The sequence below is a fragment of the Meleagris gallopavo genome, chromosome 22, assembly GCF_905368555.1.
Source record: "Meleagris gallopavo chromosome 22, MGAL_WU_HG_1.1, whole genome shotgun sequence".
NCBI classification, from domain to species: Eukaryota; Metazoa; Chordata; class Aves; order Galliformes; family Phasianidae; genus Meleagris; species Meleagris gallopavo.
Window position 1 is genome coordinate 13553410 of NC_139425.1, and position 288358 is coordinate 13841767.

The window sequence follows — 288358 nt, forward strand, 5'->3', positions numbered from 1 at the left end:
TTTCAGTCTTTACCCTTTCCTTCTACTTAAATAAGAGCTACAACAGACAGTTCTCCAGACTTGGCCACAATGGCTCTTGCTAAGACAACTCATTTGTCAAATGTCAGGGAGCTGCAGCACACGTTGCTTCTACAAGAGACTGCAACATGCAACTGGTGGCAAGCTGTGAAAAGCAGCTCTCTGCAGCAACGCAGCTATTTGGAGTGCACTTAGTGCCCCTTAATGCCTGCATGTCTTCCAGCACGGAGAGCAGTGATCCCAGAGGGATTAAGGTGGGCTGAAGATTGTTCCTCTTGGGCATTGCCTTCCAGGACTCAAACAACTCAGAAGGGCACCAGTGCACACTTATCACAAAAAGACCCAACAGCAGCTTGGATTCAGAGCATCCAGCTGTGTCTCCCAGGTCCTGCTGAACTGCCCTAAGTGGGGCAATGCACAGCTCTCTCCCAGTGTGTGGCAGTGTGTGCCCTGTTGTATATTAAAGCGCTTTACCATCTGTATAAACCTTCACTACAGCCCTCTGCCTTGTCTCCTCTTAGAAAGAACCCTTATTCTTCTAAGCAACTCTTGGCAAGCCCTGTTTTGGCATTTAATTGTTGGCCTGAATACTTAAGAGCAAAGTCACCCATTCAGAGGTGCCACAGGAAACACTAGAAGCTATAGCTATCTAAACACACTCTGCTTGCACCTGAGGTTGCCTGGCTTCAAATTCATCATCGCATCTAAGGTGTCTACTGCAGGGCTGTCTTCTGACAGGATCCTCTTACACTTGGAATCTGACAAAAGAGCTCAAAATTATTCTTATGGAAGAAAGTGCAATGATTTATTCAGTTGTCATTATATATAGGTTTCCAAGTCAAAACCACATAATGGGGGACCTAAGAAGAAAATGAAATCAATTTCCATGTAAACTCTGTTCCAGTTGCACTCACAATGCTTTTCGGCTGGGAAAATTACCAGGGTTATAGAGAACAACTGCTCAAGCACTATACAGTTCCTGTTCCCACAAGTACTTACAGTGCAGGTTTATATACTCTCTACTTTCAGCACGTTGGGATGCAGAGCTCACTGCTGGCATGTGCCAACTGCACTTTGTATAGGAAGAAATGAGAACCAAATTGTCATAATGGTCTGGTGTGGATGGACCCATCGCCCCCAATGAAAGAGTCATTCCTGCTCCATCCTTTAGTTCTACAAAGAAATGTGGGACTGCAGTTAGATGGTAAGGTCTGCTTTTATTCAGCTCTTTCTCCAAAATGCAGAAGCACCAGTTAGAATGTTTTCAATTATTTAATAGCTCTGCAAATGTGCAATGATATAATACTGAATATGATATCCTTCATACTTCACTGTCTTCCTCCACCTACTTCTCATTAAAGCCAGAAGTAGCAGGGATACAGCTCTTGGAATACCATTCTGTGGTGTCACAGCAGAGTACAAATCCTACTGCCTTTGAAGAGTAATTCTTAGGATGAATGATAGGGCTCCTGTTTCCACTAGAGATCCAACAATATAGTTTGAAACAGTTATGAGAAAAGAAATTAACTGGGGTAGACCATCATGGGGGTTTTAAAGGGACCTCTCCACCCCGGGCATAACAGAAAGGAAATAAAAATCCAAGTTCTGAAGAATCCCTCGACAATTAAAAGAGCAGCTTTATATGGACAATTACATGGGCAGCAATTTGAGAACAACCTTAAAATCCCTTTGCTGACAGGATCTATGAGTCTCTGTGAATTTTGCTAATTCATGTAAACAGGTCTCACTCACCCTGGTCACTGTTTGCTTGCGAAGCCTTAGGCTGGAAACAGCTCGAGCCAAAAGCTGTTGTTTGTCTATGCCTGGGAAATGCTAAATATACTCTGGATTACATGCAGACAAATAATTTTTACCAACTTTTTAGGTCAAGGTCCATGTCTTCATTTGTGCCTGAATAGCAACAGTACAGAATGAAAATCTGCCCCAGACAGAAATCCCAGAGCACTACTGCAGCTTAAACAAGGAGTTTATGAGCTGTAGTTTTGCCTCTCCAGCGACAACTGTAAAGTCAAGTAACTCATTGTTTCCAGCAGCACAGCTGTATTGCCTCATCTCAGTGCCAGCACAGGTCTGTGTAGGTTCCCCAAGACCTGTGTTTAGAGAGCGACTAAGGACCAGTGCTGGAAGCAGAAAGATGAGCCCAGCCCAAAACCATCTAAATCTGGTGCATTTATACACCAAAATAAATCCCTCACTAACACAGACAGAAAATGAGTCTCACTAAAATTAGTTAGCTCCTACATCATCATATTGCCCCGCACTTCTAAACAGCACCTTTTGAAAAATACGCATTTTGAGTCCGACCCTGATCACAGTTAGTTTGTGCTTCTGTGTGCAGCCTCTTGATGAAGATTATTTCTGTTATTCAGACATATTATATTATTCATTGAGTTGAGGAACAATTCATAAGTCAAGAACTATGAGTGGAACACCTCACTAACAACCTTGCCTTGCTTTTTGTCACAAAAGACAAGAAATGGCAAATAAGACCAAAAAGCTGCTCATTCCTTTTTGTCATCCCCCATAACAGGATGACAGTCCCTCACCTAGCACTTCCTAGAGGGTTCAGCATTATTTCATTCAGTTAGCAACTGAACGTAGACAAACATAATCTTAAAAAAAATGCTATATAGTTAATACTAACTAACTTGGAATTACAGTTAGGGCTGATTCCTCTTCTCCTTTTTACCCCATCTCACCAAAGACAGTGTTTCAATATGCCAGCAGAGGACAGAAATCCACTCCCAAAATACAGCCAACAGGAGTAAGAATTATAGCCATTATGAAAAGCACATTTATATTTTAATTACTTATGCAGAAGCATTAGCTTTTCCAAGGATTGTTATTTTGGCATCCAAGGTCACATTAATGAATAACATCAATAGAAATGAGTAAGTGGGCACAGGTTTGAATGCACCAAGTATTCAAATGTGCTGGAGTACATTTCCCAGCAGAGGTTATCGGCTGTTTAAGCTTAATCACTACTGACCAGAGTTTAGCTGTTAAAATAAGGTGATCAGCAGCTGCATTATTACTTGTATCTCTTTACATTTACCAGGCTAAATCCAAGTCTCAGTTACAGTGCTTAAAATCTGCATTCAGTCACTGAGATCCAGCAGCAAAACAGAGCATTCCACTCATTGAGCTCAGCTATTCTAATGTCTGGCTATAATGGATGAGAGTGATCAGGAGGCAAGCCCTGTGCACGTAGTACCTGGAGGACAGTATGATCCTATTTTTGGATCATTTTAATCAAGAAAATCGCTAGTAAGATTCCAAACATTTTCAAATTCTTCCTAACCCTCCCTCCAGATGGACTCCATCCACACGTGTCATTCCTAGGAGGCTGCCATTAGTAACACAAGTTGTTCTGCTATTCACATGCCTGGTTTTGCTTAGAAGCAAATGCATACCCTGGGGACAAATGCTTTTCTCTTTTCCTGAAAATCAAACTATCACACTCCCATACCTTGCACAGTAGACATATTTAAACCCCTCTGTTTACTTCTCACGTAAAATCTCCGGGTCCAGCCTCAGCCCCATCTAATTATCTGGTCAGTCATCTCCTATACATCAGGCCAGGCTAATAATTCCAGTGCTTCAGAGTTATTCCAAGCTGATGAAGGATTTAGGGTGCAGTTGTGTTTCAGAAGTTGACAGCGTCTGAAGCTGTCAGTGATTTGCACTGCTCATTAAATCAGGGAAATGAGTTGGAGTGATTATAGCTCTCTGGGTCCTTAACTAGGCAACAATCAGGGCTTTTAGAAACTCATTTAAAAGCACAGAAGATGCCCACGGCGGGGGGAGGGGTTATGGGGAGTGGAGCTGGGGAACGGATAGGACAGTTTCCTCAAGCGATGAAGCAGTAATGAAAAGGGAAAATAAATCCACCTTCTCAAAATGCACAGAAATCCCTCAGAAGGGGCTCCTTCACTGCACCTCACTGCAGCTGCTGCCTGCAAATTGCTGGAAGCAAACCCAGTAACAAAATTAGCTTTCTCAAATGGCAAAAACAGAAGGTGGCAAACTCTGGCGTATTCCCAGGCTCATGTGCCAACAAAATATCCTCTAAGAATATATATATACGTTTTTTTTTTAAGGAAAATGTTAAATATACAGAATATACAGGCTGGGAAAATGGTTACACTCTTAATAAGGAAGTAAACTACTACCCTGAAGTCAAATTGCACTGATTAATTACAAAGCAGATGACATTTCTTACCAATGATTTCCACTGGTTGTTTTTGCAACTCTGAGAAGCAAATCAGTCACAGGAAAGTGGTTTGCTAAGATTGTGAGTAGCCTGGCTTCTCGTTAAGCCCTGAGTGCTTCTGGGAATACCCAGCCAGATATGAATCTTTTGACAGACAGAGGACCGAGGATTTTTCAGCCTAATCCCATGCAACTGGAAAGGAAGGCACACCTTGTGAAAGCATCCTGCTGATTGTATGGAATCACACAAGACCAGCTCCACTTCTGAAAGTGGACTGAATTCGCTGTACCACCCAGAATGCAAACATCAGAGGCTGCGACAAGGCTGGGCATCTCGGGTCGCCCAGGACTATTTATTTATTGAAGTATCAGTAACCATCCCAGCACTGCTCCTTTGCACCAGGATAAGAGTTGTGATCATATCCAGGTCAATTCACCCCCAAACCTGTGGGTGCCTGAGCACACGTGTGCCTTGCAAAGCAATTGTTCAACATAACTGAGTTACTTAATTCGGTCCTATTGCATGCAGGAGCTCTGAAAGTTGTGTGGTGTTTTATGAATGGAATGTAAACAAAGACAGTGTTTCCCATTTTTCTCCTTGTTCTCCTGATAACATACTTTGGTGCAGTGGACCATCTTTAAGATCAGACTTAGGTTTTTTTAAGCTTCTGGCCAAGAGGCCTACTTCTATAGCTTTTAAGGTAGTATCTCGCGTGACTACAAATACTGAACTGCAGTCTTACCAAACAGTAATGACATGAAAGCCAGTGTGAAGAAAAGGAAAGTTGGAGGTAGGAGAATGAGCTTTACTTCACTTCACTGGCAATGTCTTTTGTACCCTGCCACCTTTTATAGAGCAAAATATTAAAATACCAGCTGCTCAGCACAGTGATGTCCTGAGCTCTTGCAGGGCAGTACAAATTTCTGTATCCATTCTCCACTGGGCAAAGCATAGGGCAGAGACAACCTGACTAGACATGCTCACCTATAGCTGAAATTGGGGTGTTTCTGAAAGACCCCAAGACTGAGACTCTGCAGGGTTCCAACGCCCTAAATCCTGCTAGAAGTGTGCTGTTGTCAGAAGAGCTACGAAGGTACCTCATCAGATCACCTAAACGTACCTCATGTCGGTATAATTTCGAACAAGATTTGATGGAAAATACCAGCTACTGTGGGCTTGTGTGCTTTCTGTAATAGTACTGAATGCCTGGGTAACAAGAGGAAGAGCTCTTATAAAAACAGAAGAGACAAGCTGTATTATGTCCTAATACCCACCCTTGCTGACAACACTCATCTGTAAAACCAAGGTCTGTGCAGCCAAGGGGACTGAAAGGCTCAGTTCTCTTCAGAAGTGGCTGTCTGCAGTAAAGTTTGTCCAGGCACTGTCCAAACCAAAGGGATTGAAGGAGATTTCCCAACTCCATTGAAATCAACAGTAACATCAACCCCGTCTGAACTGGGCTGCAATCCCAGCCCTAAGAAGGGATGCTCCTTTACCTGCAAGAAGCCTCAAGCACCTCACAAGGCACACTTTTCCTTGAGTAGAGGCTAGCACCGACTTGACACACAAGGGCACATTGCCCGTACTCAGCTGCATTTGCTTGGTAGCACACACACAGTCTCCACCAGCAAGAAGGTGAGCTAAGCCATTCTTTTCTACCAGCTACAAGTCAGCACGGTCTTCACATACCTTTGTACTTCTGGGATCAAGGTTATCCAAAAGTTGAGGTTTTCACAGCATAAGAAAAGGCAGCAGTTTCAAGTTGAATTTTAAAAACCCTTATCTGTTCCACTTGTGTCCTTCTAATTGAATCTCACAATCTCTTTGTCAACAAACAGTTCACATTTTAAGTCTGATTTATTCTGTCTCTTCTTATACTGAGTGTTGTACATTGATGGCTGAATGTGTTCCGTCCCAGGCATTCCTAAGCTGGAGGGTTTGACCTGAATGTTAAGAGTTAGTGAAACTGATCAAGAGAGTAGAGCACAAAACAGAGGAAGGTGAGAGCAGCACACGGTAGGGAAGAAAGTGGCACTGCAGTGTTTGGGGAAAGAAAAACAGTCAACAGCTATGAGGAAGAAAACCAAAGATACACAACATATTGCTTTCAGCTGTTCTGAAACTCTGGGTTAAATACCTCTGTCATCACTGCGAGTGTTACCAATAGATCCAGAAGTAAAACACTGATTTTTAAACAGAAGTCAACATATTCTTCTGAAGAGCAGACCAGCTCTAAGTGCTTTTTCATAAGACCATATTTAACTACTCCCAAAAATAACCTGAGGACTGCCAAGGCAGTAAGCTGCACACTGCTACTGCTGGGAATTCATCTAGCAGCAGCCGAGTTCTTGGGTCCTTTTTTCAAGGATGCCTTAAAAATGTGAAGAAAAAAGCATTTCCAAATTCCTCCTTTGTAAATCAGTTGAACACATTTTGAATGTGGGTGTCATCTTATTCTTTTTCTTCCTGATAAAACCATTTTTATATCATGTTTTTACAGTACTCTCCTGCATTTCCTTCCAGCAGCTCCCAACACTGCTGCATCCCAAATTGGTTTCCCCCTTCAAACCAAGATATCCGGGGCCTGCTTCCCTTTGGGTTGTACTTAAACAATGTACATGCAAGGTGTAAAACACAAGATATTTGTTTTTGTTTTTCCATTCTCCATAAACAAAAATGTTGCTACAAGGTACAAGAGTTTGGAAATTCCAGTATTAGTTCTCCGCTTCTGCTATTTATTCATTCCCACATCACAGCCAGGCCCGAGCCTGGAGCAGATCTCCACGTGCAGATGCTATCAGGCAATGACTGTGTCCCTGTTCTGTCACTGCTGTGCTTCTTCCCTTCCAGCACCGCCAGCGGCCGAGGGAACGTGGCGCAGCAGTGCCCCTCTCACAGCACCCCGAGCACCCGGAGCTCAAGCCCTCCTGCTGGCACCCTGCTCAGGTGGGCACCCCTCAGCGCAGAGCAGCCCTTCCATATGCCCTGTTTCACTCTTGCAGAAGGCAGAGAGCCTCTGCACCTCAGCAGGTAGTGGCAGAAGCTCCATTTAACCGTAGCCATTAACACGGCCATCCAACAGTGTCTTTCGTTAGCACACTTCTTCACATCTTTGTGGTATATCAGTTCATTAGCATAAAAGATCAAAGCTTCATTTACGAGACAAATGCCATAAACAAGAAATTAATTCAAGAGCCCATTGATTCCAAATGAGAATGGTGATGTTAATTTCAGCGTAAAAAAAACCCCTCTCGATCCAGTAATTAAATTCTGTTCCACCAAATACAGTCAAGCACATGCTCTGCCTACACAAGGACTGATTAATTGACCCTAAGATGACACCATCCATGCAGAAGTGGGTATCAAACTGTCCCCATGACAGAGCACAAGATACCACCTCCTGCTGCAGGACAGGAGAGCTCTTTCATCCCCAGCACAATGCAGGCTTTGTCTTCCGTTTGCAACAGCCTCTCCCTAAGCTTCTCACTTCCAGGATGAGGTTAAATAGAGGTCTTCGAGGAAGAAAGGGTGATGATGGGTGCTGGATGAAGCCTGATGCTGCTGCTAATATTCATACAAACCTGCTCACCCTTTCTTGGCCTGGTGCTGAGCTGTGTATCAGTTTTGCATGGGGGGCACAGCAGGCCTCCATTTGTGCTGGATACCAAACCACACGCTCTGCTTTTGCAAGTCTCTTTATCTAGATTGATGAATGCAAGCTTCAGAAAGAGTATTTCAGCAGCCTGATATAAGGGACATTAGTCACTGCTGCCTTGGTGCCTAGAAAGAGCCATCCATTTTTGTAAAGCAGACAGACACAACCTTGGAATGAAATGCAGCAGACTCACTGACCCGGAGGTTTTTTTCTCTTTCTGAATCCATAGCTCTGATGAGACCTTTGGGAGTTTGGACTTCAAAGCAATGCACAATCATGACAATTAGAAGACCATAACAACCAGTGTAGAACTAATTCCCCAGGCAATCCATACAGACATCCATCACTAATGGAGACATCTGCTGAAATTGCTGGGCTTCCCTGGACCATCTCAGTGATGTAGCATCTGGCTGCTGTGAGGACAGAGGACTGCATGTCCACATCCCCTGTGACATAGCTGGCAATTCATGAAGGTAGTACAGCATCTTTAGTCTTTTTCCTTCCATAAATCCACATCTGAGAGGCATTTAAGCCACGGGCCTCAGCACCGACCTACGAACTCCCTAAAAGAAGGCGGCATGTAATAAACAAGAAGGTTAGAAGAAAGAGACCAGCAAGTTCTACAGCTTAGAAAGTTAAAAGTATAACAACCCCTTTTTGAAAACAAACGAACAAAAAAAACCCAACAATGCTAAATATGCATGCAGTGGTTTTGTATAATCTGTTCTTTGACACCATTCTTAAACTAAGTGAGATCCCTAAAAGCAACACTGAAATTAAAGTGTAAATGCATGGGGCTGAAGTGAGTTTCACAGCAACACCAAGGAAGCAAAACCGAAGATGCTGGTCAGAGTTGTGTGGCTTTGTTTAAGAACACATGTACTGCTTTGTTGCTTGGGAAAGAAAAATTGATTTTCCAGACACTGCTATAAAACATGCCAAGAAACAAGTATAAACCAGACAAAGCACAAACTATAGCAAGATAGCAAGGCATCCGAAATTTTCCATGTGTGCCTATTTATGGAGGGAAGGAACTAGCCTGTGGTTAACTTTGCTCTCTCTGTCACAAGTCAACAGACAAGAAACACTTGTAGGAAGCAGAACTGAGCGTTAAAACTGATGTGCACAGAGGTTGAGCAGAGCTGCTGAGCGCCCACAGGACTGGTTTGGATCTGAGGAACAGCTGTACTGCCCCAACCTGCGAGCCCAGGGGTGGAGACAGTTTATTATAGAAACAAAGGGGGGAACAAAAGGCTGGTTATGTTCAAATACTTTGATGCTGTTCGTTATTAAAGGGCAAAACGGGTGCATAACTGTGGCCTTTCACTGAGCCCAAAGGAACTGAGTTGATTTATAGGTATATTACTTCAGATTGCACTATACAATCATCTTATTGAAGAACATTTTTAACTCATGCTAGAAGTTACACAGCCAGGGAAATGTAGAGTACCCAGGTACAACAAAGGGAAACCTCACAGAAATAAGCAGTGCCACCAAAGCAATGCAGCAGGAGCAAGTGCTGTGTTAAAACAACTGTGGGGCTCTGCTCTATAGAAACAGAAGTTCAAGGCTAATCCAGAAAATAATTCCACTTGAATTAACAGTATACTGTTTTTTTCTATTAACTGTATTACTATTATTTCTTTCAGGCTAGTTAACCATGCTTTCCAAAACTGCATATGGTCATGAGCAGATTATCACTGTGTGCTGAGCAAAGATGTGCACATCCTGAGTTCCTTCCAAAAAATGGGTGGGGGGAGGAGGTGCTATTAGTGGTGTCCCATTGCAGTTGTAATGAAGAAGTTTCTCTGGTTGATTCATTGCTGTTTCTCCCTGAAATACGAAATCTCTCATGCTGCTTCTGTGAATGCAGCCAACAGGGAACTGCCCAACACTGAGTGAGTGCTACGCTTCCCCCAGCTGGCACCAGGACTCCCAGGGAGGTCACAGGGGTTTTTGACACTCCTGTGAGTACAGTGGGTCCATAAACCAGCAGATTCTTACAGCAAAGTATGAATATAATATTTTCATCTGTGACAGACACAGCTGTATTCCCCAAAAGCATAGGAATGGCAGGTCCTCTTCCTGAGAACAACAGCCTCAATGCCTTCACTTTACAGACATAAGGGGCTAATAAGAAAATGTATTTAAATGATTTTATTTAAATTTAATGAACTTGAATAACAGGTTTATCTTCTCTTTGCTGAGTGTTTCATCCAGATGGGAAGCTGCACAAATAATATATTTGAAAGAAATGGGGAAACTGCTAGTTACTTCCTTGAGTACAGATCAAATCTTGTGGCATCTTCCAAACTCCAGGTTCATTCTCTATCTGGGTATTCCCTCATCAATATGCTTTCATGCACTGATGAGGTAAAGATCCCCTGTACTGCAGCACGGGGCACAGCAGAGCAGCTGGCGCTAGCAGAGCTGGCCAGCCATTCACACCGGAGACAGAGATTTTGAATGTGCCTAAATTCAGAAGTGTAAATTCCATTTCCAAAGAGTATTCATTAAATAGTGTAGGGGCTCTGAAGGCGCAGGTAGGCAAATGCTGTAATTCTCTAAAATATTTACCAATTGCATTATATGCAAAGTAATATACAGGTTACTCTCCTAATGGGAAGGGGACAACAGTGCTACTATTGTTCTGTTCTCCAAATATCTCTCCCAGAAGGGTTGGTAAGCTACTCATAATTTTTCTGCTGGCCAAAACTACGTCGCAATGTTTCGTTTGGTTTAGTATTGCCTTACCCATCCTTTATCAACAGCACGCACACATTTCAGGAGAAGTTGGGAAAACAAAGCTGACACGCAAAAAAGACACAGTGAACTGACGAAAATGACCAGCTATGGAGAGAGGCTTGGGAAGAGAAACCCAGCTGGTGAGAGCAAGACTGCTGGTGATTCAGTGGGGCAGAGCACTGCGCCTGGCGGAGCTGTGGGGCTCTGGCTGCAGATGTGTGTGTAACCAAATGGACCCCTTTCAATTTTCAGTGTGCCCTTCGGAGCAGTAAGTATCATTTCTGAGATTATGCGTTAGCTGAACCCCGATTCTGAACTTGGAATAAATCAATAATTCATCTGAAAACACAGTTTTAGCCCAATTAGTAATTCACAAGTGCCCGTGAGAATGTTTAGGATTATTTCTATCGGCACATCAGACATGCAAACCGCTCCAATGGGTAACACTGCATCTCGTTCCCAACACAGAAATACTCCACTGTCTCCAGGATCACATGGTGTAGAACTGAAACATTATGCATATTCTCTTCCCTGGGGAACGCTTGAAGCCTTCCATTATTCCAGCTATATATTCATTATTAATCCTTTCCAGATCATTGCAAAAGCTAGTGGCTCCCTGATTGCAGGCAGCCTTATGTTCCACGGGGAGCCGCGAGTGCCTCAGTGCAGCAGCATTACTGGACACGTCTTTTTCCAAGCCATAAGGAACCCATAGGACTTCCATGTCTGTACATGTGATCTCAAGCAAGAAGGAAAGAAAGAGGAGGGGAAAAATTACTTCTGACATACGATACAAGGGCAGCACAAATATTTGGAACTGTGGGCTTTCCCCAGCACTTATCCACACCCTTTGATGTTGCACCTACATGAGGGGAACCAGAAAAACCAGAAACACACACCCTATATTTTCATCTCAGGTAAGAAGTGAACACAGCACATAAAACCACTTCTGTCTGTAATATTTAGCAACACAGCCAAATAGGAAATGCCTAACAATGTGTTTTCCTGAGCAACACTAATGTACGATGAATAAGTAGGAGGTTGAATGTCTTATCAGGACAACAAACAGCAATGCTTACTGTCCTAAGAGCCAAGCCTTCAGCACAACCCCAAAACTGAACCTATGTACTAAATGCTCAGGAGCACGAGCCTGGGCTGCTACAGCTCCCTGCACGTGGGCAGTAACACATAAGGAGCCTTTTTTTTTTTCAACTGACACGTGCAGAATAATAGGCGAAACATTCACATACTGCCATCGCTTCTACCCTCTGTGCAGGTGACTGAGCAGAGCACATATACCTGTGACAAATCCTTCATCTAACAGGCAATTAGCACGTGCCAGCTGAAGGCACATTTACAATTGCTCCATGTGCCTACAATTAAGGCCTTTGATCTTCCACAGATTCCAGCATGTGTTTTAGTTGAACACCTGAGTCACCTCATTAGTTCAATGGGAACAATTTGCTTCCACATGTGTTTAAAGGCTGCATGCACAGGTATCAAAGCATATGATTTAGCAGTGCTGCTGTCTCTGCATTTTTGTATAATCCTGTTCTCAGGGCGAAAGGTTTCACGTTGGCCTGAAATCCCGGCTCACCCTTACCTTATCAGGGCAGAACGAAAGAGGAATGGTTCCCCACCAGCTATAAAAGCATTCCCAACCCTGTTGCTCCTGGTGGCTATGTGCTCCTCAGCACAGAGGTGCTGGATATCAGGGAGATCCCAGGCGAATTGCCACTGCATAAACAGCATATTTTGGGTTCTCGTCTTTCTGGGGAGGTTATCAGATCCCTCCAAACTGTGACACCAACCCACTGAATGGGAGACTTGTAGAGATGTGCCACAAATGCTTCATTCCTCATAGTGAGCACATCAGATTTGTCCTTCACATAAGTACAGAAATCCAGTGCAGGACACTGTAGGTTTCCTGTTTTAATGTAAACAGACTGATGAAGAAGTAAAGGTGCTCCCCATCCCTGGAAGCACTCAGGATCAGTCTGCACGGGTCCTGGCAGCCTGGCCTGCTGGGGCTGGGTGGTCTCTGAGGTCCCTCCCAACCTAAAGCACTCTGTGCTTCTTGGATAACTCAGAATTCACAGAAAGATTTCTGGAAACCTTCTTAAAAAATCTGAACTGTATTTGTTATTTTATTATTATTATTATTTTGTGCAGAACTAAATAAATAATGATTGTTCAGGATATGTAATCTGTAATAGTATCTAAGTCAGCCTTCATCATTTGCATGCTTTTCTTTAAACTTCTGGGATATTTTTATGCAGATAAAAATAAATCTTACCTTCATCCTGCTTTAGCCCATTTTTATACTTATCTGTGATAAATTATTCTTTTAATTTGGAGTCTGGAAAAAAGACCGAATAGCTGTTTTCCACAGGCTGAAGCATCATTGCCAAAGTAAAATGAAACCATCCCACACAGGCAGAGTTCTTGTCAGTACAGAAGTTTGGGTGGTGCTGTTCCAAACCGGCGCAGCAGGTAGAGATGGTAAGTAGGCCAACAGCGACAGAACCAAGCAGACATCATTTAGCACATGTCTATTTATTACTGCCATTTGAAAACGTTCCTGTCTCTATAGTAGCACGGTTGTCAATAAATATTTTCCTTCTTTCTTTGCGTTCAGTGGTGAAATTTATTTATTTTTCTTTATAGATAGAAACTATCATACTAGACAGGAACTGTCACATCTGAGCCAAATACATCCCAGAGTGAACCCTTCGAGTTATAAAGGGTTTTGTCAGGAAAGGATTGAATTAAGTACAATTAAGACAGCATGTTGCAGAATTTGGTCCTGAAGGTGTCGCACAGCACAAATGCTGCTCTTTCTGTCTCCACAAATCACACATGTTCAGAGCAGCTGCTGTAACTGCAACCAGTGGTGGGGATCGGTGTAACAGCTCTGCTCATCCCACACCAAACCCACAGACGCCAGAGTTCAAGGGAGGATGCAAGATCCCAGAGAGTTTGGTCTGAGACAAACACTTCTGCTCATAGAAGGTGCTCAGTACGTGGAATTGTGCACTGCTAAGGATCATGGAAACTGCACTGCTCACTGCTCTCCTCAGGCAGCAGGACAGCAGAGATGCCACAAGATGCTCAGGCACCAGTTTGCTAGGCACTGCTCCAAACAGCCTGGTGCTTTGTTTCTCCTTCTTGCTCAGTGTATTATCCCTTTGGCATCCTGCTACTTTTGCCACAACTGCTTATAATTTCAGTTTGATAAAAAGCTTTGGATAGACTGTTCTGAGTCATGGCAGGGAGCAACTGTGTTCATTCTGGAGGTTAAATTTAACCTGCCAAATTGGAGGCATAGAGCACAGTGAAAAAGGACTCAAAATGATAGATCCAAACAAAGAACTCCTGCTGCAGACTTGAAATGTACCAAGGGCTCAAGATTCCATCTCAACTTTCATAAATTATTGTGATAATTTAAAAAAAAAAAAAGAGAATTCTGTATTCAATAGCGGGGACCAATGTGACCGGTCTCTCTCCAAATGAGCATTATTTACTGGAAAGGATTTTCAGATGATGTTAGGAAAGGATTAAAAATGCAGTAAGCTGTGCGGATGGCATCACACCAGCGAGCTAAGCTATAGAAAAGCAGTGGGAAATTCACCATGGGGGCACTCATAAGAAATACAACAGACCTCCCTCTGGAATACCACCACGAATCTGGAACTAACTGGACAATGTGGAACATCTCCTGAAAGATTTTTCTGCCACGTAGCAAGAATTAGCATCCATGGTGTGACTCCTTAGAGAGAGCTCCAAGGCATCACGAGCAGCTTGGCTGCTCACTGGAAGAAGAGCGCTGGGGTTCCCAGAGCTCCCAGGGAAGGCTGTGCAGTGCTGGGCTGCTCTGCAGTTCTCAGAGGCCTCACCCAATGGGAGGCAGAGCAGACAGTGCCCAGCTGTGCAGGAGGAGATGGGGATTTCTATCTGTTAAACAAAGGGAAAGTCTTAGGACGTCACAGCATCCCACACCAGGCGCCACTCAAAAACCAATGATTTGTTAATTAAACAAAGCCCCTGTTGGCCAGATGCAGCCTCCGCCGGCCCTTCTGAAGCACATCAGGCTCCACGGCTGTAAGCATGACTTGCTCCCCTTGGCCTCCGAGTACAGCTCCGCTCCATAAAGGGCTATAGCACAAATACTGTAACCCTAATACTGCCTTAAAAGTGCTAGCCTTCATATAAACATGGCTAATGGGATTTATACCAGGCCCTTGAAAAGAATTAGACCTGACCATCAGCAAGCAGTCTGTGATTTTCTTCTCATGCTTGTTTTGTCAGTTCATTCTAACAGAATGAAAAAGATGAGAGAAAATGAATCTAAACATCTCCTTTGCTGGAGATAATCAGCTTCAAGGTCTCACCCCCCTTTTACTTCAAAAGAAAGCTGCTGAGGATCCGCAGCGCTGCGATCCGCTCTGCACACACTGCTCACATGGCTGCAACTGAAGCAGCTCATCAGCTCATCGCAGGAATAGCAGCACAGCCTTTAGTGGGGACACAGCTAAACTGCTGAGGAAACATTTGTACCGATCTCGCTCACTTCTTTCCTCTCCTAGATGTGGCAATACTGATGTAACGAGAGACTGCACAGTGCTAACGTGAGTGGTTCACTTTCCTGAGGTACATATGGTTGTAAAGAAAAGCAAGACTGCAAAACAAACGTAGGCAGAACTCAGTATAAAACACACGTCAACGTCCATAAAAGATCTGACTGAACTAACTCTTCAAGTAATCTCATATACTCTACACTACAAACTGCAAAACCATCGCAATGGCTCCAGAACGTCCGCAGCAAAGCGCTGCCAGAAAACCCACCCTGCAGGGCTGCACTGCTCTGCACCTCCCGGGCAGCAAAGCTGTCCATGAGAGCTCTGCTGGGCACTGAAACACAGCAGGTGGGTCACTGCTCCATGCAGTCCCAGTGCACAAAAGCCCATCTCCCAACCCAGTGGGTGCAATGCAGTTTGAGCTGGTTGTCTGATAGAAGAGTAACTGCCAAGAACTCATCTTTTTATCAGCTGTATGACTTCTAAATTAAGATCTGATTAGCAACACAATCAGACATTGTTATCATTACGGCAATATGGTGTGGTTTATACAGAGAATGAAATGCGTGGATTTTTCTCTTCCATTTGCAAAAAATAAATCTCTGTGTTCTGTGGGACTAAAAGGGCTGCAGACTCAGAGCAGCGGAGTGACCTTAAGCTGTGTTTCTTCCTATGGAGGGACTGTCAGTCTGCGAGTTGTCCCAGCAGATTCATCAAGGCAGTGAGCTTTTCACTGTTTTATGAGACAAGTAACAAAACTAACGTTGATCTTCAATCCCCAGCAGTCCAGAGACCCAACAGAGAACTCAGCAGTTGTGTGTGCACACACCCCAACCCCCATCCTTCTCCAGATTAAGCACAGAAGTGGCATAAAGGACGGATTTATCTGGCTGATGCTGGAAAATTACTCTTTACTGTTTGCACTGTGCAGCCTTGAGGAGCCGCAGTGGTGGATCCAGCCCTCACCTCGTGAGCACAAACACTTACTAGCGCCGGCTGAACCGCGGGATGCTTCGGACCCACACCAAAATCCACACCAAATAAGAAAGAAGGACAATAACCTGTGAATGCCCATTCTGCCTACGCTGCTTGAGAGGACGTCAGCAGAAGCTATGAGTGCTACAGTACTTAAAGAGAAAGAGATGCCAAAGAGCCACAGAGCCGATGTGACATCGTGCTGCAGCTACACCTGTACCCCATATCAGTGCTCACTGACGCTGAAGGAATTTGGACTGAATTTCAATGGGAAAAACAAGCAACACTGCTGTGACCAAACTCCACAAGGATGGAACTGAAGTCTGTCTCCTGGAAGGGTGCCTGGTAGGAAGCTAAAGCCGGGCACAGCTACATCCAAACAGGAAATGTTGAGGAATAATATTTATTTTTAGATAAGACGTGAGTTTCAGAAGATCAGTAAATGTGAATGAGTAACACATGGTAAATCACCAATGCAGAACCTGATTTTATTCCTATGATTTCTACACAATTATTTTTAGAGCAACATTTCATAAATTTAATAAGGAAAAGAATCTTATTAACTAGAAAGCTGGTCTACATTTTGAGGCAATTCTGCTCTAAGCAAGACATGCAGCTGAGCAGTAATTAGGCATAGTAACTGCATTATGCATGTCTTGCTTCTTGTGTTTGAGAGCCCATTTTTGAATTACAAGAATTACACTTTGTTTTAACTTGGAATTATCCTCCCACAAACCAGGAAAACCAAACTCCTCGAGATGGCTTCTCTGGACTCTCCTATACTTTCATTGTTAAGTGCTAATGATTTCAGCAGCTACCAAATCATAATGAGACAAAGTAATTATCCAGACAGAGGGTTGGCCCAACGGATGCTGGGTCACACTGCCAGGCTCTGCCCACATGGTGTTGTGACAGCAATTGCAGAGGGCATGCAGGATGTTTTTGCCTAATAAAACATTTCTTTTCTATTGTCTTTTTTTTTTTTTTTTAAACAGCATCATCAAATGTGTTATTAGACAAACCAAAGTACTGTGACTGAGATAATTGTTTCACATTTCCTTAATGTATTATGAGTATTAAAAATTGATTGAGCTGGAAAAGCAAAAGCAACGGAGGCTCATTTCACCGTCTTAAATACATCTTTGAACAGAAGTGAATGCCTGAAAACTGAGTGCCTGGCAACCTTGGGTGACATCTTGACAGTCTGTGGAATCTATCTTCAGGAACAACTTGTAAATCCAGCCTGGCATTAAAGACTCTCTCCCCGTTAAGTGCTTCATACCACAGATTGTGTTTGGAAAGCAGGGTCATTTGGCCTCTATTTCTTTTCCTGTGTGACAGAACAAAATCCTAAAGGGCTGACAGTAAGAAGTCATTAACTTGAAAGGCTCCCATTCAAATAGAATGTACTGCAGGAAGGGAGTGGCCGAGTCCAGCTTTCTCCAGTTTCCATGCAGAGATCATAGAGTCCTGCAGCCTGGGACTTCACCTTGAACTAAAAACAAGAAAGAAGTTTGGGAGAAATAGAGGACAACAACGTGGATATTCTGGTGTGAATTTATCTGGGGGAGAGGAAAGCAGGCTGCAAGAGGCACTATTTTCTGGAGAAGGCACCATGTGCTGTGCCAACTATTGTGCTCTCTTCAAAATCTGCTCTCAGATCAAAACTCATCGTGGGTGAAGCAGCAGTGGAGCGCAGGGCACACACTGCTGTGCCCTTGGTGCCTGTAAATACCCCATTTGTTGCAAAGATGTTACGTGTTTGTTCCCACTGTGCTTTGTCCATGGGGACTGAGCCGCAGTCGGATGGTTGCTATGAGGGTGGGTGAACGATGGAGAACAGAGATTGTGCGCCGAGAGGAGCAGGATGGTACGAGCCTGTGCAAGCCCAGGGGGATGAGAGAGCCCTGCGCTGAGCTCTGCCCTCCTCTCCAGATCAAGCAAGGCAGGAAGTGTCTGTGGGACCCAGAATTAGCAGCCCACTGCCTAGGACAGACAAGTCTCAAAAGCTTGCACAACATTACAGGGGTTAATTTTATAGAATTTCTAATTTTACTAGAATTCCTATTTATATGAAATAAGTTCTATGATACATTCCTTGACCCACATAAATACACCCATGTTTTTTCCATGTCTGAGCAGGAGAGAGGAATGACGATTTTCTCTGAGCAATCTGAGTAATCTGAGGTAGATGCAGTAACAAGGCGTTAAGGAGCATTACCTATCTTACAAAGCTAAGCAATACTGATGTTTAAGCCCATGCTTGGAAAGGCATTTCTCAGCCACTTGCAAGTATCTTTCAGTTCAGCAATCTGAAAATAAAGAACAAAATGGTAACCTTCTGGAAGTCTGCCAGGGCTATGATAAATAATGCACTGCTCCTGATAGCTCCTATACAGCAGTTCCCTGAAACTCTCTCTGCCAAAAAGCCTACCTCTTCTGTAAACATTTTACTGGTTTTGTTGGTACATGATATAAATTTATAATTTAAATGGGTTGAAGGACTGCATTTTACCAAATATTTTGGACACCTAATCATTTTTAGAAGCGACTATCCAGTGATGTGCCATGCTGTTACTGCTGTGTGCTTCACCACCTGCATGCAGAGAGTCTCCTGCTTACCCTTTGCTAGTGCATTAGCTGCACATTCAGAGTAGGCAGCGTCTATGCTAAATGTACACACACAGAAGTTCCTCTCCTCACTCACGAAGCTGCAGAACTTCCGAGGGCAACCTGAGCTGGAATGGCACTGCACAGCCAGGCCCTTGAGGCACATCATTAAGTTCAGGAACATACCCAACACAGGCCAAATCAAACTCCCAAGATTCTTCCAGTACACCCATACCTCGTTGTTTAGATCAAAAGGATCTTTCTGCACAGCTGTGCTCCTGAGTTCTTGCTGTTTTCCACTCTAGGACCTGCCCATGCCTTCTTTGCTTTGTGAGAGTTTGTGCAGATTCTGGTTTTACGTTCACCATAAGATTTACATCCTACTGCAAAAACGCCCATTTCCCAACGCCGCGCACCAGCAGTACCAGCTGTGCACACACACCAAGGAAGCACTCAGAAGAAGTCTCAGTGTGTCTGCAGTGGGGATATGGGAGAAGAGGCAGAGTGAGGTACTGGAGTAACATTTCAAGTGTTTGTAAGTTAATTTTAGAGCTATCAGCCACCTTGCAAACATAAACGTCACACTGGCAGAGCTGCAGATGGAGGAGGCATGCGCTGCTCTTCACTCAGTGCCACGACACACAGTTCAGACGTGCAGCAGCTCATGCAGGAGTTCTCCCCAATCATTTTCTGCAAGGATGAACAGAAGCAGAGCAGCAACAGAGTTCTGCTCTGACCACGTACAGCCACAAACAAAACTCTCAGAAAAGCTGTCCAAGGAAGCAAGTGAAAGGAAAGCTTTTGCTAAATATGAACGTCTAAGGCTTTGGTTTAATAGCCACCAAAGTAAGATGTCTAAATGTAATCCTCTCTCTGCTCCAGACCTCCTGTGATCCCAGGCAGGCGATGCCGGCTGGGGCTCCTCTGGCCAAACACTGGCATCAAATGCCAGAATTCCTCAGGGATTCTTTCACTTCAGTCACCCACTGAGTCATATACAGCTTGTTTGTGTACCTTGCAGAGGGCAACAACATTCAGTCACAAGCATCTCAGTTGGCAGCAGCAGGAGGCTGGGGTGATTAAACTGACACATTTACCTCAAACAAGGCAGGTGGGGAAATCCTGAGCATTCCTTGGAGAAAGGCCCTAAAAACACAACCCCTCTGCTGCAGTGCAGACCATGGCTTACCTGCTAATTGTGCTCCATGTGGGCTGTGCTGAGAGCTCCGGTGATGCTGAGGCTTCTATCCAATTTCTTCTGGCTGGCAGAGCACTTTGTCTCTCTGGGGATCTGAAGTACAGATGAGCAACACTGCAATGCAAGCGTGTGTCTGTGCAGCTGGGGGGGACACGTCCCAAACCAGGGCATGGAGAAAGCAAGTGGAGTGTTCTGTAGGCATTCTGAAGGTTTACTGCAGTGAATGGAGGAAGTACCAGATGTGAAGAGCACAGGGACACAGGAATCTGGATTGTTGAGTCTAATCCCTGGCAATTGCAACCCTATAACAGCTAACAGCTTGTAACAGCTTGGGACGTAAGCATCTCTGGGATGTTAGCATCTCTGTGAATTTCAGCAAGAAGACAAATGACTATTTTAACTGCATTATTTGTAGCAAAACTCAGGGATGTATTCTGAAGCTTTACTCACAGGAAGGTGCACTACAGAAACACTGCATTAAGAATAACGGAGCTTTTCATGAAAAAGGACATGAGAAGAGCAAGCAACAAAAATGCCTGCATAGGCCATAAATCAGCAAAGAAATGTCTCATCACACAGTGACAAGAGAATTGGACCATCTGCAAGCAGCACGCAATCTGCTTACCTCGAGGGGACAGATCTCCTCCCATAGCAGGCACCTTGCACGTACACCTGAAGGGAAGCAGGCAATAGCAGGAGTATTTCCAAGAGCAATTACCATCCAAACAGAATCATTCCGTCAGAGAAGGGTGCCACACAGTGCTGCAATCCAGCCTGCTGCTCAAAGTGGGGCTACGGAAGCAGGCTCAGCTCCTTACGCCTTAACCCCAAGGCCCTGAAAATCCCAAAGGATGCAGATTGCACAGACTCTCTGGGCACCCACTCCACTGCTTGACTGACCTCACGGGAGAGATATTTCCCTGCACCCACCCAGAACTTCTGACTTTAAAGCACGTCTGTAGTTTCTTGTCCTCCTTCTACTCACAGCTGCGAAGAGCCAACCCCCATCTGATTACAACTGCCACACCTGTCTCATTCAGAGGGCCTTTTCCATCAAGCATCAGTTACTGCCTCAACCCAGCTGATCTGCTGCATAGACTGTGCCAAGCGAGCCCACTCAGGCCCACAGCTGCAGAATTTCAGAGCAGGCCGTGATCATTAACTAACCTCTAGTCACCTTAAAGCCCTTCTTTGCCATAGGACCATCATGTTGAGAGGGCCAACAGAGCTGAACGCTGGAAAATATTTTCCATTTCCTTTGCTGTGGGTGGTGCTGGTGGTGCTAGAGATGTGGTGGTTGTATTCCTGTCCCCTCACCATTACCAAAATAGGTATCAGTACCTATCAGAAACAAAGGGATAGATTTCCTTTTTCTGAAGGGAATTCCCATGTTCTGTGTGGGAAAAGCACCGATAGACAGCACAGTGCTTTGTTTTTCCAGGCCTTTTTGAACGTCAGTGCAGCAGTAGTCTGCGCTACCGCTTTCAGTCTAACATTTTGCACATACGTTACAAAACATTCTTAAAAAACATTAAGTTTTCTAAAAGCAGACAAATAATCCACCCATAATTTATTTTGCTTCTATCTCTGCTTGAGTGTTTTCCTCAAACAGATGGCATTTTTGTGGCATACTTGCTAGTTGAAATTTTCTGATGCAGAAGTTCTGTGAATAATCCTTGATCTGCAGCTTGGTTTTGAAAATTCTCACCTTTCAGCTGTGTAGATATTTAAGTTTGGTTTTACAAGAAATGAACTTTCCCTCTTGTTTCATTCAGAGAGTGAGAGGTGAAAGGTGCTGTAGAGCTGAAGCACCGTGTTTTGCTGTCAGCACTGCTCCTGCCTGCAGGATGAAGCTGGAATTATCTGCAAAAGTCAGAGGAACAATTGAATGGGATTTCAATGTCAGCAATCAAAGGAACAGAAGGAAAAGCAGCCACAAGCACTAGAAGTAATGAAAGCAGGATGAATTTTTTTCTCTGCAGCAATGCTAATTCCTCGAGGAGCAGAAAGCAGTAGATTTACTCTGGGAATCCCCAGCAGGTTTGCACACACTCAGCTTATCACTGCAGAACCACAAACACATGACTCCTTACCGACAAGGGCATGAACCACTTCTGTTTTTCACATGAATTCCGTGCTCAGGAAAGATGGAGGTGAGGCCTGACGAGTTGAGACCTCCATTGCCAGAGCAGCCTTAATGCCTGGCTGCAGTAATCTCACAGCTGACTTCTGTTTCTCATATCAAACAGTCGGGCTCTCGGTGAAGTTCTTGGCCTTGAACCTGTCAGCACTCAAAAGAAGGGCTGATTTTTACAGTGAGTATCAGACGAGTCCCGGGATGCTTCAATTTCTGGCCTCCGAGTAATAACAATTTTCAGTCATTATTGCTCAAATTCAGATTTGAAAACTGCTCACTTGGAATGAACAGCTCCACTCAACATCTGGAATCCCAAACTGCCCTCGGTGTCCAGATGCTAAAGAGATACAAACATAGCACAGCCTGGAGCGATTTATTAACAGGGATGTGTAATGAGTTTCTCCTTGTGTGCCACACTGTGTGCCCCCCTGGTAACAGAGAGGTGCCGATGGTCCCACAGCCCAAAGCCACGGAAGCTGGGGCTGGGAAAGGCACAGGGGAGGGCAGAGGAGCTGCCTCGGGGCAGAGCCGGCGTGGTGCAGGCAGTGCTGCCGGCTGCTCAGCCACCCCTCACAGCCTCTCCGGGTTCAGCTCACACACACCAATAGTTTTGTCCCATTTAGATCTGGTGTGGGTTTTTTTTTTTCATGTATCTACAGTAATGTCCCTAATCACACTTTTTAATAAGTTGCTTCTTACTTCTCTATTGGTGGTCTCAGAACAACCGGTTACTGTGACTGCTGTTTGTACATCTGAGGACCGTTGCCATGCTCTTGCATCGTTACTTTTCCAGATCAAACACCAGATTCCATCTCTCCTACAGCTTACATTTCCTAAGCTTCTTGCGGTTTCAGTTGCTATTGTCCTGGCTTGTTTGCCCACATCTTTTTTAAGAGCTTTTGTAATGCCTGAAACTGGATAGAGTGCTTCAGCCAAGTCTGACTGGTGCTGAACAGAAGAGAAATAACACAAAACAACCAAAATTACGTACGATCCCCTGTCACTGACACTCAGAACTGCACAACTAACTTTGCAGCACCTCACAGGCCGTGACCTGCCGTAATCCCAAGACTCTTTGCACTATTTTCACTCAATGGGGCATCCTCATTTGACAGGTGATATCCCTTCTTAGTGCCTTCTTCTGCTAGAATTTTATCAGGATGAATTCAGATCTCCAGTAACATCAGGGCAATTTTTAAGCCCATGCATTCCATGGTTGGAATCGCCGCAAGCGTTGTGACAGTACTCTCACTCCATCACACAACTCATTACGGAAAATAGCAAGGAAAACTGTTCCCAGACAGTTCCCTGGGAGATCCTGCTTGTGTCCTTTCTCACTGAGAGCAATCACCAATGAAGACTTTTTAAATACAGATTTTCATTAACAAGACTATTGCAGACTACTTATACAAAGGCAAAACTCTTCATATGTATCACTGTGGTCAATAACAGCAGTTTCTTCCCTTCTGCAGACAAAGGCTGGGAGCTGGCATAAGAAATCTTTCTAAAGTCAAATAAAAATCATAGGCAATACCAGGAAGAAGCCGCCCATTGCCCACAGCCGCCAGCAGCCCTCTCTGCACAACTCCTGTTGACAGCTATAGCTGAAGAGTGTAAGCATGACTATTTCTGAGTGCCCACACAATTCTGAAGCAGTCTCATTTAATTTTGAAAAAAAAAAAAAAAGAAAAAACTAAAAAAAACCCAAACCACAGAAAAGCACAAATCACTACAGTGAAAGTTTTCAATTTACGTCGCCATAGCAACAAAGGACCTCAGCTGGATCGAGACCCCCGCTCCCCGTGGAAGTGCCCAGCGCTCCGGGAGGAGGCTCCGCAGCGCTGTCCCCGTCCCCGTCCGGCGCGGAGGTGCGGAGTGCGGCTGCACCGCTCCGATCGCTGCCCGGCAGGTAAGGAGCAGCGCCGGCAGCGCAGCGCGCCGGGACCGGCAGCACGCGGAATGGGAGCGGTTTGTCCAGAAACGGGGCTGTGGCAGAGCTGAAGATGCTGCTGTCTCCTTGAGCTGGGATCCAAGATTTAATTCACGCTTTCAAACAGTGATTCAATCCACTCAGAGTAGTTTCTACCCAGACATCATACAGATTTCATTCAAAAGAAGACACGGGGAATGCTCTCCTAATCTTTGACGATCAATGTCCATGTGTTAATCGTCACCGCACACTGCAACGGTGCCACCGGAGCAAAGAGCAGTTATCGCTTTCCTAAAGTCGTTGCTAAGGGGCGGCGGGGGGGCGGGGGGGGAAAGGAGATTCTATGATTTATGCTTTGACGGACACTTTTAACGTCACGCTTCTTTAAAGACAGAGAAGCAAAGACAAAACCCGCACGGAGCGAGCAGAGCGCCACAAGTTCACCAATGCCTCCAGCAGCCCCGGATGCCACCTGCGGGCAGCCCCGCAGCTGCGCTGGGGGTGACGGCGAGGCAGAGCCCCCCGGTCCGCCGCACCGTTACCGGCCTGCCGTCCCCGCTCCGGTCTCCCCGTTCCTGCTCTCCCTGCTCCTGCTCTGCCCGCTCCCGTCTCCCGGCCGCTGCTCTCCTCGCTCCCGCACCCTTCGTCCTCGGGAGAGAAGCGGTTTCCGCGGAGGGAAGCGCCGGGAGCTCCTCCTTCCCCGTCCCCGCCGTCAGGTCAGCCCGGGCCCGCAGACGAGCGGCAGTCGGGCGAGCAGCGCTCCGCGCAGCCTTGCGCCTCCCTCCTCGCGGGCTCTCCGCACGTCGCGAAGCCGCCCGGCCGCCTCCGGGCCCGCCGCCATGCGGAGGTCGGAGCCCCTCCGCCGCCGCCCGCCCTCCCCCCGGCCCCCCCCGGCGTCTCCGCCGCGGCCCGACCGCCGGTCCGCCCGCCCCGCACACGCGGCCGCCCCCGCCGCCGCACGGCGCAACGGCGGCGCAGCGCTGCACGCACGGCCCGGCGCTGCCGCCCGACCCCATGCCGCGGGGCCGCTACCCGCCGCGGGGCTGCCGGCGGCCGCGCTCGGTGTCCGCGGCACGGCGGGCAACTTGCAGGCAAGTTTGCGGGGAACTTTTCTTCCGGGAGCCGCGGGGAGAAGCGGGGCGTCGTTCCCGCTCGGGAGGCAGAGCCCGGCCGGGGCAGCCCCGCAGGGAGTCCGGGGGTCCCGGCGCGGCCCCGGAGAGGCGAGCGGCGCGCGGCGTAGCAACAGGTGCGCGGCGTGCGGGAGCGGCTGCGCCCCGCGCCCGGCCGGCTCTTCCCGACGGCGCGTTGGCTCCCTCTGCTCCCGCAGCGCTGGCACCGTGCGGCTGCGCCCGGCCGTCGTGCCGCGGTGCCGGCTGGCGGCCGTCGGGGCGCTCCGCGGTGCTCCGGAGCCCTTCCCGGCCCTCGGCCCCTCTCGCCGGGTCCTGTGGCTGCGCGTGGAGGCTTGCGTTTCAGATTCCTTCTTCCTTGACTGATCTGAAGGTCTTTTAGAGTGTTATTTTTAAAATGATAGAGATGTCTTTTCTATTGATGTATTTACCGACTTCTGTTCGTTGGCAATTAACTGTTCTTTATAGACAATTATTTCTGGCAGATTATTTTTGTATTGGAATGGGGGGGGAGGGGAGTGAAGCAGAGAAAACGTGTGAAAAAATCGCTCCGTGGCTACAGATCTCTTCACTGCAATATCAGAATACACGTATATGTAAATAAATGACAAATCCTTTACTTTTAAAAAAAGATGTTTAAAAGGCAGCTTTCACTGTGACTTTCTAAAATTGCTCAAACGTAAACCCATTTCTCTGCGAGAGAAGAACTGTGGTTATTACCCGTAATGTATTCCAGAACATTTTCCTGGGATTGTAAGGCACATGGCAAAGTTATTTCACTTCTGATTGTTATCAGCAGAATGAGGCTCAGCTTTATCAAACAAAACACTGAGCAAAATATTTGCCATAATTCAGTTTGCAGGTTGTCATACGATGCCCTGAATCAGAGCACCGACCAGGTCCCGGAGAGCAGTACGCAGATAGGAGAATATCTTTTCAGATTCTGTGTTTTTCAGGCTGATTTTGTGCTGTATGTTGATTCTTGTAGGTGTTACTTTGATGCAGCTCACTTAGCAGAGTTGAAGGTCTGTTGGTACTTTGTGCTGAGCTGCAGGAGCGCGGCTTGAAGTTTTCAGAGGAGCATCCTGACAGTGATACAGGATGGAGGTCGTGTCTCAGAGGAGAGCTGAGTTTAACACTGCTTGGAAATACTGGCTGCTTTAACCAGGAAAAGATAAGCAGTGCCGGATCATTGAACGGCAAAGCTGCTTCTTACAGTCACTGTATTCACTCTGCACTGAAATCTGAAACTTTTTTTAAACTAAATCTACAAATGGTAAAAAGCAGTAGAGATAAGTTCTAGGCACTGGAATGGATCGAGAGTGTGAGGGAGAGTTATGCATGCTTGCTATCACCCAGGCACAACTTTGAATTGTCTGCATCGCGGAGCAGTGTCAGGTCCTTGCAGGAGCTCTGGTTACATCAGAGATGCACTGCAGAATTCAAAATGCTGCAGAGGACACAGGAGAGGGAGAGAACAGAACTTGAGGTGGAATTATAGGATGTTACTTATGATTTCTATTTCCTTACTTCAGAAGAGCATCTTTAATAATTCTTTCCTCACTGTCTCGGAGTCTGGCACCCTGCCTGAATTTCTGCTGAAAGAGAGGGCAGGACCGATTTCTAATCCAATTTTTTCACCAGACATAATGGATAAGAATATCATCTTGAGTGAGAGAGATTTTTGAAAAGATGCTACATCTTGATTCACACACCCCGCTCCATTTCAGTCGCCAGGAGCCCTTGCTGGGGGCAGTTCTGGAAGTCGGAACTGTGCTCCCGATTGTGGAACGTGGTAAGAGTCAGCTCTTGCCCCAGTGAGCTGTAAATAAAGTAGAACAGAGGGAAAGAAGCTCAGAGAAGTGATTTATTCAGGATGAGCACGTCTGATAAGCAGGGCAGCTGGAAGGAAGAGCTCCCAAGCATTCAGAAGGTGGAATGCCATCTCAGGAGGCAGGGCTGTATCTCTGGGCCCTGCTTTATCAAAGCAGTTTTATCTTAAGATTTTACTGTTGTAGCACAAGCTTGAAGTTCCTTGTTTAATCATTAATGTTGGAAAAATTGTCGCTATAGGGTAATGTGTTTTTCTGACCTTATATTAGTGTGTTGTCTTTAATTCTCAATGCATTTCTTACAGCTAACCCAATGTCATCAGCCTGCAGAATATGAATAAGGCAGTTTGGACATTTTTCAAGCTCGTAAGCAAAAAAAAAAACCAAAACCCAGAACAAACCCACAAGCCTTTCAAGTGTCAGGTCTGTCTCTTCTTAAAGGAGTGCTGATCATCATCATATAGAAGTGCTTTCCAAAGGAAGACGAGAAGCATACAAAGAAATGTGTCGCTTTGTTTATCTCTGTAATCCCTTTAATCAGACCATATATGGGCTCTTATTTTCTCCTTCTCTCTTAGGTATAAAGCTTGGTGTCTTGGAGGTAAAAGAACAACATAAATAACACAGGTGCAGCATCAAATACTGTAGCTGCCTGCATGGGATCTGGAGCTTCCAGTTCTGGCCATGAAAGGAGGAGGAGCCACCTCCTATAACAGCAGTCATTCAGTGCCTTACACAGGGGATTAATTAGCCCAATTTATTGTCTTATGCACATTGAGAAGCTGGAAGCAAAGAAGGAAGTAATTTTTTCCTTGCTCTGTTGTTTCACAGTTGATGCCTTAGGGTTGCAGTGTGTGACTGACATGCACGAACATTTACATCTCTCTCTGCCCATTTCTTTCCATTGTGTCAACAATGGATGTGGTGGGAGATCAAACCAGCCACAGAGATGCGCTGCCTGCTCATTTTTCCTGGCTGAGATTCAGAGGACAAGTTGCTGCTAACCAATATCATCTGGTCTTACAGAAGGGAAACCTGTTAACTTAGCTCCCATTTACCCACAGTCTTCCATTAATCGTAGTCTTTATTCTCTTGAGGCAAGCCCTGCTTAGACGTAGCTGAGGCAGAGGAGCAAACCTTGTTCCTAAATAAGATGCCTGTCTCTCTTAAGGAGAAGATTATGTCAGGTAGTCCCATTTTTCCCGCATCAAACCTATGGCCTGAACTCCTGGCGGCATTCCTTCTGCAGATGGGATCCTGGGACTGCTTTGGTAGGAAACAGCTCTTAGGCCATTAGGAGAGCTTTGTGTGATGGAGAGCATCAGGTAATTACAGGTCAGCTGTTCCTTTCTCCCACTGTTCAGCGGGTGCTGTCTGAGCCTGCTGCCATTCCTCTCGGATCCGTTCACTGATCACCGTGCTGCAGCTGTGGGCACAGCGCCACTGTATGCTGTGATGCTCCACTGATAATCCCAGCATTGGCCAGGATTTCCTGCAATTCACTTTTTAATATAGCTATGTTTCATGTTAACGTTCGTTTAGAAAGCAGGGCTTGCAGGTCAGCAGGCCTTCGCTTAGCCTTTTTTTTTGAGGCTAGAAGCAAGCTGCCATTGATGGGAAAATTTTGAATGCAGCCTGTGGGATTTTGTCGGATCTGCACTCTCTGAAAGGAGTTTTAGAATTGCCCATTCCCTGCCATGGGGATTTTTCCAGACCCATAACTCTGAAGCAAAAGCAGAGCTACTCAGCACAAGCACAAGTAGGAGGCACCAAAGCCAAGCATGGTTTAAGTATTCGCATAGAGCATGGTAACTCAAAGAGCTGTTCTGGAATCACCAGCTGTAGACTTACGGACGCTTTGGGGCAGTGACAGAGCAAACCCCTTTGCTTACCTCAGGCCAGGAAATGGTTCCACAGCTCTTGGGAGGTCTGAATCACACCGTGCCTTTCCTTCCATCGTCCCTTAGGCTTTCTCCTCCCACAGTCCCACCACAGGCCCTGGAGATAAGTAAATGAATGGTCTCTGTTTGTACTCAGGAGTACAAACATGAAACATCAAGCAGTATCATTCCACCCAGAGCTCACCTGGGACACCTGTCCGTAAGAGCATGTAAGGAATTGTTCCATTTACAGTAATCCGGGAAGGTTTGGAGCACGACTGGGATAGTATTTTATTGAAAACATTATTTTAAGTCCCCATGCAGCAAGGAAGGCCTGTTGCTCTTAGACTGAGGTGCAGCTGTCTAAAGTATTTTGCTGTTGTGTATTGATGATTTTTTCTTTTGCAACAGGTATGTAACACCACTGATGTGAGTTATGAACCTCAGCTTCTGAAAACAACAGTTCCGTGTCTAAGGAAGTTGCTCTAGCAGGGATATACAGCCCCAGAGTGCATAGCAAAGAGGAGGTAAGTGCAGCCAGGAGAACAAGACTGTACTGCTGTTGAAGTGAATTAATTGCAGTATTTGTTACTTGCGGCTAGAAAGTCAGAATACGTGTGTATAACAAATATCTACTCATCACTGTAAGGTCACTTAATGAATACGTACTGTAGTCAAATGAAATTCAGCAGTTCCTTGCACTGAGTTGTGGCTGGCTGTGGAGATGAGCAGCCCAGGAGTAGTTCTGCACAGCTCTGTGCAAGGCAGGCTCTCAGACTTGCTGCTACATCGCAGTGAGTTGTGCAGGTAGAGTTCAGTATTTCCAATATCTCTGATTTACACCCATTTGAACTTTGTGATCACTTCATTCCACGGGCTTAACACCGCCTTTGTGCAAGCAGAATTTTAACCTGATTTTCAAAGTCATCGTAAGCTTGTTTGGGTTTTGTATAATTACAGCCTATTACTGTGCACAGGGTGCTAATTGTAATTGCAGTAACATCCCAATATTTGTGCAGAAACTCTGTATTTCCAAACAATTTTCTGTAAGTGAGGCTTTAAAAAGTGAGTTGCCATAGCATTAAATATACATAAACTCTAAACAAATGTCATCATCAATTTAACTGTTTTTTCCAAAATTTTTTCTGTAAGGCCTTTTAGAAATTAGTCTTATACTGTTGTTGCTGTTTTTAAGTACTTATTTAATTATAGCATAACTAACTCTTGATTCTTACTACATACTTAATGAATGCAAAAATAATTAGGATTTTTATTTGTAATAGTTAAATTACAAAAAAAAAGATATGATTTTCTTTTCTACAAAACACACTTGAATGTTGTGTTCTTGTTGGTACTACCATAATTTTCGCACATGTCACATGCAAGAACTATTCCTGTTTTCCCTCTGTACCTGCAGGGAACTGAGACTGCTGCCTGTGAGACAGGGGAAGTTCCCTAATTTGGCAAAAATGCCAAGCAGAGCTCCTGGATAAGGGAGTGGCCTTTGAGAGAGTCATTTCTCCCTGGCTGGACCAAAACAGTCTCTCCAGAAAACTTTGCTGGCTGTATTCAGCCCCTGCTGTTTTCTTTCCAATTATTTCATCAATCGTAGATGTTTTTTGAGCTTCAGTCACTGCAGTTGTTCCAAACTCAAAAACAACCACTAAATCCATGTATCTGGTTCTCATTCCAGAAGACACTTAACAAATAGCAAAGGGATGTGAAGTTATCTTCCAAGATGACTCTTCTACCTGGAGAAAATTCTGATTATGACTATAGTGCCCTGAGCTGTGCTTCAGATGCTTCCTTCAACCACGCATTCTTCCCAGAAACAGAGACCCTCAAGGGCGTCTTTTACCAAAGAGCCAAGCTAATTCACCCTGAAGAGGATCTCCTGAAAGGCTTTCACCCTGATGATCGGAAGCATCATATTATTATAAATGTAGGGGGCATTAAGTATTTGCTCCCGTGGACCACGCTTGATGAATTCCCCTTGACACGCTTGGGACAACTAAAATTCTGCAACAATTTTGATGACATCCTGAACATCTGTGATGATTACGACGTGACGTGCAATGAGTTCTTTTTTGATCGCAACCCAGGAGCGTTCAGGACAATCCTGACCTTTTTGAGGGTTGGAAAGCTTCGGCTCCTGCGTGAGATGTGTGCGCTGTCTTTCCAAGAAGAGCTGCTCTACTGGGGAATTGAGGAAGACAACTTGGATTGGTGTTGTAAGAGGAGGTATCTGCAAAAAATGGAGGAGTTTACAGAAATAAATGAACGGGAGGATGATCTTATAGAAAATGAAACAGCAGGTGAAACAGTAGAGGAAACAAAAATTGGCTTGTGCATGAAAAAGTTGCAAGACATGGTAGAACGACCCCAGTCTGGCCTCCCTGGGAAGGTGTTCGCTTGTTTGTCTGTTTTATTTGTAACTATTACAGCAGTGAATTTGTCCATCAGCACCATGCCTGACCTGAGGGAGGAGGAGGATAAGGTAAGTTCCCTTTTCAGGTTAGAAAATGGTATGTGCTGGGAGGAGCAGAACAACTACAAAGTCTGATGGTGTTGATTTGAATAGGGATTTTGCAGCTGCTATTGGATGGAAAAAAAACACACACGAAGAATATTTGAAATCGTATATGGCTGTATTCAATTACCTGCAAAAGAATCAATCCTATCGAGTTCTGTGTCCAAAGAAAATGTTGTTCCTAGCCATTCTTCCATACAACATTCTTCTCTGTAATGCATTGTTAAGCTTGCGTTTGCTATTTAGGATGCTTGAAATTACCAAGCAATGTCTTCTGTGGAATAAGTAGTTCTTTTCTAAGATTTGCATTTAACTTGTTCCAATTTGTCATTGTGTTTTCCCATAGCAACAGCTTCAACTCCTTTAATATTTTGGGTTTAAAAAAGCCCACAAAACTCTCTTCCTGTCACTGTACCAACTAAAATAGTTATTATCCGAGTGCTGATTACAAACTCCTCCTCTTTCCTACAGGGTGAGTGTTCCCAGATGTGCTACAATATTTTCATTGTGGAGTCTGTCTGTGTGGCGTGGTTTTCACTGGAGTTCCTGCTGAGATTCATCCAAGCAAAGAGCAAGTTTGCATTTTTGAGGAGACCGTTAACTCTGATCGACATAATAGCTATTTTGCCATATTACATCACTTTGCTGGTAGACACCACTTCGGTGGGCTACAAGAAGCCCAGCTCTGGGAGCATCTACCTGGACAAAGTCGGTCTGGTCCTCCGAATACTCCGTGCCTTGAGGATTCTGTACGTCATGCGGCTGGCCAGGCACTCCCTGGGGCTGCAGACGCTGGGGCTGACCGCCCGCAGGTGCACCCGGGAGTTTGGGCTCCTGCTGCTCTTCCTCTGCGTGGCCATCGCACTGTTCGCTCCGCTCCTGTACGTCATTGAGAACGAGATGGCGGACTCACAGGAGTTCACCAGCATCCCCGCGTGCTACTGGTGGGCTGTCATCACCATGACCACGGTAGGCTACGGAGATATGGTTCCCAGGAGCGTTCCCGGCCAAGTGGTGGCACTGAGCAGCATACTGAGCGGCATCCTCCTCATGGCATTCCCAGTCACTTCCATCTTCCACACGTTCTCGCGCTCCTACGTCGAGCTGAAGCAAGAACAGGAAAGAATCATGTACAGGAGGGCACAGTTCTTGCTCAAAACAAAGTCTCAGATAAGCAGTGCATCACAAGGGAGTGATATTTTGTTCCCAAGTATCTCTACTGACAATAGGGCAATGAGTGACATTTAAGTTACAGTTTTTCCTCATGTGAGTAACGTTTTGTTGTATCAGATTCCATCTTTTACTTTGCTTTGGAAGCATTTTACAAAGGTTACCCTCATTTCGAAAGGAGGAGAAGGGGCTGTTAACCAGGAACCGATGTGTTTTAAGAGGTCTCCAATTATGTTGTTTCTTCCCCCCAGCCTTCCCGGTATTACGCACAGGACAGGGCTTTCACAGAGATCACACAGTGGGTTTTTAGGGATGAGAAGTTCTCTGACAAAAATAACGTATCATTCTGTACTCAAGAGGATGTTTTGTCTTTTGTACTGCACATTTTTTCCAACTGAATCACAATGTATATAATCATTAAGCAGGCTGTCATTTTTCTTGTATATAAATAATGTAAATACAACAAAATTAATGGCTAAATTCTCTCCCAGTAAAATGCCTTAGAGCATGATCGAAATAACCACAGAGGTTTGTCCCACTGTGCTCCTAAAGAACATAAAGTCAGATTCGTCATTCAAACAGCAGCCGCACATTTCTTTGTAAGTCAGCCCTACACATGCCAGGGACAAAAAAAGAACCGAGCTGTTTGTATCATAACCTCACTGAAGATGCAGATACTTAGAGCTCATCAGCTCCAAAATTTAAGTGAAGTTACGGTATTGATCCTGTGTCATTGAGTGCAGGATTCCAAGGAACAGTCTTTTGAGTTTTGTAGCATTTAATATTATCAAGGGGACACTAGCTGCAAATCAAATGAAATATGCATGGTAAGATGCCAGTCGTTCCCTACCATCTGTTTCCATGTTTTTACTTTACCTCAGATATGAAACAGAATTAAGAGAGGCCTGTTTCCAGGGAACACCCTACTGTTGCTTGTCGAATCAATATTGCAGCTACCCATTCACATTCAGCATTGGGTTCTTTAGATGGAGCAGAAAATATGTGGTCGTGGGAAGTTGCCACTGATGAAAAAAAAAAAGAAAATATCATTTGAGTCATGGAGCGGGGGGTGCTGACAGCTTTATCCTTTCCTGTCCTCAATCATGAGGGACTTAAGAGTTGATTAACTATACCTTTACCAGCATTAAAGACATCATAGTAATGGAGAAAACTTTGAATAGGCTATGAAAAGGCAGTTAAGGCCCTAAAGCACAACTGTATAATAGTTGGTTGGTCCAGGCTCCCCACTGACACCCGGGGCAGTACCTGGGTCAGGGAGGAGCTCAGGTTTGGCACCTGCCCCTATGCAGATAAGTGCCAGGCCTCCCCTTTGTTATGAGGTGGTTTGCATAACAACACAGGAGACAAACTCCAGAACCTCAAAAAAAAAAAAAAAGAAAAGAAAAGAAGTGTGAAATCCACTTGTTTGAGTTCGTGTGTGCTCAGACATAAAAAAGAGATAAACTCATGAATTACACTTCCTCCCTCTCCCCCCACCATTAACTGTTAGGAGCTAGGGAGATTTGGAAGTTCCCATCACATTTACTAATGCCTCTCTACCCCAGTTTGCAGAAGCCTCCTTGCTTACTGGCCTGGTCGATGGGAGTGCCAGCATGTAGGATGGTTTGGTGCATTAGATGAGAGCCAAAAAAACATAGGATTTGTTCCTCAGCCCAAGCAGGTTGGTCAAGCACTCGTTACACTGGTTTTCTTTTCGAGCATCTTAAATAAAATTTGAAGGTGTTTTGCTACACTTATTTTTAAGGAATAGTTCCCAAACTTTAAAAAGTGCACTTTACAAATAATTAGGGCTCTAAAAATCTGCTGTCGTAGAAAAATGTGCCAATGGAGCATTCCTACAGAGAGCTAACACACCCAGCATAAACTCTTGGCAATTAATTATGTGCCAGAGCTAGGAACATAACCAGCTTTTCACTCTTGTTCAGCTTTAATTAGAGTTGGATAAAAAACAGGAACATCGTGACAAAAAAGGGACACATTTTCCATCCAAAATACTCTTAATTTCAAAAATGTTTGATCATCTGTAGCATTGGCTTCAATACAAGTGCTGTACATCCTTCTCCTTTTGTGTCAGCATTCATTACAGAAAGAAGTGGTAATTAGATGGGTCCTGTGAGCAACAGTTGCCTATCTCAGACTGTGTGTGACAGGCTGAGCTGTACTTTTGGAAATGAGAAGGGAGAAGTCAAGTCTCATCAAACAAAACCCAAGCTTATTTCCCTTTTATTCTAGCTAACAAATCCATTCATTTTTTTAGCATCTCTACATTGAGTTAATGGCCATTTATTTCATGTGTCACTTTATTTTAATCCCAGAATTGTCACTTGATTCTCAAGTCCCTGTCCAGAAAAAAAGAGATCGCCCCGAAGCTGGGTGTTGGTAGAGCAAACCTGTGACAGCATCCCTCCTGCTGGGAGCTCTGCCTGAGCCAGGAACAAATCGGCCTGGCAGGATGTACCCCTATATAATTTTGTACTTGGCAGCACATCACTTGTAAGAGCATCAGCACGTCTCACTATGAATCATTGTAACAAACTTGCTTCTGTTTTACACAAGGTAGCGCATACTGTAGGCCATATGCTAAATAAATCCAGATATACGTCTTAAGAGCACAACATTAGTATGAAACCCACATGCTGCGTTCTGGCTTTTACTGTGAAGGCGGAACATTTAAGGTGATTATGACTCTTTAGAGCACATTATCTGAGATTTTAGTCAAATTCGGGAAAATTGTGGATCGATTCAAAAGCTGACTGTTTCCAGTGACACAGCTGACAGCTACCAAGTCAGCTATCACTCCTTTTTTGCATTTTAACAGCATGTGCAGTCAACAAGAAAGTTCCAGTAAAAACACTGCGCTTTTATGAAGTCAGAAGAACGTTAGAATTCCCACTGACAGAGTGGTGCATGTCTCCAGCAGAGATAGGCTTGCATTGCTGTTTGCATTAGCCTGTGTATACTGCAGAAGTACATACAGTACAAATTCAAACAGCAATAGCTGTATTAATTTCAAGTAATAAATTGTTAGGCTCTCCTTTCCTTTCCACATGCTTCTGGAGGAGTGGAAGGACTGTCACAAGTGCTATAGGCAGGCACCGCCGCCAGCAGGAGGTGAGAAGTGAGCAGCAGCTGAGGGAGGGTTTGGGCAATGAGCATCACCAGCTGAAGCACACTGGCTTCAGAAAATTTAAAGCATTTATTAGGAAATAAAGTTACCTGAGTATAGAAAAAGCTGGGCATCAGATCGATAGCCTCCACTGCCAACCCTAAAATGAGGGCTGGCAAGGGGTGGATGCTGGCTCCAGCCCTTCCATCACTCAGTGCACTGCATGCAGCTGAGCTCCCCTGGGCTGCCCTGCCTTCCCACCAGGTGCTCCATCACTGCTTCAGGCCGTGTCTCAGCATTTCTGCTACAGAGATTTGGAGCATTGCACTTCTGTTACAGGTGGGGGTTTAGTAGATACATGGGACTTGTCTCCGTTTGCTCCTTTATATTATTTCACTGTAATTCAGAACACCCGACTTCCATACTCAGTGGTCGTGGTGGTCACTGAAGAGTCATAGGCTTTAGCAAGTCTGATTAAGCAACAGCAGTTGTACAGAACTGAATCATGAGTTTGCACGTCAGCAAGATACACGTCTGGAAGGAAAAGCAGCACGCTGTCCACATTCATGACTTGTTTGGGTAGAACTTAACTGGGTACAAATGGCTGATGCAAAAGCATAAGAAGTTTTGCTGCAGAAGGTTCTCATTCCTACCGCTGCAGCTCTCTGTGCCACTGTAACCAAAGTTCATGAGAGTCTCTCAGTGAACAAAAGCTCACCCCTCAGTTTTCTTCCTTCACGCTGTAGACAGACTGAGCCAAAATTTGTGTTAGGCCTTCCCAAAGTGCCTGAAGTCATGGCCTCATTGCCAGAAGACCTAGATCACCATTGGCAAATTTGAAGTCTTCTCAATTTTTATTTTTTAAATGGAGCTTAGAATGAGGCAGGTCCCTAATTCAGGTGTCTCATTTGAAGGTCAATGTTAGGTCAGATGAATTGGAGCCTCATTCTTCAAATGCATAGAACCACCAACGCCTACCAGCACCAACTCTGTATTATTTATCCTTCCCATACCTCATTCTTGACATGTGGGTATCAGGGAACAAGGAGCAGCACCCAGAGCCTGGTCAAAGAGGTCACCCTGGGCTGTCCAGGAGCAGTGTGAACCAGTGTCAGTGGCAAGCAGAGCGGTTCGTGGCAGTTCGTGCCTACAATAGGCAGTGCTTTCCTAAAATAGTTCTGTTCCCCACAGTTACTGGCTTTTTTTCCTTTTGGCTTAGTTAAGAAAAAAAGACTTGTAAGTTAAAGCAAGAGGAAAGGAGCAGGCCCTTCTTGCAACAAAGCTGTAAAACTTCACATCCTTCCCTTGGATTTACAACAGGCTGAAAACTGGACTGGATACCCATAGTCCTACAGATGAAACTGACTGTTTAATCAGAAATTAAATGAAAAAGTGACAAATGTAACTGAAGACTGGGAGTCTTGAAGTCTCTGCTCATGTATCATTCAGTGCTCCAGTAGTATATATCCCACTTTTTTCTGCATTAATAGTTGCTAGCTTCCTTGTGCAAGATTTAACAGGAATTTAGTATTTATTTATCCGAAAGATGAGATGTGTACCAAAAATACAGAAATAAAGCCCAGAGTGCGATGCCTTCTGAACTGGTGGAACTGCAGCATCCCCTGGGCCATCTAGAGAGCAGCACTGCAACCTGCAGAAAGCAGGCACAACTGAAGGCATGGGCTAGATTTCACAACAGGGGATGAGCATCACTCCCAACAACAAAAATACACTCCAAAGGTTCTATTACTAGCACAGAAAAATGCTTAACTCGAGATTTACCCACTCACTTACCATTTCCTCTGTGGTATTTTAATAAGCCAAATTCAGTATTTCTAATGATCTCAGCATCGCTAACATAGAAATGATTATTTGAAGGACTGGAAAGTGGAGATCAGTTCAGATCCCAAGTGCCACTCCGCTGAGGCACTTCAGCTCTGTGTGCGTTCTGTCTCATCTCGTGACATTAGAGTGTAAGTCCTCAGGACAGCGTTCCTTGTTTGGGATCAGTCAGCAGGACTGAGTAAAATCATACACCTCAAATAAAAATAAATTCACATCCCACAAATGAAGGAGAACATTGCCTGCACTGCACTGACAAACTTAAAATGGTCAGTTTGGCTTAATAATTATTAACAATAAAACCAGAGCTTCCTCCCTTTTCGCTTACTGTTTTTCTTTCTCATGTTCTAGCATCTCATATCTTCTGAAATACTCCCTAGAAGTCACTGAAGTTATCATGGCTACTATTAGTTCTGCCAAAGCAAAGAAATAGCAGGTCTGTAGTATCAGGGGTTGCTTCTGCTCTGCCCTTCTACTTTCTCTTTGCCTGTGGGAACAAATCCAGAAATAAACAAAAATAAACTTCTGCCACTGGGAACACAGCAGACCAGGTAGGGTAACTAGAGCGAATTTATAAATATTCGTTCATTATTCCTGTAACCCTTGTGACAAGAGTCAAACTGCCTTGTGCAACTCCGAAGTCAGCTGGGGCTCACAAACATGGGCAGCACTGCCAAACTGAGGTTTCAGGTGCTCCTTTATCAGGCATCCTTCTGAATATCTGTGGTTTTGTAGCCATCTTTGTTATGTTCATAATTTTCTTTCCTGCTTTCATTGTGCATCCACAAACAAGGCTTTAAACTACAATGATTAGCCTGCCAAAGGTTCTGACCAGGAATAAAAGCACGTTCCAGACATCATCTGGAGGTTAGAATTAAAAAAAAAACAACAATGCTGTTTGTTTCCAGACTTAGAAAGATGCTTTTACAGCTCCCAGTCATTCACATGGTCAGCAAGGATAGCAGTGTGTCTCTGGTCTGTACAGTACTGCCATCTACATCGTGTGCCTCCCACAGGAACTAAGTGGCGTGGGCTACCGTAAGTTTCCACAGGTAATTGCATACAGAGACAAAGTTTTGACACAGAGTTGCTGGATGATAAATGGAAGCAGTGCTGCTCATTAGCGTTAGTGATGAACAAAGAAACTGAGCGTTATTCTCCTGGACTTTTATAGTGATGGCAGTTCCCAGGTCAGCCAAGGAAAGGATGACTCAGTCTCACTCAGAATTAGAAGCACATTTTGGGAAATCAAGAAAATCATCTGCAACACTGTATAATTGGAATTGTATTTAATTTTTGAGAGGAATGCTTCAGTGGATAACCTGAGTGGGGAAAATTAAGACAGCAAGGCATCGTATGATACAATAATTGGAGAAAGTTATCTGTTTGTTAGGCAAAAATAGGGACCACAAATTCCGTTTGGGTATCACAGGATGAAAACGAACATGATTTGATAAGAACAGAAAAGGAGCGTCAGCATCAATAGGTTGGCATCTTCACTCCAAGATATGGGCTTCGGTATGCCCTGAAATTGCATCAATCAAACGTTCCTCTTGAGGTGATTAGTGAAAACCTGTAGGAGGATTTTTTTCCCACTGGCTTTTTGCTTTTCCTCTGACAGCAGAAACTCCGCCCACAGCAAAAGCACTTCGAGCACTCGCACGAGACCGCGATGCATTTTTGCGTAGCACTTGTGCGCCAAGTCAAAGTCTTCCCTGTCGACAAAAATGCACCATTATTCGCCGTCTTTAAATATGATTGGATTTCTAGCACTAAATGTTTTAGTACTCAAAATGCATACACTGAAGATGCATCGGTCAGCTCTCCGGTTAGAGAGAGCTGTGATTCCCACCCGTGTGTCAGCGCTCGGTTCCGAGAAGCGTTCCGACGGTCCGGACCGCAGCGAGGGCCGTTCGAGGATCCGACATTGCCACCTTCGGGCCGCTCCGGGCAGCTCAGCTGAGTGCCGGGCATCCCGGCCGCAGGCACTCATCTTCGGACGGTCGTTAAAAATATTTGGACTGCATCTTCCTCAACACAAACTGTGACATCGTTGGGTTTTTTTGCTGTCGGAGGATCGACCCACATTTCTCAAACTTACGAAGCGTTTGTTAAAAAAATGCCATTGCTGTGTTATGCACAAAAGAGAAAAGAACTGCCAGTGAGCATCAGCCTGTGGGCAGGCACAGGATTTAATATAGCAGATAGGAGGTGATCAATGAGAAGAGCACTCACATCTTTCTGCGCTGGGAAAAGCTGCTATAGATAAAAGTTCAGGCCCGCAGGTCCCAAATGTTGTCATAGGATGTAAATTTGTAGCTCCATTTTAACACAGGGTCATGTAAGGCCACACCTGCAGGGCCCTGTGCTCCCAGTGCCAGCCCTGAGCTCACACCCATCCTTCCTTGGAAGCACTGATGTGGGTGACCCACTCAGCCACTGCTTTGGTGGGGTGACTTTTCTCCTCAGAAAGGTTCCCTGGGGTCAAACGAAATTTGTATTTAGGAAGAGAAGGAGTTCTACAGTCGTGCTTGTAAACAAACAAAACAGCACCAAGGTGCTAATCCCCCGTCCGATATCCAAATACCAATGATCTTGCCAGGTTCAGGCTCTATACTAAATGATCAGACAGGGTCTTTTTGATTCCCCGTTGTCTAGGGCTCTAAAAAAAAAAAAAAAAAAAAAAAAAAAAAAAAAAAAAAATTATTTCCAAAAGTCCACAAAAAGTCTAAAAGAAAGGACAGCACTGGAGCTTCCATGGATTCAACCGCGTTACCCTGTTCATTGTAGCAGTACGCATGGGCACACAGTGCACTGTCTGTTAGTTGTGTATAGGCAAATCTACACCTCCACATATAATTTCAGAACATTATTTGGCGGGAAATTATGTTAGTAGTGCTGCTTATGGCTCAAGAATCTTTGTTACTCTCCCTGCTTACATACCCCCAGAGCTCACCGCAGAGAGAGAAAACAGGAAAGGAAAAACAGGAAGGCACAAAGAACAGGTAGGATGCAGCTACAACAAATAAGAACGATTTGTCTGTAATGTAATTGCTTACAGTACAGCTCACCAGTGCCTATCTTACCTTCCCAGATGGAAGTACCCTGCAGGCATCAGAGCAACTCTGTATCATACGGAGCTGTAGTAACGGTAAGGTGCCCAGTGGAGAGGAATCAGCTGCTGTGAGTGACGCTAGAACAAAACCCTTTGTAATGTCAGCAAAGGTGTGAAGAAAGGCTACCGGCCTCTTTCTGTTCTTGACTCATGGTAAATAAATCTTAAAATAGCAGTGTCACTCAGACGACTCCAGAGCTGCACCTCTGATCAGAAAGCACCGGTTTCCCCAGCAGCGCGGGGCGTAGCCTCACCCACAGGAAAGCTCCATGCACAGCAAGCTTCAGTCTTCACCCAAAATACCCAGCACAGGCACAGCCCTGCTTTAGAGCAAAGCCTGCAGAACCCTGAGACTAACAGTATTAAGCACAGCCATTAGTAGTATCTGAGATTAGCAAAAGGAAGACTAAAAGGAAGCTGGCTTGGTCTCTGCAGTGCTGTGGTGTGCCAGGACATGCCACAAAACTTCTCCCTTTGGGATTTTATCTGTCTGCAATATTCAGCACTCAACAGCACCACGGTGTAATCATAAGGCAATCTCCATCAACGTCTGTAACCTGAGTCCCAGCCCGTTATTCTTAGTCATTCTCATGTGCTAACAGAACAGTGCTGTGGGCTTTTTCCTTAAAAGCATTGTGCTTCAGTGCTGTCAGTACTTACAGCCACAGTGCAGGGGAAAAGGAAATAAGGAAAGAGATGTGGTGGGAATCTACAAAATGATCGGTGTTTTAAAAGGCTAACTAAGATTAGAATGTGAAGTCTAATGTCACTGTGAAAACTAAAGAACTGATTGGGGTAACTGCATCTGAGGAATAATTACAAGAAACTCCATTTCATAATGGTGCTTTGAATGGACTGCAGTACGGTACTAAAAATATTAATAGAGAAGGAAATTAACACTAATCAGGGCAGGAGATGAGAAGAGGGCAGAACTTCGGGCAGAAAGCAAAGGAGAAAAGTTATGTTTGAAACTTTGTTTCAAAAGCGAAGTGTCAAAATTCACATATTGAGTGGATCAGCACTGCAGGAGAGCAACTCAAAGCGAACGCTGGAGTTCTGAGCATCAAAAAAGCCATTGGTGCTCTCATCTGAAGCACAGAGTAGGCTCAAAACATTCCATTTTAATCAATTAATGGTAAAAGTGCACCTATTGAGTGCTCTGACAAGTTTCAGCCCGTGTGCCTGTTACCACCCAAAGGTGCAGTAACAAAGCACGAACCAAGAGCAGTTCCACCAAATGGGTTTGAAATATGCATACCTTGGAAATTATTTCTGTAAGTTCTACCTAAGACTGTCACAAAGCACCTGGAATATGACTGTGCCGCGTGCTCTGCATCTGTGCATACATCAGTGCTCTTTTACAGAGTTACAATTTGTCCCTCCCTAGGACAACCTTGTTGTTAGGTTAGCAGTCCACCACTTAAAACAAGAGCAGGTGAATGCCCGTTTGCATGAGACCTCATTTCCCAGCCAGATCTACAAGAGGAGCCATCTCGTACTTGGAAATAAGCTTTCTTTGCAAGTTGAGCTTTGGTTTCTTAGCAACAGCACGGGCACCCTGCACGAAGAGCAGCTCACCGCACAGGAGGGATCGGGCCGGAGCAACCACAGAACACCCACTGCAGGTTTCCTCCTCCGGAGATGAAGGCTCCCACAGCAAGAGCTGCAGCCAACACACACTTCTGGGCCGCCCCAAAGCAGGGCCGCGGTTTGCCGCCACGCGGGCAGCCCAGCATCCCTTCCACTCAGACAGCAAAAGCCCTCTCCGTGTTTTCTCCTCCAGCAGGAACAGATGGTGATGGGTGCTTACCAGAAGGTTAAAGAGAAGGCAAACTTCCATACCCTCAGAGGAGTCAAGTCCACAGTTGTTCTTGTTTCTTGACACGGAGAACTGGTGCTCTGGTCTCGTAGGCCTCTTTCAGTGTTCAAACTGCGCTGCTCCTGAGGGGAGCAGTGGTCATGCCGAGGGCAGGGCTGGGAAGGCAGGGAAGAACGGAAGCCATGCGCGTCATGGCCTGCACTCCTGTACCTTAGCAGACCCTTCACGTCTTCTTTCTGGCTACAGCTGTGGCCGGACCGTAGCTGTCAGTAGATACCTACACCCGACACAGATTGGTTGTATTTCTGACTGGGAAACTTGTATTGCAGTAGACTAGCTTTATGCAATAGATAATTTTTATTAGTTTCCTTTTTTGATGACATTCACGACAGGTGCCATTCTGGATGGAAGCTGTTTTTTGCTCTTCACTATGATTTTACCACCTGCACAAAATACCAGAAGTGCAAGTATCTCACAGTACTTGCTCCATCACCTGTTACTGCACTTTCAGAGAGCTACAAGCAGCAGCATCAGTTGCTGCTTTTGTTATCTGAAATTTCTGCAGACAATGCCAGCTTGCTATTAGTAGATTCACACATTTGTACTAAATATGCTTGTAGGGTTTATTTTTTATTTGTATTACTTTTTTTTTTTTTTTTTTGTTACAGATTTTAAACACTAAAGACAGGCATCAAAAAATCTGCCCCTACAGCACTGTATGGAACACTAAGGTTCACAATCCAGTTTTATTACCACAGGATGTTTCTGAGCTCTAGGTACGGGAGTTTGCACAGTCTTGTTCTGACACACCGGGTCCGCAAGCTCAGTTTTTTTTTCCAGAGGAATCCACTTTGCTTAGTGGGGATTTGGATGTGGTACATAAAACACTCAGTGAAGTCTCTGAAATAAATGATGCTTTCAAAATGCACCTCAGAAAGATCACTGCTGTTACAGTCTTTTCTTGGAATACTGTAAAATTTGGTTACCCTGCTTCATGCCATTCTATTTCCCTGGTCTTTTTTCAAAAGAACTGTACGTTTATATTTACGCACCTCAGCTCTTGCTACGGTAGAATTGCATCTGTTATGGCCTAGGGAATGGTTTGGTTTACAAACTCACAGTGCCACCTAGCAAACATCCTTATGAGTTCATTTTTCTGGTATACTTTTCCAAAGCACAGCACAGAGCTTTCATATTAAAAAAATTAAAAAAAAAGAAAAAGAAACACGAGCTTGCAGTATGTCAAGCTTCCAGTGCACAGTTTTGTTCTGAACAGTTAGATTTTGACCCAAAATCATGCTTACAAACAGGATAACAACAAAAAAAAATTCCAGTACTTGAATTCAAAAAAATTGCTTTGGACACATTCCTTATAGATTTGTCTACCAAACAGTCCCATTAATTTTTGTTTGAAATAACACATTTCAACATTAGGTGAGTGTTGAATTTGTTGGAGTTTTGAGATAAGTTTCCTGCTAACAAAATAAGGAAGATTTTAGTTTATCAAGGCACATTAATGCTTTGCATTAAATAAATTTTAGATTTATATGAAGGCTAGACCAGATTGATTTGCTCTGCCTTAAAATAACCACCACATCTCAAGAGAAAACAAGTTTATGTATTTAAGTTCATTCCTGAATCCTGAAGCTATCCTGTAGACCTACACGTGAGAGACATTCAAACACAGCAATCAACAACAAATGCTGCAGCCACTGTCTATTATTCTAAACCTCCAACAGGAAGCTGTTTCCTGCAGTTCCTGTGCCAAAATCCAGAAAGCCACTTGAAAAGAGAGTATGATCAAAGAAGCAAAAAGAAGCCTCACAACATCAAGATTGAGAGATAAAAAGACACTCTGCTGACTGCCCTGACCCCTTCTGGTAAGACATCAGACCAACTGTACTGTAAGCTCCCTGAATAAAGCACATCATCTTTATTCACAATGACAACATGCATCAATATTTATACAGTGCTTGGCAGCAATACAAAATGAGAGTTTTATTGCTTCTCTTCGAACTTCTGGAGATATGCTATAACACTTTCTGGTGCAAAGAGAAATCACCACGTGCTTGCTGTGTTTGAGAAGAGTTCAACAAATAAATCAAGCCAGAATGAAAGGTAAGCTTCCAATAAGATCAATTTGGGCTTAATAATGATTCTCACTCTTGATTTTTCACATAACCTCCCAAGAGTCCAGCACCTCTTGAAGACAGTGAAATTTGCATAGTGCTTCAGCAAGGCCACAGAACCTACATCTGTATAATGGCTATGCATACATGATGAGGACTGTGGCAGCTCCCTGTTGAGAAGCTATTTCTTATGCATTCAGTCTATCTATGAGAACTACTTAGACATACACAGCTCTTTATAACAAGTAATGCATCAGTCATTAAAAACAATCAATTATCACATGCACAATTAAGCAATCATTCCAAGTGTTCACTTTTAAGTAAGAACAAAAAAATTTATTTCTTCCAATTTCCATGAATAGTTTCATATTTTTACATTAAAAAAAATAAATCAAGCCTTTATAAAAATGCATATAACTTAAAAATATACTATTAAAAAGAGCATAGTATTTATATCTCATTTGACTCACGATATAGATGTTGCACAAAGAAAACTAAACTCTAGAAAATTTACTGTTAATATTCATTTTTTTTAACATTTAAATTTTTAGTACTGAGGAAATGTTGGGTCAATTCTACTGGCCCAAGACATGAGACCCCCTTTAATATCTCTAGCTAATACAGGACCAAATGCTTTGTCAGGTAACTCCTGCAGAATTCTTACAGCCTTCTGGGAGTCATTTCCTAATTTGCAAACAACATACACAGGAAAAGATGTTTGGCCATCAGTTCTCTGCTTTTCTTCACAAATTCTTTTCTCTAAGTATTTCAGATATTCTTCATCTTTTTCTTCTAATTTACTCAAAGGAATGTGGACAGCATGTTCCAGGCGACAGATATCCACTTCAACCTGCGGGCGAACATCTAGCAATACATGAGGAATTTGCTCATCCAACAGTTTTTTGTATTCCTCGACAGATATCCTGTCTTTACTGGACAACAGATGTAAAGTTCTACATTTGTCTGTTGCAGAAGAGCCACAAAATGCCTCATAATCCTGAAGGCAAGTGACAGATGGATTGTCACCACAAACAGCACAGTCTGGTCTCTTTGGTCTTAACCTGATATTGCGAAACCGCCCTTCCTGGGCATCAAACATCAGCATGAACTGACTGAAGGAGGAGCCCATCCCCGAAACGATCTTCAACACTTCCAAGGCCTGAATACACCCCACGATGCCTGGCACGACACCCAGCACTCCCCCATCCGCACAGTTAGTCACCGTCTCTGGTGCAGGTGGCTTGGGGAAAAGGCAGCGGTAGCAAGGCCCTCCCTGGTAGTTGTACACGACCAGCTGCCCCTCCAGCCGGAGAGCACTGCCGGACACCAGGGGCTTCCCAGCCAGGACGCAGGCGTCGTTCACCAAGTACCTGGTGGGCACGTTGTCGGAGCAGTCGGCCACCACGTCGTACTGCCGCACCAGCTGCAAGGCGCTGCGCGGACTCAGAGCCCCGCAGTAGGGCACGTACTGCACGGTGGAGTTGAGCTGCCGCAAGGCCGCCGCGGCAGACGCGGCCTTGGGGAACCCCCGGCGGGCCTCCCCGTGCAGCACCTGCCGGTGCAAGTTGCTCGTCTCCACCACGTCATGATCCACCAGCCCCAGGCGGCCCACGCCGGCCGCGGCCAGGTACTGGGCGAGGGGACAGCCCAGGCCGCCGCAGCCCACCACGAGCACGGAAGAGCGGGCCAGCAGCAGCTGCCCCCGCACGCCCAGCTCAGGCAGCACCAGCTGCCGGCTGTATCGCAGGATATCGGCGGGACTCAGCGCGGCCTGGGCGGGCAAAGGGGGGAGCTCGGCGGGGAAGCCGGCGCCGGCGGCACCAGCATCCTGCCCGGCGGCTCCACCGCGCTCCCCCGCCAGGACGGCAGCTAACTGTTCCCGCAGGCCGCGCAGCTCCCGCTCCCGCTGCTCGATCTCAACGCTCAACCACGCCGCCTCCGCGCCGCCGGCCATGTCTAAGGAGAAGGGCGGGCAGACCCAGCTTCCGCCTCCGGCCGGCGACTTCCGTTCTCGCCGCGAGCGCCGATTGGCTATGCGGTGCCGGGAGGAGCCGCGCTGTGACATGGCGGCGCGCAGCGGCAACAAGTTCTCGGTGCTGCTGCCCACCTACAACGAGCGCGAGAACCTGCCGCTCGTCGTGTGGCTGCTGGTGCGCACCTTCCGCGAGAGGTACGGCCGGGCTCGTCGGCCGAGCTTATCGCTGCGAGCGCCTCATCGCGGCTGCGATACGCGCCGTGGCGCAGGCCGCTCTCTGGCAATCTCTTCGCGTTCTGTTTGGTGCCGTACGGAACGACGCGGGGGAGGAAATCGGGTTCTGTGCAAGTCTGCTTACGAAATGCTTGTTTTCAGCGGGACGGACTTCGAGATCATCGTCATAGACGATGGCAGCCCGGACGGGACGCAGCAGATTGCCGAGCAGCTGGAGAAGATCTACGGCTCGGATAAAATCGTGAGTGGCGCTTCTTGCCTTTCCTTCCCGGGAAGCGCCGGCAGCCCTCAGCAGCGCGCGGTGCCGGCGGGGCGCGGAGGCGCGCGGCTGTTCGCGCTCGGCGCTGCTCCGCTACCGGCGACTCGCCGCTGTCCGCGCGCGCCGGGCGGGGATTGGGCCGAACCGAATCTCGGCGCCTGCGGACGCAGGGCGATTAGGAAAACGAGAGCTGCTGAGTTTCGGAGCCCTTCCGTTCGTTCTGACGCCGGTCAGAGCACGAAGGCGGTTAGCTGGCGGAGTTGAGCGCGTCTCCTCGGTGTCCGATCGGCGGCTCGCCGTCAGCGCAGCAGTGCGGGGCAGCCGCGGCTTCTCGTGGAATTGCGCTTCTCGGTTCCGGCCCCGATCCCCTTTAGCCGCCGAATGTTTTTCTGCTCCTCCCAAGCCGAGGCGGTGCCACGGGTACGAATCTGTGCTTTCTGTCGCAGCGCGTGTTTATTTCTACATATGACATGACCTGTTTCATGCAATAGCTTGCTTTTCCTGTATTTTCTCTGATTAGTTTATTTTTATGTATCAACTGGATTTCTAAAAAGGAAAATGAGTTTTTTCAAGTATTTTTTACACCTGAAAATATAGAATTCAAAGGTGTCACAAAAATAATTAAAACCTGTACTTCAATTAATAAAGGATATATTTTTGTGTATCTTGCAGCTTCTAAGACCCAGACCAAAGAAGTTGGGCCTTGGTAAGTCCTTGTTAATTCTGGTTTGTAGGAAGTAAGTAAGTAAATAAATATGTAGTGCTTGTGCTGCTTCTGAATATGTCATTTCAGGTAGCAGCCCACCTATCAAGTCTTGTTTCTCTATGCATTGGTAGTGCAGTAGGGTGTGACAAGGCCAACACTTAAAAAATCCAGTGTTGAAATGACGGGGGAAAACCAGCTTAACATTTGACTGTTGACGTATCATTGTAGCAGTATTTAGTTACTCATTTTCTGGTGAAACTTAATGATTTTAAAAAAGAAGAGAAAGCTGTGGCTAGAAGATCGCATATGTTAAAATACAGAAGGAAATTGTTTCTGTACTGTCTTCATCAGGCACTGCCTATATCCATGGAATGAAGCATGCCACTGGGAATTTTATTGTTATTATGGATGCTGACCTATCTCACCATGTAAGTTGTATTTTACATGTAGGTTTTTAATTATTATAATCAAATTTTCCCTTATTTGTCCCCCTGAACTCCCTTCTCTTATCTGTTTTCTTTCTATTTCAGCCAAAATTTATTCCAGAGTTCATCAGGTGGGTGCTACTTCTAGTTTAAATTTGTAAATGCTTACTGTTTTGTGGTAAGATTTGAAAGCTGTCTAATTGTTGCTCTGACCATTTCTTACTACACCTCCAATACAAGTGATGTGACTTCAATAGGTTTGTTCCAAAATATCCAGAAAAAAAGTAGTTTCCTACTGGACTAAAAATCCCCAAGGTTAAACAGAGAACATGTGTGGTGCAGCACTCTTCTTCCTTGTAATGGAAGCTTAGAAAACTGCACTTATGCATACATATATATGAAAATAATCATTTAATGCCAGTGATCTGCTTGTGTGAGAGCAGGAATATTGACTGGAGGACCAAGTTCACACTTCATTGTCAAATACTTCCCTCCTTCTGTTTACCTCTTACCTTCCTCTCCCTGTAACTTCAACTCATGAGAAACAGTAAACAGACTCAGGGTAGTTAAATACCTGTGAACTTTCTTGCTAAGTAGTACCAGAGGCCAAAAGTGTTACAATAGGCATGATATGTACTAGGGATAGTTCCAGCCCTATTTTTTCTCCTTACTGTGGGGTTGTGTAATTTAAATATTTAGATCAGATCTTAAAATCTGAGGATTATCCTATCTTTGGAAATGCATAGATAGGTCTGTATTTATAAATTAGTCTTTGAAATTCTGTTACATTGTTGGTAAAAGACAATCGTAAGATACTTTGAGATAGTTAATTGTTCTGTTATAAAGAACTATTTTTTAAATGCATAGTGGTCATAACTGTTGTTTTGCTGTGTTCTCTATTTGTTTAAAAGTTTGTAAGGTGTACATTTTATACTGAGTGATCGTTTTATTTTGAAATTCCTACTAACTTCATACAAATGTTCTTCCTGTTTTTCTGATAAAAACCTATTTCTAATAGAAAGCAGAAAGAAGGCAATTTTGATATTGTATCTGGAACAAGGTATAAAGGAAATGGAGGAGTATACGGTTGGGATTTGAAAAGAAAATTAATCAGGTTAGTATTTTTTCTAGACATTTACACCTGAATTTGTCACTTAGAGATTAATAAGAGCTCCAAGTACGGCTGTCAAACAGTAATTCTATGTGAGTTGAACTGAGTCTTTAGTAGTACTGGGTACTGCAAAATGGTGTGAAATAATGGGAATGTGCACAATTTGTCCTCAATTAAAACCATCAGGAAAGAACTAAGTTCATGATAAAACAGCTGGTTGGTTCGATCTACGAATCTGCAGAGCATCAATCTGGGACACTTCTCTCCCATCATCCGAAGAATGAGCTGAGACTATGGCACCTTTTCAAGTTTACAAGACATGATTAGTTAGCATTAAGACCTGCAATAGCCCTTTCTCTTAACAGTAAATCATTCTAAATCCCTCTGTTGATACTCTGATTTGCCAGTTGAGAATTGTCTAACGTGATCAATGTCAATAAATCATTACTCACACCTTACTGGAAAACAGGTAAAATGAGCACTAGGGAAATGTTTCACCCAGAAACCAGAGGAAAACTGTGTCAAGGCCATCCAAGCAGGTGGAGGCTGGCCTCCACTTGTGTAGGGGCTCACAGGTTTTGAGGAGCTAATCAGTTTCTTCTGCATCCTTTCTCCTGCACACAATTGAAGAGAATAAGGATAAGTTAACGCCTATTTCCTCGTTACTGTAAGGAATTAGGAGCTGGAGTGCTGTTAGTGTAATCTGGAGATGGTGACATAGGGACGGTATCTGGATTTCTCCTGTAATGGAACAACTGCTTATCTTTTTGTGAATCTAAATAGAATGCATACATCCCTCTGCTGCTCTCTTTTTTTTAAGAGAGAAAATGAGAAAACAACGGACATTACCAAGTAATCCTTTTACATCATGCTCTACAACGTAAAGCATGTGCACATCTGGTAGCATGTAGCTGTGAGCTACATAAGTCAGCTGTAAGTCTTGTGACATTTTTTTATAAGCAGAGTTCTTCCTCGTTATACTATGCAAGCAGAGTGAGCTGCAATGAAACCTTGCTTTTCTAAATCTAGGTGTAGTGTTTATCCAGGAAACATCTTTATTCTCTCGCAGTGAATTTTAAGGATAAAATGTAATTATGACTGATGTCAGATTTGTTTCGTATTTTAATACAATGTGTAGTTGTACTGACAGGTGTACTGTAAGCAAGCATACAGTAAACCTAATTTCTAACAACCTAAAAATCATTTTTCCTTCAATTGTTCAATAATAATAATTTAAATTTGAAAAACTTAATGTTGTGTTTTCACTTTAAGACAAGCATTCATTAATAAAATTTAGCATGAAAACATAATAGAAATACAATTGTTTCATACTAAGCAATATGTATGTATATTTTTAAACTTACTGTCTGGAAACTCTGCTTGATCTTCCTGAATTGTCAGTGGGCTATTTTGACATTTGTTTCTTTTCACAGTCGTGGTGCCAATTTCATAACTCAGGTTTTGCTGAGGCCAGGTGCATCAGATTTAACAGGGAGTTTCAGGTATAGTATGCAAGTCATAAACTCTACTTGAAATTAAGAAACTGCTATAATAGGAACTGGAGTAAGAACAGGCCTACTTATTGAAGACTGTGACATCTGTTTGAGAAGGGTGTAAGAAATAGTAGACTACATTGCAGGAGCTGTTGTTCCAATTATTTTTGTTAATTATATTTTTTGAATAATGATGATATGAGTGAATGATTACAGTTAAGATTCATAAATGCAGGGTACTGATTTCTGAAGTTCAAGCTTTATTTCCTTTGTAATTGCTTTCAGGTTATACAGAAAAGAAGTCTTACAGAAATTAATGGAAAAATGTGTTTCTAAAGGCTATGTCTTCCAGATGGAAATGATTGTTCGGGCCAGACAGCTAGGATACACGATCGGAGAGGTATAGTAAAACTTCTGATAAGTGTACTGAGCTTTCATTTAAATGCAGTTACGGGTTACGAGGACAGGCTGAGAGAACTGGGGCTCTTCAGCCTGGAGGAGAGAAGGCTTTGAGGGGACCTTATAGTGGCCCTCCAGGACTTGAAGGGGGCTGCGGGAAAGCTGGGGGTGCCCTTTTTATAGGGGCAGGTAGTGAGAGGAGGAGGGGAAATGGCTTTTAACTGGAAGAAAGGGAGATTTAGACTGAACGTTAGGAAGAAATTCTTTACTGTGAAGATGGTGAGACACTGGAACAGGTTGCCCAATGAGGTTGTTGATGCCCTCTCCCTGGAAGCACTGAAGGCCAGGCTGGAAGGGGCTGTGAGTAACCTGGTCTGGAGGGAGGTGTCCCTGGAATTAGGTGATCTTAAAGGTCCCTTCCAGCCCAAACCTCTCTGTGATTACTGGAAGCATAGCAAATTCTGAGCACCTCCAAGAATAAACAAGATTTTCAAATTACCATGAAGTTACACAGTTTTTCCATCTTTTCCAGATGACTGCCACATATGAAATTCCACTCACTTATTCCCTTGTCTGACAGGACCTTCCCTTTTCCTGTTGCCATTTCTTTGGCTGTGTTATTTATCAGGTTCTTCAAAGAGGAGAGAAATTCCAAATACACCAGTAAACCTGCACTTAGCCTCCTCTTTCCTCCTCCTTATTGTAGAGACACTTCTTGCTTGGTTGTCTCAATATTTCATTTTCTCCAGCAACCTGATTCTCTTTCAGATTTATTGTCCTCTGTCATTCATTTCTGTGTTCTTCTCCAGCTTTCCAGCTCTTGCAACTTTCCACTTGTAAGCTTTTTTGATGTGCTGTCAGCCGTCATTAAAAAAAGAACAACAGTTATATCCTATATTCCCAGCTGTCTTATTGCTGCCTGTTATATTTCACTGAATTGCTCTTGATAGAGTCTGAATTCACTGAAATTCTCTTTGCAGCCAAATCTCAGAAACAGTTCATCACCATTTTCATGACCGTGAGCTGCTGGAGAACTCTGTTCTGGTTCTTTCTTAATCTTGTGTACTGCATTTCTGCATGGACATTGGGTATTTTTACACAATACAGCAGACTCTTTCTCTTTTCTTACTCATGGAGTGACAACACCATGCTGACTGTAGCTTGGGTTTGACTTTGAATTTCTTTGGCTTTCGCATCCAGCTGCATTCACAATTTGCTTTGTAATATTGCTGAATGAAATACTTGTCTGTCTACACATCCAGTACTGAACTGCAGGATAAGAAAAGTTATTATTATACATTCTGAAAACACTAAAATACACTTCTTTAGTTTAAAAAAAAAAAAGCGCTCTTGGCTTGCTTCTTTCTCTTCTGTGTGCTGCTGCAGAGAGCTTTTTTCTGCCTACTCTCACCACTCGCTGATTTGCATGCCTCTGCTGGTTGCAAAGCATCAAATGTAAGATGCTTGTCTCCAGGTTCAAAGCCTGACAGCCCACCTGTCTGCAGTAGGCCTCATATCTCTGAGGCAGTGCTGGGACATGGGCTCTGTTTTGTAATGGGATAGATGTGCTGCCCTCAACAATTCCTGTTACATTCCCACGGAAGCAGTCTCCCTCCTTCTGCGGCTTCTCACATGTGGGAAGAATTCTGATACCTGAAGGGTTGCTTCATTGTTCTATTTCAGCTTTAAGACTTTCTTTCTGATATCTGCAACAAACTCAACAGAGTTCACATTGCTACCACGGGCTGATAAATAAGATCATTGTATTATTTTGTTTTTTTTTACTCTTTTGTTTATCATCTCTATATTCTAACTTCCTGGGGCAGGATCATTTTCCATCATCTTCCAAGTCCATTGATAAAGTATTTCCTGGCATGTATGTTCCTAACACTTTATGGATAGTGAGTTAATCACCTAATGAAAACAAAATGAGTTTTTATGATTTTTTTTTTTTTTTTTTAATCCTGTAAATCTATAAAATGGCCAAAGGCAGACAAAGTGCATATTCTTACAGACAGGTCCTACCCCAGCTGCCATACTCAGGCATCACCTTCTAGCCAGTGGCAAAGCTGATCAGAATGCTGTTTCAGGGCAGCAGGGGATATCTGCCTAATAGAGGCACTGACTTAAAAGGTATTGAATTTACCTAACAGGGGAAGCAATGAAGATTGATTCTGAGCCTCTAGAATTGTAGTGTGCTTGTGCTGTTAGGTTTGTTCTGCCTGTGTCATCCACCCACTGGGTACTGTCCTTGGATCAGCTTTGAAGGTGGTAAACCTACTGTGTTCATGCTGCCCAGCTACAGGCCATCATTAAAGCCCTGATAAGAGGGACTGAGATGAAGGAAGCCGGTCTGGTGCTTTCACACCTCACCTGTATAAGCATGCTGTAGCTTGAAGTCCATGGTTTGGTTTGGTTTTGTATTGCAGAATTTCTCATTATATGTTTTGCACCTTAAAAATAATATTGCTTTTTTCCACAGGTTCCTATTTCGTTTGTTGACCGCGTCTATGGAGAATCTAAACTAGGAGGCAATGAAATAGTTTCCTTCCTAAAGGGACTCCTGACATTGTTTGCTACCACATAAGATTTGCTCCTAAATTCCTTTCTTTAGAAAAACACTTCCTGCCATCGCTACGGTTCTTAGCATATAACAGCAGAAGTTTGATAATTTCCCTGGAGACCAGAAGACCTGCTATAAACTAACAGTTAAACGAACTAAGAATAATTAACTAAATGGACTGTATTGCAAAATGCACCTTTCAAAATAAACGAACTGTATGTGAAACTAGTCAAAATAAAGACATATACCCTGTACTACTTTTGTATAAATAATGTCTTAATAAAGAACACAAACAGAGCTGAATGATTTTTTGCATTTAGAATTGAATCATTATTCAGCAGAAGCTTAAAGATGATTTTGAACTAAAGCCATGCAAGGTCATAAATAGAGATTTCTTATCTTTGTTCTGTGTTCTGCAGATAGTATTTTCAACATATGACACTGAGTTGGATTTCTTTCCTCAGCATGGACATCCATGGTTCTTAGAGTTGAGCAAAGGTGTTTTTCTGAAACTGACGACAACTTGTGTTGTTCAAGAAATGCAGATAAATACAATGATCTCTGAAAACTTATTTCAAAGCTGGAAGGATGGAATATTCTTTGGGTAAAAAAGAATAATTCTGGAATATTTTCATATTCTGTATGCATGTCCAGAAATAAATGATTCCTTTGGTTTTGTTTTGTTTGTTTGTTTGTTTTTTAGAAGTACACATTTTTTTAGAATCTAAAACAAGAGGATAACATCTCACCCATGTTAGGGTGATAGAAGATCCATGTCACCTCACCAAAGACATCAGAGAGATTCTTCTTGTGTCAGATAATATTTTGCAATGTAACAGCTGCACTTGTTCCAGATCCTGATGAAAGAAATACAGCAATGTAATCCTGTTTGTGTTTCACTGTTTGATCTAGTCAGAAATCAGAACTGGTGAAGCCCTTGCAATCAAACATGCATTTTGGGAACAAAAGTAAAATAAGTTTAAAAAAAAAAAAGGGCAAAATTATTGATAAATTATTCTGATAATGGCTTTGTATGTATGAAAATACATCCTCAAGATTTTTTGGTGGTGGGAAGGGGTAGTTCTTTGTTTTCTGAAGTAAGTATATTCAGTGGGGGAGGAGAATCAGCACATCTCCTAACAGTTGTACTTATTTAGATTGTATCTGTTTACATTCCTGTACTATATTAAATGTGGTTGTTAATATTCAACAAACCTGCAAGGCTGCAGATAAATGATAAAATCCTATTTCAGATAACTAGTTACAAAATAGATACCACTCCATGACTGAAAGTAAAACCCCAAAATGAAAACTTAGTGCTTAATGGGCTGTTTTTTAATTAGAGATGCTCCTTTGTTCTTTACTGAAGTTACACATATTCTGATATTTTTCTCCTTTTCTGAGCACTCAAGGCAAATATTTCGTTTCATTTGCTTTAAAATAATAGAAACGTAGCTGTGGATTTTTGAATGGCTGTAATTCAGTTACATGGAGGTTCAGCTCTACGTTCTGTCATTTGCTTGTACTTTCTGAGCAAGTCCTGTCCAGCTGTGTGATTTAATTTGGTGCAGGCTAATCTGATCTGATAACATACAACCTCTGGATGTAGAGACCCACTGACAGCTCCTGTGATTAGATTTCATCTATCCTTGTTTGGAGCATTTGTAGCATATAATAATTAGCAAATAGTTTTTAAAAGTTCATCCAAATTTTCTCTAGAATACTTGCTGAGCCTCAGCAAGACCGTATTTTCTCAGACTTGCGTGTAACTGATGTCCATTATATTAGTTCTTTGTGATCTAACTACTGTGAATTGGAATGTGCATGCCTGGTAAATTTCCTTAATTGCAAAGCCATTGTGTCTACTTATGAGATGGTGTTTGAAGTAAGATGATTTACATATAAATTAGGATCACCACACAGTGTATTCTGTGGTTTGTGGTACGTACAAGTTGGAAGCATGACTGGCTGGCAGGCAGTTTCTGACTGTGCTTAAAAGTAACGGAATTAAGTGATAAGGAAAGAAAAACCTACAGCAGGTTTTCCACGGCGCCACTACAGGGGTAGAAAATGCTGCTGAAAGTGACGAATGACGACATGGATCCAGTGGAAAGAAGCAGAATTAAGAATTCCACTGCTGAACTGCCAGCTGCAGAGTAACTCCGTTCCTTTCAAACATTTCCTTACTGCACATTTAAAAAGCCTGAGCTTAGAAGGAGCTGCTGCTCATGTGCTTGGCCCTCTGTGCACAAGTGGAGGAGAGAATCATAAAATAGTATTGTGTTAATGTTCAGTCACTGTGGTGACTAAAAACATCTGATTTTGATATATTCCCTGTTTGAGCGCTTCAGAACCTCACTAGTACTCAAGTAAGTGTTCTTTATGCAGGAAAACTTCAAAAACAAGCTCCAAGACTGCCTTTTAACTAAGACCTTCTGCATGCACTGCTGTGAAAATTTGCAAAAAATAAATATTGTAGAAGTGTAGCCAGGAATCACAGTTCTACTAGAAGTCCTTCTTCAGCAGAGCTAGTATCTTTCAAATACAAAATGGGACAAAATAGCCTTCACATAGTGCTACTTAGGCTGTTTGGGGGTATTTGTCAATATAAACCCTCTGAGTTACTTTAATTTGTTCTCAGCTTCTTTTAAACAAGCCTCTTTGTACTGGAAGACTGCTTGTATAAATTCTTGGCATAAAACAAACAAAGAAAATACATTACAGGCCAGTATTTTCCTAAAATACACGAAGTTGTGTGAGAATAGCTGTGCTGTCTGTAAGCAGTACGAAATACAGCTACTATGATCTTTGCCCAAACATACCAGCAGTCAGCAGTACGGGGTCTTCTAGGGCCAGAGGTCACAAAGGTCCAGGCATGGTCATGGTTTGTGGATCCGTCTGGTTGCTTTTTGCATCCCTTTGTAGTCTGCTGCAGCGTCCTGTGGCAGTGAGCTCAGCAATGTGTACTGTATTTTGTGAAGTACTCTATTTTAAACTTATCACCTAATAAGTTCATATGTTCCCTACTGTTTTCTCGTGCTTTATTTTATAGATGCTGCTTTTTCTCCGCATTGTACTCAGTCCTGTTTGTTTTGTTTTTTTTTAAGTTCCTCAGACAGAAGCCACCACCTACTCTCAAAATATGAGTAACATTACAATTCTATTGTTGTTAGGGGTTGAGTGCCCAGAACTCCATGCAATGTCTTAAACGTGTACTGGGGATTTATACAGCGGCATTTTAGGTTTCAGTTCCTTTCTTAGCATTGCAATTCTCTGCTTGCCTTGTTTTTGGCCACCACAAAACTCTGAATTGACATTTACAGGAAATTTTTCACTCTATGTCCCTGGTTTTACAGTTCCGCATAAATCAGCTTTTCTTAATTACATCCATATTCATTTCCTATGAAAGCACAATGTACTGCTAATGTACTTTACTTTCTCTGTTATACTTCCTTAAGAATCTGTGTCTGCTAGCACTCAATCATTTGGCAAGAACAGGAGCTTTAGTTCCTTCCTGGCTCAAATCTGTGCATGTCATGGCTGTGTTTGATTGGGCATGCCAGCGAAGAGGGAGGAGAAGGTAACTCACATTTTCTACCAGTAATACATCCTTTCCCCTGAGCACAAAACTGATTACTTCCTCTGGCAAACAGGCAGGGCTATGGGGAAGAGACCTCTTCTTGTTATTGTGGACTAGTGGGTCACTGCGATGTGTGAACAGACTCGCACACAAGGCTCAGTTGTTCAAATCCATGACAGAAGCCAAAGTGTGTGCTAAACTTCAAGAATGCAGTCCCAACAGACTTGAGGTTACAGAACAGGTTGCAAAGTTTTGCACAGTGTTTCACACAGCTTATTATATTACCCTTAACCTGTGTGAGGTGCTTGCACTCCGGGTGGTTTGCGAGGACATTTCGATGCACATCTCTAGTCAGAGCTGTGCTAAACGAACTAAGCAAGCTTGTATTGAAGGTGTTTGTTGTACAAACCAAAGCCCAAGCTTTGGAAAGAAACACACTACTAGGGGCTGCTGAAGTCAGTATCACCTACTGTCAATGGACCTGATCAACTACCCTGCGTGGCAGCTGGGCTGGGAGCAGCTCTGATCTCCTCATGCCCTTAACATATTCAAAAGCTCGTGCCCTGAGACGTGGAATTTCTCAGTCACATGAATGGCACAAGGACAAGTTGAATCCTTCTGACTACATCGCTGTGATCCCAAAGCTGGGACAACCACTTCTTCACAATCAAGTCCTGGTTAACATATCCAGCTGAACTGCAAATCAGTAGCAAAACAATATCCCTAGTTTATTTCATTTGGGTACTGGGGTGAAGAGTTGTCTGATCTGAAATAGTGGGAAGTTGGCTTCAGTTCTGGTTTGTTTTTAAAATGTGCATCTCTAATCTGTGCCTGCAATAAAGATGTGCCTAGTTCCAATATGGGCAATACAATAGAACAGATTTGCCAATGGACTGTGTAGAAAGCCAACTGCAAGGCTGCACAACCTTCTGTGTATTAACAGTAAAAAATAGCAATGACTAATCAATAATATTTATCTAAGGGTCTATCGAGATGACTAGTGTAAGCATGGATTGAAATCTTGGCACAACTGAATTAAATGACAGATTGCCTACTGAGTTCAATACATTGGACTTCAGCAACAGCTTTTCACCAGTTAGCATTTCAGAGCAGTAGGCACATCTTAACACTAGGATCAATAAGAACAGAATATACACAGACAAGAGGGCTGCTTATCAGACATTATCACTGTGTTATGACACAGTACCCCCAAGGTGTCACACTGTAGAAGACAAGACTAAAAAAGGTAATCACAGAACTTCTATAAAGCACAGAAACTTTTGGAGCATCATTTTCTCCTCTGTGACCTTGTCAAATTTCACCTTTTTTCTTCAGGCACAGTGGCCATGCATAGCATCTTATGTATTGTGATTGTTATTATTCAGAGGGAAGTAAATTGGCACTGGGGAGAACAAAACTGAATTGTAACTTTTAATCCAAAATTAGACCTGGAAACTTAGCTCCAGAGAGAGGGATTTCAATAAAGCTGCAAAAGGCAAAGGTATTAAAATGGAAGGTTATTCCTGCAAGGTTAGCTGTAGTGGCAGTTCAATAGAAATTGATAACAATGGTGCATCTTAAAAGTGTTTGGCTCTCAGCACTTTTTATCCTTGTTTTGTTTTCCTACACCTCTAGAAGCAGGTGAACACAACTGAGAACCTGATGTTTGCTGGGAGGCTGAGAATGGTTATCTAGTTCCTAAAATGATGTGCTCTCAGAAAAGGGAAGATCTGAGCACTAAATGATACTTCTACCTTTGTCTTCCAGAACAGGAAAGATCTTGACTGAGCTCCTAGTTGCCGCAAGAGAATGCCCAGCTGCCTTCCACCCCCACACTTCCGTGCACGAACAATTCACAAATAACCAGATTTACTAACTACCTGGTGAAGTTCATGTTGTGACTCAAATGTGTTCAGAGAGCTCTCATTTCTACTCCATTTTTCCATTCTGCTTGCTCTTGCGAAGAAGGCATATGGTGGTACTTTTGATGGGCTGATCCTCTTAAAATAATTTTATTACTTAGTATAAGAGCTTGAATGCAGGAGAAGTAAAAGACAAGCTGCGCAAGAATGCTAAATTACTGAAATTTTGAAGTTAGAAGTCTAATTATCTATTAGTCGAATTGTACAATTAGACTTTTAGCTTACATCTTTCATTAAGAAAACCCTCAATCTGAATTCATTTTGAAAGTGTTGGAAGCATGGAAGGTAGCAATTTTATATCCACAAAAACAATGTGGTTTGTCATGGCAGAACATCACCTCCAAAGGACTGTATATCTGACTGACCAGCTTCCAAGTAAAATGTAAGAGTTGTTTATAACAGATAAATTTCTTACTGCTCAAAGAGATTGACATTCCTTCCTAGTTATCCTAACCAACTAACTAAATCAATCTTACACAGCTCTTACAAGAGACCTTCTCAATATGAGAGCTTTGTTGTTTGTTTTTTTTCTTAAAGACATGGGAGGGAGGGAATGGAGTGCTCAGTGTGAAGGCAAAGTTCTTCCCTACTTTCATCTTGATACAGACTGCATTTGGCTCCTTCCTGGTGATTTTTGCCTAAGTTGTCTTCATGGAAGAAGGCTGAGAATGCTGACATGATGAAGTGTCTTAAACGACGAGGGAACTGGAGGGCTCCATCCCAGTGAGACTGGGGATCTTAGTGCTGCTCAGGATTAACCTTAATTGTATTTATTATATAATTAATTACGTTCGTTGCTTACAGCCATTGATAGTTGGCTGAGTTAGTTTGCATTTAAACAAAGACAGTGCTGCTGCTAAGCTAATACAATTGTAAATACGGGCACAATTTTGTCCTGAACAGGAGCACAACACACCTTCAATCACACCTATTCAACTTGGGAATGCTAATTGTGTTGCTGCTAGTGTTAAATTTAGCCTCCTACTATGCTATGATTTTACTGGTTGTCAGAGCCTGTTGTGAAAAACAATATCCACTTCCATGATACAAAATGCATATTAAGAATACTATCATGACATTTTGTTTCATTCTGTACACCTCACAGCAGAAAAATGGACTCAAGGCTTATTTCTCCTTCTTCCCTGCTGCTTGAATTTTACCTTTCAAATCAACCTTCTCATACAAGCTTTGTATTACTCTCTTTTTCACTTGATAAATGTTGACAATGGTGATACTGTGCAAATCATCCAGAAAACTCTCATTAAACGAGAGCAAGATTTTGCCCATCACTTCAGGATTCTTACAACAGATATTGTCCTATCCTTACCTCAAAATCTTCTCAGTCCCATCCTCACAGGATTTAGGCCAAAACAGGCAACGGTTCCCACTTGCTCAAGCTGTTGCTACTACATTATTTTTCACTCCTGCTCTTCTCTCTGCCTTAAGAAACTCTGCCTACATCACCAGTCTTGTGCACTGAGCAGCTATTTTTGCATTCTGGTGCTTTGCTTTCCATCCATATGCAACTTAGTTCCTCTTGCACCAAATTCCAGTTTCTGCAACCCTTTCTAGTTTGCTTTCTCTACATGTTTTGGCCCTAGTTCTGGACTGGGTACCATCATCAGAACATGGCTGGAAATCTTTTTCCCGATGGAAATTCCTGGATGCTGTCAGCTCTTGAGGAAGTGGTCAGAGGGCTTTCAGCCAGCAGGCTGCCAGCCCCAGGCTATTCTGGTGAGCAGCACAAGAGACGAAGTTCCGCTGACAGTCTGATGCACTTGCAACCGGAATTGAGCAGGAGAAAAGATGTCCAGAAGCTCTTGATTTCCCCTGCTGAATGTTTGTATTCACACACAAACTCACATTGTGTCTGTCCCCTTAATTATCTATAAAATCTAACTGCTATTTCTAATTTCATTTTTGTATTCCATGGAACTTTGTTCCTCACTTTACAGCACTTCTGTGTTTCCTGAAATCTATCTTCAGGGATTTGTTTTCCTGGTGCTAGGGCTCCAGAAACCTGCCTTTCTTGTGTTAAATCACAATTTGCTGAAGCAGCTAAGTTTTGTGTACATCCATTCTGTTGTAAAAACATACTTTCCATCAATTTCTGATTCTTATGGCCACTGATGCAAAGACAGTGAGAGCACATGGTGAAATGAAGGTATGATTTGCAAGCAGTGTGCTTCTAAGCCGTTCAACTAGAAATTCTTAGGAAAAGGTGACAAATAAAACGTCACCGAAATCTTCACGAAAGCTGCTTATGTGAACTGCCACCAGGGCAGCGATGGAGCCAGCAGGACCCGAGCCACGCGGAGTCATTTGTTGCTTTACGGTATCTGAGGCCACGGCGACCTTCCTGCACCTTCCAATCCACGTTGCTCCACCGAGCGGGAGCGGCCGGCGCTTCCCTCAGCTGTGGTTGGGCTGCGGAGCTGCAGCCGCGCCTCAGTTCCGTCACGGCTGCGTCAGGCCGCGCTCCCGAGGGCGCGGAGCAGGACGGGCTGCAGGCCCAACTCCGCCCTCCTTTGGCACACCCGATTCTCGATTCGCACCCTAACACCTTCGGGGCCTCGGTGACCTCGTCCCGCTCGAAGTCTCCCGCCCCGACGAGGCTCAGGAGCGGCGACGCGCGAGGCGGGACGGCCGGCCGCGCCCTGAGGCGCCGCACGAGACGGAGCGCCGACGGCCCCGAGGTCACGTGCGCGGCGCGCATCACGTGGGCGCGCGGCTCACCAGGCGCGTGCCACCCGCCCGACGGCGGCGGCGGCCCCAGGCCGGGATGTAGTCCCGGCTGGCGGCGGCGGAGGGATAACCGGGCGGCGCCGGCTCCCGCTCCGGCCCCGGCCGCAGGGCACGGCGCCTCCTAGCGGGGCCGGGGTAGATCCCGCCGCCGGCCGCCTCCGTCCTTCTCGCGAGAGCCCTCTGCTTACTCCCCCCCCCCCCGCCCGCTCCCCAACCGGTTCGGCGGGGCCGCGCGAGCCTTCGCACGGCGGTCGGGGCGCGCGCCGCGGGTCGAGGATGGGGGCTCGGCCGGCGGGAACGCGGCAGGGCTCGGGACCCCTCCCCACCGGGCCGCGGCCCCGTCCCCTCCCGCCGGACAATGAGTCCCGTATGCTAATGAGAGTCTCGCGTCACTTCCGCTCTTTCTCGGCCGCCATCTTGGCCAGGGCAGGTTCTGGGCAGGAGGGACCCGGCTGTATTGTCTGCGGGGAGCCCCCCCCGCCCCGCGGCCCCGCACTCCCTGCCCCAGGGACCGAGCCCAGTGCCGCCGCCGCCCCGCCGCTCCCCGTAGCGTCCCCTGCCGCACACCGCCCCCTCCTCCCCGCCGCCTCCCAGCCCCCTTTGTCTCCCCCGCGCCGCCGCCGGCTGCGCACCGCTCCGCCCGCGCGGGGATCCGGGCGGCGCCGGGAGGCGGCTCCGCGCCCCTCGCCCCGCGCCGGAGGTGCCGGGACCGCGCCCGCCCCCGCCGCTCGGAGAGCCGCGCTCAGGTAGGTGTGCGCCGCGCTCCGGCCCGGGCGGCCCCCGCCCTCCGTGCCTCCCGCGCCTCCCGCGCCCCCCGGCCCTTCGGAAGAGGAGAGCGGCGGCGCCGAGGGGTCCGGCCCGGCTCCGGCCCTCCGCATCGGACGCGGGGACCGTTACGCCGCCGGCGCCCTCCGTGCGGCGCCGCGCTCCCGGCCGGCGGGGGCGGCGCGCGGCGATGCGGGGTCCGGGCCGGGCTCTGCGCGGGCGGGAAGGGGAGCGGCCCCGGGCCGCGTTCCGCCGCTCAGACAAAGGCGGGCAGCGGGCTCTGCGCTCTGCGCAGCCGGCACCGCGCGTCGCAGCCCGGGCGGGAGGGCAGCGCGTCGTGCAGCGCGGATGGAGCCCTCCCTCCTTTCGTTTCTTTCCTTTTTCTTTCCTTTTTTTTCCCCCCATTCCGCTCTCTCCCCCTCCCCGCCGCATTACACCCGCGCTGTCGCTCCCGCTGGATGGCCGTGGCAGAAAAATACCAGCCCCCACCCAAAATGCACCGCAGCCCGCCCGGGAGATGAGTGCGGGAGGCAGCAGGGGGCGCGTTCCGCCGGGCAGGGCTGCGGCGGGGGAGGGAGGGCCGCGCTGCGGTCCCGGAGTGCCGCCGCCCGGTGCGGGGCGCCGCGATCTCCGCCGGCCCGGGATGTCGGCGCGGGTCCCGCCGCGTCGCGGGGCGGGAGGGGATCGGGCGCGCGGAGGGCTTCGGAGGATGCCCGGCTGGCGCGGGATCCGGCGGTGTCGGTGGCGGCGGCCCCGCGAAGTGGCGCGGCTTTCTGAGCGCCTTTCTGCGGCCGTAGGAAGTTCTGCGCTCCGGGGTGGTCCTGAGCGCCGCGGCTCCACTGGGGAAGGCAGACGTTGTTGCCATCGCGATGTTCTTTGTTTGTTGGTGCCGGTAGATGTGCAGGATTCCTTCTAGAAGAATTGGTGTTCTTTTCCAAATTGTTTTTACTAGCTCTGTTTTCATGCGTTTTCACTGCTGTTTTCTAGTCCCAGTTGGAGGTGAAAGGTGCACGTGAGGTAGTGGAGCTGTGATCCCTACCTGTCGGTGTGGCAGAGCCGATGCGGACCTCCCGCAGGACCTCGTGGGAGCCCGTGCAGCTGTGCGGGCTGCCGTCTTTCCGTGTGGCAGAGATGGACCGTCCTGTTCAGAAACGGGATTTGTTGGTTTCGGAGCAGAACCGGAGCTCGGCTCCTCTGACAGCTGCTGAGCGGTCTGGTGTCAGCAGGCTGGCTGCTGTATGTGCTGAAATCTTACAGCGCTGAAAAGGCACAACAGCGAACGAGAGCTGCGCTGGAGTTGCTGGCTGTAACACAGCTGTCGCTGAAGATGTTTGCGGTACATTCCTACCTAAACCTCGGTCAGAACAGAGCTGTCCTTTCTGAAATGCAACCAACACTTTGTTCTCCAAAGTAACACCAAGCTGAATGTTTTTGTTGTCTTGATAGTAAATGCCCCTCATTAAAATGAATGCTGTGCCTTCTCAAGGAACTTTTTTCTTTTTTTCAAGAAGAAAAAGACTTTTTGGTAATGAAACGTTTGGAGACAACTCAGTGGGATCACTGCAAATTGGGAGTCTTTAGTATTGCCTCATTAGGAAACAAACCATTATCTTTAACTCGAAGCCGTGGCTCAGTATACAGGTTGGATGAAGCTGTACCTCTGTTAGGTTACTGTCCCTGATGTGGCAGTGCTGAGTGGAACTTCTGGAGTGAGAAAGTGGCTGTGTGTGGAAGTCGCTCAGTGAGGTCACACAGGATGGGCTCTGAGCGGAGCGGCCCGCAGGCCGAGGTGTGTGCAGCAGGGCAAGGCAGCTGTGCTGGGAGCTGCGTGCCTGCGGGTGAGATGTGTGCTGCACGACAGCATCTGGGAAGGCTGCGTGTCTCAGGACGGGGCGGATAGCTGATCCTTTTCTGTGCGTAGGATAGAGCCAGCAGTTGTCGGAAGATGCCCAGTAGCGTTGTTGGAATTGGTACGTGTCACCGTGGTATATTACAGCAGCATTTTAATTAAGCATGGAAATCACTTGACAGTGCTGTAAAGTGTTGGGTGCTTAACAGTCTGAGCTCTGCAGCTTCTGCACTCGCTGTTAAAATTGAAGGAGATGCCACATGGATTCCTAGGGCAGTGCTGGTGCTCCTTTTGTGTGTAAGGTAAGCTGTGCTTCTGTCACACTGCAGAAGGAACGATAGATGGGTGATCATTTACAGCCCAGCTTTCCTCCTCTGTAAGAAAACAGTAAATATTGAAAGTAAATATTGAAGTTAAAGTGGTATTCCTGCACTACAGTACAATACCGGAATCTGTTGGTAGTCAAAAGTCATACAGTGCAAATGTCTTCTTCATAACTTGCCATTACAATGGCAGCTGCTCTGATAGATGCAACCACAGATGGTAAGATGGGAGAAAAGGCATTTTGTTCTGGGGCAGCTGCAGGTACCACTGAGAGCTAGATGAGAACTTTATTGACCTCTTTTCAGAATTGGGAAGTTACTTTTGTTCTAGTATTTGGAGTTGTTTTGAGATGCAGAACTTGCACAGTGAGAGTGGACAGAGCAGTGCCAGGTGTGGTGAGGACAGCTTTAGTGTGAAAGCAGTGGGAGCAGGACAAGGGCTGTGTGGCTGTCACTGCGACAGGGATGGGCTGTGCTGTCTGTGGGTGCAGCCCAGTTTGCATTTCAGTACTGCTGCATTTACCGTTGTTTTTTCATTCTGCTCTTTGAAATGCTGGTGTGCTGCTTTTCTAAAAGTGTAACAGCTGCAGCTAAATGAACGTTATGCCATTTTGGATGGCTAGGACGGGCTCTTCTTTATTTCTTCATGGCAGATAGAATTTTGTTAGCATAATTTCACATTACGGTCCTTGATGTGGAGGCAGTCCTGCTCACATAAATTGGTACAAGTGTACACTTCTTAACACTATAAGGGAGTGTGAGCTGTGGAGGTGAGAACAGACAACACTGGTCTGAGGATAAGGCAATATAAACATCTGTATGCATTAGAAGCAAAAAAAAGAATCCTAATTATGTTAATTTAGTTTAAATATATATGTGTGTGTATATGTATATACAGGAGTTTTTTTGTGCGTATGTGGAAGGTTTGTTTTGATTGACGTGATGTGTTTTGGGAAAAAATGCCCTTGCTTTGATAGTCAGGTTGGCCAGATTGGCCTGCTCATTTGGGGCTTGCAGGATCTGGTACAAGAACCAAACTCATGTTCTAGATGTGAATACTTTCCAAGAGGGCAGGGCTCTTACTTACCCACCCAGGGACTGTGTGTCTGCAGAGAGAAAAATACATATTCTTCAGAACTGATGTTGAAAGACAAAATAGACCTCAAATTCAGCATCTTGTTCTTACTGCAAAGTAACACAGCAGTGCTTTGAATGTGTTACGATGGTTGATGGCCTCATATAAGAGTGGAACGAATTCCATACTTTCTGTAGTGAATCACTTTGTGCTTTACTGCTCTTTATATCCTTGGAGGGTTGGGTTTTCTTGTTCTTTTGTTTTAAAGATGGCATGAAAGATGGTTGACCAAAAACTGGTTCTTGTGGTTGAGTCCTACAGCTGTGTGATTGTGAATAATCACACCTGCAGGCTCTCGGTTGACCAGATCAGGTGGCAAAATGTTTGATTTAAAACCCATTTTTCAAGAAGCATGTTAAACAATTTGCAAGAAATAGAGTTTGAGCAACTGCAAACAGCCTGTGCACCAAAGATATTCATTACCTCCCCTGTCCTGTGTGTGTAGGTTGGCATGCTCCCTGGCCTGGCATCAGTGGCTGCTGATCCTTCCCTGCCTCCAGCTCCTTTTCCCTCCTTCACACCTCAGCCATTCTTTCCTTCACCCCTTTTTTCTCTCCTGTGTATCGATTGCTGATGTGCCTCTGGATCTCATAGTTCTCTGCTTGTGGTGCATCTGGGCCAAAGGAATTGTTAGTGATGCGGATTCATAGCAGCAACAGTACGGGGGCATAATATCTCTTGAAATCGAAGTTGGCAAAATATTTGTCTTAAAATGCTTTTTCTTTTTTCTCCCTAAAAAAGTTCATTGTGTTTCTGACCTTCTGTTTTGTTTTGTTTCCTCATTGCTGCTGCTATGAATATGGAAGGTTCCCGAGTCAGACGGAAGACAGCAGTAGCAGAGGTGGATTAACGCTGGAATGTAGTCAGGGACTGGAGCGCTCGGGAGCTATGCTTAGACAGAAAGGGAACGAGGTAAGAAACGTGGAGTGGTAAGACTGATTTTAAGCTGTTGTTCACAGACTTTACCCCATTGTGTAATGCCAGCATTTGTGCATAGTGTGTGAAGTGGCAAGGCAAAGGAAGAACAATTAGCATCAGCATACTTCACAGTCTATTTTTACATGTTAAATGCTTTCATGCTAGACAGTTGGTGAGATCCTTTCAGTATCTAATCTATCCGCTGCCTGAGAAAACATGTTTTGGCTTTGGTTTTAGATGAGCTTGGGAAAGTGTTTGTATGCTCTCTTGTGTTTTGTTGTTCTGCCACTTCCACCAGCATGCAAGCAATGCATTCTGCAGTAGGGCACTGTAAGGGATGCAGTTTCAGCAGTGGTTTAAATATATCTGTGTGCTGCCTCTGCAAGGGGTGGTGTAGCCACGCTTCCTATCGCTTCACTTGTGTAAGCAGCAGCACTGCGGTGGAGGAAGCGCTCTGGCTGCAGGCTGCTCTGCCACTGAATCAGTTCTGTGCTGTGGCTGCTGCACGAGCCCTGTTGCTGACACGGTGGTGGTGTCAGGAAAGCATGATAGAGAGGAGACTAGCATTTGTAATGTTTTTGAACATTTTACATTTTTCTTGAGCTTTAGATTGAAAATGTAAATGAAACGTGCTTCTGTTTCCAAAATTTTCGATACGGGATTGTTTGTGCCTAGCTACAATCCACACAAAGATCACGTTTTGAACTGGTAAAGCATATTCATGTGGCCTTTTTTTCCTGCCCACTGAAGTGTGGATATCTTGGTGTAGGCAAATAATATCCTTCGTGCTTCATTGACCTCCAGTCTCAATTTCAAATTGCTGTAAGGTAGGCAGGCTTTAGTGCCTTTCGAACAAATCTTTAAGAAATAGCCCTAAACTAACAAGGCTATTGTACTGAGCATGTGTATTACATACTGGTTTCATTACACATATATGGATGCATATAACTGTTTATATTTGAAGACTGTGAATAGCAACGAAAGATATTATTAAAGATGGCAGTAGGTGGGGAAGCCTACTTCTTGAGCTGCTGGTGCCTCTAATTAAAAATTACCTATGCACTGAAGTATAGCATGCCCTAGAGAATGGATGCAATTTAAAGCTGCTTTTGAGAATGCAGTAGAGATCACCAGAATTGCTTTTCCTATGTGTGTTTTCGAAAGCTTTTTCTTCAGAAAGTATTCCGAGTTGGCTAACGCTTATTTTTAAAAACCATCAACCTGTGTTACCAAAATAAGAAAACCAAGCAGAAATTCTCAGTAGGCTGCAAGCTAACAGGTTGCTCATGAAGAAAAAAGGGTTATGGTTCATGGAGCAGCCAGAATTTGTCTGTCTTGTGTTTTACATCGCAGCAGAGAAATTGCACAATGTACAAACTTACACTGCTATGCAGAAATTGCTAAGGAAATAGTTAATTCCCTTTTAGTTATGCAGTTAGTGTACACACCCACCAGATGGAGCTTCTGGCACCAGTGGAAAATTCCAGAAATCAAGCAAGAATGAGAAGTGTGTGAATGACTTAAGAGAATCTGTCTGCAAGACTGCAGGAGATATTTTTTTAACCTTTAAAAAAAAAAAGAAGATGAACGGAGAAAGGTCAGCCTCCCTGAGTGTCCCACTGCAGCTGTCCTCCACAGAAGTTTTTCCTCTGTGATGGGAGGTTGGAGTTGTCTATCTTCAGGTTGGTGACTGATGCTAACAATAAACTGAAAAAGAAAAGAGAGAAAACAGCTCTGTAAACTCTTGCTGAAGATGGCATGTAATCACAGAAACAGAATGTTTGTGTTATTAGCCGGAGAATTTCTTCCAAAGCAATTTAAGTGTGGTTAGGTTTTATTTTAGTACTTCATTTTAGATGGACTTCTTTTTCTGTCCTGAAGGAACGTCTGCATAGGGTTAAAGTTGTTCTGTTTTAAAACCTGATTTCCAGAGAAGTGGTGCAAACTGTCCTTTTTCTTTGACACTGACTTAATTTCTGAAGTGGTTTTAAAATCTTTTGGAAGTCTTGGCCAAGGGATGTTGAAGAAATAAAGTGTTTGACTGTGAGGGGTGTCAGGGTTTTTGTGTCCTGGGGTCTTACAGTGCATTGACTAGATACTGAAACACGCTTACTAATTTCCTTCAGTTTCAGTTATCATTGTTTTAAAACACCACGTTAGATTTTTAGAGGATTTATTTGATTTGGACTTTCTGTAAACTTTCCATCTTCCTAATGTGCCCAGTCCTGTTTTGGATACAGGCATGAATTAGAGGAGTTGGAGGCACGTGCTTGCTGATGTGCTGGGTAGTCCAACACAGCAGCTGTGCACACTGTGTTGTCTAGTTGAAGTTGAGAGGTGTTGGGACAGATGTTCTCTGGAAACCATCACGTTAGGTGGGCAGGAGCCCGGTGCTGTAGGTGGTTGAGCTGACAGGGATGTGGAGGTGCTCTATGTTTAAATTGTAGCTTTGAGAGCAAATCCCGTGCTGTTGCAGAACAGCCTCCATCCTAGATTATAGCTGACTTGAAAATGAGCCCTTAGTTGTCCGCCATTTCGGATGTGCTGCTAAACTGTAAATCTCATTACCTTCACCGGAGATGCAGGTGCACAGCTCCTCTGAAAAGTAGGCCAGAAGTGCTAAGATGTCAGGTCTTCCCAGAGAAGCATAACTTTTAGGCTGTTGCACATCCTCCCGCCAGCCCCGTAGGACTAAAACTTTCATCTGAATCCTTCCCAGGGGAAGATGTCTCGCTGGGGTCGGAGCTGGCAGCCACGTCAGTCGCTTGGTTTCCCACAGTCCTGTAATTTAAGGCGGGACTGTACCGGTATGGGAAGCCCCTAGGAGTACGAGCTGTGTGAGGGAGCGCTGGTGTCGGTGCGTATCGCGGCCGTGCTGCTGGGCGCTCAGATGCTCTGTAAGCAGAGGCCCTGGACTGAAGGCAGAAGGTTACGCGAGGTGTGAGTAGGGGCGTTCATCACAGCGTCCTGCTGGATTTCCGACTTGGAGAACTTAATTGAACTCTGAGTACCAAACTTCCTCAGGTAACATCACCTAGAAAATGGGTTTAAGGCCCAGGCCCCCTCAAACGTCTGCAGCACTCCTCACCCTGCTGAGTGCCTCCGCGGTAGCTCCGTGTCGGTACAGGTACCGTATGCGTGGTTTATAATTAGTTCTTCACAATTAAACGTACGTTATAAATGTCAGATTGCCATTATGATGTTTCTTACCTCTTATCTTTAACGCTTTGTTTTGTACAGCAGGATATGACCCTTCTTCTATATCCGGGCTTCGGCCTCACACAGTAGGTGTAATATAATCGCTGAGGAGGGCGTTCTGGAAGGAGAATTATTTTTGAAGGCTTTTGCATGAAACTTGTCCAATGAGTCTGAGACGCCCAAGCACCATTAATTTTGGAGGTAAATGCCTCGTAATATATACTGAGTAGATTGGGTAGAGTTAAGATTATTGTTTGGAGAAGTATGGGCAAAAAGTAGTTGAAAAGAGAGTTCTGTTTGCTTCTGACGTGTGGGCATTGTGAACTTAAAGGAGCACCAACTTGACCTCCAGAGAAATTGTGGGCTTTGAGCTCAACTGCCCTGGCAGCTTCACTTCAGTGGTTTCCTGGTTGAAAGATTTCCCCCATCTTTTGGTTGGTCTTAATAAACCAATGGGGCAAAAGTGAAAGACAGTTCTGGCTGTGGGAAATCTGCCAGAAGAGCTGAAACAAAATGGGGAGAAACCTGCGAGTTGTGACATGGGAGTTAGAGCCGTGCTGAGTTCAAGTTGGCTGTCCCTTTAAGTCACTCTTTGAGACGTGGTATTTTTTATTTGAAACACATTTTAAATGTTTACTTATAGAAGTTAAACTGGAACTTTTTTTGAGGTATTTTCTCTCATTTGTCTATAAATTGGTCGATCAGGGTGGGGTATAATGGGAGGGGAGGGAGGAATTTCATAGTTAAAAACAATGAAAAAATAAAGCCTAAAGCGGGGGGGGGGGGGGAGAAAAAAAACAACGCAAACAAATGAAAGAAAATGCAACAGTTATGTCCCCAAAGGGCTTTGTTTTTTTAATGGGAAATTGTAAATGTCAAACTTTGCTTGGAGGAGGGTGGGGGGGAAATTATTTGCATGAAGCTATGTCTGAATTTAAAGTTTATTTGTGTTGTTATGATTGGAATAAAATCAAGTTACTGATAAAATTGAAGATAAGGTAGATAAGAAAAGTTTAGTTTGCTATAGCAAACAACAGTGTTGTGGTACTGGCACACAGCTGCTAGAGAAGTTAAAGCTATTTCAAAGATGTAAAGATTGCACTGATGTCAATCCTGGACTCGCAGTGCTTTCTAATGTTAATGACAACGTTATTATTAATAATTATTAATACTAAATGCTTCTTAATACTTAAAAACAGGCTGTCTAGTAGAGGGGTGTCCTGTACTTTTTAATGAAATAGGGTTTAGTATAATCTGAATTTTGTGCACTAACTTGTTACCAAACTGCATGTGTTTTTTATTATGCTGTGTTTCACCCTGCTACAGCCCTTCCATTTTAGTAGTATGGATATTAAGAAAATAGAGTTTGAATTATTACAGTGAAAATGGTGGGATTTTGATATATTTCTAACAAAGTCTACGGTCTAGAATAGTGTTTGGGGGCAGGGGGTGGGAAGGGAGGGGAGGATATATTACCCAGGGAAAAGGAGCAGGATTTTAGAATAAGGGTTTGAAACATTGCTTTTTCTGTAGGAAAAAGATGGAGTATTGCATGCTGGGAACAAGTGCTTTCCATAAGGTAGCTAAATTTTAAAAGTACATTTGTTTCATTTTCTTTTAGGCTTTGTTTAAGTATTCTAATCTAGTAACTTTGTCCTTTCTGCAGTTTTCATTTTGATTAGATTCCTCTGCAAAACTCTCTTCTAAACAAATTCAGAAACCAAAACAAACAAACCTGGGCCACAACTGCAGTTTGGAATACTTCTGAAATGTTGCTCAATGTGCATGGAAGAGTCTTTAAAGAATAGTAGTAATAGTAAAAATTCTTTCTGTGGTCTGTTTTGTTTTCCATAATGTCAAAATTGCAGATGTTAACATCAATAAATTTAACGATGTGAATGTGTTGGATGACTATGGAGAAATGACCAAAATAAAATGATTTGTTAAAAGGCAGTCTTAACTGACACCTCTTAAGAAAACAAAACGAAAACTCATCAGGCATGTTTTTGGTAGAAACTTCAGGTAAATAGGTACATTCTTTCTTCCTCTGGTCTTGTGAATAACAGGACTTGACACACGTAGAGAAAGTTTGAGTAGATGAGTCAGGACTTATTTCACTAACTGCAGTTAAATGTTTTGGCCAGGTTTCCCAAGGAAACAAAGCTTGTGTAGTTCTTCAGCTTGCGGCTTGTCTCCTGCTGGCCTCTCGCTCCTCCCAGCCAAGAACGTTGGCCGCTCTAAACCAAATTTTATGTAGATGGAGATCTGAAAATATAAATAAGGACCTTTAAGCTTCATTAACAGTAGATCTCCAGTAAGAGAAGAGATTAAGGCTTGAACATTACCAGGTTTCTTTCAGAACTCTCTTCTGTCAGCCTGTTCTCTCAATTGGATGTTGTAATGCCACGTGGCTGCTAAAAACTCTCTGTGGGAGGAGTTGTAAGAGGGAGGGGAAAGAAAGCATCCTGCTTCAGCTCAGGATTTTAGGGGGTTTACTTTTCTGTGTTGGATGTGCACCAAGTGCTGAGGTGCCAGTTAGGTATTGTGCCTGGAGCTGAATGTAGCAGCTTGCCTAGCACTATCTAATACAGAGCTAGCAGAGACTTTAAAGGAAAGAGAAGCAGCAGTAAATTATCCTGGCTTTGAAATACTCAGCTCCAAATGAGAGTTGTGCCTGACCGAGTGCATGTTATAGTACATTATTCCATGGAATACAATATTATTACAGGTACAGCAGCAGCTCATGATGCCCCGTAAAGCTTTTCTTTCCCAGAAAGAAAAGCAGGCTCGTGCCAGGGAAAGAGATATGTTAAAAAAGAGAAGGAGGCGACAAGACTATCTCAAAAGAAGCGTGGACCCACAGAAAAATGCAGAAACAATAAAATGGCACAGAGATGATGAGAAGAGGAGAGAAAATGAGCAAGTTAAGGACAAAGATATCAAGAAGCGATGGAGACAGGATGAGAGAGAACGACGAAAGAATGTGGACGCTATGAATTGGCGCAGGGAAGATGAGAAGAGGGAAAATGAGCGAGGTAAGGAACAAGAAGGCCAAGAACCAGCAAAGAAGGGATGAGGATGAAAGGGGAAAAGAGCAACAAAAGGATGGACCTTTTGAAGCAGCAGAGGGATAATAATGGGGAGAGGGAAAAGGAGAGAGTAAGAACAGTTCCGCTTTTATAAGTATGTGCAGAAATTAAAGAAAATGTTACTGTCACTCAGTTTCAAAATTATTTGTTTAATGAATTATAGGTCTCGCAGAGCTAGTTACTAAGACAGGATTGATATATACAGATATACAGATGTATATAAACAGAAACACAATGGGGTAGAGTTTAGATACTGCTTTTGAAGTTGTCTGTTTTGCACGCGTGCTCACAATACTGTCCTGAACAGTGCAGTTGGTAATACTGTGTTTTAGATCACCATGAAGTTCAGGTTTTCTCAGTATTCAAAGTGTGAATAAATGACAGCATTAGGAGATGAAGGGTCAACCAAACATGCCAAACATGGTCATTGAAGGTAAAACTGGTGTTTTATTATATTTATAATAATGTGCCCAAGAGAGAGTTGTCCTTACGCACCTGTGAATTATTTTGTGTGCAGTAGAGACCAGCTTTTGTTTACACATTTTAGGGATTCCACAACTCAACCTCTTTTTTTTTTTACTTGTCATTTCACAGCGGTGCTTTTTATCAGTGTTGTTAAATGAAAACACCTCCCTCAGTTAAGTGCTAAGATTCAGCAACAGTTGTGTGTGTGCTGGTTGTGCGAGGGTTTCCTCGTGGTGCAGTTAGGCATAAGAAAACCAAGAATAGTCCACTGGTGCTCTCTTGGTTCTTTTACACTGCAGGAGTATCCTCCAGATTATTTCTTCAGATCTCCAAACTATTTGTGTCTGAAAATCACCATTTTACTAACAGGGCTGTGACAATAATAATTCATTATATTTGCTGCTTGGTACAACTCTGGCAAACCTCAGTCATCAGACAAGCCTGTTAAACACTTCAAATCATGTAGTCCAAAAACAACAAAAAAAGGCTGAGGCAGATTTGGAATATTTACTGAAGGCTGTAGTTGAGAGAAAAAAGCTGTCTTCATCTTGCTGATGCATCTTCTCCGGAATCAGAATAGCACTGCTGCCCTGGGAGCGCTCCGCAGCCACGTGCCAGGAATTGGCCTTGGTGTTCGAGGTGAAGTTGGTGGAACTGCAGCAGTCTTAACATCTGCGGTTACCTGGTAGTGCTAAAGGCAGTGGGCTGCGAGGCAGCCCTTCCGATGAGGTCAGAGATACAGAAAGATCTGCTGGAGCATGACACTTCTAGGAACACAAAAATAGAAGCAGCTTTTTGGTCTGCAGACAGGCAGAGGCTTTTCCTTCTTGTTTATTTTTTTTTTTAATCACCTCTGATAATTTAACTGCTGTGTTCTTGTGTTCTCCCACCTGTGTTCCTTACCCTCTCCTGGGTGCACACCTTCCTGTAAGGACACAGTTGTGACTGTGCTGCATTGTGTGTAAAAGCAGTACTTCCCTCATAAAGGGATGACTGTTTGCATTGAAAAAAAACATGACGGAGAACATTACTTATTGCAACATAGAACCCTCAATCAGGCACACAGCATTGCGTTCTACATTAATTTTCCAGGTAGCTGCAGTGTTATTATTTCTTCTCTTTTGACTTAGTTTTTCTAGGTGGCTCCAGTCCTTTGGTAAAGATATGTTGAAGCACTGAACTGCAGGGCTATGATAACTTGAAGTGCTTGAAGGTTATACATTGATAATAGTTTATTAAACACAAAGCGTTGTTTAAAAATTTGGCAGTAACGTAACAGATGGTGGATGTGTCAGGTTTCCCATTCTGGATGTTTTTAAATTGATGGCCACAATTGTTTCCATCTGGAATTTGAAGTATTAGTAAAAGTAGCAAATTGGTGAAGATACACTTTGCTGTTGAAAGTTGCATCGAGTCTATCGGAATACTAAACTCAAAAAAGAAACGAAACAAAAACCTTGACTTTGGGATTGGTTGAACCTTCTGTGGCTGTGCTCGAGTTAATTTTTGTGTAAGGCTTCTCGTGTTTCTTTCTGTTGTGTTGTAACAGTGAGCATAGTCCTGATCTCCTCTGTCTTGGTAATGTGCACTGTTAAGTTTCTAAGCTAAGCAGCAATTTCCACTAGTAATGGGTCTGTTCTCCCTGTTTGCTTTTATTTCTCCTGAAGGTTGCTCACATCATTCTATGTGAGCATTTCAGGATGGGTTTTCTTTCCCCTTCTGTTGTTTTCTTTCACCAGCTACGGCCAACACGCTCAGAACATTTAAATAGCGAGAAAAATCCTTTTGCTGTGAAGTCTGATCTTCAGTTTTCAGATGTGAAGATCTGATTGTATATCCTGTATTATGATGTGTTGTGATAGGAAGATGTTGATAATTTCTTAGGAGTTGGCTGTGAGGCAGGCAGAAGGCAGAGGCAGGTTGATCGTGTAGATATAACTGAAATCTTGTTTCTAGGCAGTCGTAAGGTGCTTTTTTTATTACTTGGGCTTACATACAAATACACATCATTATATGTTTGACATGTCCAGGTTTATTAGACACAGTAATTAAGAGAAAGTATTTGATTCTTTTGGTTGAAAGCATTGATAGTGGCACTTCCTATTCAAGTAAGTTACTTGCTAATAATAATGACTTTCCACATGTACCAGTGGTCGCTGCCTGGAGACAAACGGTACTCTCGCTTTGTCTCAAGAAAATTAAGGTCCCTTCACAAGCAGAACAATTCCTCAAGTGGGGATTTGGGTTATGCAGAAAATGTCACAGCTTGCTAGAAGCTTTAACAGTGAGTGCTTTCATGCACTAATGTTTCTACAGTTGATACTAAGATAGAGGGTTATCCTGGAATGAAACTACAAGGTTATTTTCTCCATGGATTTGAAATTCATTGTGAAGTGTTCATTCACATCCTGCACAGTAGCTGGCAATGCTGTTTCATGTAATTTTTTGAATGTGCAGGTATGTAGGAAGAAGCTACTGAAAGCATGCAGAAATAACGTCCTACAGCGACAGCAATACGTATTTAGTTGCATTTAGAGAAAGTAAACTAATGGAGCCATGATTCATTTCTTGGCTGCATTCATAGTTTCTCACGCTTGCACAGTGAACTACAGCAATAGGAGCTTTTATTAAATGAACATTCTTGAAAGTTAAAAATATTCTAAGGAAAGTAAACCTGTATTAAATTGATTGGAACTTAAGAGTTCAGAGCCATAATCCCCAGTTGTGTTCTGGGAGGAAGTGGAATAGAATATTAAAGACTATTTTCTTTGAAAATGTTGTGATGAAGAATATACATGCAATTGTGCAATGTGAGATGCGGTGTCAGAGTGACATGGCTAGCCATACCTTCTTAATACGGTACTGTTTTTGGTTTCCTATTAATGCAGTCCTACTATCATAAAATTCAGATCTCTTAGAAGTCGAGCCATGAAAAAAGTGACAGTGAGCCTAGAACTGAGCGCTGTTTTGTAGTGACTGGCCTAGGAAAAGGAGCTGCAGGTTTGAGTTGCTTTTTCCACCTGAACAAAAAAGTAAGTTTTACTTACTGCTTCAACTGCAGATCAACCAAAGAAAACACCTCTTGGAAATTGCAGGTAGGCTGCAGCCTTACACCTGCGTTGACCAGTGGGCTCGTTAGGAGTTTAAATTCTCTGCAGCCCTTTCCCCATTAGTCTTTGCCATATTTTGTTTGTTACTATCTGTGCTAAGTGAAGTGCTGTTGTTACTATTTGTGCACTTAGAAGTGTTAAGTCATGGCTTAGGTGAAGCAGTGATGGAGCACCTGGTGGGAAGGCAGGGGAGCTCAGGTGCATGCAATGTACCTGAGTGAGTGGAAAGGCCAGGATCCATCTCTTCAGCCCTCATTTAAGGGTTGGCAGTGGAGGCAAGAGTATCTTGCTGGAGATCCCTGCCCACCTGAGTCCTTCCAAGGGTAAGCAAACTTTTTCCTTTGTTTCTGCATCCATGTCTGCTGTACTTGAGCTTATCCTCACTTGGTGCAGCCTGGGATTTTGCTACCCCACTGTCAGTGCTGTGTTTTCCATCACGTTATAGTGTCACAGTAATGCTGTATGAAATTGGCATTGCTGATTCTCAGCTCAGTTGCTAAGCATTTTCAGTTATCAGTTATGTATTTTGATGTAAGATGGACTAGGTTCAACTTCTAAGTTGTATTAGATGTATTTACAATAGAAGCAAAACTGCAATCTTAAAATTACGTTTTCTTAAGGAAATTTTAGTTCTGCTTGTGGAAGTAACTAAAGCAATTGTAATGTTGCTCTGAAGTGCATTGAAGTTGCTCTTCTTGGTCTTAAAGTGTGGTTGTTTAATACAACCATTTCTCGATACAGATGCTTGCGGTGTAAACATCCATTGTTATTCTCAAAAGTTTTTTCACCATTTATGCGTTTATACTTTGTCATAAATGGTGTTATTTTTATTTTAGCAGGAAATAGCCTTTGTCAGAGGTGCCAATGCAGTAAAACTGAATAACCACAGCACAGGCGCAGGGATGGGCAGAGAAGTAGGGCAGGGCTTGGCACGTTCTGTTATTGCTTACCAAAGCCTAATACACTACGGAGCTATAACGTTTTGTGCTTGTTAAGTGTTTTTCCTAATTCTCTTCAGTGTGTGCCTGTAGAAATGGATCTTGTGAGAGAAGAAGGGGATAATATGAATATTCTCAGAACATCTGATAATGGAGCCATGAACTCAGATGCTGTTTATAATGAAGTAACTGGTTTGCCTTTGTCAGCTTTCAAAACTAACATAAGTTAGAGATTCACATTCAAACCTTGTTTCCTAGACCTTCATGAAGATGAAAAAAATTTCCTTGGCCAGGAGTGTGTAGTATTCTGAAAGGATGACATGGCTCAATCTAATTACCCAAATGATGGCATTCACTCTTGCATCGTGAGGGAGAACATATTAGGCCTGGATATTTTTTGTAATTGCAGATAAGATGCTTGATTATAAAGGTGCACAGATAGGAATGAACACAGCACAACAAAAACAACAGTTCATGGCTTTCATTCAGTGTTTTTAGAGGCAATAACTGGTAAGAGAGTGTAATTTTCTGTTGTGTTCTGTTTAATCCTCGCCATCTCTGAGAAGGCAGAGGATACCTGTGAAGTGCTCTTCGTAGCTGGGTTAGGGTTCTTATCTCCAACGTGGCAGATGAGTTACCAGGCTGATAACGACTCTACGTGTGAAGTATTTCACCAGAATGCTAATTCTTCGTATCTGTAGAGTGGTTTGAGTTCATCTCAAATGAAAGGTTCCAGATTACATACAGAAAGCAACTACTTTTCACATTAACTAAATTATCGGTTTTTTTTCTAATTCCAATCCTTTTAATTGAGAGTAGAGAGGAATGCTAGCTGAAACACCTTTACAGTCACAAACATTAGTGTACCTGCCTTTAGAATTTAGGTCAGGTAAATACACTGTGCTCAATTCTTATAACAGATCTTACTTGGAGGAAATAAATATGTAACGTTGAAGTAATTGTTTCCTGGCCTATGTGATTTTTTTAAATTAGTATCATTAGTGACTTTGTGTGATGTCTCTGAGCAATGTCTCTACTGCAGGTAATTCAACTGAGAAATGTGGAGACCTGAGATTTATAGACTAAGTCAACACTTTTCTTTGGTTTCCTAGTTTTTGTGACACGGTGTTCCGTGCAGCTGAATTTCCTTCTGACAGCGGGTGGTGGCAGCTAGCTGCACACACAGCACAGTGTTTAACGATCAGGGTTGGTTTGGTATCTGAAAATTTTCCTGTAGACCCGTATATATAAATTTAGTATTCTTTCTTCTTCGTACCATGGCTACAGATTAGAAATCAATCCTAAATATCGTGATCAGCTCGCTACTCTTAGTCAAGAGCTGTTTCTGAAGTAGTTGAATTGGAAGAGATGAGAGCTTAGTGACACACAGTGCTTGCTGATGGTGAAGCTGATGGGTTGGTGTTAGCCCTGCCGCTTTTGTCTGTTTCTGACACTGAGCAGTGGTGGTGACAGTCATGGAATAGTAAGTCATCAGTGACTGTTACAGCATTACCTAGCGAAAGCTGGTAGGAGAATGAACACGAAAAGCCTGGTGTGGACACAGACCTGTGTAGGACAGGGAATATAGCAGGGTTGTGTGTGATCGGAGCGCTCAGTTGTTGTAGTCACAACCCCCGTCCTTTTTACTTGAAAAAATTCTGTAGTAAGTTCCTTGTAGCTTAGAGGCCCCTTCATCTCATGATGAGAGATTTTTGTTTTTCTGACTGAACTGTTTAATGGTTTTAAGCTTCTGCTCATTCTGAATTGTAGACTTCTTCCATCCAAGAAGCTGATTTTTAGTTGCTGTAGGTATTCTCTGGCCCTGTAGCAATTAATTAGTTCATAAGAATTAAAAAAAAAAAAAAAAAAGTCTTCTAACAAAGCAAGAATGAGCTTCCAGGAATGTTAATGATAGAAATGCAGCTTTTACCTTCTGGGATGATATTTTTTACGCAACAGACAGTAGAGCACTAAAGCCTAGTGAACAAGATCACTCCGCGTTGCTTTGAGGCAGCCGTTGCAGGCTCCCCTGCCTCTTGCAGAAGAAGTGCATGTTGCCAGAAGACTCCTGCATTTCTGCTGGTTTGCACCTTCCTGAAGTGCAGATGAGTTGATGATGTTCTGTAGCTCAGGAAGTGCATAGTGTAATGGTGGCAGTGTGCAGGCTGAGAGCTGCTGTATATGTGAGATAAGGCCACTTATTGGCACGTGGAAGGAACCTGAGTGCTAGCAGTAGAATCTGAGAATCCACGTATCTTAAAGATTTAGACTTTGTTTTAGTTATGGGGAAAACGACAGGGAAAATTGCTAATAATTAAATGAATGCAGCTCTTCATCAGACAAAGCACGTGTGACTTAAACCTCTTCTCTTACTTTGTTTTTCAATAGAAACTATGTTCCAACTTCCTGTCAACAACCTTGGCAGTTTAAGAAAGGCCCGGAAAACTGTGAAAAAAATACTTAGTGACATTGGTTTGGAATACTGTAAAGAACATATAGAAGTAAGTATGATACCTCTCAAGTGCTTCAGAGCTGAAATGCTCAAACATCAGTGGAAAAGTGAGGTCTCGCTTGTTTGATTTTTTTTTTTCTTTTTTTTTTTTTTTCCTGCTTTGTGAAACGTTGAATTCTTCCTGTAAGTTTTGAAGGATGTTTCTGGAATCTTCTGTACCCTGATCCCACACCTCACTCCTGTTCTCATCAGCTTCTGAAAGCAACCCTGGGATTTTGTTGGAGCTTTGCTGTTCAGGCATTGCTACCTGTTTTTTATTGCACTGTTTTTTTTAAGTCCTACACAAAGTGTGATTTAATTAATAACGTGAGCTAAAATGTGCTACGCACACTTAGAAAGTCTGCTGGAGATGAGATAGACCTCAGGCTATTTATGACTGACTTGATGTGTGTTGAAGGTAGGTTGTCCTTTGTGCTAGGCTCCGAAGTATAACATTTGCTAACCGGACGCTTAGGAATAAATCAAGATGGTGTGGTACAGAGTGTTCCTGGATTTTCATGGAATGTCTGTTGGTGCTGAAATACAGCTCATCAATTTAACAAACTACTTATATACTTGTGTTAGTTCTTAGAAGGAAAAGGTATTTGTGCTACTCTGCTGGACAAGCTTGGTGTAACTATTCACTAAAAAATGCACTTTCTTTCCTGAACACAGCATTTGGTGGTTCAGTTCATACCTCTGGACTATTCAAAGTACCCACCAGACTGTGACTTTGCTTTTGTGTTTCAGTAGTATCTTTTTAAGGAGGATTTAAGTGAGATACTTCAAGAGAAAGAGAAATACCTGTTCTCCCCTTTTAGGTAATCTGTGGACACGTTTGGTTTTTAAGGGTAAAGTTGTGAACAGGGACAGTGTTGCTTTTATTAATTTCAATGAAAATATCACCTTTGAGTCTGTGTGTGCTGCTAATGCCAAAGACAAAATAAAAAGCACTTTTTTTTATAGGAATTGGGCTACTTAGACACCATATGTGTTGTCAAACTTGGATCTGAATTCCTCTGAAATAAATTTAAAAACAAACAACAAAACCAACATCATTTAAAAAAAAAACAAAACAACACAACCACCACCACCACCAAGTTTGTGGTGCAGAATTTATGGTTTTTAAAGTATCACTATTTAGCTGTTGGTATCAGGGACTGCTTTTGAAGACGGGGCAGGTATTTAATGACAGTCTTGCGTTAATTAGCAGAATGCGTGTTGAAAATAGTTCTTGTGTTCTGTGTTATTGAGATTGTTCACAAATTTTCACCTCCAAATAATGCATTTAAATACGTAGATTTCTTTAATTAATGCTCTTTGCTATTCACCAGCAGCATCTGAGTGAGAGGACTGCATGAATGCTTACAAGAGTTGCTTAAGGGAGCAGTTGGTCTGGGTTTTGATTGTCTGTGCTCTCTTCCCATCTTCCCCTTCTCCAGGATTTTAAACAGTTTGAACCTAATGACTTTTATTTGAAAAACACTACATGGGAAGATGTAGGACTGTGGGACCCATCGCTTACGAAAAATCAGGTTGGTAACTGTTTATGTTGATACATCAAATTCTGAAGATGGTTCATATTGAGGGGCATTTCACAAATGTGCCAAGAGCTTTTCCTGTGGTTGTACCCATTGATTGTTGTCTTTGCTTTAACGGACAGAAAAAGGTTTTATTACTTTAGAAGCAATAATCTCAGTTTTTATTTTGCTAAGTGCTGATAGCAAAATATTGGAGAAATGACTGGTCAGAATATCTTATCCTATGTCAGCTACGTAATAACAGGCCATCTGTTTTCAAGCTTAACACAGTTTCATCTATCTTCCAGTCAAAGGGTCACCAATTCTGTAGCTTGTAGTAATTTTGTTACCCTTTTTGTTAGCAACATTTTAGAAAAACTTCAAATGAACAGATTTAACTACCACTCTCTTCACAGCTGCAGCTGTGTGTCATGTGAGGATTCTCCTAACCTGACTCTGAGGTTTTGGTTTATTGGGATATATAGTTCTGTTCAGAGGATGAAGTGATGCTGACAGTTTTACTTTTTAGATGTTGAGTCGGTGATAAAGGAGATTTGAACCAAGTTGAAAGTGGAAGGAGGGAATGTTTCTATTGCAGTGATTTATTTGACTTTACCGATGTAACGCGTTAAGACAATGTATTAAGGTATGGATTGCAATATGCAATATCATAGACTAATACCAGCACTTACAGAACAGTGAGAAGGTGAGAAATCTCTGTACAAAATAAGCCCACTTGCAGCATCTGAAAGACCTGAGAAGCCACATTATGGTGGATTCCTAGTGTGGTCGTCATCTAAAAATATTCCTTTATTATGTTCAATAAAATATACTGATGTGCATTTGTTCCTAGTTAATCCCAGAATAAAAACAAAACAAAACACCTCACTATAAAAGGAGACAACCTTTGTTTAGCTTTTATTGCATCTTGCCTCCAGCCTGAGATAGCCGAGGTTTCAGAAGGTGTACAACTCTCCAGCTATTTTAAACGCTCTTTTGTAACTTGATGGATGAGACTTGTTTTGACACACATTATGAATGATTGTAATTGTGTGAAAATCATGTCTTATCTCATCTGAAATGACAGGTTGCTTGTGGCTGTCTCTGAAGCCAACACAATTTTAGTTCTTTTAAAACAGTGGATAAGAACTGCCATCAGCAGGGAAAGTAGGCAAGTGTGGAGCTTTCAAGTACCCCCTTTTTTTTTTATTTTTTTTTTAAATTCCCCTGATCCATTATTGTTTTAAAAATCAGGATTGTGCTTTGATCTGAAAGAAAACGTGGTTGCTTGAAGGGATTGTCTGGCCTTAGTATGTAACTTTTGAAGAGTATTCTTTATCTTAAACTTTGTAACTGATTAAGACTTGTAAACAGAATGGATGTGAAGTGTTAGCTATCTCTATAAGTGTTTGGCAGAACCAAAGGGAAATAACTCCTGTCTTCTGGATGCAGTCTCATTCTACACCAACAGTCATGCTTTCCTTTTCCAAAATAATGAGATAATGGTGAACGTGTTCCCTGCAGCTGAGCATGCAAACCACTTCTGTTGACTGGTGGGAAAGAGATTTATGCTTTATCCTTGAATGCTGAGGGCATGGCCAAACTCTTTTAAATTGGACCTTTTAAATCGGCTGTCATTGCCCTGTGTGTGTGTTCAGGCGATAAACATAGGACTTCATCTATAGGCCAAGAATTGCAGAGAATAAATTGATCTAAAGATTGGAGATTGTTGCAGTGGGTCTCAAACTTTAGTTGTTCAGAGAAGTTCTGAGAGTCTTTTTCCAAAAACGGCTTTGCCATATTCAGTTTCTGCTTTGTTCTTTGTTTTAAGGACTATCGGACAAAGCCCTTTTGCTGCAGTGCATGTCCATTTTCCTCGAAGTTCTTTTCAGCATACAAAAGCCACTTCCGGAATGTCCATAGCGAAGACTTTGAAAATCGGATTCTCCTTAATTGTCCATACTGTACTTTCAATGCGGACAAAAAGACTTTGGAAACGCACATTAAAATATTTCATGCTCCAAATGCCAATACACCAAGTGGAGGCATCAGCACTTTTAAAGATAAAAACAAGCATGATAGCCTTAAACCTAAGCAGGCTGACAGTGTAGAACAAGCTGTTTATTACTGTAAGAAGTGCACTTACCGAGATCCGCTGTATGAAATTGTTAGAAAGCACATTTACAGGGAACATTTTCAGCACGTAGCTGCTCCTTACGTAGCAAAGGGAGGTGAAAAGTCACTCAATGGTGCAGTTCCATTAAGTTCCAGTACCCGGGAAGAGGGTAGTATTCATTGCAAACGCTGCCTTTTTATGCCGAAATCATATGAAGCTTTAGTACAGCACGTTATCGAAGACCATGAACGTATAGGGTATCAGGTAACAGCGATGATAGGTCACACTAATGTAGTGGTTCCAAGATCTAAACCTTTGATGCTAATAGCTCCAAAACCACAGGACAAAAAGCCTATGGGACTTCCTCAGAGGATGGGTCCCCTTTCCCCTGGGAGCGTTCGATCTCTTTCATCACAACAGATGATGAACAGACTCACTATACCAAAGCCTACATTAAATTCTGCAGGAGTGAACATGATGTCAAATGTTCACTTACAGCAAAACAATTATGGAGTCAAATCAGTACCACCAAGTTACGTTGGTCAGCCAGGGGGAAGGCTGAGCTTAAGTGGTAATGCGCCAGTTTCTATTCCACAGCAATCTCAAACAATGAAACAGTTTTCAAGTGGAAATGGAAGGCCCTATACTCTTGGGGAACAGAGATCTCAGGCCTCAGCAAGATACTCTCTTCAGTCTGCCAATTCAACTTCTTTGTCATCAGCTCAGTTGAAACAAACGTCGTTATCTCAGTCACAGGCAGCTTCAAGAGTATTAGGTCAGTCTGGCTCAAAGTCTCCTGTAGCTGCTACAGGTCCTTCTTCTGTCAATACATCATCCACACAAAAGTGGAAAATCTGTACAATCTGTAATGAGCTGTTTCCTGAAAATGTGTATAGCGTTCACTTTGAAAAGGAGCACAAGGCTGAAAAGGTGCCTGCAGTAGCTAACTATATAATGAAAATACACAATTTCACTAGCAAATGTTTATACTGTAATCGCTATTTACCCACTGATACGTTGCTTAATCATATGTTAATACATGGTTTGTCTTGTCCGTATTGCCGTTCAACCTTCAATGATGTTGAAAAGATGGCTGCTCATATGCGAATGGTTCATGTTGATGAAGAAATGGGACCTAAAACTGATTCCACTCTAACGTTTGATTTGACGCTGCAGCAGGGTAGTCTCACAAATATACATCTTCTGGTAACGACCTACAACCTGAGGGATGCTCCTGCTGAATCTGTAGCTTATCATGCTCAGAATACACCTCCAGTTCCTCCAAAACCACAGCCGAAAATCCAGGAGAAGTCTGACGCACCTGTGAAAAGTTCTCCACAAGCAGCAGTTCCCTACAAGAAAGATGTGGGGAAAACCCTCTGTCCTCTGTGCTTTTCAATCCTAAAAGGACCCATCTCTGATGCACTTGCACATCATCTACGGGAGAGGCATCAAGTTATTCAGACGGTTCATCCAGTTGAGAAAAAACTAACCTACAAGTGCATTCACTGCCTTGGCGTGTATACCAGTAACATGACTGCCTCAACTATCACGTTGCACCTTGTTCACTGCAGAGGTGTTGGGAAGACTCAGAATGGCCAGGACAAAGGTACTTCGTCATCTCGGCTAAGTCAGTCTGCAGGTGTAGCACCTGTAAAACGTACTTACGAACACATGGAATTCTCTCTGATGAAGAGAAGGAAAATGGATGATGATGACTCCCCCTCTGCCTTTGAGGAGAAGCCTGAAGAACCGGTAGTTCTAGCATTGGACCCCAAGGGTCATGAAGATGATTCCTATGAAGCCAGGAAGACATTTCTCACAAAGTATTTTAATAAGCAACCATATCCAACTAGGAGAGAGATTGAAAAGCTGGCTGCCAGTTTGTGGCTATGGAAATCTGATATTGCATCTCACTTCAGCAACAAAAGGAAAAAATGTGTTAGAGATTGTGAAAAATACAAACCTGGTGTGCTGCTTGGTTTCAATATGAAAGAATTAAACAAAGTTAAACATGAAATGGATTTTGATGCTGAATGGCTGTTTGAAAACCACGATGAAAAGAATTCCAGAGTTAATGTTAGTAAGACTGTTGATAAAAAAATAAACATAGAAAAAGACAATGAAAGTTCATCAGACAGCTATGAAAATACGGAAGAGGAATACAATGAAAGCAGTAGTCCATTTGGTCCACATATTTCTGACATTGGTGAGAAAGCTTCTCCTGATAGCATAGCAGAGAACCCAGAGGATGGCATATCCAAGGAAATCATTGAAGAAAATACCTTACCATCTCCAGAAAAGTCTGATCAAAAACAAGAAGAAAGCTCTAAATATGAGGAGATTATTTCTGCCGAAGAGCAGACCAAACTGGTTGGTGATGTTTCAGATAGTGAAGGTGATCAGGATGATCAGGATGATGCTGTTGAATGGAAAGATGGAGCTTCGCAGTCTGAAAGCGGGCCTGGTTCTCAGCAAGTTTCTGATTTTGAAGATAACGCATCAGAAGTAAAACCAGAAGTGTGGACAGATGAATCCTCACAAAGCGAAGATGCTGGTAGCAGTAAACCGACTGCAGAGACAAAAGGAGGTGGGTCCGAGAGTGATGAAGAGCAGTCAAAGTGGAAGAATCGTTCCTATGGAAAAGTAGAAGAGTTCTGGGCCAAGGACCAGTCGCAATGGAAAAATACATCAGAGATTGAGGAGAGCTTGTCAAATCAGCAGATGGAATGGCAGAATAGCACAATTGACAGTGAGGATGGAGATCAGTTTGATAGTGTGACTGATGGGGTAGCAGAACCAATGCACAGCAGCTTATCCGGTGTGGAGCTGAGCAGTCAGCAAGCATAAGCTCCTCGATTCAGAAGTGGCAGTAATATGATCCAACCTACAACTGGCTAAACACTTCATTTCAGTATGACTGCTAAGCTTAAATTCTGACTGGTACTGCCTGCCAAGTGCGAGGTCACCGTGAGTGGTGTTCATGGCCACCGTTACTCCAGTGGCGAAGGATGCTGTTGGCTAATCTTGCTTGAGAGTACTTGCTGGGATGAGCACAGTAATTTAATGTGAAAACAGATAAGCTGGTGGCTCAAGAATGCACAGAGAAAAGCAGAGGTTTATTTTATCTGCATTTTCACCATTTATTTCACCCTTGTACATGTTCAGTTGTATGTCTTTTTAAACATTACCCTTTTTCACATGGTAGTGTGTAGGGCCAACATACAAGCTACCAGTCCAACGTGTATAGTAGACTATGGGAAAATTGATTTTTTCATGTATCATTCTGAATAGTTGAAATGTATATTTGTACAGTCTTTTAGACCTATTCAAGTGAAGCTTATGAAATTGTTCTTGTGTACCCATCATAGATTTGTTTCTCTTTTTTAGTGTTGCCCTGCTGTGTAATAAATGCTGTATTTAGTTTACCTAGCAAAAGCTTGAAACTGCTATAGTATGAATTTTGACAAACTTAGTTTTTGCACATAACCTTGTACAATCTCAAAAACGGAGGCCAGCACCATAAAAAAAATATATCTGGACTCTTATTGTATTATAGAATTTTCTTGTTCTGAATATCCTTGACATTACAACTGATGACAAATGTATTTCAGAGCCATTTTCTGAAATCTTTTAAGCTAAAGATGAAAAATCACATGCAAGAAACAAGTTTGCAGCTACTAATTTTGACACCTTTTAGATCTGTATAAAAGTGTATTGTGTTGAAGCAGCACACTTAAAACAACAGTGCTGTGTTTTGGATATTTAGTTTTATCTTTAGTTAACACCAACAAGGTGTTGTATTCATTTATACCATCTAATATATGACACACTGTTGTAGTATGTATAATTTTGTGATCTTTATTTCCCTTTGTATTCTTCATTTAAACATCTAAATAAATTGCTGTATTGTGCTTACTGTAAATATCTGCTTTATTACATGCAAGTGCCACGTTCCTGCTTGGGCAGTCCCACCTTGCTAAGTTTTGTGGGGCTTTTTTGTTTGGTATTTTTTGTTTGTTTCCTAACAATTCCTAGAAAATGCTGCACAGCACTGCTGGGGCATGTATGTATAGTATTTTCTTACTGAATGGACTAATCTCTTCAAGGACATCGAGGAATCTTACTAAACTAACTTTGAATTTGTCTTGACTATTTAGCATTCTAGAACGGTAGTTTATAAATAAAGTTGTAGTGATTATAGTTCTTTGTCCATAGAAACAGTCCATCAATTACTTGTGTTTTTCATTCATTTACACTTATGCCAATGAAGATCAGTTGCACGTATTGAAAAGTTCCTTAGAACTATGCCTGCTTCTAAAACGCTACATGTTGAGGGTAAATGAATAGGGAAGGTGTGGGAATACCATTTAAACATGAAGGAACACACCTACCTTACAAGCTGCAGCCTTTTGGGGGATGGGGAGAGTTTGAAAAAGTACGTACTGAAAAACCCACAAAAATCTATTGAAATGAATGACTGGTTTGGTCAGATCAGTTCTGCATTTCCTCAAATGCGCAGTACAGGACAGCTGTCTAACCAGAACGTCACCGAGGCAGTTATTTACTCAAGAGAATCTAATTGTGATGAAAACCAAAGTGTACTTAACTAGAGCAATGAGCTTGATTTAGGTATACGTCTAATAAAATACCAAAATATTTACTTTCTGATGCTTTACAAGGACTAAATTTACATGTGAAATCTTCATTAATGTTATAAAGGAGGAAATGGTTCTGTTCTTCAACATATCGCACAGCAAAACTCTCATAGAGATCTTGAGAAGACTTATCTGTAGCCATTTCAGGTAAGTGTAAACTGTACTTTCTACTAGTATAATGAACAAGCCAAATACCAAAATGTGTGTGTGTTCTCCTGTTCTGCAACTGATCCATGCTGCTGATGTATTAGAAGATAAGTTCTTGATGTTTACGTCAGAGGAAGAGCTCCTTGTGCTTCTCTGCCATAAGAGAAGACTCAAGCCTCAGGCTTTATTTTGTTACTGAACTTCCTGAAGTGTTTACTTGAAAGTAACTTTTCAGTAAGTCAACTGAGTCTATTAACTACTCTCCATAGATGCTGGTTGGGTGGTGGTTTTTTCCAGCATCGTCAACTATGGGAAATCCTGGAAGAGGCTAATAAAAGTTGTTAATGTCCCTTTCTCCTTTCTGTTGGCTGTTCTGCTTCCCAGAAGGCTACAGTCCAAAAACAACTAAATTCCAGACTTTGTAGCATACCGCTGAGGCTTTAAGAGATTAAATAATGTTAGAAATACAAAACCTTGTAATATTAAAAAACCCTACAAAAGTAACTTTGTCTGCATTTGCCTTTACTTTTAGCATTCTAGAGCACTAGTTCATTTAAAAAAATGTAGTGATCATCATGCATTCTGGAGAAGAAGTCTATGAATTACCTGCATTGAACTCTTACAGGGTACAGTACAACAACCACCATCTGTCAGGCAGCAAAGTAAAAAAATCTTGGAAATAGGCACCATATTTCTCAGTGTCCGTTCAGGTTAGTTTCACATTAGTAGCCTATAGTTGAGGTCACATCTCCAAAGAGGGTTGCTGGTTGACATCAGTAAATATTAAGACTGAAGTAAAAACTTAGAAACATTTTATTTGCCAGAAAACGCCATGATTATGTAGTGACTAAAGTAAAGGTTTTGCATAAAATTAGTACCTAATAGAAATACCAAGTTTCTAAAACTCCAGTATTTCAAACAAGCTACTCTTAAAATCTGCACCTTAGCCTGGGCAAGAGTTCCTTTCCACACTTGAGGCAAACCACATTTTTTGTAGTAGTCGTGAAGCAGAAGTAGCAGATGGCCCAATAAAACTGGATCAAATCTAGATTGTGCTTATTATATGGTAGTTTATTGCAGCATTATAATTGTGTGAGACGGAAGATACCTGATTTGTCCATGCATTATTAGGGTTCTGTGTGAGAACTCTAGAAGCATGCTAGCTGTGCTTGCAGAGTAGCAGCTCAGTCTGACCTGTTAAATCAATTCTGAGAGAACGGTTGTGCCCCGCTTTGGCCAGCATAACAGAACAGACATTCCTTAACTCAAGAATTTCCTTTAGCCAGTTTACCTCAATTGAAGCAAAGCGAAGTGTGTTTTCATCTGAAACGTTACCTGAAAACTAAAGGCTTAACTCCTGAGAAGGAAGTGGCTGATTAGCATACAATTACTTGTAGCTACAAGACAGCGCTGTACAACAGAAACTTTAAGGAAGGTGACCCGGTAATTTGTCCTGACAAGTTCCTGAGACTGGCAGGGACAGCCCGAGAATGGTAGAGCATTTGCATTTTTATGTGACACTTTTAACTGTATTTCTGTGGGTGCTCACGGGGGGTTGTTATTCCTGTAACTCTGAATCATCCTTTCTTGCACTGACCTGCAGCTGAGATGTACTGCCTCAGCAAGTACAGTTCTCTCAGTTGTGTTCCTACACAACTTACCTCAATTTTTATCAGAACCAAAAGATTCCAGGAGTACGGTGTCTGTACTGTCTCTTCATTTCTGTTAATAAAGCAGCTGATGATTTGCTCAAAAGGTTGGTATAATGAGTATTTTGTGCCTTTTGTAATTTTCCTCTCTAGTTAACACTAGTTAATTTGTAGTAATCTATTACAATAGCCTGCACTGCACCAGGTCTGTCTTTTGCTTTGTATTTTAATTCACTTTATCTTTCATCACCAATTCCACTAATAAACATGTAAACGTTGAGTTCATTTATTTCAACACTGGAAAAGCATCAGTCTTCATGGTTGCTCAAAGCCATAGAGCTTTACTTTCATCATAAGCTTTTTTCCTTCTTTCTCCCTGCTTCCCTTCCTAGTATTTGCATGTGATACAGGCGTTTTTAAACCAACAGCATTTATTTCTATTTCTTCAAATTGTACTATTTGCAAAGCCAACTATCTGAAATGTTTATCTTTCAGAAGCAATCTACCATCTTGACCAACCCCTCCTTATTATTGCCATAGTGAGATCTTCTGTACATAAAGGAGACAGGTATCTTCTAACTTAAGTATATAAACTTCTCTAATTTTACTTATTCAGATAATTGTTTTTTGTCCACATAGACCAAAAAAAAGGCAAAACAAATAAACAACAACAACAAAAAAAAACAACTACAGGTGGGGAGATGAATATTTTATGCCAAGTTCTTGTTAAATAGAATCATCATTACAAAGTGGCACATCCAAAGGTTCATGACAATTTTGCAAAGTTTATTCATATCATTCAACTTACATTACACAACAGCTTTTAAAGCCCTGTTCCTGCTTCAGAGTGCTAGAAGGTTTGGCCATGTGTGGTTTATTGAATTTTTAAATTTTGACCCCCGATTTCATGCTCTAATGTGTAACTTGATCATTTGTGAGGCTGGCAGTTTTAGCATGCAATACTAGCACATTCTTTAACCTTCTGATCATTTTAAATAAAAATTTGCTTTGCTGGTTCTGTAAGCTTATGGTGTAAACTACTGTGATCAAATCATAGAATAAATGTTCCAGCCTCTATATGGTCACAATATGATTGGAAATTTTCAGTTTCCCTTTAGAGATGCTAACCAAAGATCCGAAATGTAGCAGCTGCTTCTAATTTATGTATATATATATATATATGTATGTATGTATGAAGTGTAAGAACAAACCCATCCTTTTATAAAAGAGACACAAATTAATGACTTTGATACTTGATACCTACATTGTTCACAGGGAAGAAGTCTTCGGTTTGGTAGAGCATTGGCAGATCTTAAAGTGCCGCTCATGGAGGAGGTCTGAAACAAAAACAGAACAGAAATTAAAATATTATTTCCTGCAATTTAAGGTTAAGTAATTCTTCCAAATTTAACACACAGAATCACAGAATTGTCACAGTTGGAAAAGACCTTGGAGATTGTCAAGTTTAGTGGGAGCTATTGGTAATAGGTGAACGGTTGGACTGGATGATCTTTTAGGTCTTTTCCAACCTTGGTGATTCTATAATTCTATGATTCTATAAGTCCAACCGTCAGCCCAGCAGCATGGTGCCCACTTATAGAATCATAGAATCATTTCTTAGCATCTGTTTCAAAATACAACACAGAATCCTCAGAGTTGGAAGGAACTTCTGAGGGTCATCTAGTCCAACTGCCCTGCAATGCACAGGGACACCACCGCTAGATCAGGTTGCCCAGGGCCTGATCCAGCCTGGCCTTGAACATCTCCAGGGACAGGGCATCCACCACAGTTCTGTGCAACCTCTTCCAGTGCCTCACCACCCTCACTGTTAAGGACTTTTCCCTTGTATCCAACTTAAATCTACCCTCTTGTAGCCATTTCCCCTTGTCTGTCACCACAGGCCCTGCTACAGAGTCTGTCCCCTTCTGTCCTGTAGCTCCCGTTAGATGCTGACGGGCTGCCCTCAGGTCATTGCAGAGCCTTCTCTCCTCCAGGCTGCGCAGCCCCAGCTCTCAGGCTGTCCTGCGCTGGAGCTGCATTCATTGTACCAAACGAGGCACAAGATGCAGAAGATGAAATGGCTAGATTAAACCTTTGGTAGCTTGCGTGAATGTCAAACAAAAACAGAACAAAAAAAGCTAAGAAAAAAAAGCTAAAAGTAATTGTTTCAAGCTGCAATTCTTCAAACAAACACTCTATATACTCTGCTTTATTTCATGAAGGAAACTATGCTATCCCCCACTAGGAAGCTGTGGTTTTGTTTTTAAAATGAGTGGGTTTTCTGCTTCCTTGGTTTCAGGAATATGCTTTTGATTACTTTGATTTAATGTCCTGCATCCTAGAATGCATATTTAACCACAGACCGTTACATCTATGATAATGATATAGTTTATTAGACACAGTAGTAGTACCTTCAAGTCCTAGCACCAGGGGAAGTTAAATTCCTCAGAAATCTGGCTTTATTGTATTTGTTCCTTTATGCCTGATACTTTTTTTTTTCTTTTTTTCCCAGCATCTTTCTTTCTAAACACTTTACTCTCAAACAGGCAAGAGCATCAGGAATTGAAATGGTAAAATTACAAGTGTTTGTGTTTAAACTCCTTTCACAAGATGTATCTTGGGAATCCACCCACAATGCTGTGAAAAGCTGAGGGACTTCTAGCCAGCAATTTCAGCTCAGTTGCATTTAATATGAACTAAAGGGTAATGCTGGTGAAAATGATACTCCGAAACACAGGTGATGCTGAGTGACCGTGTCAGAATTTCGATAGTGCAGATTTAATCTAGCAGAAATATCTACTCACATACACACATGTAAAGCTTCTCAGCCACCAATATCTGCATGTGTTCTTGATCGTATGATAAGAGATGCGGGGGGAAAAGACATCTTGTATTAGAAGTTATTTTCCAATACAAGGTAACTGTCTTTGCAAACTATTTGAAAAACATTTGCTTTCACATCTGATTCTCCAGATTTAGCTTAGCAATCACCTTAGCAGGATTAATATTGAACAGTTAAAAATAGGGTAGAACACAGGGGAAATCAATTTTAAAGCACAGAAAAATGTAAATTAGTTAGGAATGCTAGAAAAGAGCGACTAAAGAAGAAATATAGAAAGAGATTTGGTTTTGCTTCTGGGGCTTTAAAAAAATCAAATAATTGATTAATCCTGTGCTGAAGAGATCAAATATTTCAGCAGTACAGTTCAAACCTAAAAACCTAGCTAAATCTCACTCTCAAGGGCAAATTATGAACCTCTCTGTAAAATTAGAGGTTTTCAGTTTACAAGCGTGTATTTCCAGACAACAGTGGGCTGCTTAGATGTAACCCTCACATTTCTCTGTATTCTCATTCACGTGTTTCAGGCACCTGTTTGCATACTTTTCCTGATAGTATCCACTGCTAATCCTTTGGGATAACGTCTATCCAGGCACAATTTAAGAAGTAAATACTCATTTATACCATGACCTAAGCACTGCTACCCACGCCGTACTGCTCTGTTGGCACTGTCCGAGCTGCCGGCAGAATCCCGGCCATCCTGATGCACCCTTGATTTGCACAACTGGGAGAACAACTCCACATTCATAGAGAAGGATGCTTGTTAACTATTAGGATATACAAACTTTGCTTTGGGAGAGAAACACTGGCAGTGAGTTTTCAACAGAAGCACGTGGGTTTGAAACTTTTAAGTGCAGACCCAAACAAAAGGAGAATATGCTCCTTTTAATGCACAGAGTACTAGGGGAGTGTGATGTAGAAGGTAACTTCTTTTTTATCTAAGATTGAAAATCAGCAGTCACTCACAACCACTGGGTAAGAGAAGATAAAGAGCCAAAATCAATGAGGTAAGTACTACTAGTAGTGAGCAAAATAGAAAGGAGAACCAAAGAAATGAGCAGAGAAGCTGTAGTTACAGTCTGCCTTCTCAGTGCAATACTCAAATGTTTTGAAGTTCCCAAAAAATAAAGGTAGTGAGAAAGAAAAGTTAACAATGATTCCTGTGGGAGATGAGCATAAGCTGGGCTCAGAAGCTTGTGTTTTGAAACTGGAGTACAACCAGATGAGGAGCATCAGCTGCAGAATTTTCTTCTGAGAAAATACTAAAGCCTTTTCTGACCCTGGTGCCTGCGCCCATCGTGAGCTGAAGTCAGCAGAGCTGCACATCTGACCTCTCCCACAAAAGCTTCCAGTGCCAACCTCAGGAAACTCTACAGAATTCTGTTTGAAGATAATCTTATTTTCTCCTTTTTCCTTCAAGTCTGTGGGATTAATGCAAAGGCTTGAAAGCAGTTCATTAGCTGTTTATAAGGAGCACAAGGATGCAGAGGCTTTTGCCAAGAGAGCGTGGGATGCAATAGAGATCCAATAGTTCTGAAGAACCTTACAGCAAAAAGTATTCTAAGCATATAGTCTGAGACTTTGTGCTTAGGCACGCTATCCCACCAGGCCTCCTTCCCTTCAGTGATTAATCTGCTCTCTCATTAATATAATTTTCCCAAAATACTGTTGCCAGAAGGAGAATGTCCTTTAAAAAATAAAGTCTGGATTTGTTTTGTTGTTGCCATTTGTGCTTGGTCTGACAGTCTGCATCTGTGAATCTTTCTATGAGGCGGTTTGCTCTGGCTTCAGCACTCTCAGTCTCTCAATTTATTTCTCAACTAGAAGCAGTAATATATTTGGGGCAGCCCCTCACATGTTAATCCTCAGGAAAGCCAAAGTGGAATAGTAGTGAAAGAAAGAATGAAGCAGAGTAAGGAAAACAATAATTCATAGCATTTCTATCTGCAAGAGCACAAAAAGCAGAATCCAGACGTCTGATCTTTACAGTATCCTTCCTTAAACAAGCCTGCTCATTTTACTAATAAGACAACTGAAATATTTTCTGAAAGGTCTGCTCCTAGAATTCCAGCTCCCTTTCTAGTGGTACAATCTAAGGAAATGAGGAAAACAGGGCAGATCCAAGTGAGGATTGTTACAACAGATTGGTAAAAACAAGACAAAAACAAACAAAACACACAGGTGCACTGGATGCATTTGAGGATGCTTAAGTTGCTGGTGCGCATAATTGTGAGGCTGGTGCATGTCAGCTGAAAGGTCAGGGCAATCAGAGAAAGTCCTCAGTACCTGGCAAAAAGCCAAACGTCACCCTTATCTTCAAGAATGTCAAGGAGGAAAATATTAGAAACTAAAGGATGCTGAACCTAATCTCAGTTCCCAAAAAAATACAGAGTAAATACTTTTGGAATCAATTTCCAGTGCTTCCAATAAAATGAAGTGATTGCAAAGAAAGTACGGCTCTAATTAGGACAAATAATTGTTAGCCAACCTAATTAACAGCTGGCTAAAAAGCAGCTTTGCAGAAAAAAATATGAAGACCCTTACAGACAGCAAGCTGAAGTGGAATCAGCAGGGTGTTTTGGCAGTGATGAAAACTAACAGTACACTGGAATCAGCAGAAGTACAATCAGCAGGCCCAGGGATGTGATCACTCCCTGCCATCCAGTCACACCCATGAGACTGAACCCAGAGGACTTCACATTTAGAACAAACCTAAAATTTATTAATGAGAAATAGTGCTAGAAAAAAAATCATCAAGGAGAAGTACTAAAATAGAGAGTAAGGCAATAGGAACAGCAAACACGCAGCACTCACACACGCACACACACACTCAGAATCACACACGTGCACTCACATGCACACACGCTCACACACACGCACTCACGCACACACAGAGTCACACGCGCACACACTCGCACACACACTCACACACTAACGCACTCACACACACACTCACACCCTTTCCTGCAGATTGTCTTGCATTTTCATTCTTGGCGAACCAGAGAAGCTTGGGAAACCTTGGCAGGTCTGGCTGTCCAAGCAGGAGCAGCTCAGCGAGGCGCACGCAACAACCACCAGGACGAGTGTGCGGCATTGCTGCTGCTGGAAGAAGGAAATAATTTCCATAATAACTGCTTTATGATGTACCAACTACAGCATTTCACCACTCTGCTGCACGAAAAAAAACAACACCTAAGGGCAAGCATTCATTTTCATACATTTTTTCCACGCCATATTGACACATGGACTCTGCGACAAAATGAATGCTACTGAGGCCCCAGAATATCTGCGCTGAATATAAATACATTATGAAATAGCTTTTCAACTCTGCCCTGAAGCACTTCCTGATTGGCTGCCAATGATGTCACACATCCATAAAGCCCAATAAAATGCATGGGTTAACAAAGCTTATTTCTATGTATAAACTCCACCACGCAGCAGGAGTCCAAACCTCGGCCAGGCACAGGATTACCGACAGCATCTCTCAGGTAGCTGAAACCCAGTGACCTCAGGCTTCAGAGACAAGCAGGCTGCCAGAACGGGGCTCCCCGATTGCTCCCGCAGCGCTTAACTCGGCGTTGTCAGCTCCTGTAGAAAAGCCTTCCCAACAGAATCTCTGCCAGTTTTAAGGTACTAAAGATGCACTCGTGCGTATCCAGAGCCGTACGTTGTCTTATACGGTAGTTATGATCTTACATTTCAAGTTGGAGGTTAACTAAACAGTGGAGCCTTTACAAGTAAGAATTTGACCTCCAGTCCTGTTTGAATGAAGTTCTACTGGTGAAGTGAGAGCCGTATTTTTTACAGAAGTCTTAACAAAAATAAAATGTGCCGTTTCAGAAAATTCAAAAACTAATGCCAGAAATATCAACTAAGTCTTTAAAACATACTATTTTGGCAGCAGTTGGTAAAATAATGAAATACACAAACTCTTCCCATGCACTATGCTTAGTGGTTGCTAGGCAAAGAATGCAGGTTTACACAGCTTTGACAGACTAAGCAACCTTGCAGAGATAAACTTGCTGTGCAAAATACTACATGAGAAGATTCTCAATTACCAGCAACCAATTTGTTCTGGTTCTTACCATGAATACAATTCTTGGAACCAGCCCACCTTCAAACACGACTGGGTAAACTGCATACTGTAACGTAAGGGGGAATCTTACGCATGAACTGAAAATACACTGAATATTATCACTGTATTCTAGACACTTTTGCCAAACATGAGCTTATTTATATATCATAGAACCACAGAACAGTTTGGGTCAGAAGGGACCCTTAAGATCACCCAGTTCCAACCCCTTGCTATAAGCAGGGACACCTTCCTCCAGACCAGGTTGCTCACAGCCCCATCCAGCCTGGCTCTGAGTGCTTCCATGCTGGGAGCATTCACAGCCTCCCTGGGCAACCTGTTCCAGTGTCTGACCATCCTCACAGTGAAGAATTTCTTGCTAATATCCAGTCTAAATCTCCCCTCTTCCAGTTTAAAGCTATTTCCTCTCCTCCTGTCACTACCTGCCCTTATAAGAAGTCCCTCCCCAGCTTTCTTGTAGGTCCCTTCAGGCACTGTAAGGCCATGTAAGATCTCCTCAGAGCCTTCTCTTCTCCAGGATGACGAGCTTCAGCTCTCTCAGCCTGTCCTCATAGGAGAGGAGCTGCAGCCCTCTGATCATCTCTGCGGCCCTCCCCTGGACCCGCTCCAACAGCTCCATGTCCTTCTTGTGCTGGGGGCTCCAGAACTGGACACAGTGCTGCAGGTGGGGTCTCACAAGAGCAGAGCTGAGGGGCTGAATCACCTCTCTGTCCCTGCTGGTCATGCTTCTCTTAATGCAACCCAGGATACAGCTGGCATATATAGCATCCTATTTAGTAGTTTGTATTCATACTTCCAAAGCATGCGTGCAAGCAGACCACACAGAAATATGTTGCTTGATTTGCTATATAAATGTTGCTTTCTCAAATTCTTGCCTAAGGCTCAAAAGTCTGAAATAAAGTCATAAACTACATGATTAAAACATGGAGCTGCTATGAAGCATGGTATTACTGCAGTGCTCCAAGCATCACCAATATAAAAGAAAAGACTGCAGTACTGCTATCTGCTATTGTTCTTTCTGCCTCTTTTCAGCTTCATATCCATGGCAAAAATGCAAAAACCCACAAGGTCAGTGTCTAGAAACCTCATGCTTTCCTCAATTGCTCCTAAAGGATCTCTTTACTGCTTAACCTCAGCACATACCATCAAATATTTCAAGTGGAACAAATTCATTAACTTGTAAACACTACTTAACTAGCTGAACGCCAGTGACAGAAACCTAGAGCACTGTTACATCAAGTCCAAGCAGGCACTGCATTTCATGTGTTAATACTGCCATCTGCTCATGTTGCATTTTTTAACACAAGAAAAAAAAAAAAGACTGCTGAGTAAAGACACTTCAAAAAAACAGAAACAGGAGTAACTTGGCCTCACTTAGCCATAAACTATGGGTTCATTTTTTTTTTTTAAGACACACACATACACATTATATTCAGAGCAGAAAAAAACAAGTAAAATAGTCTTTTAAGTTATTGCTTTTTATATCTATGCTTGGAAATTTTAAAGATAAAGAAAAAAGAAAGTGCCTGTGCACGTTTGTTACTCCAGACAGGAAGAAATTAGCCTTGGGGAGAAACAGTTTGTAAAAGAGCTGGGGGAAGGGAAATATGCTGGGAGATGAGTGCATAAGGAACCGATGTGCATTTGTGTTGGAGGCCCTGGAAGAAAATATTCATCACCACGGCTCCTAGAGGCTCCGGCACAGCAAAACACCTTTCCTGCAACACAGCCATTACACAGACAGAACTTCCTGCCAGCCACAAAAAATGGCCCAGTCAGACGGGGATGGCAGATAGAATATCTCCCACTGTGTGAAACGTGAAATTCTTCAGTGAAGACTGGAAATAAAGAAGTCCTAACTCATTATCGCCTCAAAAACTGAAGGCAATCAACACCTTACCCCAAAAGTTAGGCCTATGACTTAGAGGATTCTAAGACATGATAGTAAGCATTGTTTCTATTTTGGCCAAAATGCTATTTCATCTGACATTCAGGGCAGTGAATGCAGTATTCCTAGTAATACTCCTAACGAGCATCAAGCATTTCAGTTATATGAGGGACAAGGAATTTGCTATGGCATGAGGTCATCAAGGAATAAACATTTCTGAAGCTACGTACCATGAGGTTGTGATTAGCTACTGCCAAGAAAAACAAAACAAAACAAAATCACATCAGACCTGCGTTTGTGCCTTTTTAAAACTGTCGTGCTTTGAGTGGGTGCTTGTAAGGAAAATATCCAATGGTACTCAGGTGCACGGCACCTGCTGTCAGTTACACTGCAACTGAGGAGCAGCAGCAGGGCAGTGCGTATTGTTCTGACCTGGATGAGCAAATTCCAAAGCAGGCTCCTCTGCAGAATCCATTGGGGAGAGAAGTACGTGTGGTGATGGCTCATGAAATGGAAACCTATTGATTGGAAAATGGACAAAACCTTTTCACAAATGTCACTGCACAGCAGCTGTGCCTGAGCACTGGCTTCTGTGTACACCCCCAGATATAATGTTAAAGTCAGTGCGTGAAACTTGAACTCTTGACTTCTGGCTAAATATCCATGTCATTCATTTCCTAGTTCCAGTCCCCAGAACCGTTTTACCCTCCCAAAACCATAGTGCAGCAGGATTCCTCAAATGTCTCCTTACTTTGGGTGCACTCCTAACAATAACTACTGAGATTTGGTACTAGGGAAATTTTATTTAGTTGGTGGGCTCCTATTCCTGATGTCTGGAATTGATAAAAAATAATACAAAAAAAGAAAAAAAGAATTACAGTCATAACCAAAGTAAACAAATGTTGCCTATGATGCATATGACTAAAAAAGGACACCAGCAGAATTTATTCGTGCCACTAATACTTAAACACGTGGCATTCTTTATAGAGTAGATTTCCCTGACTTATTCCCAGATCCTTCACGCTTAAACCTCAAGCCTTTTTACTTCCATACCAGATCAATCTTTCCTTTCCACAAAGGAGACCATGTATTTCTTACATTCACTCAGCATTTCCAACACTTCAATCATTTTCACATTAACAAAACACGTATGTTTAAATACTACTGCCTTCAGTTCCTTACGTACTGCCCTTTTCCTGACATTTGAATTCATTTTGTGAGACGCTGTATACTAAGCAGTATTGCTCAGATTTTTTTTGCATGCTCCATAATTCCGAATGTTGAAACTGTTGATCTACTTAGGACAGTTTTGAGTCTAGAAAACAAAGACGCATATATCTCCTGTTAAAACATTGAAGCTCCTGTTTTCAAAAGTGTATTGGACTGAGATCACCCCTTCACAGCTACTCATTTCAGAGCTACTCCAAGACCGCATACATTAAATGGAAGGCTCAAAGAGAGAACAGCTTGCATTAGGACAGCTGTAGTGATTTTCAGCCCTCACTGACATCTTTCTCTCTTCCTTACTGTACTTCCACACTGCAGCAGCAACGAATGGCCCCGCATGTGAAGGAAAACCTCCCCCAGCACGATGGTACCTACGCTTCCTCTCGCCCACTGTTGGTCTGGCGTTTACCAACGCGAGCTCTGTGCCCAGATCGTCACTCACACGCTTTGAGATGTAGCACTGATTCCAGTAAAGCCCCTAGACCTTGCTATAAATTACCAGTTTATTTTAGAGAAGACAGCTTGTAAACAGAAAAGCATTTAAGATGCCCACTTTTTTTGCTGTGTGCAGAATTAACAGTAGGAACCAAATAAAGACAAAACTTTCCTTTTGTCACACTGGGCGTGCGATTCCTAGAGCCATTTCTCTAGGAGGCACCATTACAGAAGTAAGCATTATTCGGCTACAGAAAGAAGTGGAGAAGCATACATACCATGCTGTGGAGATAATAAGCCACAGAAATATGGTACAAAAAAGTTCCCAACGAGCTCACCACAACTATGGCTGCAAGAACATAATTTCTCAGAGGATTAAAATGCATCGGAGATATTTAACCCTAACCATGCAGTCTGCTGCATCTCAGCTGGAATTTAAACGGTAGCTGGTAGAGCTTAAACTGAGGAAAACAGTATCACTTCAGAAACGCAGGAAGGGGGAACACAGCCACTCTTTGTTTAGAAGAGAATGATTTTAAAATTTTGCATTACTTCATTTCTATTAACACAAGGGTATAAATGGCACACTTGTAACAAAGTGGGACGTTGTGAAAAATTCAAAGAAGTGACTCAGCTGTACTCCCCCAGCATGCTGCTCCAATGGCCTGAGGACATTCTTGCTAGGAACACCGCAGCCACGTTTTAGCTTTTTGTGTTTCATTGCTTTTGTTTCTTTAATCTAAGGCAGCACAGTGCAGGTTTATGAACAGAAACCCAGAAACACCTAGATAATTGTTATTTTTCATGCATTGTTTTGTACCAATGAGTGCACACAGTCCTGTTTAACAATGGACATAATGGCACAGAGCTGCATTTGGAAGACAGAAAGACATGTCAGATTTTCTTTGTACTTGCAAGATATCCTATATTGTCCCAAGACCACGGACCAGTAATGTATAGCACGAGCCACAATGTACAGCACCACCACGAGCTGCAATGTATAGCATGCAAAAGCTTAAATCCATAGCAGCCTCTGGATGCTGCATTCCTTACAGCAGCAGCCAAGAGAAATGTAAGGAAAAAGCTGGAGAAGCATTCACTTACTTCTCTAGCACCAGCTAATATCCTTTCTGTAACTAATCCACTTTAACTCTGCACATCTCTGCTTATAAAACATTCTGAAGCAGTAATGTAGGTGGTCTTCTGAAAAATCAAGCTTTTCCTAACTGTTCTTTTCATTCACTTGATCTCTACTGAAATTCTGCAACAGGAATTAGCTGTTACTTGCAAAGCATAACTGATTCTTTGCACTATGAAACAAAATTTCAGAAGTATGTACCAGCCCTCTGTTCTCTGTATGCTTCTCAGACTCAGTTCTGAATACTTGCCAAGATTATCAGCTAGTGATACTAGCTAGAAGGAGTACTTCTGGTTTCAAGAAAATGCCAGTTATCAAAAGATGTGTGAAAAAAAATGGAAGAGTTACTGACATTCAGTTTTGTTCCATTGGAAAAGATGCGAGGGATTTTTTTTCCCCAAAAAAATTCACGTCCTATAGTTTTCTAAAATAGATTTCCTGTACTTTAAGATTGCTGAAACCCATTCAGCCAGGGCATAGGTAAAATCTTTGGACAAAAGATTAGGTATCACAGTTTCACTCATGCAGAGTTCAAGCTTTACAGGAGAAAGGCTTTTCTTCCACAGATCTGCAAACTTCACAGGAGAAAGTTATTTCCTCAGTTCTGTTCCCTCAGGAGGAGTTATAATCTGTCAGACTGACACTCATATTTGTAATTTATATTTAGTAAAAGGTCACTTCTTTTCAGACCACCCCTGGCTATTCCTAACACAGAGTGAATTCTAAGTACCCACTTTTCACCCACAGTGTTGATGCTTCTCCCAGTGCTCCCCTGCACTGGAGTCTGTGTGAAACAACCTGAACACCCGAACACATCCAAGGACTTAAAAAACCCAACATTCTGAAGCATCTTGAAATAGAATGGCAAAACAGCCAGAGTGGGGTTTTTCTTGTACTTGAAATAGCACACATTTAATCAAAAGAGGAAAAAAATTCAACTGCTCAGAGAGTGCAGCTCTCAAGGACTTGTACCCAGTCTGACCAAAAGGCTATGGAAAGAAGCTGCACAAGTTGGATGCTGTCATTTCAGAACAAGATAAATTCACCTACAAAAATGGGCAGCCCTGATTTTTAAATGGTAAAAAATGCTTGAGGGCAACTCTGCAATGGTGTCCTGCAAAACAGAGGAAAGAGGATGGACAGCCACAAAGAAACAGAGCTGGAGAGAGTATGGAAACTTCAGTAGTTGGCAGAGATCTTATTATGTTTCAGGTGACAGACAAACCTACATGAAAGTAGCTGCAGAAATTCTAACTCCACTTATGTCCCTAAATAATTCAGTCCTTCCTCCACACTTCTAGAAGTGAACAATTCCTTACCAACACGGAGCAATGCCAATCAGGGGCAGAATTTACAGTGAGAGCCACAGTGTAACGTTTGCTAATAAGCAGCTGTGTGCATCATTCATTCAAAGGTCCACGTAGCCAAACAATCCCACATAAGTGATGACCAACCGAGCGGACTGACGAAGGAAAGGTTTAAAGGGTAGTTACACCAACTTATTTCCAGGAGAGCGAAGAATTGGTGTCTATATATACATACATAAGTCTCGATTGTTGGACTAGTATCTACGAATGCCTTACCACGTGGGGAGCGTAACACCCAGTGAACATGAGTGCTGTGGCATTTTAATACATCTCGTTAAGTAAGTACCTCCCTCTCTATTTTTCATATGGTGAACTTCTTGCTGGTAATTCCTTAGGAAGATTGTAGTTCTTGAATTACGTCAGGGAGTGAATAATTCTTCTCAATTCACCTGCTCCACATACAGAATGACTTCACAAACCAAACCTTTACCTTTACCCTGTCTTGTTCTTCCTCAGGCTACATCTCATCTGTTCAGATTTCTGCAGGGGAACTTATCTCATTTGTGCTCATCCTAGTTATCCCTCTCACAGCGTTTTCCCATTGCACTACACTTTGGAAAAAGGATGGGAGGGAGAGCACAAGAGCAGTACAGTATGAAGCTACACCATTCCCTGTTTATTTTTCTGTTTTGTTCACTAATATTATCATTCCAAGATGCCTGCAAGCACGAATATACAGTCACACAATATTTTGAAAATTCACTTAGTAATGACAAAAATAAGTATTAAAAAGATTATACTATCTTCCAGCATAAATCAAGCCAGCATCTGAGTAAATAGCCTGGCCTTCTCCACTTCTTTCCTGGTATCCCAGTTATACAACATTATTTGAATAGGCAGACAAACCTTGCAAAATTTTCAGCTTTGATGCATTTCCCTGACTGGGTATCTGAGGTGGGCTTGACATGTTTGGAAAGTTTTAGGAAGCAAAAATAAGAAAATTGAAAGAACAAAATTAAAGAGATTTGCTGTTTAGCTCTTTTAAGAATCTCAAATGCCTTCGTAAGTTACAGCAGAAATTTTAAATTGGCACAAATTGCCCTGGTTTCAGAGACATCTTTTCCCATTGCTATGAAAATCTTACCAATTCTGACTAAGTTACACTCTTTACTGTGTATATATTAACTGAGTTTTTTTAAAGATTCACCAGAGTTTGACAGCTAAATTATCCAAAGAACATATCAGTATGGACCATGTCCTTTCCACGCCTGCTAACCAGACTGCGTATTCATGATGCTCATTACACAGTTAAGGTACGTCCTGGACCTGCAGAAAATGAACTAGCCTTCTGCAACTGAAATTGACAGACACCAAACAAAAATTTGGATTGGCTCAGCTGTTCCTACAGCTGATACCTGTGCATTGTTGCCTACCCAGTGTTATGCATACCAGCATAATGCTACAGCATTTCTGAACGGGAAAAACAACACAACACACCTATATGGCCACTGCTAAACTTCACTGAAACAATCTGTTTCTTAAAAATCCCCTTTACAAATGCAAACCATAGTAGTTCTTCTACATCACGTTCAATTAATAATGAGATCTTCTGTAAAGCCACATAAGATCCAGAAAGGGCATTTACAGTTCTTCCTCATCTGCTGAAAGCAATTTTAAAAATACTCACGTTTTTAAAGATGGGATAGTTGCATATCAAAACAATTGGCAAATTGTACTAAAAAGGCACCATGGCTCTTCTCTACTTCAGACATTTCCTCTTCTAGGAAGGAAACATGTTGAGCAACTGTTCTAATGCCTGTGGAGCTGTGGAGAGAGGAAACACCGCTTATGAAAATTAAAAGCACCTGTGCTGAGTTTCAACATTATCCTAAATAGGCATCAGAAGTCAAAGAAGGTTTACCAAGATAGAATGCACTACCTCTAATGTGAGTAACAAGGGGCACATATTCAGAGGTAGAGTACAGACATTTACAGCCATCAGAAGAACCACCTGTCATGATCGAAAGCTGAATTTTCTCCTTTTCTAAGGGTCCAGTTTTGTATGCTGAAGAGTGTCCATAATGTCTAGAGGCCCAGTAACAGCTCAGCAGCGAGGTGGAAAGGCTCCCAGAAGCCACACAGGTATGGCTGCCTCTGGTGAGAGGGACCACAGCGGTAGGAGGGAAGAGACAGCAGTGAAAAAGCTGAAGGCAGATGACTTTAGCTCAAAAAAAAAACAAAAAAAAACAAACCCCCCAACACTCGTGTTCAGTTTCAGTTGAAATTTGAGCCGTAAAGGAAAGCCTGCTAGTGAAAAACAGAGCATTTATTTGCAAAAATACAAAAGAATTTTGATACTCTCTATTAGCAATTAAGTTGCTGGGACTTTTGGGGACTGGGTTTTTTTTATGTTTTTTTGTTTGTTTGTTCTGAGATAGAAGGCTGAACACTGCACATGTTAGGGGTAAGGTCAGGCTTAGCGGCTAAATTAGTTGCACAAATTGTATCAGTGGCAACCTCAAAACTAAAACCCAGCAGATTCTCATCCTATTTAACCTTTACACAACAGTTTCTCCCTTTCCTACTCCTGAGATACAAATTAATTTCTCCTTTTAAAATTAAAACATTATCTATTGCTTAAATTACCTATTTAGTCTTGTGCTCTCAGGTTATTGCCATTACAGATGGTAATGCTAGGGAGAAAAACTGATTTCTAGTCAATCAAGATATTAGCTTTGTCTGATGGCACCGGAAGCCTCTCAACAAAATTCTGCTGCATCTTTCAAGGGTAACCTGTAGCCCAGCACAAAGACTACTGCTGTCTTCATATTCCAAATTATGATGCCCCTATCATATTAAGGGAATGGGGTGAGGGGTCAGGAAGGGTGTTCTCCCCTCTCTGTATTAGAAGAAGAAAAACGAATAAGGAGCTCTGTTGCTTACCATACTTTGGTGATAAGTAATTGCTTAGCTTTAATTTCCTTTCCCCGCCCTGAGATCCAACATAAGTACACGTTACAGTGTAGTTAAACTGTTAAGTGTGCTATTTCTTACACTGAGGTATTGACTTCTGGAAATTAGACAGGTTTCAATTGACTCTCACTTTTGTTCCAAATTGCCTTACCTCTCTTTCCTGCCCTTCACCACTCTCCCCATGCTGTACACATCCATAAAATATGAAGCATTTTGATAAATGCCAACTTTTCTTTGAAAGCAAAAATGCAATGCATTTAAAGAAAACTTGCTGAAAGCAAAGTCAGTTGCACTGTCCCTCCCACAGTTATAAGCATCACCAGAGGACATTAACTCAGAGAAGAGAAGAGCTTGAGGCTTAAAAGATATCTATCTGGAATTAATGCCACTCAGTTTCTCTCACTTCTGAGTCAGTTAAAAATTATTTGGGGCATTACATAATTTTCCTCATCATGTTATAATTATATTCTTCCTCGAGGCAAACTTGCCCTCAGTTGACACAAATGTTAACATACTACTTTAAAACACACATAAAATCTAAGACAATATAGAGCTCTAAATTTGTCAGTGCTCCATATAAATACCTGGACAGTTAACCTATAAGGCACACAGGAAAGAAGGACGTAAACTTTACAGTTAACAAACCTCTAATTAATCAATTTTGGCATAGAGGCACAGACACGGTTCATTTCCCTCACCTTGTCTTTAATGAGTGGAAAGCTCTCATCCAGAATCTCTGATCTACCACCTAACCTGCATTAAAAAAGAGAAGTATCTTGGATGAGGATGAATCCTGAAGATAATCTCTTCTTTTTTTTCTTCCACATGAATATTTCAAAGCATTTCTATCACTTCTGTTCAAAAAGGTATCACAAGGGCCCTTTCGTAAGCATGTTGTAAAGCAGAGTCTTGGAAAATTACTTAATTTCCCAGTAATCAATGAGACAACAAAATAACCAATAGCAGATAACAGTACTTCCACATAACAAACGTAACCAGACCCTTCCCTCTCCTTCCCCACATTTCCACACTCCCAAGAGACCTTTCACCTTCTATTGCAAAATACTGTAGAGAAAAGGGGTACTCATGAATTTTAAATGAAAACTACCTCTACTCCATCCTCCATGCTTTGATTGCACTGGAGAACAGCTAATTCATACTTAGTGTTCATTCAGTTTTTGAAAAGGATTTGACAGAGCCTATGGCAAACGATCCTAATTCAGGAGCAGTAAGAAGGTCAGTCATCTATCAAGGAGAGGTAAAAGACCACTTACACCTAAATAATACAACTCCATCTGCAATCAACCAACGCTAAGAGCAAAACAAAGCAAGGCTGCCCTGGGTCACATTTCGACTGCACCACCTCTGGCACCTGACTTACCGGGCTCAGGACGGCAGGACTTCTCTCACAAAGCACAGCAGTGACATCAGCTCACCCTTCTACTACGTGCCCAAGAACAGTGATATCACCGTTTTCCTGCCTAATACAACCAAGCTCGTTTTTGATATCCATACGAGGAGAAAAAAAATGGATAGGACAAGAGCTGGGCAATACTGTATGAGCTCTGATAAGCATCAAGAAGTTCCAATGATGTTTACATGACTTTTTTCTTTCTTTGTCTCTCCTTCTTTCTTCTTACAAGAACTTGTAGTTTCTAAAAGCTTAGGATAGACAATGCTACACTTATAAAACGACTCGTGGTAAGATTTTATGGCATTTTTATTACCAGTACACGCAGATCACGTGTCTTAATAGAGCTATAAGCATTCTGTGATAGCAAATCAAATGGACATTTCAAAGTAGTAATAACTTTCTACTGTAAACAAACCAACAGTATCTTCTGTACTACTGGTCTCAGCACTGCAGACACCCAGCAGTGCACACCTGCACACACAGGCACACAACGTTCTCTTTACAATATATACTTCATTTCCAATAGAAAACGGGCACTGGCAATCGGGTAGAATCCCTGAATGGAATCACAGAGAAAAACAACCAACCACTAACCCCAGACCTATATCATGCAGTAACATGAAAAACAGATTGGTGACCGAAGGTGAAGTTCATACTCCAATAAACTACAGCAGATTAAAATTGGGGCCTTTACCTCCCAAAGGAAAGGTAAAAAGCCAACAACTCAAAACGGATTAGGGAAAAGCCATTCTTACAGCTCAGTGCTCCATAACTTCTGCAAACACAGCCGCAGTTTGGGACATGTCAGAAAAAGGAGATGTTGTACAGATTCAGTACAAAAGCCATCAACACAACCAGGTCAAAGAAGACATGGAACAAATCTAAACCGCCTTCCTTTCAGAGTGAAAGCAAACAACCAACACAAGACAAAGGAGAGTAGATTTTTCAGCAAGCAGCCTGTGATGAAAGGAACTGACATGCAAATATGATTCAGTAAGAGCCATTCTGCAGCAGTCTGCAGAACCACAGCGACAGAGGAGTTCAAAAGGAGTCGGTACATGACAGAGGGAAACGATCCTCTTGGTACAGCAGCCTCTCATAAGGCAGGGAAAGCAGGACTGGCCTGAAACCCCACTATAAATTAAGATCCATTTCTCCATGTGCAATTGTTTCACCGTATCTTATTGAAGACCTCGCTGAGTACTCAGCACAAGCATCAGAGCAGAGCAGACCATGGGGAAAACAAACAAACAAATACAAACACCATCAACCAAATCTATTCCTCTTAATAGGTTTTACTACGCTAATTTGAGAAGGGGGTGAAGAGCAAAGGTCTGATTGAACCTGTCTTCTAACAACTCGAGTCAGCCAGCCAAAGCCAAGGAGGCAGAGCACACAGCACAGAGGGCAGGTAGCAGAGTGATGAACGAGGACAAAACCAGGAGCAGCCCGTTGCACGCAGGGCAGCGAGACCTGATCGCTGCACACATGGCAGTTCCAGCTGCACTATTAAGCACACATTCTTGATCTTCTGTATTTTATAAAATCTTTTTTTTTTTTTTTTTTTAATAGCTAGCTATTTTAAAGATACTGTGCAAATTCTAGTTGTCACAGGAACTTGTCCAGTACCATAGTGGCATTTGATCCCATTTGTTAACAAAGTAACATCAAAGAGTAGCTAGTAAAAGCAGCACTGGTAAACCAATCATCTCAGTAGTAAAAAATAAGAAATCTGAGTTCCATTCTGTTGCTATTCAGTGAACAAATCCCAATCACAAACCATGCATAACAACCTCTCTTTTTCCGAGTGATGTAGCTGGGGCTCACACCTCAGGCCTTGGGGAGGAGATTCCCAAACCAAGCCCATGAGACAAAGGTAAGCAGCTAGCAGCTGGTCTGTGCAACCATAACAAAACTAAATTATTGGCACATTTCCCTGAGCTGAGCTCTGCAAGAAGGTTCAATGGTTCGAGAGCCACCAACCTGTGGTTTTATAAATGGGTGAGAATGCTGGAGAACCAACACACATCTGTAATCAAAAAACAGAATATCAAATAGAGATTTTATATATATCCATACAAGAAGCCAAAGAAAAGGAAGTCATGAATCTTGTAACCAAACCAGGAGTGCATCTCTGAGCAGCCATCATTTTCAATCACCCTGTAAAATATGCACACCGAATTGTATCCAAAGAGATACGACAGTGACCCTGAAAACAAAATGAGAACAACATACATAAGAGTCTGGTCACTACAAAGAAGCCTTTGCCCTCTTTGTCACCGGTTCAAATTGCAATTTTAGCTGAGCTACAAGTTGATAATTACAACTGGGGGCCCGCAAAGCCACTTAAAAAGCATTAATTTATTTAGTGCCCCAAGGAAGACAAAGTGTTGAGTACCTGGCAGTCATTTCTTCTAGCACAACCTTTTCATGCCAAGATACCTCTTCTCTTGGAAAGAGTCCAGCGGAGGGCCACAAAGATGGTGAAGGGCCTGGAGCATCTCCCCTATGAAGAAAGGCTGAGTAAACTGGGTCTGTTTAGCCTTGAGAAAAGAAGACTGAGAGGGGACCTGATCCAGGTTTATAAATATCTGAGGTGTGGCGGCCATAGTGGTGAGGCCAGTCTCTTTTCAGTGGTACGTGGAGACAGGACGAGGGGAAACGGACATCAGCTGCAGCATAGGAAGTTTCGCACGAATGTGCGTAAGAACTTCTTCACGGTGAGGTGACGGAGCACTGGAACAGGCTGCCCAGGGAGGTTGTGGAGTCTCCTTCTCTGGAGATATTCAAGTCTCGCCTGGACGCCTACCTGTGCGAGCTGGTGTAGGGAACCTGCTTTGGCAGGGGGTTGGTCTCGATGATCTCTAGAGGTCCCTTCCAACCCCTACAATTCTGTGATACCTCTTCCATGACAAGTATGAGGCAAGATGAACTGCATTTACAGCATCACAGGTAACTCACTCACTGTACAGGTGCCTGTTTTAAGTGCTGTGACTAAACAGGTATAACAGAACTCCAGAAATAGCATTTTGCCTTCCTAAGCAATGAAGAGCCAGATTTCTCCCATTCCAGTACTCAAACCTGTGCATCCAGATTACTTTTAACTGAAAAACAGCAGCACACTCAGAGAAAAGCCAAATCCCTTAATGTGAGTACTTTACTAAATGCTCACTTGAAAAAAGCAAGGTTTTCCTTACCAAATGTTAGCACAGACCAGAGACTAAATTATTGCTATGCACAGCAGTTGGAATCAATTCAAACACTGTGTTGTATTAATCAGATTCCCAGATACTACTTGGTATGCTGCTGAAAGGAATCTGACATTGTGGGTACTGGATAGAAAGGCAAAAAAATCAGCACACCTACGGCAGTGCTTTGATGTTCCAGATAAGGCTAATGATCTGCATACTAGATAATTATTCTCAGCCTGCAGGTTGTGGCAAGATGTTGTAATGGGCGAAGCAAAGAGTGCATTGAAACTAGGCTAATATTTTCTGTAGAAGCGATTGGCAACAGAAGTCATCTCACAGCAGGTAAAAAGCTCTCATGGTCCCTGTGAATAAGCTAACCATCTTTCATACAGATAGCCAAGAATGCCTGATTGATTGAAAAAAAAAAACCATGAGGGGACACATAAAGACTTAGCCTAGGGTATAGAACAGAAAAATTGAGTTAATGAACTTAACAGTAAATCAGACAGTATGTAATCAATAGTGAAGAACTATGTGTTCAAACCACTTACTTTGAGCAGCTGATGTCATTCCACTGAACCAATCACCCCTGCAGGAACAAAGTTAAAAAACGTTTGGCCATGAAACTTGTGTCCTGTATCCTGTATTTTTCAGAGACTGAAAGGCAGAACCGTCCCTGTTCTGTGAACAGCAGACAAGGGGCAGAAATGGCAGCAGCCAACACCTGCGGAACTTCAACCAAAGCAGCTCCTGGACAAAAACGCTCTGAAGAAACGTTTCACTTCTTGCTCTTTGAAATGAATTTGATGCTTCATGGCGATTAGCAGTCACCATAGTTGACAGTGACATGTGTGGAAAATCTGTTGTCCTTCTGCTGCTCCTTTGCATGCTTAAATAAAGGACCAGAATTTCCGCATCTACTTCCTCCTCAGAATGAAAGAGCGCTCCTTTATGCCACTGCACACAGGCTAGCTCTGGAAAGATCACTGCTAAGCAACAGAAAAATACATTCTTTTCATGTAAGAAAGATCCCAGTCACTTCATGTTGCTAAAAGCCACATTTAATTTGTGAAAAAAACATGGAAGCACTGAGCCTGATTTCTTGCAGTCTTCATAAGGCAGAAAAACATAACTGCTAGCTTTTCTGCTAAGTGTAATTTAGAGCAGTGCAACCTTAGTGGGTGGTGCATACATCAGATAGGCTGCAGAACAATCCTGTTTGATAGTTTCTTGGCAGGTCTGTGCACTGTCAGCTTCACAGGCCCAAAGCTGCTGATCTGGCCATGTGCTACTAGCAGAATTGGCTTAAAAAGGTAGTTCAAAACTGATATAGAGCTTACAGCTTTGAAATGACTGTTTAACAGTAGCTATCACAAACTGCAGAACTGTAAAATGAAGATAAATTCCAATAATTTAATTGAGAATGCATGGAAGAAACATCCACATAAAGAAGTTGCATTGGCTATACAGGTTACTGTCCTGTTCTCCGCAGAATGAATCAGAGAAGTATCTTGAGCTGAAAATGAAAACTAACCATTAATTTCTTTGTCAAATCACATTAGCTCAGATCAGTTGTTTCCGTCAGTTCATTACATGGCCACGCTAAGGCCAGTACTGACAAAGCAACAAGTAGTGAGGGAAGAGCAAGGCTGCTGGGCTTTTCCATAGCAACTTATCCTGAAGCCTCAGCCAAAGGCTCAACAGCACCACTTCCAGAGGGCATTTCAGTGTTCCCCTTTATTCATTGCTGATTCCCCCACTTAAAACCATAACTTCTTTCTGTAATTTAGGGGGAAAAATTGAAGATAGCTTTATTTTATGTAGTATATACTGTAACCGTAGCAAAATCCCTTTCTCACCTCTTCCCTCAACACCTTTGTTCCTCAACTGCGAATTTCTCCTATCTTCCAAGCCCTGGATAAGAGAAGCTTGTTTAACTCTTTAACACTACTTCCATTTTGTCTCAACCTCAGTATAACCCCCTATGCAGCCTTGGAACAATTTGTTTGCTTTGCCTCAGGATATACATATTTATTTCAAGATTGCTCCCTTGTACAAACATTTGGGTCCGGTGGTGTACACCATGAACCCTTCATGCCCACAATAAATAAATATTGTTGTAACTTATTCATTACAGAAGGGGGGATGAGAAAGAAAATTCAGTATCAAATTTTATCTACAAAGTTTTTCAAAAAGCGTTCCACTTCCACTCAGAACATTAAGCTGCTTTTGCTAGATCTCGAAGAGTTCTCCTAGCATGTCATTGAGATGAAAAAGTAGGCATAGAAAACACTTAAAATATCCAAACCAGAGAACCACACTCCTCCTTATAACATTACAAACTCCATCAGGAACGCACATTTCAATATCGCTGGAAATTAACAGGCTCTTTGGTACAACGTCCTCTTATACCAGCTTCAGAATACTGAAGAAACCCTACAAGGAAAAAACAATCAGTGGGTAAAGGGAAAGAAAAACAGAGTGTCAGATGTATTTCAAGATTATACAGTCTTCTGTGCCAATTTACAGGATAACGGGATAATTCAAGGCAGGATAACACACCACAGTCTTGAAAACCTTCATGTAGCAAAATCTTCTCCTAGACTGTGCTAATACTTTGTTTTTCATTCATTATTACTGTAGTTTCATTTGCGACAAGTGTTAAGCAAAATTTAACAAACTAGGAATTATATGCTAGAGACAACTGGTATTGCTAACTGCATGATAATAAAAGCAAAACTAAGGCAGTCCTATCTGCGGAAAAGAACTGAAAGTCCTCGTTGTGGTTTCAGCAACACTATGCTACATCACAAAGCTGAGCTGGCAGTACAAGGCCCAAGGGAAGAGACGTTTAAGAACATTCTACAAAATCTGTTATTAATTCTTGAGTAGGAAAATCCCTCCATCAAAGCATCACTGCTTTGAACAAGCTACCAATATATGCAATAATCCAGAAAGTTTGGTATTAAAACAAGTGTATAATTTCAGCTGAAGATGAATAAAAGCAACACAATGACTTGCAAGTAGCAAAGAGTACAAGTTGTTCCTGTATTCCTTGTAAGAACCAACAGGCTTAACACGTCAGTTACAAAAATACACAATCTGCCATGCAACACTGCATGGGAAACCTGGTTTTGGTAATTGGCAGCCTTCTTTGTTTCTTATTTAACGTCAGTTTGAATGGCACTCGGTGATCCCAATAGAACCAAACAGCTGACACAAAGCTGTAATGAAACTTCTTCCCTAAGTAGTTCACTTTGCAGTGTCATCTTAACCAAGCTCGAAAATTCATTTTTCTGACTGTCAATAGCTTTAGCAATTTTTTAGCTTGTCTGCACACTAGAGATGCAGAGATGGCTAACTGAGGGGGCTGAATCCAGATGCAAAACAGGCTGCCCCTGGTTTAAGCACAGAAATGAGGCAGGAATCGAGGACTGCGTCACAGCATCTCCCTGAGCACCGCGCACAAAAACACAGCGAGCTTCCGAACTTCAGGTGCGTGAAAGACGTCCGATTTGTCGCGAAGCACGGATAAGGGAAGATAAAATCGAGGGAGCGATGCTGCAAAGGGAGAGGATGAGGAAAGCGCCCTGCATGGCGCGTCTGAAGAAAAGTTATTTGTTTTCTTAGAGACGAATACAAAACACATCAACATTCTGCCGCCAAAGCAAAGGAAGGGGGAAAAAAAACCGCTTTGAGGGCAGTAAGCGGAGCGTTCCGGCTGGACAAGAACTGCCGGCCGCTGGAGGAGAGGAGAGGAGAGGAGAGGAGAGGAGAGGAGAGGAGAGGAGAGGAAGAGGAGAGGAGAGGAGAGGAGAGGAGAGGAGAGGAGAGGAGAGGAGAGAGAGGAGAGGAGAGGAGAGGAGAGGAGAGGAGAGAGGAGTCACCGCGCCCTGCACCGCGGCCATCCCGAGCTGCGGGAACCGCAGCCCGCCCCGGGCATCGCCTCAGCGGAGCGCGCCGCCACCACAGCAGCAGCCGCGTTCGTGAACCGGCCAATAAACAGATAAAGCAGAGGGCACGAAAGCGCTCCGCTGCCCTCAGATCCGAACCAGAAAAGCGCGGCGAGCGAGCGGGGCAGAGACGGGGGCGCCCGAGTCTCCGCTCCGTGCCTGGCGGCCCGCCGTCACGCCAGGTTTCCCGCAGCGCTCAGGACTTACTTCCTACCTCCCGGCGCTGCGGGGCCGACCGCCCGGCCTCGATCTCCTCGGCCGCCGCTGCCACCCCGCGCGGCCGTTCCTCCGTCCGCAGCATCTCTCCGCCAGTAGCCGCTCGCCGGCCGACTTGAAGGCAGCCCCGCTCCGCCTCCACCCGCCGCTCCGCTCCGCCCCGCCCCCCGCAGCTCCCACAGACCGCTGAGCGGGACGCGCGCGCCACCCGGCGGCGGGAACAGCAGCAATGCGGGGCGGGGCCACGCGGCAGCGCTGCGCACAGCGGGGCCGGGCCGCTCCGTACGGCGGGGCTCGTCCTCGCAGCCCGCATTTAGGACGCGGCCCGACGCCGTAACAGCGCTCTGGAGGATAGAAGATCACGGTAGCGCTCCCAGCGGAGACGACAAGAACCACCGTTCTCAGCACGACGGCCGTTCCACTCCGCGCAGTCATCGGAGCTGCTCGATCGCTAATAGCGACCTTGGGAGCGGGGCGCAGAGCGACACCGAGAAACGCTCGTGGCCGCGCGAGGTCGGAGTCGCACCGCGGCGCCGCACGGCACCATCCGCCAAGGCACCGCCGCGGAAAAGTCCCGCCTGCAGGCAGGGAGGGGACCGGGGCTGCCTGAGATCGGGGCAAAGGAGGATAAAACATCACCGCCTACCCTGGAGAGTTACTCACATTGCAGGTATTAGAGATACCATAGAAACTAATTTGAGCGCTTGCAGAGGAGAAGAATACAACAGGACCACGCTGTCCTGCGAAGCTTCCGTTGGCTTGGGATGAGACGAAGTTATCACTGAATAATGGCAGAACTTCAAGTCCGGTCTAGCATTCCTAAGGAAACGCTCAATTTACGATGGTTGGCTCAGAGCCAGGCCTGAGGCAGCACCTGGAGGAACAGCAGGAGCAAAAAGCCCGCAGTTTCTCTCCCCAGCAATGTGAACAGCCTGAGATCCAAGCCCAGCCTGCACCGTGCTGTTAACTGCACCAGGCAGAACCTCGTGATACAACGGTGACAAGAAAGCTCTTACCTGAAAAATCGTACGGTATTTGCAGAAATGATCTGCTGTTGCTCCGCATTATGTAGAGAAAACACATTGCACCCCTGGGCCTGAGACTCCAGGCACGTGCTTTGTTTCAGTTGCAAACCCTCCAGCTCAGGGCAGAGCTCTTACTAGGTATTTGCACTCCAAATATTTGCTTTAAAGAAAAGAGCAAAGAGAACAAACATTTACGACCACCATGCGTAGTTCTGTTCTCTGCTTGACCATTGCTGCTGTCCACCCCAATGGTTTCTACCTTGTATGCCTGAAAGGTGCATGAGGTTAAACATCAGTGAGATGTGGGAAGCGTGCTTGGGAAGCAGGAAGTCCAGATCCCCCCGAAACATTTCTGACCTCTGTTGTATCATCATCAATGATGAATTGTTTTGAAACTAAGTTACATGAGATAGGAGGAAGTGTGTGAAGGGGTATGTTCGGAATGAGCACCACCTGAAATATTTTTGAAAGACACCAGAATTTCAACATCGAGAAGTGGGCCCAGATCATCTTTTGCAAGTCAGTTTTTTAGACTGGTTGTTCTTAAGTTTGCAAAAATACATCTTTTTCTCATTTCACAGCACGGGACAAAAAGGGCTTTTACAGGACTTAAGCTCCTAAGATTTAGTTTTTAAACTCTGAATTCCATTTATGTAACCTCATGTAGCACTCAAAGTCACAGAAATATCTTTATTTATTCAGCATGAGACTTTAAAATCTTTTGCTTCCTCCAGAAGATGAATCCTACTTTTTGAAAACAAACAAACTGGGTCTGCAGTATTCAGAATAACAGCAAATAACTTGGAAAAAAAAAGTTAAAACTTGAAACCCTTGGAAGAAAATGTGGTGTCTCACAACAGGAGGTAACACAGCTACAGTCATGATTCTGAAGAGAGAAGCAAGGCTTGCAAGCAGAGACAGCATCTCATTAGACTGATTGGTACAACTTAATACAATGAACAAATTTTGGCTTTTGCAAAGCTAAATATTCCTCTGTATCACGCTGGGACACTTGCACCTTTGTTAGTGCATCTCCTATTTGCCTCCTACTGTTTAATCTTTCCTCCATTTTGTCTTGCAGCTGTGAAAAACAAGGCACTTATTTGAAGAATTTTTTCAGGCACACCAGATACACATCAGATTTGTCTGAACCACACCAATAAGGTGGTTTTCATACAAGCATGAACCTCTGAATGGGACGGTTTCCTTACCCATCTGTATCCATCTGTCCCTCACTCTGTTCTTCGTTTCTGAGCATTGCCAACATATGCCAAAAAAAAAAAAAAAAACAACCAAAAAAAACACCACCAAAAACATTATGAATGACAAGGTATTGCCATGTGCTTCAAGAAGGCATTCAGAAGCATCACTGAACCAGAGAAGAAACCATATTCTCCTCTGGAGAGCAAACAAGGGCACAACAACACAGAGCCCAATACAAACCTTCCTCTCTGATGAAATGCAAGGTATCTCCTTGGGTAATAAAGCACTAGTTCAAGTAGAAAGGAATGTTAATTCAAAGGACAGGAAATTATATCTTATTAGCAACACTTCCAAATGGCTTTAACATGAAGTGCTGACAAAATAGCACAGCACTTCCTCAAATTGCTTTGTGCCTCGTGTTTCTAAACCATTAAAAAAAAAAAAAACAACACACTACATAAAGTCATCAGAGAGGAATCTGCCTCCTGCTTGAGAGGGAAAGTACACAACTGATCTATCATCGCTGCATAAGCAGTCTGAATTCTTCAGTCTTGGCTACAATCTCACTTCTCCAAGAACCAGCCGTACCATTTCTTGCTTGCACAGCATCCAAGAGTAGCTCTGCTAACATGCAGTGCATGCTTTTCCTCAAGCTAGTACTGGAAGTGTCTATGAAGCTACTTTGAGGCTGACAATCTCTCTTCTCCAGGACCACAACAGCTCTCACGATCAGCAGAACTAACCCAGGCAAACCTAGATTGGGAGTGCCACAGCTAATTCCAAGATAAAAAACTGCAAATGTGGTGTTTAGCACTGATCTCAGTCTTCTTCCTTTTGTTACACCACGTGTGTCTCAATGTGTTCCTTTTTGAAAGTTCAAACAAGTCTGTATCTGCAAACATCAATTCTGAGCTGCGTTGAAAATGATCCTGAGAATCCAGAACAATGAGTTGAGATAAAAACCTCATCTTCTGTGTAAGGTGAGAAACTTAATGCCAGTCACAGGTAAAATATTTGCACCCATCAGGTCACGAAATATAGCAAATATTTAACTGACAGTGTCTGACTGCTTTCCTTCACTTTTTGCTTCCATACAAACTGGGTACAACACTGCTGCAGAGACCAAGTCCCACTTTGAGGCTCTTTTGGGAGAGATGCTGACATTTTTTCCTCGGTTGAATTGCACAAGTAAGCGTGGGGAGATCCTTCTCCAGTTTCATTCCCTGCTCATACAGAAAGCAGAGTGTATCTAAATGCCTGATCACACACAGAGCAAGGACAGTTGTGAGCAGCTAACAGCTGTCACAAAAAGCAATCTTTGGGTCTTCCTGCAGGCCTTAAATTCTTGCCAGTAGTATTTTTCCTGAGATATTTTTCTCCGCACGTTATTATGTGGTATTTAACAGTTGCATTTCTTCCTCAAAGAGGCAGCAGCAGGGAAAGTTAGTCTTCCTTTTACAGTTATCTCTTAGTTTAGGAAAGCAACATGGAGAGACTGGTAATCTGTAGAAATGGTGTCGCATTTTAGTCTTGTTCTTTAAGCGTCTCTGATTGAATTCTGAACTGTGCCCTCACTTCAGATTCACTCTGGCTCTGTACTAGCATTATTTCAGCTTAAAAAGCCTTATTAACCATTCAGAATTTGCTCCTTTTTTTTTTTTTTTAAAAGCATTCAATTCATTCAGAATATCTGATCCTTAAATTTCAACAGCAATACTAGAATTAACTTGCTCCCTCAACATTTTACAGAAAAGCCAGTAACTCAGAAACGTTTCAGAGCTTTATGCATTTGGAGAGAAGATTTTAAGTTAGAAAAACACTGTCTAAATTTCCATGCAGTATGAATTTTTAAAATCTGATGCCAATTCAAGAACACCCAGCCAACTTCAGCATTCCTTTTAGGAAAGCTCTGTCAGGTTCCGTGCAAATAAATTTCCTCCAGACAAAAGGCATTCAGAATCAAGCGCACAGATGAAGTAAACAGATTCCTTAAGCTGCACATCAGTATTAAAATACAGCATTTGTTCGCAGTCTCTTATCTCCTATAGATAAGCATGAAGAAACAAATGAACCTACAGTCATGCACGTGTAAAGGAAGGTACAGCACAGAAGTTCTATGGCTTGCCCTGAGAACAGCAGCTGCAAGAAGACCTAAAAAAACTCAAATCTTCTGCAACCAGGTAAATTTTTTCAAGGGCAGCCAATACATTTGGTAAGAAAGAAAACACTTGTAAGGGGACCGGGTGCAAGTTAAAAACATTAATACAGTTGTAAGAAATACTTACAGTAAAGGAAAACCTCCATATGGCCAGCAGCATTTGGCAGTGGTGACAGATGAGAGCCATCTCCCAGACTCCTGTCCTACGCTTTACCATAAGTATCTTCAGGCAAGTGATACAAATGCAAAATTCATTATTAGCAGCTACTATAGGAGTCATAGCACGAGCACATCACAGGTCAGTCAGCAGCACCCAAGGACACGTTTCAGTGCACGCTTTCCACACGTAAAGATTTGCGTCAGAGAAAGGAGCAGAGGAAGCAAACATTAAGCTAATGTGCAAATAGCCCACCAAGTGCCCAAGAGGAAACAGAAGCCCACTACAGTCACACTTCAGAATTAGCAAACACTGCATTCTTCCTCATTTTTACATGTCTAAAAGTAAGAAAGAAAAAACATTTTATTTCTATATCCATTTATTATTCCAGTCTGTAAAAATATAAGACTAATATACAGCTACAGCTAGCTAGATTCATAAAATCAATCTTCAGTGAGCTAACAATGTACATTATACATTGAAGTTGTAAGAAAAATACTGATATTTGACATTTTAAACAAGTTCATCGATGTAAAAATCACATTCCAAGTAGAATTTAATTAGAAAATACATAATATTCACAAAAATACACATGTTAAAGACAGGTTGTGAGAACATTGCCCTAAATTTAATTCAGCTGTGGAAAAACATATGATTCACAGTTAGGCTTGACTTACCCAGTACCGGAGCAGAACATCAAAGTAAATGCATCTTAGTTCTACGAAGAACTTGCTTGTTTCCCAGTAAGGTGCACTTATCTCCCACCTGCAGTGAAGGACTTCCCCCATGCAGGTATACAGTATATAACACTACTCAAAAGAACTTCAGTTTTCTGCTCCATTCTTAAGTAATTTGGATATTTATAAATTATTTATAAAATCTGGGTTGAAAATACAGTTTACATATGCAGGATAGTTAATACACAAAGATTACATTAATAGCAGCTTAATTTTGTCAGTCATGCATAGCAACCTCACTATCACTTCTGGATTTCTTTTAGCTAAAGATAAAAATCTGTGTGAAACAGTCAAGCCTTTAAGCACTTTCTTCCAAGGAGAAAATTATCAAGATGTTAAAAATTTAGGAGGTAGTGAATGAAAGGCTAACAATATCAGCATATTTTAAAAACCCTATCTGAGCCTTAGTACCATTTATATATAAAGTTTAGCCATTCATAATCAACCACTGATCATCCTGAATAATAATTCAAAAATAGTTGATAATTAAGAGTGTATACATTAGTAAGATGTGGAAGAACTTTAGAAACTTCATGGTCACTGCAGCATTTAGCAATTACATGCCGTGCAGCCCGTCCCTGTAACCATAAATACATCTAAAAATCAGTTTTTAGTATGTATACTTAGTGTTTTGTTTTAAGCAAATCCCAAATGCATAGTTTTGCTATGCGTGTAATCAAGTTCCTGTAAAACAGAACATTACTCATCAAGAGTATATCTCGGATATTTAGATCAGTTAGATTACAGAATTGCAGAAAAGGTCCTAAGAGATGAATTTCCATGCAATTTATAGTGGGACCCTAGTTAGTTCTCTACAAATCCTTCATACCAGCATACACACCCAACATATCCATGCACCTGTTAAAGTACAAATTGGGTAACTCAGGAGTCTGGCAGCACTCTAACTTTGGGTGTTTGTACTTCAGCAATAAGTTACCTTGTAACATCCTGGAATTAGCATTCTCAGAATCAACCCTCCTGCCTAAGTAAATAGCTCATCTTGCACCCAAGCTGCAAAATGCCAATGCACCACAGCAGACCCACAGCGTACATCTTCCGAATGAGAGCATCACACCTGCACTAGTGTGCTACCCTTCATCTTCTGTATCCACGGACCTCATTCTTCTCTCATCCAAGTGCCTTCACTCCTTTAATTATTCACAATACATTCAAGTAAACAAAAGGCACAGAAGTGCAAACTAGCATAATAAATGAAAGTCACCATCAGCTGATGACTTCATACAGGAAGGAAAGTCTTTGATAAAGGAAGAAGATACTTTAAAGTAAACAATCTTCCTTTAGTAAAGGAAGTGTAGAGCAGCACTGTCAGAAAAGGTGTTACTGAAGTTTCCATATTGCAGAATGAAGATTTTCCTCATTTCACACCAAGTGGATATAGTTGCTTCATATCAATAATTAGCAAAAATAAAACACTTCAATGCCCATGAGATTTGAACTCCAGTGTTAAGATTATTAATTTCAAATTCAAATGCATTAAAATTTAATGCCACTAATAACTGAAGCAATTTTGTTTATATTACACTTTTAGCCTCTGATACACTATGAACCATTGTGCAGATAACTTAAAACTAAACTTCTAGATAGCCCCATATTAGTAAAGTTACCAGAGGTAGATGCTTCCCCAGAGTAGACTGGGGGGAAAAAAAAAAAAGTTTGTCTCCTTTCCTGTTTGTTACATCTCTCCCCACAGGGCAGAAGAGGCTTCCAAGAATCTGGAAGCACAGTACTGAACTGGTCACATCCTACTGCTTTCTTACAGGTTGACTCAGACTGCTGGAACCCTGTTGAGAAGCTCCATTCACCTTCCTCCCAACTTTATTAGTTCCCATCTAATTTTCCTGCAAGGAGTTACATTCCCAAAATAGAGTCAGGTGGGGAACAGAGTGCCAGGTGGTAAAACAGAAGATCCTAAGGAGAGAGAGAGTGCTAGAAGCCTCTCCCTGCCATTCTCCTAGGAAGTTTGCTTGCTTGTGCTTTTGCAGTATCAGGACTTGTCATTTTGCTTCATACATACCAGCTCTATAATATTCAAGACAGCCAGCCAGCGGTGCACAGGAAGATCAGCATTTACAATTTAATTCATTAGAATGAATAATTTTAATATCATACTGCTCAAACAAATTCTATTGAAGTCTCATCCTCACTTCAAACTGTTTTCTAAGTACAAGGATTTAAGTCAATCTAAGCTGCTTTAAATGCGTAGGTGTGAAGAAAGTCATTTTTCACATCATTTAGACTCATAACAACAAGCTTCATTAGCAGAAATCTTTACAGCTTCTGCTAGGACTGCTTTTTGTTTTCTAAAATATGGATTATGTAATGTTATTTCCATAGCATTAAGTTTACATTTGATTTCTTTACTATTCACTGAGATTAGCAACTAAATTTGATGATGTCCTAAATATTGCAAACTAAAATGAGAACAGGTCTGAGATACAGAAGCATTAGAAGTTTCACATTTGGGTTTAAAAATCATAGTGTAATTGAAAGTAAATGAACTTCATGATAAAAGGCATTAAAAACAATACAGATGCATGACTAACGAGCCTGTGGCTACATACCACAACAGGACAGTCAGCCTCAGAAGGCCCTACCTAAGGGTAAGCTGCTGACCTCCTCACATACTGCTGTTGCTCAGTGACTCAGGAACCTCACCAACCAAGAGTACCTCTTTCCCAGCCCATCTCCTGCTTATTTTTGTCTTCTCATATGCAGAGCTACACAGACATCTCTATCAGCAAAACAGCAGTCCAGAAGAGGAATTAACTGACTAAAGCAGCTCCATCGTATATAAGCAGCACTTCAGTTGAACGTGAAACCACAGCACATTAGATAATCAACCTCAGACACTAATGGAACTTTAATTCCATAGAACCAATAGGATTTTGCATAAAAAACAAATAAAAGTACCATTAAGAGAAAGCTCACAGCCATCTCTTAGCTATCCTTCACCTTCAATTTAAATTTCAGTCAGTTATCAACTTTTTTTTTTTTATATTTGTAAAGTATTTACATGGAAGTGCAGAGTCAGTCAACTTACGTCATTGTGAATTTCTTACATTTACTATCTCTTCCTCCTTTTAAGCAAATTGCAGTGCACAGTAGACGGAGAGGTATAAAACATTATATATTATGCCAAATCAAAAGTGTACAGCATCCTTGCTCAGTACAGAGTACACCAATGTAATTTCATAGCGTTATTATAGTTCCGTCTTCTTCTAATGACTTCGGATCTGGGTTCTGTACTTCATATTCCACGCCAACGTTGCATGCTGAGTGATTCACGTTCACCTCAGTGGAAGGAAGGAAGCCATTCTGCGTTGGCTCATGGAGCAGGTCGATCTGCGTCAGTGATTCTAGGCTGGTAGGTGCAGCTTTAGGAATTTGCTGTGGCTCACCGCTACCTTCAATAATGATGTCCTCCTCATCACTCTCTTCTTCTCCTTGCAAGAAATTTGCTAAAATATTTGGCGTGCTGCTTGGAAGACTAGATTCAGTAGATTGACCAGAGCTGCCAGAGTTCCGACTGTTCCTCACAACATTATTTCTCTGGTTTGCTGGTCTGACTGTAATGATCAGGTTACGGCTGTTTGCAATCATCATGTCTGTAACTTGATCAAGGCTTTTTCCTGAAACTTCTATGCCATTCACCTCCAGTACTTCATCATTGACAGCCAGTAAGCCTGTGCTTTGAGCCAGGCCCCCAGGGACAAGCCTGGATATGAAAATTCCTGGAACTTTTTCTAATCCATGTGGCGTTACTCTGACACTAGAGCCATCCCGTATATAGAATCCAAGGGGTTTGTCAGTTCCGTACTTGTACAGTCGTACCCTGCGATGGGTTTCTGGAAGAATATCTACGTCTATAATAGAAGACACTGGTCTGAAGTCTTGTGGCATGCTAATGACAATGTGTGGTTTCTTCTTGTGATTATCTGGACGTAACACATTTGTTAAGACGTTTTTCTTCCTTGTCATAGTATCGGTACCAAAGGCACTGTAGTCTGCATCTTCTGTAAGACATAGCACACCGATGATTAGGTCACTTTATATGTAGGCCATATAGCATCGCTTTCATGCTTTAGGTTAGCAGAATGAACAAGCTAGTCTAGAAGGTTTCTGGTTTGCTACAGTAGAAACATTCCTTTCTATACTTGAGACAAGAGTTCTGATGCTACGCAATTCATCAAGGCTTGCAAGGTTACCAAAGGAAAGAACAGTTCAAAAAAATTAAAGCAAGTTAACGGAGCAAAGAAAAATAACTAGCTGCATGAGAAAGGTCAGAAATGGAAAGGACAAGCACATTCCTAGAAACATCTTAATTTTATTCAGAGTAATTCCATTTGTTAGTTTTCTCTCCTCAAGTTTCAGATCACTGGAAAAGAAAGAATGAAAAGGGAAAGCAGCCAGCTCATTATTGCCCAGCTCCTGGAAGTGATGCAAGTGACCTGGATTCAAGCTCCAGAAACCTTATTGCATTCTGCACTCCCCGTCCCCATGCAATGTAGGTAAAACGGCTGTGGAACAGAAACAAAGAGACCTTGCACACACATCCTTCTAGCAACACTATGTACAAGCAATGCTGCAGTTGCCACTGATTGATAGGAAAGTGCACAAATGACTTGTGTATGTTTTATTTATAAAAAGCAGAGGAATCTGGGCCATACAAATATTTCTAATGGAAATAAGTGCATTCTGCAGAAGTAACTTTTGTCCAAAAAAAAAAAAAAAACAAACAACAAAATACGCCCATTTTCCAAAGGAAGCTCCCATTTTAAGTATTCTCTAACTCCAAAAATGCTGAACTGAGTTTGAAAGGTTCTTTCAATCAGCTGTTCTTCAGCAGAAAAGACTAACTGAAATGATTAGATCTAGCATCAAGCAAGGAGGCTTTAGAAATCGAGTAAAATCTGTTCATTGAATGTCTAAGAGTCAAGTCAGCTTCTGACAAAAGGTGGCTTGATTTAAAAACACCCAAGATAAAAGCCACCTCCCCAAACAAAGCATGTAATAAGTGGACTTTACTGCAAAACGCTTCTGCAAATGCGAGCTTAACATTCTGTGTAAAATCTATTTTGAGATATCTGACTGGAGATCAGCCATTAATAATCCTGTACTCCATAGCTGAAAATTAACATGCTGAGTTCTCAGACAACACAAAGCAGTTTTTCATCTTTTCATTAAATTTATCAAAGTACAAGTAGATGCTTTGCTTTTATCTCCTGACAAACCAAACCAGTTTCAAGCTAAATACGTGGTCACTACATTGTGAGGAATTACTCATTGTAATTCAATGAGTTGTAATAGTTTCACTTTTTTTTTTATTTGGAACTACCATTGCTTACAGAACAAGGGCAATTGTGAAATAAATTAGAAGGGTTTTGCTTTAAATGTCTTCACAATTAAATACAGAGTAATCCATAATGGAAGCAAGGAAGCAATAGTACAGACTTTAATACAAAAAACAGATAATAGTGACCTGAATATTAGAACTCAGTAAAGAATGCTAATGAGTGCAAAGTTTATTTTTTACATCATGAGTTTTCCCTTTCCCTACCAGCAGCTGGCATGTTATCTCTCAAAAACTTCTGTGCAGTTCATGCCTAAGTACTACAGATTTTTAATACTCTAGAACTCTGATTTTAAGGCAGCAGAATCAGTGAAAAACACTCAAAGACCAGAGCAATATTGCATGGACAAGACATGTCCGTAAGTCACTTTACCTTGTTCCAAAAAATTCCATTTTGGTCTGCATTTACAAGACAGGTTTCTGGGCATTTAATATAACATTGCTCCAAAATATATACACATATGTTTTTGGGAGTGGAAGTTCTCCATAAAGCTAGTTACCAAGTTGAATGTATTTTGATTAATTAGTTCCGTATCATTCAGACCTTCGGCCATACATTCATATATTTAGAGTAAGCTCTCCTTAAGAAAAAAAGGAAGAGGAGGATTGTAGACACAAAACATTCCGGCCTGCAGTGCAGAATGCTGATGGAAGCAGTAGTACTAACTTACACCAGTACAAGTGAAGCACTGGGTTTAGTGCAGGAAATGGTTTGGAAATTGTATACAGGAAAACTGTATCAAAACAGGTAGGTGTTCTTCTAAGTCCTGTTCTATTCATATAAGTATTGCAACATTAAGAGTATTCAGTTTTGGTGGATTTCCTCCATGAATCTCAAGTGCACAAATTCAGATACTTGTCAAAGATTGAGATGCAGTATGTAGTAATTTTTACATCTGATATGACAGAACATATGCCACATCTGAGCTCCCAGCTTCCTCCAGCTGGCCAGTAAAACAACTCCAGCTTCATGGAAGGCACACATAGCACAGTCCCTCTCCTGCTACAGCCAGGTCTTCTGTGCCTGGATGGTAGACTTGGAATGCCCCAGTCATACAAACAGGCATTTCACACATCCCAGAAGAATTACTGGATCTCACAGATGATCCCACTTAGTTTCTGTGTTCCTTACCCAACAGTCAGCTCCAAAACTAGTCACACAGCTTCTCACAGCTTTCTTCACTAGCCAGGAACACACAAAAGTAATCATCAGCCAAAGTGGCCTAGCGCTCCTGTCCGCACCAAATTTCTCATACTAGTGAAACATGAAGAGTAGTGGCAGAAGGACTAGCTTTGAGAGAAATACATGAATTCATCAGTGTGGACTAACAGAATCAGAAGTGCCTTTTGAACAAGCCAACAAGAATATTTACTGGAATAGATATGACCTGTACAAGTCTTTTGCAAAACAAACACCATTAGAATTCTTAACACTGAGCTGGCACTTCTGCTTTTAGAAATACATTTCAAGTCACATGATACTCCCCTCGAAGTATACCAGAATTACAAGTTACGTGTCAAAACATCTAAGCAGAGACTTTGATTTTTGTACCACAGCTAGTCTTAAAAGCCTAACAATGCAAAAATAGTACAAACCTTATGAAATAGTTGAAGTTGCATAATTTGTGGGGGGGAAAAAAAAACAACAATGAAAGGTCAATGAAGAAAACTCATCTCTCTCATATCTCATCCAAACAGCATGACTGTTTAGAAAGTTTGTTCAGCAGTGGAGAAGTTAAAGCAACACTGGAGTACAAAGGCATCTTTGTTCTGGCACCTAGCTAATCAGGTTAAAGCTACAGTGAAAGATATTTTGGCACAAAGCCGAAGGACAAGGTATGAACTACAGATAACGTTAAGGAGAATGGCCACATAGCATTGCAGTGATTTGTCTCTTAGCAGTGTCAAGCCCAAGGTGGCACCAATCTGCGTGTACTTAGTGCAGAAATTTAAAACTGCCTGCAAGCGTCAAGTCTGGTTTCAATTCAGCATTGTTCAAGACATTCACAATGTTTTCCTGATCTACTGGCAAACCAATGTAATTCACAAAGAGTAATTTAACAATTGCACAAACACCAAATTATTATTATATTGGAATAAGAATGCAACTTACCAGTTTCAAATAAGGCCCAATCTCTCTTAACTAGCCCCAAATTATAACAAACTCGTATTTTTCTTACAAAGAGGACACAGGTAGAAGAAATCTTCTCCAGAAAATTGTCTTTAAAAATTTGTTTTTCATGGAAAAAGAAAAAGCCCACCTCAAGAAATAGAAGTGAATGAAGAACCTACTTTTTATTCTATAAAGCCATGCGCCAGGCATGATGTGTAAGAATAGAAAATTACAATGTACAACTCTAAGTGATTTTCATGGGTGCTAAATTGAAATCATAATCTAGCTTCTTGTCCCTAAGCTTGATGTAGTCAGAAACAAACCCCCCATACCAAATTGCCCTTCAGTGTCTGTGGGAACCGTATGTTTTTATTCACAGCAAGACCTTTCTCACAGACAGAGCGACTCCCATACATCTGGATGTAATCACAATACAGCAGTTCAACGTTTAAGTTCCAGATGTCAGCAGTACCTGTTAATCTCTTAAACTCCAAGATGAAATTCCAATAGGCAACTTTTCTACAAACTGATAGCCATGACTTGTGCTATAACAAGTTCTAATTTAGACTGAATGCTGAAACAAGCGTTACAGAAGTACTAGTTGTAGTTAGAAAAACCCAAGAGGATGAATACTTTCATTTCATTAAAGGATATCCAGGTTTCTTACCACATCAACCAGTAAACATAAGTCTTTTGGATGCATAACTTCCCAGTTTCCATAAATTAAGAATCAAAAGTGAACATAAAACAGAAGCATGCTTACTCTGACATGCCAAAATTCCTTAAGTTAGACATGCATCACCACTGTCACTGCTGACATAAGAATCCTGTTGCTCTCCTTTCAACCACCTTAAAGCCTTCCTACAGGACCAAAATTATTTACACGTGATTTTATTGTAGTTCACTCATATCTTACACAAGCTTTCAAAAATCTTTAGATCAGCAAGAGAACATAATAAAGTTTCCTCTTTTAAAACAATACAAACTCCCTCCTCTGTGCTGCTGTTCCTCCAAGTCAGCAATAACTTTTTGCCAAAGATCTTAAGTTCCCAACTATTGTTATTGGGTAAACAAGGAAAGAAAGTTTTGCTTCATAAGAATTTTAAAAACATTTTTCCAGCAAAATCTTCAGGTGATTCAGCAGAGTTTACGGAAGCCACAACAAACCTTACAGGAAGAAAGTTAACTTGAATTATTTACCATTAATTATAGTTTCATAGCAGTGCAGATCAAAGCAGCCCCATTAATAGCACATATTGGTTCAAACACTCAATTCCCAAATTCATAGATGTACAGACAATAAGCTGGGCAGTTAGATGGACTACACACACCCCTAAAAAGCAAGACTGCTGCACGCAGATCTCAAACTCAAAAAGCTCAGCCTTATTTGTAACTAAATTATCAAAAATTACTTATAGAATAAATATTTCCTTGCTTTCCACTGTCCAGGCCCTGTTCTACGCAGCTAAGATGCTAATAGATTCACAGCTTCAACACAATTAGAAGTGATCAAATAACACAATGCAGTACAGTGCTGGATTTAGATGCCAATCTAAGTTCCTTATTAGCTAAAACTCCATAGCAGAAGACTGTATCATTCCATTTAACAGGACTATTTTCTATACAGCTTTTTCTGACAACCAGTTCTTGGCATTACAAACTTAACTGGGTTAATCTTATTTCTGGTTGTTCATTACTATCAATTCTATTCTCAATTCCTTGCATCAGAAACATAGAAGTAATCCATCATACTTCCCGAAAGTCTGAAGAACAAAGCATTATGGATGTAACACTAGTAACAATTAGCGCTGTGTTTAACACCAGTAACAATTTAAAAACCATATGGTGATAAATGTAACCCCAATAATCCTAGTCTGACAAAGTGGCTTATCTGTCCTCGTCATATGGCTACTGTAGGAGATTAAATGGAATCATAGACCTTCTCCACAGTTACATTCTGTTAACACTCCTTGTGTTCATCTCCTTGGCAATTCAGAAATGAAAGCATACAGGCCTTACTGTACTAAACTCCACAGAAACAAAACAAATGCATTGTCAGAAACAGCAGCTGGCAAGCAGCCACAGTTTTTGAGTATTGTTTTTGTGTCAGATCATTTGTTGTGCACTTTATTACTTTGGAGTGAGAATGTCAATAAAAGCTTCTGGTGCCCAAGTATTTCCTAGAGAAAACAAGCCTGTTGATAAGCAACAACCAGAAACAGCACACATCTTTACAAAATAGCTGAGCAATAAATGGTGTGTTACTTAACAATCACTTCACTGTTTGTCAACATAGGTATTGCACACTTGCATTCATATATACACACACCCCTGTATTTAAGTAAGTAGAAAATCAGCAAGTTTAGAAATTAGGTTTTCTTTGTCCTCTGAATTGAAACAATCTCAAGTCACATCACTAGGACTAGGACTCCACACTCCCCATCCTCCCATCCCCTCTCGATCTTCACTCTGAATATGTTCTTCTGGACAAGAACACATACAACTTCAAAACCGAATTCTGCTTCACAAATGAAGGCAAACACTGGAAAAAACAACAGAACTTGGACCTAGAATACATGATACTTTTAAAAACCAACTGACAAACTAATCAGCATTCACACTTGAACCTGGCTGATTGAAATCAATGTCATTTTGAAAGCTCCACGTTGTTTTATCAGGAAAGTGTTACAGAAGCAGTATATTAAAAGTTAGTCTCTCTATTGACATGTAATTCTTTATGCAGTAGGATTCCTTTGGATTTTTCCCTTGTCCAATCAAGACAGGAATTTTAAATGAAATATGTCCAACATACAGAGCATAAAACCCGAGAAATCCTGAGTTCTAAGTTCATTTTCATTGGAATGAAATCAGAAAGAAATACTTGCTATAGATTTAACTTGATTGTATCCAACCAAACTGAATACAAGCAAAAAGCATGAAGTATAAACAGGCTGCCTGAGGAAACTCTTGCAAGAGAGATGTGAATAAATCTGATCATCTACAGTTGTGGAATTCAACACAATGAAATAGGGCATTCACTCCATTCATCATACTGAGTAAACAGTAACTACAGAACAACTTATTACTTACATCAAGCACACTTACCTTTTCTCTGAATGAAAATCCTGAGTAGGGGATTGGCGGTGGAAACTGCTTTATGATAATTGTCATCATTATTTATAGGCAGCAGATCCCCATGAACATCAGTATATCCCACCAGAACATCGACGTTGGGTATCTTGTGCACATGCTGCAATAATCCATAGAACTCCTCAAACTTCCCAGGTTTGGACCTCTCCAAGGAAAACCGCCGAAATTCTGCTCCAAACTGCAACAAAATATATCTTTATTAATATGGAAACCTAACACACAACTCAAGCACAAAAATGTTCTGAATGTTTCACAATTAAGAGTGCACTAGGAACCACAAACAGCAATAGTGTGACAAACAAGTGCCAGAACAATTGCAGATTCTCAGACACTTATGAGGTAAGCCATGTTCTGGGTAAGGGGGAGAACTGATGCCCAGCACTGATGTTGGCAGCTCAAGATCAGGAAGGAGTACGACCAGCTTCTTACGGCACATGACTTCCTGCAAGTTTTCAAACAAGTTTCAGAGCACTTTAGAATGGCACGTATACATTAGTATACAGCGATGGTTAACATATGCAAGGCAGTACTGTTCATGTTCCTAGTTGTTCTGAACAGAAGTGAAAAGCCCCCTTGACCCAGTGGACACAAAGAACAGCTGGTGACTTTCAGTACAAACTAAAAGCTTTCATGAGATGCTCTTGTATCAATTCTGCTTCTCTCTGGAAGAAGGAAATAAAAGAGAGCAGCCAGCTGCTCCACAAGAGCATTTGGAAGATTTGCCTCTGCCATCAATAAATGAATCGTGATTGCACAGAATCTAGTTGTATTCAAGGCTTCAAACAGACAAGTTGAGAAGATACGAAATCCCCACACATTTAATCACTTGTATCATACTTTTAGCACTTAGTATGATCACACAAAAAAACACAAAATAAAGGCTAAGAAACAATCCAGCTCCCTATTCCATTCAAATATCACTCCTTTAAATCATCTATAACTTTTTAACAACTAATACTGACAGTGTTTAAGTGGCAGCTGGTGAAAGACTAAACTGAGCACAAATTAAGAAGTAAACACTTGGTATAGAATGGACAGACAAATTCTGGCAAGCATAGCTGGTCAGATTATGGTGTTCTGGAACTTGTCTGTGCTGGACAGAACAAGGAGTAGTAGATAACAATTCCTCCGAACACTCTGTATCGGGCACACACAACATGGAAAGAAGGATGCTAAAAGGAATGGAGAGATGATAACTACCAGGTTACTAAAAGATTCCAGCTTGTAAAAGAACGAGAAGAGCAATAAGCTACTCACTACAAAATATAGAACTGATGGTGGCATTTTTGTCAATTCTGCCACTGATTGACAATGAACATCACTTTGAACTATTTCTTTATCTAGCTTAACTTTAAGCAGAAAACAAGGGCATGCAGAATGAAACACTGCCAGGAAGTTCGAGTCTCAGTATCACATACTCAGGTAAGCGTTACACACAGCAGGTGGAAAGGTGCAAATTACCAGGCCTCAGAACAACCCTTACCTCACCACTGATTAAAACAGCTTGGGAGAATAAAGGCTTTAGAATTCTCACATACCAAGGCATGAAGGAGACAAGGACCCTATTGTTAGCACATTAACACCATGCAGACTCAAGAGGCACAGTAGAATAGCCTACACCCTCTAACACCTCATCTTCAAAGTTCTCAAATGATGGAATTCTCTGGGGGCATTCTAGAAATGTTCTGATTTCAGTGATTTTCAGTCAGAAGGGATGATTCATAGATGCTTACAAAGCAAACAACAGCCAGCAGGAGGAGCTTCCTACACGTCAGAAGCAGCGTGCTGAAGTGTGACGTCAGTGATGGAACGTGACTCGTGTTCCTGCTGAACCTTGCTTCAGCTATTTCAAGTATGAGCGCTACGGAAATCCTCCAAGCACTGTATCAATCTTCAGTTGTTTGGTTTTGAAAGACAACATAGTTTGAACAATTAAGCAACAACAGGATTTAAAAGAACAGCACCAACAATCTTATTCCCAACTCGAAGCAAACACTGTGTGATAGCAGCAAGGATACAAATGGTCAGATTTTTAAGCACGTGGTGTTAATTTTTTCTCCCCATGATTTCCACAGGTGTTATTCTCTAGCAAAGCTTGCCACATGCTCAGTGCTACTATAAAGCTGATACAGTAGAAAAGCTACACAAATTCATGGTCTATTTTAATCCCATGTAATGTTTTCATTTGGTAGCAAATGCTGCACCACATTCCACACCGCGCTAACAAAAATTGGCAACTTTAATGAAGTACAAAAATCAGAAGACTCATCTGGAAAAACATATCACAACTATGGCAACATACAAGGAAGTCACCAGATATACCCACATAAGTAAGACTCGCTTATGAGAAGCATCTTTATGTCCTGTCTAACACTGCATGCTGCTGCTACACTATTAATCTTCAATAACAATGACAGAACATATGCTCTGGCAACTGTATCTGTCTTATCAATGTATTAGATTTCATTCCGTACCCAAAAAAAGAAAAATAAAATACTATTCCCTGTCATAATGGGCTGTGCAGGCATGGTTTTGTCTGTCAGGGCATGATTATTGATTTGGGCTACCTAAATACAGCACTGTACACTGACAACAAGCCTTCAAAACTTACTACGCAGTAAGTAACTACACAGTAAGTAACTACACAAAAAGCACTACACAGAAACACTCCCGTCTACCTCCCACACAGCTTTTCTTTCCTTTTCAGAGCTTCTCTTCATAGAAGGAAGATGACTCCTCTGCTACATTAAATCTCGATACTCTAAAATAATGCATTAGCAACAAGTAGTTCAGCCTCAAAATCTTCATAATACGCTCTTAGGAGACACTCCCAATTCATGAGAACTTCTCTGTAGAATGCCAAATGCGGCATCACACAGCTCAGTATACTCTAATCAGGCACAGCACACTACAGGGGAGGTTTGGACAGAGACAAAGTATTGTTTATAAACACATTATTCTAATTGCTTTCAATCCTACAAGGGCATAGATTAAAAAAACACTTCATTGACTACAGTCACAGCTATACTTAACTAGCATTTGGAATCATGGCAGCCAAGTATTCCTGAGCATTCAGACTTTGCCCATATGATAGTTAATTTAAAAACACTTAGAAATAATAATAATTATCATCCATGCAAGTTTCAAAAGCTAACCACATATTTTCTAGTAGAAGTTTTAGCACTCATCATGCTAGTGTTTAAAAAAGGGAAAAGAAAAAGATCCCCAGCTCCTGGCTGCCTCACCTACCCTACAAATGGATGCTTGGATTGCAGGAAGCAACAGAGCACATGCAGCAAACAGACTGTAAAGTAACTTAGAAAAAAAGAGAGGCACAAAAGTAGTTTGTTTGTTTTTTTTTTAACCAATGAAAGAAAACATATTAATGCAGAGACAAGCTTGCGGTTTGCCTAGACGATGGAAAAGGATTGACACATTTCTTTAGCAGCTTGACACCAGTTAAGATTTCACATCGAGCATATATTGAGATTTACAATTGTAAACGCAATTAACTGCAAGAGGACAACTAACGAAATACAATGACTGTAAGCCAAATAAAAAGCAAGATCTGTTTCAGAACCCTGAAGTTTTGCCAGCAAGACTACGGCCAGCCAGGAGAAAACAAGCAACGGCAACGGATGCCGAAATGCCCGCGGGCCGCACGGAGCCTCGGGGAGCGCGGCGGCGCCAGGCGCTCAACAGGGCGCAGAACGGAGAGAAGCGCGGCGCGACGGGGAGCGAGCGAGGGCCGGGGTCCACCGCAAACAGCAACTGCGAGAGCCTGCTCCGCTACACCGAAAGGAAGGAGGACAGCAACGCGCAGCCGTTAAGTTCACCGTATTTTCTTCCCAGCCTAGGTATGGAACGCGCTTCGGAGCGTAACAATCAGCAGAACGCATCTTTCGACTCAGACGCCCCCAAAGCTTCCACCGCTGTCCCCAAAGCTTCCACCGCCGTCCCCTCCCCGCCCGCCGCACAGAAAGGCCCGGCTCTGCACCGCTCCTCCGGCTCCACCCCGCCGGCCTTCCAGGCCGCACCGCCACCCGGCAGGTGTGTGAGTGTGCGTGTGTGTGAGTCAGCAGCGGCTCCCGCTCCCCGCCGGGCTCCGCCGCGACCGGGAGCCCCCGCAGGGCCGCGCCGGCCTCGGGCCCTCGCACCCACCTTGCTCTTCACCTCCATGGTGCCGAGGCCCCGGCTGCCCGCGGCTCCGCGGTGAGGCCGGCTCATGCCGCCGGAGGCCCTGTGTCTCCTGTCTTCTCTCCGCCCCGGGCGCCCGCGGGCAGAAGAGCGGGATCCTCGCGGCCCGAAGCCGGCCGGCCGACCGACCGCCCCGGCGACCGCGGCCGCTCCGCTGACTGCGGCCGCTGCGACGCCTCCGCCCTCACGAAGGGGGCAGTGGGCGGGGCCACGGCGACTCCTGGCACCTGCCGCCCCGCCAGCCCGGCGGCCGCCCGGGGGAGGGCGGGCTCAGCGCGCGGCTCCGGCATCGCGCATGCGCTACCGGGCGGGGCCGCGCACCTGCCGCTCCCGAGCACGCGCAGTGGGGCCGCGCACCTGCGGCGTTTAGGCGGGATTCCAAGATGGAGGGCGGCGTCCCACTGAGGGGGAGGAGGTGGAGGGGCCGTAACGCTATGAGGAAGTACGGCGTTTTTTTTTTTCTGTAGCGGGCAGGTGCCTTGGCAACCTTTGCTCTGGAGCGGGCGGATCTGATGTGCAAACACAGCGCTGTGGCGGACGGAGCCCGGCTCTCCGCCTGCCCTGCTAGGCTGCGCAGCTCACGGGCCGTGGGTCTGCGGGCCGTGTCCGTATCGGGCTGCAGGCTCGAGCTCTTCCTCTCTGGATGCTCTTGTAGAGTCCATCCTGTCTGTGGAATTGTGGGTGGACTTTTCTGTTTTAACCACCTTTAATAATCTGGTAATGTGTCTGAAGGCTTCTCTCTGATCTTGTTTACTGCCGTTATGCTGAGATAGAACAACTGTTTGTGTGTAAATGTCCACATAGGGACCTTGGCAGAGGTGTTGGCAAACGGGGGGATCGTGGTGCGCTTTAAAATCTGAAGAAAAAGGACTTTTCATTTAGGGAGTTTTATGTGCGTAGGCAGAAAAAAAGCGTGAGCTGATATGTTTAAGTCTACAACCCTTTGAAACAGGTCTCTTCCTAACGTGTGAGCCGGATAGAGGAGATGTCGGTGTGTGCCATGCTAAGGGACCCTCGCAGCTCCGTGAGGTGAGGCGCTGAGCGCCTGCTTGGGCATTAATTCTCAGCCAGGAGTCTGTATATAGAAATCCCTCCTGAATGGCTTTTAAGGCAGTGCCGTTTTGTGCAGCTGATGTTACTGCTGTCATGCCAAAGGCAAAGGAATTGCAGGTATCTCTCAAGCCAAGACAAGTTGTAATTAGTACAAAGGATATTACTAAATATAGTTTGCTGTCAGACCGCCTCTAGGCTAATTTGCGTCTTCCCATCCTCTATCTGGTGTGTTTTGTTTCTGTGCTGCAAAACAACACGTGCAGAATTCAGTCCGAAAAATTAGGTAAAATCTGTGATCTTGTTCTAAGTAGAAGACAGTGGATTACAGCTGTGTGAGCAAGACCTGGATAAAACCTTTCACATTGTCACATTGTAATTACAAAATTGGAAAATGTTTGGACTACTTTCCATTTTTGTTTTCTACAGCATGCTTTGTTTAAAGAGCTGTAGGAAAGCACAACGCCTTTTCCAGTTTTTTAAATCAATTGATATGCCATTTTCCTTGGAAAAAGAACTTCCTGAAGATGATTTGTGCATTTAGCTAATTTTATTGCTACAGATTTATGGAGTATCACCTAAATGTTGTTTTTTTTTTTCTATCTTGCATTCCTAGAATGGTTGGAGTTCCATGCAGTGGGTGTGGTAGCACACTTGAGGAGTCAGGGCAAATTCATTTCAAGTCTCTGGAACTGACCTAATAAAAAGTATTAATCACTGGCATGCTTTCATCACTAGGAGCTGACATATGAGGAAGGAATGTAGTAAACAGCTTGATTTCAGATAAAGATGCAGTGAGAGGCCAGGAGTAGCACAAGTTTACAGAGCTATTTTAGGCACAGATTCTACAAAACCTGTGACTTGATGGAGACTATTCATGGTACATTCAGTTTCAGCTTCTGTGAAGCTGAAAGACAGGTTGGGTTTTGTAATCTCTGGATCACTGGGGATGTTTTGGGAGGACTTTTGTTCTGTTTCTTTTCATCAGAAATTGAGATCACAAAGTCCACCATAGAGTACAGTGAGATTCTGCTGTAATGCTTCTTTCCTATCTGAAGGTTTTCCACTTCTAAATGGAATGGTATTCTGTGCAGCTCTTCCTGGAGGTGAAAGATTGCTTCCAAGAATAAAGAACAGAAAATGTCTGCCAATACATATTGACTGCTACTGACGACCTGCGACATCTTTTATTGTATAACTTGAAGATTATGCAGTTTTTACATTTAACTAAAACTATTCTTTATTTGCATAAATCACTGCTAGCTCAAAAGTGATCATCAGTTGGTGAGAGTAATTTGCTATTTTTACTATGGGAAGAGAAAAATAAAAAAGTAAAATTTTATTAAAAATATTATATATATAAAAAAAGAGGATAATAAGGAAAGAAGGATAGTAAGGAACATCGTACCACAGATTCTGCCTCTTTCTTTTTATGCACAGAGTTTGTTCTTACAGGCTGCTTCTCCTTTTCTGGCTAGATCTGATTTATATACTTTCTGTACAGGTATCCATTACTAGTCTCCACTTCAAGTCCACTTCTGTTAGCTGAAGAGCTAATGCCATTTCACCTGCTGAGGATAGATGGGATAGACAACAGGAGCTCCAATTCAGCCTCAGTCTTCTTTCTGCCTTTCATTCTTAATGAAAAATCTGACTTGAAACTTTAGTATCAGACTTTTAATAGAGGATCTGTTGCAAATAATTCTGTAATTATGCCATTTGCAGTGTGTGGTCTGTAGAGTATGTGACTTTCCTTGGTTGGGGCTTTAGTTGTAAAAAAGTCTGACATTTTTTGAAAATACTTTCCTAGTAAGCCACGAGTTAAATTAATTTGTACTCCCTGAAGTTTCTAACTAAAATGATTACAAAATTTTAAAGCTTTTTCCCCTCATTCATCTTGCAATCCATTTCTAACTAAAATGATTCTGTTCCTTGGAAATTCTTCGTTACTTAAACACATTAGCACTAATCAGCTGACATCTAACACTTGCATGTGTGTATGTATGGCTTAGCAACCTAAAGGCCAAAGTGGTTCAAAAGGAATCGTGCTGGTGCTGGATCTGCATATTAGATAACTCCATTATGCATATCTGCTATTAGATAATTCCATTAGATAATTACCTTAAAAAAAGGTATTTTTTAAGCAACACTTATTTACCTTTCCAGTGCTTATTGAGTATTCCTGATGAAAAATTAGGAAAAAATATGATGGATCAAAAGAAATTGCTTGGAAATTTCTTTTAAATTTCACATTGGCAGAGTTTGGAACTTGAGTTTTGTCTTGTTCTTAGAGAGAGAATTAGATAAAGAGCTCTGCTTAATAAACTTTTTAGAACAGAGACTTTACTTTTGAGCTTTTCTTAGAAGATTCTTGCTGCTGTTTGTGGATCCTCTGCCTGTAGCTGCAGCCTGCAATAAATGACGCTGTCGGTGCTATCTGTGATACAGTAGGAACGTAACTTTTTGCTACAAAGGAATGGTTTTATACAGAAAGGCCTGCAATAGCTCTTAAAGTTGCTTGGCACTACCCGCAGTATGCTTAGAGAGCAAGTTAATAGGCTTTGTCTGCTGTTGAAATCAATTTCTTACCAAACAAGGATAGTATCTGAACTACCATGGCTCCTAATATTTCCATCTTTTATCTGCTGAGCCCCTGTTGCTGAATGTCTTGCTTTGGAGCTGGGCTGGAGAGCGCTGCTTCGTGTCCTCACGTCCTGCAGGATTTGCTGCTCAGCACTCTGTGCTGCTGTTCTGTCTTCAGTCGGTAATAAATCCCTTTTGTAAGGAAGTCCCTTGCTGGTGCAGTCCCAGATGCTCTTTTAGGTTCATAGAATTGTAGAACCATCTGAGTTGAAAAGGACCCTTGAAGGCCATTTAGCGCAACTCCCCTGCACTGAGCAGGGACACCCGCAGCTCCATCAGGTTGCTCAGATGTGGTCCTGCCTGGCCTTGAGCGTCTCTGGGGATGGAGCACCCACCCACCTTTCTGTGCAGCCTCTTTCAGGATCCCGGCACGGAGCTCTTCCCGAGCTTCAGGCTCTTCTGGTCGCTTTCTGATCCGCTCAGGACAAGTTTGCGCCCTCGGGGCCGAGCCAAAGGGCTTTGGCAGAGGTGGTTGAAGAACTGAGGGCAGGATCTGTAATTTTTCTGCTGCTTGTCTGATTGCGAGAAAATTTATTAATTTTGCAAATGATGTCTGCAGCCAATCGCAAGAAAGAATGACAGCACTTTATAAAACGGTTCATTATTATTTATTATGATTGAATTATTAGTTAACGACTGAGTCGTGCAGGGCTGCTCGGAGGGCGCGGGCTGTGCCGGCGATGCCCAGCAGGGGGCGCGCGGGGCGCTGTGGCGCTGTCGCACTGTGGCGCTGTCGCGCGCCGCGCTCTCGTCGGTTCTCACGTTTACTCCCAGTGCGTTATGTACGCTCGTAGCCTTGCATAGATTTATTGCTGAAATCATAACCCGAGGTTGGCAACATTTTGGGAAAATAGAAAACAATTGTATTTAGACGATTCAGCGTACTGTTGGCTCGCTCTCCTGAGCTTCCTTTTTGCATGCACACATGGACAAGTCAAACCTACCGTGCACCTACAGAGCCTACCCAGACAGACATTTATACAGTAATATTATAGAACCGTCACTGTTTATTAACCGAATAGAACTGATGCAGTGATAATAGGTGAAAACAGAAAAGAGCAAGCCAAGGGGAGGAAAAGCAGTTCAGTTCTTCATGTATGTCACATCTGGAAATACTGAAGCTGTGTGAGTTCAGCCTCTGCCCACTGTTGCTTCAGAACTCTACTACTGTCAGCTACTTGGGCATTCCCTCCTGATCTGTAACACCATGAGCTAAAATATTCCAGTGCAGGCAGAGAGATGCACAAAGAAGCAGAAATATTGTGCTCAGAACTCTGGAGGCATATAATTACAGATTAGTCTTACTATAGCACACTCAGAGGAGATTTCAGTAAATATCCTTCATATAGGGATGATATCTAAAGTTTGTTGCGTTATAGTAGCAAAAGTGCATAGTGAGTATATTGATAGATGATCTACTTCTGTGCAAATTACTTCATGTTCATAAGCATCCAAGTAGCATTTTAAAATTAAAAGATGCAAAATGAAAAGAGGGTGGAGAAACAAGCAGTTAGCATGCATATTACTTGCACTGAGAGCAGCAAGGAAGTGGATCGCTTTGTCCAGGTCAGCATAACGACTCTAGCAAGAAGACTAACTGCAGAGTTATTAGCTATTGCTAGCGTAAGCAGAGCTCTGGCTTACAGATGCCTTTGTTAGAAGTTGGTTTAGTCTGGATCTTCTTGAGTACTTCAGTCTGCTCAGGGTTTTGTGTCTGTAGTTCAGTTGGTTTAGAAACCAAACAAAAGTCACTTAAGCCAAAACTTTGGCTTAATGATGTTATTCTGATTATTCCAGAACACTGATGGGACTGGGACAGTAAATGTATACTTTTTCAACCATCCTGAATATTTCACTGTAGAATGATCTTTTTATGAGGGCTGCTCTGAAAGTAATGCCTCCTATTTTGTGATGTTGGCCCTGATGTCAGAGGCGGATGTTGGTGGTGTGGCAGTAGGGGCTGAGCCTTCCCACCAATGTCCCGTTACATTTTGTTGCCGTGTGACAGCTGGCAGCAGAGGAGCGGTCTGACAGAGTGGTGTCTGACATGGAAGTGCTTATGGAGCAAAGGGAGGAATTGAATTCCCTTATGTGGAAAAAAATGGCACCCATTGACATTCACCGACAGTTGCTGAATGTTTATGGAGACCGACCAGAGGGTGCTGGCACAGTGAGGCTGTGGTGCTGCATTTCAGCAGTGGTGACACTGACAGTTGTCACCTCCACTGGTGCAGCATGGAGGCTCCTGTTCATTGCTGGTGAAAACGCACAGCTAATGGTGGTGACTAAATTGAAAAGTAGTGTTTTGTAGCTGAAAATTTGCACTGTCAAAACAGCAGTATTGTGCTCTTTGCATCTCTTAGAGTTTCCATGGAAATAAACAGGAGGCATTACTAAGTCTCCTACTTACAGGTGAACTATGTACAGTGCCTTAGGAACTGTGATGAATGTTGAGTGGCTGAATTGGTACTTGTGAAGTGTGTTGAGATCATCAGAGAAAATTGTAACAGTTTTTTTTTTTTTTTTTTTTTTGTCACTTTAGGTCTGAGAGACATCTCGGTGTTTGTGTTTTAGTTTTTCTTTGTAAATATTATAACAGTGGCAACAGTTTAGTATATTATATGCATGAGATTACTATACATATTTATGTTACGGGAAATTGCAGAAGAATGTGAAACTAGCTTGTAACAATAGTTTTTAGTTTGTATCCATTGTTTTCAAGAACATGTAAATTGTTACATTATAGAACTTGCTTTGAGCCCTGCTGCATAGTTAGCTGCACTAAACATCAGTACTCAATTTGGAAGTTCTGTAGCCAAGTGTTTTATTACAGTTTCATGGAAAAGGAGAATGTGAACAAAACGGTTGAGCAAGTAATGTGAAATCCAGTTAAATATAATCAAAACCAAGCGTGAGCCGCATAAACACACAGATGAAGACAGAGCAAACAAAGATCGTAAAAAAATAAACTGAAATAAAAACAAGACCAATCTTCATCTGGATTAAATACGGACGTCTGTAGTGGGAAGTTTGTGTTAGCTGAGGGTTTGGTCTGTGAAGTTTGTTATAAGTTGAGAGGAAATGACACTGACAGTAAAGGTTTCTTGTTCAGCAGTGGTTTTGTAGGGCTCCTGCAGAGATTTAGTGTTCTGACAACTGTCCTGCAAATCCAGTTAGGTTGATTTAAAATAGTCCCACTATGCTCCACCCTGCTGTGAGCTGGCACTCTGAGGTGGGCGTCCGTACTCACACTATTGCATTTCACAGTCCGTGTTTCAGGAGAGCAGTGGGAGATGATGTAGTACAGCTCTCACGGTGCCTCTGGGGCTCGAGCACACACAGGCAGTGCTGCCTGTCTGGAGCCATCGGCAGCTGTGAGCAGAGGGGCTGGGCACATAGCTCGCTCTGAGTGAGACCACTGTGGTTGTGTTTGCCAAGGGAGTGTTTTTTCAAACAGTGTGATTATCGTAGAACCCCATCATACCAGGAAAAAAAACAAGAGAACAGTGAGTAGGGTTACAATTATTAGGAATGCAGTATGTTTGCATATGCAGGTCCACGTATTTACATCCCCATGCAGTTTGTCTTGCTGGGAACACAGCCTTTGATGTCATCTTTTTCCACCAAGCAAGCTCTTAGCTGATCAGGTATGAAATTCACTGTTACTAGAACATCAGTGCTGGTCTTTGTAAGACATCTAAAACCCAAAGAAGTTGTTTGCTAACTCCATTAGCCCGTCTGTTTTTGTCTCCTATTGTTCTCATCTTCATGAGTATTAATTCCCTCATTCACCTTCTTAAAAATGTTTTCAGCTGTGTGAGATATCTTCTGTTTTCAAGACTTTCCTGTAAACAGTTTTATAAGGTATTGTAAAAGCATTTGCTCTGCCCTAAAGAGTTATTTTGTGGTCACCTGGTGCTTTGAGATCTTAAGTTTGTGTTTTATCCTCCCGATACAGGATGGAAATCTCTCGTGTATGCCCTAGATATTGCTGAATGATCAAAAGGGAAGCAAACCCTATTAGTAATGAAGTTCTCCTGAGAGCATGTCCAACATCTGTATGGCCAGTCCATTTTCCCCAGAGGCACTGCCTCGCTTGCTGTGCTGTGTCAGTCAACTAGCTAACTCTATAGGGAAATGATGCTAAAAAACACAGGGGAGAATGGCAGATGGATGAGACACACCATAACCCAAAGTGCTGTGCCCAAGGCAGAAACACGTTTGAGTGTTGGTGTTTACAAAAGGTCTGGCAAGACATTGTTCAAAAGCAAAGAGGAGTGATTGGGTGGACTCATATGGTGAGGCGAGGAACCTCGGAGGATCTCGTGCTGCTTTCCACACCACCAATTCACATCTTTTTGCCAGGTTTATCTGGAAGGTGACCAGCAAGCCAGCAGAAGAGAGCTTGTCCTTGAGGAGCAGTGCCTGCCTGAGGAAGAGGCAACAGAGTCAGTGGTGAGTACAGCGGGAAAGGTCAGAGGGGGCTTTGGTTAACAGGGATTCAAAAGAACACGTTGCACGTGTTTGGTAACAGGAAACCCGGGGGAGGATAGAATCATAGACTCTCCAAGGTTGGAAAAGAGCCACAGGATCACCCAGTCCAACCGCGCACCGATCACCAATGTAGATAGAGTGGGGAAAGGCGGTGGGAGGCAGAAAAATGGTGGTTAGGGAAAGACTGATGAGGATCGTAGGAGGACGCAGACTCAGGAGGGAGTAAGGGAGAGGAAGAGTGAGCAATGAATGGGAAAAATGAGAAGGGAGGAAATGTCTGAGAAGCGAAAGGGTGAGAAGGTCGGAGCGCGGGGCAGGGGCGGATGGCCGGCGTGCGGAGCCGGTCCCAGCGCGGCGCTGCGCGAAGCGAGGGGGCGCTGCGGCTGCGCCCTGTTTAATAGCGGAGGGTCCGAGCCGGACCGCGAGCTCGGCATGTGCCGGAGCCTCGCCGCACTTTCCCAGCCCCCCTGCCAGCATGAGGGGGGTCGGAGGGAGGGAGGCAGCGAGCGGGACGGGGCGATCGGCGTCCGGCAGCAAAGAGCCGCTGAGGAGCCTCGGCTTCCTGGAAGCGGAGCGCAGCTGGGTGGCGGACGGCGGCGATAAGCGGCGGCTATCGGGGCCCTCCCGGCGGCGCGGCCTTTCCGCGTCCCCCACGGCCGCCGCCGCGGCGCTGCGGGACTGCAGAGGGGACGGGTAGTCGGCAGCTGGCCGGGAGCTCTGCGGAGCTGAGCCCGGAGAGCCGGCTCCGGGCGGAGAGGGAGAGGAACGGCTCGGCCCGCTGCGTCCCGGCGAAGCTCCGGCCCGGCCCTGGCGGCGAGAGGTACCGGGGAGCGGCGTGGCGGCGGCGGCACCGCTTCGGGCATCGGCAGAGGGGCGGCGTTCGAGAGCCGCGGGGCGACCGAGGCACCGGCACCGCACCGGTGAGAGCTGCGGGCCACCGAGGGGTGCCCGTCGCCTGCAGAGGGGTGGGGAGGGCTCCCCGGGAGTTTGCGGGCTGCTGGGATGCTGGTGTTCCTGCGGGGCCTGCGTAGGCGCTAGGAGATGCGGGAGCATTTTATCCAGGGGGAAACACGTTCGTGCCGGGAAACACCCGGGAACTCCTTCAGAGGTCATTGCCTGGCTGGAGCAGGTGGAAGAGTAGAAGAAGCAGGACAAGGTTTACGCCATCCTCTGTGCTTTGTGTTCTGTAGGTGTCATATGGGCTAGTTGTATTTTACTTGCTCCTAAATATGGATTGAAATTTTGGGTCATGGCTCAGTTACAGTTTGCTTCAGACAGAGTTTAGTTTCATCTTTTAATAAATTTTAAGTAAGTTGGGCCATATGGAAATTGACTTGTTCATCAAGCAAAAAAACTTGAAAGAATTTAGAAAAATAACGTTACATATTTCTTGAACGTGGGAGCTTGAACCAGAGACACAGTACAGCACCAGTGCTCAAAACTCTTGGTTCTGTCATTTCCTTTATCGGTAACAAGACTTAATCTGTCTTTAACTGTAAACAGCTGTAATATGGAGGCTACACCTTTTAATGAGAGGCATTGCATTTTTTTTTTTTTTTTTTTTTTTTTTTGAAATTAAAACAAAAAAAAAGCATAGATCATTTGTAAGGACAGTAAACAATGCAGCATATATCTGAGGGAACATTTTGTGCTGAATGGAGAGAGTTGTCTAAGAACGATGGGGTGTCTAATGGAACGTGAATATTCCAAGCTTCTCACTTCTGTTCATTTCTCATGCAGTCGCTCGCTTACATGCTGCTGCCCTGATTTCGATGGAGTGGATGACATAAGCGCTACATGTAATAGTGCCAAAACAGGGAGGAGGTCTTACAGAGGGGCAGACCAGGCTCACTTTGGGCCTCAGGTCTGGAGAGAAACTTCTCAGAGATGCAACACTTGCGATGTGGTAGTGAGCAATGAGCTTGTTAAAATTTTCCTCTAGTTAGGTTCTGGATGCCGTTTAGGGGAATAAAAAGGCATCCGTGAGTCGGCAGCTCCTTTGTGTCTATCCTGTGTGTCTGTGCAGTACTCTGTTATAGAGTCAGTAACTGAAGTGAAGGAGTGGCATTTCTGGTAAGAGCCTAGAGCCAAGAACAGCGAAATATAGGCCAACAGTGTGTTATGCAATGGTGTTCCCTAAGGGGCAGTATTAAGACGAGATGATTTCCTTCTGTCAAGATGAAAAACAGCAGTGAAGTTGCTCTGCAGTGTTCACTCCCTTAGGAACAGTCCAGGCAGGGACCTGGGACCATGTAAGTAGCAGATCCACCAGTATCGTTTTACACTCTTCTGCAGCTAATTCCTTCTTAATATTCCTTTGCAACATCCTTCCTTATAAAGAACCTGAAAGGTGGAGTGGGACCATTATAGCTAAAAAGGAAGTCAGTCTACCGGAAGGAGAAAGTTAGGATTTTAATGTATCTTTCTCTCAAGAGCTGAAAGAGAGATGATGTAGAGTTATAGAGCACCAAGACAGAACAGAGGCTCTGGTATAGAAAGTTATACAAAAGCAGGGGAGTGAGAAATGGCTCAAAGGGGCTCATAATTATGCCATTTGGATGAAATGAGCAGTAAGACTAGATTGGAAGAGAAATAGACATTACGTAAAATAGTGGATTTAATATTAGTTTAATATGCACACTTGATCTTGGCCTAAGATCTGGGCAAAAAGGAACAGACAGAGTTGAATTAACCAGAATGTTATTTGCCAGAGTGGGATTTGGAAAGTGACTGGCTGGTGACAATCCAAAATTACACTGATACAAAGTCATGCTAAACCTGTCAGCCAGCCTCTGATGGCGGCAGGTGCTCAGAATCCTTGGTTTAGTTCTGATCATAAGATGACACTTCTACTAGTACAAGAGACATATAGGTTGGTTTTGGACTGAGCAATTTTTATCCACTTTTTCCAGGTTTTCAATTTCTGTTACCAGTTTATGATCCCTAAGAGCAGATTGTTTTAAACCAATGTATCTTCACATACTTGATGCCTGAAAACATAATTTCTATTCAATTCAACATTTTAGGGGGAAAAAAAACCTACATGCATCTTTGTGCACAATGCCAGCCTGTGATTTTGAAGAATGATAAGCAGGTACTGCTGGGCCGAGGTGCCCTCTCATATTTTTTATTTACTCATTTGTTACTTGCTCTCTGTGAAATTTAATTTTTTAAAATCTTATTTTACATTGTTCTGTTGCATTTTGTTTAATCATACTTTTAAATGTTCCCCAGTTTTGGAAATATATAACTTATTTCCTTTGTTCCTCATTCTTTATACAAATCTAGGAATCTTTTTCCATTGCTGAAAATTGCTTGTAAGCAGAAGTATTGGAATCTATCAGCATATGCAGGAGGTATGAACAGTTAGGTATGCTTATGAAAAGGTTCCACCTTATTTTAAGTGTCCTGGAAGAGAAATCTTACAAAACCTAATCAGTCTTGGAACTGAACTACTCACCATTGTCACACGTTTGAGTTTTGGCAGGTTCACAGGCATGTACACGGCCAAACAAGATCTGCCGCAAAGATAAGAAATTCACTTCTCTCTGGCATTCCTTATTCAGGCTGAACTCCAATTTTGGGTGTGGAAGGAATGCAGAACTGGGCCTAGAGCTTGTGTCTGCACAGGTTAGAAGTGAACTTCGAGTGTAAAATTTGGATCTGAATTTGCATCTATATTTTGCTGGAAGAATACAGGCATTTGAATCCAAGTTTCTCGTTTGGGTGTTCTTTGGGGCTGAGTCAGTCCTTGTGCTTCCAAGCTGATCCAGACTTCTCTGTAATTAGTTTACATCCCTTCTGTTTGATTCTGTGAGGAGATAAGTAAGTCTGTCTTTAGGTAGCAGAGATTTCCCAGACAGATATTGTAAACTTGAAATATAGGTACTTAGAGTTTTCTTTAAAATGTCCTTTGGGCCTGAAATGTCTTGTGCTTGGTTTCAATCCAGTACTGAATAAGACTGGAAAGTCTGAATAATGTCAGTTCAGCTGCATTTGAGTTATTCAAGTGCATTTTAAAAATATGTACTTTCCACTTACATTTTTTCTGTAATTCTTTGCACTTACATAACCTCTGTATAAATTGCCACATTTGAGAAGAGGAAAAAAGTCATCCTCCAGTGCTGGGACTCAACAAATAACCAAATAGGGAGGAAACTGAGACCCCCGCATACTTCAGGGTCGCAGTGTTTACTGTGTTAGAGTTAGCATGAACAGGTTTATATTTCTATTAGTGCAGGCAAAATATGATGGAAATAACACACAGTTTTTTTGCGCACTGAATTTCCACTGAATTTCTGCAGAGTTTACATTCCATAACTGAAATTTTGCAAGAAGGGTTTAGTATGTTTCTCCAGATCGTGAGGAAGGATTTTGCTTGATGAGATCTGTGCAGTTACAGCAGTAGGCCAGCATTGTCACAGATTTGACACACAGTTGTTCCAAATGCGTGTACCTAATTGAGCAATTACATTTTTTAAAATCTGTGTAAAAATGTGGCTAGCGCATGTTTTATACAGATAATTCACAGGTTTTTCCCCTTTTGTGAATGTCCACAGTTACTTAGCTATATTATCTATTGTTTTTTTTTTTCTTTTTTACAATGGAAGATTAAAAAAAAAAAAGCAGTTGATGTGGATGGATCATGTTTAATTCCATCAGTAACGTAGCAGCTCTAACATCACTATATGTTTTCTGTTTTGACATATCCTAACTGAGCCTTACTGTGTGCTTTATTTCATGCTTTTTGTACATCAGCATATGCACACGCTTATGTGAAAACCTGTAATTATGTTTTTGTTATTCAGTGTCAGTAATGTGAGCCCACAGAGCAATCTCGAAGGTACTGGCGCCTTTCATGAGAGTCCTGGATGTAGAAGGCTGATGGGAAATGCTGCTTTGATCCACAACTCCCACTGAAGGAAACAACAGAGCTATCCCTTGTGAAGCCCTGTTGGGAGTCATTGGATCTTATTCCTAATTCCACTGGGGCTCAGTTGTCCCTCCCTTTTTTTTCTGGAGTGTTCGCATTCCAGTGTGTTCTGCTGCCAACATCATTTGTTAACAAATGAGGAATTTAAATAACCTTAGAAAATCAATGCAAGCAAACATCAGAAGTGCAAAACAAATGAGTAGCAGCCCAAAGTATCTTCAAATTGTTTGAGCATGTTCTTCAAGAACAATAACACAAGTCTAAGGCATATGTGCTCTGAAAGAGGTTTGGAAAAGAGCATGTCCTGCATCTTCTGGAAAAATCTCTGGTCCAAACATACTTTCTGCATCTACCCAGACTGACTTCTATCTCCAGATCTGTAGTAATAAGTGGTGAATCTTTTTCTACACTGCTTGTGAATTTGTCTCTATTTCTAGATTAATATAAAGCAGTAAGCAAGAATACTATAACCTAGGTTATCTTTACAATACACTATGCCTGTAGCTTATTGTAAAATATCTTTCTTGAGTAAACCAAATCATTTGAAACATAATGCTGTTTTGTCTATTATATCGAATGTATTGTGTCATTGCTGCTGTGCGTCTGGGTTTAAGTCTGGATCTGGATTTGTACGTTGCTGGGGTTGCTTGTCAGTGTGTGCATTTTGTATCCGAATGGCTGTTTGTGAATTTTGAGGAGTGCCCAAGTGATTTTCTGCCAATACAGTCTTTGGCTATACATTCTTGATGGCTTTGTCGAGGAACACAAATGTGAGTTCATAAGATCAGTGATCCATGTACTGGTTTTAGGAGGGTCATACTGCAAGTGATGGAAAGCTGCCAGGGGATATAAGGTAGAAGAACACCCCAGGGCCATCCTGTTCTGTCAGCCAGGCGTGGTTCTTCATTAGCAGAAAGGCTTATGGCTGTGGTGCTTTTCAGCTTTCTGGATGCTGCTGCCATCGTATCGGGCTCGTTTGGCAAGGTGTGTGATCACTGTCTTCCACAAATGATGCCTAGCTGATGCTAAAGGTCGGGTCAGTGCCTATATGGCTTAATGTCACTGGACTCATAACAGCTCTGTGGCATTTAACTGTTTTGCCTCCTGAAATTTAAAGCTATTTGATTGTGATCTCATCCATCACTACAGCTTCTTGGATTGTCAGTGAAACAATAGCTGCTTGAATATAAACTATGCATTTGGCCATCTGTCTTTGTTTTAGATCTCTTTGCAGCTCTATGAACTGTAACTAAACACAAGCCGACTGTCATTTTCCTACATGCTATGTTCTGAAAGTGACTGTTATTTGACCTCACTCTTTTAAGACAGTAGGAGCTGATGAATTAAGGATCAGTATGTACATTGAACTGATTTGACACCTCCCATCTTTTTCTCATTGGTCAACATGGCTGAATTAGCAGATGTGTGTATGGAAGCTGTTAGAGTGCACGGTAAACTTAGATAGTGTAAGTATAAAGGGTGCTGACAGAAAGTACAGCCTTGCTGGATTGTTTTGTTCCTTCAAGAAGCATCTTAATAGTAAATAACACCAATATTCTGATAGCAGTGAGGTGCTGATAATGTAGCTGTACACTATTATTTACATTATCTACAGTCTACTAATACCTATCAAAACTATTCCAGATTTATTACACACTCTAAGTATTCTGGGGAAGCTCTATAGAAGACTTGTGTTACGAAGGTTCTGGCATAGCTATGAGTGCTAAGAGAAATGCTGAAATATAAAATTAAAAAAGATTTAGCTCTGCTAGCAAAATAATCATATAGAAAACTTCTTTTGCCAGAATTACCTGCATCTTTTGGGTAGAAGAAGAAATAAACTGTCAGAAGTACTCACTTGTCTCTTCTGTGGGAATTTTGTTGTTGTACTTCAGCATAGATGCAGAGTAAAGCAGTCCAAGGTCTAAGGAAAACTCCGTGGGATGCTGAAAAATATGAACCAGTATGCAGCTGTGACTGCTAGTTATAGTAAAGGCTTTGAGTCCTCGGGGAGCAAAGACTGGAGTTCATGGACTGTGAAGAAGTTTGGGACAGAGATCTGATTGATATTTTTCTTCTGGTGCACAAACAAAACTCATTTTCATGAGTGACTCTTGTCACATTTGCTGATGGTATTCACAGCATTTCAAGGGACCTTAAAATTAGCATTTGGCCTAAGTGTGGTTTCAACTCAACTGTTTCTGCTTCTGAGCAACTTCTGCTTAGCACTTCAAGTAATGTCTATCTTTTTTCCAGTGAGTAGCTTATGCTCGATGACTGTGAAGAGCCTGTCACTTCCAGGAATGTATTATCTCTGGCAGAAGTCTTGTTAATGTCAGTTAGTGATAAGTGAGAAGGTAAACATGTGGCTCATTAAGAACTGCACTTTCAGTGCTTTGCCTCTAGTCTGTTTTCATGCCACAGCACACAGTGGACCTCCAAAGAAAAATTCTTCTACTGTATATTAGTATTTAAAATCATTTTTACTCTGTGATTTTGGTTACCATTCATCTACTTTTTGGTTGGTTGTTTTTGTCTTTTTTTCTGCAAATTTCACTGTCGTGAGAGAGATCGTTTTCTTGTCTTGCTAGGAATACTTTTAAGAAATACCTGGCAAGTGCATTAACTTCTAATGAGTAACAAAAGGGAGATCTCACGTACCAAAACAGACACTCTGTATTTGCTGACTGTGAAATATTTGAATTTAATAGCAGTAACAAAATCACAGGGCTGAAGAAAGGAAGTTTGTGGAGTCCAAGGCAGATGTGAACTCCGTAATCAGTTGTTCTGGTGAAGGGCATCACCACACTCTTCAGAGATCTTTTGTCAGACTGTTTATGTCAGCTCTCCCTACACAACTTTCAGGAAAGGAAATGTTTTAGAATAAGCACTTGAAACGGTAGTCTTTGCTAAGATAACATTTTTAGACTAAAATAGGTTTAAAGAGTAGGTTTTAAAATCAATATAGATGATCTTGATCTTTCAAAGTCAAAGTATGTCCAGAAGTGAGTCTGTGAGTTTAACTCTTTTGATTTATGAGTTTGAAAAGTGTATTGTTGTAATTCTGTTTAAGTCTGAAATAATCCAAAAGTATCTTCCAGGCAGAATCAGACTGACAAAACTTGAACATCTAGTTTAAAAGTAAATGTAATCTCGTTTAGGCTGTGTTTTGATTAACTATTCATTCTACCATATGTATCCTAATATACATTACTCTGCTGGCTATTTCCAAAGCAATCTACTTTAGAGCGTTTAATGTTTAAGAACCAATTGTCTCAATTTTGTTTTGTTTGGATAGTTTGCAATGAAGCGTTCTTTCAAGTGGGCTTTATTTAGCTAATTCCATCACAAAAATAAGATCTAGGAGAATGAAGAGAAGTTCAAGCTAGCCAATGTTTATTTTTACTATTAATAATTTATATTACCATAGTACCCAGGGGAAGAAGGGCCCCACTAAACCCAGTTTGCTCTACATGTAATGACCATGTCTCACATAGCCTTATGCAGCAGATGATTCTTTCTTGCTGCTGTGCATCTGATCTGTGCTCTAAGTGAGCAGATTGATGAACAACATATGAAGACGAACCAATAATTTTTTATTTTTTTATTTTTAATTTTTCTTAAAGTTTAAGCTAGGAATCAGAGGGGAAACCTGATGCATCTTTTTATACAAAATCAGAACTGATGCATTTTTCCAGTATGAGGCCAAATCACGATCACAACAGTTTCTTCGTCCTCTGAACGTGTCTTTGGGAGCAAGTTTGGGCAGAGAAGCAATGGTGCTAAAAAATGTTTCTGAACTAGCAGCATAAGATTCCATATTTTAAGGCCACACTGGCGGGCTAAGTTAGTTTAAAAATTATTCACTTTCATCAGATTTTCATCAGAAGGTGAGGTTTTTGGAGCATCTGATCTGATCTCCTTTCTGTTTTACAGAAGCCTTGAAAAATGTGATTTAGAGATTCTTACTCTTGCTGAATGCAAAGACACAGAGGACCAGATCCTGAACTTCTATAAATAGATTGATTTCAATAGAGTTACGGCAGTTGATATCAAATGGAGACCTGGCCTTCACTTTATGGGATGCTCTTGTGAGCTGGTGGATGGAACTGACACTGGGGAGAGCCTTGATGTCAGCGCAGCTGTGCAGATTTTGTCAGTGGATTTACCACCCTTCTCCCCTCCCCTTGTGTGGAGGCACCATTATTTTCTGCACCGTTTCCAAAATCTCAAATTCAAAATCTAGACAGAAATGTTCCTGTCCTATCTGTTCCATGTTCCCGCCCTCATTAGTTCAGCTTAAAGGGGGTAAAACATCTGTTTCCAAGTACAGCTGTGTGGTATGTAGCTGTGTGCTTTTTTTTTCTCCATACAAGATCTCTAAATCTGGACATTTATGACAGATTTTATAGGAGCTGGAGTTGGGCTGTGCGAAGTTCACCTCATTAAGAGCAAACTCAGACCAAATAAAAGCAGAGAATAATAGCATTGAAAAAACGTGGGCCATGAGTGTCAGAGCATATGTATTAGGAATTGGTAGGAAATGAAGGGGAGCACAGATACATACACATAAACTAGGAGGTTGGGTTTTTTTTCCAAAAGGAAATGTACATGGCATTGAAGTGTCTACAGAAAGGGAACTTTGGTGCAGAACACAGTGTTGGTATGCTATGACACCTTCCCTAATTTGTTAGAAAAGATGAGTACAAGCCTGTGTTAGAAGATACTGAAGAAATTCATCCTAGATAAAATGTTTAAATATGCCGAATTATTTCTAAAAATTCAGCTGTTAGCTGATGAGAAACATTCTTGATTGTCATAATTTTGATGTCCCTTTCTGCGAATTACCCTTTTCAATTATCTTAAAATAGGTACCAAGATTCACTAATCAGTACTGGAAATACTGACTTTGAAGAAAGTAAGTCTATGGCTACTTAGCATTAAAGAAACCACTTTACTTTGAAATACAACTTCTATCTCTTTCCAAACAACTATTTCCCTGTTTTCTGTTCTGCTTCTTTTTCCAGTATTCTTTGAGATTCTGGTCCTAACTTAGCAACTCCATTATTTCTGTGGTACAGTATTGTCCTAATAATATCTGCGGGAATAAAACATTGTTGCCACAGAAAGTTGACTTGATGGCTTAATTCATAGAATCATCAGGATTGGAAAAGACCTGAAAGATCACCCAGTCCAACTGTTCACCTGTCACGAATATTTCCCACTAAATCACGTCCCTCAGTACAACATCTAAACATTTCCTGGGCACCTCGGTGATTCCACCACTCCCTGGACAGCCCGTTCCAGCACCTGACGCTCTCAGGGAAAAAGCATTTCCTCACATCCAACCTGAATCTCCCCTGGCACAACTTGAGGCCATTCCCTCTAGTAAAGGGATGGTTTTCATGATCAGATGGCAAAATGACAAATGGTTTGTCCTTCTTCAGAAGCATCTCCCAGGACGTACCACTACAGTGTGATTCATAGCCTTCAGTTTTTGAAGGTATCAGAAGACATCCCACACCCTGTAGAACATCTCATTGCACTATTAGTGGAAGAGTGTCATCTGTTTTGGTTAATATACCCTTCTTGGAGTAATAGTCAGAACTGTCTATCTATCTATCTATATATACACACATCCTAGTGGATTCTACTGGAGCTTAGATCTGGGGTTTTCTGCAACCCTAAGGCTGTGATAAGGGACATTTCTTATTTCATAACTGAGCGGGCAATTGGCTTTTAGCAGGCTCCTGCATTAGCTGGTGGATGAAGACAGGATCACGTACAGTAAGTCTGTCTGTACATATATTAAGGCATAGTTTGGGGAAAGCTGGGAGAATGAGAAATATCTTACAGAAGAATTTTCCTTGGTTTTAATTAAGAAGGAGGGACTTCGCAAAGACAGAATGTAGGATTCAGTGTCTTGCTGCTGGGCAAATTTTTCTTTGTCAGAAATGGAAGAGCCACTTCATCGCTTGTAAATTGCGCTCCCCCAAAGCCATCTGCTCCTATTGTTAGGAATTTGTTTTTAAGTACTCATTAGAATGTAGCTCACTGCAGTCAAATTCTGCCAATGCCAAAAAAGCTGCAAGTCAGACTAGCGTGTGGAGCCTGCCACATTCCTCAATCTCTGATTCAAGTTGCAAGTTTGTCATCAGGTTTGAAATTGAAACCAGAGAAGCTAGGAGCAAGCCCTGTGCTCATAAATCAGCTGATAATGAGTGGATTGTTCTGTGCCTTTCCCTGAAGAGGAAAGCAAAACTTAGTGCAGAAGTACTCACAGCAACCAGAAGAACTGTGATGTCTGCAAAATGTGGGGAAACTGCATGTGGCTCATGGACGTGCCACATACTGGCAAAGGAAATAAACGGGGATTCTGGCTATGTGCAGTCTCTGATCCTTCTCTTACTACAGGCAGTGAGCAATATGTGACTCGGTCTCTATTGTGCCTCATTTGTTTGATATCTGCTGCCACTAGAGGGAGGTACAAAACTGACCACAAAACTGTGCCTTGAAAAGTAGTTTCCCGGTCATTAACTGAATATGGGCCAACTTTTGCTGCCCAGATTCTAGCGGAAGTCTGGAATAAATGACTGATTGATTTCCTCTGGTTGTGCACCACTGTCACTGAGATTGGAACTTGGGTCTGTATGCTTAGATGAAAAGTAATTGGAAATGCAGTAACATATTGGATTGCAGGCTTGAAAAACAGATCATCTTGGACCTGAAAGTTGAATCCTGTGTTCAAAGAGCTACACTAGAAATCTTACAACAGAAACACTTCTTCCAGCACAGGAGAAGCTGTCTTAGGCTCTCTGAGCCTAACTCAAGCTCTCTGAGGTAACTGCTCATGTTATTTAAATTTATTGCTGCATGGCAAACTTCATTTCCAGAAGCTGGCATAAAGCTGTAGAAAGGCCTAATGACTAAAGCAGTTACTTGGATCAAAGCTGTTTATTTGATTTTGTCTTTATGGCTTGAATATAGCTAGGAGGAAAGTATGTCAGAAATGTAGTATTTAAATATATACTTAAGAATTGAATCTGCCCAGAAAAAAATAATATTTTCAGAAGTCCTAAATGAGTAATACTTCAAGGGCCTATGTTTCTAAATAATGTGAAATAGGAATATAATATTTACTAAAAATCAGTGTAACTAGATCTTAGGATCCTAACTTATTACTGAGATTGGAGTTATATTTCCAAATCATTTGGGATGTTGAAAATACTATCAGACAGATGGAAGTGTGGTGCAAAGAAAAGGGCCTGTCTAACAATCTGAGTTAGATGTCTTTAGGCCAAAAAATTGTGGAGTGCTAGTGCAGGTATGTAGAGAAGCAAAATCGTCCATTTGCTGCAAAGCTGCTTTGTAATTACTCATATTGCTAAGTCTTAAAAGTGCAGAAACGTCTGGTGAATATGGTAGAAGAATGATTGCTTGTGGATCGATCCAGCTAAATCCAGTGGACTTCACAGCACCAAGAGGGTTTCCCGCTTGGATTGCATTTTTCAGCAAAGAACTCTGAGCAAGGTCAGCTGTCTACTGTGTTTTCTTCTCATTATAGGAACCAGAGAGGGGAAAGAGATGAGCAGGAAAATTGCAAAGAAAAGGCAAAATTTAGTTCTTTGTGGTTCAGAAATGGACGGTACAAGTACCAGGGGAAAAATACTCAAAAGCTCATTGCAGGCAGCTACTTCTCACTGTTACCATTATCTGTTCTACCGTATAAATCTGATAAAATATCAAACATATGTTTTCCATTATATGTAGTTGCCCTATATGGTGGCCTAGTTACAGGTTATATGTGTTGGTGCCAGATGCCAGTTTTAGATGAATGATATCCAGAAATCAAATTTCTGTGTGGCAGTGGGTTACATAAAGCCTATTCACACTGCACTGCAAATTTTCATGGAAAGGATGTATCTGAAGAACAGGTCCCTGTTTATGTTTAAAGCTGAATTAGAATAGCTGTATTGAGATGTAGCATCTAGGGCACTTCGGTCTCCCTAAATCAAGTGTCTGTTAATCTCTAGAAAAATAGCCTGGGAAATTTTTCCTAGTTCTGCCAAGAACAGTATAAATAGAATGTTTGTGTGATAACTGGACAAAAATGCTTAAAAGTTAGGGGGTTTTAATCATAAATTTGGAATGTTTTTCTAGCAAATAGATATTGCTACTGAGGTCAGTGGTTTTCCTAAAGAATGCTTGAGAGCAAAGATTAAATATAGTGTTTATTTTCCCACTGAATCCAACACTGTGCTGTACACAGGACGGTCACTTCATTCTTTGTTCTGTCAGTCTTCATTACGTATAACTTTAGGGTAATTAGGGCTGAGTTGTGACACTGTCACATCACAGGAGTTTCATTAACTTTAAAGATCGGTTGTTTGGATCTCCGCTGATGGAAAGCAAGTGCTGAGATCTAGAAATTTCCAGCTTGTTCCAAGGTACATTGAAATCACAGCAAGAGGCTTCAGTGGTTCAGGCCAAACATCCCTAAGACTTCATTCAAAAAGTTTGACGATATCATATGCTTCCAAAGTCCTTAAATGTTCATCTTGTTTCACTGTTATATACAGTAAAAACTGAGGTTTGGGAGAAATGTTATAGAACCAAAAATGGCAAATTTGTATGGTTATCATGGGGGAGAATTGAATTTTCTAAAACCCTGCACTAAAAAGACATTGTAGTTAGCAATCCCTCCAATGTGGGGATTTTCCTGAGAAGAGGGTTGTGTTGTGAAAATATGTTTGTTATGTGCAAAAGTAAATTAACTCAGCTAACAAGAAGATAGAATGGCTCTGTCATTCTCCCATGTACAGCTAATGTAACTTTTCAAACAAAATTATGTATAAAAATAACAGCAATAATAAAGGGAAACATTAGTATAAAGTGGTATAAGGCAAATTGTCATGATCACATGTATCCAGAATCACAGTGGGATCTTAAAATCACTTTACGTTGATCGTTAGAGTTGAATAATCTTTTGTTCTTTGGTGTTTTCTATAGGAACTAATAATTTACTTGATTTCCATGTGGTTTTTAGTCTGTGAATAAGAGGCAGCTGCTGCTTGTTGAAGCCAGCGAACAGTGGGTACCAACATCCTAACGAGATACAGAGCTACTTGCTGCCCAGGCTATCAGTGTGATGCAAGTTTCCACAGTTAGCTGAAGGAAACAAAGGTCTGGTACAGTCTTTTGCAGATGCACAACTAGAAGGAAGTGTGTGTCTCTTAACTAAAAGGTCATTCTCAAATGGAAAGAATCCAACATTAAGAAAGTAGGAATACTTTACTCCAGCAGAAGTGTACCAAGTTCAAGAGAACCTCTTGGAGATACTAAAAGAAAGTCACGGCTACTAGTTTAAAGTGCACAACACAAGCAGAAGTATTTTGCAAGAAGTCAGTGAGTCATGTTTTCCACATAAAATTGTTGAAGCCATTGTGCCCTAAAACAATTAAGTATGTGACTAGGGTAGGATAAGTTTAACCACAAACACAGACACCAAATTTTTGTAGAAGATGAAGGTCCTTTGGCCTAAGTAATCCCCCAGTGCTAACTGAGGAGAACATGCAGATTGAGCAGACTCATTGCTGCATGAGAACTCAAACATTTGTCCCTGTATGTCTGGATAATTGGGCATACTGAGGGTGAAATGCTAATACATGGCAAGTCACTGAAATACAAAGTACAGACAAGCATACTCCCTTAATTTTACAAAAAACCTCTTGATTTATATTATAAACATATGTTCTAAGACCTGAAAATCTCAATCCCACAAAGTTGCAAGTATTAATATATTTGAGAATGTAGCAGTTTGTAGGTCTGTTTCGGATTCAGAAACATTCTAAGACTTTTTGAGGATGCTGTGTTATATTCCAGCTGCTTTGTGTTTCTATTGCCTCTGCCAGTACACTCCGTCATTTCGGACGTTTGTTTTCATGTTCCACATATGCCAGCCTCATGCTCCTGTATTCACATTCTGTGCTTTTTGGGAAGAGTGAGGAAGTACCTCTGCTCCCCAGGGTATAATCCTGGTATTTAAGAGTTTTGAAGACATTGACCTATGGAGGAGATTACATCTTTGAAGACAGACAGAGACTCGGCTTTGTGGAAGCAGTGTGTGGGGTGTCCTTATCTGATTTATTCTTAGCCTAAGGGGACAGTTGAATTTGAGATGTGTCCAGATGCTGTTTCTCACGGCAGTTGTAACATAGCTCAGCACTTCTATACAGATAGTCTGGCTAGCAAACCCATGTTTAAACAACTGCATTTGTAAATCTCTCTTACTATTAAAATGTTGCCATGACATCCTTCTTATGGCCTTCTTGTCAGATCCTGTGTATGAAATGAGCTGTTACATTCCTAGGTTACTACCAATATTGTACATGCAGGTGAATACCATGACTTTATCAACATTATTTAAAAGTAAGAGAGAGAATCCCTTTAAGCGTGTTTTCCTAACATTATTCAGATTCTTTCATTCTAAAAGAAACTGTGAAAATGTGCTTGAGAACTGCATTTGAATGTAGCTGTCCATGGCAGCTGGGCATGGCACAGTTAGTGACCTTGAGCACTGAACACTGTGCTGGTGAAAAAACAACCTTCCAGTATTTGTAAGTGCTTATGGCTATGCATAAGTGAGATCCAATTCATCTTTCCTCTTTTACTGATGTGTGTGTCAGAAATTGTATTTGGTTTATTAAAACACATGTGGCAAATCTAGGCAGTTCAAGCAGTTTATTTCTTTCACCAACTGACGTTTGGGTCCATAAATTTCAAACTCAACTCTTCACATCTACGATTCAGTACCATGCATTTTTACTTCAGGAGTACTTTTTTAAAATTCATTTTCCATTTCCCATTCCCCATTTAGGGTCTCTCTGTTTTTGTTTGTTTATTTCAAATATAAATTTCAAAAATATTTATTTGAAAAGCTTCCAGTCTCGTTTGATAAAGGCTTTAGGAGTCTTGTAAGATCACACATGCTTTGCCTGCATTTCCTCCCTCCCATTTACTCATGAAATAAATTTCCCAGGTCAGGGAGCTGAGGGATTGTTCCTGGAAATCTGTCACAGCCTTCAGGAGGGACGTGGTCAGTAACTGTGAAGCTATTCCTTTCATTTCTTCCTTTAACAGCTCATTGTGCAATGACATTTTTCAGTAAGTTGCAGAATTTTTTTTAAATGTAACAATCCTGTTGATGGGGTAACTGTTTACAGACAGAAGCATCTGAAAAGTAGAGGAAAGAATGGAAAATATTTTGAAACATCAAATCTGATGTGACGCAAGTATGCTGTCTGATTAGGGGTGTTAAAGAGGCATCGTTTCAAGACAAGGGGCTTGAAGAGATTGATACAAATGTGATTAATGTGCACCTATACTTGTGTATGTAACAGATTTCTGCTGATGCTACTGAACCTATGGAGTTCTGTGAGCTTCAATGCACTGACATACAAAACCACTAGCTATCCCCAACATTTTTCTTCTATTTAACAAACTAGGTAGCTTGCAAAGCACATAGCTGTTTGCCTCAAATTTGTCATTCTCACATCTTGTTCTAAATTTTTTTTTTTTCATGGATTTATTCATGAGCTTGTCAGAATTTGTAGGACAGGCAATGAAATAGGAGTCCTTGACCTCAGCTTGTACCCCTGAGTGGCTTCTAAAGAACTAATCAATTCTCACTACTAACAGAAACTCATGACAACTTTAATTACTACTTTGTTGTATAAGGATTCCTAAAGCATAGTAACTTACAGTAATTCTCTATATACCTGCCCAGATTCAGCAAAGCGCTGAAATTTCATCCCTCTTGGGTAGTCTTGTTCAACTGTTCAGTTCTTTATATGCAGTCTGGAAGAATATTGAGTTAGATTGCTCTCCAAGTTAGTGGCAGAGCCAGGAAAAGTCTTATCCTGACACTTTGTGGCTTCTAGTCTGAATTCTATTCTGTGATTCCATGATAGCTGTACTCATGCTGCTGGGATAAGGTAGGGACACTGGGGTTTAGTGGAGGTGCTCCTTTCCAGTATCTACATTGATGGACTGGGTGATCTCACTAATCCTTGAAGCACATTCATAATACATGAAAGACTTTTGCATGGAGCATCTACATTTAGAGCTCTCTGTAGGAGTTTGTTCTTCTCTATGCAAATTTATATCATATTTTCTTTTAATCAGTTAAGAATTCTCAATAATTTCAAGTTTTGTTTGAGTCAGAAGCACGAACTATGAGAGGAAATTAGGGTTTGGCCCCCATTTTGGCCTCATTAAAACCAAAGTTGCTAGTTGTGGTGTTTACATTACACCAGCTTGAGGGGAGAAGGAAGGGAATTCTTCTGTGTATTAACTGTCTGGGTGATTTTCTGCAGCTGCTTTGAGGAATATGTCTGTTACTTACATTGTAACTTGGATTCTATAGACATGTGGCAAAGAGCACAGTTCTCCAGCAAGCAAGAGTTTGACTGATGGAAAACAGAAAACAGCAATCTGAAGGAAATCTTGCTGGAGGAGGAGCACGAAACAGAAATTTACTGTTGAAACCAGACTTCTGCTCTGGGCTTAAGTACCACACTCAAGCCAGTTCTGCCAGATTTGAGTGTGGCTCTGCACAGATGTAAGGAACTACTTTTTGGACCTAACTAAGCTGAGAGCTTCAATATTTTTCTGGCATTCAAACTGATGTGGGAATACATGGATTGTACTAAGGGACGTGGTTTAGCGAGGAAGTATTGGTGCTAGGTGGGCAGTTGGACTGATGATCTTGGAGGTCGTTTCCAACTGTGATGATTCTATGATTCTGTGCATGGCAACAGAAGAAACGTGTATAGCAGACAAGCGTTTTTTTTCTATTTAATCTGCCTTTTTTCTGGCTTTCCACTTTCTTGCAGCTCAGCGCTTGCAACAGTGTAGGTGTAAGCCTGAACTGTCAAGGTTTCAACTCATTTATTTTTCTGTTTATTTCAGAACCCAGCAGACTTACTGATTGGCGGTCATGTCGGTCAAACTCACATTCGTCTCTTCTGGTGATGGAGGTGGTATCAGTAGGAGTTGTTCCTTCACTGGATTCAGCACTGTGCAAAGCAGAAAATTAGCGTAAGTAAAACAAATGAACAAAAAAGTACCTGAGTCTCCAGACAATAAATATTAGATACTAGGAATGTATTTTTCAACCCAAAACATCTGTATATAGGAGTCGTTCCTTCATTTTTCATTTAAAACTATTGACTCTTGTCATGATCAGTGTTAACAGTTACACTTCACGTTGTATTATCTTACTGCTATACACACTGTACTTCAGAGATGGCTGGATTTATGATCTGTGAGAGAACTTATGTATCAAAAACTAGATAGCATCCATTTCTTTAAAGAAAAAAAAAAGTCAGTCTGGAAGGTGCTACTGAGACTCTGTTGTAATTACTGACCTCCACTTCATTGGAGGATATGATTGCAGAGATGACCTCACTTGCAAGTGCAGAAGTAGGTCTGATACTAAAATTAAAATGATACAGATAAATAATATTAGAAAAACAGTTTTCTAATTTCCAGAAATTAGTTCTTGGGATCTCAGCATGCTCAAGAATTAGTATTAGTACTCTAGTAGGAGACATTTTTCCTTCAAGCCTGTTCTAATGACCCTTATAATAAAGGATGTGTTCTGACTAATACCAGCATTCTGATAAAATGGGTAGTGTTCAGTATAGCTATGGTAATTAAAAATCTCATAGACCTTTGAAAAGATAGAGATATTAATGGTGACTCCTGACAAAATATGTAATTGAGCTCAACTAAAACTGTCCTGGAGTTATTTAAGCGGAATAGCATTACACAAGAGGAGGGACTGCTTTCTGGCAATGCCACAAACAAGAGCAAGGGAGGAAGACAAAAGAGGTCGAGAAGGCTACTGCAAATTCACTGCTGTCAGTAACAGGTCAATAGTATAACCAAGCTTGCTATCCAATCTTTCGGTTTTCAGTCCAACACAGTAACTACTAAACCATCCTAAAGCACTGTTTTTCCCTTTTTGCTTATCTTATGTTGTTGTGTAGCATTGCTGTATGCAGATAATTATCCAGCTTTTTTTCCCTCTAGAAGTGTTCTTGTTCTTCTGCATTTAGAGATCCCTAATTTATTTGTATAGCCTGTGGAGTGCTTTTTGAAGATGTGATATACGAATTCAAAGTAGTATCATCTCTGGCTGCCAGTGCATACTCGAGTAATAACAAAGTAAATTATTTTTAGGTATCATAGAGTTATTGGAAAGTATGCCTCTAAAAGTATTGTACTAAAAAAAAAAATAAAAAAAATCCAAGTGTATATCACTAAAATTCTGGACTTGTTTAGTAAAATATATTTTCAAAGAACCAAAGGACTGCATTAACTTTTAGGTAAACATATCATAGTAAAGTACAAGATATGTGCAGAAATGAAATTCCAACATGACTGTGATAATGAGCAAGAAGTCTTTATATTGGAGTAAATTAATTTGTTGTGAAAGCTGGAAAATAGTCCTACACTCAGCAAGAATTAGACAGCTAAAATTACACCAATGATCTTGAGGAAGACACTGGTAAATAATTACATAAACAGACTTGAGCTCAAGTACGTTGTGGGAGTTGTAGCAGGGAAAGGATCTACCAGGAAAAGGGTGCAGCTGTTTCTCCAATAAAGAAAGTCTAAGAATGCTCAAAACAGAAAAATTTCTTTATCCCTTAAGATAAATCTATTATTTCTAGCTGCAGTGGTTTTCTGGCCAAATGCCTATACATTTTTCTATGCATTTTTTCTTATATTCCTTTTTGTTATTTAAGTGTTTAGTCAAACAGTTTTGTTCAGGAATCATGATATTAAGAGAGATCTTTGTACTAGCTTTTCAGTCATAACCTGGCAAATACCCAAGAGCCTTCTCCAGCGTGGTAAGTCTTAAAATCACCCTCTCTTAACTTAATTCTCTCTCAAGCAGTGTTGCAAAACACTGCAGGAGGCTGCAGGGGCCCAATGCAAGGTTTATTCAAAGGATGACACGCAAATCAGGTCCACGTGGATTCTTAAACAGTTGCTAAATGTACTTTTGTATTTGTCTAGCAACTTCCTGAGGCTCTCAATCAGTCACACTGTTTAATTTTTCTTCACAGTGGTCTCCACAGGAAATGTTATTACTGTTACCTATAAAATAGGAAATTTGACACTTACATTACTAAGTTCACAAGGGAGAGCAGTGACATAGCAGCCGCCTTTAAGTGCTGTCCTTAAAATCCCAAGGTAGCTATTCAATGTTGCTATTCAATTTATGAAAATAGGATTCTAAACATCAGTGCACTGAGTACCTATTGGCTATGTCACCCAGAAGATATACTGGGGGAAAGTGAGTTTTAAATCACAGTCCATCCCTATTTATTGCTTACATGCAATACTTGAAGCTGAAGGAAGGTGGTTTCCTAAATTTAGGCTTTGCAGCCTGAAACTCTGAAGGTAAACACCAAAGCCTTTCATCCCCCCCAAAAAACAAACAAAAACGAGAGTAATTTGGGCTTTTTAATTTCAAAAGATAGAATTATGTTCTGTTAGGTACCTTGCCATTTAGAATACTCATCTAAAATATGAATATGGATGCTACTTTCTTCTTTGCATGAGGGAATTTTAATTAGTGATCATTCCAGGATATGGTTTTAACTGTTGTTATTGGCTGGACTGTTACTTCCAGTGTTATTCCTATTGAAAGTCTCTTACTTTGCATGAAATACTCAAAGATTTGTTATTTTAGAGGGGAAAAAACCTCCAATGGTATTGTGGACTTTTAATTTAATATTTATGTTCCTTGGTATAGGCAACCTAAGCTTGAAATGATTTCGTTGATCAATGCTTTACATTAAGCCATCATTAAAAAAAAAAGTCACTGAAGATAATCATTGGGCTAAGAAACTAAATATCTAGTGATCTTTGGCAGCAGATTAGATGTTAAAAGAAAAGCAGAAACTGAGCACCAGGATAATTATTCCATCACCCAGCTTGATAATCTTGTTAGGCTCTGAGTCACATGCCTACACCTTAAGGCAACCAGTGGATACTTATTAAGTCTATTTGAGTTCACCATTTTCCCAGGTGAACTGAATTTAGGATGGGGATAATAGAGAAGGTGGAAAGCTTCTCTGAGTGCAACCAGTTGGCTCAGCTTCATGGAGTAGGAACCTTCTTTAAGACAATGTTATTTTAGAAGCTTGGCTTTCGGGAAGTATTAACAAAGCTGGATAAAAATAACTGAGACTTAAAAAGAGAATATGGATAGAGTGCTGTAATTCCTCAGGTTAGTGAAAATGGCCCTATGTATGGAACTTCTGTTAGAGATGGTATTTAATTTTGTTTTTGTAGTTGCTTTTAAAAGTAAGTGAGGTGTTAGATACTGGAAAAAACACTTGGATAATTATATCTTGTATGTAACCTGAGCTTGGCAGTAGGCTTTCCTCTAATATGCTGGGGGTCAAACTGATCTTTTAAGTGGTTGATGAAGGTTGGCAAAGAACTCTGAAGGCTTTTTTATGTTAGCTTTGTCAGTCCAAAAGATAATAGCTTATCTGGCCTCTTGGTAATGTTTTTAGGCTAATCATGTGTGTTTGTCCTACTCTGTGTATTTGTGCCCAAGTGAGTGCTTAGAAATGTAAATTCTTAAGTATTTCTCTAGAGTTTACTGGTAGCTGGAGAGCAGAAGTCTCCTGAAATCTACTTCTGGTTTGCAGTTGTTAGCAAAGGTTTGTTGCCTTATTTTACTGGATTGCAGATAAGAGACAGAATGAGAGTGATCCTGTCCTGCAGCATGACTTACATGACTGTCTCTGTAGTTAGCTCAGTAGCCAGTGTGAATGTGTGTGTGGAATCAGAGACTTAGCTAATGCCAAGCAAGACTTAAGAGAAATGCTAACCATGTAATTGTTTACCTTTTTGTTTTATTTGTTTATTTGCCTGAAGGCTCTTCCTTAAGTCCACTTCTAGTCTGTAGAAAGAGCCATTTCTTAGTTCTGTTGGAGTCACAAAAGAACTTGTGTCTTTTCTGCATTATGTATTTAAGCCTGTGCTTTAATTTTCTAATATTATCTGTGAAGGTGTTCTTGCTATATCAAGAGCTTTATTCTTTTCAATAAAGCCATGTGGGATGGGGCATGTAACTTGTAGCCTGAAAACTAACTGTAGGTTAGATATCTCTTTTCTTCCAGGTGATGCGTTTTTCATCTCTTCCTTATTTCCTTTCTTTTCCTACAGAAAGTCTCTCAGCAGAAGCTCAGTGAGATCAAGAATGTCATTGAAATCCTCCAAGGCTTATTCTTCACTGCAGAAAGGGGCAGTCATCTGGGATCCAAAACCACTGCAGGTGAAGAAAATTTTTGAAGCTTTGAAGAAAGGACTTAAGTAAGGACTCTTTTAAATACTGTAACTTATCATACCTAGTCATGCTGCTTAACTCTGTATATCATGTTGTTCTCTGTCTCCATCTGTCATACCTAAATTTACATAATAACTTCTCTAGGCACTGGTTTGAAATTTTGGAAGACAACAGTTTCATTTGTGCTTAGCCGATCTGCTCACAAACAAAATGTTCTAGGTCCTCTGATGTTTTTTGTTTCTTTCCTGTTTGTTATGCTTCTTAAAAAAAAAAAAATAAATAATAATAATAATAATAATCAGTGACAAGTAAAACTCTGTTGGGAAATCGCCTATTATTTCTGGAGCAATTGAGATATCCCAAGAAAGGGAGGATTTCAGAGGATAGAGAGTAGGAAGCAGAAAGCCTGAGGATAAAGAAGATAATTAAAGAGGAATAGGACGGCTGGATTTTGGAGGTGATTTGAAGAAAACTTCTAGAGGAGGAGCTATTCATGAGCTGTTTCTGTTATATAAGACATATAAGATATCGTAGAGCTGTTGTAAGGTAAAGGTCTCAGCAGATCCATCTGAAAAACTTAGTAGACTTGAGGTGATGAAACAAATCTATAGTATAACCCCATCTTCCAGTGGCAGTACTAACAAGATTAAGCTCCTTACTTCAATTTTATTGCTTTAAAGCTAGAACTGTGTCAGAGGTTTGATCATAATTGACCACATGGACAATGCTGCATTAGTATGAATTTGACTAAAAAGGATGAAAGGTACAATTTGTCTGTTCTCTCTGTCTGGCAGACATGGGTGTATGCAGCAGGCATAACAGAAATCAAAGAGGGCTGGCAGTGTGAATTTGGGGTGCTCTGGCTTTGAGGAAGCTGTCAGTTTCATCACTGAAATGCTGATATTATTCAGTGTTTAAATGGAGAATAAAATATGGGTGAGCTTGCATTCTTGGTATTACAGTCTGTAATAAGATGTGGTGATAAAATGTCAGTTGTATCCACCTTTGACTCCACCAGTGACTAAAACTTTAAACTACGTCCTCAGACCTTACTATATGAAAATATACATCTTAAATCATTGGAGTTGATGTCAGTGAAGCTGGTCTAATATTGTAGGAACTTCATTTATGCTCTAAGGCTGCTGTTAGAACATAAAATAGCATCCCTTGGATTTGCAAAACTTGTATCTTTTTCCTGCTGGTATCCCGTGAAGTTTGTTCCTGTATTTCTTTGTTTTCCTCAGAATTTTTCTCCTGTGTTAATTCTGATCATAGTGTTTTGTTTTTTTTTTTTTTAAGAGCATGAAAAGCACTCTAACTTACATGCTCACAAGTGTCACTTTTTTTTAACAATAAAAAAAACTATGAAGTCTTGGTCCTAAAATAAATAAAAGAATCAGTAGATGTCTTATTAGAATTTAGATTTAAAACAAATAATGGAATTAAATGTTTTTGCAGAATTTAGAATTTAGCACAGCTTAGGGAGGAGAAACTATAAAGTGGATGAGAGTTTGTTCCCAGTTTTGCAGAGAGCGCCACGTGATCAGATTCCTGCCAAAACTGAGTAGCTAACTAATTGACTAAAGTAACCTATGGAAAACAACTGTATCAAATGGCAATATGAAGTCCAAATTTTAAGTAGATACAGACTAAGGCTGCTTGGTGCTGGAGTAACTTGAATTTTTAGTACAGAATGTTATACGTGCCTCTTTCTTAATACTTGTAGCAAACAATTTTTTTCTGTTAACCATCTGGGTACCATTCCGTCAAGCTGGCAGCATTAACGTGCTTTAAGTTAAAAGTGACAAAGCTCTCCTAAAAGGAAAGCAAACTTTCCTGCTAGCAGAGCTGGATGCTCCTGCAGTGAGCAATTAATGGGCAAATGTGAAGAGCAGGCAGCTGAATGCTGCGCCATTGAGTATCTTGGGTGATCTGATCTTGTAACAGTAAGAAAATCAAATGCATCAAAGCAAACTTGAAGTGTAGTTGACTAATGTGATATTATTTTAACTGCTCTGTGAATGTGTCTTATGTAGTATATACCAAGTGGCTTTAATTCCCTTTTAAATATGAGAGGAAAATCTTACCTGCGTTAAAAGCAAAATTGGAAGAAGATATTCTCAGCAGAAATAGTTAAAGGCCTTGTAAGAATTCTTAAAGGCCAACCTTTGCATGCAAGCAGCTGTAAAGAAGCCAACTGGCGTCAAGTTCTTCACACTTTGCAAAATAGTTCCTGCTCTGGAAAAAGTGACAGTTGCATTAAGAAGTTGTCTAGCATTCTAAAAGGTGGTATTCAGTTCGGCATACTAAAGCAGTGGATGATATCTGCCATACCTTGCATACAGAGTATTTCTCTAAGTTTCATTCTGCAATGCAAGTGGTTAATGCTGCAGGTTGTTTTTTTTTTTTTTTTAAAGATGGGGTTGGTTGATGAAGACTTACTCCTCCATAACTGTAAGAAAAGACTTGCTGAACAAATGAACTATTTTTCTACCTCAAAAAAGGTATTCTGAGATTTTAGGGACCTAAGTTCCTCTTTTACAGGTGCTTCTGTATATCTGTCTCCTGATCTTCTAGGAATAATTTGGCATTGAGAACAAATAATTACCAATGGAAACTGCCCTTCCTCATATGTTGATCCATGTCCATCTGTAAGGCCATTCATCCCTCTAGAGAAGAAAAGGAAAATTTCTAGAGAAGGAATTTGTTTTTTAACATTCTGCTGAAAAAAAATCTTTGAGAAGGTATCATAATGAATGTACCAGAAAAATGTAATGCTTCTGGTTTTCTTTCTTTCCAGTGAGTACCTAGAAGCACATCAGACTGAATTGGATTATCTCTCTGATCGACACAAAGATACAAAAAGGAACTCCAGATTGGTACGTAGATCTTAATAACTAAATGAATTTTAAAAGGCTGACACAAAAATAGATGATATCTCTCACATCTGGAACTCTTGGGGGTTTTCTAGTTAAAGACTGAGGTGAGATCCAGCAAATCATCACAATCTAGAATTTATGGAGCAAATTTGAACTTGAAATTTCCCTCTTTCAGCATCCACCTTTGTTGTTTAGATCACACTCCTTTTCTTACTAGGGTTATATTTCCTCAAGTCTGAAGTAGAAAGACCACACTTCGTTTTTAATAGCTGATAAGTGTATCTTAGCAACATAGATTCTGCTCTGTTCACAACTCCCTAAAAGTACCTTCAGCAACAGTGTTAATGAAAAGATAACTCGCACATCAGAATTTCTTTCATTTGGGAAATGATAGGCAAAACAATAAAGTCTTATGTGCCATGACCACATCCAAGACATTGTTACATCTAAAGGTGAGAGGGCTGCTGTCTCAATTCAAGCATCTTTGGTGGAGTTGGGGAAGCAAACCAACCACACAAAGAAAACAAGACTACTTCTAAAGTTTTTGGGTTGTCTCCTTGTAGTAAACAAAACCTATTAATTTAGTGCATCTAGATTGAATGCATGGTGAGTTCCATCATAAATATAAAAATTTGTTAATTTAATACAAAGATGTGATCTCCTGTTCAATTTGTGCTGTTTGTCTTTCAGGCCTTCTACTATGACCTTGATAAGGTAAGAATTGTGAGTATTGCAAAAATGGAAAAAGTAATGATGCTTACTGTGTTACTTAAAGACTTAAGTTTAGGAAATACTGAAAAAACTAATCAAGTTTGTTCTCTCTTTACCTACCTACCTACTTCAAAAGCAAATTCGTTCTGTGGAGAGATACATTAGAAAACTGGAGTTCCACATAAGCCAAGTAAGAGAATTTTGTCTTGTATGCGTGAGACATTTCTATATCAGCAAACTCTCTGAATAGAAAATAGTTTGATTATAGTTTTTCTAAAGATAAATGATACTGGATACTTTCTGAAAGCTATAACCACTCTGTTATGAAATAAGGGGATTTTTATTTATTTTCTTGAATGCTTCTATTCAGTCTGAATGTTTGCCTTGGTCCAACCTGAGTTTGCCTGTGAAACCAATTTGTATACTCAACCAGTTTTTCCAGAAAGTACTTATGCTTTTAGGACATTTCCATGTTATCCCCCATCACTTCCAAAATGTGCATGTCTGCTTCTAAAGGAATTAAATCTTTTTAGACACAGTTAAAGCTGTAGGTGTATTAATGTGTTTTAAGAGAATCAGCTTCCTGTTTTGTGAGTAATTTTGCCGTTAACAAGGTATTACTCTACTTTCTGTCTTCTAGTCTAATAATTGTAGAGCAAATTATTTCTAAATATCTACTCCTCTTTGTTTTCAGGAATATAAACAGTTATCTTTCTACCAATCTGTAAAATGCATGAGTTGCAGTACTAAGATAATGGGTTTTGTTTATGGGTCTTCTATTTTCTTTTTTTCCCCTCCATTAAAGACTGACCATGTTCCTTATTGAAATTATCCACAAATCTTAAAGGTAGAAGAACTCTATGAAGCTTATTGTATCCAGTGCAGACTACGAGATGGCGCCACTAATATGAAACATGCCTTTTCCTTGTCTCCTTCCACCAAAGCCTCCAGGGAGAGCCTAGTGGAGCTCTATAAGAACTTTCAGGAGTGTACAGAGGTAGGAAATACCACTAATGTGTAGCGAAGACCTGACTGGTGCTTAGCAAAAAAAGCATCAGGAGCTGTTGATGTCTTTTCCAGTAATGGGGATTTAGAAACTTAACGTGTGACTAAAATACAGTATATAATGCGAACTGAAACTCATGAGATAATACCTTTCAGGCAAAGCTCTGGTTTCCTCCCTGTTTTTGTCCACTACTCAGTTTGGCTTCAAGCTCTCGTGAAGCAGGGGGTTGTTAGAGTTAGGGTAGTATGGTTAGGTTGCAGTTGGACTTGATGATCTTTAAGGTCTTTTCCAACCAGAGCAATTCTATGATTCTATTCTCTGATTCTATGAAGACAAATGAAAAACTCATTGCATTTCTGCTGTAATGTTGGTGTCCATTATGACTTCCATTGTAAGCAATGTGATGAATATTGAATTCAAAATGTGCAACTAACTTAAGCTATTTCTATAGAACAAGTGGTGGAAAGTAAGTGAAGATGAACTGATTAAAAGTTCCACTCTTTCATGGGGAGGCATCACGATTTCCTATCTTAACAGTGGTATGAATGTTCTCTCCATTGGCCTCCACTAGTGCAAGTGTTAGCTGTTATATAAAATAAATATAAGCCAAAGTCATTTAAAGATAGCATAAGAACATGACATGTATGGAAAGGGAGCTACTATATTCACTCTGCTTTTCAGTCCTAGTTGACTGTTCAATCTTTCTTCTAGGACATGTGCTTCATAGAAGGGGCGTTAGAGGTCCATTTAGGAGAGTTTCACTTGAAGATGAAAGGTATGTTCTTGTCACATTGTTTTCAAGACTCATTAGTTCAATAAGTAGACTCTAAACGAATCAGGTTTCTACGTAGGAAACCCAAAATTAACTTGAGTTGCTTCCAGTGGTATTCTGTATCTGACCCTGACCAGAATTTTTGGTGAACCTCTGTTTGCTTCAGTGCTGTAAAACAGAGCTAGAGTGTTATTTTATATTTGAGTACAAAAGCCAACAAGGAGTTTTGGCCCAGCTTCTGCATGAGGCTAAGCGCAAGGAGATATTGAGAGGGTTACTGAGGCTTTGTTGGGACACTGTAAAACTCTTCAAATATTAGGAACTTTTCTTCTCTTTTCAGGCTTGGTGGGATTTGCACGTCTCTGCCCAGGTGACCAGTATGAGGTGCAGTATATAATCAATCATTTTGTCCTTTATGTTACTGCTGTGAATTTGTAGTTGAGGAACTGGAGAGCAAGGATACAGTGTGTAGAAGGCAAGTGGGAAACAGGCTACGGTAGAATTGTGCACTATCTTGATGAGGGCAGAGCCCTGGCATATTCACTGGTTACTCTGGCTTGAGATTGAGTAGGGAAGGATGTAAGTTAAGTGTTATGAGAGGATTTGAAAGATGGCAGTGATTGTCTATTAAAATCAGCCTGGTAGGTCTTTATCTTCAAGGTTGCCTTAGAATTAAGTAATGGTTGCTGCCTGTTTCTTGGAAGACTGCCCATGGTATAATTTCAGTGCAACTTAGTACTTCATAGAGTTTCTCTGCTACTTCTCATGATTCTAAATCAATTCCAATGTGCCATGTATTTCAGTACCTCTGCACTGCATATACAGCAGTTTTGAGGGTCTTTGGAAGTGGATGATGTATATAACTAGGCATTGATTGAAGATGTTAAAACTCACAACCTGAACCTTTGCCTCCAGTCTTCTACTTTTATCCAAGTTCATAAATACATAGTGATCAAAGGAACAGCTTTGCCTCTGCAATTTTGGAGCAAAGTTGAGACTTACGGTCCGAAGAGGATGTTCTGGGATATGCTGACCTAACATCCTTTTTTCCTTGTGATTTCCAGGTTTCTGTGCGACTGGGCCGCCAAAAATGGAGGTTGAAAGGCAAGATTGAGACTGATGACAGCCAAACGTGGGATGAAGAAGAAAAGATCTTTATACCCAATCTGCATGAGCAGTTTGAAATCAAGGTGTGGTGTATAATGGTTGGGTTGGAACCAGTGAGTTAACAGGTCTTCTGCCATACTGCTTTACCTGTTAGCCTACCGTGCGTTTATCAAAGCACTTAAGTAATTTTCTTTTCTGGACATGTAAAAATGGTAGTTAATCAATTTTCAGTGTATTGAACAGGATTCTGTCTGTTTTTCTTTTGGTGCTCCTAGCACTGGTAGCAATAGTAGTGCTTCTGTTTTCCCATGAAGTCTGATGTGTATGTTTAAAATAAAATCCTGGATTCAAATCTAGGATATTACAAGTTAAAGTTTAGATGTAGAAACACGAATGTGTATGTGTGTAGTGCTTGTATCACCCATGTGAAAAATTAAGTTCTTTGGGATCTGTTCTCTGCTGAAAATGAAAAATCGGTATAAGGAAAATACATTACTGCACCATGCACTGCTAAATGCGTAATGCCAGTGTCCCCTTATGTGGGTGTGCTGCAGATTCTTTTGTCTTATTTTACTGCAGAGATTCTCCGTGTTTACAAAGAGCCAATGACACTTATGTGCTGGTACAAACTGTACTTTAAAGAGTTATCAAATGTCTAAAGAAAGATATAAAGCACATCAAAAGAGTTCATACCCTTCATAATAAGGGTGCTCTGTGATATATAGGTTATGTTTTTTGGGTATTCCTTGAGGGAAGCTTGTGGTCTTCATATACCCTTTTGCAGCTGCCACTGGTATTGATTCTGGCATGTATCTAGCAGGTGGAGTTAATCCTTAAACAGTATTTCCAATGTAATCTGGCATCTCTCATGGGCTAGACTATGCAGCATGACTCCTGTCAACCTAAAAGTAGCTGAGATTGAAGTCTCTGCTGGATCCTATCCTAGGAAACTGTGCTAGTGCATGGTTTCCGGTTCTAGTAGTTATTTTAGAAGAGCTATTGCAGTATTTCCTTTCTAACTGGCTGCAATATCCTAGTTTCCTAAGTTATACTCTTTGTCATCTTGCCAAGACAGCCTTTAGAGGTATCCATATAACACCTCTCTTGGTGCCACTGTGTGATGTAGATGGGGTGAGAGGGTAATTGAGAGGCTGTTTTCTCATAATAGTTGTAAAGCAATACCAGTTTTTCTGAGACAATCACTTTGTTTTAGAAGAGCTAATACAAAGCTTTACACTTCTTGTTGACTTATGAAAGTATAACCAATATTTTTTCACACTGTCCTCTTCTTTCTGCTATTAGAAGTACTGTACAGCTCTGTCTTCCTCCACTTTTTTTTGTGAACGATTCATGGCATATTCTTTGTGGAATATTGGCTCACAGCAGTTTAGGATCAGGGCTTTAAGTTTGTTGTGGGCGTCTGAGCAGATCTGAGCCAGGGATGATTTCTTTTCCTTTCAATGCACATGACTCTTAGGGTTGTTTTTTGAGATGAAAATGGATATATTTGTCTGTCCTAGCAGGTGACAGAACTGCGAGGACTGGCCACAGTTCTAGTTGGTGTCGTGACATGTGACAGCATAAACTTCTTTACAACCAAGCCTCAAGCAATCATTGTGGATATAACTGAACTGGGCACTATCAAGCTACAGCTGGAAGTCCTCTGGAAGTAAGTACATATTAAAATTAAAAAAGCTGGAGTAAAAGAAATATGAAATAAATAAAAGGCTCTTAAGTATGTTGCTGAGCAGCGTTCAACATCATAGTTCTCTTTCTATTTGCAGAGCAGGTGCGGGATAGATAGAAGCCTTGTGCTTCCTCACAGCAACCACAGTTACTAGGCCTGATCTCTGATTCTGTGGATCCACTCCCTAGGGAGGTGGAGGGAAAGAAAAGAACCTATTTCTGTGACACTTTTGTTCCGTTATCTATTATTAATGTTATCACAACCATGGCTAGCCACAAGAGCTGATTTTTTTTTTTTTTTTACCTAGTTTTACTACTACTCCAACTCTAGCTGCAGCTATGTATGTATGTATGTCTATAAAACATGAGCAAAGATCTTAAATATGATGAAAAGAAACTGAAAATAGAAGCTTCTAGGCACAATTGAAAAGATATTCAGTTGAAATTTGAGACAGTCTCTATTACCAGGCCAAGAATCATTACAAAATGAACCTTCCTAACAACTTGACACCTTCATATTTGCACTATGATCACAGTTACTGATGTAAAGCTTGTTTCTGCACTGCAGGGAAACTTGGTTATGGAGACAAATTTAAAATAATTGGCTATTTTCATTGTGCCTGTGACTTGTTAAACTGTTTTATACTTCACATTTGCACTTTTTTGTACTGGACTACTGATGTTATTAAACTCTTGCTTTTGTGGATGCTGCACTGATACTTATTCCTCACTCTAATCACACCACTACAGATCTTCAAGGTAATACTGTTACTTTTGCTGTGTGTCATCTTATTTGAGTGTACCACTGAATGGATGTATGATGACCCTAACGTAGTCCTTTCCCAGCAGCAGTATCTGATATTTTTTAATTTGTGACTGTGATATCTTCATATTGTTGATAACTCCTTGCACCTAATAAGACTTTTTTTTAATATTAAAGTGACCTGCTTTCCTGAGGATCTCTGAAGGAGTGAGGAAAAATCTTACAGTTGGTTAACAGCTGACTTTTTCCTGGTTTTGTGAGAATTTTGTATGTATGAATACTCTGATGTAAAGTTGCCTGTAAGAGGGTTTTTTTTTTTTTTCTTATCTTCCTTAAGTGGAAAATAGTTATGTGACTCTAAGCTTACAGCAGCTCAGATGATTGTTATTGAGGAAAAAAAAATGCCAGCTTCTTGGGGAACTGACAACCACCGAAGGTTTGGGACTGTTGCTACATACTGACAGACTCACTACAACAAATCAAAATTATTAACCTGTTTCTGTTGATCCTATTCAGGGATTAAGTCTAGCCATTTTACTTAAGTGCTCAATTAAAGGGCTACCCTCACTTGTATTTTTGTATCTGGTTTACTGCAGTTCTCAGTTCTTCCCAGCCCAACATGTCTAAGAAGACTTTGGACACATCTTACAATAACAGACCTTCTGAAAAGGCCAACTTGTGATGACTTGTGGATCTAGGCTCCTTCCAGGAGAAGCAGAAAACAGGCTGCGTTTAGATTAGGAAGAGCATGATGCAATGTATTGCAGGACAGGCTTATCCACGACTCAGCTTTACACAGCTCTTCTCTTCCCTAGGTAGTTTCTTCTTCAAAAATCACACAATTTAAAAAAGTTTTTAAATGCTTTTAGTGTGTGGTCTGCCAAATAGATCTCTCAGAAGGAAGCAGTTGCCTGCCATTAGGATAAAGTAGCTGAATGTATTTTACAGTCAAACTCAACTTTCAAGTCTTAATACCATACTTCTACTTTTAATTGCTTCTGGATGCATTATTTGACTTAACTTCCTACTGTCTTTTAAGCCACCAGCAGAACGAATGCCATATGAAAGCTTTCTGGTGTGCTTCCTGTTCAAGGGTTGAGAGACAGTTCTCATGTTGATTTTCTGGTAGAAGGAAAATAAGAGCTTTATTGATAAATGTACTGTTTTCTGAATTTTTGTGTGTAGTGCAGCTCCTGAAAACCTATTGTTATCTGTAAATGCAGTTGGGCTGAAACATAAGGTTTGGCAATAACATCTGAAATTTGTTTTCAAATGCACATGCTGCATTAAGTCAATGAGAAATAAACTTGCACAGCAGAGTTCTTACAGTTGTTTATTACGCTTTTTCCTCCTGAGACCTAACATTGGGTATCTCAGTATGTTTTGGTGAAGTGCTGCAGCTGGTCTGAAGCCTCTGCTATTTATTTGAGAAGCTGAGTCACTAATTACTTGGGTTACAAAGCCCTGCTCCAGAAACTTGCTGTGATCTTGCATTATGTGAACCTCCCTCTTATAGCAAGATATGTATGTTTACTCATTTGAATCTGGAAGCAGAGAAGTAGAGTTATTGAAAAGTACATGGAGTGAAGATGTTGCAAGCTGCATAACTTTTTTTTTAATGTTAAAATGTTTTGTTTTTTTTTTTTTAATGAAAGGCTTTTTAAATGAAGGGCAGTTGGTTGGTTTTCTTTAACATTTGCATATATTAGAACCAGTGAAGAAGGGAGAGAAGAGGCCATGGGGGCTTCATGGGCTCCTACATGCCCCTAGCAAAGGGGTGCCTTTCTAATGCCTTTCTTGTTTTCTTTCCTCCCCACCCGTCAACAAACACACACACACACACAGACCCAAATATTCCTTCTTTGTTTGGATATAAAAATCATCAAAAGATCTCTAGAAAATTTCAGGGCAGAAATGACTACACGAAGAACAGTGTTTGCAGAGGTACTTTTCTTACATGGGAAGTCTTTTTCCCTATGACTTCAAGTCTTCGGTCTTAAGATGTCTTTGTGAGTAAAGGAGATGTTCTTTATTAGGCTAGAACCAGATTTTATACCTAGTTCTCTAAGTGCTGTACTGAATGATGGCATGTTTCAGGTAGAGTTTGAAAGAGATCACTGCAATATCTGTTTATCCACATAAATGTCACTCTAACACATTCAGTTAAAATTTGCTGAATTTACTTGCCTTTTCTTACTGTCAGTAACTTGCATAAACAAATACTTTTCTTCTAAAAGGACTGTATGAGGAAAACACCTTCCTATTCTGGATATATGTAGCATGATTGATCGTATAATAGCTTAAGTCTCCAAAGCAAATAGTATTTCTGACTTCCTAAATATATGTAACTTAAATTATTTAGTTATTCAATTGTGGTGGTACCTCACAGTTTACACTGTAACTTTGGACCACAAAGATGAGCACTACTATGGCAGTTGGAAGCAGTCAACAGCTTTTTAGAACAACATCTGAGCTGGGATCAGGGCTAGTGGTGATGCACTTTCTTTGGGCGTTAATTTCCAAGTGGGGATTTCTTAGTCTATGAGAATATTCTAACTGTGCGTCTCTGCTGTGTTTAAGTCTTGTGAAATGCCTTGGTACTCTACCAAGTAGATTCTCCAGAGCACTTTGCACAGAACTGGCAGGCTTCTCCACTTTGACAGCCTATCTGAGGAAGGTCTTTACAGAAAAGAAGTTGGATGATGGTAATTGAGGGTATTTTATTTTGAGAACACTTAAAGTAATGCCTGTTTCTTTTGTGTAAGAAAAAACAGATGAACAAGTCATCTGCTATGCCCAAACATCCCTGAAAAGCAAACTTTCAATATGGACCTCTTTTGCAAAAAAGATTGGAATGTACATCACTCTTCTACTTCTAAACATGTATTTTCTTTAATTAGACTGATAGCCTTATGGCCTCTAATAAAAGTTCCTTCAACTCTTTTGTAGATCGTGCCATGAGGAGCATAAATGAGCTTGGGCCTATTACAGAATTGCTTTGCTAGCTAGTTTGGCAGAATACATTAGTGTTGTGTTTTTTTTTTTTTTTTTTCCACCAACCTAAACAGCAGTCTGAATTCTCACTCATGAATGACAAAAGGAAAGCCTGTATTCTCTTCTGAAAACTTCAGCTAGTGCCCTGTGCTGAAATCTAAGCGTTCCAGCCAGCCACAGTAACTCCTCTAATTTTAGCCTGCTTTGGATATATGCTGGCCTGGTTTACAAGGGTCCCTGGAGCAGGAGGAAAACAAAACTTAAAAAGAAATGAGTTTATTTTGTTGGAGGTGGTTTTTTACATCTGTACTGCCAGTCTTTCTCATACAGATAAAAGCTTATGTGAATAAGTACTCACCTGGGTAGCTTTAGGCAGCAGTCCAATGTGTGCTTTCAAGGCAAATGATGTTTCAAAGCACGTCTGTACTAGCCTTGACATTTGTACTCCTTATGCTTTGATGAACTGTAGAAACCAAAATATGACCACTCTGTTAAAATTGCATTGTTTTCACATACGTTCAGTAAGGAGGGAAAAAATGAATGTTGTGTAGTAAGTAAGCTTACTCCATTCAACCAAAACTATTGTGGATTCAGGCTCACATTAATCCAAGCTGACTTAATAGTAAAATTCAGATGCGGGTATCCTCCAAGTGCCTTTCTGGCCCTGTAGATATTTAATGCACAGATTGGGTGGACAGAGACTCATTAGGGTATTGTCCTGGTAGTGAGAGAAAGGAACTCAAATCCTTTGGAGATGAAGACAGAGTTGAGTTCAACTCTTTAGTGTTTTGCCTGATTACTTACATTTGTCTAAGAATGTAATTCTTCAGGGACAGTCCTCTGCATGCAACTAACAAAACAATGTGGAAGGATGATAAAATAGTGGGAATACCAAGTGTTTCACCTGTACAATCAGTGAATATACAGATGATATAGTATATCCAGGAGTTTGGCTGATGTAACTATTATACTAGAGTAGGAAAGAAGGACACTCACCCTATCCTGGGCTCGCTGCAAAACTCCAGTAGAGTGGATCTCCAGAAGAGATCCTTCCCCACTGGCAGTCAGCTCTTAAATGGGCCCAGGAGGGGTGCAGCCAGGCTCCACCCCTTCCTGCAGCACAGGCAAATTGCCTTCACCTGTGCTCCCAGGGCTGACTCACTGCTCGCCTCAGGTGGTCAATCAGAGGTTCAGGCCATAATTTAGCAGTTCCCATACAGTCGCCCTTCCCGGGATTAGGGGTTTGGTAACGCTTATCTCGCTATTATCCATGCACTGGTAAGGCTGAGGAGCCTCTTCTGAGGAGCTTCTGATGTCATGGGAGGTTAAATGTAGGAAACCTGAGCTGTGATGAATTGTGAACCTCTTCAAGGTCAGACTGGGCATGTGTTTTGGACCTGAATGCTGAAGCCCTGCAATTGTGCTAAGGCAAGCTAGAGGAGTGTCAAACTACATCAATGTAATCCTTAATGATGATATTAAACATTGTGTATTTATTGCCAATATAGTAATTAGTCATAGCCAAAGAGCAACATGCATTTGGCAGTATAGAAGTTGAATGGAGACAACAAAGGTGATCAGGGAGATATGCAGTCACCTTTATCTCAAGAAGCTAAATAGCTTTTTCAGGCCCGAAAAGGTGTTGATGGATAATACTGTTTAGGTATATGGTAGCTGTGGGGAGCGTGAAAAGGAAATGATTGGCCTCTACTTCAAAAACATGGCCATAGAGGATGATCAAAGGACTTCTTCTTCATTTCAACTTAAATAATGGAACCTCTGCGTGCTTCTAACCTGTGCGGAGGGTTTATGTTGGCAATTTTGTATTGATACAAAACTGGAAGTGGCTGACACACAGAACACACTTTTGCTCCATCCAGCAAGACCTAGTCAGGCTGGAGAATCGGGTGGGAAGAAATTTAATGAACTATATCAAAGGCAAGTGTAGAGTCTCACATCCGGGCAAGAACAAGCGCAGGTACCGGTACAGGTTGGGGACTGACCTGTGGGAGAGCAGCATAGGAGAAAGGGACCTCGGGGTCCTGGTGGACAACAGGATGAGTGTGAGCCAGCACCGTGCCACAAGGATGATTGAGGGAGTGGAACATGGCCCTTATGAGGAAAGGCTGAGGGTGCTGGCTTTCTTTATCTTGGAGGAGACTGAGAGGTGACATCATTAATGTTTATAAATGTGTAAAGGATGAGTGTTAGGAGGATGGAGCCAGGCTCTTCTCAGTGACTTCCAGTGATAGGACAAGGGGCAATGGGTGCATGCTGGAACATAGGAGGTTCCACATAAATATGAGAAAAAACGGTAAGGGTAACAGAACACTGGAACAGGCTGCCCGGAGAGCAGGAGTCTCCTTCTCTGGAGACGTTAAAAGTCAACTTGGACACGTTCCTGTGTGACCTAATCTGTGTGTTCCTGCTTCAGCAGGGGGATTGGACTAGATGATCTTTGTAGATCCCTTCCAGTCCCTGACATTCTGTGATTCTGTGTAATTTCAGGAAGCATTTAGACAAGCTAAGTAAAAGCGTCTGCTAATAACTATTAATGGCGATAGTCTGCTTGCAGTGTCTGATATATGATATGTCTAAGCTTTGACTTGCCTTAAACTTGAGTATGTGTCTGGGGGATGGCCTATTCTAGTCACTCTCTTTCCTAGGCTTTTCTGTTCTGACTTCTGAAAATGTCAAGATGTTGAGTGAGATGGATTCTTAGGTCTGTCCCAATATGATGCTTTGTTTGCTATGTGAATGTGGAACAAAATGATAGATCATACTTACAGATCTTAAAAGCAATAGATAGTAGATGCTTTAGAGCAGACTTCGTTGTTTCCAGTGTTTGTTCACCCTTCTTTTCACTCTCTACTTGCTCTCCTGCATTAACAGTGAGCTTTTCTGGGGGGCGTCTGTGTTTTTCTAGAGGGTTCTAATAACTGTCAAAAGGGCAAGATGATTTACCTTGTTATTCTTGTCCCTTTCCTATAAGTGCCACTTTGCATTACTGCATTGATGTATTAAAGGCTAAACATGAAAAATCTGAGGAAAGGATCCCTGTGTCTCTTCTTAAGAAATGCCATGGATGGAAGTAATTTGCTTCCATCAGTAAACATAGTAGGCTTTGACTAATAGGCTCTTTCTGTCAGAAACCAGATTTATTTTCTGCATATTGAGACAATACAGATGGTGGTTAACGTGAATTCACGGAACTGCCCTGTTTGATGAGCCCCAGCTGGGTGACACTGGTTAATTTAGCCAATTAACCTGTTTTAGGCTAGCTCATGGAGTGGTATCTCCATGCTGAGGAAGACAGTGGTGTATTGCACTGGAGGATACTGTCCATGTGTTACATGAGAAGTTGGAGAGGAGTGGAGCTATGCCCTTCAGCTATTGTTAGAGAGCAGAAGTTCATTTGCCTGTAATCAGTCAGTCCTCAATAGTGTTTGGATGATTTCAGACTTAAAGTGGTTCTGTATTTTACAGCTAAATGCAGCTATTTTATAGTACTACTTTGTGTTTCCTTTCTATCTGATACGGTGTGTGTGTCTCTCCAGCTGTCCAGTGTCTATCAGAAAGCATTCTGTGCTGTACTTGCCAGCACTGGTGTCTATGTAGGAAACTGCAGCAGGACAGAGAACTCATCAGACTTTGCAGTCTGTTGGACTGGTCTTCCAAGACTGTGGCACAGGTTTCTGTTTAAAGGGTGTTTTGATTTTTGTATATGATAAATAGTATTTTTTGCCTATTTCTTTTTCAGCTGGTGTGATTAAAGATACTGGTCAAAGAGGCAGTCAGTCTTTCTTTCCCTTTATTCCCTCTGTTGTTTACTAAATGTCACAATTCCGATCCTAACAGCTGTTCCTGTTGCTAAGCATAGCTGTACTTTCTGGTCTTACTGACAGGTTGGTCTTTGTATCTTCTGCTACAGCCCCTTTGATGCAGAGAACCTGTTCTTGTCGCCTGGAACCACTGCCAAGTTTTCTGTGGGTAGCAGGAAGAGCTCTTTGTACAACTGGACCCCTCCAAATACTCCCAGCTTCAGAGAGAAGTACTACCCGGTGAGTATGCAGAGGAAGGCAAAATGCAAAGCATAGATCTGGAATCTACGATTTGTAGATTTGATTAGGCTATTGAAAATCACACTCAGAAATGTGAAAACACGACATTCCAGAGCCAGAGTGGGTTATTTTTATTTTTACTCCTATTACTTGGAGCTTCATTTTAGATTCTGTAGAAGAAACGAAATCCCTGTGAAATATTTCTCTTGGCAGTCAGAATGGTAGGGATCTGGGCACATGTTCTAATAGTCTATGGTGGGAATTGCACTAGGAACCAGTCTTGGTAGCCTTAGTGCAGAACATTGTCTTAGAATTGCTGTGTAGAACTAACTGCCTTCTTCCTCGACTTTACTTTCTGACAGGTGTAGCCCAAGGGAGTAGAAAAAACCTTTCCATGCTTTCTGGAGGGTTGTTTTAATGTAATGGTTGTACTATATATTCCTGTCAATTCTACCATAGATCTTATATAGTGATAACACCATATATACATTCTCATAAAATCAGGTCTAAGTCACATTTGGCACCTCACTAAGGCAGCAGAATGTGTTGTCAACATTAGAAAGGCTTAAATGTAGGGTATGCTGGACTCTTAAAAATGAATCTTTCCTCTAACCACTGCATTCACGTCTTGTCCTGAGCTGATGTGACAAGAAAGATGCTTTGCAACGTGCTCTTTCCAATCCAGTTTTACACTTGTCCTGGTAACTTTCATCTGATAACATGTAGTTATTATTTGAGTTACTACAGGCTTCCCATCAAGGTAGTTGATGTCCCATTCCCGTCCGTGTTCAAGGAGCATTTGGACAATGCCCTTAATAATATGTTTCAAATTTTGGTTAGCCCTGAAGGGCTCAGGCAGTTGGACTTTGTAGTCCCATTGCAACAGAACTGTTCTATTCTTCTTCATTTAATTCATTCAGTAGGCTCTTACCACATTGTTACAATGGTTTCCTCTGTCCAGTCTATGCAGCATAGTTCCTCTGTGCAGAATGGCCCAGTGGTTTTTGATGAGTTTGAGTGCGTGTGTTTTTAAGAACAGGAAACCATGGTTCTTCATCCTGGAGGGCATGTCATGCTTCTCGGCTGTGTATGTGCTCACTTCTTATAAATTTGTTCGCAGTCTGTTTTGCAACAAAGACAGAACCAAGGGGATGTAAGTGGTGAAGCTCAGCCTCCTAGCATATTGAGTTACTTGGCTGCCTGTGATTTTGGTATACATGAGAGGAGTAAACCTCACAGTCCTGCAGAGACAAGTGAAGGAGACTCATTCAGCTCTGAGGATCAGAGAGGGACAGAATCCAGAATTACACTTCCAGCTCTAGACCATAGGACATTGCCATTGGTGATTATTCAAGAGACTTGTGCAGAAGAGCAACATCCTCTTCCAAATCATGCAACTCTAGATATTCTGAAGAAGACTCCATGTGTGGACACGTTTTCAAATAACCCATCTAGTTTTCTGAGTTGTGGAAAAGGCGGTAGAAGTTTAAACCAGACCAGAAATCGCCATCTGACAGAACAAGAAAGCATTAGCCAGAAAAGCTTGAATACTGCAAATGATGTAAAACTGGATGGATGTACAAAGTCAATTGACAAGACTCTCCAAGAAGTGTTAAATTTGCTAAAATTCCATGGTGTTGGTCAAGCCCAGCTGGAGAAATTGGAATATCAAGTTTTAACTCTGAGGGATAAATTAAAGGTATGGTAATGTTTTAACACTGGTAGGTGATATAGTTTTCACTGTTATTCCTAAGAGGTAAAAATTTTGCGACCCTGTAGTGGGTTTGACATCCGGTTGTATCAATGGCATGTTCCCAAAAAATAAGCCTGGCCACCAGGGGTCAGGCACTAGTCAGAAAAGACAGTCTCCAGAGCTGACTGCACAATCGTGCTGTGCTGCCTCTCCACGGGATGGTGGCCAAATGCTATGCAGAGGTCAGTAATCTGTCAAAAGAAATTAAGAAACTACAAGTAGTCAAAGTGGAAGCTCATCTGGGTTAAACACAAACAGGATCTGGACTGCATGTCAGAGTCCCTGTATTTTGTTTCTAATTTATTTACCACACAAAATTTCTCATGATCACCTAGTCTTTGTAGGCAGATCAATCTGTCAAGTGAATCTTTTAACCATATGTTGTTGGAAACTTTTATTTGGAGGACAGATCCTGCAGAAGAGCTTTCTGCAAGCAGTGGGTTATATTGTAAATTTCTTAGCATCTTAGTCTGTGGACCAGGGCGCAGACTTGGGAGACAAGATGTTATAAGACTTCATCTGGGATCTGAAGTATTAAACGATGTTAACAGTGCTGCACTGACTTGCTGCTTCTGTGGAATCACCTTAGTTATAGGAATTAAAAAAAAAAAAAGAACAAAGCAAATATTCCCAGAGCAGATTTTTCAAGGGGGAGAATGTTAGTGGCCCCATGAAATCCACGCTGATGTTTAAGTTCTTGGGTACTATTGTGGTTTAACTTGACAGGTAGCGAAGTACCACACAGACATTCAGAAAACCAACTCTGTCCCAGCTGAAATTAAGACAGATGCTATGGTGTTATGCAGCAGCACCCTCAGTTTGCTACTTCTAGATCTACACTAATGGCAAGAGATACAGAAAAATCAGCTCTTGTACCAAACTTAAGAGATGTGGAAATACAAAGAAAAATACAAATGAAAATGTTGAAGCAGGCTGTGAAATTAATCAGCAACTGTATTTTGGGATCAGTGGTGTACCAACAACTAACTCTCCTAGTATGTTAAGAATAAAATTAAAAAAGAAGGAAATTGGTTTGTTATTAAGAGCAATCTGAAAAATCAATCAAGAAATCGTGTAAAATGATTTAATATCTGCAAATAACAATATTTTTCCCTTCATTCTTCAAAAGCTAAGGACACTTCATCACAAACATTCATCTGTGGAAAGTTTAATGGTGGAGACGGTGCTGGAAAGTTTTAACTTTTTAAATGCTGACTGTAGTGCTGATGAGGTTTCATTATTTGGAAGCATAAGAACAACCAGTATCAGGTAGGTGTCTGCAGCACTTCCTTGTAGGTGGCAAGGTAAAGGGGAAAGCAAAGCTGATCCCAGAACACTTACTGATAGACTATGTTTGGCTAAGTACAGATTGTACAGAGGTGCTAATAGTCTGAACATCTAAGATAGAAACAATTTATTTTTTTAATCTGAGATTCATAATTCAGAATACCAGACTGAAACAGCAGGAAGCTTGAACTTAACATATGAAAAACATTGGAGAATGATACCCTTTGGATGTGATGGAATGCCTAATATGCAAGAGTACTACAAGCAGGGTTGTCTGGATAACCTTGAACAGTTCTGCACTAGTGAGGGAGAGAGCTATGTATGTCTTACAGAGCTCTTCTGCCTGTTTTTTTTGAATGTTCTTTTTGTATTCTCCAAGTTGTGTGCACTGGAACTTGTGTTCCAGAGCTGTGACCTGGTCCTGGGAAAGTTGTTACACTCCCAGTGTCGTCAAACTGGGAGTAAACCAAGGGGTTTTGACTCAAATGACCCATTATCTCAAGTCATGCTTTCTTGGAAGCATTTGTCTATTATTGATTCTCCAAAATAGAATTTTCTGGGAGCAGCTGACCTGATATTACTGTTGTGCAATTTATTTCTAGTTCTAGAAATAGCCCTCATGTTTTCTAAGAAGTGTTATCAGTGCACTAAAAAATGCTTTTTGTGTCTTAAATGCCACCTGGTTTATGTTTCTGCAGCTTATTTGAACTTGCCAAAATGAGGGTTGCACTCTAGTGAGAAAGCGTGTCTTCATCCTTATTTGGTAATACAAAGTCATGTTTTAATCCCTTCTTTCCTCTTCAAAACAGCACGTACAACGACAGCACATTTCAGTCCCTGAGCTGTGATATGAAAACAGAAACAAGAGATGTAACTACTGGAGATGACAACTTAGATGTACTTTTAATAACTCATCTGAAGCTGTGCAAAGCTCTTTTGCAGGTAAGAAATATCTCATGGGATTCTGAGGTCGTCGTTGTAGCTGTTGATTTTTGAGTACCGATAAAAATGAACGTGTAGCTCGTTCTTTTTCAAAAGCAGAAAGATTCAGAATAGCATTTGAGTTCCTGCAATGCAGCACTGTATACATGCATGTGCACAGAAGATGTCATGCAAATGTCATTCAACTGCTGTCTTTCTACAGCCTCTTGGTTTCCTTGAACTTCTGGTAACCAAAGCAGGCTGCAGGAGGCTGGTTTGGGTTGAATTTTGTGTTGATAACAGGTGAACAGTTTTTTTTTTTTCTTCATTGCGAATGGAAAAACCCCTACCTGCAGGAAGAAACTGGTGGCACTCAGGGGAAAAAAGAGTATTTCTCTCTCTGAGGCCTTGTCCACCAACTAATTCAGGTACAGTGCTCAAAGCAAATTTTGTCCTCTGCTTTGCATGGCCTCCAGAGTACAGTGTAACTTTTAGTACTGATCTGCTTCACGATTGTCAGTGGATGAGGCAGACATGAATCTCAAATGCTGGACAGTCTTTTCCAGTAGGATGTCACTTTATCTTGTTCTGCTCAGCAGCTTTGTGCTCAGAAACGAGGCCATGGTGTGATGAGAGACGTGGTCTTTGGAGAGAACCTGTGGTTTTCTTACAAACTTTAGATATGTGCTTCTATGAAACAAATATTCATCTTGAGCTTGATGCTGCCTTTGTTTCAGCTACTGAGATGAGCATGTTGCATTTCAGAAACTGAGGTCACCAAATGTAGCCCAGATTGTCCAAGAGAATGTTTTGGAAGAAGTGTCAGAGCAGCTGCGAGTCCTGGGGGATGTCTTGGATATGTCTGTTGAAGAACGTGAGTAAATGTGTATTGCCAGGGGATGTGAGAGGTACAGGGAGAACTTGAGCTTCCCCAGACACGTCAGAGTTTCATTTTAAGTTCTCTACAAATATTCACATAATTTAAAAAGCTCTTACAGATAATTTCTTTTTTTTTTTCTTTTTTTCTTTTCTTTTCTTTTCTTTTCTTTCCTTTTTTTTTTTTTTTTTTTTTTTTTGAGAAAACAGGTCATAATTTGTTTTCCTTTTGTAAGGAAATAAAAAATTGAAGTCTGGTTCATGAAATAGCTGAATGGTGTGGTATGTCTTAGAAATAGGGGTGTGTTACAGGCAATGGAATTTGCAAAGAACAGCAAAATAGCATTAATAAAATCTTTTAAATGTATTATTTTACTTAGCTTACTAAGCTGTTTAGCTTTTGTATGCATTACAAAGAGTAGTTTGGTGTACAGTGATCCTGCCCTACTCTTTCCATTAACTGCTGGAGAAAGCAAAACAGTAAGAGCACAGTGGGAGACTTCGAAGGCTTTTGTTCTCATCTTTGTAATGTGCAGCGAAAGAAATACAGATTCTAGCTGGAAGTATTTGCTGACACGTTTTATCTGAAGGATGTGAAAATAGAGGGATCCTCAGAGCAAGGCTCAGAAGAGCCTGTAGCACAACACGGTCGAAGTGCAGGAGACCTGAAAGCAGAACAGAAGTTCAACCTCTCTCTGAGTAGAAGAGGTGATAGGGGTTAAGTGATACCAAGAAACTGCAGGATATTGCTTTTATAAAGTGTTTGATGGAAGAAAGTCTCCGTCAGCCTATATATGGAGGTTCCATATTTTCCTCTTGTGAAGGCACTAACGAAGAACCTCTAAAATGCTGGGAAGTTCTACCTCTTGCTGGTGGAAGCGAAACAGTTAAACTCACAGAAAATTCCTTTGCAACTTGACTCTGATGATAGGGAAAAATGAATGATGATCCAAAGGGCAGTAGAGCTTTGCTAAGGCATCTCATTTAGGTCTCCTTATGACAGTTTGAGGCCGCAATCCAAGCTTGCTGAAATGGGTGCTCATAGACATTAAAATATGGACAGCAAACCTCCAGCTGTGAACAAAGCATCTATATAATGCAAATTCAGTGTATGTGAACACGTATCTAGATAGGCCGTCTGGTGCCTAATTTCTCATGTAAAATTCAAAATCTGCTAAAGCTCACTAACTTCCTAAAATATGATTTTTCAGTTATTCAGAAGACTAAGAAGAAGAAGCAGTATCTGAAAATCTGGAGTGATGTTGCAGAACCTGGCAGTATCTTCTTAGCCTCAGCAGAAAGATTCCGTCACGTACTGAAGTACACGTTGGCGCTCAAAGTGAAGGAAAAGTACCCTGGCCAATTAGAAGCAGGTACCACTCTGTTCCTTGAACCAAAGGCTGCTTCAGTTGAATCTTATCACAAGAGTGAAAATTATCCTTACGCATTAAAGAAGGTCTTGTTTTGGCAGCTCTGCAGCATTTCCTTTATTCATTTGTTCTTTTCTGCTACTTTCAGTTTTGCAAAGACTGCTAGAGCAGATCGTCACCTGTGATGGCTTCCTGCCTTCTCCATATCTCCAAACAGAACCAGTTACTTTATTCCAATTTTATAGCTACCTGGAGAAACACCAGATTACCAGCCTGGAAAAACACGTAGGAAGACTTGCTAAAGAAGGTAATGACAGCTCTAGGCACAGGTTACTGGTGCAGATCAACTTCCAGAGCAGAGAACAGCCCAGCACTGCACTGCCAATTTGTTTTAATTCCTCTTATGACCACGCAATTTTAAGACAAATAGGGCAGAGATGCTTGACTCTCACATCTAACCAGGTAGAAACAAAACAGGTGTGAAAGAAAAGTTCTGAGGTATACTGAAATTTAAACAGAAACTGGTTCAACAACAATCTACATCTAAATTAAAGGACTTTATAACTGCCTGTAGCCTTGTGTGTCTGTATCCGCAGCGATGACACAGATAATAGCAATAACATTTCAGAGGTTACTGACACATATGAGTTCTCAGAGGCAGCCAGTGTCTTGCTGAACTTAGCCAGCATGAAGACACTTTAAGCTTTGTCTGTGTTAGAAAATTATTTTCAAAATGATCCTGATATTGGCTGTGTCTTTAGTCTTATTTTGGTGGAAATTATTTATCTGTTAGATTGAGGACTTGTGCATCACTGGTGAAAAAGATCTGTAATATTCTCCAAATTCAAATTGCCAATCTAGTGTCTCATTCCTTCTTTCTGAAGAAAGGCATGTTTTTATCAATTGATGCAGCTAGATCTTTCTGAGCTGTTTAAAAGAAATATTATGCTTGATTGTCTCGTCCTTATTTTAGGAATATTCTGGTGGTTGTAATGTCCAAAGGTGCAGAGATGTCTTCCACTGTATGTTGTACCCCACGCACCTGGGTCTGTTAAGGAGCAGGGCTTTGTTGCACGCTGTGAACTAGAGCTGTGGAATAGTAGTCACTGCTCTATGAAACAATGAAAGGGAAAGAAGGCACTTCTTTGGATTGCCATAGGGGCAGTCATCCTGATTTGCTCCCTGCCATACTTAGCATGTTCTTAACCATTTGAACAACTTCACGGGGCTGAAGGAGGCAGAGTTAGAGAGGAGTTAATCTTGTGGAAATGTCTTCGTTTACCATGTCGTGATGTTAAGTCCTTTCACATGCAGTGATGCTAATTGAGGAACTACAGTGCCCTGGGCGGCTGAAGACCCTTAAAAAATTGAAAGGGAAGCGTCTGAATCGGCTCCAGCCTCTACCGCAGACTTTGCGGCTACTTGGGATTTTACAGCTTGATGACAACCACCGCGTCAGCAAAGCAGCCACATCCTGCCTCTCCCGTGCAGCAACAAACAAGAACTTTAGGGAAAAGGTTAAAACTTACTTCTTCTCAGCTTTTCTAATTGGGTGCTGAAATGCATGCTATTTGTTTTGTCTTAAAATAGTACTGTTACCCTCTGTGCACTTCATTAATCTATTGCCTTGAACTGAAACCAACTCAGTGCTCAGGTGATTTTTCTGTAACCTTTATTCAATTTTACACAGATAAACAAAGCTAGCGTTGGTCTGAATTTGAGTGCTTGACTATACTGAGAGGTATAAAACTTATCTTTCAGGCTCTCCTTTTTTACACTGATGTTTTAGTTGGCTGTGATACAAGACTTCAGCAAGCTGCGTGTTTGGCCCTTAAAAATCTCAGAGTAAGTATTTATAGCTCTACTTGTTTCTTGCCGTGTCTGGCAAATTGCTTTTAAATCTGGTAGGGATACTTTTTCGTCTTCCTTTTATCTGGAATTAATGAATTCTTGGCCTTCCAGAGTTCCAAAATATTACTGCTGTTATTAAAAAGCAGCAGGTAGAAGGGGTGTCTCAGTTTAATCTGACAGGCATGGCAAAATGGTAGAAGGGGTGCTTTCTAGTTTCTCCAGCATTACCACAGCAGACAGTGCCTGACTGAGGACATCTGGTGTGAAGGAGAATGAGCAGTGGAGTCGCCTCTGTGCGGAGTCAGTTCTTACTCTTTAACTGTAGAAGTTAAATCAGTTGGTCTTATTTTAATAACCGCTGATAATAGTCAGAAAATAAAAATAGTATTTGTATTGCTATTATAAACAATTGTCTGAATAGATTTAAATCTACCGAACAGCCACAAGTCTGTAAGAAGTTTGCACTCAAAGGATTATTGATAGTACAAACATAGCCATAAAATAGGCCTGACAAGCAAGTCTTACTCTCAAAGTCAGATCTGCTAAGTGAGTGTTGCCATGGCACAACTTTTCAGTGAAGGTCCTGACTGTTTTATGCTAATTTAACAGTACTGAAGCAGGAACTGGGGACCAGAGTTTTAACACTTTTGTATGTCTTGAAAGAGGAGAGAAAGGATGAAACAGAAGTGATATCATGCTCAGAAAAAATAAGTGCAAGCTGATACCTTAGGGGAGAAAAGAAAGATCGCAGTCAGACACAAGAAGAAATGGGAGTTAGTTTGCACGTGTTTACTTTGAAAAAGTGTTCATCAGAATGTTTGCTGATAGGCTACCATTGCACTTCTCTCAAATAGGGCATAGAGAGCATTGAGCAGGTTGCCCACCTGTGCCAATCTGAAACAGAGGATGTAAGGAATGCAGCCAGGGAAACAACGCTGTCCTTTGGTAAGTCTTCATGCAACTTAAAATGCAGATTCCAAAAGGTAGTGTGAAATGGTGCAAAAGCAGAACAGGTCTGAAGCTCTGCTTGTGTTGTACAGCCTGAACACATCGTAGACAATGGAAGCGTTTCATGAACGGCTATTTCATACCATTAAGGGGCCACAAACAGTAACCAGCTTTGTGCCACACATAACAACCAAAGGCTTCTATTACTCTTTGTAAAACCAGATCAAGATTATTGTAGGATAAGGTGCTTTAAGAACCACTAAATTTTTTGAAGGGTGGAGATAAGCACTTAAGTTGCTGCCAGTGCTGCTGGAGTGCTTACTAATGGCAGTATGGCATCAGCGATTTTCCCCTTCTAGCTTTCGTAAAAATGCTATTTGGACCCAAGGGATTAAAATTACACTGGTTCTAGCTCTGTGACATTAGGTAAACTGAAGATCTTTTATGTATCACAGCAGCAACAGAATACTTTGGCCTGGTGATCACCTTTAGCCACCTGCAAGTGGACTGGCTCCTTGTATTTTTCCTATTCCCGTTCTACAAACTGCTCTATTCTGAATACCGGAGGGTTATTAAGTATAGACAGAACTTTTTGTATGTGTTACTTCACCCGAATGCAGTGAATGTACCGTGGAGTTGAGCTGCTAATCAAATCTTGATGTTCTTTGCTACTGGCTGGTATTTGTACTTCTACCGAAGGCAAAGGAGAATTGTCTAGGATAAGTACCTGAAAGGCTTAGCTCCCAGGGAGGATGCAGTTATCTGGGAGATGGTGGTAATTTCCCTGCTCTGTTCTTCCTGAAAATACTTAAGAGTCATGCTCAGTTCTGGGAATCTCCAGACTAACTTCACAGAAATACTAAGAGTCACATGCATTACAAAACACATTTTCCAATTGTGATGCTCCATGTTGTTAATCATGTGGAAATGTTTACAGAGAGCCTCATTATTTTTTAAATTTAGTTTTCCCGTGGTGACTTGTAGCAGGGCTTTGAACGCCACTGCTTTAGAGAGATCTGTCACTACTGAGAGTTCTTGTTAGCTCTGTACAAAGTCACAACAGAAGTATTTTTCACTATTGCTTCTCTCAGGTTGTTTCTGACTGCTTTGTTTTCCTCAGTATGAAATGTATTTTCTTTCTTCATAGGTGAAAAGGGACGACAAGCCTTTGAGAAAATGGACAGGATTTGCTGTGAATTAAGGGATGCTGTGCAACAGGAGGCTGAAATTGAGATAACAGTATTCTAGTAGTGGAGTATAAGGAGCTAAGTCCTGCTGTCCTCACAGCTACTTATGGGTACCCGAGGGTTTAGTTTTGTTGTTTATCAGCATCTTCTTTACTTACACTCTGCTATGTACATGCTGCCTACTGACAGTAGTTTTGTTTCCAAAGTGGATTGCAATTTAAATCAAATAGACTGGAATCTACTTTTTTTTTTTCTTTTCACTTTCAGTATTGATAATCTGAAATGCTGAAGAAAAAAACAAACTGGGGTCTGTAAGAATGTCAAACCAGGCTGCAGCATGAGTGAAGCCTACATCACAGAACTGACTGGCCCCACACAAACTCAGTTATGAACCATCTGTTCTGTTTGCATTTCTGTAAGGAATGAAATGGTGGTGCTCCAATAGTCCATCCAGAACCTTGCTGACAGCCAATTGTTTACATCAGCTGCCATGTGAATTAGAAAATCTAGCAACATTGCTTGGTGGCTTCTTTTTTTTTTAATAGAATTTTGTTGCAGAAGGAACAATGGCTTGTTGTTTCAAAAACTTTTTTTTTTTTTTTTTTTTTTGAAATCAGTGCAGCGTAGGACAGGCTTGCGCAAGGATCGGCAAGGACAAATAGTGTGTATCCTCTGCAGTTTACAAGGGGAAGTTATTTATCATATTAGCCATGTACAAATCAGATGCCATACGGATAGAGCTGTGTAAGCTTTTTAGGAAAAAAAGCATTTTATTCCTTTAGTCATAGGTCAAGGTTTGTGTGATCACATGCCCACTGCCAGGCTCCTTACTCTGCACTTAGCGTAGGAGAGGGTGGTAACCAGGGCGTGAGGTCTGGCTTCAGGCAAAATACTTGAAAAGGCCTGTGTGTATATATTTTATATACCATACTTCTACTTAGTATTTATTTGTTGGATTTCAAACTTTCTGAACTTCTAATAAAACTTTTGAGACAAATCCTGCACGTGGGTGTATGAACAGAATGATGGGGAGAGGCGCATCTGAACAGCATTAAGGTTCTGCATACCAGGACAGGGCGTGTGGCCATAATAGTAAGGCCATCCGCCTGGTCCCTATCTGCTCTGCCAGCTTCAGGCTTGTACAGGCCAAGCAGGCCGGGCTGCTGCTGTGCTGTCAGTACTGCCCTTGGAACGTGCAGCATCCTGAAACCCCGCAGCTTTCACTCCTGAGCTCCGAGCTGCGCCGTTCAGGTCGTGCGATGCACACCAAGCTTTAACCACACTTAGAGGCGGTCGCTCATAGATTTCGTAACTCTCCTTTTAATGTGACTCTGCTTTCCATTTATACATTTATTTACAAGCACCGTACAGGCGTTCCCCGCCTCGGAAAGTTCCCCGCGGCCCCGGCAGCTGCCGCCCCTCTTCTCCTCCCCTCGGCTGGAAGGGGCGGTGAGAGGGGAGGTGCGGGCGGCTCTGAGTGCAGCGCTCCCACAGCTGCTTCAGCGCCGCTTCGTGGAACTACTGAAAAATCTCTTCTCGAGCACTTCTCCAGTCGTCGCTTTCTTAAAAATCTAAACAAAAAGGTAACTACGTTAATTCAAGCAGCATGGAAGTGCTGCGATCCTGCAGTCCTCCCCTGGCCAAAGCACAACAACAGAAACTCTAGCACAAACGGAGTCACTGTGTTGTACGTTTTACACCAATTACTGATCCAACGTACTTCAGTGGTGGAGGGGAGGACACACGTGGCAGGGAGAGGCACAGAACAGAACGGGGCACTCCTCTTCCTGAGCTCTGACCTATAGGCGAGCTCTGACAGTAACACTTCAAGCCCCTTCCAGGAAGAGAAGTAAACACTGTTCAGTGCAGATTTGCAAGCAATTCGAAGCAGGCGCCGGCAGCTCTGAGGAAACACACAGCGATGGGACTCGGGTACGTTCTTTAAAAAAAGAATTTTATTGTTACAACTAAAATGGCAACTGAAAACTTGTATGGGAAATTGAGAAAACTGTACAATTTTACTATAACTTCTGAGGTCTTTGCAGTGACTTACACAAAAGACAAAATACCTGAAAATGTGTTATACCAAAACATTTAACTTTTTTGGTTTTTATTTTTTTAAAAAAGTTTATTCTATGGTGATCTGTAAAAAAAGAAAGACCTGATGCGTAAATATTTGCTTAAGGCAGATAGCAGAGCAGCTCACTAACTTTCTAACAAGTTTAACATGGATATTTGTCCATTTTCCAAGAACAGGTTAACCAATACATCCACTTTGAAATGCTACTGTATATACACACCGAAACTACTACGTACACATACAGGACACCAAAACAAAAATGTTTACAGTTCAGTATTATAAGCCCTATCCACACCTCACTGGGACAGCATAAGTTCTCCTGAATTTGGAACGGGTGACAGAAACAAGACAAATACACAGGCAGAAAAGAGGGTGTTCAGAACTTCCTCTGCAGGAACTTTCTCATACTGCAGTAATTTTTAGGAATGGTGCAAGTGAATTATGCTGGATTCAAAGGGAGGATGCTTTACTTTCCTCTCCAGGCTAAAGTTCTAAACATCTCTTCTTGGGAACAGTACAGTTTGATTTCTGTTTGGCTTTTTTTGAGGGGAATCACACCACTAAGAACCTGCGTCTTTGCAGACCAAAGCAACGATGGCAGTCTTGCAAAAAAAGGTTCTTTGTCCTCCAGTGCAGCTCTAAGGCAGCACAGCAAGTCACCCTGACGTCACCAACTCCTGCTTGCCACCCATGGGCAGCGGTGAGGTGTGAATACAGCTTACTACACACTCTGGAATGTCTGTACTACATTCACTCAGCTGAAATGAACCATGCTAACAACCAGGTTACGCTGAATACGCAGAAATTTAATAGGAAGTCATGCCAACTATCAGGCGAGTACATGTTACCTGATAAACACCAAGTCCATCTATCGCTGAACGAAGATGCTGTCAGCAGCACCCTTTGAACCACAGCCACTTAATGATCAGTTCATGCAAATATAATTTGGGCACATCAGTAAGCAGAAATAGAACTTCTTTCACCTTTCAAGCACATGGTATTTAATCAGGACACTAGAAGACTTTACATGCATTCTAATACAAATGATGTATAAATGTTGCTTTAGAACAATGTTCTACCAGATGATGGAGAGAACAGTGGAGAGAAAGCAATCACACACTGCATCTTAAATACACAGATGAGCCATTATATATTACCATTTTTCTATACTCATTTTTCACGATTCCAGCAACACCGCTAGGTATTGACTGGTTACAGCATTCCTCCTTTCCAGTACTGGAAAGTACAGACTGTTGGTCTGACCAACAGTCTCACAGGTGAAGTATCAGCTCCCAGTACTACCTGAGGATTTAGTATTGTACTTGTGAAAAGCCCTTGATGCAAGCTTACCAAAAGACAGAAAAGAAACAGCTCCCCTCCCCCCCACTTCACCTCCTTATTCACTGAAGGAAAAGAGCTGCATCCATAGACAGCTTTGCAAAAATAAAACGTGGAGTGGAAAGAGACTTTAAGATACTCTATAGTGATGTTTGCACTGAGAATGGTGGTTAAGTGCCATAAAGCATTTAAAAACAAGAGGAACTGATTAGCAACACTGTTGCAGATCAGCCAACGTGGTTTAGTTTCATTCACCACACCTTCTAGTAGTGAATTTAACTCTTCCGTTCCATGACATCAGCAAATAATTCTTTCCTATTATTGTTTAAGTTGTAATAATTTGGTACTAGTGTGAGGAGCAGCATTGACTAAGACTGCTGCTCAGTGCAATGCAAGCTTCCAGTCACAATTCTACCAATGCACCCAAATCCTTATTTGCAAGCGCTCAGATTATCCAAGTGCTGGGCTCCAGCTGAGCAAAGCCCTGACACAGCACGGCACAGAACAAAACCACCCATCTCTTAGCTCACGTTACTGAGGACAGCAACACCCGTGTCTGCAGAGGTGCCAGGTTTATCCACACACACCTCTGTCCTGCAGTCACCCAACAGCTTATCTTCAAGCCAAACTACACCAGTATTTTAAATCTTTGCTTTAAAATAAGCAAAACACACACATGCTTGCATCAACAGCCAGCTGATACGTTCTGAGACCAACAAGTCTTCTGTTGAACTTCCTATGTCTTAAGGAAGCTGCCACAGGACTGAGGCTCTGGTTTTCCTGACATGCTTTCCTGCTTGCTACCTGCAGTGCCACTGAGCACACGACCTCCTGGCCGTGGCACAAAGCACACTGTTCCTTACGAAGCAGATGTAGACTGGAACTGCATTTTACATTCCAAATGATGAGGTTTATGAACTGGTCCTTCTGAATGCCAACTGAACAGTTTCAAAATGCTGGTGGACATGTTTTGGTTGAATTTTCTTTCCTGTTCCTTTCCCTCCCCTCAATTTCTCCTAACCCAGAATACAAATGTAAAAACAGCTTTACAAAGGATGGTGCAATGTAAATAGGTATATGTGCAAGTAGAGCGCAACAAAAGTCAATGAGAAGGTACATTTCTTTTTTTTTTTTTAAAAAAGAAAAAAGAAAAAAAGAGCTGGACATGTTGGCATACCCTGAGCAAATGCAGAAGCCTGTTTCTATAAACAACGTAAAACAATAAGCTCTTTCAGAAAAGTTTTGCCAAGATTAAATACATCAATACCACAGGCACTGCCCACAACTCACTCAGTCTTTAACAGATGAAGCAAGTTAAAAATAAAACCAAACCAAAAACCCACCCAACCATAGCTGCCCCCCACCCCTTCCAAAAGATTTACATTCTTCAGGTATGTGGGTTTATTTTTCTTTTTTTTGGGAACTCAATGATGTAAGCGATGTGTTTGGTTACAACACTTGGAGAGTACAAGCAAGTTTCGCTTGTGCCTAGCTTTTCTGAAACACAAAAGAAAAAGAACTGGCTTTTTAAAAAAGGCTAAAAACAACAATGTGTTGCAATTCTATTATTTAGTTTTAAAAAAATAAGAAAGGAAGAAAAAAAGAAAAACAGACTATTTGGCATTTTCTCTGCTTACTCCTGAATATTTTAAGGCCCTGAGATTAGAATATCATGTTCTTGGGACCACAGGGCTAGATAAAACCCTAGTGCATCAATTTTCTTTCTTTAAGCCCTAACCAAAGTTCTGGCCTTTCAACTTAAGATCTATCTCTGCTGAGATAAGGCTCACGTGCCTCAAGAAGCTTTCTTGTACAGAAGCTTATTACAAACCAATCAAATCGTTGGTGTTTTCTGCAGGGTCAGTTGTGCTGGTCCATCAATGAAAACATACCCTGTAACAGAGATAAGCTCCTGCAGTGAGGAAAGTGAACATGCATATATTCACTAGAAATGGCTTCCAAGTTGTCATCATGTTCTCATCATCCTCTTCTATGCTTTCTGACTTCATCGACTCTTCTTTGTGGGCTGAGACTTGCAGGTTTTCACCAACAGTTCTCCTCCGAATTTCAGTGTCTTGACTAGTGCTTAAGGACAAATAAATAAATGTTCAGTACTGGATTTTCCCTTTAAAAAATGAGCTGACCTAGCCTTAACCACCTCTTACTTGCACTGCTCATCCTAAATCTGCTGCCTCCACAGCCACTGAGACAAGAAAAGGTGAATCTACATCCAGCTGAGGAGAACATGAAGGTTCTGAAACCATGCAGCTGCTCAGAGCCAGGAAGTGATGAAATTATGGTTTGTTTGTGCTTTCGTAAGGGCAGCAAGGAGCATTGGAACTGAAGATTTCTCCATCTTTAATACTCTTTAATGCTTTTTTTCCTAGATAAAGACCTCTATCATGTTAACAGTATACCGACACTCAGAGAGGCTTCTTAACTGGAACTTTTAGATCTACTGTACAGCTTCTTCCATCTGAATTTAGAAAGCAGAACATCACCAAGCTGGGAGAACACGTAGAGTGGTAACCAGCTGGGAGCTGCACTGCACAGGGATTTCCTATACATCTTCTGGCAGCTGAAGTATAAAACTCAGCAATCTGTCATGTCAGGCAACAGACTACCTGGGCAGGAAAAAAGCCCATGCTTAAGGCTTCTGCCTCTTCTTTGCTCACCTCTGCTTGTCCATGTTCACTGCTCCACTTCTGCAGCCTCTTTCTGTCTCATCTTTTCATACCAACCTGCCCACCCCCTTCCTGTCTAGCATGCTTTTCTTGCAACACTTCTGGACTGTCCTAGAAATGAGGACAACAGCAGCGATCAAAAGGAAGCCTCATCTTGCAGCTACAGTACTGCTATGGAATTAAGGAGCTCAGGATTCAAATCCCAGCCTTTTCTAATGTCAAATACTGCATAAGATCGGATTTCACTTTAGTAAGGTAACAAGCAGATGTCTAGTCCTAACCAGCCTCATAATTAACAAGGAAGACAAGCAGTTCCAGAGGATGACTCAGCCCCAGCCTCAGACTGGTGCCTGTAATAAAATTAACATATGTCTCTGAGCTGGACATGCCTTTTATTTAAACTGTGTAAAGAATTTCCAGGAAATCATTTCTCCACTGATAAATTCAGATCTATATAGCTAATGACATAAGATACAAGCTTTCAATCCATATTCCTCATTAGGCACAGAAAGCATTAGCTGTTATCTCACATCCCAGGCAAATACTCTGGTAACAGAACTAAACAGTCACTGATGGAAGAAAGGAAGAAAGTGAGAAAGTGCTGCTATTGTAACACTTCTCTCTTTTGTAGCTAAGCCTTCATAGAATTAGAGAATCACAGAATACCTTGGGTTGGAAGGGGCACCGAGGATCATCAAGTTCCAATCCCCCAGCCACAGGCAGGGCCACCACCCTCCAGATCTGGTACCAGTCCAGGTTGCCCAGAGCCTTTTCCAGCCTGGCCTTGAACACCTCCAGGGATGGAGCATCTGCAACCTCTCTGGGCAGCTGTGACAGCACCTCACCACTCTCTCTGTAAAGAACTTCCCCTGACATCAATCTAAACCTACCCTCCTTAAACTTAAAACTCCTCCCCTTGCCCTGTCTCTTCCTACCCGAGTAAAAAGTTGATTCCTCTCCTTTTTATAATCCCTCTAAATACTGGAAGGCTGCAATGAGGTCTCCTCACAGCCTTCTCTTCTCCAGGCTGAGCAAGCCCATCCTTGTTTCTCTCTATCCCTACTTCCAAGATTTTCTTCCTTTTTAGTAAAGGCATTTGCAATTTGAGTATTTCACTTCTCAAATTTCCCCCACCAAATTGAAAAACAAAATCCCAATTTAAACGTTGTTTCCATTAAGCAGGCAAAGAACACTTTCATTTTATCTCTGCCTCCTGCAGAATTTGGAGAGATATCAGCTTCATGTTTCAGCCTCTGTGCACTCTGTGAAATTAAGAGGTTTATTTTGAAGGAAGACTGCTGGGAATGTATGCCACCAATCCCTAGTTTGCAGTCATTCACTCCCTCACTGGTCTGATTAAATAAAATACATCAAGTCTGCCAGCTGCATCTGTTGAAAAAACTTTATGGTGCTGCAGAAAATACTAAAACTTGGTATTTTTATTCCAATATTCCCAGATGTGAAGCTGAATCTGTCTTTTTAGAAGACCAGCTAGTGGGGGAAAATCAAACTTTTCATTAATCATTTCTGGTGGTTCTCTAAAAATTATTTTTAAAAGTTTATTTTCTGTTGGCTGTTCTGAATAAATTAGTTAATTAGTTAGTTAGGGCTAGACTTCATCCAGCCCCACACCACTCAGATAAGGCAGGAGGGACATCTAGTGGCTAGCAGGTAGCAACCTGGGCTCCTCCACTATCAGAGCCCACTTCACACAGCACTTCCAGGTATTCGTCACGCCTGACAATTAAGGTTACAATGACAGGTAGAAAAGTTCTCTGTTCATGAGCCCCTTCTATTCCTTTCATCAAAAGCAGACAAAGAATTAATTTCACATTTCTAAGTGCAGCAAAAGCTGGTCAGCCTAGCTCTCAGCTCCATGGCTAATTCCATCTCTAGTGAAAGAGCTCCTGTGTAACTTACTGTAACGTACACATCACATGCAAATTGAGACGTTGCCATCTCACTCTGCTTCTCTCACTACAGCAGGATCTCATTTTAAAAAATGCTGAAGAACTTTATGGAAAAGTACACACAGATTTTGTTTTGGAACTGCTATTATACTAATTCAGTCAACATCTGTTCAGGATTTTCCATATGAAATGCCATTTATGAACAAGCTTAGGACAAGCTGAAGCGGGAAACTAAATGAATTACCTGTCTGTGATCAGTGGCACAGGTGAAAAAACTCTGCCACCTGGAACCATCTCCTCAGCAGTGCTGACTGAGCATCTAATCTCTTCCTCTATCACTTGATGCTTAGGAAAGAATTCTGCATGTTCGTGCATCCTTCCATTGTGCATTTCTGAGGTTCTCTTTGGTGGTCTGGGAGGAGGTGGGGTATGTTCAGGTGGTGGGTCCAGATCTTCATTGGAGAGCTCTTTCCACTGTTCCTTCAGGGAAGGAAATGCCCTGTTACGTTTTCCATCGTTTATTTTATGTAAACTGTAACTTTAACTTGGCAGGGGCTTTACACTCTACCTTCTCATTTATTTTTAGCATGCCTGTTCATTTGCATTGGGAAAAAAAAAAGGGAAAAAAGAAGATACAAAAATAATACCGAATTTAAGCTATCTGCAGTACACTGAAGACATCAGTTATAAAAGGAAGAAATTTTAATCTACATCTGGAAATTTTAAATAGCATGAAATAGAACCTATGTCGCTAATTCTGCTGTAAGAATTCATTGCAATACTTAAATTTCTATCATATGAGGAAGCTGATGAAAGACATGGCAGATGCAGCCCAGCTAAGCTGCTGAGAAGTACACAGGCACCACCTATTAGTCTACAGGGCTACAGGAAGTATTCTGAAGTCAGTAGTAAAGTGTTGTATTGAAGTGCTGCATAATATAAAAATTTATTGAAGCCAAAGTAATTCAAGACTCCTTTCTGTTCTGTTGACCACACTTATATGCTACAGTTAAAAAGTGTTGCAGCTTACTGTACATCTGGTTCTGCAGTCAGTAATACTCACTTGCACTGAAGCATCCCCCATAATGAATTTTGCCCCCTCAATAACAGCTAAGTAGGAGAAACGAAGCTGATCCGCTGTCTGTATAAGTCCCATTCTGTACTTCCTCATTTCTAGGAGAACCTGTTTAACATCCACAGAAGAAGGATCTTTCCGTTTGTCCATCTGAAGATAAAAATTTGAAACATACTTTATGCTCTGATGAGATTCAATGTGATGACTGGCTTTATAGAGCAGCTTTCAGACCATCCTACATATTGAAGTATTAAGACACTAAGAAAAACCAGAGAAATGGAAAACTGCACTAAGTCTCTATAATCCTGTATGTTTTCCCCTTTTTTTGGTCTTTCTTGTTTTGAAGATGTAATAAGTAAAATAGTCTAAGAAATAGATATTCTGACCTAGGCCTCATTTCTGTGTATTAGTTGATCTCACACAGCGACAGAATAAAACCAGAATTCTCCCCTGCCTAAATGGTAAAGTTGACTCTGTAAAAGAAAGCACGTGGATGTATTTTACACTGTTTAAAGATAGCTTACACTATTATTTAGCAAACACCTAATGTTTTTCTTAACCACACGGATAAAGCCTAGCCTTGCAAATCACTCTAAGAACTAGAGTTTTCTTCCCTGGACTCAAACGGCCAGTTAAGAATGAGATCTACCTTAGTTTTAAAATGGAAGACAGTCTCAAACCAGAATATGAGTAAGATAAGAGAAATAACGTGTGAGAATACTCCACAGAAAACACCGCAGCTCTCTGTAAGCCAGAATAAATCACTCTTGAAGGGAGCTCTATGAAACAGTGTATCATCTACACACAGTAGTTCTTACCAGCAGCAGACACGTATCGACCAGACAGAAAGTTCCTGATCTCCCAATTCCTGCACTGCAGTGCACCACAACAGGTCCATACTCAGGGTTAAGCGAGCCAGATTCTCTCACTTTGAACAAGAAATTGAGGAATGAAGCAGGAGACTCTGGGACTCCAAAGTCAGGCCACGTAGTATAATGAAAGTGCAGAATCTCTCTGGTTTCCTGCGTCTGTAAAAGACAGTACTCATGAAGTCCTTTAGCTAGATACACAAGTCAAAAACTATTCGAAGTACAGCTGCTTACAGCAATGTTCTAATGAGCAAATACAGTTCCTCACATGTTAATTTTCCAAGTAAATATCCTCCTACATACTTAAGAAAGGCAGCTTCAAATGTCAGATAGTTATATAGCTTCAAACATTAACTCTTAATAGCTATAGGTCAATTTCAAATTTGTGCCTATGAAAAAGTGTTAGAAACCAGAGTTACTGCTATGATATAGAGGAGAGCACCGGCTCAGCTTTGTGTGATAATCAGACTGCACTACTATTTCTTGGACACTACAGCTTTAAAATAGTTGTCTTAAATTCAAATGACAAAGTTCCATGTTCAGAGGGGGCTTTCACATCTGCTTAGCTAAGAAACTAATTACAATTATCCTTTTTTGTAAAAGGACTCTGTTTTGAGCAAAGGAGGCTGGTAAGTAAACTTATGTATAACCTACCTTGTGCTTTTTTCAGTATAGTTCAAATGCTTGCACTAAGATAGCTAGCACTACTGCTGACCAGTTCATAATGGCAGAATACCACGTAAAGAGTTCTCAGAATGGTGTACGGCAAGCTACAGAAGCCCGTTCCACTTTCTGCAGACAAAACACACAATCGCCGGTGTTCCCTTACACTTTATTCCCAATTTGGAAACTTTCTTCCAAGACTACTAACTCAGTGATGTTCACATCCTGTTAGAATTTTGAGGTACAACCATCCAAAACCACATGCCTATGGCAGATATACTTCTTAATACTCCAAACAAACTGCAGCAGCCAAATCCTTACTCAGCTATCACTTGATCAATCAAATTTGTATCTGCTTTCTCGCATTTCCTGGCACAAGATGCTAACAGTTGAGCAAATATTGATACCTTCCAGTATGGAGCAGTATGTGGGCAGAACAGAACTGTTGCTAGTATGCCACAACATACACACCGAGCTCAGCCGGGAACCTTAGACATTATCTTCAGTTACCCACATTCAGTGAAAGAGAATGGTAATATTCCCTGCCAGCTTCACTCAGGAACTTTCCATCAGGCGTCGCTGCTTGAATGACCGTTTTTGTTTCTTCACTGTCAGAGTAATGCTCCAATACCAGGCAATGTCAAAGAGTCATCTTGTACAAAATCATCAATTTCAGCACAAAATCTGCTGTATTTCACACCAGTCTTTTCCATAACCTTAGTGATGAGGTGGGTCTCACCTCAGAGAGATTAAAGAAAGCGACTGGTAGTAGTTCCTGTACTTACTGTAAGGTTTTCCAATTCTAGTTGTCGTACTGTGTAATATGACTTTATATCTTCTGATATCAAGGTTAGCTTCAAGTTTGTATCTTCAAAAAACATTTCCTTCTCTTCCTTCCGTGGCCAGTACTGCGCACACTTTATCTAAAAACAAATGGGTACCATTTATGCATTGTTTATACTTGTGTGAAAAGCAAATATAACTATCTTAAAATATTTCTCTGATTTTATTATGAGTTTCAATATGAAAAATACCAGTCTTCCTTTATGCTGCAAAACCACATCTTCGGTAATTTTTTTTTTGTAAGAGTCAAACTATTTTGACCCCAACTGACTCATGAAAATACCTAAGGACTGAGGATAGCTTTGTGGCAGTAGAGCTCTTTCTTCTACATGGAAGCTGGAAGAGTGAGCAACAGGGCTGTACCTCTGTGGAATATAATCAAAATCACCAAAGTCATTATTTATTTCAGCTTGTGTCAGACCATTAACTGCAACCTAAGAAGTCTAGTAACTTTCTAAACATAAAAGCTGTCGAACACTGCCAAAATGTGAATTCAGTGCCATGCTGCATTCCATGCATTACCCTTACTGCAATGTTTCCATTTCAAAAGAAGAGATGTTAACGAGAGCAGAATGTACCATAAAGAATTATGAATTCAATAGATAAGCTACTAAAGAACGACAGCATTACTAATTTGCAAGTATAATATCAGATGAGATTTTGGGTTACTCCTTTCACTTACCACAAAAATAAAAATAGCAGTGAGATCATTTTAATTTTACATGTACACTTTGAAAGTAAAGGGCCTAACAAAAAAATCCTGCATTCAACAAACATAACCACTACCTATTTCTGACTGACTTTCAATTCTGTCAGTGAAGTTTTCCAAGAGAACTTACTTTTGGAAGAAGACTGCTGCATTAGACAAATCAACCAAACAGACGAGCAGCAGATTTTGCAGTGTGTAGGAAAAAACTGAAACTAAAGAAAAAGAAACTCACCAGCAAGACAAATGGGGAAAGTTTATAACCATTAAAAACTACAGATATTCCGACTGTGGGAACTGTCCTGCTCTTTCTGTCATTAAGCATTGCTCCTCTGAAAACAGGATTACAGCCACCACTTGTCCATATCTCAGCTTTCAATGGGAATGGATGGCTGAACATGGTTAGTGCTGCTTTTATTGAAGGTCAAATAACACGGATTTAACGCTGAAGTGGAGAAACTCTGGTAAGAAAAGAACAGTAATCTCACCTCTAGGATAATTTCTGCCAGCATCTTAATAAATAAGAAAACTCTACAGAGTATTTTAATCAATGGTACACTAATTCTAGTTTTGCCCAGACTAGTTATAGCTTTAATTCTAATGGTATCCTCTAGTTTCTCGAGGTCTAGAAGGCAGCTATAATTATCAGCACTTTTCTGAGTCTTAGCATTTAAGAAACTGCAAATGGCCAGCATCTAATTTCTCTATCAAATGTGCCTGTAAACAGTATTTTGTTGTGCTGCACTGTAGGTCCCCCCACTGCTGTCTGCTCAGCAGGGTTAGCAGCCAGCCCTGAGGGATCATAGTTAACTCATTTTCTTTGAAACCACTGACACTGCAGAGAATAAGTGGGAATGGCTGAAAAGGAAGAAACTATTGAAAACTACAGTTACTGCATCTCTTGAAGATTAAGTTTCACTTGCAACACACACACAGACAAAAAAAAGCAAAACACTCATAATCAAGACTGCAGTTAATAAATACACAACTGATTCCACAAGAAATTTCCTGATTATTGAGAATTCTTTCCTCATTATACAAAACCACACACCAGCCAGTTATCACTGGTAGATACCCAACATACCCACTACACCACTGAAGCATCTTTATACTGACTGCACTCTAACATTTAACTTATAACTGTGCATTTCTGTCAGTTTTTAAAACTGCTTTTTTCTCAGATTTGCACAGATGCCAAGTCCACCTGAGGAGCACAGGACAGCAGCTGTTACCATACAACCAAAGCTCTGAACCCACGGATATAGAATTAGTTCCATGCTTGATGATTCCTGTCTCCACCAACCCCAGAAGGGCTGAGACATTTCCTCTCAAGACAGCAGCTACTCCATGTGCAAGAGGAACCAAGCCTTTTTATCTATCATGTTAGTTACTTAAAATAACCTCTGCTATTTGTTTACCTGTTATTTCCCTTCATCGTCTGTCTGTCCTGTCTAATGTAAACTTCCTAAAAGGTGTGACAGAACTAAATCCATTGCACATGTCATGGCTTAGCAGCTGCTTCTGCATCACTGGCACATCAGTGCTTCACACAGACACCAGGAAAAGCGCTTTTAATTGTACCCCCATTTTCCTCACACCTGAAACATTTATTTTTTTTTTTTATAAAACAGTGACCCTGAAGCATAAACAGTATATGTCGAAGTTAGGTTTAAAAATCTGAGTTCTTACTGTGTGAAGGAAGCTTGGAATCAGGGTGGCCCTATAACTACACTAACGCCATCTCACATTGCTTCTGAATAAACACTTGGTGTATTGGAGGCACAATTTGTATATCAGAAGAACTAGATTTAGATACTCAAGTTAGACGCAGAGACAAAATACTCAATTTTGCAGAGACAGATGGTTTTAACGTCTTATTTCAACCAAATTCAGAAGAAATTAAGACCTGCAGGTACAAACTGGATAGTTTTCTGACTGAAAGACTGATTCACCAGGTAGTTAATCCTAAGCACTATTTGTTAGATAAAATTACTTACAGTCACATTTTTCACCTCTATTACAGTTCTTTTTTTTTTTCTTTCAATTTAATTTAAAGCAAAACATACAGTGAGCACATAGCTAACACCAGATAAATACTCACGGATCCCTTTTCCATCACTCTGTTCAACATGACAACACCACGGCTTTTCTGTTCCCAAACCATCTCCCAGAAGTGACCACAAGTATTTGGCAAAGGTCCCTGCAGAAACAGAATAACCAGAAATAAGCAATATTTTCTGTTAAAATCAGAGCAATGTTTCCCAGTAAAAAGTTACTGCCCTAGGCAATAAATTCAGGCAAGTATCAAGCAACTTCTCAAACTGTAAAAAACAAACAAACAAACAAAAAACAAAACAAAACAAAACAAAAACAGCAGAATGCAGTGATGTAGTTTTAGGTTCCAATTCTCCCATGAAAGGATAGTTAATCTTTTCCCTCTCCACACACATAACAGGAAGAGAGAAGTAGTCTCATTAGTGAGAACTGGGAGTAAAAAATGCTGAGAGAATTTTCTTAGGCGGGCAAATGAAAGTAATGGGGAAATAAATCCTCACTGATTAGGAGCAAAATTAATGTGCATGTTTAATTCTTCTGCAATACTTCACTGTTATTCATGATACTTTACAGTATTATACTCTACTTACAAAACACATTTCCTTATAGTTTCGTCTGTGCTAATTCATTTTGCTGCTCTGTACTCCAAAATCATTTTGAATTTGGGTCAACACAGCCAGCAGCGCTGTGCCTCTCACACTCACTAACCACCACCTTGCTCAAACAGAACAGCTGGCCGAGACCTCAAAAAGCCATTCAAATCCATTAAATACTGGATCAGAAAAAAATCTTTAGTACCACTTAGCTGCACATACAAGTCTACCAGTTCGACTCTGCAATCAGCCTACCTCGTCCTAAACAAGGGAAATGTAAGTTATGTGCACAGAATCATTTTCATATTGAATGCTGCACTGTCTGCTTCTTCATTACAGATTTATCTTTGTTCTCTAGAAAGAAGAAGGAAGAGCTGCTGACCTTTACTTGGAAATATTAATCCCAGTCTACCTTTATCTAAAGCGTGGGAGGAAGAAAAAGTCAAGATTAGAGGCCAGGACTGTCTCCAGGAAACCAAAGGTTTAGGACAAACAGGACTTCTGACACAGTCGCAGCTGTACAATAAGACGACCAGGTACCTTGGTGTTTTTGAAACTGTTACGTAATTGTATAAGTCACAGATTCAGAGAAAGACAGCAAATTTCCCCCCTGCCCATATCTCCATCACTGAAGTCTGTATCATAGCTTTACTTTCTCACTTCAAAGATAAAGATGTCAGCACTGCCCACAGACCTTTTGGTGGTCACGTTCTTAGGATGTACGTTATTTGTGAATGCTATACTAACATCATTTTCAGAAGGACGTGTAACGACAAACAGGTGGTGAAGCATACTGCTATTTGTATGGGAACTGCTGAGTCCCAGCCTGAACCACTGATTGAGCACCTGGGGAAAAGCCCCTGTCAGCACTGGGAGCACAGGTGAAGGCAATTCAGCTGTGTGACCAGAAGGGGTGGAGCCTGGCCACACCTCTCTTAAACCTCATTTAAGGGCTGATTGCAGTGGGGAAGGAGCTCTTTCTGGAGATCCCTCCCTTGTGGAGTCCTTTCTGTGAGCTGAGATCTTCAGAGATGGGTGAGCACCTTTACTTTTCCTGTGAAATGCCATCCTATCTGTGCTGGTCCCTTTGCTGTTACATTCCTGTACCACCCTTCCACCCTGTTAATCTTTCTGATTGTAACACTATTTTAAAGGGAAGGTCAGGTGTTAGCAAATCTCCAGTATATTTCATGTAACTTCTGTCCCCACTCAATCTAACAAATAAGTACCTATGTTATTACATTTAACTGTGTTTCCAACATCTTGAAGTTTATATACGTACGATTCTTCTGTAAATGTGAAATTCTCCCACAAAGTGAAGCACGTTTCTGTTCAGGAACTTTACTTTTAAGATTGTAATAGTTCAAAGGTCCAAAGTCTTTGTGCTGGTCTTCCATGCAGGAGAAATGTGACAGATGTCAACCACATCTTGAGGTTGCTTATAAACCAACATATTGTAAGTGGATTTCTAAAAGTAAATTAACTTCTGTCATAAAGCCAAGGTGGGCCTGAAGTCAGAGACACAATGGTACCAAAATACAAAGTACTGTATGTACAGTACTGACAAAAAGAAGGAAAAACATGCAGCATTTATATAAAGTTGTTCTAAGCACCCAATATGTTTAAACAGACAAGGATACTTATATACACTTAACTAGCTTTAAAATAAACAACAGAAACCTGAGAAACTAAAGAAATTCCTTGAAAAACAACTCCAATCATCCTATATTTCCATTGTGTGTAGACAGCAATTACCTGTGTAAGGATGTAGCTCCTCTGGGCCTCTTCCATTTTTATTAAACTAGCGTTGATATAGTCATTGTCACCTTGATTTAGCTTAATTCGACTGTGGTCAACTGCAGAATAAATCAGAAACACTGGTTGGAATACATGCACAGCCTCACTAGATGTTAGGCTCAAAAAAAGCTGAGTGTTCCTGAAGAATCAGAAGAGCTCAATCACAGAAGTGTTCTCTGGTATCCCCGGAGCTTCAAGTACCACGTATGCACTACAAGAACAGCACTATACCAGAGCAGTGAATGCAAGTCAAGCTCCATCTTCTAGAAATACATTGCCAGAAGGAAGTATTTGCATCTGGTACTCACAATGGTAAGGTGCAAACCAGATCACACTGATACATTCGTACAGTTACTAAGTTACTGTTTTTAAATAAATCTAGTTACATAACTACTTATCTTTTGCAACTTAAACATTAAAAATCAGCTTGTTAAAGGTCTGACTAAGCATATATTGAACAAACAAAAGACTTCTTACTCCACTTTTCCCCAGGCAAGCACAAAGTAATGTCTAGAAATAATAATTAAAGAGTTACAGAAAATGTAATGTTATTGCTCTTTTGTTAGGTCCTATTTGCTCCATATAGAAGAAAAAATGCACACAGGAAAAAACCCACAAAGACAAGGATTTTCACATTTTACAAGAAAGGTGAGCAGATAATAACCTTCAGCCCCTAAAATGTAAGAATTTGCTGGTACACAGTAACACTCTTGTCTTTGAGCAGAATAAAGATAATTGCCCAAAGACAGAACCTACGGAATCATTGTATTTAAAATAGGTACCAGTGCTGCACCTTTAAGGAAGGGTCCTGACTACCACTGTGTAGTGCAGAGAAGCCAGTCAGTTCAGCCAAGTAGTTACTTTCTCTAGTGTCTGCAATAGCACCTCCAAAGTCAGCATGCCAGGCACAGGGAAGTCTGAATGTGGTCGTCTTTGTACATAAAATCATGGATGGAAAGACAGCCTACAATGCTGAACAGAACTGTTGCTGCAGTGCCTTGTACAGAGGACACGTGCTCAAAGACTGGAGTCTCATCAGAATTCAACAGAACATGCAATGACAATCATTTCAGAAGCAGAGGTCTCACACTAAGATTACCACCTCTGCAAACTTCCTTTTCTCTGTATCAAATCTCACTCTCTGTCTCAAGTGGATTTATCTCCAGTGGTCGGACACTTTATGCAAGACTTCTCCATCTTCCAATAGCAACAATTATGCTATACTGACTAAAAGGATGCTCTAGTAAGTGTACTGCAATAGAAAGGATATTTTTACTTTTGTTAATGCTTCTGCCACTATTCTTCCCTAGCATAAGAGAAAACAAGTTCCATTCTTCTGTTTTCTACCCACAGATACAGAATTACTGCATGTTGCTACACGATAATCCTATGAATACAATGGCATCCTGTGCCATCAATCTCATAACTTTATATATAAACAGAAATAATGATCTGGGATCTCTGTGCATCTAACAGAAGTCTTGATCTTACACAGAGCATTTATCTGCCTGAAATAATTAGAGGTCAATTGTCTGTTACAAACAATGGAAAAGCAAATATACTTACAGGGGCTGACATCTCTGTACCTATTTCTGTTTTTGTTTCTGGGATGTTTGGCCACTTTACATGGAAAATCACTGGCCTCGTGCCTGATGTCCTGAAACAAAACAAACAAACAAACAAGTTTAATATATGAATTCATTTAATATCATCCTACCATTAGCTATTTGAAGACAAATAGCCATTTCACTTCATGTTTTATCATAGAATCACGTGATTTGTTTTACCGTGTGACAGTTTTAGACAGTGAACGTTTTAGGATTCAAGTAAAAACTGAGTTTAAATTTATCAGAACACAAGAAAACGCTGCAAACCACTTCCATATGTTACCATTATCAAGAGAATTATCAAATATTCTTTCTGACCGATCAAGAATTAGAAAATATTCGTTATGGTAGAAAAGGTCTGTCTTCCCCTTGGCATCAGATGCATACACACAGAAGTGACATGTCAACATCAACGTGCCGCAACCACGTCTTTCTAAGGCCATGCAGAACTTTATCTAGGCTTAAAAAAAAAATTCAACTCACATGCTCGACTAAAATGTATCTATCATCTAAAGCATACAATTACAGCTTCTTCCAGGTTCTGTCTTTCAGATGTATGTAATAGCTCAACTATCTGAGATGATTTCTGCTGTCCTTGGATATTAGTCCCAGTTGATAAGAAACACATCTTAGCAATGTAAATAAATACTGTTTTAAGCATGCAATTCTTAAAAGCTACAGTACAAGGAACTTTATCATAAAGCTGTCATATTTAACTGAAATTAATGAATACCAAAGGAATGGATTTACTGTAAAACTGATACTTTGATAGCACAATTAGGTTTATGAAATCCTAAGACAGATACCTTGTGCACAAACATTAAATGAATCTGGCCCAGAGGCCATTCAAAAACATAATTATCAACAAATTACAGAGCTCATTTGCCCCCTTTCAGGAAGTGCAATTTATTTTTGTTAAAGACCCCAAGTTAAGCCAAGTTTTATGTTAATTATCTGTGCAGACATGCATGCTGTTGAGCATGGTGTTGATCCACACATCTGTAACCACTGTTAGAAGCAGAGGTTTCTGTGCATAAACATGCAGTACATTTGTAGGGCTGCTGTGATATATAGGTCACCTGCACAGAAAGGCTGGGCACTCCTCTATCAATACTTCCACATCATCTCAGGCTCCAGCTCAAATTGTGGCAAGCTTCCAACATGAGAGCAGAAGGATTTTACACCACCTCAAAATCTAATTGCTGAAACACAGGCCAAACTGGACTGCTTTTCTATTCCTCACAGCTTTGCGGAAAGAATTACTCACAGTGCTAACGATTTGTATTTATTTATTCATTCATTTATTTTGAACTTCCTCTTTTTTGCTTTATTACCCCATTATTCACCAATAATTACAATGTACAGTGAATTTTGCAAATCAAGCAAACAGCTCTATCTTTCATATACCTGCTTGAAATTAGTACAGTATTCTGAAATGGCCCCTCACTGAAATAAGTTCTGACATCAGCTGCTACCTTTTTATAACTTAACACATGGCTGCCAGTAATTCTGCTTATGAAGAATGCTGTCTGGAGAACATGATCTTAACTGCCATAATCTAATATCTAAAACATGAAGTAGCTAAAAGGGCTGTTTTTGTAAATTAATCTCTGACATTAGATTGGGATTCTGTATTCTGCAGGTGTTTATCTTTCCTATATATTGACTGTACAGGATTAATAAGAGATAAAAATAGGGAACTAAGGAAAAATGGCCTTCTAGATCTCTAATCGTATTTCTCACAGAGCCTATGAAGTTAGGAAACCAAAAGGTCAACACTTAAGACCCATGTTAAAATGCAGCAAATTGCAAACCAGAACAAAAAAACCTTAGGAATTATAGCTGTGAATACGGAGTTAATTTGGTAGCAGCACTAGTCTGAAGTATCATTTCGTGGCATTAAGACATCTGAAAAGAACCATCCCCTCTCTAAAATAGGAAACAAATCAAACATTTCATTACAGAAATGAAACGATGCAAAGGAATTCTAATGTAAAAATACTGTACTTAAGTATTCATGTGTACATGCACTTATACACTACTTACTCCCAGCCTCAGAGAGTTCCACAGATTCAGATATGTATTAAAGGATCTCAGACTGGTAATGCATTGCTGAGGGATTAACTAATACCTGGTGGGTTTTTTGTTGTTGTGATGCTACAGTGCCTAAAGGAATAGAAAGAATAAAGGAGGTCGAGGAGATGCAAAACTCCAATAAGCATGTAGAAAATGAAAAGAAAGAAATGACCCACATCCCTTCCAAAAATGGACAGTCCTTAAAAAAATTACATACTCCTGAAGCATGTTGCAAAAAACAGAGATTAAAACAAAAGGGTAGGAGCGAGGGGGGGAAAATGAAGGATCAAGATATTGCAGCAGGCAAGCTGCTGCCTTGTATGAAAAGCCAACTAAGCATATAATGCAATGCAATACCAGTAAAAAAGAAAATCCCAAAGGGCATGTCTGTCTGGATCTCGGTGGTTGAATCCATGCCTGAAAAGATGGGGCATGCTGTTCTCAACAATATGGAATAAAAGTGATTTGAGGTTTTTTGTTGTTTATTTTGGCTACAGCAGTTGGTAGAACATCTAGAATGACAAGAAACATAAGATTCTTTCAGGACATTAAGCTGGCTTTGGTAGAAATCAGATGCCTTCAACAGAAAAGATTATTGGAAAGAAGCATTCTAGTGACAAGTTACAAAAACAACCATGTTACAGGCTTCTCATACGTTTCCCAGAAACCTCTGTTATGGGTTACTTTAGGAGTCAGCTATCAAGTCCGATTAACTACTGATGCGGGGTGGTGGAGGTCTAGTTACAGACTAGAGGATCACCACTTTGGAGAAAGCAGCTTCATTCAGTGCACGGAATTACGCTATGAGTAACCTGAAGCAGGCATGCCACGAGATCTGAAGTTAGTGGATGAATACAGGTATTGATAAGGTTACTTATCACCTTCCTTAATCACGCTCAGTCTCGTTGCAGAGATCCTGTAATTTTAAAAGGACATTTCATTTAAAAAGTTGTGTAGTGTAACACTTCATAAAGATGGACTAAAACCCAAGTCACTTTCACAAGGTCAAATGCTTCTGTTTATGAACACAAGTCATTCCATAACACTCATATCCTGATTTTAAGCCCCATACCCAGTGCAAATACCCCTGAAAACTTCAGAGGTAGAGTGAGGAACTTGGCTGAAGTGCTATTCTTCAAATTGAAAGTTCTCACTGATACGAATAAATGGCAACGACTGGAACATGAAGTACATGAAGTTCATTTGGGCTTTTCAGAAGGCTGGTCTCGGTTGCATTGAATGGGTTCCATTTCGCCTGCCACGAAGGACGCAATGCAAGGATAGCTGAGTTGTTCAGACAGCAGTGATCAGGGAGGCCAGCACATCCTTGCTTGGATAGACGTGCAGCAGAAAGGGCTGCTCCTGGAGGCTCTCGGCCCCTCATCCCAAAGCTTCCTGCTCCAGAATGCTCGACCTTTCCGAAACCTCATGTTAGTAATTCAGTCCATAGCACATAATCCTTTCCTTCCATTCCTCCCAGCCTTCAAAAAATTCCCCTTGACCCCTAACTACTCTACAGTACCAGCAGTCGATTCCCCCTTCATTTTACAGCCACTTTTCCTCAGCCCCGAGCTACTTTTGCCCTATGTAAACCTGAGCATAATACCACTTTTGGACTGCTACCTTTCTCATCTTGTTCAGAAACCTACAGGAGGTTGAGAAAGGAAAGATATACCCCTAAATCTTCCAGTAAGTACTAGGTAAGACGACATGAAGAGGCATTCATGACATCAGTTGTTCAAGCACGTTGCAATTTGCACACATTTGCATGTCAATATTTCAAGAAGAGAAACTGTCATGACCAGTCTGAAGGGCCTTCAGATCCAACAGAAAGCCTTCCTGGGAATTCCACAGCAGGCCTCAATCTGATCACGCTGTTTTGTTACACCATAAATTTTGGAATAGTCTAGACTTCGGGGTAATGATATACTGTCATTTTAACAGCTCTGCTCCGACAGGAAACAGCAGTTGCTAAGATCTCATCACCAGCTACAAAGGCATGCAAAAAATCTATCTACTCAGGCAGTCACATTAAGGAACACAATTCAAAACATGTATAAAAAACCACTTAAACAAAAGAGCAACTTTAGTTTAAGAGCTTAAAAAAGATTTCTTAAAGCCAGCATTAAAGGCTGATTGCAGAATGGGAAAAAAAAACAATTATATGATGCGGCAAAGAGGGCTACAAGAAAAACAGGTACTACTACTAAGGGATCCACAATAAACAGGCACTTTACACAACTGGAAAATGGCTTCATGTCAGTGTTTAAGAGAGCAAATTTAGTCACTGAGAGGCAGTGAACTGACTCCTCAACAAAAGAACCTTGCTAAGACCTAAAGCATATGTAGATCAACAGATAAAAAAGTATATGGAGATCAAATATCTCACACAACTCAGACTGACAAGTAAAACTGGACTTCTGGTATCAGGACATTTGGATGGGTACAAGAAAGGGTGACAGAATTCACAGGTAACAAAAAGGTCATTAGTGTGCATCTGAAGACCAAATAAATAAATGGACGTTTACATCACATAACATCAGTCTTAAGCTGCAGAATTTCAGTCAGATAATTGAAAAAAAAAACACAGATTTTGATATCTTTTCTTTTTTAATCACTTAGTCTCTCCATTTTCTTTTCAAGAAAAATGATGGTAATATTTATTAAGATTTATTAATCTACCTCAACAAAAGCCAGTGGGCTGTACCCCAGCTTCTTTCCAAAGCCAAGTAGCATGGAAAGAGAGAGAGAAAAAGGGACAAGTTTGCTTAAAGTTCAACAACACTACTACGTGAATTAATATATATATATATATATATATATATATATAAAATCACACACTTGCAACCTGGTTTTCCTAGAAAGCCCCTTGCTAATTCAGCACTGTCTGGGCAATCTAGAACAGGTTGCAGCAATGCAACGTAAGCAGTGCTTCTGACACTACAGTCAGCTAGTTGTAGGCATGGAAATAACCCCCTGAGAACATAAACTGGGCATGGTTGTGTTATTAAATCATATCAGCGCGTGGGAAAGTGTACTGATTTCTTCTGTGCCCGCGTTCATTACACCTGCAGATATTACTGATTGCTTCTCACCACCGACTAGCTTCAACATGCTGAAGTAGAAATTTACCAATTATTAAAGTAAATCCTCCAGTTCTTTATTGTACCCACCTCATTGTGGCAGGTAACCAAATACTAAATGCTCAACTAAACTCGTGCATCCAAGCAGCTCCTCAAACTGGGGTAAGTACTTTCAGAAGCAAGAAACTAACAGACTTGTACCATGTGCCAGTTTTAGTAGTATTGTATTTATTTAGTATGTTGTCAAAAGGAATACATCACTGTATTCTGCAAAACTCAATTGTTCAGATTGTCAAATTGCTTCAATGTCATTATCTGCCACGAGTAAAAACTTTTTTCTATTCTGATTTTTTTGAAGGTTGCAGTAGAACTGGGGTAACCAGAGATTGAATACTCACGCTAAGCATTAGACTGACTCTACTACATAGTTAAAGAATTACATGAGACTTCTCGAATTTCAGTAAGTTCAAAACACAGTTTGTCCTTGAAAGTTATGATCCATAACAGAAGAAGTTCAGAGTAGTTGTCAGTAACGCTCCACTTTTGCTGTTTTGTAGCCATGTACTCACTGCCAAAACAGGAAACTGAACTGAGTCAATATAAGAAAATAACTGCAGCTTCCTTCTTCACCACGTCCATCTCTATTTTTTCCCCCAGATATTCAATCCGCGTCAGGAGCACATCTTACACTGCTAGAAGGACAGTGACTTTTGAGAAGATGGAATGGCTTTTTCTTGACAATGGTTGTTTTGCAGAAGAAAAGCTTTGCTATCTTTATCATCAAACAAAGTCAGTGCCAGGAAATAAACCACAGTCCTACTGAAGTGCTAAGAGCTTCTATGTCACTCATCTCCTACAAGAAAAATAATCAGAGAGACAAGATCCAGATCTTGACTTACCCAAACACAGAGGTCTACAGATAAAGACCTTTGATTTAACCTCATCTCAAATAGACTGCTGCATCTGGCAGCCCAGATGTGCACGTAACTCATAGGAATTTAGTCTGTTACAAATCCAGACCTTAATTTGTTTGCAGTATGGGTTTTGTATGCATTTAAAATGTGTAATTTCTGGTCTGTAAGTTATTCCAGGCTTCATTAAGAGACAACCGTGGTTATAAACAGAGTCCTCCTTTCCTAGTTACCCTTTTCATTCCAGCATCTCACAAGCCATCTAGCAGCATTGTATCTTCTACAGACACCCACCACAAAAAAAAACAAACAAAACAAGGTAAAGACTACATGTATAGACTGCAGTCTTCAGTGAGGGTGGAGAGGAAGGAGAGAAAACAAAAACTGTAAGTAGTAGAAGGCTGAGGATGAGAAAAGCTCTTCTCACAGCCAAACTGATGTGCCACAAAACCAAGAGTTTAGACCAGCTACAAGTCACAAACTGGAAGCAAATGGATGAGAGATGCCCTTGGAACCACTGCAGATAGTCTAGTTTCTCAATTGAATCTCTGACTCCATTAAGTCAGAACTGTGGAACGACTTTTTATTTATACTCAGAACACTCTACGACCTTTCAGAGTTACCATGTAGCATTAGTAGTCTCAGTTTGAAAAAACAAGACTTTACTTTGACCAAATTCTTGCATAATGTATTATCACCATCTAACCTTAAAACCAGTGAGCTCATTTGATAGGGAGAAAAAAAAAAAGATAAATATAATTAAAGTTCTCTGGTGTTTGGGTGCCCCTTTTTCTGCAAGGTATACAAAGAGATACAGTAACTTTGAAGGTATCTACATCAATATCACTCCTTGCTTACTGCCTGTTCATCAGTGTGTTGTTAATTCTTCTCGCCATTAGTTGCTGATATTTTAGGGTTTTACTACTTCTTTAAGGTTTGTTTTTTTGTGTGGTTTGGTTTTGCATTGTTGTAAATCAAGAAGTTCCATATTCTCTAACCCTCCCACTAGATTATGCAAAGATTTTCAAACATTTGCTAGACTTTTAAGTATTTAAATTCATTTATATGGCTCTTAGAAAGCAGTCCAGATTAATACACCCATTATAAAATGTACACTGAAAATTAAGGTTCAGTATTAGAAGTTCAATATATAAATCCAGAAAACCTGGCTTGTTTATAAAGCTCAGTGTTCTGTACAGAAAAAACCCACAACACAACAAAAAAAGTCTTTTAAAACGTTTGAGATACGATCATGCTTTTTCTAAACAATTCTGGGGACTCTACTAGAGCAAGGATGGAAGACTTCAAATAAAAGCCAACTAGATTGGCTTGCAGTCCATGCTGCTACTAATAGTTGGCATCAACTTCCAACATCTTTTAATTTACTGTTTGTCATATAATTTCCTTTCTGAAATTCTATTATAAAACCAAGAGTAAAAGCCTCTTTAACAACTATCTAAGAGCAGCTAGCTGACATTACATCTCAGTAACCAATCTTATTTACTAGAGTACAGTAGAAGGCAAGAGCATGTAAACATGGTTTAAATCTGTACGTTTTATCCCAAACTTCTTTGCTACAAGGATAGACAGGCATTTGGTCAAGCTACCAGACAGTGGCTAATTTAGCTTCAGAAAAACTAGAAAAGGACTAGAAAAGGTACTGAAATAAAGACAGAAAGGCAGTAAGGATTCTCATTCTCTGTATGCGCAAACCAACTGCAAGCTTTATCACCATTACAGGAATTACCCTTCTTATTCAGATTTAAATTTCATCTTTAGAAAAACTTTAAGAAAAATAAGAAAGTTTTATTATTTAAAGTCATTTCAAGTGGTATCTAAAGTATCACTCATCCTTTGTTAATATCAGAAGTTTCATGCTGGGCAGAAATCAATATGAGGAAAGTGAATCAGTTCAGCCTGACTTCCTGTAAAATCATTTCAGTACACTGAAACAAGTATATTTAAAATTTTGATGCACAAGATGGTTCCTGTAAATGAACGTGAGCATAGTTCCATTTTACAACTACCATCCTTTCCCTTTACACAGAAAGGACACGTGATTTAATCTACATAGGTATAAGGCATGTGTTCTGCTGCAGGAACAGAAACTTTCCAAAAGTTATCTGAATTCCTGTCAGCTGTATGACAACTTCAGTGAGCAATGAAAATCATTACCAGACCTTCTATGAAGTTGTCTTTTCCTACCTCCTCCAGCTGTCCATTCTGACAAACTTTTTCCTTAATTTTGATAAATACAACAGAAGGCCACCTGTGGGTTTGTGTGCTGTTGGGTTGCAGTCTTCTTTTTGACTGCTTCTAATCATGCCTTTCGTAGAGAAGCCACCCGGCTGGCATCCTTTCATATAAGTAAGACTTACCATATGATTCACTCACATACTTAGAAAAAAGAATATGTGACACTTAATTGAATTACTGGTTCAGAATTTACACTCAGCATGGCACCTGATGACAACAATGAACATTTTTGAACGTTGGGCATTTTTCTTATTAACAAATATTTTCAAAGGCTTCTAAGGTACTAGTATTGCATGTAGTTTGCTCCGAGAGTAATGCCTCCTCCTTTTTACTTCCATGAAAACTCCAAGAGATGCAAATTCTCAGCTACAAAACACTATTTTTCAATGTAGTCATCACCATTAGCTGTGCATTTTCACTAGCAATGAACAGGAGCCTCCATGCTGCACTCGGAAACATCTGCACCAGTGGAGATGACCACTGTCACCATCGCTCAAACGCACCACCCATGCCTCCCTGTGCCAAAATCCACTGGTTGGTCTCCATAAACTTTCAGCAAGCATCAATGAATGTCAATAGGAATGTCTATTTCCCTCATGAGGGAATTCAATTCCTCTCTTTGCTCCATAAGCACTTCCATGTCAGACACCACTCTGTCAGACCGCTCCTCTGCTGCCAGCTGTCACACGGCAACAAAATGTAATGGGACATTGGTGGGAAGGCTCAGCCCCTACTGCCACACCACCAACATCCGCCTCTGACATCACAAAATAGGAGGCATTACTTTCAGAGCAGCCCTCAAACCAATACAGAAAGACTTCATAACCTTTTGCCTAAAGAGAGACTCTGGGTAGCTGTTCAAACTAATATCTGAACTACATTCACTGTCTAAAACTCAGTGGGGGTCACTACGCTCATCTTGTGAGACGTAAGCAAGCTACTACAATGATTAAAGGACCCTGAACACCCACACAAAGATTGTTTTCTGTGGTCTTGATGAATAATACCACACTTGCCAAGTTTCAAAGCAAGGAGCCCCACACATTTAAGGAGCTGAAGTTTATGTATGCCTCGATTAAGTTATTACTGTCTTTTTTTTTTTTTTTAAAGAGACTTCACATTCACTGAGCTACAAACAAAACTGATCTGTGGTATTAGTGTCCTTTCACCTTTTCCTGGAAAGTATGTTGACTAAAAGCCAAACAAACAGCACAGCACATTGACATCATAGACAAACACTGCTGTCATTTTGCTCAGGACAAATATTTTTAAAGAAACAAAATGAAATTGCAAATGTTGATAAAAAAAAAGAAAAAGAAAGAAATGTCAACATTTGTGCATTCATCTTATTAGCAGTTTATACTGTTTGTGAAAACAAGTTTTTACACACTAGTCCTAAAATACCAACCACAAATAAGCTGTGAATGCTGCCTCACAACTAATGATCTTTCCCTTTTCTCCTTAATTGAAACTGATCAAGTAGTATCCATGAAGCACGACGGATTTAAGCTAGGAGCAAGGTGATCAAATGGACTGAATGGACTTATCCACCAAAATGACAAGATTTACAAGTGTCTACAAAATAGAAAAGATCTAAGCACCATTCGGGATGTGTCTACTATCTAGTACAAAATCGTTACCTCTCTTAAATCCAACATTTTGCTTATCCAATAGAAGAAACAAATATTTGCCAGGCTCTTGGGATTGCTATAGTTCCAATTTTCAAGGCAAGCCTAACAAGTCAGAAGAGAAGTTTTCTTAAATAGTCTCCTAGTGGTAAAGAGCTTTCGCTTTTTGGAGACTTTAGTTAGCACTGGAACAATTCCCAGGAGGATATCTGTTTCCTTGAATAAGATCACAATGACTTTTAACCATGGATTCAGCAACTAGAAAGATACTTTCTTTTCCAGTTTTCAGTTTGTTCTGCTGCACTGCATTCTTTTGCAAATGGATAACGAGGTTTAAATAGAAAAAAAACAGTATACCAACTCTCTTGAGCAGTGCCATATCTACATTAAAGTGGTGGCTCAGATAGCAGTAATGAAGACCAAAGACAGTTTACGAATGGTACTACACAACAGGAAATAAGATCCTTTCAGAATTTTTGGTGCTGGGTGCCCAAAACAAATATTGGAAGGTGGGTGGAATTAGAGATGGCTACATAATGTAATTTAATCAAAAGCAAAAAGTGGTCCATTATGAGAGAGAAGAAATACTAAACCTAAAGAGGTCTTAGAGCACAAGATATCTCTGTAAACAGAAAAGCTGAATTTTTACAAGAGCTCCAGAGTTCTGTTCATATTCACTTATCAAACTATCTATAAATACAGCAATGTAACTTTGACCTTATAGAATCTCCTAGAAGCCAGGCGATGAAAGAAGTAATAGGAAAAGCAGGAAATTTCATCCACTCTATGACTTACCACCAATTCATTTTTATTATGCTGTTAACACAGCGTTAGAATTTGCATGCAAAGACAAAAATGGGCAGTGGAAGAACACACTCCACAAGTTCAGTAGAGACTTAAAGCTACAACAATATCCTTTTAGGACTTAAAAAGGAAAACATTTTTTCACATCACTGCTACTGTTCTTTGAATGCTCTAATATTAAGTTTGTTGTTGTTGCTGGCATTACATTCCAAAATAAACATTTATGTCAACTGCAACTGCTGAAACATTAAAGGGTTTCAGCGAGCAAGAAAATACCTTTCAGCTAGAGTACTGATTTTGATCTATCTGATCTCTTCAAACAGCCATTACTGCAGCCACATCTTCCCTCAAGGACTGCAAATATACCAGTTAAGAAAGTCGCCCACTGAAGACCATTAGAAGCCACTTCTTTGTTGCTATTATGGATGCTCCTTGTGTTCTCCAAGCAGATTAGTTTTCATCTGCAATGCTCTAGCTCATTTGGCTTCTAACTTTGGAGCCAACATTTCTCACTACCATTTTAGGAATCCAGCTACTACACTGCAATGCTCTCTCTTTGGTGACAGCTGCATTGGAACAACTATATACTTCTCCTTTCAGAAGGGAGGATACTTCTATAAGCAATCATGCTTTTGTCCTCCCTGGTCCCTAGAGGCAAGGGGAGAAATTTTTAGATTAGCTCCCCTCCCCTTTGCTAGCTTTATTAAAAAAAAAACAAACAAAAACCTGTCAGTGGAAGTGGACGTCGCTCAGCATCATCGGAGCCAGGCCTGGAAATCATGAGTTTCCTTCACGTTTCTGGACAGAAATTATTTCAAAATAGAAAAGTACATCTATATTAACTGTCGATGGCCTGTTTTCCATCATGACACAAAATCAGAAGCAAAAAGAATCAGAACTATTTTCTGGATTTTGTCTAGATTTTATTTTCTTTATTTGAGTTGGTCTGGATGTCTCTTACCATCATGAAAAACAGAAGTGAAAAATATAAAGCTTATGAAAACAGAATTAACTTTAAACTATCAGTTTCAACATCCAACAGTGACTAAACTCAGATCTTACCTGTTGCAATTTAGAAGAGATACAGTAAGTAATCTATTGGTGTTAATAGAAGTAAAAGAGAATTAAAATAGTTTTTTTAAAACTGAATTCTTATCTGGAGTAAAAGTAGCTACGTATGTTTTCAGAAAGCACACTCAGTTAAAGCAAGTTTAGATACCAGCAAACAACATGCTACATTAAAATCAGATTGATATAAAATTAAAGAAAAAAGGCAATATATTTATCCATTAAGTACGTCCACTCCTTACACATACATTCTGAGGAATATATTTTGCTCATCTAGTGATCTTTGCAGAAAGTACCAAAGGAAGCTAACTGGGAAAAAAAAAAAAAAGAAATAATAGTTTAGAATTTAATTTTGAAGTTAATCTTGTCACTATCTCATAGAATTGCAAACACTTAATACGATGTGACTTGTATCAGTACCTTCCAAACTCTTGTACTGCTGCAGTTATTTCTCGAAGTACAAAATGCTAATTACAATGATTTTCAAATCTCTGCACAAAACTCAGAAGTTGTTTTTGTTTGTTTGTTTGTTTGTTTTTTAAACAGGATCTTTACGTTGATTATATTTTAAGGATCAACAGAAAAGCATTTTTAACGCAAACAATAGCATGCAAGAAATTCTCGGAGAAAGAAAATTCTTTTGGAGGGGGGAAAAAGGGAGGAATATGCTGGAGAGATTATATGTAAAGAACTTACAGAAAACAAGTTACTTCACTCCAGGGATCATGCCTTTTCCTCTAAGGAAGCTTTTAGCCCAAACTCATGCAAGTCATAGACGTGATTATAGTGTACCACAGCCCAGATGCTACTAGAAGAGCTTTGTTTTGTCTGTATATCCACAGTTTGTTCTGAGCTAAAAAGTAACATTGTGCTTGGAGTAAAAGTATTGATTGTACTTGTTAATCAGTGGGATAAATATACAATTAATATAATTTTTGAAGGTGGTAACATGGGTACTATTGAGAACTAGAAACATTATAAACTGGCTAAAAATAGTAATTTGAATTCCTAGCTTAGTCAGCTTGGCAGAAACAGCTCTTTCACTGCACCCTCTAATTAGTTTGCATATTATAAGAGTTTCAAAGGTTATTTCCCTCTTAGAAACCTACCAAATTAATCTTCACAGCACAATACTTTTGCCATATTAAATGCAACAGCAACAGTTTATTCAGACTGTAGAGACTTACCACTACTTTTTCTGTAATGTTTCATTTATATAGGTATAAATTCTCATCAAATAAGGTAAAGACAATCTCCTCTCTATCTGGAACATTGAGAAGAGCCTGTCTCAAAAGGAAAAGGTCCAGTTCATAGCTGCTCGCTTGTAAACATATTTGCCTTTTAAAGTGTTCTGAAATCTAATTTTTCAGTAATCACTGCACAAAAGTTTATCTCCTATACCTACTTAGCAGCAATAACATGAAATAGATTCAAACATACTTCTTAAGCACAATGCACCAGAACAGCCAGGAATTTTTATTGTGAGCCCACTGTGTTTTAGAGATAGAGACCAGAATGTTTGTGTTTTAGAGACTTTTGTGTTCAGATGATGGAAGAAATGGTTTAGAAATCAAAGTTATTTTTAGCCAAACTGTACATGTAACATTACCTTGGCTATCCAGCCCAAGTTACTGCTAGGTAATACTCCAAATACATTGCATCACAAAGGTGAGATTTTCAAAATGCCAAGTGTTTCACCGAAGTAAACAGTCAAAACGTCATTGAATTTACTTGGTAAAAGCAGTGGTAGGCCAGTGTTGAGCATGCTTGAATATCAATTATTTGTCATACTGTCAAAGATGTAGGGGAGATTTAGGCTGGACGTTAGGAAACACTACTTCTCAGAAAGAGTCGTCAGGCACTGCAATGGGCTGCCCAGGGAGGTGGTGGAGTCACCGACCCTGGAGGTGTTCAAGAAACATTTGGATTTTGTGTTGAGGGACATGGTTGAGTGAGAACTATTGGTTATAGGTGGATGGTTGGACTGGATGATCTTGTAGGTCTTTTCCAGCCTTGGGGATTCTGTGATGCCACAACTAAAACATAGGAAGCACTACACTTACCAGATTCTTACTCGGCAGAAATAGGTAGATCACTGATGAAAAACGAGAGATGAGAAACAGCATGCATTATCATAGAGAGTTTAAAATAAGCATTTACAAGATAAGCCATATCTAAGCCACTGTGTTTCTGAATTGTGTAAGCATTAAGTCTGTTATTTATTTATGTTGGTGAAGGCTAATTTTTAAATTTACTTTTTTTATAGAGAAAACAAAAAATGGATTAAACCTTTAGAAGGACAAAGCAATACCAGTAAGTGTTTAATATGCAAAGGAAAGGACTTAATTCAAATTCAAGGAAACTTTGTTCAGTTTTGAAACACTAAGCAACCAGTCTCACTTTGCATAAATGATTCTATTCATATTAAGTACTCTGAATATCTAAAAATCTACATAACACTTTCTAATATATTTGCAAAATTTAAGGGAATAAAGCCTCACCGTGAACATGGTGTGGTAAACTATCCTTACGTTTAGAATACCGTGAGACAGACAACAGCTGTATTTCCAAACTTTCTACTAGTTCCATGAAGTTTCTCAAAAGTTATGAGCTCGTATGTAGAGGAAGTACTAAAACACACAAGAAAGGAAGTGGCAGGAATTGTTAAATAGGAAGTTGTGAACTCTACGTTACCTATTTAAAAAAAAGAAAAAAGAAAAAAAGAAATCTACATCTTATTTAATGATAAACTTCATTTCCTTGAAGATGTTTTTATCATATGTTGTTTTACTGGCCTTCTTGAGATGCAATTTTTAAGATTCAAGTGTGAGGGGTATTACTGGCTTCATTACGAGGAATCACTGTTCACTACAAATGATGATCCGTATGCTACAGAAGGCACCAACTCCATAATGTAAGTGGGTTTCCTAGTCTGTTTCTTCCCTACAAATAAGGTACCACTCAAAACCCAGGAGGTTCTAACCTACAGCATAAGAACACTCCATTGAACATTAGTAAGCATGTAGTAAGAACACTAGTAAGGCAACAGTACTGTACTCTTCACGCTATTACCAAAAGCTTTGTACCATTTCTAGCATACTGAAATTCAAGTGTAAAGGGAAAGTACAATTAACAGGATGCACAACGCGTCTTCATGCCCCCATGCGCAGAGGTCAAAGTCAAACTTTGCTTCCAGTGAAGAACCAGCAAGCAGTCAGGCCTTTTAGTACTGAGCTTCCTCCAGCAAGCTACACAAATAGGTATTTGGGAACTCTGAGTAGTGGTTAACAATCACTTGCAGAAAGAAGTTACAAGTAATCCCTTTCTTAAACTAATTTCAAGAAAGACTTCTGGACTGAAATTTGAAGACATACTGGATTACAAATTTGAATGAACAATTTGTTAAACAGATATCAAATGAAACATTTCTGTTGCTATTATATTATTATAATCACAGATGCCCACTTCACTGTACTTTGAATATTCAAAATTAGAAAGGAAAATTTCAGTGATGATTAAAAGCATACTGAAATCACCAAATGGTGCAATCTACAAGTTGCCAAGCTACTGCAGTGCACACAAAAACCTGTTGAGAACAAACAGTACTTCTGAAAACAGATGTTAGATAAAGCAGAGTTAGGATACTCCCATTTTCTCACAAGCTGTCAAATATGTGCTTAGGACCAAAAAAGAGCTAAACTAGTTTTACTTTACAGCTTGCAGCTTTCTAAACCTGAGACAACCAGCTCATTGGACCAAATGGGTCTACGGACCAAACGCAGCTTTTGGCGTAAGCCAAATACTGATGCCATATCCCATCCTCACAAACAAAAGTTTATACATTTGTTTACCTGACTATATGGCTGCCGGGTCATGTAAGGGCTGGACAGATCACGTGCCACGTGCACAAGCCCACGGGTTGGTAGCAGGGACAGAACAGACTGTACAGCCTTCACCTGGCTCCAGGGCAGAATGGCTGGGCACCTCTGCTCTATGTAAAGGTTCAGCAGAAGAAGCTGCACTTAGAGTTGACTGTTTACACAACTATTTCCAGAGTAGTAAACTGTTCTAAGAAAAAAAGAGAAAAATCAATACCTTTTTTTGAAAGAGAAACCCTTCAATGCCAACAGTATAGATGTCACATTCAGTGAACTCACAAGAAGACACCCTGATTGAAAATGGATCTAGGAGCACTTTGCTTTGCTAGCTGCCCTTCAAGCACAAATCAAAATGTACATTGTTTTCAGTTACAGTGGATATTGATATTACTTTTTACTGAAAATAAGCCTAGCTTCCAATGTGTGTTAGCAATTGGTCCTCACAAAGGAAGGTTAAATAAAATTATGTCTCCAGAACAAACAGCGTATAAGAAAATCTATCGATAAAAAGCCTGACAAATTCCCGTGGAAAGATAGAATCCTTCCATTAATTCAAAGCAAGGCATACCTTAATGCTAAACCTCATTCTATACCTTATTATTTCTCCATGTTGCAAAGTAATACCTTAAGACAATGACAGAAGCAATCCTGCATTACTAATGACTGCTGTAATTGTCACTGCACTGTGAGAGAGCTTACACCTCCAGTCAGGCAGGTTGTCTTCTCCCCATCTGAAAGCAACTGAGAGTTTAAAACAGCATCAGTGTTAAGCAGGCACTCCATAGAATCAAGATGAATGTCCATACAGATGATAATGCAGGAGGGATTAGCACTCTGCACTCCAGTATATGAAAAAGTCTGCAGAACAAGACAAGCTGGGACTTCAAAGAACTATTTCATATTCCCCATGCTAATGAAACAGATTGCATGCATCAGACAAGATAAACAACATTTTGCCTCTTCATGCGTCTACTGTTACTGCAAGTTTAGAGTAATTCACTCAGGGAACGCCAAATTATTCAAAGCCATACAACTATTGCAACTGCCATCTCCACCATTACAGCATCCTCTCTGGAACTGCACAACTCTTATGACTTCCTTTCCTCCTCTCTCACAGTCCAGACCTCTGTGCTGTACCCAGCCCACCGTGCCTATAGCCCAACCAGACTCCTGCTCCTAGCCTCCTGTAAGCCACTGGCATCTTTGTAATTTGGTGGCTATCTAAAACCTGTTTGCATTCTTAGCATACATCTGAAACAGTAACAGAAAGAATAAAAAAAAAAACAAAAAAAAAAAACTTTCAAACATCTTAAAACAAATAAACAAACAAACTTTACCCCATTAAAATCTTTTCTGCCCCCAGCCCCCAACAAAAGACCATTATCTAAAAGTTTCCGAGCACTGGTTCACAAATAAAGGTTACTGACTATTAGGATCACACTCAAGTACCTCCTACTGCATCAACAATACTCTGGGCAGGCATTTTTACAATAATGGATTATTTTTCTTAAACCACTCAGAGACAGAAATTTGCATAAGGAGATGCTTTTACCTGGAGAACACATTGTTAGAAAATACTTTAGTGTAAAGAAGCCTCTGAGGTCTTTTGTTGATTTTCTTTCTTAAAATGTATAATGTATAATGTATAAATGTAAATGTATAAATTTATTATTAAAATGTATAAATTATTAAAATGTATATATATTTATTATTAAAATGTATAAATTTATTATTATTGTAAAATAAAATTTGAGTGTTTGCTCCTAACTAGAAGCAATATTAAAGTAATTCAGCTACTCTTAAAAAGCAATAAGCACATAACAGTAGGCACATAAGATTTTTGTCACCCCAAAGCCCCACTGTGAAGTCAGCAAAATTACAAGGAATTTCCTGCTGTTAGTCAGCATCAGAAAAGCAGCCTGTATGCTACACTGTATGGTAAAACTTACAAGCAGGACAGACTGAGTTCCAAACCGAGGTTCTGAATGGTAAATCTGACACAAATTATCTGATATTTGTCATTAGTTTCTTGTTTATCAGTTAGTAATAGCCATAAAATCTTTCTGCTCTGCCTGCTTCTTAACAAGCTTTAAAAAGCCTGTTGTAAGATTAGACCTCTCCACTAATGCTCTGATGTTGGCTAATAAATCCAGCAACTTAGCAGCTGTAAAGATTTCACAATTTTCAACCTCTTGTTTCAATCTTTCTTCTCTACTGAAAACAAGACAACTTTGAGGGACACGGTGAGCAACCATGCTCCAGAACCCTGAGCACCAAGCCTGTTTCCAGTGAGAACAAGCAACTTCCCTTCAAATGAGGCACCTGGTTTAAGGGAAATTACTGATCAGCTGTCTGTGTAGAATTGCTTACTACCAAATGAAACAGCCAGCCTCCTCAACTCAATATCGTATTTCTCAGTACATTACTGATTTAATGAGAGCTAGTGTAATCTGCAAGGATAAAATGACGGGGTTGTTTCTTTGCTACATGTATCGTCCTTCATTATTTACAAGTTTTAAAACACCAGAAGGGCAGAACTGCTCTTGTCATGGAAATTCTGGGCCAATTCTGAGAAAATACCAATGCTGGGAATGAAAACATAGTACAAGTTGGAGCAAGATTCCTCCTCATCATGCTGCAGGTGCTGCTGGGCACTGCACAGCTCCTGGTGGGCAACTGCAATCATAAGGTGAACACAGTCCTTGCCAGAAGTGTAAAAAAAATATGACAATTATCTCTTTTCAATTTAATTAAACTGTAAAAGTATTACACCGAGACATTTTCTGGCATTAGGTAGCTGTTTACTCTGTCATTCCATGCTGGTTAAAACTCTCAATTTTTCTTTCATTTCTGGAAATATTCAAAAATTATCCAGAATGTGTGGATACTGATTTTGGCTGTTAATAAGCCACCCAGTACTTTTTTGGTTCTCATTCTTGCTCCAGTGATCTACCCTACTACAACCAGCTGCAGTGACTGCACAGAAGACATTGGGAGAAAAGTAGCAGCAGAATGGAATCAAGATTTGAACTGGTATGGCTTATTTTTCCAGTCAGATGAAGGAAGCACACTCTTCCTTAGTCAAAGGAATTTTATTTTAAAATAGATTTCATATTTTACTTCCTGCGATCACACCAAAAGGTCACACTGTTTATGCTACTGTAACTTGTGACTGTGGGATTTGAAATGATAAAAACAAGCAATTTGCATTCAAATGTTCACAAGGGAAGAAGTTTAGAAGAACATTCCTCCCTACAAGCATAGACGGCTTGTTCCAAATAAATATAAATAACCTGAAAAACAGAGTGTCTTGTAAGATAGCTCACAGCATTGAGAACTTGATGAATCAAGCACTTCAAAGAAGAAACATAGAATTCTGGGAATTTGAGATACAAGAAAAAGCGCATGAAAGACTCAAATAGAACAGCTACTTTAAGTTTAAGATACTACCTAGCAGCTTTTTCAACAAGCGTTTGTTTTAGTCCCAGGAGCACAGCGAGCTTTCTGAGCAGAGCGCTCCGTTCCCACCTGCCTGCAGCCTGACCCACACAGCTCCACTCTCCCCACTGGAAGAGAATGGTAGTTTTTATCTCGTTACATAAACAGCCAAATGCAAAATTTGCTTTGTTGTTGCTTTATTTCCTACTCCTACTTACGTAGAAACTGTTTTAACCTCCTACATACAGGAAAAAGACTGCACCACGCAATTCAAATCTGATTAAACAGTACCACAACAGCTGGTGAGTGAAAGCTGGTCAGTCCTCATCACTGACCAACTGCACTGTCAATTCTGAAGGTGCCTTTTTATCCCTTCAATTGTGTTACCACAGCATCCACAACAACGACTGCTAAGACAATTACAGTTTCAGATGGTGGGAAAAGGCACAGATGGTGAAGGCACACAGCAGACTCCTTCCCTTTCTTTCCACTGGAGCACACTGCAGTGAAAAGAAGCAGCTAAGCACTACTTCAAGGTTTGAATCCCAGCATGGAAGGACTAAAATGTCCAACGTACAGTGAAGATCCAGTTTCAGTCCCTGACAATGAGAAACAGGCTCTGAAACAAGCCCTTAATGCAGGCCATTTAGGTAAATCCAAAATACACCACGAAGAGATTAATGCTGAATTCAGCAAAAAAGCTTTTTAATCTGCTTTCTTTCATTAAGTGTGTGCCCAATGAGAAACCAGAATGCCCAAATATTTTTTCCCTCTACAATCCACGTTCAGCACTGCGTCAATCAACAAGGACAAGGAGGAGTCAGCAAGAAAAAGCAACAGCCACTCGGAAACAAAGAACAAAGCACACACAATTAAGGAGAAACACATCTGACTTAACTTATCGTTAAGTACTTTGAGTTAAAAGACACAGACAGGCTCTAGCCACAATGGTTGAAAATTCAGACCTGTCAAGTAAGCTGGCTGTACTGATGTTCTTCCAAAGCAGATGCCCTAGATACCCAGCTTGTTACTCCACTGCTTATGACTGCAAGACAATAACTTATGGGAATATTGTGTTTAGCAGTCCATTTTCTGGAACAAAGTGTTGAGCAAGGTGAAAGCATAAGGAAACGGAACCTACAGAACCAGAACCTAGAGGGAAAAATGAATTTTACAAATTCCCAAACTTTCCTACTGTGCTCTTTTACCTTTCGATCACGGACGACAGATTTTTCATTGCTGTCCCATGGACATTTCTCCTAAATGTAGAAAGCACAAACCCAAGCTGAAGGCAGATCAGCTACCACTACTAACAGAATCACAAATTTCCAAGAATGACTTGCTTTTTCTTAATATAATACAATAGGCAAGTTATTGAATCTTAGCTCTGCCTTGCGTGGGTGAGAGAAAAAGCACATCTAAATTCACAAGCTTTGGTAGAAAATGAACTATGAACTGGTGTTTGTTCAACACGACCTACAAAGTGAACACAAAGGCATTTTGATGTTGTATCATAGTGCCCCTCCCAGCCAAACCAGCAAGGGCATGTCTATGACACCAGAGAGATAACAAAAAAGTGTTTCTTGTGCAAATCAACGTGAAACATGGTGACCAATGACTTAAAAAAAAATCTCAATGGTAAGCACTGTACACATCAAAGCTGACAGATCAGACCAAGTTATATTATTACTTCCAAACATCACAGAGAATCTGTTTCTTCATTTTATTTCATAAACGTGCTTCCTTCAAGAAAAAAAAAAACAACACACCATGTGCTTCAACAGGTCCAGATGTACTACACGCTTTTACAGAAGTACAGACACGAAAATTATAGTCGAACATTTCACAAATAACTATTTTTAAAATCCATGTAATCTTGTGAAACGTCTCACATTGACAGCACTTTCAGTTCAGCATTTGAATACTATATAAAACCTCAGGCGATCCTCTAAGTGTTAGTCTTTGATCTCTCTTCATATTAACCTTTTTACTAATCATCATTGCAGAAACTGCAGAATTAAGCAGGGCACACTAGAAAATTTTACGCTCAGGAAAATTCTAATTATCCAGCTAAGCATGTGGCTTTTTTTGTTTGTTTTGTTTTTAATTTCTAAGTCGTATGGCATAATATTCAATTTTCAAATATTTATCCATCTGCCCGTTAAATAACCCTCTGACTAAACACATTTTGCAGACTTTCACATAGCAGAGATTTCATCCTCACTGATGAACAAAGGCCTCTGTTTTAAAAGAGAACACAGACTGCAAAAGATGACTATGATCAGAAGAGAGCATCCACATACGTTCTGCATTACCTGAAGCAATACATGAGCTGAAGTTTTCGTCACGCAGCGCTAACCTAGTTTGGAGATATTAGAAACAAACAACAGCAACAAAAATAAAATTAAAACAAACAAAAAACCTAGAAAACTGCTTCCTATCTTCACAACACTGATAACGTATGCGTACTTGGGGTTCTTTTCCTGCTGTGAAATAAAATAAGCACAAAATTATTTTCATCCATAAGCTCTCTGACACTTTAAACAGTTCTCATTTTGCATGTGAGGAGACTAAAGAAAAAACTACTTTATTTGACCATGGGAAAACAAATTCAGTGGCATCCCTAGTGAGTGACACAACTGGCTCACATTCACTGACTACAAGCAATAGTGAGATCTCAAGAAACACTAGCAGTGTTGGCTTTTTTCATTTGTTTATAGATTCTCTTTCCCACTCCATTTAATTTTAATTTTAAAACGTCCACTTCAATTCATACATGAGTTCTGAACTTTAAGGAATCACTCAGTACCCTTTTAAATTGATTAGGCTGAATTAACAGTCCAAATGGATTATTATGTCATGCCGGTAACTGATGCGAAACAGGAGAACTGGTAAGAAAGTAGCAGTGATCTTTCAGTGTGAAGCACAGCCTAGAAAGTCTCAGATAAAACGCCTGCAGAACACCTGCATTCATTTGCAACATAAGTCTTTCAGGAAGATTTCATTTCAATGTTTAGTCGCCTGTATGATGAACTGTTAATATAAACTTGAGAAGAATATTTTACAAGTTATTTTGGTTTCAGAAATGCTTAGTCTACCTTGAACACAATGTATTTGATTCTCTGTTGGCAAGTGCTATTTCTGCTTGAATTCAACATCATTTGCCCTGTGTTAACACTGTATTCTCTGTAACTGTCAGTTATGGCAAGCAGAAAGGAAGAAAGAGGAACAAATAATGTGGAAGAACCCACTGAAATCCTTTTGAAGGCACTCAGTAGCAGGCATAGCACTTACTGTCCACAGGCACGATTTTCAGATTTTTGGCAAATTGTACCCCTTAACAGTAAGCTGCAATAGAGAAATATGGGCTCCGTTTTTATTCTACTTACAGCAATGCTATAAGAAAGGACACTTCAAGTACTTATATTTTAGACTCTGGATTCTGAAAAACAAGTGAAACCAAGCTGCTCAGTAGCTCAGTCGAAGAGGACTTTCACCATCTCCTGTTTGCCATCAGCAGATACGATCAGTCTTGACCTGGAAAGGTGACTACCACAACTAGCCAATGCAGCTGAATGCCCTGCAACATTCTCAATAGCACAAAGCATACTAGCACTTGTAAATGAAAGTGAACTTTGCTTTTTACAGAGAAGATAATGACTTCACAAGCCACAGGGGCTCAGTTACTTGCCCTGTCTCTCCTAGAGTTCTGTCAAAATTCAGCAGCTGTACAGCACTGGAAAACATGGCATATCCTTAGCCGTATTGCAGGCAATACAGCAACTACCTGCAACTACCAATTCTAAGGTAGCTCTCCATAATGAGAGCCAATTAAATTACACCTTGAATGAATCAACACAGCACAAGTTAAGAAGTGGCAAGGCATGCATGCAGAGACCTGCATTTTCAAGGAACAAGAACCGGCAAAATCAGGCACAAAGACGCATTTACAATAAGCTGTACTCACACTAAAGTTTATGTACTCCAAAGAAGTTTAAAGTCTGACAGCACCAGAGCAAAAGAGAAACACAAATGCTTATACACTGCAGCAGGACAGTCTAAACTCTCACAGCAGCTTATAAACCGAAAACACTGGTAGAACTTCCTGTTCATTTACTTTAAAAATATAACACAACCACAGTACACAGTTTATAGGGCGAACCATTTTACAGCTTGTTACTTTCAACATTAAAATCTACCTCAAATACACAGACAGTAAAAAAGTTTTCCACGTCTTTTCTCTTTTGAGAGAGAAATATTCAGAACATCCTTGGTTGCTTTCTATATCTCTCCCATAGCCTGTGTGAAGTTTATTAACTTGTATATTTTGCAGTATTTTAGTTTAGCTTAGGGAGATTTGGGAAAAAAGTAACAGTCATATTAATATTAGTTGGAAAAAAAAAAAAGCACCAAACTTCCTTTTTTGAAGAACTGAGAACAGTTACAGTATTCCTCTTACAAGTATCAAACCAAACTGTACTTAACTGAAACCATACATCAGTTTTCCAGGGTGCGCACAGCAGCAGAGCTAGCACAGTGCCCAATCTTCTCAGTTCTCTCAATGATCAGATGATCACTTCTTTCTTATTTTACAATGTACTGACTGTAAAAGGAAAAAAAGTGCACGAATTCTGCATCCTTCACATGGAAAACGAATTTCCAGCAGTTGCCATACATGTTTCAGTGAAAATCAACAGTATCAAGTTTGTATGGGTTGCACTGTCTGCTTTGCGTGGGATTCCTAGCTGAATGCTAAATAATTCACAGATCTCTTTAACGTTATTAACACATCAGGCAATATCATTAGCCAACATACTAACATCAACCTACCCGGTTTGTATAAACACAAGAAGCAATTTAACCTGAATTTTGAGGTTTGTGTTTTTAAGATAGTATCTCATTCTACCAACATGTGTAAGGAGTTAGAAATCAAATTAAAGGCTTCTACGTAATTCTATACATTAAAATCTGATACTGAATTCACTATGATCAAATGAAAATTCAATGTCTCTGATATTCTGGTCAAACCATCTTCTTTATCTTGCTCTCCCCTCCTCTAACTGAAGGCCTCAATTGTGCTTTTCAAAGAATCACAGAACGGCTTAGGTTGGAAGGAACCTCAGAGGGCCATCCATCCCAACGCCCTGCCATGGGCTGCCTGCGTCCCAGCACACCAGGCTGCCCAGGGTCCCCTCCAACCTGGCCTTGAACAACTCTAGAGATGGGACATGCATACCTTCTCTGGGCAGCCTGTGCCAGGGCCTCATCACCTTCTGAGTAAAGAATTTATTTCTAACATCTAACCTCCATCTCCCCTCTTTTAGTTTAAAACAATTCCCCCTTAGCCTATCACTATCTGCCCCGGTAAAAGGTCATTCTCCCTCCTGTTTCTAAGCTTCCCTCAAGTATTGGAAGGCTGCAATGATGTTTCCCCAGAACCTTCTCTTCTTTTCTCAGCTTTGGGCCACTGCTTTTTGTTGTGACATCTCCAGAGTGAATACTTTTCAGTCCTACTGGTACTCCTAAAGGTATTTATGCATTGTGTACATCCTTCAACCCACCTTTAGGTATATTCTTATATTCTTTCAGAACTGAGTGATTATTGCAGCTGAACATAGCTTTCCCTTGTCCAAGAAAAGAAGCTTGGAAAATTTTACACCTTCAAAGTCATGTGGCACCCACACACGCCTCCTTGTAGCCATCCTTCCAGTTAGCTTCATCTCCCTGTTGTGCTCCTAATGCCTCCTCTAAATGTCACCTGTATCTCTAGATCAACGATACAGCCAAGAAACAAGAGGAAGTGATTCTGCTAGTAAATTGCATTATGTTTCATTCAGAATATTGGTGAACACCTCTGGATTTTAGCAATCATGATCCTAACACCTAGACACTACAAGTACATGGTACGATTAACCTGGAGAAAGACTCTTTAGAAAGAAACGACTGCACCAGTAACAAACATTATTCCACTTAACTCTATTCTTCAGGCAAAGATTGGTATTTGTTGGAAAACTGCATTGTTCGTGTCACTGCCAAGACATCAAAAGCACGAATTACAGTGAAGGACAGCATTCTAGATGTACACAGTCTGCCACAACATCATTTAAAGCAGCTGATATTTAAAAGCAAGATGCAGTTAGAAACTGAGTCATGCGATGCAGAAGCACATACTTACCTTAAAATACAAACAAGAAAACAAAAAACCCAGCTCTCATGACTGCCAACAGTTGGAAGCAAGTCACTTCAGCTTGTTTCTTTTTTAATTGAATATCAAGCCTCAATCAAACCTCACTCTGACACAGTCTGAGCAGGTTACTGCGTCACATCATTCAAAGAAAGCAGAAAAAAAATATCACTGAATGCTACATTGAAAGCATGCCACAGTTCCTTGTTCTTTATTAACCTTAGGGCTCTTTATAGATATCACTTCAGTAATTAAATTGTACCCCTAGGAGTATACCACCTCCATTATAACACTGCTACTCAAAATCATTTCCTGAGCACTAAGCCTGCAACAGACCAAACTATCAAAAACAGTTTAGCAAAAACACAACATCATGTATGCACATGACTTTCAACCAATACAGAGTTAGCAAGCACTGAGGCTCTGCAGGAAATGAAATCCTCTACCAAAAAAATTGACTTTTCTGAAAAGGATGTTCAAAATGTCATGAGAAAAATGCTTATTTTCCCACTGCCAAACAACTGGAGATGCCCATCCTGCAAGCTACTACTTTCACAACTCACATACTATTGTTGTGAAGCTGAAGCTCATTTATTTCACTTTCATAAAATTCCATTCTTTTTCCTTTTTCTAACGTCTGTTGCCAGAGAAACACATAGCAAAGGGATGCAAAGCCTCACTGCCACATTACAAACGTGGAATTAGAATTTATCAGAATATGCAGCGTTGCAGCTTTAGCATTCCGACGGCTCTCAGAGCAGCGCTGCCTGATGTGACTGCGCACACCCACCTACACCTTCTGGATAAGCGCACAAAGAACTCTTTCAAGGCAGAAGACCTCTTTACAGCTGTATCTGTTAACCTCTATCCACCTTGCCAGCATCCTCAGAATCATCCGTGTTTGCCACACAGCGTAGAAACATCAAAAACGGGCTAAATGCAAAGTAATAACACCGCGCAAATGCTACCAACGAGCCGCTCTTCGGCTCTGTTCTATCGCTGCGGAGACCGACCGGTTATCTGCGCGCATCGCGACCACGCGACGACAGCCGCGGCTCCGGGCCTCGCTCCGCACGGCGAGGGCGGGCAGCTTCACAAGGCCGCGAACGGCGGCCGCGCTGAGGGACGAGGCCACGGCGAAAGGGGAGCTGCGCGGGGCCTCCTGAACGCCGGGAGAAAGGGGAAGGAGGGCACGGCAGCGGCCGGGGAGGGAAAGGAGGAAGGGAAAGCCGCGAGAGGGGCGAGGGCAGCGGGAGGCGGCGCCGTCCGCGCGGGGCTCCGGGCGGGCGCTGGGGGAGCGGAGCCGGGCGGCGGCAGAGAACGGCCGAGAGCAGAGCGCTCCTCCTCGGCGCTGGGGGCAAAGCGGGGCCGGGCGGCCGCCCCTCACCTGATAGATGGCGGCCCAGCTGGCGGCCTGGTCGAGCCGGTGGAACTCCTTCTCCAGCTCCATGGCGGGAACGCGGCGCCCGGCCCGGACCCCCAGTACCCGCTGCTCCGGCAGCTCCGGCTCCAGCTGCTGCCGCCGAGGCCCCGGCTGCCCGCTCTGCATGTCACCCCTCCCTTCTCTCCGCCGGAACTGCGCAGCCCGCCCAGGCTACGCGACGTCCGGGGCGGCCGCAGCCGCGGGGTTTGAGGGGCGCGCGGGCTGTGCCGGCGGGAGGCGGCGGGGCGCTGAGGCGGCGTTCCCACCCAGCGGTGCAGCGCCCTCCGCCCCTCAGGGACAGCGCCACCGCCGGAGGGGCGATCTGGGGCCGGGAGCCAAGTAGGCGGTCCCTGTAGCGCTGGGGAGCAGCAGGGCTTTGGGTTCATCATCTCTTTCTGAGTCCCAGGGAACGCTGGAAGGAGGGGGGCACGCGGGGCCGTGAGCCGGGCCGAGGCAGGGCTTGCTGAGCGCGCGCAGCCGTGCCGCCCTCACAGGTGGGAGAGCGCAGCTCTGCTTGCTCTGACTGAATGCAGGCGCTGCTCGTATCACCCTGTACTCAGGAGATAAAGAAGTTAGGTTTGTTTGTTTTTTTCCCCCTTAAATCGGACAATGTAGTGGAATGTTTTTTGTCAGTTGTTCCACATCCCTTCATTTAAGGCAATGTGCAACATGAGAAGCTCAGGATGGAGTCTGTTCACCTGCCCTCCGTTCTTGGATTCCTGCTTAGCTGTGGCCATTACTATCTATGTTCTATCCCAAATGCTGTTCTGTTGCACCCTCTTAAAAATGTGACACCAAGAGAAGATTCAGCCTACACATCTTGTATTGAAGAGTCAGCACGCTTCTTCCTCAGCCTCAGGATGAGGTTCTGTACATAAGAACGTGGTTAACCCATGCATAATGGTCCAGCACAATTTCTCTTGTCAGCCAACTTTTGTTTATCAGATTACTGTTATTTGGGTTGTTGACCGTATTTCTTCTAAGGGTTGGTGCAGGCTTGGTATTCTTGGTACCTGCAGATACTCAAAATGAGATTGTGAGAGTGGATTTGCGTAAGAGACTTTTTTTTTTTTTTTTTTTTGAGTGAATTTGATTATAAATACCTTTCTGCATGGATTTAAAGCAGTGAGAATGGCAGAGTTGTCAGCAGGTGAGATGTGTTGATGTCATTCAAGACTGAAGCCTTTTGTAGCTTGGCTGGGGCCCCTGCATGGCTTGGCTGTTCCTGCTGGAGGAAGCTTTCCAATCACTTTTCTTAACTGTTCTCCCAGAGTCTCCAAAAAAGGCCAAATTTCAGTGTTCAGCCCCTAAATGCCACCTTGTTTGAAACTTGCTTATTAGGCTACAAAATGGGAAGTGGAGAGCAGCCAGAGATATGAGCTAAGGAGCCTGGAGTGGGAATGCCTGCAGTAAAGAAAAGCTGCAAAGCAACTTAATTGGATAAATGGTTTAACCTAGGTAATCAAATGCTGCATGTAGCATAGAGACATTACTACATGATGCGAAAAAGAATTTTTGCCTTACCTGCTGCTCTCTCTTTATCTGATTTTTGAAACTGGTCAGGCCCAGTCAAGTGAGTGAAAAAGATTGGTTTCTCTGTTAGCAACAGCAGTGAATGAGGGACTGTATTTTCTCTTCTAATCTGGCTGCTCTGAGGCTGTACCCATATCTGGAGAATAGGTGGTCAATCTTTAACTTCTTGGACCTTGGGACAGAAAGAGAAATTCAAGAGTTTTCCTGTTATCCCTTTTCACTGTGATTTCAGGGTTAAGAATTACAAACACATATGGGAAATCTTGCTGTACTTCAGTGATTCCATATTGAGAGATAAGTCTTTACAATGTCACCAGAGAGCTGCTCCTGGGGATGGCCATTTTCCATGCAGGCATAAACCTGCTCTAGGTAGCAGCAGGTCAGTACTTGAGATACTATAGCTGCATGCATCTGAATTACTGTAATGTATAAATATTTTACAAAGGAAGATAGAGTACAGACTTTTACACTTGTGTCACCTGAATAGATGGTAATAAAGAAAATCACTATGAGTTCTTCAGTCAATGATTAATTAGCAACGTATTCTGCTAGATGTGTACTACTGTCACAGAAATAAATGCCTTCAATGACAAAAACTTATTACCTGAGCAAATGGATATTTTGCCACTGAATAACACAGAAAATAAAAGGAACATTTTGAACATTTTGCGGCAATGATAAATGTTGTAAATCCTATTTCAAAAACCACATCTAATTGGGACAAATACTATTGAATTCTTTTGGCTTTGTGTATTGTTACATGCAGTGACATCCAGAGGAAAAAAAAAAAAAAAAAAAAGGTATACTGTAAACAATTGGATGTTAGTTTGTGTTAAACAACAAGCTTTAAATCTTGTAGTGCTTCATATTCACATGTCTACAGCAATGTAATGGGTATATAGAGCCACTTTATGAAAACATCAAATGCGTTTCATATGTAGAAGAGTCTGGAATTCCTCTTGTTGAGTAGGGGAAAGCACCCTGCCTTTTTGTTTCTAAAAGTTGTAGGGATTTTTAGTAATTTTTATATGATCCCTAGAATACACTTGGCTCTAGCTACCCTCGAAATAATGGGAAGCAGCCTAGCTTTGAGTTTAAAAGTGAACGTTAACAGAATAATGAAACTAATTCTATTATTTTTTATTCATTTGAAGCCCATAAAATGACTTGCTTAGCTTAATAATTTTCAAGTTTTTAATTTACATTTCTGTTAATATTCAGCATTTTGAGTTGACCTAGTTTAAATCAGCCAACATCATAAATCTCAATTAAAATGTCTGCAAATATACATGCTGTTTCTTTGCTGTTTGACTTTGAATGCAACTTTATAGTCACACTAAGCCAGTTTTCGCAGTCGGCATCTCTGTTGTACAATGGGGAAGCTTGGTAGTAACATTCAGCACACTTAATGCTATTGACTGTATGTATTTGTGCCGTTATTCTATGTTAACATCCCCTTTTTTAGCTGAAATATAACATTTTGTTAAACAGAGCTCCTGATCTTCCAATATGTTCTTTTGGTGTTACATCTTAGGCATTCCTTGTTCTGATTTTCTGCTTGGTTTTGGTGAAGCATTTGGGATTGTTAATACGGAAAGTTCATTTCTGCCTTGATTTTTCTCACTGATATTACAGCATCATGCAAGACTAACAATTCAACTATTAACCCTGGGTTATGCTGAAGAACCTGTAGGTTCACAAACAAAATCCAGTGCAACTGGACATTGTCATGTCATATGAATAGTCTGTTTTGCTTCTGATTTTGTTCTGATGTGTTGGTATCAGCTTTGCTGTGATAAAATTATTCTTGATTTATGTAATTGCATGCAAGGTCAGGATCAAGCTTTATATCTTCTGTCTCTGTGTTAATCTCAGCAGTGGGAACAGGAAACTTTAATATTTTATCTCCTATTCTCAGAGCGTTAGGCATCTAAATCAAGGATTCAGGAAAGTGTGTAGCTCTGAATTCACTGCTCTGAGTACCTTCTGGAGTGAGGTATACAAACCAGATCCCTCTTTCTTGTAGAAAGAGAAAATTTACAGTCAACACGGGTTAAGGAGAAAATTCCTATAATCCAGGTGTTAGAAACCAGAAAGGAAACTCCAATTCTGGTCCTGCTGGTTGTGTTTGATCTGTGCAAAACAGCTTAATGTAGGTAAGGAAGGCTGACTGAGGTCCTGTTGCCTGGTGTGGAGATTATAGGTAGCACACTGCTGAGATGTGAAATATGTTTTTTCCCCCAGCAAAGGAAGAGCTGGGTGCAGATCTGCCACATCCCAGTACTGCAATAGATTTAAGCACGAGACATTTGTTGAAAGGCAATTCCCATCCAGTGCTTGTGTGGGTGTTTTCAGAACATGCACTGCTCAAGTATGCATTTAGGGCCAACTTTGTAGAGGAGTTCAAATGTGAAGAATCTATTTGTGATCTAGATACTTAGACTAACATGAACGGCTGATTTATGTATTTCTATCAAAACTTAGGGGATTTTATGCATGCTAAGAGATAGAGTAGATAGTATTATACTCAAAAGTTATAGGCAGGTTACTTGAGAGACCTTACAATCTAATGAAGAATCTGTTGGGGAGCACTCTTGGCCTCTTTTTGGTGAGGACGACTTTCCAAAATGTATTCAAGGCAATGGCATCACTTCATTGCTGAGTAAGCCCTCCTGTGGGTTCTAATTTAGGTGATCCACTTGGCCTTGCCTCCTCATGAGAACAGATAATACCCTGGAGGCTGTGCTGAAGAGGAAATAAACAGAGGACCATGGGAGTACAAGGGTGCAAGAAAGCAAATTGCAATTTGTCAGTGTACAACAGAGCATTTCAAGGGCAGGCTGGATGTAGCTCTGGGCAGCCTGATCTAGTGGTTGGCAAACCTGCCCGTGGCAGGCGGATTGAAACTAGGTGATCTTTATGGTCCTTTTCAACCCAGTCCATCCTATGATTCTATGATTCTATGATCCAAAACACAAATACTAGTAATCCTTGCTCTAAGGCACTTCAGGGCTATGACTGTGGGAAATGGCATTAAACCCTGAATGCTATAGAATCACAGCATTTTCACTGCAACAATGCATCTTCTGCAGTGCCATGCAAACCCAAGCCCTTGATGGAAGGAGTGCTGTGCAACAGCAAGACACATGGGTTCAGTAGCCTATGGCTATAGCCTGTTGTACAGGGAGAATCTGTATCCTCAGAGTGACCGAGAAAGGGGTTGGCATGGAATTGGTGTGGATTGCTATATGCTGGGTTGCCAAATCAGCTAGAGAGCAGCTGCAGCCACCAGAGGCTGGTTTCCCTTGGCTTGTTATGCAGCTGTGGCCCTGTAGGGAGCAAGGACACAATGTGGGTGGTTTTACATGGTGGCAAAGGATCAGGAGCAAAAGAAGCTGCAGACTGGAAACTGAACATTAGTGGTGGTAGTGAAAAGGAGATGCAAATGGAAAAAATGTTTCTGATGGCAAACTAAAAATCTAAACATTTTACTAGCAGCACAGATTTCCTGATGTGTGGCTATATTCTTATGCAGCTCACCAGTGACACCTTTTCCATGTTAATAGTTTGGATGTCACCATCTGCTTGCTATGACTGTGTGCCATTGTGGACACCTCTGCTTCAGAGCTGGGGAGGTCATGGGTTTGTGTCTCATCTGCCGTGTGTTTTGTGGTAGATTTGGCACCATGGTCAGCCTAATTTTGAGTTTCAGAGAGATTACTTTAGAGTGTCAGAACATGATTCACGCATCAACATAGAGCTCTGTAGCCTCCAAACTTAACCCAACTCATTCCATGGCTCTTACCAGTTCTCAAGCCATAGTAACTTAACCTGGCCCTAAAATGGTTTCTAATAAAGAAGACTCTGAGCAATAAAAACGCATGTAGCAATAAGAAACATATACATCATTAAGAGTAATCACTTGGTGTTACTCTTCTTTGTTAATACTATATGAAGATAAGGAAATACATAAGTTGTTTGTTTAGTCAGTGTCTCCTTTAAGGAGGCATTCCTGTAAACCGCTGAGTAGGAGCAGAGCTAGTTATGTAGTGAAGAAACAAACGTTTTCCTCTTTGAAATGAAATTTCAAGTAACGGAAATTATTTCAGTAATGGAAATTATATCAGTATCCTGTATTACTCATTGCAGTGCCTCTGATTCTCCTAGGACAAGGTGAAATTTAGAATCTGAATGGTTGTAGCTTCTATACTGTGGGAAGGAAGGGAAGATGGATAAGGTGGAAAGGATAGAGCAAGATGTAGGGGAGACTGTAACTGCTCAGTTTTCTGCTCTGAAACAAGTACGAGAGTAGTTCTGTCTTGTGTATGGTAATGATGGCCATGGTTTTTCATTTTATGAAAAATAGAAAGCATGGCACAAAGTCATCCTTGCGCCAGTGCTGTAGAGTCTCGTGCTTAGGCTGTCTCTTTCTAAATTTGGCCCTGCATGAAAGGGACTATCGTTGACCCATTCAATCAAGTAATAGGGAAAATTCTGTTTTATTTTCCTTTGGTATAGGGTCTTAAGGCTGTTAGTCTATTTTTGAAAACTGCTTTAATTGTCAATGGAGAGTTATTAAGAATTGAGTAACTTAACTTTATACACTATTCCTTTCCATTCTTAATTGTGAATATGCATTTTTCTCAGTGGCAACATCTTTCTGTGCTTCTGCATGGGAAATCAGCTTGGCTGGTTTTGTAAGTTTTCTCAGTGAATTCTAAACTATCTCCTCCTCAAGATGAAACAGTAAAAATGGAAAAAAAAAAAAGTGCATCTCATTCCACTATCTAGTAGTGACTGGGATAGAGTAGGTAATAGGAAGGTATTGATTGGAAATTTTATGAGAAGGTCTGATTTATGGATTTATAATTTCATTTGAAGTCAGCGGGGAAAATATTTGCTAACTAATGCTGAGTTTGATTCCACAGGCTTTATGCTTTTGTGTTCCCATCACAGTAGAGTCAAAGGTCTTAAATACATTCCAGTAGAAAATATGGGCCAAAAATGGCCACTTAGATCAGAGGACTGTCCTCTATGAATGCACGCAACCACTTAATAGATATTTAGTCCTCAAATTGCACTCTCCACTGCAGAGCGTTTCCTAACAGTCTGCATGGAACCTAAGATCTACCTTACAAAATACTAAAAATTGCAAAATCCGCGCAGCATTGCAGGAAAAAGGCGGAGGAGATTAAAAGCATTACTGGTGACTTAGATCCTTGTAATAATGGAGGACTGAGTAACTGAAAATCTGATCTCAGGACAGAACCCTTTTCGCACTTTTAGAGTGGAAGGCAGTCCCTCAGTGAAATCGTTCTACCCTAGGAAATACTGCATCCTCATCCCAATATATTCTGATTCAGAGTATATAACCTTTTCAAAGTACATTAGTTTACCTAGATGCACTAGCATTAAGAAACGATCTGCCAAAGCTCTGTGTAAAAGAAAAGGACCATCTAGCTATTATCTATGCACGGAAGCTTCAGCTGTCAGTGATGCTGTGACAAATGAGGCATATGGGAAGTGTGCAGAATATATGCACATATGCTATTTTTACCGTTTCTGACATTTTTTGGCCTTCATGGTGTTTCAGAATGTGTTTAAGGCTAACGTGGCAGAAGCACACAGAGGTAGCTTCTAAAGGGCAATTTACCACTGGATGGCAGTGTAGTCCATAGTGCTCATAGTAATCACCGCTCTGAAACAATGTTCTACTGGAAAGAATTTTCTGTCAAGCAGTAACTAACAGGGAAATAGTTACTGGAAAGACTTTTTATGGCCAATTCTAATAAAATAAGGTTGCACTTGCAGAGTTAGCTCTATTTTTGAAGCATTAGGTATTAGGAAGTCTGTTCAAGTCTTGCCAGATTGCTTAGCTTTCTAAATATAAATTTAAAAATGCAATTGATGCTGTTATACAGTACTCAGGTACAGTGTGCTCTTTCCTAGAATGAAAAATGCTACTGGTATGTTTTTAGAATATAGAGTATTTTATCCCAGGCTTTTACTTGCTGTTTTATGATTTATGCCATATTTATATTAATAAGAGAGTAAAGCTTTCAGCAATCTTTCTCTAAATAATTCTTTCTTTTTCTTTACAGTAGAGATAGCAAATCTGAGTTTGGAGTCGCCTTTACTTCAGTATTCTAGAGCTTCAGAATGAGTGAGTATTTAAGTCTGGCTTTATTGCAGACCTGTAATTTTAAAAGCATAAGTATTTTTCACCTCAAATAGAAGATGCAAGTGTTCAAGGAAATGTCTATAGTTCATTCAAGGCTGTGACTGCTGTTTGTACATATGCAAGGAAATATTAACTTAAGTCTGAGTTATTGATAGATGGCTAGTTTAATGTTGAGACCTTTGTGTAATTGATATTGCCATTACTATAGCATGGCATTCAGTGCAAGCAAGCCAGTTGCAAATTTACCTAAGTTTGTTATGGTGTCTTGTGGTCTGTACTGAGTTAATTCCTGTCAGTATACTTAGTCTGAAGGTAAGTGAATTATATAAATGAACTTCTGACTAGACTTGAGGCTGTATACCCAAAAGGAAAGTGTTTGGAAGCAATATTGACGTAGCCTCACCTCCTGTGCCACCTGCTGCTGGTTTCTGTGGTTTACTACCCCTTCAATTGTTCCAGCCCAACGATTTGTGCAACTGCGCTCAGAAATGGATCTGGAAACTCATCTACTTGAATAAACTAATTAATTAATTAAAAAAAAAAAAAACAACCAACCTACCAGGTTTTCTTCTGGCTTAGTTTCAAGGCAGATCAGGCCTCCAGTGCAATGAACTGTGTGGCTACACAAACTATTTCTTCTATAACAACAGAGTTCATTAATGCTGGAGGAAGAAGATTACCGAAGACAAGCAATAACACCTCAAGCCACTGTTGCCACTAAATACTTCATCTTGAGACACAACTAAATCTATAATTTCAGTGTTTCATAGTAAATTATGATTTGAATTAAGATCATATTTTAAATGATTCTGATTGGATGTAATTTTATATGCCATCTCCTTATGGCTTATGGATATAGTTTGGGCTCTGATGAGTGTAGATACACAATTCTGAAGACAGATCAGAATAGAGATTTATGCTTTTTATCTGGGAGTAGAATTCTTGAGACCCTTCCAGTTTCAGATAAACTGCCAGTGGAGAGAAGTAATGATATGAAAATAAGATTATGTCCATTTTAATAAGTATTTTGTAACAAGGGGTCTGTTTTCGTATTGCTCTCTAGAAATCAGTTGTTTCTGGAGGCATACCTTACTACTTTGGTAGTGTGCAATTTCTTTATTCTTCCTGGTCATCATTTTTATAATGAAGGAAGCCCTTCTAGCAGGTTTGAATCCCTTTTTTGTAACTGGTAAAGTAGGTGGAAATTTAACCAAGTTATTCTGGTTTCTATGAAAAATACTGTCTGTGAAAACATAAAAGCACTTAGAAAATGTCAACATTCACTCCTATCTGCATGCAGATCAATACAAATGGGTCACAGTAACCTCTTAGAGAGCAGGTCTGCATGACAACTAGAACTAATATGTATCTAAGGTTCTCAAAAAAAAAAAAAAAAAAAAAACAACCAACAAACACCACCACCACCAGCAGTGAAAAGTCTTTATCTATGGAGTATCTGCTCCCAGCAAGGCAATTTATATCAGATGGGTCTGGATGATCTTGTTTCAAGATGACTTCTTTTAACTTTTCATTGCAAGAGAGGTTAACTTTCATTAATACTGACAAAATTTTAATGTAGAAGTATATATTCTGCATTGCTTGTTTCACCTTGTTTCCTTGTCAAATGACTGTCTTACTATGATAAATACTTTTGACTGTCAAAAAGGTAGGATAAGTTCTGTACTTGTGTGTGTAATTAGCACCGCTGCATGCAGTAAGCAGTGCATGTATCTATCTTGGGGCAGCACGTGCAGAAGCTATTAAGTAAGAAGCTGAAAAGGCATTTCTTCACTGTGTGGTGGTATGAGTGATGCAGATGCTGAACTGACATGGGAAGGTGGTGCAGCACACACATGAAGATACGTTACTTGGCAACTACAAATAATGAAACAGATGTCGCGAAACTCAAAGTGACCCCAGTATTACAGTTGCCTGTGAAAATCATAAGATAGCTGTATATAATGCCTTATGTGTTGTGCAGAGCCTGAATTCAGCTGAGAACTAAATGGTAAAATAATTAACAAAACCCCTAAAATAGTGTCTGGTCTTAGTTCAGTAATATTGGTCAGGTTCAGAGTACCCCATGATTTGTGTTCAGCAGCCTTGTAGTTTAATCAGGAGCCAGAATAAGGCTGATTTGCAGGAAGTAGCTTTAATTTTAAAATCTTCAATGAAATGGCAAAGTCAAAAGAGAAATATAAATATTTGATATTTAAATTTGGCTCCTTTGGCATGTTAATTGAAAACTGAAATATGAAGAGGTCAAATACGAAGTAGATTGCAAAGACTTGGGTTTTCTGGATTTCTTTCCTTCTAACAGCATTCCATTTGCTACCAATTTCAATTTTGTATGTGAGATTACATTCAGCAAAACTTCCAAATGTGTAGAGTGTACTCAGACTTAAGGTTTGCCTACTGGGTCTGCATAATTAGTGAAAATTCTGAAAATTAAGTTAAGTTTAAATCTGTTTAAATTGTTATACAGAATACATACCAATTTTTTTCATCTGTCATGTTCTTCTGTTATATATTGTGATAATGTACTGTTAAACATCATATCTAAATATAGTATTTAGTAAATAAGAAGTAAGTTGGCAAGATTAATCTGTTCTCCTCCACCCAAAGGATCAAGCAGTTAAAACTATAATCATATTCCTCTGGGGTCAGATCTTTTGCTGATGAATTCTAGCTCAGTAAAAACCTGAAGTTCAAGGGACAAAAATCTGACACAAATATAAATCTGAATCATTGTAAACCATTTTTGAAAAATTTTATCATCCAACAAAACCCAAACTCCTAAGTGCTTGACGGTGAATCTTTGCCACAGTTGTTTGTAACATCTCTTTATAGTTTGGTAAAGGCGTACAGTGTAGTGTCACAGTTAGGATGTGGCCACATCACCCAGAGCAGTGCCTCATAAATGGTTGTCTGTATGCAGAGCTGTAGGCACTGACCATAAAGTCATTTTTAGCCTGTGCCAAATGCATTTGATTAAAGTGCTGTGAAGGTTAAAGGTAGCTCCTAGCATTGAATTTTGGAAGTTGTGTCTAGTCTCTTTTAGTTTTTTTACTGCATTCTTGCAGATTGGAGTAGACCTTTAGCAGGAAATTAATAAACAGTGCATAGTGGCAGTCCATATACACTTCTCAACCAGTTAGGATCACTTAAATGAAGAGAGGAGGCGGGAATGATCATTAACATGCAGATAGGTTTATTCTAGTTGCATTATGTGCAAACCTGACAACTGAGACAGGAGCTCCACGGGAACACAGGTTATTGTCAGCTCTTTCGGAATTTGAAGGATATGTTAGATGATTACCAAAATTATGGTAGCTGGGAAATCTTAAAATTTCTGGTATGCATATGCAGACCATTTTTGCTACCTGCCATCTAGAAATCCCTGATACTCTTGCAAAGTTACAAGTATCTGATCTATATTTGGTGGGGTTTGTGTATAGTACAGTATGTTTGTTGTATCAACTTCAATTCTGTCTCCAAAGCTTTGTGCACAGAATGGGAGGTAGCTGGGAAAACTGATGTGGATCCACTTGGTAGTGGCCATAGAGGTGCAGACTCCCACCTGTGTGGTGGAGATCTCATGTGCTGCTTCCAGGACTACATAAAGCAATTATCACTGAGGCCCACTCAGTGCTGAGTCACAATCAGGAAATCCTACGGCACTGGTTCTTATTAATGTCACTTACTAGAAGACTTTGGTGTCTTAGGCTGCTATATCACACTTGCTTATCTGTCTTGTATATTCCATACTAGCAGCAGTAATGTTGTGATTTAGAAGAACGTTGGTTTCCAGCTGACAGGGTACAGAAAAGATGTTGTCCTTTTTTTCCTCAATGGGATTTTATGCTTACATGACTGATTTAACTCTGATAGCGTTACTTCTGATTTATTAAAAAATAACAGCGAGTAAAGAAAAGATCTATTTTCCCAAAGGAAAAGAATGAAAAGATGAAGAGGGAAATAACACTTAATTAGGTCCACTGAACGTGTGCTTTGCTACGGAAATTTGGGCTCATGTGGGTTGCGTTAAGCAAACGATGTACTGACAGGAAGAGCCAAATGACACTGTTGGGTCACGTTAGCTGGCCACTTGTTGACCAAAGCAGAAAATGAAAACTTCTTTGTCACATGAGCATTTGCTTGACACAGCACCCACCTCAAGGTGTATAAGAAACTGGTTTACTGACAAGTTGACAATTTGGTGATATAGTGAAGAAATTTTATTATGTAAACTACATTTTAATGAATTTATAGAAATGTATTAGTGCTGCTTAAAGCTCTTAAGGATTTTGCTGACAGTTTTGTTTTATCTCTCTCGATATATGTACACATACATATACAGAGAATGTATATCTATACACTCTATAACATGTATGTTATACATTAAATAAACTTGCAAATGTATTTTTTTCAGCATTAAAAAACTGAGAAATAACAAGGACTGGTGAAATAGATGGCAAAAGAGTTTCTCAATATGATGAGAAATTATTTCCAAAATACAAATATTCAGAATAAACTCTCTGTTAAGGAATTTGTGATTGATTATTAACTATACATTTTGATTATAGAGAATTTTTACTGCTTAATGATGAAGGCAAGTAGTTTCTTTTTAATATATTTTTAATCAAGCTGTGATTTACATGATGGAATTGAATAGCATTGATATTTCCTCATAGTAGGCACATCCTACCTGTATATTCAGCTTTCAGAGGAAGATATGGCAGTTTAGAGCTAGGTACACTGAGTTGTGTTTCAAGGGTGCTGTTACTCTGTATTGACAGAGATTAAGTGAGGTCAGCTAACCGCTCGTTTAGGTGTCTAGTTAATTGTACACAAGTCAGTAGTATGAATTTCCTCTTTCTAATAATAATAAATGGCAGGTTTCTGATTATCTTCTCCCATAACATACCATTTGTGACAGTTTGCTGCTAATTTTAATGAAAATGGAACTGCGCTCTTTTTACAGTTTAGGAGACTTTAGCCATTATTTCCACACAGCACTAATTAACTTATTTAAATAAAAGCACCATGAAATCCAGAAGGCATGCAAATAAAATTCATTTTGAAAGGTATTTGCATGACAGTGCGTGACTTTCTGAAAGTTGTCAAAATCACATGAAACCTTCCTTTTTTTAGATAAAATGTTAGAGGCACTATTTTAGAGTTGGTTTCAGGGCCATTCTGGCTTTTTTTTTTTTTTTTTGCTTTTTTTTTTTTTAATCTGTAAGGGACTTCTATAATGGAATGAAAAAGTTTGCTTTTGTTACTGCAAGGCATTCTCTAGTGCTAGAACATCATGTTTTATGAGGTGAAAAATATCAGTTGCCAAAGCATAGCTCTAATTGCTGAAAAAGTTTCTTCAAAAAAAAAAAAAAAAAAAAAGAAGAAGAAGAAGAATTGGACTGTTTTTGAGTGAAGAAGCATGTAGACCTATGAAGTACATTCCAGCTTGCAGTATTTCAGAGAATCACAAAACTCTGTTGCTTAAAATTTCCATACCCAAAATTGAAGCATATAGGTGAGCTTGTGAGGGGAATGATTGAGTACCGACTGAGAACTTTTTAGCCAAACATTCTTTGTCTAAAAGTAGTGTTAAAAGAGAAAACTTCTGTGGAATGTAGTAGTTTTTACAAAAAGTTTCTAGAATCAGAATGGAATTTCTAATCAAATTAAAAGAATGTGAGAGAGCCTCCCATTCTGGAAAATGAAAAATTCCAGCATTTAGTACCACAACTCACAACAGGAGCCAACTTTTGTCTTCTGTCTTAGAGAAGACCCTTAAAAAACCACCGTTTGACATTTGACTGCATGTATGTGCATGTGTTCTGGTCCTTCTTGGGAAAAAAAATTGGAAGGTCCACAGTTTGTTCGAGACCAGAATGCAGCTACATGCTTGAAGTTCAGAATTTTTCTCAAATAGTTTTTTACTGTCCGGTCTCAAGTGTACAAATAATAGTTTAAATACAATGGCTTTTATTGCTTTTAGCCTTTGAATACCATTCATCTTGGTTTCACTCTGCCTTTTCTGGGACATGTGCATATCATGTTTGTCCTACATCTGTTACCCAGATGAACAATGCCATGAGATGCATGACTCACCTAATGGCTTGAAATTCTGGCACCATACTATTGGTTACAATAGGTGGGGCTGTATACACTCAAAACCAAAAAATGTGTGTTTGAACAATAAAATGTTTGGGGCTCGTTTGCCTGTGTTAGGTTTGCACATTGTGCACATATTGACCCCAATTAAATTACAAAGAAGAGAAGATCCATTAAACAAGTTACTAAAACTACCACAGAGCTTGTCAAATGAATGAATGTACAAACAGTGGAGCTGTTTCTTAGGAATTAGAGATTAATTCCTGGATTAGAGAAAATCCAGGCTGTTCCCAGTCAAAATCCAGTTGAGATAAGATATGAATTATTCACTGGACTCTCAAAGCCTAAAAGATTGTGGAAAATATTAAATTGAATAAGCTTTGTGAATTGTTAATTTTTCACTTCTGTGAAGCAACTTATATCATTGTAAAGCCAGGCATTGGAGAATTATGTCTGCATAAGACTGAAAACAGTACTATTGCCTAAATGTGGGTAAATAATAATAGAACTCTGGTAAAGCAGAAATAGCCTAATATCCAATTATCTAATGTCTTTATCAATACAAGGCAAAATATGCTCAGTGGTACCCATTACTAAGCCACCCTCCTCTTTTCCCTTCACAAGCTGTAGCCCGTGGTTTTCTGAAATAGCTTCACCTGATTCAGCATCCATTTGCTGTGTAAGTAGTAGTGTGTGACAGCGATGTGATGCTATGTGGATCCTCATAAAGAATTCTCCATATCAGAGGAACAGATAACTTGTTTGAGAGGCTTATTCCCCTGAGGACACACTTTTAAAATGGGATCTTTTCTTTGCCCTGCACTTTCAAGGTAGCAAACTCAGTTATGTTTCCCCGTGAAAGCTGTCCTGGTAGCCCTACTGGTTCAAATACATGGTTTGAGATGTGAAACCAGCAGAATATCTGGTACAAATTAAGAAAAATCTGTGGCTACTTTGATAATCGTCTTTAATGCTCAAACTGAGAGGAGTCAGAAGAATTTACAAAGGAAATGGAAAAGAATGTTATGATTATGGTTTTAATGTTGTGAGAAGTGGGAAGTTTGTGTTTCGCAACTAATTTTGTCTATTTGAGATAATATAAAACTGAAAGTAGGTATTTTGTTCCACGTTAGCCGTTGTGATCAGCTCTTCAGTAACTAGGAGAACGTGAGCAGAGCTGAGCATTGTGGTGCTAAGCACTGCCGTGCTTGACACAGGAACAACTGGGAAAGTCGCTGGGTGAACCACTGGGGATATCATTGCCTGTTATCAGAAAAGGTGCAAATCCAGCTCACATCTCAAGGACTGTGCTGGGACAAGGCAGGATGGTATTTTAGCAGTACTGAATTTTGTAATTGTTAATTGGCAGTTAAATATCCTTATATAGCTGCTGCTAATTAGCAAGCTACAGGGATAATGAGAAAATTAAGATATATGAGAGATTTATTAGACATTGGCACTCCAGTTTAAACTCTCCATGGAACAGATAACTGTACTTTGAGCAGGGCATATTTTCCATGCAGAATAGGCATGCTATTGTCCCTATTTGTCTAATTTCAGCCTAAGTAGTTCCAGATTTCAATAAAACATTGTTTGTGAAGATTTTTCTCTACATATGTCTCTAATGACTGGGTATATTCATCTGGAGATGGATTTGAATTCTCTGCTTACTAATGCCATGAGTCTGATGGTCATGACCCAGGCCAAAAGAAAATGGTGAAATTGGCTTCCAGAATGTATGTGCAATGTAATGTGCATGATTCTAGTTTAGTCTCAAACCACTGAAGGCTGTACATAGCTCATTCCCAGGATATTCATCCTGTTAGGAACTGAACAATAATATAGTCCTTAAAGAGCCACTGAGATACAGAGAGCTGTCTGGTGGTGTTTGCTGAGCAACCTCAAATTCCACTGTCTAATTGAAACTCAGCACTTTCTGTGCAGAGCTCGAGAACTTCAACAAACAGGATAGTGGTGGACAAGTTTAGGAACAGATTTTCTTGAAGGGATAACTTCAGTATTACATTTTGAAGGAAGATTCTGTTTTCCAAAAACAGTTTCATGTCAGACTACTGTAAGATTTGGGGGATTTCTCATATAAACTTCCAGGAGTCAATGATACAGCTGTGAGTGTCACTGACGGCAACTCTCAAGTCAAGGAGTTAAGACTGGCGCAATTAAAATCCTCATGAGGGCCCTTGTCTGGGGGCTACCGAGCCGGTAACCCATTCTGTATACTTCCGTGGAAGATTCTGTAGCGATAACTTGAAATCAGCTGATTTTTTTCTAAGGTGCTTTTGAGAATCAGCGATCAGGTTTCTAACAGATGGTGCCAGTCTGTGCTATGTTCTTTGTGTCCTCAAAGTTTTTCAGATACAGTTTTTAATATCTATGAAGTATTTTTGTAGTACATCAGATCTCTCACTGTGCTCCCTACTCTTCTGCCAGTCTTACCCCTGCAGTTTCAATCAGAATTCAATGCGAACTGCTTTCTCTGTGGGACACCCTCAGCTGTACGAATCCTCAGTTCTACTGCTGATTATCGGTGTCTGTGTTGGACTTTCCAAAAATGACAGTGTCACACAGCAGGATCTGATTCAGTCTCACCTGTAGATAACAGGTTAAAATCTAGCTTATAGTAGTGATGACAGAAATTTTGACATGTGGCAGTTATTCAGTTATGTGCAACGACAATTTTAATTCTTGCTATCAGCATATTTCTTAATCTTGATATCTTTTTAATATATGCTTAGCAGTATTTCAGAAAGTCATTTTTTTCCTCAGCGCATTGATTGTGATGTGACTACGAAGAGAGTGGAGAGAAGTGTTTGGTTTTCTGCTAATTGGCCCCATCTTCTTGTCTTAACCCACTCTCCCAATTACTGTGATAAGTTTCTACTTGTTGCTGTTTTTTTCCGTCTTAGAACTTTTGTCCCAGTGCCAGAACATTGTGTTCCTGGTTAGAGCCATGACGTCAAATGGTATCTGGCTCCAGGCCAAGGAATGCTGCTGGGAAGGAGTGAATGAATGAATGGATTTTTCAATTACATTGTAGTCGCCTCTTTCAGAGCCAGGAATCTTGTAATATTCAGTCCACTGGCTAATGAAAATGCTGTCAGTGTTCCTTACTAGAACTAGAAGGAATTTCAGAGAGTGGTGATGGTCACTATAACCATAACGGAAGAAAGATATGAGTCAGTGCATGCTGCCCACCAAATATAGTAGGAAAAAGAACCCCATGCCTGCAGTAGTTACTATGCAGTGTTCAGAAACTGAAAGGGATGAAATATGTGTGCTCACATAGTTTGCATTTCTATCAAAAATAATATATCCTTAACTCAGCATGGCAACACACTTCTTTTATCTGTACATTTGCAAAGCTGAGGGTTCACAGTTACAATTCAATTTGGAATTTACTCCTGTAAATTCAGAAATTTGCAGGTGCTGACAATGTTTTATTCCTGGGTTTTCACTCTCCTTTTTTAATGAAAATCTTCTCTTGAACATCTTTTTCAACTGTAGTCTAATGTTCTGTTTACTGCCTGTTCATTTTCATTATGTGCTGATTAAGAAATCAGCGTGGTAGGAACAACTGCTATGACATGCTCACCTTCAGTTTAATTGCACAGAGTTCTTTAACATAGCATGATGTATTGAAAATGTAAATTGAATGTTTAGAACAACCACAGTTTTGGCAGGAGAACCAGGCAGGCTCTTGATTTTATAAGGAATAAACTGATACACATATGGAAGATGCACACATGAATTGTGTAAAGGATCAGCAGTCAAATAGCTGCCAAAGAGGAAGTGGTGGCATCGTACACCAGCTGGAGAACATTACAGGACTTCTGGTGTATAAAACCAGGAACTCACATTTTAAAATGAATTTTGCTAATTGCTGCTACTCCTGGATGAATATAAAAATACACTTTTAAGTTTTCCACCTAGTAGGAAACAGTTATAATAACCCTAACTATTTTGGCATCCAGAAAATGGGCAATACATTCTTTAAATAGCACCACCCTGTCATAGCAAAATACCTGGGTTCTTAGATGTATTTACTAGCTCACATGTCTTACTTACTGCTTAAAGTGGCAAATACAGTTTTGATACCAGTTGAACGATGTATGCTTAGCTTTGACTATTCTTTTGCAATCAGTGGGACTGCTTGCAGTATTAAAACATGCATTTTTCTGCATTGATGTGAAAAAGTCTGGGTTTCAATACGGATGTTTAAAAAACTGTAGCCATTCTCTACCAAATCCTTGTGATTAGTCTGGGTTGGGCAAGGGAGGAAGAAGAAATGTATTGATTGTCCTTCTTCATGTTTTTTTTTTCTAATTTGGAAAACTGAATAATGAAGACAATGATAATGATGCCCAGTTCATCTGAATTTTCTTTTGAAAATTATTAAGCAGGACTGGCGGGGATTGCTTTTCTGTCTTGATCCAATATGATTATCTGAATGTGAGTCTTGCATAAACTTTGTCATCACTGATTCACCACCACCTTTATTGGGTGAAACTGTATGTACTATAAATGTTGTACCATAAATATTAGAGAATTACAATTTCAGGGACTGTTGTCTTCAGGATAGCTTGGAGAGAAGCAATCCTTAAACCTTTCAGACAATTGGAGTTTGGCATAGAACTGAATACAGAGAAGAGACGAGAGCAACAAGCAGTCAGCATATGAAATAGATGTGTGAGCAGTAGCAGTGGTTTCCAGCCTTTTGGAAGAAATCAACTGCAAACAGAGCAAAACTATTCAGTATATCCTCCTTGACGATAGTGTAAAACTGTGAATCTATGTGGGCTGTGACAAGTGTAGCTGTGACGTCAGTGAATGTGCCCTTAGCAGCCCTTGGGGAATCATCAGCAAGCATGTCTCAGGTCATGCTCAGCAGGACCACGAGTAACTGAGCGGTGATGCTGGGATCCACAGGAGCGCTTACAGTCAGACTGGTCTGTTAGGATGTCTTTCATTTTTAAGAGTATTGACATCGTAGGTTGGGGCTATTTTGCAGCTTAATGCGAGTGGACAGGGGTGTAATGAAGTGGCGCCATGTGGGAAGTAGTCAGCGCAGATGGATTACAGAACAGAGGAGAATGTTGCAGGGGTCATCGTTTGCTGAGATATCAGGCTTAGAAGCAGTAAGCTTTTAAGGTATAAATTGATAAGAAAGAAGTACCAATAAGCCATGGAGACAAAGGTTCCTCTAGAATGACTGAACAACTTGGGTGCTTTGCACTAAAGCAGTACACTGAAACGTAATAGTTGTCCTTCCAGAGAGAAACAGCTCTGATAGTAAAGGGCCATTTTACAGATTTATCTATTTTTGCATTGTGGGTTTCTCCTAGCACATCTTCTGTACCTCTTCACACCTCTCACCTCTTAATATAAGCCTCCAGAGGTCTGTAGCATGTATCAGGTCTGAGGCTTTAGTGCTGCAGTGCTCTTTTTCTTAGAAACTGTAACAGATCCATTTCTTTTCCCCACAGAAGTAAAGGATGCAGTAATGGGTGTGGGAATTTAGTAATGGGTGGACTTCTGCACATTTTATTTGGATTAGTTCTCCTGAACGTCCATGCTGCTAGCCCAGCCAGTTCAAACTGTACTGATCATCAGAACTAAGAACAATATAATCAAACTGGCTTATATGGTGACACTTTTGAATCCAGACTGTGTCACCACATGTAAGTAAAGGAGGTAAACAACGACAAGAAATTAACAGAACTTCCTTGAACCTCCCCAGAAAAATCCTGTTTTATTCACAGCAGAGGTTCAGAGCAGCTCATGTTTTAATTGAACCACTTCACTCATCCCTAAATGAAAACAGTTGCAAGCAGAGTCCGATGTACATAGCCTCAGGCACTGTAAAACAATCAAATGAAAAGACATTTCTTTGTTTTATTTATTTACTTGAAGCTAAAGAAAAATGCCAAAATTCTGCCCTTGAACAAATCACGGCTTTTCACATACTTTACCCCAGGCAGTAGTTACATTTTTTCCCTAACCTAAGAGTTGTTTTTGTTTATATTTATGTCTCTATATTTTTGTATATCTTATTTGTTTACTTTTTCTGCTTCTTAAAATTGTCTCTTCTCTTTAAAAGTGGGAGAGAAGGAAAGAAGTTGAGGTGAAACCACAACATGTTTTCATTTTCTTATAACAAACAGCTCTTTTTTTCACAAGCTTCTGCAGGCACTAAATACCAAATATGGCTTGTGACAATAAATTATAACGTCCTTTAGAGAGGAGCTGGGAAAAAAACAAATGTGTTTGTAACATGTAAGAAAAAGAGAAATAGCTCGTTTATATTTAACTCTACATTGTCTCATAATTTATTTTTATAAAGGTAATAATGACAATTATCCTTGTGCTGATCACTTTCAATTTGCCAATGTCCTTACATATATGAATAAGTAATATTTCTTCTGTTGTTCAAATTTTTTTATTGTGTAAAAGTAGCAAATGCCCCATGCAAGTTAAAGCTGGCATTTTCACAACTGTCCTGTATTAATCTTCCCTGGTGATATTCTGTGTTGAAGTTTATAAGCAACCTCAATCTTAAGCAGAACAGCTAAGCTAGCCAGTGTTAGAGAAGTCACCTGGAGGAAAGAGATAAAGTTTCACTTGCCCCAGAACTCAAAGAGGGCTGAATTACCTATAATAACAACTATCCAGGAAGGTTCACTTTCATGCTTCAATGCAGCATAAAGAGAAATTCATTTATATTATCCCAAGGCAAGGTTCCATAGTAATAAAATTATGTAAGGGGACCTTAGCATACTGGAAACAGAACTCTTCTTCAGTTTGATACGTAATTCTCTATGTGCCTTTAGTCAGAATCTTAGCATTAGACACCTCAAGATTAGATATAATTGTATAGGTCCTCCCTAGGACACTGGAATTCTTAAACTGCATGGTTCCGGTGCCTCTTTGTTCTGTAGGATCCAGCCAGAGTCCAAGGAGTGCAATATCTGCAGCAATTTATTTTCTCTGCCTTCAATTCCATCAGTGCATCCTTGTTTCAACTTCTGCTTCCCAGACATACTTCCTTCCTGGTTCATTCAGCATAACATTCATGTTTTATCAGCAGATGAATCTCACAGACTTGTGTGTTCAAACAAACTATGCAAAAATTAACTAGGCAGGTCCTACATAAAGCTGAAGCATGTTATTCTCTATGTCTTGCTTCAAGAATCTATCTCTACTGAGAAATGTAAATGTGATGTATAATGAAATGATTAATGAGAAAAGGAATAATTCCTACCTTTGAGGCCTATATTTCAGGTGAGTTCATAGGTTAACCCCTGTAATTTTTGTTCAGTAAACACTTTTGTGTTTGTATGTAACGTTTTGGATTTAATAAAATTAAAAAATATGTTTTAAAAAATTATGCCAGAAAAAAATGCCCTAATTGGGTAAAGATCAAGCAGACAGGGACAATGCCAAAGTTACCTTGTAGCAGAAATGTAAAAATTACTCTAGAAAGACTGCCTAGTTAGGACTTCGGGATTTTTGGTGAAGTAATCGTAGAATCATTAAATATTCGTGGCTGGGAGGGACCTCTGAAAGTCACCTAGTCCAACTCTCCAGCTCAAAGCAAGACCAACGTAGAGCAAGTTATTCAGAATCCATGGCCATGAAGCTGTTGCTGGTATTGAGACAGCACTGTTGTCTCTGATGATGTGTTGTTTTATGTCACCTCAGTATTTTAATTATGGAATTGACCTTGTAAGCAAAGCAAAAGGTAATGTACGTTATGCTTCTTTTTGAAAGCACTGTTAGTAATCTTTGGGATTGTCCTTGTCTGTGTACTGTAAAATGTTCGAATGATAGTGTTTTGTTTGGCTTCTTTTCAAACTTTTTCTACTTGCTTTTCCACTTCCTCAGTATGTGAAATACTTGATTGGTAAATCCACAAAGATATCTTTTACCTTCTCTCAGGAAGCAGAGACACGGGCAGTAGAAATGTCTTTCTGTCAGTTGAGAAGGGAACAAAAGTGGTCTTAGTGCTTATGATTTGCTTACCTTACTGAATCAGTTTTGCATAGACATGTCCCATAAGAGGATGAGACTTGGAAGCTCAGGTAAAACATTTCCTCTTGGATATACCGTGGCATCGCTACCTTTTCTGTTACCATTTCTGCTGTATTATAGTCTGTCATCTCCAGCAACTGGGATAGCAGGTGATATGCAGTGTGTTGTATTGAGGACAGGAGGAAGCCATGCTAAGCACATTCCAATGAGCCCTGTTTGTTGCCAGCGTGCAGAAAGCCTGACTCCTACCCAGTCCATCTGTACAAGAAATGATCTCTTCTAGCGGCAGAGGTTTTCTCAAAATGTTAAGGACTTTCCACAGTTCTCGTGTAGGTTATACTTAGAGTGGAAATGTTACTTTGGTAACAGTTTATATACGTTTAAGAGACCAGATTTGGTCTCTCTTATTCAGTCACTCTAGAGTCTTTTATCATAAAATTTCTATTGTAAAAATGGAACAAAATTTGATCCGTCATATTTAATGGTAAAGATGGTAGACACCAGCTTCTAGACGCAAATTCTTGATGTCCTTATCTTAGTACAGCAGATCCCTCCCATCTTAGTATCGTGCTTTGAGGAACAGGGGATGCAAATAGAGTACACAAATTTGCATGATCCTTTGATGACAGCTTAGGTCTACATTGCTATATACTATTTTTGTCCTTAATTATAGCACACAGAAGGATTCAGACAATAACAGTATAAATTTTAAAATCTCTTGAGATGGAAATTTCAGAATTCAGATTAATATTTAGATTTTTATCTTGAGTATATGCATTTGTTACCAAGTTGTGAAGTGAGAACTTATGAGTGATTTTGGATGAACTATTTCTGCCTTACATTTCTTGTAACAGCTGTTGACATATCTTTTCACCATTACTATTAATTATTTTTATAGTGAAAAATGACATCTTCTAGAGCCCATGTCTGTTTGACTCTGCCACCCAATGGTGTACTTTATTATTATCCACTATCTTCTCTCCATGTCTTAGGACCTGTTCCATAATTATTTTTTTTTCTGATACAAACTCTTCTCCAGTGATACCAATTTCCACACCAACGTAGTAACATTGTCCACAAATAGGAATTGTAATAGAAAACTGTCACTTGGAAAAAGTGTTTATGTAAAGTCTAGATTATTATATCTGTGTTGGTGAATACCTTGTTCAGATTTTGCTGATATCTCACTTTTGGAACCTTCTAGTTTCTTTACGTTCAGAGTTTCTTTGATGTAGCACTGTGAAGGCCTAAGGAAAAAAAAAATAAGAAAGAAAAGAAATAGTTGCAATTCAAACTACTACCTGTTAGTATCAGTTATGTCATAGAAGCACAAAATGTTTGCTCCTTAAGTGATTAAAAATGTTGGATGATATTATACATAAGTGAACCATAAGGCTGAATTGTAGTACAACCTCTCAGCTCTTTCTCATGCCAGGTACTGCTTTCAAATGAAAAACTTTGCTCCATGTTATGCCAGAAAATGTGCCCAGTGTATCCAAGCGAAGGGATCATCTAATCTTTATGGGATAATTAGATGGTTCCCTAGAATATGTACTTCAAAAAGCTGCGTGGAGTGGGATATCAGAGTTATTGCTAGACCTGTCGTTTCTCTCAGATGCTCATTAATGGAACATGGAGGAGTTTTTGAGGAAATATACAAACTCATTTGTCCTTATCAGCACATGTCCAAAATAAGGGCTGTCAACTGCCAAACCTGACAAGTCCTGAACATACTGTACCCAAGAAGTTCAGTCACAATGCTATGAGGTTGTTTACTTTGCTTTTCTGTCTGAAGAGCTATACAGGTGTGTCCCTTTTGGGAAGATTAGAAGGGTGGGAGTTGAGAGGGAGGGAATGCTTAAGAAGTAGGATGATAATGAGCATAGTGCTACGTTGGGAAAATTGGTCTGAGCCCCAGGACAGGATAATTTTAAAAAGCATGGTAAAGATCTTCAGTGCTGGGAAGAATAATTGAGTACTTTACAGTTTGGTGCAAGTGTAAGAGTATTCACTGACAGGGTTAAAATACCAACATTTAGAATTAAGATGTGTAATATTTACAGGACTTGCAACCTATCTAGCTTTGAAATAGTTATAAGCGGAGATCCATCTCAAAACAGATGAGAGCTGGCAGTATTACAGACCGTGTTTTTAGATTGCATTCAGGTTTTACTAAAGGCAGGTTGCATGCCTATTTCCCACCCAATTTCATTTTGCTGTATTGACACATGAACTTTTGTTTTTATTGACACGCAATCATTTGTTTTTTTCCTGACTTCAGGATATCAGTCTTGTCTTTATTTAAGAGAGTAATGGAGGTGCTGGTTGAAAGGGACCTTTACTGATAAACTTCTTCAACCCCTTGCTTAGGGAAGAAGTTTACTTCTCTGCAAAACTCAGAGCTTTAGGAAATCCTTGTCCTGCTGAAAATGCTGTTTGACAGTGGTTGGTGAAAGCAATCATAGTCTCAGGTACACCTGATAAAGTGGCTGCAACTAATGAGAATATACCTGCCTACGCTTTACTTTGATCTGCTTTGGATGCCAAGATTTCAGTATGAAACGGAGTCTGAAGTACAACACTCATAGTATCCTGAAATCTTACTGCAATTCTGAGACTCATTTCACACCTCTGAAAAGAACAGGAGCTCTGGGAGTATTTTGTATTTCGCACTTGTGGCGAACAGCAGGGATGCAGGTGATCCCAGAGCAGTGTGGGCAGCAAGGGGGAAGCGGGCGAATGTCGGCTGCTTGTCCCACAGCCTCCAGCAGGAGCAGCGCGTCACTCATTGCACAGGCTGTTTAGCTAAGTCTGCTTTGGTCAGAATATATCAGATTCGTTTGACTGCTAAGTTTACTTTTAGAATAAATTAAAAAAAAATTGACTTTGCCTTCCTTGATTGCAACAGCAAATGCATTGGGCATCCTAATGTGGTAGTACATGGGCCATCACAAGACTGAGCACATGCAAAATGACAGTTTCCATTTGTATATTCTGTGCTGTGAATGTGTGTATTTATGACACAATTTTTATTGCCATGGGTGAATCAGCAATGAAAATATTGTTCTGTTTCTAGGAGAGGTTTTTTTTTTCCAGTCCATAACTGTACGCAATGGAAATAATAATTCTGAATAAAATCAAGGTGCTAAATGAACTGTTCAGGTCAAGGTAAGTAAGAAAATGATCTAGCTATGGCAGTCAAAAGTCATTTTCCAGTTGATCTCCCTCTTAGTGCCTGGTCAATATTTCACCCAACAGAGGAAAACAGCAGTGTAAGGACATAAGGCAGTGCCAGTGTGTATGACCTTGTGGTTAAGATATGGTTTTGAACATTAATTTAATGCAACTGTAGGCAGTATTCAGTGTCATGACTGAAAGCAAAGAAAAACAAAATCGTGTCTGGTGAAAACATCTGGATTCAAGTTTTGGTGCCAGTATGTTCTTCCCCCACTGGTAAGAAAGATTGTAAAATGACATTCCTTCGGGGTTATGTGATTCATAGGAATGTTCTTCAGCGTGCTTCTTCTAAATACATAGCTCAGGGTCACTAGCTGGCAGTGGCAGTGTTCTGGGACTGAATCAGAGAGATGTCAAGGGGCTCTATCCTCAGTTATGCTGAGTTTGCCACAGGCAGGTAAGGGAGAATTAGGCTTAGTTCCCTGGAACTGCTAGAATCTGGAACAGTGCTGGATGCAACTCAGAGCAGTTAGCTGGGGACACTTGCATAGAGATTGTGTACTAAACTGTTTTGTTCTGGGAAGCTGCTCTGTGATTCATTCTACCTCTGATGGTACTTCTACTGCTCTGCCACCTTTCAGTATGATCCAGAACTCTGTAATGCACTATCAAATACTGGTTGGTTGGTTCCTTCTATAGTAATTCTGGTCCTTAGCTGCTCCTGGAAACTTGTCTTAGTTGCTGTTTGCTCTCTTGTTATTCTGGAGGTACTGTGAACATGAACATTTTGACACCACTAGCTGCAGAAAGCACTGTCCTCTGTCTTTCCCTGCCCATGTTCCCCAGAACATGAGCTGTTCTGAACATTTGCTGTGAATAAAACAGAATTTTTCTGGGGAGATTCAAGGAAGTTCTGTTAATTTCTTGTCATTGTTTATTTCCTTGTAGTTATGTGAGGCTCACCAGAGCAAAGTAGAAGGACAGGATCACCTCCCTCATCCTGCTGGCCACGCTTCTTTTGATGCAGCCCAGGATACAGTTGGCTTTCTGGGCTGCAAGGGCACATTACTGGCTCATGCCCAGCTTGCCATCCACCCACACCCCCAGGTCCTTTTCGACAGGGCTGTGCTCAACACTTTCATCACCCAGTTTGAATTGGTACTGGAGGCTGTCACGTCCCAGGTGCACTTAGCTTTGCTGAACCTCATGAGATTCACCTGGGCCCACTACTCAAGCCTGTTGAGGTCTCTCTGGACCCCATCACATCCCTTGGGCATGTTGACCACACCCCACAGCTTGGTGTCATCTGCAAACTTTCTGAGGATGCACTCAACCCCACTGTCAGTGTCACTGATGAAGATATTAAGAAGTATCAGTCCCAGCACTCCTGGCAGACCCCATTCATCACTGATCTCCATCCAGACATTGAGCCACTGATCACCACTCTCTGGGTTTCATTCTGCAGCCAGTTCTTCGTCCATCAAACAGGCCACCCATCAAATCCTTCCAATTTCGAGAGAAGGATGCTGTAGGGTACCATGTCAAAGGCCTTACTAAAAGTCCAGATAGATGACATCAGTGGCTCTTCCCTTGTTCATTGATGCAATCACACCATCATAGAAGGCTGCTAGGTTGGTCAAGTGGGACTTGCCCTTGCTGAAGCCATGCTGGTTCTCCCATATCACTTCCTTGTCTTCTGAACAGAAAGGGCTGGTGGTTTCTTAATCAGCTTTGCTGCTGAAGGTCTAACCATGAACCAGACTAGAGTGGTTGGAGCAAAACATGAATTGATCTTACATTTTCTTACTGTGAATACAGTAAGGCAGTGGTTTCATGAGACAAAGTCTTAGTTAGCATCCTTGAATGTTAGTTTGACTCTTCCTCTCATCCCTGTACGTCATGGATCAGCACTTGCACCATCACAGATGGACAAGGCTGAATTTTGAATCAGCTCAGGGAAAGTCACTCAGAATAAATAAAATAAGATGACACAACTTTTTATTAAAGCTAGGCCAATTTCCCACTCCTGTTCACTGCACAATGGACCAGAGACTTGTATTCTTATACGTGCAGTGTAGATGTGTGGGAGGTCTACAGATCAAGTTCTGAATAATGTTGATTCATCATTGATTGCTGTGCACTCTTAATGTGGAGCACAGCCAGACCCTCATACTCTGCATTTTCTTCTCTGGTGAAGGCTGTCACTCTAGGGGGTGAATTGCTTTATGTGTTGCAGGAGATCTGAACACGTCCAATAGCTCATGAAGGCAAAAACAGCGAAGTCATTGAGCTGTACATGGCAGGACTAGTGAGTGTTCTTTCATTGAATTGTGAGCAAACAGGGAAAAATGTGATGGTGGTGTACTTCTGAAATTTTATTTTGAAAATGAGAAAATGCAGAGTAGGAATCTGGTGTCAGATATATTGCCTGCAGTTATTTCTAGGAAAAGAGATCCAAGCAGTTTGTCAGCTCTGAGACAGAGGTTCTTATTCAGAATAAACTCCCACTACAACCATTCGTCTTTAGCAATGGCTTGAACCTGCTTTCCCTGGGCTATGCTGCAATTTGCTTTAGCTGACACTAAGTGCAGTATGCTCTGTTCCCAGACCCAAACTTCACAACAGTTAGAGCTGTATCAGGATAACTACAGGAACTCAAGCAGTGCAACGCAATTTTAGGTCATGTTTACACTAGGTGCTTGGACCTTACTCAGCTGTAAACACAACTGAGATCCTAATTCAGACAAGCCCTGAGGTTATGTGTACACTAAATCAAAGGTACATGTACTGGCATGATTAACCTGCTTTTAAACAATAGCAACAATGGAATGACTGCACAAACTTTACAATATTGTCTAAATCCACTGGGAACTTGGTGGATGTATGCAAATAACTAGTTGTATTGAATTTGATGCCTCTACTTCCCCAGTGCTATTGCTAACTCATGTTGTAAGTGTACATAGGCTGCTCTGAAAGTAATGCCTCCTATTTATTTCTTTGGAAACTACAACAGCTACATGGTGCATAACTTGGTAGGGCAAATTGTCAGCTGCAAAACACTGTTTTTCAACACCATCATCACCATTAGCTGTGCATTTCACCAGCAGTGAGCAAGAGTCTACATGCCACGCTTGTAAGCATCTGCACCAGCAGAGTGGTCACCACTGTTAGTGTCACCACTGCTGAAATGCAGCACCCATCACTTCACTGCCAGTATCTACTGTTTGGTCTCCATATACTTTCAGAAAGCATTGGCAAATGTCAGTGGGCGTAATTTTTTCCTTTGATTTGCTTCATACACACTTCCATGTCAGACACCACTCTGTCAGACCGCTCCTCTGCTGCCAGCTGTCACACAGCAACAAAATGTAACGGGACATTGGTGGGAAGGCTCAGCCCCTACTGCCACACCACCAACATCCGCCTCTGACTTTGCGAGTCAACGTCAGGAAATAGAAAGCATTACTTTCAGAGCAACCCTTGTCTCTTTGACTGCAGTTAGAAATTCTGGTTAGTTAGTATGCTACAGAAAATAGAGGATTGACTGGAAAGAAAAACAAATAATGCAAAGGCAACTTGTCTTTGCAATATTGCCAACAGTGTGGTCTGGAACTACATGAAGCCTTCACATAAAGTTTCCTGTTTGCTAGGGAGTGTTTTTTTGACATCCTTTCGAGTCAGAAACTAGGTATAGGCACTCATAATGACCCCAGTGGAGGAGCTACTTATCAGGTGTTTTTTGCTCTGGTTTTGAATTAGAACAACGGAAGGAAACATTAGATTGCTCATTCTAATGAAAAACTTTTTGTCATACAAGGCATGTGCCTTTATAATTGTCTCTCCTCTCTGTCTCAGATAAAAAGAGTGTGTCCTGGATTCAACCATTCTCATTTTTTAATTAAAGACAATGTTATGATCTGATTGCAAACTTGTCCATTCCAATTTTTCATTCTGTAAGTAAGAATTCTTCACAGAATAAATCCAAAACGGCTCCTGAAGAGCAAATAACTCAGCATTCTTAACAATTGACTGAGCAGCTTCTTTGTATGTAGTTTATCAGGTCTAATCCAACTGCCTAAATAGTAGTCTTCATTAAATCACTATTTTTTAGACAACAGAAATGAAACATTTCTGTTCCTATAGGCTAAAGGGAGCAGCATTCTCATTCTAGGTATAGATTGAAAAAAAGATCAGAGAATTCAGAGAGAGCTAAGAAATAAAGTAGGGTGTTCGACAATGTAGCTTTTAAGGAGAAATCTGAAGGACTTGGTTATTTCATGTTCACAAAATCCAGATCTGGTCACTATAAGACATAATGAACAATATGAATCAATGTCTAGATCTGAAGTCAGACAATTTCAGAAACAATAAGCAATAAGAAACATTGTAAATGGTTCAAAAAATTACCAAGCATTTTGTTGGATTTTTCACCTACACAGTTCTAGAAATATTTGTCTAAAATATGTCTGTTCAACTGTAATTACAGTTATTGATATGGAAATTAGTTCAAAGGAATTCAGTAACTTGTTTTATGTAGAGAATTGGGTTAAATAACTGCTGTGTGCCCTTTTGACATGTTTGTACACTCAAAGACAACTAGAAGAGGTTCCTTTAAGTGCAGTCCTGTTGCACAGGTTGATGTAATGTATTACATCTCACCCTGTGCCGAGAATAAGAAGAGGGCTACAATCTTCCTTGCACCTTTTTACAGTGCTAAAGCAAGACTGAAAACAAAATGAAAAGTTAGAGCAATGCACAAACAGAAGTTTGACAAAGGATATCAACCTCTTGTTTTCTGTTTGTATGTATCACTCCTTATCAATGCAGAAGGAAGCAGGCTTTAATCACTTCATTCATTTGACAGCTACACTGAATTGGTGACTTATTTCTGGATCCTAAAGGAATCCTTCGTTCTTTAATGTGTGTGACCTTCCACATTTGAGTGAGCCTCAGCTGTTCTTGCCTACTGTAACTGCTGATAAGCTACAGTAATTCCTGAATTCTCCAAACATCTTCCTTCCATCAGATTTTGCACCTATGAGGTCACCAGATTGTTCTGTGGCATCATTCACCTGTGGAGTTTTAATGCACACCTGGCTTCCAGTAGACCTGTGATAGTCACATCTTGCTTTCTAAAGAAGGAGCTGAATTTGTGCAGAATTCATCCCTGCTCATTCCCATAATATGAACAGTTTGCATGCAATACAATAGACTGCTCAGCAGCTTCTATTTGGTGTGAGCAGAGATTTTGTGACTGGTTGTCTGTAAATTCTTGTTTGTGGCATTACCTGCCACTGAATGTGCTGTACTCTTTCCAGTTCTTCTCACTGCTTTTTTTTCCTATTTTTTGCTTTTTTTTTCCCCCCCAAATTTAAATTCCATTTCACAGTAATGTGCTTCTGCCAACACCCAGAGGCGTGTCATCAGTAGCTCAAAATGTAATTTCCTTTCCAGGTACTATTGCTTATTTACTTTTTTTACTAATTAGAAATACAGATTTTTGAGCATATTGTACTGTGGATCAAGGTAAAGACAACAGTACATATATTCTAAAGGGCAAAAAACATATAAAAATATGAAAATTACCTAGCATACAGCATCTGATATCTCTGATAGTGTTTTATTTCTTCTTCCAGGCAGGCCCTGTTGCTTATCTGCTTGCCTTCACGTTTCTGCAGAAAGGGTTGAGTGAAATAGTTAGATCCAACCTTTGTATTTAGCACAGTAAATCACGTAGCCCAGTTTCTTTGCCATCATTATTTCTTCGGACCAAATTTATCCTCAATACATGCCCACTGATTCAAACCAGAAATTAATTCAGTCCAACTTTTTTTTAAAGAAAAAATATTCAAGTTGGGTGGAACTGAAACTGTAATTGGAATCAGTCTGAAACAAAAAAAAATAAAAGGATAAATTGTCCTTAGAGGACCTGACCTTAGACATCTCCTAACCACATTAAAAAAGAAAAAAAGGCATAATCTGTTGTCTCTTAGGACTGGAATATGTGGTGCCATAGTGAAACTGCAGAGTAATTCCCAGTGAATAAACATAATCACCAAACAACTGAGAACTGTAGTTGCATGATTACAATTGTTTCATAACTGAAATAATTGTTATTCAGGGGATGTAGACCCTACAGGGTCATATAGAAGTTACAATACATTATATAATACATATTTATTCATTCACAACTGGAGCAGACCTGGTAGCATCTGGATTATCCTGCTCCTCCATACTTCTTGTGATACGCAGAACAAAGGCTGATATTCAACAGCTGGCTGGCACTTGGCTGACTCTGTGACTTTTCAGTGTTTTATTCCAAATGTTTTATATCTGGAAATAGAATACATCTTTATGTATTTGAGATGCACATTTTGAAATGTTGCTCATGTTCTAAGAAGGTGTTAGCAAACTGCTACTGAAATTACTACTCCAAAAAAGACTGAAGAGTGAATGCTTACTACATACAGCTGTTAGGGTAGCAAAATTGAATAAGTAGCAGAATATTTAAGACACAGAGTAAAACCTAACAAGAACTGAGTAGAAGATGAAAGCAGACATTCAGCTATTAGGTCACGTATTATTGGCAATGATTACAGAGACCACTGGAAGAAAGTTCACACACAGTCACTCTATGACTTGTCTTCTAAAGAGGTTCCCTTCTGAAGGACTTGCTTAGCCAAACATTTCTAGTGTCATTAAAATGGCCACTGATGTATAGTCAGACCAGAATCAAGCTAGCCCTTTCTGTCTTCAAGTCATGTGAATGTAAACTGTTAAAAATTCAGTTTGGAATTTACAGCAAAACTACTAAAATGTACAAATAATGCATAAAGCAAAATGTTTCATTAAGGAGAGGATGTACTGTATCTGAGGAAATTATAGATAAGAAAGTTACAATGATGGAAATTCTAAGAAGGTGGAAGAGAAAGAGAAAACTAATCAGGGAACATTTGACTTCAAATTGCCGTATCAGCCTAAGTTTTTATAAAGGTCTGATAGTATGTCTCACAAGCCACCTCTCAATTGCCATAGGCACAGTATTAGTATTTCTGGTATGGATCAAATCTAACGTAAATTTGGCTGAGGATAGTGGGAGGCAGCTGTAACAATGAGGAAGGAGAACAAGAGGGAAAATCCCAGGCGCCTTTCCATAAGCCAGCTGAAGAACTTGTCCCACGAGCTTCAGCCGTTTGTTTCCATCAATACCACCCTTTGTACACAAAAACAGAATCCATGTCTGGACCTGCTGGTAGCATGGAGAGCAAAACAACCAGGAGAGCTGAGGTGTGTGTCAAGACTTGTACTTGCAGCATGAGCAGCATAGCAGAGTATAGGGATTAAATACAGTGAGGCAGCCCCTTCTCCAATTGGAAGGACCTGGCTCGTATTTTGTTTGGATTCAAAATCTCATTTTAATGATAGCAATACTGTATTACCTTCTGAAAATGGAGTCCGACAGATTGACTTCAGTGTTACACTTTGTTCACTAAGACTAGGTTTTTTAAAGGAAAGAGGAGGGTTTCTGTTGATGTTTTCCACATTTATGTGGCAGAAGAGGCCAACCTGTAGCTCACTAGCTGTGTGGCTTACAAAGGAGTTGAATAGGGTTTGTGAGAATACCTGGAAAAGGCAAAAATATACATCATCTTGGCAAAAGCAAATACTCCTGCTGTGTACATCACATATTGAACAGATCTCATGCAAGATCATGTTCATGTCTGAATCTTGAACTGTAAAAGCAGCTTATGTCCTGGCTGGAAATGTCTAGGGTATCATGTTTAGAAAAACACTAAGATATTGCCAAGCCAAGGACAAAATCATGAGCTAGCTGGGTGAGGCGTCGTTGGAGAGCTGGGTGAATACTACTGGCAAGTATTTGTTTGACTAATTTGTTTCATCAGATTCGAGTAATATTTCTAATATGTCTTCATTCTTCATCTGGTTGCATTCCATAGTGAATTAAATATGTTTTTGGACAGTCTGCACGGATTTTGTTGCAAATAATTTTTAACATTATGTATTTTTTTTTTCTTGTGTTACATATTTACACTCATAGGAGCAGAGATACTGAAATCTTTGAAGTTGCTTTGTATGTTCAATATCTGGAATATAAATGATACCCTGAGGTCCTAGATCAATGCAATTCACAATCTAGAGACTTTTACTGAGGGGAATGACAGATCTGCTGTAAATGCTCATAATTTACCTTTGCGTTTTGTGAGTAGCAGTATTAGGGTAGGCTGAATCAGAACTCATCGTGAGAGAAGCTTGTGCCCTTTGGAGAATGTTAGATTTGACTGGGGGTAAGCTGAGCATTGCAACACCTGCTGAGGAGAGGAGTAATGGAACAAAACAAGAGAAAGAGTTGCAGGAATAGGAGTATGGATTCGGATACAGCAGAACTAATGTGCTGGGAAAACAGGATTGATTTGGACATTCTGAAATAGACAGAAGTGTGGATAAGCATCTGCAGGATAACACTGTACTTCCTCTGTACTTTGTGGAGGGCTGACAACATCAAATATGATACCACTTGGAAGTGTAAGGGGGTAGATTTTAACAATCAAAAAGTAGATAGATCAAAACTACAAGCTGAATGAAACAATTTCATGACTAAGCATCACTTCTTGTAATTGCCTGCTATCTGGGTATCTTTATTACATTTCTTACAATGGCTGAAAATAATTTCTGCCACTTCTGAAAATTCACTCATAGTAATAGAGAGAATATAAGGGTATATACTGATGCAATATGCAAGTTTTGTTTTGCTGTCTCTGGGATGGTAACAAAAGCCATCCCAAGCAACAGAGATTCAGCACAATTCAGTACTTGTCTCAATTGCCTGTATTTCATTATCATCGACTCTTGGTGCTGTTCTAACTAGAAGCAGAACTTAGAACAATATAGAAGGATAAATGTAACATAGGTTGCTGAAGTGCTGACAGCTATTTGCTCAAATATGCATGATGTGTTTGTACAGATATACAGGTAGCTGTATGCACACAGCACCCAACATTCTAAAGCCCTGATCTCTGCTATGGCTTCCTTATTGTAAAGTAGGTTCATAAGGTTTAGGTTTATGTAATTTAACATCTACTTTATGTAAACCCAAATTATATTTAATTTCTCTTTAATTACTGAAAGGACATTTCTTTGCAACTGTGTAGTTACTTTTCTGTATTCTATAATAGAATACTTTGGTTAGCCTGTCTAAAAGCCTCTTAGGTGAAATCCTGGTTTGTGGAAAATTACACTGAAGTCACAGTAACATGGCAAACAGCAATTAAAAATAAGTGGATGCAAACAGTAAAAATAGCAAATGTAACCAGTTGTACTGCAGTCTATTATTTTTATCTCATTCTGTTGTGACATGCTGTATTTGCTGTAGCCTTTCCTTGATGGTTTCTATGGCTCTCATTAATTACAATTTGTGCATATAATTTGGTATTGGAAAATGCCTGATTAATTTTAGCTTTTGTTTTCCTGTTACCTCCTTGTTTTTTCCCCTTTCCGTAAGAAATGCTGAATTGTTTACCTAAAGGAAGATAAATTGATGCTTGTGATTGTGGTACAAAGTATCTCATTTAATATTACTTGCAATCATAATTTATTTTCTTTTAATTATTAGAGTTGGAGTCTTTCTCATTGGAAAAAGCCGGAATGGAGGTTTCCCTAATGCTGAGCCAACAACGTGGCATCCATTAAGGGCTGATTAGGGGCACTAGTACAGGAGCAGAAGTCATACTAAGACAGAATGTAAACGGTACTTAATTGAGCTAGAGTAAAAATACCTGTGCTCCTCAACTGCTGTCATGATGGCTTCAACAAATGTGTTTTCCTGGGGACAAAGTAAGAGCATTTGCACTTCTCTTACTGTGATTCAGCTGATGAAAGATAACTTATGCTTTAAGTAAGGAGTTTTTATTCATGCACCTATTTCCAACATTTTGTGGCTGTTCCCCAATAGTGAAATTAAATTTAGTTACATATCCATATTCAAGTTGGAGCTTCACTGCCTTCCCATGTTCAAAATGTTCCACTCTAAACTCCTGTTCTGCTGTTGTGTCTTCGTGGATAACTGCAAGTCAAATCTGAAGACATTTATCTACAGATCTTTCAAGTTCATGCGTAAGATTTGGTCTGGATGAATCTTACTGCAGTCTGGATTTGGCCTTCCATGTTTGTATTTGTCTCCTATACATTACACTCTTTCTGAAGTTCAGAGTCTTTTAAAGACTTCATCCTATGGTTTCATTCTTCCATGTACAGAAATTTCCAACACTTCTTAGAGCTGATTTGTCCCCATTTAATAGCAAGGGTTGTGCTATACAAACAGAGCCTATCGAAGGCCCAAATACACACTGGCTTCCTGATGTGTCAAATGGAGTTTCCAACGGAAGACAGAAGTAAGATGTCATAAAAAGAATGCTGACATCCATCTGCAGGGGGATGACTGGACCGATATCTGCAGCAACAGCAGCAATGGCAATTTTTAAGAAGTAGCTGGGTTAGTAATACTGAGATAGCTCGTTACACATCTGGAAATTGTTCTCTTTAAGCAGTCTCTCAGACAAAGCGCAGAGTGGAAATCCCCAGCTGGAACCAGTGAACTGAACTGGTGCTGCTGATGTCACCTTAACAACAAAGTTAGGTAGGTCAAATGAAACTCACAGGCCTTGATTTGAATGCAAACAGGTGCTATTTAATGGTCAACTAAGTCAGGCCAGAGAGAGCAGCTTTGGGGTGGTGATAGAATGTGTATGGTCCAGTGGATAAGCCCTGGGTCAGAGAACGCATAAGCTGAAACTCTCCTTCATAGTTGTAAAGAATTCTGCCCTGAATCCTAAGAAGCTGATGCAAGGAATTGCCTACAGGTTTATCTCAATTTGCATATTTTTCACCTTAAGTAATACAACTATATTGTTCATGGTTATTTGTGGAGGATTATGTAAAAATGCTAAGTGTTATTTCTGTCTGCATGGTGAATGCTGTAGAAAATGATATACTTCATCTTCTAAATTATTTAAATTCTCAACACTGACTCTGGAGACTTGCAGCTGTCGATTGGTGGGATTTCATCTCAGTGAATGAGTAGTAAGTAGGCTTATTCTTGAAACAAAACACAGAAAAATAAAGAAATGCTTGCTTTGGGTCAAGAGGAGGTTAGGAATGCAGGTCTGCTGGAATAGAATCAGATGGAACTGATGAGAATCCAGCAGGCAGAGAGCCCAGCAGTGCAGGCATCGCAGGGTTGAGAGGAGAGCTCTAGAAAGAGTGGACATGAGGAAATTACTACTATAGGACATCTGCAGGACAGATAAGCAGTAAACTTAAATGATCTAGTAACCAGTGACAAAATCTTGTGGCTGGACCATAAGAGGAGAAGTCTGGACATTAAGTCACTGCAGCACTTCTCAGATCATTTAATAAGATTGAGGATGTTGACAGAAAATGCATATGTTGTGGTCTAGCATGTGTGCCATAGAAAATAGCCTAGAAGGTGGAAATAATAATGCCTATCTCACCACCAGCAATGCAGAAGGCATAGGACACTGTCATATTATGTCATGTTACATTTCAGTGACACAGCAGCCTCACCTGAAATAAAGTAGCAGCAGGAACAATGACCTACAATCCAGGAATTTCCTGTGAAGAAGCCACTATCTGCAGTATAGGTTTAGCAGATCTAAGGTCTTGCAAGTGAAGACAAATTACAAAAGGAATTTGCTAGCAGTGACTCATACATTTGTAGCTACAATGCATCAATGACCAGCCTGATTCCAGCTAAACTGCAGAGCCAGCTGCAATACAATCCAGCAGCACAACAAACATAACAGACTGGAGAAATGCAACCAGCTGCTGGGCCTACAGTAAAGCTGTTTGGAGATCAGTAGGGAAATGCTTTGTGCTGATTATAACCTGTGGGATTATATTGATATTATCACCTGCAGTTTATAGTTGTTGACATACACATCTGTTGCCTCTGACTGAGCAAACAGTAAATGGAGTTGCAACGCAACCTTATAATAAAGTCTCACTCTGAAATCAGAAAGAACAGCTATTGGGAATTCCTGCCAGTGTTTGAGAAGAGAAAAGGAGTTTTTAAGGGAGAAAAAGAGCTGGAGGAAAAGCCTGAATTTCGAAGAGACCTCAGTTCAGTAAGAAAAATACAATATGCTGAGTCAACAGTGAATGTATCTGAGAGATTAATGATGAGCATAGAGCAGACATGAGTGAATCCTCTTATCACAGTATGGGAACTCTGGAAGCAGAAGGAGACATTAGGACAAAAGCTGTGATTGTGAGGGAGCCAAAGATGATGCTCATGCTGTGCAGTCTGTTGAGTGGAAGCAGACACGAAACCCACGTAGGAATGACCAGAGAGAACTTGGAAAGGTTTTAAATAAAGATCACACAAACAACTAGCAGAAGAGAACCAACAGGACTACATGGAACAGGATAGAAGTACTGATTAGAGTAAAAACACATGCTGAATCACTAACAGAAATAGAGAGGAAGAGACTGATTTGAAGAGCATCGTCCTAATATGCAATCCAGAGTTACTGTGAGAATTATTTCATGGTAAACTGTGTACTTCTAATCTGTGATGTTTTTTTAAGTTTCTGAACAGTGTAATTTCTCAAAATGAATCTGAATTGGGAGGGCTGAGCACATGTGGTAGGGCAGAGTTTGCATTGGACCATCAGCCAGTTGGCGCCTAAACCAGCACAGGATGGCAGAACCTCTGGAAGCAACACTCTCCATATAAAGAGGCAGCTAGGTTTGCAAACAAGGAATCCACTTATGACATAGCATAAAGTAGGGAAAAAATGACTTTCCTCAAAATTTCACTTTTGGGCAAGTAGTTGAGCTGAAAGCACATCTTTAATATCAAATATATTGTTCGTGCTGCGGGCTGTGGAGAAACTGGAACACTGGGTTAGAAGTGAAATGTGAACCAGGCACAGGAAAGTAATGTCATTTGGAATTAAAATTGTTATAGCTGGCCTTGTGAAGTTTCCTGCTTTAGAGCTAACAATAAAATTTAGATTTTATGCAAAAGAGAAACCAAGGAGTTAATAATTATGTAGAAAGCTCTACACATCAGAGTCCTGTCAGCTTAATTGCTATGCTGACAGCATTTGCTGTTTCAGTGTTCTAATGGTATTTTCATCTGTAAAGACTGCTCTGAGTTACAGCAGTGGCTGGGACACAGAGACACACCTGGTTAGTCCACCAGAGGGAATGTGTGGGTGGCTCTCTCAGGCAATGAGAAGCAGGTTAAAGCACCTGTCAGACAGTTTGGGCATTCCTCTGGGTGAGAAGGGATCAAGCCCACGTTTATCAGTGTTTGAGAAAAGAGAACAGAATAAATGGTAGTTGTTTTAGTTTTATCCAGTGCTTATTTTGCAGTTCACCAAGAACATCAGTTGAGCTAATAGCCCGCTAGTTCTTTCTTGTAGGCACAGTGTGGGATTTCTGCTAGTTTCATTGTTAGTCTACGTCACAAAATATACTACTGAAATCTGATACCATCTAACAACGGCCACCTTGCGCCACGCACAGAGATCTTCCTCCTGTGCGGTGTGAATGGGCTGCGGATGTTAAGATTTATATTTTCCTCCCTCTGGTTTTGGTGGCTTTTTGTCAGCGTTCAGTGTGAAACAGATGAGTAAAAAGAGTAAGTAGGAAATAAAGCAAGTGTGAAGTTGGGGTATTTTTAGTAACTTGCTTGTAAAACCTCTCGCACTTTTTTTAAGAATGCAAAAATGCTTTTCAGTAAGTTTAGTTGCAAATAAGAAATGCTTTTATGGTGTTCCTAAGCTCTCAGGCTCCATATAGTTTATTAAATTCTTCAGATTGGCAGCCAAATAGAAATAACAGTCCCTACTGAGTTTTCAGTCACTAGCTTTCATTTGCACAATGAGAGCTAGTTGTTCTTCATATCACTTTTACAGAATCATCATATCTGACTGAGTATCCACCATGTTTGCTGGGGAGCACTTTTGCTTGGCTTTCAAATCTAGCAGGTCTATCTTCAGATCAGGCTTTCCTAGCGGGGTAAGTTCTGAACAGGACTTTGTATTTCAAGCTGTTAAAGCAGAGCATGTTGAAACAGAGGTGCCTGTATCGCATAGGCCACTGGCAACCACAGAGTCAATGCACCATTTTTTGTCTCTGCTTGAATGCAAGAGAATGGGCTGAATGTAATAGAGACAGGACATACTGTCTCCATAGGTCAACAACTGGGTATGGTTGGAAGATGCCATGTTATCAAAGCTGAAATTTCCCACGTATAATTTTAGTAAATGGAAGTGTCCTTGTGTTACTCTGAGTTAGGCCTGGTTAGATTATAACTGCTGATGATGCTTTACTACGCAGATCATGTGTGTACCTAGGAGTAAATAGGTCATGCTGCTCACATGTTAAACCCACAAAACACGTGCTTTATTTCATCATTGTGTTCACATTTTGAATTACAGTATTGTTTGAATAAAGGATGGAAAAGACTAAGACAGTATCCCAGAGATTCCCAACAAAATTTTTCATGTTGCCTATGCTGATGTTAATTAATGCATGATTGTTTTGTAAGAACGCTGCTATAAAAATCTTTCTTTAACCTCTATCTGCTTTCCATCTCTCAAGGTATGTCCTTTAGTTGAAGTTATATTTTAAAAAAAAGGAAATAGAAATTAAAGTATGGCATAATAATAGTAGATGTAGCCCTATATATCTGAGACACAATATTGCATTGTGAGTAAAGAATCCATCCGATTGAAGGCTTCACGTTTAGCAAAGCTGAATCTTGCAAAGAAATGCAAAGGATATGTCACTTTCTGCAGCTGCAATTTTTGACTGCCCATCAGGATTAGTCTGATCTCTAGAAAGTATAGCGATCATTCATTGTAGCGTATGAAGTGATCTGCTTTTGCCCAACACTGTGACCCAAGTAATAAAAGACCACAAACACTTTGAAGAGGTGGGAAGAAGAAACACATCCACACTCTGTTGTGCTAGGTTTGGCAGGAGATTGGACACCATAATGTCCAGAGGTCCTTTGCAATTTATTTATTTACAAATATTAAGTAGTTGAACTGCCTGTCACTGCACTTAAGAATTTCTCCAACTTGTAGTTCTATGTATAATTATCATATGGAGAAAGAGTCAGTTACCTAAGCATTCAGGCTCTTTGTAAGAAAATTCCCTTGTAAAAATGAAGAACTGTAGATTTCATCTTGGACTACATTGTCTAGGGCTTTTATTGTGCATGCAGAACAACAGCAGTAAAGAGTTCATCTTCAGGGTACAACTGAGAGGTGTGTGAAGAAAGCAACATAAAGAACTGTTTAAGCACCAACAGAAAAGAGCAATCCTGTCAGCCACAAAGCACGGCATCAATTGGTCAGGAAAGGATGCTGAGTTGCCTGGTATAATTGTCTGAAAATCTGAGGCAGTTCCAGATTTAGGATTTTGCAGTGTTTTTCTGCTGCAAACCTGGATTTTCCAACATTGTGCATTAATACATGATTTGTAGCACTGCCCCTGCCAAACACTAAGGGATTAATATAATCTTTATTACTATGTGGCATCCTTGTGCCTTACATCATTTTTCCTGAAAGCAACTGAATGATGGTTCACAGTACGTGATTTAACAGCTGGTCTGGTTCATGGCCCAGACTGGAGGATGTCAAGTGTCTGCTCAGCTACCTTGGCTAACAACATTCTGTTACAGCTACATAACAGCTAATTCAGTATTTCCATTCGCCTCTTCAGATCCCTCACATAGTTGCTCAGACAAACAGGAAAAAGGCTGTTAACTACATGTATACAACAGGACAAAATCTGCCAGTTACTGAGGCGAACATGGCCTGGCCCTGTTGTAAGTGGTAGCTGCAATGAATAAGGAGCGACTCCAGATCAAAAGGCTCAGTGAGCCTCAGTTAGTGAGGACAAAACAAGCTACAGTAAAATTTAAAGGAAATAGATACAGATAATTCTGTATTAGAGCAAAATATGGCAGTGAATATTAAAGTCCCAGTGTGATCTCTGTGGTGTCCGTGGCACTACACAAAGGATGACTTGTGTGGTTATTTAAAATACAGATCCTGTTCTCATTAAAATTGGGCTAGTCACTCCAGAAGAGTTGGGAGGCAGTTGCTTGTGAATCAATTAAACGTGAAGGAGGAAGTGGAGATCATTAAGGATTCGATAGTTCCAGATGAAGGCTGCACAAGTAATCTGTTCAGGTGTCTTCTAACCAAGTAATGAAGCAGAAAGTTTTCCTAAATTGAGTTAAATAGAATTAAAGCAAAACTGGTTATAAGAGTGGAGTAAAAACACTAACTTAATTTTGTATTATACTTAGCATAATATTAGATATCTTAGCCATGGAATTACTAACAGATGAATATGACCAAGTATAAGGATCTTGATAAGGACCATAAACTATGGTAACAAAGCAGTGAAAGATCTCTCTATATGGTAATGTAGAACTAGTTAAGAAAAAGTGTTCCAGAAATTATACAAGAAATAAAGCATAGAGACATCAGAGAGAATAAACATGATCTAACACAGCAGTTGCCAAAGAAGAGCTGAGTAAGTGCATCCCTGGCACAGACCCTCGGTGCCTGGAGCGTGCTTCAGCTGCCCTGCTGCCCAGCCAGAGGTGGGAAGGTGGGAAGGAGGCTGGCCGAGAGAGGTGATGGGAGCCCAGCACAACTTCTCACCATCTATCCAAAAGGAAGTGTCTGTCTCTTCAACAGTTCCAAAGACCCCAAGTGTCTTTCTTAAAGGACAAACCTTTAGATTTTCTTTCTGTAATTAATGCAGCTTCAGAGACACACTGTACTTTCAGCTCCACTTATACTTCCGTCTTTTCTTTGATAATCGTATGGAGGCAAATTAATTCTTTAAGTCTGCTTGTCCTTTGTCTGTATCTTGACTCAGCAATAATGCAGTATTGACAGTACTGTTGTATGTCTGTATCTCTACCTTAACTTTTTTTTTTTTTGCTAGTTCGTGCAACAGATAGTATCCATGGCGTGTAGCTTCCCATGGTGATTTAAAAGTACACCAAACAAAACATTCTGTGTTCCAGAGGAACTTAACAACAACAATAGTTCAGTTTGGGATCAACAAAAGTTCTCAGTACAAAATTAATCTAGTGAACTCTGATTCTTCTAATAAATGACAAGATTCCACTTTAATCAGGGCAGTGCCGAGGAAAATAAACAGCGTTATGTGGTGTTTAAAGTGAAAATTGTTGGAGTGTTTTACTATGAAAGATTATTTGTCCAGGTGTTCTAAGTGTTACACATTGGCATTCACAACTGCTGACAGATATGTGAGCAGGGAAGGTTCAGTTATCTGTACGTCTTTTTATGAATCAGGTGATGAAAGAGAAAATCCCACGGACTGTGGCCCTGATACAAGAGAGTACTTAACTACTCAGGACAGCACTACATCTTGCGCTGAATTTTAAGAATGCAGTCATTTACAGTTCACCTACATGCACATATCTTAAACCTTTGAGTTACTTCTAATTAGGAACTGTCTTTGTCCAAGTTGAAATCTACTTCAATTTGTTTTTCATGAACACTTAGGGAAACAAATCATGTTACTTTGAATGTTTGGAGCAGGTGAATGTAAATAATTTGTTTTATCACAATGAGATTTTTATTTTTCATTGAAATCTTGTTTATTTTATGTTAGAATTCTGGGATAAGAATGTTTTAGTAATTAGAGTGGTATTCTAGTTGGGGAAAGAAAATAAAATAATTCAGTGAAAATAATTTCCTAACAAAACACACTGGCCATTAGTGTTAGCAGAGCTCTTGCCGTATAATGTACTGTCCTTCAATAGGCAAGATATGGCTTTTCTTTGCTTTGAATATTTCACATGCAGTGAAATCTTTTGGCCTTGGCATCAGTGATGACAAATTCTCAAGTAGGCTTTTTGCTCTGAATAGCTCTACTATGATGCTTTCTGCCACCAGAATCTCCTTTTTAATTTATTTCTATTCTTTGTTGGACCAACTTCTAGGGATACTGACATGAGCATTATGTCAATTCTTTCTGTTACTGCAAACTACCTTATGCTTCAGGTTACGCATTGATATGTAAACCACTGTGGCTGCTTTATGGTCCAATATTTTATGCTGCAGGACTTTTAGTTCGCATGTCTGATCGCATGCATTTGGAAAAGGTTTCCATCTAGGCTGTGTTTTCTACCTAAAATGACTAAATTTAGACTTTACTTCCTATGTGCACTTCAATTTGAATTCCATTTGTAGAATTAATGCTAACTTAAATATGCATCTGAAATTGATTGTGGAAACACTTGGAGATCTTGTTTTCGATGCTTTATTTACTTACTTTTATTTGTGTTGCACCAGTGCAGAATTACAGTAGGTGTTTCAACGTGGTGCCTTCTATCAGAGAAAAAAAGAAAAGCCAGACTGGGCTGCTCGGACTCATTTTAGTGGAAGTCTACCTATGAGCTGCAAGAGCAAGGGAGAAGAAGGCTTTATAAAGCCTGCCTGGATCCTGAGTCCACCTCCAACTGAGTTCTGTCAGAAATTTTTTCATCTTGTTTCGAGTCAGTGAAACCAGAACCAATAATCAACTGCTGCCCAGAAAAGAAATCAGAACTGAAGGCTCTGATCATGATACAAGCTCTCATTGTTTGTAATGAACAGCATTCAGAGTTTGTACTCCTGCCCAAGAGAGGTGGAGGGAGGAGGAGCCAGGCTCTTCCCCCTGCAGATCTCCAACATTGCTGAAGCACCAAAGGATCCCCAGAGTGACTGTCATTGTGGCAGTTTTTTAAACTTTTGACCAAGTGATCTAGAGCTAGCTAAAACAAAAGAAACTCTTACAAGCCAAGTTGTGTTAGAATATAAATTAGGATACTTAGCTTTTTCAATGAAGAAAACTCAAAGTGAGTAGTTAAGACAGAACAGAAAGAAAAGGTGCCCAGGGAATGGCTCCTCTGGGCTCTGCCCATCGCTTGGGGCCTGGCTTCTTGCTCAACCCTCCTGCTCACAGTGTCACCACTCGAGCCGCAGGCTCCTTGCTGTAACTGGCTCGTCCCATTTGTCTGTCATGTTCTTTCTTCTGCTCTGGAAGCTTCATCCCTGGTTCAGATTGCTCCTCAAGGGAAGAAGAAATTTCTCACTCCCTCCACAGGATTTCTTCAGACCCAAGACTTATTCTTTAAAGGAAAATATCACACAAACTGAGAACAAATCAGACAGATACTAGCCATTAGGGAAGTCTGTAACAAACAAGATTATATTCAAAGGTTTTCTCCAAAATCGCGCTGTGTTTATCGCATGAGCAGGACTAAACCCCAAAGCTGTTGACTGTTTTAGATGTGTGCTTCCTCTCCGATAACATCTTGCTATTGCCTGGAGTGCTGTGGGGATGGGAAGATCCTTTTTCGTATGGGAAGCCTGTAGGAAGTATTCATGGGCTCTTCTGTGACATTCTACCGTGTACATGTTGTGTTCCAAAGGGGAATATGACAAGCCAAAACTTTCCTAATTATCTTGCCATTCCTCTCTACAAAACAAAAACATTCATAGTATAAACACTTTGCTTTAGTGAGAGTGGCAAACCTCACAGCATTTGAACTTTCTTCATTAGGCAAAAGAAAGGGCAGCTTCTATGTGCTGGATTACAGAATGCTCTTTGTTTTGGATAAAGCTGACGCTGTCTGCTGCCTGTTGCTGTAGGGAGAGCAGCTCTTCTGCTGGCCTACCAGCAGTACGGAGAAACTTTTTTTGGTTTCTTTAAAAAGAAAGATTTAGGAGAAAATCTTTTTAGTATTAAAATTACCAATTTTTACTCTCATACCAGTGAGTACCCTAGCAGATTCAGGAGGTTCTACATTGCTCAAAATTAAATAAGGATGAATGTGCTTTATAACCAAAGTACTAAGAGAGGAGACAAGGCTAGAGAGGTGAAGAGAATTGTTCGCTTGTGCATCTCATTATTTCCCTGAAAGGGGATATTGCTATTATTTGCCCAGTTGGAGCAGGAATCCAGCTGTATCAGTGGGAACAGCTGTATGCTTGTAATTCCTTTGCCATTTTTGATCCAGGACACTTTTATTTTGCCTCGATAATATAACTGCTGCATTTAAATCTGTGTTTTGTTTCTTAAGAGAGAAACATAGTCACACAAATGCCATACGTAGTAGATGTCTTGACATGCATATTCAAAACCAGTGATTAGTTAGCAAGACTTTGTAGTCACCAGAAGCCAAGCTGAATTACCTACTGCTGATTCTTTTGGTGGGACTATGGACATCATGGGATCATGTCATGTGGCCAAAAATTACAGGAACTGTAATTCATCAGCAAGGTGAGGACAGCTTTCAGGGAGATACCACAACATCCTGTCTCTTTGGAAATTCTAGCTTCATAGTTGGGAAGCTACAACTTGCTTAACTTCTGTTTTTAATTTTGTTTCCCAAATGTGTGGTTCCAGATGTAGAAGGCTAGCACGCAAATCTCAGCTTTAGTCCCATGGTCCTCAGGAAATTTTGATTTTGACATTTATCACGTCAACCTGTGACCTTACATCTTAGAAACATTAAACACCTTCCATTTCCAGTGAATTAACTTTCTGAAGATAAAGGAGAAATTTAGAAAAAGAAGAAATTAATTTCAATAACATGTGATTTAATGTTTCCTTTTACAATGTGATATGTAAAAAATACAGAGTGAGAAAAAAAACACTGTAATTTTTCAGTAAGCTGAAATAAAATACACTACTAACAATATGAGAGTGAATGGTTGTTTGATGTGACAGGTTATGGTTATCCAGTGCACTAGTTCTGTAATCAAGCCTAATCCAAATGGATTAGAGCCAAGTAACAACCAGGTTACTAAAATAAGACTCATAAGAAGCACAAAGTCATGGCCTGTGCTAGTAGAGGGGTGAATCACGTTCAAAGAGCAAAGGTAGTCATAAAAGTTTTGTAACTGCATATATTAATTTAAAAATGATTTTAAAATAGACCTAGTTTCACTGAAATAAATATTCTGCATAAAATATGATAGCCAGCATACAGCTCTCAAGATATACTATGCTTGATAAATAACCTCAGCATAACAACATTTGAGCAGAGGATAGATGCTCATGGGCCAGTCCAGTGGCCTGGTAATGCAAACAGGAGATGGTTAAGGTGAAGCCATGAGCCAGGCCACTTTCATAAGCCCATTTCCCTGATCTTCCCATGACATCCAGAGTTGCTGCTTTAGGGAGTGTACAGAGAAATTCTCTGCTTAGTATCTGTTAATGGGCTTGTCATCCTTTAATTTGTCAAACCTTTTCTCATGCCTGCTAGTAATGACTGTTTCTGCAATTTTCTTTGGCATCAAGTTCCTAAAATTCACTACCTACTATGTAAATAAATAGTGTTGTTTTTTTTAATTGCTCTGCTATTCTTTTCAGGTGTCTCTTAGTTCTTTCATTTATTTTCTCTAAACTGAAGGATTTCAACTTTTTTAGAATCATAGAATCATAGAATCACAAGGTTGGAAATGACCTGCAAGATCATCCAGTCCAACCGTCTTCTCATTAGCACTGCTACCACAAGCTACTAAACCAGATCTTGCAGCTCCTCGTCCAGGCACCTCTTGATCACTGCCAGGGACAGCGATTCCACCACCTCCCTGGGCAGCCATTCCAGTGCCTGATCACTCTCAGAGAGAAAAAGTTTTTCCTTATGTCTAACTAAATCTCCCCATCCACAACTTCTGGTCATTTCCTCGGGTCCTGTTTGTTGCCTGGGAGAAGAGGCCAAACCCCTCCTCATCACAGCCTCCCTTCAGGAAGTTGTAGAGAGCAGTGAGGTCTGCCCTGAGCCTCCTCTTCTCCAGACTGAACAATCCCAGCTCCCTCAGCCACTCCTCTTAAGGTTTGTGCTCCAGACCCCTCACCAGTTTCGTTGCCCTTCTCTGGACACGCTCCAGGGCCTCAATGTCTTTCCTGTAGTGAGGGGCCCAAAACTGAACACAATACTCGAGGTACAGCCTCACCAGTGGTCCCCCAGGTCCCTTTCCTCTTCACAGTCATCCAGCCACTCAGCCCCAAGTCTATAACGCTGCATGGGGTTGTTGCGGCCAAAATGCAGGACCCAATACTTGGCCCTGTTGAACCTCATCCCATTCACCTCAGCACAGCGATCCAGCTTATCTGGATCCCTCTGTAGGGCCTCCCTACCCTCAGGCACATCAACGCCACCTCCCAACTTGGTGTCATCCGCAAACTTACTGAGGATGCACTCAATCCCCTCATCTAGGTCATCAATGAAGATATTAAACAAGATGGGTCCCAGTACCGTCCCCTGGGGGACACCACTTGTAACGGGTTGCCAGCTGGACTTCACTCCATTAACTACTACCCATTGGGCACGGCCCTATAACCAGTTTCTTACCCAAAGGAGTGTATACCTGTCCAGACCACGAGCAGCCAGTTTCCCCAGAAGAAGCCTGTGAGAGACTGTGTCAAAGGCTTTGCTGAAGTCTAGGTAGACTACATGAATAGCCTTTCCCTCGTCTACCAGACTGGTCACCCAGTCATAGAAGGAGATGAGGTTGGTCAGGCACAACCTGCCCTTCATGAACCTGTGCTGGCTGGGCTTGATGCCCTGGACACCACGCACGTGCCGTGCGATCTCACCCGAGATGATTTGCTCCATAACTTTCCCTGGTACCGAGGTCAGGTTAACAGGCCTATAGTTCCCTGGATCCTCCTTATGGCCCTTCTTGAAGATGGGAGTCACATCAGCAAGCCTCCAATCCTCTGGGACCTCTCCAGTTGACCAGGAGCGCTGATAGATGGCCAAGAGCGGCTCAGCAATCACACCCGCCAGCTCCCTCAGCACCCGAGGGTGCTGCCTGTCCGGTCCCATGGACTTGTGACAGTCCAGATGGAGGGGGAGCTCTCTGGCTGTCTCCACCTGAATCGCTGGGGGTATATTCTGAGTAGCATCTCAGATTATCTTCAAAGGATAAACAGTTAGAACGTTTAGATTATCTTCAAAGGATAAACTGTTTCATCCCACTCTTAAGCCAAGGGATGGTTTGACATACACGTAGATTAAATGGTTAGTCCAAAGTTAAACAATAGGACTGGAACAGCGGTAAGTTCTTAGCTGAAATAAAGTGTATGAGAACTTTAGCATTTGAACTGGGATCAGGATTCTGGCTTAAAATCATATGTCCTAGGCTGTTCTCCATCCAGTAAATATCATAGCCTATGACTGATTATGTATGTTCTAATGAACATGTGAAATAACTATCTTTAAGCTGTTACTTTCTTTAAGCTGTAACTGTTTCTAAGCTGCTTAAAGTAAGGCCACTGTTCCACTTCAAACCCGACGTAGGAGCACTGCCTAGTGAATCATCCAACAGCAAAGAATCAGAATGTGCAAATTCATTGTAAAGGCTGATAGATTTTAATTAGGAACAACATGGCAGAGATTATTTGTCAGTTTTATGAAATTGTACTGTTTGTTGTGCTTCTTCCTCCAGGAACTGTAGAGAAGCCAAGGGACATTGTTCTTGCATTAGCTTTCCATGAAAAGCCTCTTTTCTTAATGCACAAACACACAAAAAGCCAGAGGAAAAAAAAAAAGTAAAGAAAAATAGAAGCTCCTTCAAACTGCGTAATTGAAATACATTGAATTGGGAAATGAATGGTCAGTGAGCCAGGCTGTCACCATAAGTAGCACAGACTTAAAAAACTCAGCCTGCGCAAAAAATCCAAATGATTTTGCATTACTGACACTATCACTTATACACAACTTCTAATTTTAATGTCCACTTACTTAAAAGAAGATTCAAAAATCCTGAACGGGAGCTGAAAAGACAAAAACTAAATCCAGTAGTTGTTAAACAAATTTCAGAAGTCAAATTAATCTCAAAGAAAGTATTTTAGAAATTACTTGACTTCCCTGTGTAGATATTTCCAGAGGAAAGACATGCAATTGTTAGGATATTTCAGCTGTGCAGAAAGGTCCATAAGATAGTTCCATGCTAGAAGCAAAAGTTACAAAGTAAATGAATCTTTCCAATAAATAATACAAAAGTTACTAGCAATTAAGCTGATTATAGAAGCACCTGCCTGCCTTTCTCCTAGTGAGATGTAACTGGGCTTTGTTTGTGGATGAATTAAAGGCTTCATTGTCTAACTTTTCTAACATTTCTAACATTGTCTAAGCTTTCAGAGATTTCACATACAGCTATGAAACGCCAGAAAAAGAACAACCTAGTGCTGCCCATATTACAACATTTAACTTACTTTAATATTAGTGAAAAGTGAGAGCTGGAAAGCTGTGCAAGCAAAGATTGCAGATCTTGCAATAATCACAGGAGTGGATATTATATTATGTTATATTATGTTGGTAGTCAGTGCCCCTGGCAAGATCTCCTGTGCTGAGTGCCATACAAACAAAGGCAGAAGAGAGACAGTCTGTGCCATAAAGGCTTCTAAGTACAGCAGAGAAGAGGGCACAAAAATGTTCTAGGTATTCTTCTGTGTTACAACCATAAGGAAATTATAGGTTAGAGTTAATTAAAAAATGAGAGAAGACAAGCAAAGAACAGGAGAGGGCAGTGGTGGCATTTTTTCTGACATGAGGAGATCCTGAGATCAAATTGGAGTCAAATGCTGTAATCAAATTGGAAAATCAGTGTCTGCGGTGTTAATGAGAAGCAGTACTGAAGAATTAGCCATGATTTTATGAGAACTATGAGTAGTGATCTTTGAAAGTACTTACCTCCTACTGTCCCAAATAATTCCACATTTCATACTTGCTGAGCAAACTATCTGTACTTCTGAAATTACGGATGACTAATAATAGTAATTACTAACAATGTAGGGTATCTTGACATCTTGGAAGAATATAGAAAAAGTGAATCTTTAGTTTCTTCTTTCTTTAAATGGAAGAAGATCAGAAGAGAAGGGAACTGTAAAGAAAAAGGGAGGCTAGAAGGTGTAACTGCTGTGAAGTCAGAATGAAAAAGGGGTAGAACAGAGGATGCTGGAATCACTGTTCCTGGAGTCATGCAGTGCATGGTGTCTGTTTTGTAGTTTTGATCACTTTGACTGAATAAATTGATGTTCTTTGTATTTTTTAGACCTCATTTTGAGAGAGGCCTCAATTAATAAATTATGTGGAGGCGATATGCACTGTTGTTTGTATATTAAAAAAAAATATGAAAAAATGTGACTGTTTTATTGGGAAATGTTATCTTTGCATACAAGAGGAAGAAAGAGAAGGGCACAGTCAGAAGACACCCATTCCACCTCACCTAAGAATCCTGAGACACGTGGGACAGTGCTGAACTTGGTGAAGATCTTCTCTGATCAGATTCTAGATGCCAGGAATTGAGTCTGTTCTTATTGTGAAGAATGACAACAGCAAATAGAGTGTGGCTGGGAAATACTACTTGTGTTCCGGGAATGGAGGCATGCTCTCATGAAGATGGTTGTACCAGTTCTGGGCAAACAGTGGATAAGAAAATGTCCTTGCCTCAAGAGCTTACAGTTCAAAGGGAAAGGGAGACACACATTTGAACAAATATATGTTATCATTCCAAACAAGTTGACATGAGTGTGATTCTAAAGCCAGGCAAAAGATTTTGTTCTTGTCAATGAAGAACACAAAAGGAAAAACATTTATCTAATCCAAGCACAGGGAGACTGGAGAAGGGGAACTGAGGGAATGAAGAACATTCCAGCCAATTTGTTGATGACTAACATGCTTTAAAACAGGCTGCTTTTTAAACTTAGAAGGTGATTTGCTGAGTGATTATTCAGTGTTCACTCCCCGGTCATGATAAGAGCTCCCACAGGACATTCAGTTCTTTCCAGCTTCTCCTGCATGGGTTTATCTGTGAACATCAGTACAAAGCAAAGGGGAAAGAGGCCAAGCAGGTTTGTTTAATCTCTGCTATGACTAATAATGGTACGCTGGGCTGGCTGCTCTTTAATGCAGCTTGATATAACTAATCTGACTGGCCTTCGTAGCATCTTCCTATGGGGTTTTGTGTTGATAATTACTGTAGGACAAACAATGATTTTAAGAGCAAGACTCAAATTCGTTTCCACCTAGCTGGGAAACCCAGAGCTCTGTGTGAGTCTCACAATGAATATCAAAGAAACATTGGCTCAGGATCTGCAGGATTGCACTTTCTTTGGCAGCGGTAGAATTTAAAAAGGCTTTGGTAGAGATCTGGTCTATTCAGTTTGATTCAAACTGGCCTGCTGCGAGTGAGTAGTTGGACCAGATGACCTCCTGAGGTCTCTTCCACACTGTTGTGTAACTGTACTGTTCAGATTTTTATACTGTTGCATTGTATTTTGTATTAGTTACTTAGTACTAGTGCCATGTGTGCATCTTTAGGCCTTATAGAGGTAATTTAA

General features: G+C 41.1%; 10 protein-coding genes and 1 long non-coding RNA gene across 37 annotated transcripts; 5 read left to right on the plus strand and 6 right to left on the minus strand.

Moving 5' to 3' along the window:
* Positions 1-16591: 16591 nt before the first annotated feature.
* LOC104914066 (uncharacterized) lies at positions 16592-28995 on the minus strand. Its single transcript, XM_085241860.1, has 7 exons — positions 28931-28995; positions 26922-27028; positions 22106-25573; positions 21721-21875; positions 20638-20684; positions 20004-20226; positions 16592-17699 (listed from the first exon to the last, which is right to left on the minus strand). The coding sequence occupies exons 1-3, from the start codon at positions 28993-28995 to the stop codon at positions 24792-24794; spliced, it is 954 nt and encodes a 317-aa protein (XP_085097986.1). The 3' UTR covers positions 16592-17699; positions 20004-20226; positions 20638-20684; positions 21721-21875; positions 22106-24791.
* On the plus strand, positions 24657-37909 carry KCNG1 (potassium voltage-gated channel modifier subfamily G member 1). 2 transcript variants are annotated; one of them, XM_085241667.1, is made up of 4 exons: positions 24657-24795; positions 29330-29445; positions 30612-31415; positions 31920-37909. In XM_085241667.1, the coding sequence occupies exons 3-4, from the start codon at positions 30657-30659 to the stop codon at positions 32694-32696; spliced, it is 1536 nt and encodes a 511-aa protein (XP_085097793.1). In that variant the 5' UTR covers positions 24657-24795; positions 29330-29445; positions 30612-30656; the 3' UTR covers positions 32697-37909. The 2 variants fall into 2 exon arrangements, with proteins under 2 accessions (XP_085097793.1, XP_085097792.1); XM_085241666.1 differs by having other exon boundaries at positions 24779-25170.
* A 7050-nt stretch (positions 37910-44959) lies between these two features.
* Positions 44960-46715, minus strand: MOCS3 (molybdenum cofactor synthesis 3). The gene has a single exon (XM_085241878.1). The coding sequence runs from the start codon at positions 46713-46715 to the stop codon at positions 45198-45200; it is 1518 nt and encodes a 505-aa protein (XP_085098004.1). The 3' UTR covers positions 44960-45197.
* On the plus strand, positions 46681-54492 carry DPM1 (dolichyl-phosphate mannosyltransferase subunit 1, catalytic). The gene is made up of 9 exons (XM_010722638.4): positions 46681-46820; positions 47001-47100; positions 47791-47824; positions 48176-48252; positions 48355-48380; positions 49268-49363; positions 50794-50862; positions 51139-51253; positions 53735-54492. The coding sequence occupies exons 1-9, from the start codon at positions 46684-46686 to the stop codon at positions 53837-53839; spliced, it is 759 nt and encodes a 252-aa protein (XP_010720940.3). The 5' UTR covers positions 46681-46683; the 3' UTR covers positions 53840-54492.
* Positions 54493-62667: 8175 nt separating this feature from the next.
* On the plus strand, positions 62668-87904 carry ADNP (activity dependent neuroprotector homeobox). 6 transcript variants are annotated; one of them, XM_085241864.1, is made up of 9 exons: positions 62668-62808; positions 66941-67046; positions 69772-70179; positions 70293-70451; positions 71784-71829; positions 72979-73285; positions 80241-80353; positions 81786-81878; positions 83695-87904. In XM_085241864.1, exons 5-9 carry the CDS (start codon positions 71791-71793, stop codon positions 86827-86829), a joined length of 3687 nt encoding a protein of 1228 aa, XP_085097990.1. In that variant the 5' UTR covers positions 62668-62808; positions 66941-67046; positions 69772-70179; positions 70293-70451; positions 71784-71790; the 3' UTR covers positions 86830-87904. The 6 variants fall into 6 exon arrangements, with proteins under 6 accessions (XP_085097990.1, XP_085097992.1, XP_085097989.1 ...); XM_085241866.1 differs by having other exon boundaries at positions 70296-70451; XM_085241863.1 differs by lacking the exon at positions 69772-70179.
* Positions 71847-116443, minus strand: LOC109370795 (uncharacterized). 13 transcript variants are annotated; one of them, XR_014887798.1, is made up of 6 exons: positions 115099-115734; positions 113298-113374; positions 109731-112454; positions 107032-107086; positions 105048-105184; positions 86642-91770 (listed from the first exon to the last, which is right to left on the minus strand). XR_014887798.1 is itself a non-coding variant. In XM_085241892.1 (4 exons), the coding sequence occupies exons 1-2, from the start codon at positions 115741-115743 to the stop codon at positions 105052-105054; spliced, it is 771 nt and encodes a 256-aa protein (XP_085098018.1). In that variant the 5' UTR covers positions 115744-116431; the 3' UTR covers positions 71847-72515; positions 91698-91770; positions 105048-105051. The 13 variants fall into 13 exon arrangements, 10 of the variants coding, with proteins under 10 accessions (XP_085098018.1, XP_085098025.1, XP_085098017.1 ...); XR_014887797.1 differs by having other exon boundaries at positions 109731-113374; positions 115099-115359; XM_085241892.1 differs by lacking the exons at positions 107032-107086; positions 109731-112454; positions 113298-113374 and adding an exon at positions 71847-72515 and having other exon boundaries at positions 91698-91770; positions 115106-116431.
* A 3568-nt stretch (positions 116444-120011) lies between these two features.
* PARD6B (par-6 family cell polarity regulator beta) lies at positions 120012-135522 on the minus strand. Its single transcript, XM_085241882.1, has 3 exons — positions 135183-135522; positions 130977-131199; positions 120012-124421 (listed from the first exon to the last, which is right to left on the minus strand). The coding sequence occupies exons 1-3, from the start codon at positions 135246-135248 to the stop codon at positions 123598-123600; spliced, it is 1113 nt and encodes a 370-aa protein (XP_085098008.1). The 5' UTR covers positions 135249-135522; the 3' UTR covers positions 120012-123597.
* A 213-nt stretch (positions 135523-135735) lies between these two features.
* Positions 135736-192884, plus strand: RIPOR3 (RIPOR family member 3). Of its 9 annotated transcripts, none has more exons than XM_085241872.1 (23): positions 135736-135935; positions 143277-143366; positions 161308-161436; positions 165595-165741; positions 168516-168594; positions 169285-169317; positions 169442-169495; positions 170153-170302; positions 171023-171086; positions 171424-171467; positions 172148-172273; positions 173711-173859; positions 181565-181694; positions 182815-183393; positions 184577-184716; positions 185544-185676; positions 186421-186529; positions 187743-187904; positions 188050-188208; positions 189216-189418; positions 189663-189746; positions 190607-190697; positions 191848-192884. In XM_085241872.1, the coding sequence occupies exons 3-23, from the start codon at positions 161336-161338 to the stop codon at positions 191946-191948; spliced, it is 2838 nt and encodes a 945-aa protein (XP_085097998.1). In that variant the 5' UTR covers positions 135736-135935; positions 143277-143366; positions 161308-161335; the 3' UTR covers positions 191949-192884. The 9 variants fall into 9 exon arrangements, with proteins under 9 accessions (XP_085097998.1, XP_085097999.1, XP_085097995.1 ...); XM_085241870.1 differs by lacking the exons at positions 135736-135935; positions 143277-143366 and adding exons at positions 144189-144325; positions 146432-146499; XM_085241873.1 differs by lacking the exons at positions 135736-135935; positions 143277-143366 and adding an exon at positions 144085-144225.
* LOC146542996 (uncharacterized) lies at positions 141422-150571 on the minus strand. Its single transcript, XM_085241881.1, has 2 exons — positions 150197-150571; positions 141422-147216 (listed from the first exon to the last, which is right to left on the minus strand). The coding sequence occupies exon 2, from the start codon at positions 144516-144518 to the stop codon at positions 143361-143363; it is 1158 nt and encodes a 385-aa protein (XP_085098007.1). The 5' UTR covers positions 144519-147216; positions 150197-150571; the 3' UTR covers positions 141422-143360.
* A 940-nt stretch (positions 192885-193824) lies between the features above and the next one.
* On the minus strand, positions 193825-237097 carry PTPN1 (protein tyrosine phosphatase non-receptor type 1). Its single transcript, XM_085241879.1, has 9 exons — positions 236821-237097; positions 210067-210157; positions 208459-208559; positions 206157-206255; positions 203292-203429; positions 201793-202002; positions 200963-201124; positions 200144-200379; positions 193825-197390 (listed from the first exon to the last, which is right to left on the minus strand). Exons 1-9 carry the CDS (start codon positions 236980-236982, stop codon positions 197183-197185), a joined length of 1407 nt encoding a protein of 468 aa, XP_085098005.1. The 5' UTR covers positions 236983-237097; the 3' UTR covers positions 193825-197182.
* Positions 206207-227116, plus strand: LOC109370793 (uncharacterized). The gene is made up of 5 exons (XR_014887800.1): positions 206207-206979; positions 207062-207239; positions 209067-209148; positions 215625-215726; positions 215924-227116. It is a non-coding gene; the product is annotated as an uncharacterized LOC109370793 (long non-coding RNA).
* Positions 237098-288358: the final 51261 nt, after the last annotated feature.

Coding starts and splice junctions, on each gene's coding strand:
- LOC104914066 (XM_085241860.1), bottom strand. CDS start 28,995: ATGGAAGGAAAGGCACGGTGTGATTCAGACCTCCCAAGAGCTGTGGAA. Junction 27,029..28,930: donor GAACCATTTCCTGGCCTGAG/GTAAGCAAAGGG, acceptor CTTTATTTACAG/CTCACTGGGGCAAGAGCTGA. Junction 25,574..26,921: donor GGCGACTGAAATGGAGCGGG/GTGTGTGAATCA, acceptor AAAGACCTTCAG/ATCAGTCAAGGAAGAAGGAA.
- PTPN1 (XM_085241879.1), bottom strand. CDS start 236,982: ATGCAGAGCGGGCAGCCGGGGCCTCGGCGGCAGCAGCTGGAGCCGGAG. Junction 206,256..208,458: donor GGAGCTACATCCTTACACAG/GTAATTGCTGTC, acceptor CTGTTTCTGCAG/GGACCTTTGCCAAATACTTG. Junction 197,391..200,143: donor GTGCCACTGATCACAGACAG/GTAATTCATTTA, acceptor TTTGTCCTTAAG/CACTAGTCAAGACACTGAAA.
- ADNP (XM_085241864.1), top strand. CDS start 71,791: ATGGAGTATTGCATGCTGGGAACAAGTGCTTTCCATAAG. Junction 73,286..80,240: donor GAAGAGGGAAAATGAGCGAG/GTAAGGAACAAG, acceptor GTTTTTCAATAG/AAACTATGTTCCAACTTCCT. Junction 81,879..83,694: donor CATCGCTTACGAAAAATCAG/GTTGGTAACTGT, acceptor CTTTGTTTTAAG/GACTATCGGACAAAGCCCTT.
- MOCS3 (XM_085241878.1), bottom strand. CDS start 46,715: ATGTCACAGCGCGGCTCCTCCCGGCACCGCATAGCCAATCGGCGCTCG.
- DPM1 (XM_010722638.4), top strand. CDS start 46,684: ATGCGGTGCCGGGAGGAGCCGCGCTGTGACATGGCGGCGCGCAGCGGC. Junction 48,381..49,267: donor TTTATTCCAGAGTTCATCAG/GTGGGTGCTACT, acceptor TATTTCTAATAG/AAAGCAGAAAGAAGGCAATT. Junction 51,254..53,734: donor TAGGATACACGATCGGAGAG/GTATAGTAAAAC, acceptor TTTTTTCCACAG/GTTCCTATTTCGTTTGTTGA.
- LOC109370795 (XM_085241892.1), bottom strand. CDS start 115,743: ATGTTTTATCCTCCTTTGCCCCGATCTCAGGCAGCCCCGGTCCCCTCC. Junction 105,185..115,105: donor CGGCCCCGCAGCGCCGGGAG/GTAGGAAGTAAG, acceptor CTCTCTCCACAG/CTCCACAGGCATTAGAACAG.
- LOC146542996 (XM_085241881.1), bottom strand. CDS start 144,518: ATGACCTCTGAAGGAGTTCCCGGGTGTTTCCCGGCACGAACGTGTTTC.
- PARD6B (XM_085241882.1), bottom strand. CDS start 135,248: ATGAGCCGGCCTCACCGCGGAGCCGCGGGCAGCCGGGGCCTCGGCACC. Junction 131,200..135,182: donor CCATGGAGGTGAAGAGCAAG/GTGGGTGCGAGG, acceptor ATTTTGTTGCAG/TTTGGAGCAGAATTTCGGCG. Junction 124,422..130,976: donor GATTTTCATTCAGAGAAAAG/GTAAGTGTGCTT, acceptor TATGTCTTACAG/AAGATGCAGACTACAGTGCC.
- KCNG1 (XM_085241667.1), top strand. CDS start 30,657: ATGACTCTTCTACCTGGAGAAAATTCTGATTATGACTATAGTGCCCTG. Junction 31,416..31,919: donor TGAGGGAGGAGGAGGATAAG/GTAAGTTCCCTT, acceptor TCTTTCCTACAG/GGTGAGTGTTCCCAGATGTG.
- RIPOR3 (XM_085241872.1), top strand. CDS start 161,336: ATGTCGGTCAAACTCACATTCGTCTCTTCTGGTGATGGAGGTGGTATC. Junction 170,303..171,022: donor ACTTTCAGGAGTGTACAGAG/GTAGGAAATACC, acceptor TCTTTCTTCTAG/GACATGTGCTTCATAGAAGG. Junction 181,695..182,814: donor TCAGAGAGAAGTACTACCCG/GTGAGTATGCAG, acceptor ATTTGTTCGCAG/TCTGTTTTGCAACAAAGACA.